Source organism: Podarcis gaigeae (genome assembly GCF_964106915.1).
Source record: "Podarcis gaigeae genome assembly, chromosome: 13".
NCBI lineage: Eukaryota > Metazoa > Chordata > Lepidosauria > Squamata > Lacertidae > Podarcis > Podarcis gaigeae.
In genome coordinates, this window is record NC_139689.1 from 21,638,486 (window position 1) to 21,855,790 (window position 217,305).

Sequence of the window (217,305 nt, forward strand, 5' to 3'; positions counted from 1 at the left end):
ATTATATATTGGTGGAAGACCTGTGGTTACTAGCTACAATGGCCAGAGACACAGCAACCATGCTTAGAAGCCACACACCTCAAGTAACAGATACTGAAGATAAATGACAGGACGTAGAATATCTGATTGGTCATGGTCAGAAACTGCATCCCGAGGTAGACGGGCTATTGCTCTGATACAGAAAATAAAAAGAATGTTTCAAAACACGTATACACATTTTTATACGCATACAGGCATAAGCATGTTTGAGTAATTGTGTAACATTTAATTCTGCGCAAATGAAGAAGACACGGCAAGCAGATTGATCTAATAGCATATATGGGAGCGAGGGCAACCCAGTCCTCTGTGTGTCTTCATTATAGACGACAAGTGACAGAAATAAACCCTAAATCTGCTAGAGGCAGGAGGGGGAGGCTAGGGTGAGATCTCTTGCAAGGAACAGGCGAACATTTGAGTGACACATGGGTCTGTGGACACCCGGCCTCCTCTCCCCTACTCTCCCCCCCCACCCCGCCAAGCCAAGCCAACCACCCTCCTGGCTTCTCCCTCTCAAGTCAGCAAAAAATACCTTCTCTCCGCAGAAGGCCATATGTGAGTTGGTGGCTGAGGTGATGTCAGCACCAGTCACCCAATGGGGGCCCACCGACAATGTCCGGGGATCTGGGCCCCGGTCTGCCTCATAAGGACGTGTGCCAGCCTCCGAGCTCGGTGAAGGCTTCTGTGCGAGGACGGGTCGTGTGGGCTTTCCCTCCATCGTTGGATACCGTGTGCCAAGGACCATGGTCTGTTGAGAAGGAGAAGGAACTCAAAAGGGGGCACGAGTGACCGCACAAGTCAGGGGGGTCGAAGAAGCAGGCCGAGCCGACAGCAAGAGAGGAGACCTTTTCACACAGCAACGGGGCAGCTGTGGTTGGGCAACGATGGAAAACGCCCACGCCAAAACAGGGGAGGAGTGCTTGGCTTACTTTGGAGTGAATGAGCATTCAGGCCTCTCTCCCGAGCAGGTGAAGAAGCACCTGGAGAAATACGGATACAATGGTGAGTGGCTGCCTGAGATATAGGACCATGTTGGTACCCACACGTCAAGGTGCCAGGATGAAGAGAAGGGCAGAGGGAGGGAGGGAGGGAGATGCATGGAAGGATGGAAGGATGCAGCTGAAAGGATGGCCACCTAAATACGGATATGAGAACCAAAGGAAAGCCAAGGATGATCGGGCAAGAGATGGAGCGGTGGATGGATGCAGAGCCATGGCTTCTAGACAAAAAGGGCGGATGCACACACACAGAGGAGGTGGAATGGTGGGGTTTCAGTACATGCCAAAGAAGAATTGTTACATAGGCAGAGGAAGGGAAGGAAAAGCCCAATTAAGTAGGCAATGGAAGGCGAACAGGGATGGAGGCAAAAGCAAAGGAGAAGAGCACTGAAGATTATTAGGATGGGGGGAGGTAGCCAGGCTGGGGACAGGGCAGCTGCTGCTTTGCTAAGAATAACCCAGTAATTCCCTTTGGTATGAAACAGATATTAAAATTGCTGATGGGCAACTTGTAGGAGCAGCCGGGAGGTTGCCTTGTGGGGCGGGGGGTTGATATTCCACAGCCGCTAAGGGACAGGCTGGCTGGATGCAGGGTAACTGGGGAGGGGGTGATGTCCTTGGGGAATATGAGTTTAGCAGTTAAGTGAAATGGTAGTGGTTTATTGGGAAGGGTGTCAATATGAAGAGGGGAGGCTTTTTTGTTTGTTTGTTTTTGCAGGGGGTAGTAGTATCCTGCTGAAGATGCAGACAGTTAAGCAACAAGGACAATGTATTCCTCCCTGTTTCCCCATGCATGATATCCTCTAGCATCCAAGTCTTAACTTTTAGGGAAGGGAATTGAGGGGGGGGGGGTTACAGGACACAAGTACATGGCACAGATATGATAAGGTGGGGTTGCTGTGAGTGTGTACCTATTCCACTATATTGTGTTATGCACATGAGTATGCAACTGGCTGCAACTCCTTGTGGAGTCCTGCTAACAAGGGGCATCTCACACCCAACTTAATTCTGCGGCAGCAGCTCTGGCCCAATGGCTTCTTTCAAAACTATAGCCCATAACCTTAATTTTGGTAGAAGGCCCCTTTGCTGTCTGTAGCTGAGACCCATGTCCACCTCACAATTAACCTGTGTCTGCCTCACAATCAGTTCTATAGTCCTAATCATGACCCCATGGCTTGTTTCTAACTGTTCAGTTCTGATCTGTGATATTAACCTTCAACTCCATGTGAGAAGCCAGCCTCTTTAACTTAACCACAGAGCCTTTCTTCTCTGTCTCCACCTTTGCCTGACAATCCAGTCCACAAAGTCATAATAAAACACAACCCTAACCCGCCTCTCTCTCTCTCTCTCTCTCTCTCTCTCTCTCTCTCTCTCTCTCTCCCCCACAGAACTCCCAGCTGAAGAAGGTGAGTCCCTAATACTGGTGTGGAAAGGTGTTGGGAAGTGTTAGGACATAGGAAGCCCCATTGTACCCTGATCTTACCTGGCTCAAATTCTCTCTGCTGACTTTGTAAAGCAGCAATTATGGCTGCCAGGTCTCTATTTTTGGCTTTAAGTTTTAAACCTTTAGCCATCTTTCCGGTTTTCCAAAGCAAATCTCAAGATTGGGAACTATAATCAATGGGGCTTTTTTTTTTTTTTTTTTTTTTTTGCTTGCCCTGAAAGGTTTTCCCATTCTCTTCAGCTTACCCTTCCCATCAAATTTCAGCCTGAGACACCAAGCACAAAAAAGTTCATCCCCTAAACAGCTACTAGGCCTCACCCATAGCCCACCAGGCTCCATTGACAATCTCCCAGGCTCCATTCACAGGCTTCTTCTTGCCCAAGCCTATGGCACCTGGCTATCCTACCAGACAGACCATACACTTGCCTTAAGAAAAGAGGGTTGGGTATAGACCAGCCTTTGAGGTGTTGCTGAGCCAGCAATGGGGGTTGTGGGGCCACTTACAAGAAGAGAGTTGATTTCTTCCTTTCACTTATGGGAAAGGGGGTGAACATTGCTCTGGAGGGAGAAAAATCAACTTGGAGGAGGCGATCTGGAGAGAAACAGCAGAGATGTTAAGCACCAACCATCACTTCTTAGCCCCAAGTTCCCTTCCTGAAGTGGCTTGTTCTCTGTCAGGCATTTGTTAATGCATAGTTAGACACTCAGGGAGTATCCATATTTCCTCTTATCTGCTCAATTGGAACAAATGGCAATTCAGTATTTTCTGGATTGACATTTACTCCGATTTAGCGCTAAAGAGTGGCTTTTCCCTTGGAATGGAGTGGGGCAAGAGGAAAACCGATTGGACCTGTGCTTTCTAAGCATGGCACAAGTGGAAATGTGGATGAGCTCTCAGGAAAAAAGCACCTGGGGGGCTTATAGCTCACCTAGACCTCCCTGACTAGGTTTTGCTCGAAACCTATCATAGAGAATCCATCTTTCATGGCAAACATACGTCATTTCAGGTGCCCTCCCCAATCCCTTTCTAGCTAACTGCCCTCAGAAACTGGTATTTTTGTGACCTCTGATCCTTTAACACCTCCCTTTCTTGCTTGTCAGGCAAAACCATTTGGGAGCTGGTGGTGGAACAATTTGAAGACTTGCTTGTCAGAATCCTACTACTCGCAGCTTGCATCTCCTTTGTAAGTGACTGTAGCCTTGTGGGTGAAGAAATTTGGGTTACTCAGAGAAGGGCCTTTGAAATACAGCCAGCATTGGGAAGGAGAGGCGAGTGGTTTGGGGGCACATGGAGGGAAACAGTCGAAAGGAGACACATCCTAGGCAAGAGATGAACCAGTTTCCTTTAGAGTCAATGGCTGATGTGTACCAATGCCTGTAGTTGGTGTGCTGAGAAGCTTTGCTGCCATATTGATACGCTGCATCATCAATCACTGGAAGCATTCACTGGGACCTAATATGACTCAAGGCTCAGTTTTGGAACATATTCTATAGTATGGCACACGGTATGCGTGAAGTAATGTTAAAGAAACATCTGAACATCTGGAGAGTTTATCTTTCCTCACCACTATTTAAATGTAAAGTGTTTCCAGATGTACACATCCAAGTCAGGGCATTGTAGGGTCCCCCCCCCCCCAGCTGCCCTCTCTGACTGCACAATGCTTTAGACAGGTTGCATTGTGCACTGGTTCAAAAGACTGTCTTCCCTTCATGCTTAGGGGTTAGAGATATACTAGATTCCATTCAATCGGGACTGTGCATGGCTAGCTTCTGCTATGAATCCGTAGAACCAATTTTCCCTGAACTCATCCCAAGAGAGTAGATTGTAGAGAAGGTTGTCTAGGCGAAAATGTAGTGATTGTGCTTTCACAGCAGGTGTATCTCTCAAATTATATACCGTACTTCTGTATCCATCCAAATTAGTAAATAAACTGAACCTGGCAATAGGGCATGGGGATAACTTGGCCTTTAGGCTCCTGTATGTAGAAAATGAGTTCCCTCACATTAATGGGGGAGCTCGCCAACCAGCTCCAAAACCTCTTTGCCAACTGCCCTGCTTCCACTCCCACCATAACTACAAAATGGAAGCGACAGAAATGGACGCTTCCCTCCCCTCATCTTGCCTCTCCACAACTTGCCTCGCTGCCCGGTTCCTTGACACTTGAGATGCAGCCACCTTGGGCCGTGATACTAATTTCTGGAAGAGCACATGGCCTGGCTCGGCACCAAGAGGTCGCTGTAAAGGTCACCGTTAACGGCCTAGTTCTCAGGTAGCCTGAGCCCCTTCACCTCACTGCTCCTCAGAAAACCTAGGATACCTGGCATCTTCTTGACCAAGGAGAAGAAGGCATTTGTGACCAGGCTTGCTGTGATCCAGCAACTAATAATTCTCTCATTCCCTCTCTCTTGCAAATCACCAATTAGTGTGCTGTATTACAGGGATTCTGGAGAGAGACAACAGTATCTTGTATAGACTCTGGTGAACCTATAGAAGCTACAGTCTCCCAAGTGTTGCTGGACTCCAGCTGCCATCAGACCCGGCCAGCCAAAATGGCCAAAGAATCTTTGCTATGGTTGTACATGGCAAGCTGGAGAGAGAACAAGTTGTGATATTTTCCTATCTCTTAGGCTTATCCACACTTCCTCATCCCTCTGCTTCCCCCCACCCCCGGGGAAAACTGCTCTTTAGCACTCAGTCAATCATAGCAAATGGCAAAATGAACTTGACATCTGATTCTCTGATTTAGCACTAAATAGCAGGTTTTTCCTGGGAAAGGAGCGGAACAAGGGACGAAAACACTTGGACCGCCTGGGTCAAGCAGAAAACTGCCTGGACCTGTGCTTTCTAGGCACAGGACAAGCAGAAGTGTGTATGAACCCTTACATACTCACCCCTCTTTCAGATGAAGGATCCCAGGTCTAGTCTTTATTTCCTTTTCTGCAGCTTGACTTTAAGTTTTTACCCTCTGGAAACTTAATTAAGCATTAAACACGCAAGCCAACCTAGGAACATTTGGATTCTTGGCAATTTGCATTTCAGACAACTTGGTTTCTAATACTGTGGTTATTTCAAGAATAAACATAGTAAAAGGTGGGCTCCTTTTGTATTGCAAATATTTGGAACTGGAAACAAACAGAAAAAAGCAACCTGTTGTTTACGGAGCAAGTTTGTTTTCTGCTACTCCAGAGGGCAGGACCCGAACTAATGGATTCAGATGACAAGAAACGAGATTCTGGCTAAACCAAGGGGTTGGATTAGATGACCCTGGGAATCCCTTCCAGCACTACATTTCTGCGATTTCATTTATTCTTTGGTAATGTTAAATATGGAGATTCCAAAACTGGCTGGGAGATTTTAACTCAATTTACAATAGCATGCTGATTGAATATCACCCCTCTGGCAACTGTTGTCTCCATGGTGTATCCAGGACACAAGAGGAGCAGATGGGTTGCATCCCACACTACCCTTGCAAGTGTGCAAACCCTAATACCCATGTTGTGTTTACGTAACAAACACACACGGAGAGAGAAAGAGAGCAGCTCCCTCCAGCAGGGGGCGGCGTAGACCTGGGTCAGACTGGAACATTTCATTTGCACTTGGGAAATGTGTTTTCTTCACATCTTGAAGCTGTGCATACAGTTGCACACTTGCAGCTGCCCACACAATTACACAACATCCATAGGCTTGCGCACACACACACACACACACACACACAGACAAGCAGGAGCCCTTTGCACCGGAGTTCTCGGGTTTCATGGGATCAACTTACACGCTTCATCTTGTACACATGCAAAGTGCAGGCAGGGTTCAGCTGTCTCAAGATTCCAAATGTCAAGAGGAATCAAAAGGCAAATGCGATCCCAGAAGGATAAGGGAGGGGAGGGCGAAGGATGAGCCAGGATTCCTAACCGTGGAAATGAGTGAGAGCTATGCCTGCGCAAGATGGAGGCTGAAGGTCCCGCTCCCCCAGTTCTAAGCATGTGCCTCTCTTTTTTTGGCAGGTGCTGGCCTGGTTTGAGGAAGGCGAGGAGACTGTCACAGCTTTCGTGGAACCATTTGTCATCTTGCTGATCCTGATCGCCAACGCCATTGTTGGAGTATGGCAGGTAAACAAACCAACAACCATGCAAAATCAGCATTTGCGAATGTGTATGTGAATCCGGTCTCGGGTGTTTGATTTTCGTTGTTGTGTATACTGTGTATATACGGACAATGACAATAAATTTATCTATCTATCTATCTATCTATCTATCTATCTATCTATCTATCATTTGCATAGTGTCTCAAAGGGCTTCGCACACATAATTACCAGTGGCTCGGTCAGTATTGTTTTCACTGTACTGAAAGAGTGGGCTGGGGCCACAGCTCCCAGCTTCCCTGGCCTTTCACCAGGCCGACTAGGGCTGATGGGAGACCCAACAACATCTATGGAGAGCCACAGCTTCCCCTGCTGTACTGCAAAGCCTAAGGAGAGAATGGGAAAGCTACAAGCAGGAGGTGGGGCAAAGGACCCACAAGGACTTAGGAAGCAGGATAAAGCAACACAATTTTTTAAAATTATTATTACCCACCAAAGTAGCCCAAACTGCTGTGTTTCTGCTTCTTTTATTGCTTTTTGGGTAGCCCAGTCATTTGGTGTGTGGTTGTGAGTGTCAAAGCATTGCCTCCAGAGAGGATATTAACTATGGCTGTTGCGTCTCTTCTACTTTCAGGAGAGGAATGCTGAGAACGCCATTGAGGCTCTAAAAGAGTATGAGCCTGAGATGGGCAAGGTGTATCGGTCTGACAGGAAGTCTGTACAGAGAATAAAGGCCAGGGAGATGGTTCCTGGTGACATCGCAGAGGTGGCAGGTAAGTCCCGGACCGAGGCAAGGAATGAAAGTGATTGCTTCAGGGTGAAGCAGACTAGACATAGAGTAAAGAGATTTTGGGACAGCATGGGTATCTTTCACAGCCTTTAAGGTCACACCCATGCCATATATTTGAAGCACATTGAAATGTAATTAGCCGCCCCCACAGAGCTATAATCTCCAGTGCTCTTAACAAACTATAGTTCCCAGGATTCTTTGTGGGGAAGACATAAGCTTTAAATGTATGTTGCAAGTGTCACTTAAATCCCTTAGTCACAGTGGTCCATACAGCACAAGCTCTCCAATTTAAAAGACAAACTTGGTTGGGGTGGGATTAAAAATGGCCGCATTCACAAAAAGAGAGGTCAAAGCAGCCTTATCTGTTCCTGTAAAGGACATCTAGGAGAGCACACCTTGCTTCTCTATGCTTCATACCCTCTTTATGGACTGGAGTATTTTCCCCACAAGTAGGCTCATGGGTAATGAAGTCAGAGGGTGACATCCCAGCTTCCTAGAGTGGATGTAGTCTTCTCTATGGTGGCCAAAGGCACCTTGGGAAGGAGATGACATGAGCTTTTCTCTGTAAGCATCCACATGAGCAAACAGTTCTGGATTAGGGACAGGCAATCCCTTGTAAAGAGAAGTCTTAGTGCCCCCACATCTCCACTGCTAGACTTAAAAGTTACAAATGGTTTATTAAACTGAAGCGAAGGTTGGTGTGAATGTTGTACGTACATGTTGTACAGTTTGGACTCTCTGTATCAGCCAGAATAGTGATGGACTTAGAGAGTGACAATTAGATTAAACATTTGTGGTGTGGTGTTTAGCCTTGGGCAGAGGGTAACTTTCTTCTAATAGGTGCAGGATCACTTTTGGTAGCATGGCAAGAAATGACTTCCTGCAGCTGAAATAAGTGAAGGTGAAGAGGCTTCAGCCCCAGGAGAGAAAATTAAAGTGAGATGTCAGGATTGGGCATGTGCCTAGGGAAGGTATCAAGGGTCAGACACCCTCTCCCTAGTTTTGGGTTTATAAAATCAATTGGGTAAATGTCAACAAGGCCTGGATTAGGGCAAATCATAGACACAAGTTCTGAGTTTCAAGATGTGAAGTTTCTTTTTTCAGTGTCCATATTTGGATTCTTATAGTTGGAAAATTCTCCTGTGCCGTTTTGAGTTCTTCCTGTCATATTCTGTTGCAGCAAACATCAGGCGGTCTTTCATAATGACCACTTGCAAGCACTGATTTCTCCTTCTGTTCCCTTCCTATTTCCATATTTTGGGTGGGGGCTACTTCTATCAATCTCCCACTTCAGTGATCTCTTGTACCAGGCAGAAAATCCCCAACCCAGTGTCTCCTCACCCCAGTTGTGTGGTGCTGGTTTGGAGTGGCCATTACCCAGAATCCAAAGGGGAGTGTTGCCCGTTCCCTGTGGGGTCGGATAATGCCCTCCTCCAACCCCAAGCCCTCAGGGAGCACTGGAGATGCTGCTTCAGCAAAGTCTTTGTGGCTCACCCTCACCCCTCACCCCACCTGCCACCCACCCCATCATGCCTATCCCTCCATCATGTAGCTTGTTTACTCCTTGGGCTTGGCCTGTCTTGACCCTGGAGTGGAGGCAGAGGGGATGTTTTGGGAACAGACAGTCCCCACGGTGGGTGCAGCCTGGAGGTGGAGCAGTGAAAACAGAGACCTGAGGAATCCCCTTCAGCTGCACTTACTGGGCAACAGCTGTCCCCAAAGCTGGGCCAGCCGCCAAGCTGTCCCCTCCCTTTGGTCTGCATTAATTTAATTCAAAGATCATTTACTCACACAGGGCCAGTTGCACAACTGTCTCCAAAATATAAAGGGCACCCACACACAAACACATACACTTGCTGTAATCCTTCACTGGGTGCTTGGGACAGGCTCCCCCAGAATTTGCCCCCCCCCTTGCCTTGCGTTGTATGTGTGATATGCTTCTTGAAGCCCCGTCCCCCCAGGTTTGTGCTGCCTCTTTCTCTCTCTACCCACAGTAGGGGAGGGTGGCCATTAGTCTTTACAGAGGATGATCTTCTGTTTGAAGAAGTCTTCTGTTTAGAGAACCTTGGAAGTTGCCCATCCACAGTTAGTACACCTGGATAGCAGGCTGAGCCGGAACACAGGTCATTTGGTCATAGACTCCCCTGCTATGGAGAGTTGTGTTGTATATCTGTTTAAATTATAGCAGTGTGAAGTGTTTCGTCTAGACACAAATTAGCATATGCAAATATTGTGCAGCAGTGGCCACTTTTGTCCTTTCTTGTGTGTTTGTGTGTGATGCTTTTTTTGGCAGTATGCAAATAGCCACCCTAAATATGAGGCCTCATTCTTCCTTACTGGACATTTTTGTGTCTTTTTAAAGGGACGGCTTTGTAAATTTGGGTCCTCTTTGAGGCAATGCGAAGGAGGATAAAGCCCCTCTTAGATATAGATAAAATTATAAGGGTTACATAGATATAAAATAAAACAACAAATATTATTTATATAAACACACACCTAACAAAGCATTTTCCATTGAAACCGGAAGTCATTCAAAATAAATTCTGAAAAGTTCTGACAAATGCTTCCTTCTGTTTGGGAAATAGGGGCAGAGGTCTGTCTCTAATACTTCTTAATTTGTCGCCGCCTGTCCTCAATTTATTACTTATTTTATTAGATTTATTTATTAAATGCTTTCCTTCTTACAATTTATCATCACCTTCCCTGTCGTTTTTCTATAGCATAGGATTTCTCAGGTAAACTACTTCTGAACATGGAGGCTCTCTTCTTAGCTATGACTATTTTATCCTCCATGGTTTTACCCCCCCCCCTTTTTTTAAAGCCACGTGATTTGGGCCACGGCACGATGCAAAGGAAGAGGACGAGGCTCTTGCGTCTTCTTAAGAGTCACATAGAAGTGGGAATTCCAGCCAGTGCAACTTCTCTCATTCCTTTCACGATACGTTCCCACCTGGCCTAAGTCCCATTCAAGCCCTGCCTTCCTTTGCACCTGGCCACGTCACAATATTTCAGCGGGAAGGAATTCCACAGAGTTAATATTATACTTTGCAAAAGAGAAGCCAGGGGCTGCCTTGTGCTCCAGAGGGATTTAAGGAAGAGATAATTCCGAGAAGGTTGCTTTGTGCCAACCTTCGCAAGCTCGCCTGATTTATTTATATGTATATTTTAAACACTGCTGGCTGAGCAGTTTTAGCATCACCTTTGGGGATGCAGAAATCCGTGGTCTCCTGCCACCACCTCTCTCTCCCAGCCTGGCCTGGCCTGAAGTCCTCCTCCTCCTCCCTGTCAGGGCACCCGTGACCTCTCCATCTCCTTGAAGGAGAGAAGGCAACGGGGCAGTGGATGGTGCCCAGCAACCGGCTTCACCTTGTATGGACAGCGGCAGGCAGCTGGCGATGCCTGGGGAATGTGATGAGGCAGGCAAGGAGGGAGCGAGAGAGACACTTAATGCGCTTGTGGAAAAGCGAGCTGGGGTGCATGGGGACATCTAGGGTTACCGTGCCTTGTCAGGTGGAGGAAGGGGGCAGGCGGAGGGGAAAGCCTCTGCGGGTGCTGCCTCTGGGGTACTGCTAGGGCAAAAAGCTCGTCCCCATCTGCTCCGGCCTGCACTCTTTGGTCTTGAGGGCACCTACAATATATCCTCATCGCCACCATTGAACAATTCCCCTAGGGTGGCTTTGGGTCTTTTTTTTCAGAGGTCAGTCCTCCATTTGAAAGCCTGTCAAGTCTGATTTCAGAGCCATCAGAACAGGAGATGCCTGGGCAATCTAGACAGCAAGGAAGCTGAGCATGCAGGCACCCTGGTCATTGGGAGGCAGTCTTCCCCACTTTGTATGCATTTCTATTCAAATGATATTAATGCATCTATACATCTAAAGTAGCACACACACATTTTAACTCAATCCGTGTTCTCTTCTGCTCTTTTGCCCTATTTTTGGGAGGCAGTGGCCACCCTCAAGTCTCCCCAAACCAGGCATTTATGAGGGTACCCCCTTCCTACAATATTCCCCTGTTTAGGCTGTGATAAACCCATTTTACTAGGGCATAGTCCCAAGCAAACATGGTTTGGATTGCTCTGTTAGGCTCCTTGGCTGTGAATGCATCATACATTTAAAGTTCATTCGCCCCCCCCCTCCAAAAATATTCCTGGGAAATGTAGTTTGTTAAGGGTGCTCTGCTAGGGGTAAACTATAGTCCCCAAGATTCTTTGCAAGGAGGGTGTGCTTTAAGTGTGCTTTGAATGTGCAGTATGTATGCAGCCCTTATGCAGTATAACCAAGTGCCAGGTAACTTGACAGAAGATCATATAAACCACTTTAGAATGGCATATGGTTATATGTTACCTCATAAATAACTTGGTCATGGGAGAACTTGGAGGGGGCCGGGGAGAAGGGGAGGGAGAGAGATATTTGGGATAGGGACGCAGCCTTGTCCATGTGGTAGAGGTGGCAAGTGATTTGTTTTAATCTGAGGCACAGAGAAGAGGCAAATGCTCAGTGGGTGTGATGAACATAGGGAGAACTCTTCATTGTGGCTCATCTAGATTACAGGATCAAAATACAGCACAGCCAAATAACAATGTATTTCAGTGTACTGGTTTTGAGTAGACATATTATTTCTTCTTCTTCTTCTTCTTCTTCTTCTTCTTCTTCTTCTTCTTCTTCTTCTTCTTCTTCTTCGTAATGGATACCGTAAATGGGCTCTGATTCTAACCAGTTCACTGGAATCGACTGCATTTGCTTTTGCCACTTGTGTTGTTGTTCAAAGACAGGTTTCCTAGAGAACTTCAAAAGTTAGGGTTGGCCAAAGCAGCCTTCTCTGACCTAGTGCCTTCCAGATGTCTTGAACCCAAACTCCTTTCAACCCCAGCCAGCCGTGATGCCTGGCACTGATGGGTTATAGCCCAAAATGTCTAGAAGACATCAGTTTGGCAAAGGCTGAGTTAGAGTGCTAGGCAAGGACTCAGCCATGGAGCTCCCTGGGTGTCCTTGCACTGGTCAACATCTCTCTGTCCAAGCAACTTCACAGGGTTGCTGTGGGGGTAAAATGATTGAGGGGAGAACCAATTATGCTTCTCTGCGCTTCTTGGGGGAATGGCAGGGTAAATATGTAATGATAAACTGCATGTAATACTAAATTAGTTAAAGCAGGGAAAGCGTGGGTGGTTCCCCAGCTAGCATAACCAATAGTCAGGGATGATGGGAATTGTAGTCCAACAATAACTGGAGGGCACCATGTTGGCTACCCTCTGAGTTAATGGGTGGAACAATCCGAAATCAATATGAAGACATGCCGGGGTGTGTGTGTGTAAAATAAAATGTCATACAAAAATGAACCCTGTTGCCTTAACCTAAATAAATGCAAACTGCACCAGATTTTGTTTATGTAAACTGTGGACTTTGAAATGTGGAAGTTTACACTCGAATTTGCGCAAACATTTCCAAAAATATTTTGTAGATTAAAAAATTGTAGCTTGGAAGGGTTTGTAGCACTTCGAAAGTTGCTTATGTCCTGCCATCTCCTCTGGTTTTTGTGTGAACTAGGCCTGACTTTAACTGCAGACGGACTACGGTTTTTAAGAGAGCCGGAACTAGCAGAGGATTCACTTTCCAAGGGTTTACACAAGGGGAAATATTGGGTTGTTTTTGTTTATATTATATGTTTTCTGTTTTTTATATTGTGATTTTATGCTGTGAACTGCCCTGAGATCTACGTATAAATGGTGTTATACAAATAAAATAAATAAATAAATAATGATAATACACAGATATTTGCCTATCTGTGTTAAATCTATTGAAAACAGCTGTTACAGGTTTTTCAAACAATAGAAAACCCATTTACTGGAGTTAAAACTGGGAGGAGTACAATGAACAGGAATCAATTTATTTCGGTCCTTGACCAGAGTGCAAACATATACAACAACAGAGAGCATACAGATATAAATAGACTAAAATTAAACTGATACACGATAAATAATTCAGATATAAAACAGCTAAAATATATAAGTTAAAACCGTAACTGCTAATTTAAAACATATTAAGACATTGGCCGTTACATTCATTCAGAGCTTGTCGCAGGAGTACAGTACCTCCTGAGCAGTGATCCTTCATTGAAACCATTTTCTTTTTGGGTGGGGGGGGACCCTCTCTGTCTAATCCAAGTCAGTATTGGTCTGTTTTCTTTTGGCCCATTTTGGTGACCCTGACTGGCCGTGCCTTCAGTGTCTACTATCCTCTACTGCCCTCCAGTGGCTAGCCACCCCCCTGGTTTTCTGACGTACCCTCATTTTCCTCTCTGCACTCTCTTCACAGGGCTCTTGAGGCCCACCTCTTCTTACCCTTCTTTGGCCCTTCTTACTGCAGGCATATTTGGCCAGAGATTCATGCAGAGACAGAATGAGCAGCCTCCTCTGTGGGATGCATCATTTGGCCTCCCATTGTTCACTTTATTTCTTGAGGCACTCTAGCAGTTTCCTTATGGCACAATATAGTAGTGTGTTCTACCCTCACAGTCTATGATTTATTTTTTACTGTATTTCTTTATGTTAAATTTTTACCCTTGCTTTTTTCCCTTCAGTGAAGATGTTCAGAGCAGCTAACAGTTAAAAAGAAATAAATGAACAATTATCTATCGGTGACTAGAACTCATAAATCTTTTCTTTCTTTCTTTCTTTCTTTCTTTCTTTCTTTCTTTCTTTCTTTCTTTCTTTCTTTCTCTTTCCCTCTCCAGTCGGTGACAAAGTCCCGGCTGATATTCGCATCATTTCCATCAAATCCACCACTCTGCGTGTGGACCAGTCCATTCTGACAGGTATGGTAGATGCTGCTGTCAATGTTCATAATCGTATTATTATTACTGATATTACCGTTTCTTTAGCTTTCTCCCTCCCTGCTTTCCTTTTCCTCATGGGCCTGTTTATTTTAATTGTTTACCTTCTGGGCAGAATTTTCTCATGGCTAATTTTACGTCTCACTTGTGTGAAAAGCAACTAATATAATATAAATATAATATAATAACATATTGTAAAATGCCTTGTTAGGCACTTAAGAAGTAGCGAGAATGTAGTTTAAAATCTCAACAAGCAAGAGAAGACCTGGGAAAATAGACATGTCTTGAGGCTCCTTTCAGTGAGTGGGTCAGTGGGACTACAGAGAATATTTGCAGGGGGTAGTGAGCTCCATGGAAAGAAAGCAGTGGGTAAGATAGAATTCAGTGGAAAAGGAGTTGAGGAAGGGTTAAGCTCTCCTTCCTGTCTGGCATTTACCCACTGAAAAGTGCATGTGTGTGTCTTCCCCATGGGACATGTGTTTATGCAATACGTCTTGCCTGTACCCACTTAGTCCACCATGGTCCCTCCTTGACAATTTAACTGTTTCTTGACCCCAACCAGGCGAGTCTGTTTCCGTGATCAAACACACTGACCCTGTCCCAGATCCCCGTGCTGTGAACCAGGACAAGAAGAACATGCTGTTCTCTGTGAGTGTGACTGACAGGGCTGATGACCTAACCTTGCCCACACACAGGTCCAATGTCAATGTTTTGGGGGGACTCATGGGCACCACTGAAATGCATCTCCCCAATAATGTGTCGTGGGGAGTGGGGTGTGGGTGTGATGTGACATCACTGTATTTGCATTTCCCACCCTCTCAAGCACTGCCAATGAAACAGAACTGGTAAGGCTAATGCAGTGAGATTACATCACACCCTTTTCATCTATAGGTCGCTGGAGAAAATCAGAGAGAAGGCAAGAGTAGATGCCTGTGGCTTTCATGTGTCTCCCTAGTACTGGCAGGGTCATAATATCATATCCCCCACTGCCTCAAGCAGCAGCCAGTAAGAAAAAGTGGAAATGTTAATATGATTGCATGCCATGCTCACCCCACCCCCAGTTCCACATTACAGAGGAGACGAGGCACAACCAAAGTGACCTGCAATCTTGCAAGCAGAGTAATTATGCATATTAAGTACTTTTGCATATACGTACCTAATTTAAATAAATTTATTTTGCTTCTGTTACTCAATGGGAGCAGAAAAAAAGGAGTTACACAGTGCATGGGAGATACTGTCTTGGGAGTTACTGTTACGAGACAGGCAAGGAGGTGGCTCTCAAGATGTCTAACAGAAATCCCTGCATTTCACCAAAGTGCAGTTCTTGGGAAAAAGCCTTGACACCAAATGTGGGATTGAAATGGAATAGGTTTCCAGAATAGACATGCACTTCACAGTCTTAAAGGACTAGACATCTTATTTAGCCTAGGCCATGGGTAGGCAAACTAAGGCCCGGGGGCCGGATCGGGCCCAATCGCCTTCTAAATCTGGCCTGCAAATGGTCCAGGAATCAGCGTGTTTTTACATGAGTAGAATGTGTGCTTTTATTTGAAATGCATCTCTGGGTTATTTGTGGAGCATAGGAATTTGTTCATTCCCCCCCCCAAAAAAAAATTTAATCTGGCCCTCCACAAGGTCTGAGGGACAGTGGACTGGCCCCCTGCTGAAAAAGTTTGCTGGCCCCTGGCCTAGGCTCTCAGGACGTTGATTCTGCACAGGCAGAATTGCAAAACTGCGCAGGTCCCACAGCCTCCTTTAGCCCCATTTCCCTCCACTATATCTTTTCTTCCAGCATGTTTGTAGAGTGTCCCTCTCCTTCTTTCCCACTGATCTTTGCTCCCTCCCCACCCCCCCACCCCCGCTTCATCCTCCACCTCCCTGCAGGGTACCAACATCGGTGCAGGCAAGGCTGTTGGCATCGTCATCGCCACAGGTGTGGGCACCGAGATTGGCAAGATCCGTGATGAGATGGCGGCCACCGAACAAGAGAAGACTCCCCTGCAGCAGAAGCTGGACGAGTTTGGCGAGCAGCTGTCCAAGGTCATCTCCCTCATCTGCGTGGCTGTCTGGCTCATCAACATCGGGCACTTCAACGACCCCGTCCATGGTGGCTCCTGGATCCGCGGCGCCATCTACTACTTCAAGATCGCTGTGGCCCTCGCTGTGGCTGCCATCCCAGAAGGTCAGCTGAGGCCATTCCAGTTTCCCACATCCACCTGTTGTGGGGCTAAAGAGGGCCAGTCGGTTCCTTCCTTTAAAAATAGCTCTTGCCGTCATCATATTTTGGGGGTTTTATTTTTCTATCTTCAGTTGCTGTTGGTTGGGTGCATTTTGCTTTGCTAACTGTCTTGTATGCTGAACTGTGGACATGTTATCCAGAGGTTTTACAAAAAGGAGCCAAAGTTAGAGATAAAAGCAAAGGAGTAATATTACAAGCATCGTTTTTTAATTAACCACCTGCACCCTGAACAATATGGTGTGAAAAAGCCATTCTAAAAAAGTTATTTGAAGACACTGCTGATGTACTAACAGGATGGACAACAAAAAATGGCTACAGCCACCCATCATTCCTTCCTTGCGTGGGCTAAACAGTTTTCAGCTTACCTGCGCCAAAGGATTGTGTGGCATTTCTTCAACAAAACGGAAGTTGAATGAACTTCTGCATTATATCTTGATGTAATTTGCAGTCAGACATTTAACATGCATTTCCTCATTTGCAAAAAGGATATAGGAGCTGCCTTGTGCTGCTAGTTTATGAATGGCTAGTCCGTGGCTAGGAGCTGGAGAAAAATTCAATTCAGTTTGTGTTTAATGGTGAACCTACCTAGTTCACACTTCCCAAAGCAAACACACAGACATTCTTCCAAATTCCCACTTCTCTGCAATTTGCAATGCAGTTCTCCAGTCAAGCAGTATATCACAAAATGAATATACTAGGGTGAAGTGTGCATTACCATGCATGCATTATTAAAAATAACAGGAAAATGCATTATATATCGGCAGCCACAGTGGAAGTGGAGGGGCAGGATGATCGGGCCCTATCCAGATTCAGTGTTATCGCCTGACAGGTTTGAGACTCACCCAGATTTAGTGGGTCCAGAGTCAGCTCAGTCCCACCCCTGCTCCACCTTGAGAATGACCCATTTCAGGGCATACATATGCTTCAGCAGCTGACAGGAGACCAGCTGAATCGGCAGAGCTGGGTAAAGGGCTTCCACCACAAATTCTCTCCCCACACCATCTGATGTATAGGGGGTTTGGATTGCTCTGCCCATGCTTTAATGCTGATTTGTACTGTTGTACACTGCTTTTTTGGGTGGTTTACCCAAAATATTATTAAATGAATAAATCTGCACAAGAGGTAGTGTGGTGGGCAGTCGGAGCTGAAGGGGGTGGAGGCAGCCGAGAGTATCTGAAACCAAAGCCAGCAAATGGATGGCAGCTGCTTGAATGCTTCGCCCATTCCTACGGCTAACCTTTCCCTTTCGCCTCCTCTTCCTCCTCCTCCTCCTCAGGCCTTCCTGCCGTCATCACCACCTGCTTAGCCCTGGGCACTCGCCGTATGGCCAAGAAGAATGCCATCGTCAGAAGCCTGCCCTCCGTGGAGACCTTGGGCTGCACATCGGTCATCTGCTCTGATAAGACTGGCACCCTCACCACCAACCAAATGTCTGTTTGCAAGGTGAGGGGGCAGCTTGAGGCCGGCACTTTTGTCACGAAGCGCCTCCTGCCCACGTTAGTCGCCTTGACCCTGCCTCTTCTTTCTCCTTCTCTTTGCAGATGTTTGTCATTGACAAAGTTGATGGAGATATATGCTCTCTGAACGAATTCTCTATTACTGGTTCCACCTATGCCCCCGAAGGAGAAGTGTGAGTGACTCCTAAAGAAACCCCAACCCTAAACAGTTTTCTTAATCCAACACCCTGAAAGGGGGGGGGTGAGACACATTTAAAACCCTAGTGCAGAGGTCAGCAAACTTTTTCAGCAGGGGGCCGGTCCACTGTCCCTCAGACTTTGTTGGGGGGCGGACTATATTTTGAAGAAGAAAAATGAACAAATTCCTATGTCCCACAAATAACCCAGAGATGCATTTTAAATAAAAGGACACATTCTACTTATGTAAAAAACACGCTGATTCCCAGACCGTTCGTGGGGCGGATTTAGAAGTCAATTGGGCCGGATTTGGCCCTCGGGCCTTAGTTTGCCTATCCATGCCCTAGTGCGTCACTTTGGATAATTGGGTAACTCTCCCGAGAGCTTGACTCCCAATCCTTTCTCTTGCTTCTCCCATATGTGGCACAGTCTAAAGATGCCTCCATCCCATTTCTGCTTCATTTCTGAAGCTAAGGCAGATCTGTGGGGCAGCCCACGAAACCACCTTGGAAGCAGATAGTGCTATGAGTTGTTTGAAGGAATGGCAAATTACAAACCAAGCACACACATACAATCTAATTGTAAAACTGTCTGAATCTTATTTCTAACTCTTAACCTCACACCGAAAGAAATACAGTACCTCAATTTTTGCTCATTGGCCTCCTAGCATTATGATCACCCTATAGCCCAGGGCTGGGGAAGCTGTGACACCAGTAACCCACAGTTCACCTCTCTGCTGTTTGTTTTTGTGCTGTCACTTACTTTTTTTTGTCCTTCAATTCCTTTCTCTCTCGCACATGCAGTATGAAGAATGATAAGCCAGTCAAGGCTGGGCAGTATGATGGGCTCGTTGAACTGGCTACTATCTGTGCCCTTTGCAATGACTCCTCTCTGGATTTCAATGAGGTGAATGCTTCTCTCTTGGTTCACATCCAGCCTTCCAACAATTGCCTTCAGTTTTGGATGCTTCATTGTTTATTAACAGTGATGGCTTCCCCCAAAGAATTATGGGAATTGTAGTTCGGTGAGGGCAATGAGAAGTTTCTGATAGATATTGATTAATAAAATTAAATAGGCACTCTTCGACCTGAAAGCTTCGAGAGGAACTTACACAATGTAAAACAGTAATAAAATAATGATTTTTTTAAAAAATAAAAAACTACTATTAATCATCATTACAATAATAAAACCAGCACCAACAGAGTAAGCATAAAAACAAAATTACGAACTAAATTCAGGTTGATTACAGCAAACAGACTGCATAGGTTTAAAAGATGATTAATTAAAGTGGGTAAATAAAGTGATTTTCATTTGACATTGAAAAGATGCCAAATTCAACACCAAGCATTCCTCTGACAGGAGCAAAGGACTCTTAAACCAGTTTAAGTGTAAGAGTGCCCACAGTGATGAGGCTGCTACTTTATTGTACTTGGGGAAATGTGGGCTACTTTTTAGGCTGGTGGGCACAAATTTTACTGCCCTCTCCCTTCCCCACCCACACCTCGCCACCCACATACTGATTTTTTAAAAATTAATCCATGTATTTATATACCACCACCTGGAGGGAAAACATCATGGTGGTATACAACTACGTTTTTATCATTGATGTTCTGCAATGTGTTTTAATCCCAATGTGGGATATTTTCATTCAGGTTCATTATTTTGTCAGAATCTCTGCAGCTCTTGGCTATGCCCAAGTGTCTAACTCTCATCTTATTCTGTTCATTTTCTCCCTCCCACCCCAGTCCAAAGGTGTATATGAGAAGGTGGGTGAAGCCACCGAAACTGCCCTTACCTGCTTGGTTGAGAAGATGAACGTCTTCAACACAGATGTGCGCAGCCTCTCCAAAGTGGAGCGTGCCAACGCTTGCAACGCTGTAAGTATTGTCTGCTGAGGGTGGCCTCTCTTCAGGGCCCTGCGTTGCTTCTCTTTTGGTTTCTCTCTCATTCTTCCAGTCTTAAATTCCATGCCTCCACAGTTTGTGGTTTTTCTTAAAGTCCTCATGAAAATTCCTCAGCATTTTAGTTTGAATTTCTCCTAATATACACATCTTTGGAGGCATTTTTGACCAATATGCACATTTTTATGATGCAGTTTTCATTTTTGTTTCACATATGTGTTTGTTTCAATGCACACTTTACCCTAGTATGATTTATACACATTACTTGGCTGAAGAACAGCATTGAAGAAACAAAAAAAAAAAATTCCTTCCAGTAGCACCTTAAAGACCAACTAAGTCAGTTCTTGGTATAAGCTTTCGTGTGCATGCACACTTCTTCAGATACACTTTCATGTGCATGCACACGAAAGCTCATACCAAGAACTGACTTAGTTGGTCTTTAAGGTGCTACTGGAAGGAATTTTTTGTTTTGTTTTGACTATGGCAGACCAACACGGCTACCTATCTGTAGCATTGAAGAAGTGTCAATTTCAAAGGATGGCTGTGTTTCAGATTGTGTATTGTTTTTGAAAGTGCAAATTAGGTAGGTTATCATTTTAATGTAAATTTCTTTCTCTCTCTCTGTCTCTTTCTTTCTTTCTTTCTTTCTTTCTTTCTTTCTTTCTTTCTTCTCTCTCTCTCTCTCTCTCTCTCTCTCTCTCTCTCTCCTTCCTTCCTTCCTTCCTTCCTTCCTTCCTTTACAAGATTCTTTCTAATACCTTAGTAAGAAGTGAATTTACTCCCAGCTCCTGTAGTTTGTAGTTGTCGATTGCCTTCTCTTCCACAAATTTGTCTAGTCTTCTTTTGGAGCTACTCTTGTGAAGGCAACTTCCATAGCTTCACTTTGTGCTGTGTGTCCTGGCAATGTCGAGCAGGTTTTAACCCATTCCCTCCCCCTTCCCTTTCTCCTCCATTTCCCCAGGTGATCAAACAACTCATGAAGAAAGAATTCACCCTGGAGTTTTCCCGCGACCGAAAGTCCATGTCTGTTTACTGCTCCCCAGCAAAAGCTTCCCGAGCTGCTGTCGGAAACAAGATGTTTGTCAAGGTCAGCAGCACCCCGTTTGACTGTGTCCCATCTCCATAGCAACCAGGGAACGAAGGCATTCCCACCTTTGGCCCCGGCTCAGATGTTTGTCTACTACATTTAATCCTGCAAATCCATATAGACATGGGATGGACACCTGATTGAAACTCAAGGACCATTGATGGTCCACGGACCACAGTTTGGGAACTTCTTTTCCAGAACTTGCATATAAAAGCTCTAGTACCTGGTCAGAAATACCGTTTGCCACCCAGCTCGCTTTCCCCTCAAGTCACAATATTTGTTTTTACTTCTTTCTCACGTACAGGGTGCCCCTGAGGGTGTGATAGACCGTTGCAACTATGTCCGTGTGGGCACCACCCGCGTTCCCCTCACCCCCATCGTCAAGGAGCACATCATGGGAGTCATCAAGGAGTGGGGCACAGGAAGGGACACCCTCCGCTGCTTGGCCCTGGCCACCCGTGACACCCCCCCAAAGAGGGAAGACATGGTCCTTGAGGACTCCACCAAATTCGCTGACTATGAGGTAACCCTGAGGGCAAATCGCGTGGCGAGTGACAGGGAGGATGGAGTGCAGAGTTAAGGTGAAGAGCTGAAAGGAATTCAGGGAATGGATTCCCTCAAGCCAATTATTCTTCTTTCCAAAAAAAATGTGAACATATATCCTCCTGTTTCAGGCTGCATTGTTGTGGTTGTCTGCACAACATTCCCAATTATGGATTCTGTTGGATTTTAGGGGAAATGTGTGCAGTACTGAATTTGGTACGTTAATATTTACAGTGTCTTAAAATGCCTTGGCAGGACTTAGACCTCAGTACCACTTCTAACACAAATTTTAGGAGAATAACCATTTACTTAAGGTGAATAAAGAGCACCTCTAGGCACTCAGGCAGATAATTTTTGTATTTTTAAAAAATTGCCCCAACCTTTCTTCAATTTGCTCATGGTGGTGCACATGACCCCACACATGACTTCACCCCTTGTGAAGTGGGTCAGGCTGAGGGAGTGCGACCGGCCCATGGTCACCCAGTAAGCTTTGTAGTTGTGGCTTCTCCCCAAAGTCCAACCCGGCAACCATTCAGCGACAGTTGATCTCAACACTGGGAGAGTTGAAACTTTTCTTTTTCATTCACTGGCTGTTGAAGTGCTGCAGATTAGTCCTTATAGCGATCAGACGGGCTGTGAGCTTTTGTCCACTGCTTTCAGAGCCTATTCTGAGACATCTCCCTTCCACAGATGGACCTGACCTTTGTGGGCTGCGTAGGCATGTTGGACCCACCCCGCAAGGAGGTGATGGGCTCCATCCAGCTGTGCCGTGAAGCCGGCATCCGCGTCATCATGATCACAGGCGACAACAAAGGCACAGCCATTGCCATCTGCCGCCGCATTGGTATCTTCAAAGAGGATGAGAACGTGTCTGGCAGGGCCTACACCGGCCGTGAGTTTGACGACTTGCCCTTAAGCGAGCAGCGGGAAGCCTGCAAGAGAGCCTGCTGTTTCGCTCGTGTTGAGCCGACGCACAAGTCCAAGATTGTGGAGTTCTTGCAGGGTTTTGATGAAATCACAGCCATGGTGAATAGACGGACGGCAATGGCAGGGTGGGAGGATGGTTGGAAAGGCAACAGAGGGCTTGTAGCCAGCAACACCTGTCTTGAGGGTACGGAGGGAAATAATGTATACCTGTGCATATCATCATGCGTGAATATTGCCCATGGAAGTGTCTGTTATACAGAATGCATATGATGGGAATTCGCTGCCAAGAAACAGACATGTAGGCAACCATTACATATGATGGTGGACATGGGTGTCTATTTCCTCCTCTACTGCAGTGTACACACATATGGATAAAATACCTCTGTGACCCTCAGTTTCACTCCTCATGGCCTTTCTGCATTAGACCAAAGATCCCATCCCATATACAGTGGCCAGCCAGATGCTGCACCAGCAAAGCCTGGATGCAGCCATCTTCCCCTGACTGTTGCTTCCCAGCTTCTTCAGGGATGAGGAGGTTCCATTTATTATCCACCATCCAGCCCCTTATTGACCTGTTTTCCATGCACATGACTGGTTTGAAAACCATTATCCAAAGCTGCCATATCCTAAGCCAGTCCATTCCTCCACCTAGCTCAGTGCTGTAGGCACTGAAAGGCAGATGCTTACCAGAGTTTCGAACAAGAGTCCTTCACAGCCTTACCTGGATATGCCAGGGATAGAACCCGGAGCGTTTTGTAAACAAGGCTGAGCTATGGCCTTTCTTCATGCAAGCTAGTGGCCATCACTGCATCTTGCAAGAAATGCATTCCATGTCCTGAAACTCTTCCCCTTTCATTGCTTGACCCCGGGTTCTAGTGGAGAGAGAAAATCTCTCTCTTCGTTGTCTCTAAACCATTCACAATTTTATAAACTAGTATGAAGCCCTCCTCCCCAGCCAGAGAGACCCAAATGCTTTGTGCTTTCCTCTTAGAAAAGGTCCCTGTTCACTTCTGCTTGCCCCTTCCCCAGCTCTATGATATCCTTCGTGATATCTTTCGTGCAAAAGTGCAAGGTTTTTCTGGCCTTGGAAATGAAATCTCCCCAGCTAGGCTGCTGCATTTGATCCCCTCTGCCTCGGTTGACTCCCTGTCTCTTTCCGCTTCCTCCTGGTAGACCGGTGACGGTGTAAATGATGCCCCAGCTCTGAAGAAGGCTGAGATTGGTATTGCCATGGGCTCTGGCACTGCTGTAGCCAAGACCGCCTCAGAAATGGTGCTGGCAGACGACAACTTCTCCACCATTGTGTCCGCCGTTGAGGAGGGCCGGGCCATCTACAACAACATGAAACAATTTATCCGCTACCTCATCTCCTCCAACGTGGGTGAGGTCGTCTGGTAAGGGATCCCCCTCCCTCATGCCCTTGAAATCCCCTTCACGAAGCCTTCATTAGGCAAGCCCTGCCGCCATGCTGACTAGGCTCAGCAGAAGGGCTGAGAGGGTCCGATAGCATGATAATTGTGGTCAGGCCGGCCTGCCCCCTGGCAGCTTCACATGGCACCACTGCTTCACAAGGGCTTCCTCTCTCCTCACTTTTTGTTTCTCTCTTCTTCCCCTTGCAGTATCTTCCTCACCGCAGCTCTGGGTCTCCCTGAAGCCTTGATCCCTGTGCAGCTGCTGTGGGTGAACTTGGTGACTGACGGGCTCCCAGCCACCGCCTTAGGCTTTAACCCCCCCGATCTGGACATCATGAACAGGCCCCCTCGCAGCCCCAAGGAGCCCCTGATCAGTGGCTGGCTCTTCTTCCGCTACTTGGCCATTGGAGGTAACAATTTTTTTCTCTCTGGGGCCCTGCTCTCTTAATCCAGAATGCGGACATCCTGCATCCCTAGTTTTCGCTCCTGTATACAAATCCTGTACTCTCTCACCGAGTCCTACCTATGTGCAGTGCTGAATTTACGTATAAGCTAAACAAGCTATAGCTTAGGGCCCCACTCTCTTGGGGTCCCCCAAAAAATTCACAGGAAAAAAAATCCTGGATGTACATTTCCAAATATAAGATAAACACCAAATAAAATAAAACCTACATACAGCAAGAATGTTTTGTGCTGCGTAGGCCCCTATGATGTAAGTAATGGGCCCCACCTGCTAGCCTGCTCCCTAAAATATCACTGGTTTGCTCATTTCTATATATAGGGTGCCTACATTCTGCATGGACCGGTTGCATGGCAACATGTAGCATGCAGACTGCAGTGCAGCACAGTTGAATGTAGGTCAAGCTGTTGCAAATGTAAAGGGACTCCTGACCATTATCTAATATTAAAGAGTGCTTGTAGACTGGTGATCAGGCAGCATAGACTAAGGGTCTAGGTCTTATGCCTACTGACTGATTTCATGTAATACATAATTTATTTATTTTGATCCCATTATAAAATTATTTTAGAAAAACATTCATCTTTATTATTTAGTAGGCCTATATACTAGTACAGTTCCCTATTACCCCCACTTGCTACTATAATACTATATATAAATATTACAATTAAATTAAATATTTCACTTACTTATAAAGGGCCCCATTACCTTCAGAACTTAGGGCCTCATCAGACCTAAATTTGGCCCTGCCTACATGGAATAACTATAACCTTAACTCAGAAATCTGTACCGTTCTCGGTGCCCGAGGTGGGAGCCCTAACAGATCTCCCAATGCTCTACTGCTTGGTCAAGCAGGAACAGTGCAAACCGGGCTGCCCCTTTACATGCGGCTGAGTCAGTTTCTGAAACCTGAACCTGTAATCCATATTGAGGGCACCTAATAATCCAAAGGAGCACAGCTTCTTTTGCAATCCGCATTCGGCCACAACCCTCTCCATTTCAGTTCCCCTGCAGGCTGCTCTTGGAGGGCAGTTGTTTTTTTGGGGGGGAAGGTTTGCCCTCTTCTTCGTTTATGCTAACGTTTCCTTTTGACACCTGCCTGCAGGGTATGTCGGAGCTGCCACTGTTGGTGCCGCCGCTTGGTGGTTCCTGTACGCTGAAGACGGACCTGCCGTGACCTACTACCAGTTGGTGAGCTTGAACTTCTGGCTGCTCCACTGGAAGTGAACTGCGGGGTGGCAAGATTGGTGGTATTCTACAACATGCCCTGTTTTAATCCTCTTCCCCGCTTTCTCCTTCTGTCCCCCAGTCTCATTTCATGCAGTGCACAGAACACAACCCTGACTTTGAAGGTTTGGAATGTGAGATCTTTGAGTCCTCTGTCCCAATGACCATGGCTTTGTCCGTCCTGGTCACCATTGAGATGTGCAATGCGCTCAACAGGTAAGCGTGCCCGTGAGAGTCAATCTTCAGCATTACTCACATAGCGCTGCCTTGGAGGTTCTTCAGAGGCACCCTCCCTAGTCTCATCCCCAGATACCCTGCTTCCTGGCCAGGGCTGTGGTTCCAGGACTGTGATTCCATTCATCTCGAAAAAAATGACATCTTGCATACAGAAGAGCCAGCAATTGGCTGATCTTTAAAGAACCAGTGTCTATTGATTTATTTTGACTGATGACTTAAGTGTTGGGTTTTCCCTGTCTCCCGCCCCATGGTAACTTCACCCTGCTTCTCTGTCCTACACAGCCTGTCAGAGAACCAGTCCTTGGTTCGGATGCCCCCCTGGGTGAATATCTGGCTTCTGGGATCCATCTGCCTCTCCATGTCTCTGCACTTTGTCATCCTCTACGTTGACCCTCTGCCAGTAAGTGTTGTTCAAGCACAGCTTGACTTCCTTGCCAACTTCAGGATCAGTTCACTTCCTCTATGCCTTCTCATCACCACCCGATTGCTCATTCTTTGATCGCTGGCAGATAATTGTGTGAAAGGTTACGTTGAAAAGCACTGGCATTGTGCTGTGTTTGGTGATATAGAACTGTTTGCCCTTCATGCTTAAAATTGGGAGAGCAACCCCCGCTTAAATCTATGACACTTACTTTTGAGCAGACTGGTATAGGATTCCACTGTTTATTAGTTGCACTTAGTTTCCATAGAAAACAGCACTTGAGTTAAGGCATCATGAGTAACTTCTCCCACGGATTTCGATGGTGGCAAAGGCTTCAGTTCTAACTCTTCTTACCTGAGAGTAAGCCCCATTGTATTCAGTAGGGCTTCCTTCTGAGTAGACAAGGTTAGGATTGCACTGTTAGTCTGGACCCAGCCCATGATAGCTAATTTTTAGGGGTCTGGATTGTTGTTCTTTACATTTTCACACCCATTTATGATTTTTTTAAATCCTCATGAAAATTCATCATTTTAAGGTGAATTTCTCCAAATATACACATTTTTTGTGTTCAATTTTGCCTTATACATGTTTGTACAAAGCATATTTTCCTAACATTTACATTTTCCTTAATAGAATGCATTTCGGCGTGTTGTTTTCACTAACACATGCATTTCTATGGACACTCCACATTAGTCTATGTGTTTTAGTAAAAGTTACCGTACTTGCCTGGAGAAGTGCATTGCAAAATTCAGAGAAATAATGGTTGTGTTTCAGTTCACCTGTTGTTTCAGGAAGTGCAGGTTAGGTAGATTTGCCTTTAAGTGTGAACTGAATCGCATTTCTCCCTGCAACCCCAGCAAACACTGACCTCTCCCTTTGCTCTTGCTCTTCCCAGATGATCTTCAAACTCACCCACTTGGATATGCACCATTGGATGGTGGTGCTGAAGATATCCTTGCCTGTCATCTTACTGGATGAGCTGCTCAAATTCATTGCCCGGAACTACCTGGAGCGTAAGCCATCCTCCCCTCCCTTCTCCTGGGTTGGTCTCAATCCTTGCCCCCACCCCACCCCTTTCCAAGCCTTCTCTTCCTCCAGCCTATTTAAGGGAGTCAGGAGCACCAGATGAAAAGCACCGGGGGGGGGGGCATCACTGTGGTGAGAAGAGAAGAAACTGAATGTCCTTCCCTGCTGACCTTTTCTGTCCCAATTCCTTCCTGTCTTCTTCCTCTCACCCTCCTCCATCTCCATGTGCACCCATCCAGGGCAACTCACGTTAGATGTTAGATCCAAGGCTGGGGAAATTTTAGGTGCTTGTTCATTCAGGGTTCTCCTCCCAGATGATCACTTTCAATGCTGCCTTCTAAGAACTGAAATAGCCTCTCAGTGCTGTTTGTAACCAGGCGCTTGAAAATGGGGTGTTTCTGGTAGAGGCAACAGCAGATGCATGCTCTATAGGGGATACAGGTGCCTAGAAGTGCCTGGATATTGAGGTTGTCTTGTGACTTCTGAGAATGGAGCACACTCCACTGGGTTGGAATCGGTGGAGGAAGGTGAGATGGGAAATGCCCAGGATTACTGGGTCTTCCCCAAGAATTTGTAAGTTAATGTGAATGACAGAGGAGAACCAGGACTCCTCTTCCATATCCAGTGCCCCTAAATCAGCTTTCCATGACCTAGTGCCCTTCAGATGTTTTGGACCATAATTCCCACCAGCCTCAGACAACACTGCCAGTGGCCAGGGATGATGGGAGTTGTAGTCCAGCAGCATCTGAAGGGCACAAGATTGGAGAAGGCTGCCTTAAGTAGTCTTTTATGGGTTGCCATCATTCCATTCCATTCCATTCCATTCCATTTCACCCATCCAGACTAATCATCTTATCTTCTCCTTGCCCACCTTCTCCCTAACGTCTATTAACTCTAATTTCTTTTATCCTTTCCCTCTTGTAGCATAGACTCCTTCCCCCTCTATTCTCCTGTATCCTGCCTCCCAGGTATCTTACCACCCTTGACAGCATGCCTTGCTTGTCCTCTCGGCTGCTCCATCCTATCTGTCTGTTCATCCATGTGGGAAGATTTGCAATATCTGTGGGGAGCTGGCGGGAAAGTGTCTCTTCTTTGCTTGAACAGTCTCTTTGCTGCATCTGGAATTGTCCAGGGAACTGGGACCCAGCTGCTTGGCTGGTGGGTCAGGAGAAAATCCTGCCCCAAAAAGAGGACCGCTTGTTAACTTTTGACTGCTCCAGGAAACATTCTCTTTTCACTGAAATAAACGAATTTTAATTATATTCACTATTCAGTTAAGAGGAGGCAATAATTAGCATTCAGTCAGTATTTAAAATTATGAAATATAATTAACAATAATTTGTGGACATGAATTTGGTCAGCGTGGGCCTAAACCCTCATGCAAGTCAAGGTTGCTACTTAGCTAGTTTCTAGCTGGCAATTTGGCTGAGATGTAGGTGTTTTAAATACTCGGGCTCTATTTATTTTAACAAACTATCCAAGTGGTTTTCAAGCTAAATACCTTGAGGAAATCTGCATTGACTCACCTGCCAAGGAACCCTGTGCATTGCAGAGGATTGTGGGACATGTTCTAGAACTGACTGTGTTTCTCCATAGCTCAGTTTACGGAGCACGAGACTCTTAATCTCAGGGTTGTGGTTTTGAGCCCCACGTTGGGTGAAATATCTCTGCATGGCAAGGAGGTGGACTAAATGATCCTCATGGTCCCTTCCAACTCTACTGTTCTATAATTCTCTGATAAGTTTTTGACTCATAGGTCAGAGCCTGACATAAGCTAAGTTGCACCAGTGGTTCCACAATATATCAATTGTAATTTGGTGTGGATACTACACCAGTTTTCTACGCATATCATCCATGAATCCCCCTGAAAATAGCAACAGTCTAGAGGTGCCCTGAGAAGCCTTCCTGGAACACAATTTGAAAACCACTAAACTCTTTTATAGGGCCATTAAAAAAAAAAAAGTGGCAACCTTTCATGCCAATAATAACATGTTAAAGCTGTTTAATCCCTTTAGGTTTTTTGAGCCCTGCATTCTAAATTCCAAATTCTAAATTGGAATGCATTTGCTGAAAACTTGAACACTGAACAATACAATTGCAGGCATGATTGTTAGCACCGGATCCTCTTTGGGCCCCATCAGTTCCCAGGAGCTGCCTTTTTCCACCTTCTGCACGCACCCAAATAAGCCCATTTGGCCTCAACACTTGAGAGATAGTCATGGCTTTAACTTGGGTGCATACAGAACGAGGAAGGTCTTTCAGCCCCATCTGCTCATCGTCAGCTCTCCATGGCTGTGCCTCAGCTGCCTTCACTGCCCACTGCTAGTTGCCCCATGTCGTGCCTGGCCAGTCTCTCATGGACAATCGCTTGGCCCCATCTTTCCTGGAAGGGATGGGGTGGTCTGAGCTCAGGGCTGTCCCCTTCACTGGACCTGCTGCTCTTGCTCTTGCTTGTTTCTACACAAATGGTGGGATGAGGTTGGCTAGGCAAGGAACGTAAAGCGGAGGTGCTTTTGGTGGGGTGAGCTTTCCTCTGCTGGGGGTTCCTCACAGTGTGGCTGGCATGCGTGGATCCAGGTGAGTGAATATCTCACAAGGTCTTGCTCAGTCCTGTTAACCCCCTGCCATTCTCTCTAAGGCGCTAAAGCCCTATGAGTACTTTCCAGAAACCAAGTCCCACTGAATCTGTAGGGTTTACTTCTCCTGAGTGGACACAGACTGTAATCAGGCCAAACTAGACATGACCAAAGCTCCCCATCCTATTGCACTCATACTGCTAATGCCAGGGCTTAGGGTGCTGGCCGTTAACACATTTGCAGGACAATTTGAGGGGTTGAGTAGGAGAATTTGTAGGGGTGGTGTGGTTAAGCCTTCCTGGCCTATTTATTTTCTCTTGCAAATGCCACACACTCCCAAGAAGTTTTAATTCCCCCTCTCACCCCTTAGCTGGGCTCCAGGGGTATGTGGGCCTCGTTTGGAGAGGAAACTGGCCTTGCGGGGTTGGGAGTGGCTCAGTAGCAGATAAACACGGCTCCCTTCTCCCTGTCCTACCCTGTTAGTGTCCCCTTGGCCCTGCATTTATGGGCTGGGAGGATCATACCTTTGTTGGGAGGTGACATCTAATTTGTTTAGTTTAGAGAAATTAACATGGGGCTCAAACGCTCTGTGCTATCATGTCCACGTGAAATGTTACTGAGTCCTCTCAAATTGGGTGGAGCAATGGCTTCTGGTAAGGAGGAGGACATCTGCCATCCAACTTTATATCTGACAAGACCCTTGAGTCTGTGTGCCAGGCAGAAATTCAACAGGTGGGCCTTTCCCAAAGAATGATGCAGAAATCTGCAGCCGATGAATTTCTGCCTATTGTTATCTGTTCAAGGCAGAGGAGGGATAGAGGCATTAGGTCTACTCATATGTCCATCTGCTTGCTTGCTCAAGACCTTTCCGCTGCTTATCTTAGAGCATCTGACTAGAATGATAAGTGAGGCAAGCCACTGTGGCTGGGTATTATTTCCCACATTGTGAAGCTCCAGCCGTATAGCCTGATTTTGGCAAGGGCCTGCTGTTCGAGGTTGTCCATGTTACTGCTGTGGGGAATCTGGAACTCGTCTCTGCCCCTCACTCTCTCTTCTGTCCTCCCCACCCCCCCACCCCTTTTACAGAGAATTTAGACGAAAGGATGAAGAAGTGAATCGCTGAGTCACCGCGGAAATAACCTCTTCAACAAAATCGTGAAGATATACCCACTCCCCTCACTCCTCAGCCATGTCTGCTGCTCCCACCCCTGCTTCTTCTCTGCCCTCCCATTATTTAATAGCCAATTTCTTCCCCACAAACCCTCCGTACCTCCTTTTCATTGGGGACTTACCAGTGTGGGCCACAGAACTGGCACCTGCCATGCCGTGTTCCCTGCCAGCTTCCCCACCCCCCAAAAACACCACTAGCTACTTGGCTTCTGTACATTTTGAGCCACCTGCCCACCCCTTGCCCTGCTCTCTCTCTCTTTCTTTCTTTCTTTCTTTCTTTCTCTCTCTCTCTCTCTCTCTCTCACACACACACACACTCTACCCCCCCCCCCCCGCTTTCTGCATTAGTGCCCACACGAACTACGTTCGTTCCCCCCTCTTCACACGACAAGAACCCACCTCAAGCCAGGGGTTGGATTTTTTAATGCACACATAAAACAGAAGGAAACATTTTGTTAGGGAAAACAAACAAAACAAGTGAGACTCCTCAACTTGGAGGAAATGAAGAGATTCTTCTAGCTGCTTATTTATTGATATTAAAGAATAAACTCTTAACTGTTTCGAATGCTTCTGGCTTTTCTTTCATTGCTTTGGTCAAATGGTTTGTGTGGGGGGAGAGAGGCACTGAAGCTGTTTTTTACAGAAAGTCGCTTAGTTCCTTGGAGCTTGGTTGCAGCTCTCTGGCCTCATCCACATTTACATTTTGTCCCATGTTTTCTAGGCACAGGCCTGTGCTTGAAAACACTGTGTCTGAGCACACACACCCCCAGCGTTTTCCCTGCAAAAACCCACTCTTTAATGCTGAATTGGAACAAATGCAATTCGGGTTTTCTATAGTTTGCCCTCTGATTCAGTGGTAAAGACGTGGGAAGTCACTGATCAAGCATTTTCGTTCATACAAACATTGCTAAGCAAGCATCGTATCTAATACTTCACCATAAGTAAGCAAAGTGTCCTGTCAAATCCTTGGCAAAAGCGATGACTCTTCATCCTGGAAACAAACAGGGGGAATTACTTCCTCAACCGTTGTGCTTTACAGAAAACGCACGTGTTCTAACTGGAAGTGACAGGTTTCAGTCTGTCTGGAACAAGGGCAAGGAGTTACCAAACTGGTTGCTTTTGCAGATCATGGGTTATTTTAAGTTCCATTTTCTATTCCTAAGAGTTTGCATCCTTTGAGTCAGGCAAATAATAGTTAGCAGAAAGAAGAGCTGAGCAAATTAGATTCTCAGTCCCTTTTGGGCTAATGCTGATGCGTACATATGTACACCTATACGTACATTTACATGTATATTTCATCTATAGTTCCAGACCGGAAATTCTGGATGTGTGGCAACCCTATATAAACAGGAATTTAAAATGACGTAAATAATGGTTTAGAACCGATATTAAAGTGCATAAGAAGAGAACGCAACATATAAAAAAAAGAAACAGCAACATGACATTAAAAATACGACTGCATCTAGTAGCCTTAACGAGGCTACCCACACCACCCACTGAGCCTTTACAAATAACCATGTCTTCCTGCCAAAAGTGGTTGAGCCAGGCAGAGCACTTCCAGGAAGGCAACCTAAGAGATGCTGTCTTGGGGGGGGGGGCACTCAGCTGAGCCCCTGGCACGTGTGTGACAAGGCACTGCAATCCCCTCTGAGAGAAAAACTAAAAGGAGAGGCTTCAGGAAGAAGCGCACAGCTGACGGAAGGGTTCAGCTTCTGCCTCCTGCCTGCCTTCTGCTATGTTGAACGGCCTCCTGTTTCATGATCTCGGTTGCTCTGGGTGCCACATCATGTCTGGTTTCAGCCTCAGTTCCTGACTGTTAGAGCTGTGCCCACACGTTCGTTCGCTCCAGCTGCAGAGAAAGCTCGTGAACCACAGGCCCCTGAGGACAGAGGGTTAACTTATTTATACCACAAGGATGCATGCCTGTGAGAATGCAAGGGCTTTGCTGGGTTGCCCCTGCAGTTGTGCCCCTTCTCTCCTATTTCCACTGGTTCCACTAGTTCAAATAGAAGTAGGGCTGTCAGAGTTGTGTTAGTCACGTGACCTGCTTTGCCTGCAACTCCTGTTACTCTTAGGTGCGGCGGTGGACATTTGTTGTTGTTGCTATCATTATTATTATTATTATTACTATTATTATTACCTACCCTTCACACTAAGGACTCAAGGCACGTTACATCAATTAAAGCATGATATTAAGAACAGTTTAAAACCACTTACAAGCACAGAAATAAGGTGGGTCTTTATACAAGTCATGTGTCAAAAGCTAGGGTAAAGAGGTATGTCAGCTGCCACCAGAATAGGGAGGGGCAAACCTATCAGTTTCAATTTCTCTCAGTTTCTCATTTTTCCAATCTTAATTTCATTTTTTTTTTACATTTTTTATTTGTGATTTTCAGTTATATACATTTCAATAGTTTTACAGTCGTTTTAACATTTCAAAACTTGACTTCTTTCCTCCTCTGTCTGCAGTTCCTTAAATTTATCGTTTCCTGCATATTCTAAATGAACTTAACTTATTCTTTTATTCATCTAATTTAATTATTTACTCTTATGAAACTGCAGGTTATTACAATAATCCTGCCAGTGTCCCTATCTGGTTACAATTTATTTGTACATATTCAATAAACCATTATTTTATAAAGCTGCCCCTCACAGCAATCGGGCCACTCAGGACAAGTGGTCTCCATCGTCCACCATTGCCTGCAGCTGGCAGGCAATATAACAGGAAGACCCAGCCCAATGGCCTTTATGGTCTTTATATTGGACCTGGAGACTCCAATAGAGAGCATCCATGTCAAGAAGGAAGGCAAGTGGACACCCTATCAAATGACAAGGCAGGAGCTACACGGAGCAGGGCCTTTCCACGGGTGGTCCCACAGGCTCGCTCTTTCCAGAACTGCTCTCTTTTGGCCTGTATTTTGGAGCTTTATAATCTAGGAAGATTTTGGAATAACAGGTTGACAAGTCTTACCAGTTGCTGACGTATGAACGGATTTGATTTGCTGTTATTCTGGGTTCCTCGTGCACCAGGGTTTACACCAGTGTAATAGAATTGGGCAGGACAAAAGAAGGGATACCATTTATGAGCTTTCTCCATTATCTGCACAGTAGGGGGTGTTCTGTCAACAGTACAAAGGCTAAGCTGAAGCATTTCCTGCTGATTACCTGCTTTCAGCTATAGGGGTCGCTGTTTGGTAGTACCCAATTGGTTAGCTGTCAGATCCTAGAGCTCCCTATTGGTGGCTCTTAGGTAATTCCAAAAATACAGAGTCCATTAATAAAACACAGTGTTCATTCATAAAGCAGTAACATAAATCTCCATTGCTACATATTGGGTGTGTATTTCAGCGGTTGAACGTACAGCTTTATGCCATGCTGTAGTGTAGCGCTTATGCGACTGTGAATAAAAGGTGGCTGGGCTCATCATCCTGGGGTTTGGCAGGGGAGAGGTGACAAAACTGATTTCCAGTAAGTGACCCCCTTTATTTCCATTACAAGTCCCTGAGTCTGTACTCTGAATAGTGACATCAGGGACCTAGAAGGTGCACGGCTTGTCAGTCCAACCCCTGCACAGACTCATCAGGGCTGATCTTAAGGAAATTGGAACAATTGGGCCAAATTGGGCCCTGAGGGCCGCTCCTAAGAGAGCCCCCACACCAGGGCAATCTAGATGGATTTTATTTACCGGTATATCTATGAGATTTTGCAGACTTTGGCTGTGAACTGGGGCCCTACCAAAAAAACCTAAAGTTGGGCCCCACTTCTTCAAATTGGGCCCCCACTGGCTAGCCCTGAGTCTCATAGTTGCTGGGCCTGAATGTCCCTGCCCTTCAATGAAGTCTTGGGTTTCGAATTTTGGGAGAGGGGGACTGTGGCAGTGGGGAGATGGCAGGCTGGTGAGGCCCCCTAGATTAGAGGCCCAAGTTGCCCTGCCCTCGCATGAGGTATTGGGTTTGCAATTTTGGGAGAGGGGAGGTTGACTGCTGGGGAGTGGGCAAGCTGGTGAGGCCCCCTAGATTTATAGACCCTAGGATTCAGCCTACTTAGCCTATACATAAATCTGGCACTGGCTATATAAATAGCTCCTCCTTCGCGGCCTGGGCAGGACATCAGGTTTGTGTTTTTACAAAAGTTATTTTAAACATTTTTTTCAATTGACTAGAGAAACGCACTGGCAAATTCAGAAATGTGTGAATTTCGAAGAATGGTTATGTTTCGGTTCTCGTATTGTTTCAGAAAGTATGAATGAGGGAGGCTTGCCATTAAGTGTGAACTGAACACAATTTCTCCCCCATCCCTACACCAGAATGGAAGTACACTGCAATGGGGAGTCTGATAGTGACTGCCCCCAGCCCAAGGGCCAACTACCACCAACAGCCCTTTAGGAAGGAGTCTTATGACTTGCTTTATGTTGATTGTGTTTTGCATGTTCTTAGTTGTTTGCTGGTTTGCTTTGTTTTGCAGTGGCACCGATGTTACCGCTCAGGACTGCCGTGCCCTATTTTGGCACTTGAGGTGAAACAGGAAGTGCAACCCACTTGCCACCTCCATCGTGCGTTTTTATCTTGTGAACTGCCCTGAGACCTTTGGATGAAGAGCGGTATATAAATCTAATTTAAAAATCTTACACATTGTTATAGGAACTCAAATAATAATAAGAAGAATTTTTATTTGAATCCCGCCCTCCCTGGCCAAAGCTGGGCTCAGAGTGGCTAACAACAGGTAACAATAGCACACTGTACATAAAATCACACAGTCAATTAATTAAAATACATTCTAGAATCAATTCATAATCAAATTAATGGCAGCCACCGGGTTAGAGTTCTATGAATGTTACAGCAGAAGAGAGCGTCAGACTGTGCCCACCAGATCAGGGCCACAGCCGAAAAAGCTCTGCTTCTGGTTGAGACCAGTCTAACCTCCCTGTGGCCTGGGATCTCCAAGATGTTTTTATTTGAAGTCTGTAAGGTCCTCTGTGGGACATACCAGGAGAGGCAGTCCTGTAGGTACGAGGGTTCTAGCCGTATAGGGCTTTGAAGGTTAAAACCAGCACCTTAAACTTGATCCTGTATATTTGCTTCTCAATATTCTCTGGCTGGCCTCTGTTATTTTCTCCTACCGATAGAGAACCTACATAAGGACTGTATATGGGCTCTTGGATACCCCATAAGGGGAAAAGGAAGAGTAAGGAGCAGTGTTTTTTCTTACAACACACATCATTCAACAAAATGTCTTAGGGAGTCCCTGGTATGCTAAGTAAGCAGCAACATTATCTTTATCTAGTGTTTATCTAGCTCCAACTCCTGGCGTTAGGGTGGAGGCCCTGCTGCTCTTTCTGATGCCTCTTTTTTTTCATCTTGCCACATCCTTCACAAATGTTTTGTTTTGCTTTTTAAAACAAAAGCAGTCCTACAATGCAGGGCCTTCTGTTGCGCCTCTTGAGGGAGAAGGTGGCTCTTTGTCTCTCCCCTCCCTCCTCCTCCTCCTCACCCTGCTGGTGTTGCCCATTCTTGGCTTCCCCGCCCCAATTATTTGTTTCATTTTAACTGTTGCTTTTGCTGCAGCAGAAGTAGACTCTCCTCTCCCCCTCCTTCCTGCCTCGCTTGTGAGAAAGGGACAAGGAGGACATCCTTCCGTGGAGTGAGGCCTTCTGGGCGAGGAGAAAAGGGCCTGTGACACCGCTGCTTGAAGCTCCGGTTTGTTATAAGAATTTAAAGTCTCAAATATATAAATTAAATGTTCATAAAATTACAAGACAAACACATACATAAGTATATAACCCACGTTTCTGAAATAGTACAGGAGAGCAATCCTGAAGCCATTTTGACTCTCCCAAATTGACCTCAAATGTTTCTCCTCTGCAAGGAGGAAGGAAATAGGAAAGCCTCTCTCTTTAGGGTGTCTTTGTGTATGAATAGGGAGAGCCTGTGACTGGATTCAAGGAATTAAAGTATTTACCATCACAAAAGAATGGCTGGGCTGCCCAAGTAAAGCAATCAGAGACCATTGTCAGGTATCCTGGCAGACAGGATTTCTGGTGTAGACTGCCTCCTTCTGTGATGTATGTATGATGTTTTTTGGGGTAGTCTTGAGCTATAGGGTGGGCAATTTCAAAACTCTATATAAGGGCTTGCGCACCATTGTTCTGGGACCCTCCTGCCTCCTGCATGTGGTTGTGAGCACCCTGTTGCAACAGTTTAATATGGATCAGGGTTACCAGCTGCTTTGCTTCTCAATATTATCTGGTTAGCCTCTGTTATTTTCTCCTACTGATAGGGAACCCACTTAAGAACTCTATATGGGCTCTTGGATACCCCATAAGGGAAAAGAGCAGGTTTTTTTCTACATCAGCTTGTAATACGTTACAAATCTAAAGTCTCTGGAAATTTAAACTGTTAGCTTATTTTCAGCAAGACTTTTAGCTGGTTCAGCTGGCAGGCAGGTGGCCCAGCAGCGATGCAAGTAAAGAGGCCGTCAGTTTTTTTTGTTTTGTTTTTTTTTAACAATTTGCACCCCCTGCTCTTATTCCCTGTGTTATGGTAAAATCTGGGTGCGAGGCTGCTCTGCCACCCAGCTCGTCGGACTAAGTCCGCGGGTCCCTGCGGAGGAAAATGAGCTCAGCCGGAGACAGGAGCAAGCTGCAGAAGATCCAAGTTTATTGCGCAACAGGTTCAAGGCGAAATTGAACAGCGAGAAAGGGGTGACATAAACTTTTGAAACTTCCCTCCATCTCCCAGAATACAGTGCAAAATACATCCCAGTTACATCATGAATACATTAAAGAGAGGTTGGGTTACACAGATTACATCATGAATACATTAAGAAGAGTTACAGATAGGTAGCCGTGTTGGTCTGCCATAGTCAAAACAAAAAAATTTCCTTCCAGTAGCACCTTAAAGACCAACTAAGTTAGTTCTTGGTAATACCCCTCCCCACCTTCTCACTATATAGAAGGGTCTGGTAACTTCTGTTTCAGTGTATCTGAAGAAGTGTGCATGCACACGAAAGCTCATACCAAGAACTAACTTAGTTGGTCTTTAAGGTGCTACTGGAAGGAAAAAAAATTTTGTTTTGACATTAAGAAGAGGTTGGGTTACACAGGATTAACATATGGAGGAGGGAGGGGGGAATATGCAGAGCTGGAGATATGCGCAGATAAGCACATCCTGATGAGAAGACAATGGTCCATGTACTGGCATTGCCTGGAGGAAAGGCTTGGCAGAGTGATTTGACAGGATTAGGGTCTTGACACCTTGCTTGAGGGATTATGGAGGACAGGGGAGGTGTGATGGAGTCCTAGAGAAATTGAGCAAATTGGCACGTTGACTTTCTATGAATTTTATAGATTTTAGTCCCTTTTGACATTGACAAATGGAAAAAAATTGATATATTGTAGCGAAGAAGAAGGTGAAGAAGACATGCCCCCCCCTCCGTATCACCTGAGACAATGGTCTCATTCTATCTCATGACTGGCCCTGCGACAGTGTGCAGAACCCACAAATTCCCCACATTTCGGAGGTGAAAATAGCGAGGAGCTTGTAGCATCTCAGTTGTCATGGAAAAGACCAGACCAGGGAGCTCCTGCCAAAAGTTCCCAAAGAGACCACCAACTGCCTGAAGGAACTTCTTCTTCTTCTTCTTCTTCTTCTTCTTCTTCTTCTTCTTCTTCTTCTTCTTATTGCTGGGTGATGTTCAACTAAGTTTTACTCGGTGTACGTCTGGTTACATGATAAACTTAGTCACACTCACTAATTTCAGTGGGTCCTCTGAGTGGAACTCGTTTGAATATCACCCGCCGTGATTATTTCTTTCATCGCCACCACCAGTAATAGTAACAAGTCACCTTTTGTCACCTTCATTTGTGTTTGGTTTCAGCAAGTTACATTGCGAACTGCCTCAGATATCTAGGGGTAGGTAAAGTGTAATTATAAATTGTGGAAAGAAAGAAAGAAAGAAAGAAAGAAAGAAAGAAAGAAAGAAAGAAGGAAGGAAGCCTGGAACAAGCGGTCTAATGCTGAAGCTTCTCTTCTTAGTTGCTTCTGTGCTTTACATAGTCTCCCCGCCCTTCCTTTCCTCAGCCCTCAGGGGAGCATGGTGGGAACTTCATGCTCCAGGGACCCCCTTTTCTGCCAAAGCAGCTAGTCATCAAACTACCGCCCCTTTGGGGCTGCCTGTTGGGCCTCACTCTGCCTGGCTGCCCAGGGGGATGGATCGGTGTGCAAGTGGGGCTGGCTGCAGGGAGGCTATGGTACCCGCTCTGCGTTACCTGTTTTTGCTGTGGCTCAGTTGGTTGGGAGCAGCCACTGGAATGCCAGAAGAGCTAACCGATGTTGTCCAGGCCACAGGTGGGTCCTGCAGATGGGAGAGGATGGTGGAAGGCAAGATACCAGGGTTGTTGGGAATGGATTTCAGATATAGCGGTGGGCGGGCAGGCGAGGACCACCAAGGTAGCAGTAACAAAGAGTCCCTTTGAGGATGTGCAGAATGCTGTTTCCTGACCACAGCCGGTAGCATCTGGGAATAGTAAGCAGGCAAGCTTCCAGCTGGTAACCGGAAAGGTCCATGGCACCTGAATTTGCTTGTTTTCATCCTTCTTTCCTTTGCTGTTGCGTCTTCCAAATTGAAAGCCTGTGTCATTTATTTAAATCTTTGCGCTATGAAAAGCCTTAGGTGATCATTGTCACTATCACCGGAAGGCTTCAGATCAGAGATTCAGCTGTTAAAGCAAGTAATCAGTTGTGCGGAGCTGTGATATTGCTCATGAGGCTGGGAAAGGGAAAGTTGACATGGCTTGACGTTTGCCAGCATGGGCAACAGAGGCGATAGGAGAAGGTATTGTTGATCTAGGGAATGTGCCTTCATACTTTATGGCTGGGAGATGGGTCCCTGAAGCCCTACCTAGTGCCATGAAAACAGTCTTGGGTACTCAAAGGTCTCTTTCTAGACACCTTGGCTTTCAGAGGTGAGGCAGGAGGCAATCAGGGAGAGGGCCTGTTGCGATGTTGGCATCTTGCTCATGAAACACCCAGCCAAGGAAGTCTACCTGGTACCTTCACTGCTGTTTTAGATGGGAGGTTAAGGCCTTGCCATTTGCCTCAACTCTGATTCACTTAATGAGCTTGAATGAAAGGTTGGACAATGATGGCACAGGTGGTTTTACAGGGCTGGCCCAAAACATTTCATTGTCTGAGACTAAGCAGTAAATGGTTCCTCTGCCTCCACCACCTCTCTGCCCAAGTCAAGGCCAACCAAGCTTAAAATTCTACAAGCCCCTCTCCCTGCCGGTAAAGATTACAACAAATTAAATAACTAACCATTTGCTGCTTTTTCATGTCACTCAGAACCAGCTGCCTGAGACAGCCGCCTCACTCTCTGTACTTGGCCCTAAATGCTACTTTACCAGCTGTTTCTTTTCCTGTTTAAATGACTGTTTTGCTTGCTGTTTTATTGCTGCTTTAAGATTTTTAAGAATTAACTTTCACTGTCTTAAAAGCTTGCTGCTGCTATGCGTGTTTTAGCTGGCTGTATATTAAAGATGGTGGTTGTTTGCTCAAACTGTACGCTTATCACTTTGGAAACGTTTTAAGTTGAAAAGTGTGTAAGAAAGGAATAACAAAAAATGAAATGCTTGATGTTTTCCTCCCAAATCCCAGAGACCCAGGCGGTTCTTCTGCCCTGCACTTTTAACCACACACTGGCTTCTGACGATTTGAATCTGACTTGGCTTGGTCCGTCTGGGAAGGAACTCTCGTATGTGCATGTCAAGTATAACCACTCAGAGGCAAATCTGGGTGAAAAGTGGCGTCTGTTCCTTTACAGCATCTCCAGGCGAGATGGCATATGGTTTACCTGCAGCTGGAATGGCATCTCAGGAAAGAACCACACACTCACATGGACAGGTGAGTAGGTATGGTGAGGGGAAATTAAACTGAGTTTGCATATTGTCTTTTTGGTGCCTACTGAAGACCTTCCTCTACCAATAAGCCTTTTAAACAAATAACTTTCCCAGTCTATATCTGAATTGGAATGGTTTTTAGATACAGTGGTATGTTAAGTGTTTTATCATGGTGCATTTGCTGCCCTGGGGTGCTTTGGGAGGAAGTTGTGGGATATTAAATCAATCAATCAATTAATAATCAATACTGCTACTAATAATAATAATGGCGAACCAACCTAACTTGCACTTTCTGAAACAATTCATGAACTGAAACACAACATTCCTTTGAAATTTACACTTCTCAGAATATCACAATACTTTTCTCCAGCCAAGTATTGAGAAGTGTGCATTAAAATGCATGCATTAGTGAAAACAGCATTAAAATTTGCATTATGTTTGGGGATATTGCTTTGCAAAAATGTGCGTGTTAAGAGAAATTTGCTGGTGAGGATTTTTTTTTTAATGTATTTTTTGTGTGATGTGGAAATATGGAGAACTTAAGACTGGCAGAATGAGAAACTGAGAGAAACCGAAACTGGCAGATTCTCTCATCTCTACCGGTGAGCAGTTAAGATGGTGGTAAAAAGCAGAAACCAAACTCTACAGATACTATTATTATTACCATCACTGCCACCACTGTAATTTGGAGGACACATTCACGTATATGTTGCTCTAAGAACTGCCAGGCCCCCATGGCTGACAAACAGCACAAAAGTCTGTACCTGCTACAGTTGCTCATTTACTTGGCACAGAACCCCTGAATGCTATGCTGGAGGAACTGGTGGAACTGGTTACAATTGGAGGTTCTGTGACACACAATCACACTACACAGAGGGAGGGGAGCTGCAGCCCTCTAGACAAAGTGGTGTTGGGACCTGTAACTGGAAGCAAGATGGGCTTGTTCAGCCGGAATGAGCACAGCATAATGTGGGGGGGTGGGGGTGGGGTAGACAAGAGTGGGCAGGGCAGATTGTCTGGGCTGAGAAACAATGGGCTGGGTTGCTCATCTGGGTCTGTTTACTACAGGTGATGATGATGATGGTGGTGATAAAGACCCTGAGGACATTGAAGAGGAAGTGAAAGACAGCATGAGAGATGCTGGTTCGGGTAGTAACAGCAGCTTTTATCCACAACAAGCCTGTAAGATCACATCCAAGTTGTATTTCTACATTTCACTAGGAAATTGGGCGAGGGGTGGATTACTCCTTCCCCCCACCTCATAAAGGCCTGGTGGGCTGTGGCTAAAGTACACCTACATTTGTGGGGAAGGACTTCCGGGACAGTACGTTTTTAGGCTTTTTTCTGTTTGGTTCCTGGTAGTTTTACTGAGGATTTGGGGTGTGGGTGTGTTTGTGAATGTGCTTTTTAATGACAAAATTCTGGGTCCAAGGTCAGTGGGTGTAGGGACGGGAGAGCCAATTGGTGGGGTAGAATCCAAGGGCTCGGATAGGGCTGCTCCGTGGGGAAGGTGGGGGAGAACCGGGGGAACTGACCCAGACCCCCTGGGCTTTGGGGGGACCCTGCAACTGGCACTGGTGGCCATGGCTAGCAGCCTCACTCCCTGGCTGGCCCTTCGCACCTGACTAATCTCTCAACCACCTTCCCTTTTGGAGCAAGGGAGGGAGGAGAGAGACAGAGGAATGGCAGAGGTGGGAGAGGAGTGGTGAATACAACACCAATACAGCAGGTTGTATCCACCTAAGTTCTACTCCTCTGAAAATCAATACCACTGAAATCAATAGATCTAAGGTAGTTATTACATATACCTCACCCAACTGACTGGTTTGCCCCAGCTACTCTGGGTGCCTTCCAACCTAATAGCAAGACAGGAAAACATCAAACATAAAAAGCTTCCCAATGCAGGGCTGCTTTCAGATGTCTTGGGAAAGTCCTATAGTTGCTTATCTCCTTGACATCTGATGGGAGGGGGTTCCACAGGGCAGGCACCACTACTGAGGTGGTCCTCTGCCTGGTTCACTCCTTGTAGTGAGGGAACTGCCAGAAGGCCCTCGGAGCTGGACCTCAGTATACAAATAGCAGACAGGTCTTACAGAGCCTGCTCCATTAAAAGTCCACGAGTACTTGGTAACTGTCAGGGAACTGCTATCGGCTCAAAGGCAAGAGATAGAGGGGTAGGTGTGCTACAGGGAGCCTCCGAAAATCTTGTGAAGCAGTTACTCTTCCGGTGAGGAGGGAAGCCTTACCTCCAGTGGGGAAGAGGTGCAAGGACCAGAGGATGCTAGTAAGAGCCTTAACACCGTGCCTGAGCAAGCCGGAGAGGAGGGAGGCACGCTCTTGCCGTCACCCATCATGCGCCGTAGTTTGAGGTGCAGGGAGGGGTGGAAAAGACTGGGGGTGACGAAACTTTTATGTTGGGGGAGGTACAAAAACAGACCACTCCCGGATTCTGCTAGCGATTGAGCCAGACATGAACTTGTGACGCTCTTCACTGTAAATAGTTTGCACCAAAATAAAGCCTGTAAAAGACAGGTTGGAATCCTGCCTGGTTACTCTCAAGCAACTGCAACAGCATTTGACAGTAAAAAGGTAAAGGTAAAGGTACCCCTGCCCGTACGGGCCAGTCTTGACAGACTGGGGTTGTGCGCCCATCTCACTCAAGAGGCCAGGGGCCAGCGCTGTCCGGAGACACTTCCGGGTCACGTGGCCAGCGTGACAAAGCTGCATCTGGCGAGCCAGAGCCGCACACGGAAACGCCGTTTACCTTCCCGCTGGTAAGCGGTCCCTATTTATCTACTTGCACCCGGAGGTGCTTTCGAACTGCTAGGTTGGCAGGCGCTGGGACCGAGCAGCGGGAGCGCACCCCGCCGCAGGGATTCGAACCGCCGACCTTTCGATCGGCAAGTCCTAGGCGCTGAGGCTTTAACCCACAGCGCCACCTGCGTCCCTCATTTGACAGTAACCCTTCAAATTAAGGGCCAAAAGCTGGTGGGTGGGGTGTGACAGGGAGGAAAGTTTTTGCCTGGCACCTTTCAATGGGTCAATATTAACTTCAGTGAGAGTGGATAGGAAGCAGTTAGTCTGTAGCTTGCTCTGTCAGTTCCTTCTCAGCTCTGGACCAAGGAAGGCCCCATGGCTCACCATGTAGCTCCACATCCCATTGGAATTTGGGAGTCCCCACCCCCACCCCCACCCCCACCCCGCTCAAAGACTCAGATGGTTTTCTTCCTCTCTGACAGCAGTGGCACCCAGGGCCTTGCATTCCTTCGATCGGTCCTTACAAGCCTAATAGCAGACGTGCCGCTGTGTGGCTCTCTCCCGAAGTTTCACAAGCTGGTGTTGGGTAATGCAGGATGCTTTTCAGCTGAAGGATTTTGCAAAACCCAAGATGATGGCATCTGGGAAGACATATTCAGTTGACATATTGCTTCCTTTAAAATGTATCGCTAAGGCTTACCCCTCTGCATCATTTTTTTTTTTAAGCCAGAATTTTAAAATCATTTTGGAAATTTTGGAAAACATCAGCTGTTAAAAAAATATTTAAAAATTGCAGAAAACTGTGTTTCAGCTCAACTTCTCACTACCCTCTTCCATAGGGCGCCAGGCTGACTCCCCACATCCTACAAATGGTATGGAATATTTTCCCTGTGATGCCCCAATACCCAGGAACTGGACCAATGGGACTCTCCTCTGGATTCAGCACGATTCAACGGGCAAAAAGACTGTGCTGGTGACCGTGTCGCTGTGGCGCTCCATCACCAACCACTTGCTGTTGATGAGGACCAATGACATCATTCTGATGCTGCCATCGGTGACATCCACGGATGCTGGGAACTACACCTGTCAGTGGAAGGATCAGGCCCACCATTTTCAGTTGGAGGTGGCAGCAAAGCCAGGTGGGTGAAGGCGAACAGGGGGACAAGTTTGTATGCATTTGAAATGTGGATCGTCTTTGCAAAGTCCAAATCTCCAGTTTCAGATCCGAAATGTTTCCAAATTTTAATTTTTCCAGTGCAATGTTGATGAAGTTTTTAAAAATAAACACCACTATGGAATATTTACTTTGAAATATGGGGGGGGGCGGTGGGATCTATATACATACACACATACATAAACAAATAGGAAGCCTCGAAGGGCTTGCCCACACTTCCCTTTTGTCCCATGAGTTCTTCAGTTTGTTCTGTGACTTCCAGGCCTGGGTCTGAGACCTTTTTTCTTTTGTCCTGCCGCTTCCCCCAGGAAAACTCTGTTTACTGCTGAATGTCAATCAAATGTCAATCTGCAGAAAACCCAATTGATGTTTGTTCTGATTCAGCAGTAAACAGTGAGTTTTCCTGGGGGAAGTGGCAGGACAAAAGAAAAACATTTCGGACCCATGCCTGGAAATCATGGGACAAACCCAAGTGTGGATGAGCCCCAAGTTCTGCAGTGGGAAAAGTTCTGCAACCAAAATAAATAATAATTCCATATTAGAAACCCTTCTTCACTCTGGTGTGCACAGCAATGTGCCGTTGCGACTTGAAACACAGTAGTGGTACAGGGGGAATGGCATTGCTGCGTTTTAGTCATTGATGCTTCCTGGAACATGTTCTGTACTGAAGTTCTCACCCTGGGCCAGCAGGGGGATACTGTAGATAGTTCAGGTCCATATATGCAAATAAGGGATTGAAAGTGACATTCATTGATTGGATAGTTATGGAAAATGGTTACTGTTGCGTTCTATTGGAACTCTATATAAGCAGGCTGGCTGAACCCTTCAGCTCAGTTCTGTTCTGGCCTGTGAATAAACAAGAGCTGTTTGAAGAATCGCTGTGTCTGATATGTTCACCCACAACTTAACAGAACACATGTATGTATTACCTAAGAACAGAGTAAGCCTGCTTCATGCTTTAGAAATACCATATTTCCTTGAATGTAATGCGCACCTTTTTTGGACAGATTATGTCATGAAAATTAGGGTGCACATTAGATTTGATGGTGCATTAGATTCACGTAAATACGGTATTGGTTCTATCCATCTGCAGATTTAAACTGACAGTTGAATCAATTGAAACTCGTAGGATGAATAGCTAAAATTGAGTTGCAGCCATAATAAAGACATGCATATAAACAGAGATTCCAGTTAATTGTTTTCTTTCTTCCTCCCCCACAAGCTGCCTGGCTACAATTAGGAGCCCAACACTGGATAATCTGGACTGTGGCCTTGATACATATGATTGCCTGCCTTGGTTGCCTTTTCTGTTTCCTGTGGCTCCGGCGAGGTAAGTACAGGAACAAAGGCAAGATCAAGCACAGAAGGGGGTGGCCAAATTCTTCCGGCAACTCATCTTCCTGGTCTTGTAGCTTAACAGTAATTCTTCCGATGTAAATACATATTCTGCCCTTTTAAGCAGCATGTTAACCCAACAATAACTTCATGCTGAGAGGGTTTGCCCTGGAAAGGGGCTGAGGAACTAAATGTGGAATGGTTGCTGTGGCAGGTGTCATTACAATGAGCAACTTCTAAAAGGATTGTGTGGTGGCGGATTGTGATATACGACTCTTGTGTGATTGTTAATAGTCTGTTGATCTGAAATGAAATTTGAATTGTCTTTTTTTTTTAAAAAAACAACAACAACATAATAGAGCAAGAATGGGGAGCCTGCCCCCATGTCTCCAAAACTCCCTTGTCTGTCCAGCCTCTTCCTAACAACAACACACATCCCCTCCTTTCTCTAGGCCCTATTGAGTTTCCTCTAGTCTTTTTTGGCCCCTGAAAATGATTCTTGTGCTCCCCAGATTTATCGTTTTAAAATAAATAAACTATTGAGCACTCTTACATGTCCCTCACTGTATTCACCCATTCTGTTTGTTTGTTTAAAAAATGTTTTTACTGACTGATCCCATAAACCCATTACTGTGATGCCAAAGGTTTTTTTGTGGCTCCCCTCCCTGATTTGTCTATTTTCTTAAATCCTCTTCTTCTTCTTCTTCTTCTTCTTCTTCTTCTTCTTCTTCTTCTTCTTCTTCTTCTTCTTCTGAATTTAGTGATTAATAATACAGTGATTTAAAACACTGTAGAATTATGTGACAGGAAAGTGTTTTGCAAGACAGCATTGAGAAAGGGCGCTAACCATAGGTTAACACAGTCCTCAAGCCAAAAAAAGTTAGGCACCTCTGGTACAACACTTACACTGTTTATTAGCAGCCTAAAACTAGTAGCTCCCTTTGAATAATATTTGCAAACAGCAGTTCAGCTACAGTAAAATAAGAGCTCTCCTGTGACAACCCAGGTATTTAGCCTATCTGATGTTATTAATGTAGACCAATATGCCACAATGGCTGCACAGGAAATGAATTTTTTTTATTTAATGCGTTCCCGTTCTATCCTTCTCATTTCAGCCATTCGTGTTCGTAGGCAGATGAAGCTGAAGGGTCCTGTCCGGAGGTAAGTAGTGGTGTAGGGAAGAGTGCAAGAGCATTAGTAGGCAGACCATGGGTAATAAATAACCTGTGGAGGGAGAATCTGGGAGGGTGGTCTCTCTCCCCACAAGACAGCACTGGAGAAGAGGGGATCTCTGGATAACCCCTCTGGAACCAGAGGTGGGATGTGGGGTATGGGAAGAATAAATGAGGGCCAGATTAAGACCTTTAGAGGCCCTGAACCCTGAAAAAATTATGGTGCTCCCCTGTGTTATTCAAAATGAAAGCAAATACTAAACCATAAAATAAAAAATTAAAACAAAACAAAACATATATTGCAACACATGGCAGGATCTGATTTCATCGCATCATTTCCATCTACTTTAGAAGGGTGCCCCCTGGTTTAGGTTGGGATAAGTCATAAAAAGAGAACAGGGAAAGAGTATGTAAGTGGAGTGTAAGGAAGTCTAACAAAGTTCTGTTTTCTCGCATGAGAACTACTTCAATGTTTTATTGAAATATAAAATGTCAATTTCTATTTAAAAAACCTCAAAAAACACCAAATTTCTTTTGTGTGTGTGTGTGTCCCTGCTTTGCTGGTACCCTAAATGCATGGCTAGGCTACTAAGGTTACCATATTTTTATGTAAGGTTACCAGATTTTTTTCAATGAATCTGGGGACACTTTTCAACTTCAATGGATTTTCTATGGGGACTGATTTGTAAATCCAGGGGAAACGGGGACGTCTGGTAACCTTAGCCTAGGGCTTATCCACACTTACATTTACTCAACTCTTTCTAGGCATGATCTGTGATTTAAAGCTCCTTGTTCGAGCGCCCTTTTTGTTGTTGTTGTTGCTCTGGAGCAAATGGATGTTTGCTCCGAGTTTCAAAGAGCGGGGTTTTGTAGGGAAAACGCAGGGCAAAAACAAAGACACAAAATGCCCAAACACAGAGCGTTAAAGCGCAGAGTTCTGCCTGGAAAGAGCGGAGCAAAAAGATAAGTGTGAAGAAGTCCTTAGTCTGCCTATTGGGTAATCTGGTACTGGACTAAGCATCTCTGAGAAGCTGGGATGGGAGGTGGCAAATTCTGTCTGAGGGTAATGGGCATTTGAAACCTTGGGTGCATCTCTTGCATTGGCTGTGGTGCCACCTACTTGCAGATATATTTTTATTCTGGGCCTTTTCCTTATCCATCAACAGACTTTCCAAGGTCCAGTAGTTCCGTCTGGTAATTGTAGACTCCAGACTTAATATGCTGTGTTTGTTTCGGGGGTGGCTTTGGAAGGTTGATGTTTATTACTGTGGTACCTCAGGTTAAGAACTTAATTCATTCTAGAGGTCCATTCTTAACCTGAAACTATTCTTAACCTGAGGTACCACTTTAGCTAATGGGGCCTCCCGCTGCACGATTTCTATTCTCCTCCTGAAGCAAAGTTCTTAACCTGAGGTACTATTTCTGGGTTAGCGGAGTCTGTAACCTGAAGCGTCTGAAACCCAAGGTACTATACTTCACTTGCTTCAGCATGTGAAAGCCAGCTGTGCTGCATTTGGGGACCCTTTTGCTCATTCTGCAATGTGGGGGCTCTGGACATTTGCCCTGAGCCCTACCCTGATGGTACCACTGCCATGTCCAGCCATTTTTGCCACCAGATGTTCCCCTGGGCTCTCCATGGGATGATCAGACTTCCATGGGGATCTCAGCTGCATTCCTAGCACATTGATGGTGGTACCCAACAATCTTTTCCAAGTGAAGTTCGCAGAATCTGGCACGAAGCCTGTGTTGTCAGTTTATCTATTTACTGCATGTTCGTGGTTTTTTAAAAATAATATATATATCCTGCCTTTGGGCCCAATAAGGATTTTCGAGGCAACATGCATTGAATTAATAGTTTGGTGTCGTTCATTATTTTACTGTTCTGTGGTTTCCAGAAGGTATTTCTGTGCCAAGAGGAACAGGCCACGTGCTTCCAATGGGGTTCTGGTGGGACCCGCAGCAAATGAAGATGGTGAGTTAATGAGTTAATGACTTACTACCCTAACCCCGCCCCCTTCATTCCTTGAGCTTCTGGGCAGGTATCTGTCTTCTTGTGAGGGAAAGTAGAAGTGGTGCCAGAACAACATTATTTGACTTTAAAAAATAATAATAATTGTTTATTTATTTTTCCAATACAACATTATAGAAATCCATATATATCTCCATATACAGAGATTTCTCCGAATCTCATGACTTCCACCCCCCACCCAGAGCTCCATTTTAAACATTTAAAACTGCATCTTCTTCCAAACTCTTAACTCTTATATCAATCCATATTGTCCATGGTAATGGTTACACTACAAGTGAAATAAAAATCCTGCCAGTGTTTCCATCTGCTTAAAGTGGTCTCTTAAAGGTAAAGGTAAAGGTAAAGGTACCCCTGCCCGTACGGGCCAGTCTTGACAGACTCTGGGGTTGTGCGGCCATCTCACTCAAGAGGCCAGGGGCCAGTGCTGTCCGGAGACACTTCCGGGTCACGTGGCCAGCGTGACATCGCTGCTCTGGCGATGAGAGATCAAAGTGGTCAAAGTGGACCAAAAGTGGTCAAATAGATAATGTATAATCCCCCCCCCATTCTTTTGTAAAATTTTTGTCCTTTTGGTTCCTGAGTTTTCCAGTCAGCTTTGCCATTTCGGCATAGTGCAACAGCTTGGTTTGCCAATCCTCTCTGGTAGGGACCTTGTCTTCTTTCCATCTCTGGGCTAGGAGCATCTGAGCGGCTGTTGTTGCGTACATAAAAAGTCTTTTCTGGTCCTTTGGGGTGTCTTTGACTTATTTATTAATTAACTATTGCTACTACTGTTGAAGGGACGTGGGTGGCGCTGTGGGTTAAAACACAGAGCCTAGGACTTGCCGATCAGAAGGTTGGCGGTTCGAATCCCCGCAACGGGGTTCACTCTCATTGCTCGGTCCCTGCTCCTGCCAACCTAGCAGTTTGAAAGCACATCAAAATGCAAGTAGATAAATAGGTACCGCTCTGGCGGGAAGGTAAACGGCGTTTCCGTGTGCTGCTCTGGTTCGCCAGAAGCGGCTTAGTCATGCTGGCCACATGACCCGGAAGCTGTACACTGGCTGCCTCGGCCAGTAAAGCGAGATGAGCGCCGCAACCCCAGAGTCGGTCGCGACTGGACCTAATGGTCAGGGGCCCCTTTACCTTACTACTGTTGAAAGACCTGGTTTACCCAGAGATGGCCAGGTATAGCAATTGAGAAACTGGTGGTGCCCTAAACTAACAGTTTTATTATGGCCAAAAACTTTTGTTCACAAGAGTCTGCTTCAATTGAGATTGATGTGCATTATGTTAGTCTTGGGAGGCAGCAGGCTTTACATGGCTACCTCTGAAAGTTGTCACCTAGGTGGGTGGGTGGATGGGAATTGTATCTAGATGGAGCATGTGTTTTTACCCTCACCCTCCCACAGTCTGTGAGCGGGTGGATGCCTACGAGAATGTGTTGCCAGACGGGGGTCCAAGGCGTAGCTGTCAGCTGCTTCAGAAAGGAAAGATCCTACCCAATACCACCAACATGGAAGGTATGTTTGGGGCGGGGGAAGAGGTGGAAGGTTTCATATAGTTAGAGGAGAAACAGAATTATGAAGGAGGAGTGAACATTTGCATAAAGTGCATAGATCATGGAATGGCTATTAGGGGATGGGGAAATCATTTAGTTCTGTTCATAGCTGCATGAGAATCTACCTAATCTGCACTCTCTGAAACAACACATAAACCAGAATGCAGTATATGAGGTTTGAAATATGCATTTCTCTAAATTTTGTGGTAAAGTCCCCAACTAAACAAATGTGTGCAAAATATGTGTATTAGAGGAAAGAAGACATCAAGATGCATATATCTGTGAAAAATGTGTATATTAGGAAAAATGCGCACTAAATTACTAATGAATTTACAGGAGGGCTTTTAAAAAGGAAATTCACAAACTGATGCAGAAGTGCAGCAAAATGAGCCTAAGACTGGAAAAAAGGGAAAACAAAATCAACAGATTTGTTCATTCCTGGTGGTGATACTGAATAACATCACAGGGCAAATCTAAAAGTGTTGTTTACAATCAGAATTTATTTCCCCCTTGATTAAAGAATGTACTTTTGTGACTGTACTAAATTGCCCTTCACCAGCTTAGTGAATATTTAGACTACATGCACTCATCAACCCTCTAAGGTGATCTAAAGGCACAAAAATGCTTTCTTTAATCAAGGGAGGAATGGTTATGTTTTGATTTGCATAATGTTTCAGAAAGTGAAGGCCTGATAGATTTGGGTGTAAATGCATAGTGAATCAAATTTCTCCTAATTGTGAGTCGAAGTCAGAACACAGGAGACAGAATAGGAGCCAAATTACACTGAAGCCTGATACGGGTTTTCTTCAGTTACACATAAAGTAGGGATGGGGTGGGGTCTTATTTAAAGCAGAAAATGTTTGTGCATGCAGGGGATTCTCAAGGGGCCAAAATGACAAGAGGGGAGGGTTCAGCACCTCCCACCCACATACGCCATTTGCACTTCAAATCCCACAGCAGTGCTTGACGTCTGATTGGAGCAAATGTATTTTTTAAAGAAACAGGCCTGCCACCATCATGCATAATTTGGTGCAGTGGGTTCAGGGCGTGAAGCTAGTGTCGCTAAGGTCACTGCAAGGAGTTCAAGCATAGCAGGAGCAAAACAAATAGAGGTGTTTTCAGGCAGGAGGCTTAAACAGAAATGGCTCCAAGCATGAGGCCATCTGAGGTGGAAGATTTGGGTGCCATTAAATAGGGCAGAATGGTGCAGGCAGATGTGGTCCGCAGAGCATCGTATACTCAAATCTTCTCATGAGCCCCTTTGAAATGAACATTGTCATTCACTTGTTAGATGTGTTCTGGAGGTTTTTGAACATTTACATGCAAATTTCCTGTAACTGCGAGGGAAAAGTACAGCCATAGTTACCGCAAGTGTGAAAAAAACCCACCTGTGGGAGGCCTTCTCAAAATGCAGAAGTTTTAGCACAGGAAACACATAGAACTGTTTGAAGAGAAAGGAAAAGGACCCACTTCCTCCTCATTTAAGATGAAGATTGCCATGGTGAGCATCTTGCCTCTGCCTGTAGTGTGCAAGGGGCAGGACATAGAGGCTTTGCACATACACAATACACAGTTTGGGAAAAGAGCCAGCCCACAGCAGCACCAAGCTGAGCTCTTGGTGGCAATGGTGGCAGTGTGCACAGCAAGCTCTACATGCTGCCCCAAAGTGGGGCACAATGCATGGCTGCACAACTAGCCCCAGCAGCTTGAGGCTGTTACACAGCATCCCACAGCTGTGATGCTGTGTTGCTCACTTTCACATTCAGAGCACAGTTTTGCAAGGGGGTGGTTGTGGGTGGAAGAGGGAAGGAACTTTGGTCCATTTCACAGAAATAGCAGATGATGCAGTAACCTTCCTCCTGGACTGTTCTGCTTCATACAATCTCATGGTTGAATGAATGCCCGTCAGGGAGGAAAACCCTGCACACATATAATTAGCACAATGGGGGGGAAGCTAATGCTAGAGCTCTTCTCCCTGTCAGGCTAGTTGTCTATGTGCAGGGATGTTGTCCCCCACTCCCACTTAATCAGATTTAATAATGCAATCCCCCACTTGCAATTTGAAGTGGCACACTTGAGGAACAGGTTTTTACCACCTCATCCAAGCCTTTGTCTTACCATGCTGGCGAAGCAGCACCCAACAGTATTGAAACCTACCCATCACCCAGTGTCATCAGTTAATTGGCAGGTGGCCATTATTTGGAAGAAATAGTTTTGCAGGCTGAGACTGGCCTGCAGACTGGAGATTACTTACCTGTCCTAAACATTTATGGAGTCAACTAGAAGAGTGCAGTGATTTCAGACCAGTAAGATGAGTAGAGTAATATCGGTTTTTATGTACATCTCTCTCTCTCTCCCTTCTCTCACTCACCAGATGAAGATGAAGAAGAATATGAACATCCAGACAGTGAAATAGAGCTCAAGTCAGATGGTAAGTGGTGTGGGGGCATTGGGATGAACTTGTGTGACTGCCATGCATTGCAGTCAACTGGGTGCCCAACAAACCCTTTGCTGATTAACTCAGATGGGCTGAATAAATACGGCAGAGGCTACAGGTGGCTTACTTACTATGTGCCTGGTAAGAAACAGCATGTTGCTTGAGAGGGACAGCATAAGAGGATGGAAAAAGCATAGGGGCTGCTACAGATCCACATCCTTCTGCACTTGCCGTGACACACACAGGGAGAGTGCAGGTTGTAGGCATGGGTATGGAACTCAGAAACAGCATAGACCCCTGAACCTGTTTGTGACACCCACTTAGCTATAACAGGTCCCCCATATGCTGCACTGTATTGAGGAACTTGGTCCAGTTAGAGCGTATGACGCACAACCCAAAGAAGCAGAGGAGTCACAGTCACCGAGTGACTGATGGTTGCTGGGTGCTGTGTGACTGGAAGCAAAGTGGGCTGGTGGAGTGGGAGAAAGCACAGCATAAAATTTGGGAGAACAGAATATAAATTGGGGTATGGAAGAGAACAGGGCACAGTAGGCAGAGAGAATGGGCGGGCCTAGTTATCCAAAAAATTTTTTTGCTTCAGATGATGACAACTACGAGAACACCCAGGAAGAAGTGAAACAGGGAGATGCGGCTTTGAACGGTAAACAATCCTTTCCTTACTTTCGACTCATCAGTCTCCCACATTTTATGAGCAAATGGAGATAACCAAAACCTTTCAGCATCTCAGGATGGTTAGGAGGACTCTCTGTACAGCTGCCCAAGCATGCTGGCCTTTGTTAGAGCAGGCGGCGGAGACTGTAGTGATTTGTAGAGTTGCTTCATAACGTAATGGAGTTTTATTGAGAATTAGGAGGGTGTGTGTGGGGGGGGGGGTGGGAGAGAGAGAGAGAGAGAGAGAGAGAGAGAGAGAAATGCCCAGTGAGGAAGACCTGGAATAAATGAATCCTGGATTTCAGAGGAGGGAAAGCAGACTGATCACAGGAGCACTACCTTGGGAGTCCTTTCTCAGTGCAGAGAGGAAACCATATCTCCCTGCATGGGCAGCTCATTCTGGACTGTAACAGGCAGAAGGAGGGTCATGGCCTGGGCGAAAAGGGGATTGATTTGGGAAAGGCCCACATTAAGAGGTCTGGTGGGCTGCAGTGGCAGAGGAAGGAGGTTGCGGGGGGTGCGGGATGCCCCGGGTGTCATCACTGAGGGGGGGATTGACAAAATAACAAAAATATTAGTTAATAATAATAATAAGGCTCATGAAAACTTTTTAGCTCAGTCAACAGTGCAGCAAAATACAGCTGGCACTGGGCGCCGCACTGCGGAGCCAGCACTTACCACGGGGCCTGCAGCGTGCCCGAGCCACGAGTCTCTCTTGGGAGTGACGTAGTAGCTTAGGCTCCTGCAGGCTCCACACTGCCTGAAATGGCAGCATGGAGCTTGCGTCTGCCCTCTGCCTCTCCCTCAGCTGCACCACAGCTGAGGAAGAGGCTGCGGAGAGGCCCCGCTCCCATGGGCTGCTCACCCCACCCCCGGCTGCAGGCTGCATGGGCCGGACCCAGCACCCAAGCGGCTAGCTACACCGCTGGTGGGCAGGATTAGTTAGAGGTCCAGTCCCCATATCTGATCTAGTAATAATAATAATTTATAATAATAATGATTTAGTATTTATACCCACCCATCTGACTAGGTTTCCCAGGACTTTGAGTTGGGGGCTGTGTGTTGGTGACTAGTCGTGTGAGGTCAAATTTCCCTTCTGTATAAAGATGTGGAATGGGCTAGAATGGGTGAGCTACTGTGCATTTCCACAGTTCAGGAGAAATATATCTCTCTAATAATCCAAATACAATGGTTCCAAATAGATAATTCTCACTTTAAAGATATTGAGCGCTGGTGAGATGCCTGTAACGACAAAATGAGTCCACTAACAGTATGTGAACCACAGCAACCCCATAAGCCTTGTTTCATAAACTGCCCTATAATAAATCAGACCATCAGCCTACCTCAGCCTTTGCCATAACACAGAGGCAGAGCATTCGCTTCCCAAGCAGAAGGCCCTGGGTTCAATCTCCAAGCAAGGCTGGGGGAGACCCCCTGCATGAAACACTGCCAACCAGTGTAGATAATACTGAACTAGATGGACCAATGGTCTGACTCAAGGTAAGGCAGCTTCCTATGTTCTTGTTCCAGCTTATTGCCCTGCAGATGGTTAGGACTTCACCTTCCATCAGTTGGCCAGTGATGGGGGATGTAGTCTAAAACATCTGAAGGTCAACAGGTTGACAAAAGCTGGTGTATCCCTGGACACTGCAGTGTGACAGTGCAACGGCACTTTCCCTCCTGCCGCTGGCCCGCCCTCACTTAAATATAGTGCACCCACTTCACAGAACATCAATTCCACGAATTCCCACAAACTATCCCAGATTATCTTGTGGGGGACTTGTGTGAGGGAAAAATCTGGAATCTCAGGCAGGATTGGATCAAATAAACAAAGATTTTATTTAACAAAGGAAGTTTATGGCACAAGTGGGTAAAACAGGATACTTCAGATTATAATGTTACTTCACCTCAGTGCTTCCTCAGATGTTGCACAGCTGTTGCCGCTTAATACTTTGGTTCTTAAACAGGGTGGTACTTCCTGTCAATTACACACCCCTACTCCTGAGGTACTCAAGTAACAGACTCAAGGGATCACCACACCCATCTTAACTGCTTTGGGAGTCTTCTCTTTTCGTAGAAGAATCTCTCCCCTCCTGACTGGAATGAGACCTAAGTAGACTATATCTTTCCAGCTTCTACTTTCCTGGCTTACCCTCAGCCTCCCAGTTAATTCCTGGCCTGTTACTCTTTCAGGACACCACACACTGTCCTTCACCCTAAGATCAGAGACTACTTTCTCCAGCTTGTGATATATTCCTCAGAGTGGATGTTTCTACCCAGAACCAACTCTCTCTCCTCTCACTCCCTATCTCCCTCTCTCCCAACCTCTAACCCAACCTACAAACTGTCTCTCAAAGTCTTCTCCTTTTCAACCCCCCCTCCTGGAATCCCAGCCAACCATAAACTGCCTTTCGTTAACCATTTGCTAGCAGGGAAAAGGAAAAAGAAAACACTTGGTGAACCAACCTGCCCAGCAAAAATAAACTTTTCCATCACATGCAGCAGCTAGCAGAAGCTCCCCAGGCTCTCAAGAAGAGGTTCTTCCCAGACATGTTGCTGTCTTGGGGGTCTCTTTAAAGGGAAGGTTTCAGCAACTGAACCTGGGGGTTTCTGCATGGGACGCATGTGTGAAGCTATGGTTCTCCTTTCACCACATGACAGACTTCATTAAGCAACAGCCGCTGTTCTTCCATCCACAGATGTATCGCTTTATGAAAACAGAAAGAACGAGACCAAGTGGGGATCAGGTATTTGGAAGTGTGGTGAGCTACCCGTGTGGGGTGAGGGGTGGGTCATGTCAGTCTGTTTACCTGACTTTCTCACCAACCGCTTGCTTGTGACCCACAGCTGACCCATTGTATGCAAACAATACTCAGCACTCCGTGAAGAACCTGGTCCAAGATCCACTTGCTGAAGGTGCGGGAACTGGGTGTGGAAGCAGAGACAGGGGCAGCCAGCTCACAAACACACACACACGTGTGTGTGTGTGTGTGTGTGTGTGTGTGTGTATGAATGAATGAAAAATACCAACTGTTTAGAAAATCCAGTATCCTTCATTCAAGATACACTCTTCCTTAAAGGAGGCCGTCTCTACAATTCCGGAATTATTCAATATATTGATCAGAACCTGGAAATACTGAGGCTGAAGCTGGAACCTTCCAAATGCAAAGCAGAGTCTCTAATCTGCTGCTGAGTTATAAACAGCTTTGTTTCTTAATTTCAGAAGTGTAAGGATAAACTGAGCGTGTATCTCAAAATGTGTTGGGGAATAAAGGAGAGCGGAACGACCACACTTCCCTTGTAACTGTGTAATCTGGGAAGTCGGTGCTAACTTGCAGAATTTTGCTGAGAAATGTGGAAGGGCACATGACTGCTGCAGTAGCATTTCCTCCATTGACTCAGGAGACTGCTCTTGTGGTTGATTACTGCTTGCCATGGCCACCCCTTTTAGCCATCTTCCCTGTAGTAACTGTAATCCAAGTGACACCTGCAAATTGCCACGGCGACACTATGAACCGTCTTCCTTCCCTTCCTTTCTAGCATGGCCGTTGCCCTGAGTAAAAGCTGCCTGGGAGGATTTGGAGTTTGCCCCATAAAAATAACATCCTCAGTATATTTGCAAGCACAACCCACTGCCATTCAGTTCCTCTGGTGACGTTCAGTCTTTCTGTGTTTCCCCCTCACAGATAGTGAAAACTATGAGAACTTGGAAGAAGAGGTTTCTGTTTCCCCTGGTGCAGCCCGACTTATCGCAGGTACTGGATAGGAGCTTGGAGAGGGCAAAGAATCAAGAGCCTCTTTCCTGAATCCTCCTAATAATAATAATAATAATAATAATAATTATTATTATTATTATTTGTATCCTGCCCTCCCTGGCCGAGGCTGGGCTCAGAGCGGCTAACATCATAAAAACAACACAATAAGCATAAAAACAGACATCAGTTAATTAAAATACATCTTAATGCATACATACAGTGTATGGTGTTCTTCTGTCTATCTACATTTAACAAAGACCTACCTGTGAGCTGCATGTCCAAGTGGGTCTTGGACTAGGTTCTGAAGTTGCTAGTCCCTGACACACTTTGTACATTTTTTTTTACCTTTTTAAAACTTTGCTTAATATGAAGCATGATTCTAAGTACATTTACTCATAAATAAAGCCTTCTGGGGTTTACTTTTTCCAAGCAGATATGCATAGGGCTGCAGCCTTAAGATAACTATACTTCTGGAGAAAGTTAGGAGTGAAAAGCAGATACAAAATAAGAAAATAGCTGACCATTTGCTAGTGGTATTGATTTTTTCAGTTTCCTTGTTGGACTGTTAGCATTGTTTGGGGACTACATAGTCCCAGTTCAAACAGAGTGTAGCAATTCCAAATGGGGCTTGATCAGTGCTGAATACATGGGCACAATGACTGGGTAACAATACTTCTGTAGAGGCAATCTGATATGACACAGGCCTTTGGTATCTCTCTCTGTCCCCCAGACTTACGCAGGCAGCTGGCCCTGGACCCCCATGTGGACAAGCAGGATGGATGCAGTGAGACATCTACAGGTAAACATTAAAAAACAGTTGCTCCTGCTAGTTAAACTACAGCTCTGTTTAGCTGCCATCCTACTTGGCATAATTTATTCAGTCCCGCTTGTGACATTTCTGCTGCCCCTTCAGGCTCCCAGTCCTATGAAGAGATGAATGGGTCCTTGTGCCCCACTTCAAGCAAGCTTCTCCACCTTCATTCCAACATAAGCAACGAGGAAGGTGAGTGCCATTTCCAATAATGCCCCAGGATGCTCCAATAATATTATCTGGGGCGCTGTGGGAAATTCAAAATGCTGATTCACAGTCACATGCCACCCAACCCTGGCAGGCATCAATGCCAATGGGACAGAACTCATGTGAGCAAATTAAGAGGGAAATAGAATCTAGCAGTTTAGAAAGAAAAACTCCCAGGATCTCCAGACAGGGTTAGCATCAGGGTAGGAGAGCTGATGCCCAGGTTTTCCAGCTTTGTTCTTTCATATATTCAATGCTGTTGGTCAGTAGACGTTAGGAACAACCTCTGAGGATTGTTCCTCCAAGCAAAATGGGAGGTGCCGTTTTCTAATCCCTATTATACCAGTTGATTAGAGTGGCTGGGCACATGACGGGAAGAAATCTAGCAGGTCAAGTTTTCCTAATCATTCTCCTTATAAATTAGGGAAAGCTACATCTGTTGGGTTTTTTTATAGTCAGTCTTTTAAAAAATGTTTGGCCAACAGTGAGGCCAATTATCCTTAGTCTCATAGGCCCCTGTTTAAGGAACTGGAATTCAGGGTCGCTTCATCTCTGACCAGCCCCCCTGCTCCTTGCAGATGCCGATTCCTATGAAAATATGGAGAGCCCCAACAGTGTCAGTTCGCGGAAGGAAGGCAACATGGATTCATGTGGAGAAGGTAGGTGGATGGGAGTCGAGGATTGTGCTCTAGGAGAGTTGGGACACTTTCACGAGGCATTGCCCATGCAATTCCAAGCTTGTCTTTCCATCCACAGGTCTAGAAGCTTGTATTTATATAAAGGGTGTTTTTTTTCCCAGCCAGAACTCACTGTAACTCAGTTCTGGCACCTCTCAGGTGGGCGCCATAGCCATTATAAGAAAACAAGGGAGGTGTTCATGGTGAGTTCTGGCACCTCTTTTTCTAGAAAAATAGCATTGTGTGTGTGTGTGCACACACACACACTCTTAAATAGAAGTTGAGACTCTCAAATTGATGACTTCAATAATAGCAACTTCTACGTTTGCACAGAATTCATACAAGAAGTCCTGCTCAGATTTAGACCAGGACCCAGGATTTATCTAACCTCTGCTTTCCTTTGTTTCTTTCACAGGCACTGCCTTTGGTCTCCCACGGCAACATCACTCCATACCTTTCGGGGTTGATCTTAGAGGGGGGGTGCTGTGCTCAGACTAGAACGAGGCAAGGCGTTGGGGAGGCAGGCTTGAACCTTCGGCAATTCCTTTCCTTTCTCAGCCAGGACGCAATGTTTCTACCCAGAAACTGGGACCACACAAACTATTCCTCTTGTCTTGGCACTCCGGATCCTCTTGGAGCAGAGGAGTGAGGGGTGCTTCCAGAATGCTAGAAGAGGGGGTCCGGAGATCGGATTCCTGGGTTTGATCTCCAGGACCAGGAGCAGTATGGAGTCCTACACATCTGAAATGGAAGCAGAAAGACTGAGCTGGAGATATGCAAGCACATTTTTTTAAAGAGTTGAAAGTAAAGAGAGGCCATTTCTAGTGGAAGAAACACACCTTTCTTTTGTTCCACAATTATTACCTCCAGCCAAACTTTGAAATAATACAAAAGCTGATTTTGTTGGTGTTCTAGAGTGGTTAGGCTGATGTGGATCTGCACACGCACATTTTTAGCCAGATGTAGATATTTCCTCAGAGAATCAAGCTCTGGCGCAATTGGTTCTTCTTTCCAGAAGCCAGTTGTACAAAGTCCTGACTGTTAAGCATTTGTGACAATCATGAAGGTACCTCCTTCCTTTCAACCCAACTGGCTGTGCAGAGTGCTGATTGGCTGACCCCTACAATGATTACAAAACCACACTCTCCTACCCTTGTCAAGCTGTCCAATGCACCATCTGTTTCAGACTTGGTGTATTGGTCAGGAATAGTCTAACATTTCAAAATCCTGTAAGCAGTGCCTATCCATATGGCTCCATTTTTTTATTATTATTGCACACTATTACAATGGATGTTGCCCCAGAGCAGAAAAAAAAGACACTGCTACCTATATCGGTAGTTCCACAAGAGCAGAAAACAAGACACTGTCACCTATATCTGAATGTAGCCTTCCATGGACAAAAGTAGAACGAGCACATACAGTGAGCAACCTCTCTTTCAAACCACCTTCAGCTCTGGGGCGGGGACACACACAATTGTCTGTTTCTAGCCTTAATTCACCATTGATTTCATTGTGAGTTGATGTATACTTGTATTTTCATAGGGGGAAAGGTAGGCATTGTCGGGGGTGGGTACTTTGTGTCTCACACGATGTGTGTGTCTCCCCAGCCTACCATCTTACTTTGCCATTTCTCCTGCTGCCATATCCTGTAAAATAAAACTGAAATTCTATAAACAACTCCAGTATTGTGGGCTCTCTGTTGCTTCCCACATCTGTTTTTCCTAATGTAAAACAGCCCGGCTCCTGAGGCTTTTTCTTTGCCCTTGAGCAGGAAGAGGGAAAGAAGGAGCTCATAATTCTGTTTTGCTCTTACAACATGCGAAAAAGAAGACAACAATTCCCTTGAAAATGTACAAAGTCATTTCCCTTGCCTGCATTAAACAGCTGAGATGAGAGGGAGGGCTTTCCAGGACAAAGCTTGCTACTTCTGAAGAGGTAGCACCTCTAATGCAGGGCCAGCCCACCTATGAGGCAAAATGAGGCGACCACCTCAGGTGGCAGGATCCACAGGAGGCAGTGATAAATTAAAACAGTTGCTGCCACCATTGCAGCCAGACAAGTACTCAAGGAGCCCCACTGATGCAGGGAAAGGCCTGGGGGTCTCTCAAAATTTGGAAGCTGGCAGTGGTTGTGCTGTTGTTTCTTTTAAAAAGATAAAACAAAATGGAGACTGTACATGGTCATTGCTCTCCTGCTATGGAATGCTATAAGCATGACAGCAACAAAGAGGCTGGCAGCACCTTAAAAACGAAAAAAATTGGTTGTGCATCAAGCCTATGCTGAGTTGCAGATGTGGTGGGGGTGGATACCAAACAGTGAGGTAAGAAGGAAATGAAATGCAGAAAAGTGCAGACAGTGACAAGTAATGTTAATGTAGCCAGTTAATGTAATTATCAGGATGTTGCTGAAGTTGCTCACTTGTTCCCAGTTCCTAATTTGCAAGTTCGAAACACAGCTCTCAGAAAATGTAAAAAGAGAACTTTATCTTCACCCCAAATGACTTGTGATCTGCTACATGTCATACATCTTCAAGCCTGAGGGGCAGCCCCCTTTAAGAATCACAATAAATTTCTCCAATCAAAACTGTTGCATTGGCACAATGCTCATAAATGCATGAAGACACACACACCCCATGGCAACAACAAGCAAGGATCTGGGGATGTGCGTATCAGAATAACCTTCTGGAGACTTGGCTAACTACTTAGCGGGGGAAATCGTTCCACAAATTGAAGCATGTACAGAATTCAGCTTTTAATAACATCTTTCATCTTTGGTGCCAACATCTTTTTTCAAAACTTTTTCAAAACACATATTATGCCCTTAGAGGGCCACTTAAATGGCAATTGTTTAGGGAGAAATCAATTGACATACCAGTGCCTGACGTTGGGCAAAAGATTCCTGCAATGCAGAGGGTTGGACTAGACAGCCCTCCGGGTCCTTTCCAACTCTTCAATTCCACTAAATAATAGAATCACTGTGGGAGGCAGTGGAAGACAGGAGTGCTTGGCGTGCTCTGGTCGATGGGGTCACGAAGAGTTGGACACGACTAAACAACTAAACAACAATGAAATCATCCATCCTTGAAACAGCATTGAATGATGCCCCAGGGCTCAATGGTGCTTTGGAGAACAGCGCACTATCCCAATGCCCACATGCATCACAATTTGTGGGTGCTCGGCCTCTTCAAGGGGAATTGATTGCTGTTAGCCACCCTGAGCCCGGCTTCGGCTGGGGAGGGCGGGATATAAATAAAATTTATTATTATTATTATTATTTGTGGGTGCTGGGGCAGCCAGGGCCCCAGGGAGTTGGCACTTATGGGCTCCCAAATAAGCTTTGGGCCGCTGCAAATCATTCTTAACAGAGAAGGAGATCTGTGACTGCCAGCTGCTTATGGCAAACTCTGCCTCTAGTTTGTGACCTGCTCTGCCTCTGCCCTGCCATTTTGTGACTGTTAGGCCTCAATAATCCTCAGGGCCGGAAGCAGAAAGTTTTGAGAACACGGCGCTTGATCAGCCATCGAAAAACTAAGGTGACGTTCTCCCTTCGGCAACCATTTTTTAAAAGCAAGTGTATACACACTCTATTTTAAATTACAGTGGTACCTCCAGTTAAGAACTTGATTCGTACTGGAGGTCCGTTCTTAAACTGAAACTGTTCTTAACCTGAGGTACCACTTTAGCTAATGGGGCCTCCTGCTGCTGCCGCACCACCGGAGCACGATTTCTGTTCTCCTCCTGAAGCAAAGTTCTTAACCCGAGGTACTATTTCTGGGTTAGCGGAGTCTGTAACCTGAAGCGTCTGTAACCCAAGTTACCACTGTATTTAACAACATTCATATATACCACTCAGTGTTAAGAAAACCTCTAAGCGGCTCACAAAAATATCAAACAGAACATCGTGTAGAACATTATTTTAAAATATGCAAAGGAGACTTTGAAATCACCAGTATAAACTGCGGTGGAACCTTGGTTTCAAACTTCTCCGTTGACAAACGTTTCGGAACTCGAATGCTGGAAGTAACTGCTTCAGTTTTCGAAAACTTTTCAGAAGTCAAACATACCACATGGCTTCCGTTTTGAGTTTCCCTATTTTATTGATGCTTCCGTATTGAGTTTTCGGTTTTTGAATATTTTGGAACTCAAACGGTCTTGCAGAATGGATTGCGTTCGAAAACAGAGGTTTTTGTAAAAAGAAAAGAAACACACCCAACTTCTACACGCCTGTCTGGGCTGGCTTGCTTAAAAGCAGAATGTTTTGATCTGGAACCCGGGAGTCACAGTTCAACTGAACTTTTGTCTCTCAGGTGCATATTGCTCTCGCATCCTTTCTGGAGAATACAAAGTAAGCAAGGCGGCCCCAAAATGCCCAGCTTCTCGTGTTTGCTGCTCTCCTTGCAGGGTGCATGTAAGTCCCATCCCCTCACCCGGAGGACCCTTGCCAGTTGGGGGGGCTCCTGGGGGCTAGGGCAATGGAGGAGGAGGGAGGGAGGGAGGGAGGGAGGGAGGGAGGGAGAGGCGCCTTCGCAAAGACCAGCAGGAGCCGGGAAGCGGGCGGCCAGGTGGCCTAGTCCAAAAGGACTAGGAGAGGTTTCCTGTCTGAAAACTGGAGAACCTCTGCCAGTCAGTGTAGAGAGTACTGGCCTAGGTGGACTGATGGTCTAATTCAGTAAAAGGCAAAGCAGACCAGAGCAATACATTTGGTACCAGCTTGGCTCAGGAGTTGCCGGAAGGAGGTGTACAAGGCGCCATCCAACTGCCCAAGGGACTCCACTCCAGATTTGTGTAGGGTTTGCTCCTTAGCCTTTGCTGAAGATGTCGCAAAAGGGAGTGGAGGTTTAGGGTCAGAGTTTCTCCCTTCTCCTAGATGGGCCACCTTCCCAGATTGATGAGCCCCATCTGCCCCTCACTTCCCTCTATAGCTGGAACTTGTCTTCACATGCAGGGGAAATCTCTTAACTCACTGAGGGTTTGAGACACGTTAGCTGTTCTCACCTCATTTAGCTGGCCAGTCAAACCCTTTCCCTGGGTGTGGCCGCTATCGCCTGCTGACAGCTTCTTGGCTCTTTTTATGTGAATTGCCCTGATGGCTCTGGGTATAGGGCAGAAATAACAATAATAACAACAACAACAACAACAATAATGGCCACAGGTGAGAGCTGAGTGCAGACTGAGGACCAAAGATGGACAAGCCACCCCAGAAAGAGCTTGACGTGTCCCACATCAGAAGTATTCTGCCTCTCCTTGCGCCCACAGTGGATGGTTACTTTTTTTGAGAAGTCAAAGGTGCATTCCGCATTCAGATTTAAACTAGTCCTCAAACTCATCTAACCAGCCTGGCTTTTTGTTTTGTTTTTTTAACCAAAGGGCTTCAGGAATCCCTTTTTTGCATAATTACAGTTTGCAGGAATCTTAAAAGTTAAAACTGGCTTATGATTGCTTTAGCCTGTGATGGAGGTCCAGTCTAATTACAGTTTAACAGTATCTCTTTGTCCTTTTCAGGGGCAGCCGTGATAATCCAAGTCCCTTCATCCCCCGTCCAGGCAGGGCCACACTCTAATGCATACCTGCCTTGCCACTTCTCCTTAGACCCTCACAGGCCCATAAACGTTGATTTCCTGATTGTGAGATGGTCGCTGAGAGGAAAAAACGTTGCAAAGTTTGATACCAGCATCACAGTGTTTAGACCGAGGGGAGCAGTGCTTGATGCGACGCGGCTGCCAGAGGGCAACGCCACCCTCTACCTCTCGGACGTACGGGAGGAGGATGCTGGGGAGTATACGTGTTTTGTTCTCCATACTCCTGACAGTGCTGAAGGGAAGGTGGCATTGAAAATGGAAGGTAAGGGAGGCAAGGCGGCGGGTGGAATAATAATAATAATAATAATAATAATAATAATAATAATAATAGATTTTATTTATATCCCGCCCTCCCCAGCCTTAGCTGGGCTCAGGGCGGCTAACAGCAATAAAACAGTACAAAAGTACAGCATAAACAACACTCAAAATCATTCATTATAAAATTAATTAATTCAAGCCACTGGCAGCCATTGGGCCAGAGCTCCGCGAAGATTGCCGAGGGAGGGAGTCAGGCTGTGCCCTTGCCAAAGGCCTGGTGGAACCATTTTTAAAGCACTAAACATATTTCACATTAAAGTCGTTGATGTAAAATACTACTTTAAAGCACATCCTTTGAAGCGCTTTACGTTAACTCCAGGCTAAACAGACCTGACAGGGCCCTAGTTTTATTCATGTATCTGCCTCATTGTGATATTAAGCAGCTGGGCAGTGCCTATTTCTACAAGAGAATAAAATGTGCAGTTGCTCAACGCCGCTCTGCACCCTTGCCTTGGCTCCCTATTGTCCGTTGCTTGAAGCACTTTTCTTCCAGCCCAGCTCTGATAACCAGATTTGAACCATGCTGGAGGCAATGGAATAGAGAGGTGTAGCGAGGAACACCTCTATGTTCACTTTTCTGTAAGACAGACCCCACACACTGCACCAGAACAGGGCAGCTAAACTAGGATGCTAAAGCCAAGACTTGCTACTTCCATATCTATCACTGGAATAAACCTACCTGTGGAAATCATCTCTCCTTTCTCTGGGTACCACAACCAACTTCACCATGACACATGAGGACCAGCAAGAGATCCTTTTCAGTGGTGGCTCCCTGCCTTTGTCATGCTCCAGGACAGCCTGCCTAGCTCCCACATCGATATATTTTAGGCTCCATGCAATACTACCTTGCCTCCTCTGGCTTTAGAAATGGTTATTTGCTGAATGCTTACAGCATGGTCCTAAAAGTCCAACTGAGTTAACTGAAGCTTACTCCCAGGTAAGTGGATATCGGAATTGCAATTCGTACAGTTCCGTTTCTTGAACTGCTGTGACTGTGGTTTAATGGTTTTTATTTTGTATGGTGTAAATATTTTATTTTTATCTTTTATCTGAATTAGATTTCTGGCCCATAATACAAAATGGCTGCTGATGGTGTGGGACAGAAATATTTAAATAAATAAATACTTATAATTTGAGTCTCAGTTTTGGGGAGCATAGCCACGAAAAGAATTTGCCTATATGAAGCACATAACACTGGTTCTCTCTCAGCTGTGTTGGCTGCCATTATACTTCCCAGCATTTTTCAAGATGCATATCTTGATATCCTAAATTGGTTAGGGCCGTGTATTACAGGGAACACCAGCTCGCATTCAAGCCTACTCCTCTGGAGATGAGGTTTTGGGGAGAGCTGCAGTTTCATGTTCCATCATTAAGAGATGTTCATTGTAAAGAAACAGAGCAGGGCCTCCTTTGTGGTGGTGCTACAGAACTGAGATGTGACCTCTCAAGAGAGACTTGACAAAAGCACGATTTGACAAATATCATCATCATTTATTTATTTATACCCCACCCATCTAGGTGGGTTTCCCCAGCCACTCTGGGCAGCTCCCAACAGAATATTAAAAACACAGTAAAATATCAAACATTAAAAACTTCCCTAAGCAGGGTTGCCTTAAGGTGTCTTCTAAAAGTCAGATAGTTGTTTGTTTCCTTGACATCTGATAGGAGGACAGATGCCACTGCTGAGAAGGCCCTCTGCCTGGTCCCCTGTAACCCCACTTATCGCAGGGAGGGAACCACCAGAAGGCCCTCAGCGCTGGACATCAGAGTCTGGGCTGAATAATGGGGGTGTAGACGCTCCTTCAGGTACACTGGGCCAAGGCCGTTTAGGGCTTTAAAGGGCAGCACCAACACTTTGAAGTGTGCTCAGAAATGTACTGGAGCCAATGCAGGTCTTTCAGGACTGGTGTTATGTGGTCTGGGTAGCCATCCCCAGTCACCAGTGCAGCTGCGCATTCTGGATTAGTTGTAGTTTCCATGTCACCTTCAAAGGTAGCCCCACATAGAGCGCATTGCAGTAGTCCATGCGGGACAGTTTGCCCAGACCTTGAGGGATGGCATAGTGGAGATACAGGACTGCAGCTCTTGCTGTATTTGGGAGCGGGCCAGGCAGGACTTGGGGCTAAGAGGATAGTGACTAATGTAAAAGCCACCTAATGAGTTCATGGGCAAGGTGAGATTTGATCTGCAGATTCCAATGTGTGCTTCAACCATGACTTCTACGCCAGCGTCCTTGTACTAAGAGTTGCCTTTTATCGCAGAAGGGAAGAGGGAAGTTACATCCATGCCATACATTCAAAGCACATTTAACTCGTGTGGCTTCCGGTGAAGAATCCTGGGAACTGCAGCTTGCTGCTCACGGAGCTACAGTTCCCAGCACCCTTTAAGCTGCCCAAGGAGATGCTCTCCTAACTCTCCTCTCTCCCTCCAGCTCCCCCACGCCTAACACTTGGCCCCACCGAAGTGCCCCTGGGAAAACCAATCAATTTGACGTGTGCAGCATCCGACTTTTACCCTGATGGTGTCTCTGTGAAGTGGCTGCGAGGCAATGAGACTCTGAAAGTTGACTCCCCCCCTGCCAAGCGTGGGCCCAATTACCTCTTCTATGCAGAGAGTGTCCTGGAGTTCACACCACAAATCTCCGACATTGGTGTCACCTTCTCGTGCCTCATCCAACACCGAGCAGCAAAAGACCCAATCCGTCAAGATATTGTGCTGAAGGTGGTAGGTAAGTGGGAGCCTTTCCTGTGCAACCTGGAGTTCTGAAATGCCCATGCTAAGCACAGTTCCCCCTCTTAGTGAGACCCAGTTCTGACTCGCACTCTCTACCCTGTTCTGCCTGTGCTTATTTTCCTCCTCAAAACACTGTATCCCTTTGCTCTAAACAGTAGTGTCGGCTCCATGATAAAGAATCCTGCAAGAACTTACCTGCTGAGGTGGATGAAAGCCCACCCAGTTAAACTTGCTTCCACATTAGGGCCCCTCACGATTGCTAAGGCACCACTTTCCTGCAAATCAGCTGGAAATCACATTAAAATGGTGGCTTCACACACTACTTAACATGGCGCTATAATTAGCAAAAAGGCTTAATGTACCCCATTTTCAGAGATAGAGAGCCTATGACCTTCCAGATGTGGATGGGCTCCTGCTCCCGTCAGACCTGGGCAGAGAAGCCAATGGTCAGAATGATGGGAGTCGTAGTCAAAGGACACTGGAGAGCCACACTTTCCCTTTCCTTCCCTCACAGTACGTGTAGTGAGGTCTGTCTGGCGCCTCCATTGACCTCTTTCCCCCCAGGCTGTGATGGACTGGAATGGCATTTTTCGCACACACCTGCCCTTTAAAGGGAACATAGGTCTGACTAAAATATGCAATTAAAGGGCTGCATTTCAGTAATCATAAAAAAGCACAAAAGACGAGAGGATGGCAATTTCAGACTAAGCATTTGGCATGGAAGCAACACAGCATTCTGCCTCCAAAGACCACCAGTCAGAAGCCTCTAGTGGACACAAACAGGGCACAATAAATTCCTTCTTCACCCCATTCTTCTCTTGAGGTCAAGCCACATGTCAGGCCATTATTGGATATCTTGGTGCCTGTTTCCCTTAAGTCAAAACTGCCTTGGAGTGCAACTCTTAATTCGACTGCGGGGAAATGATGGCACCGGAGGGGAGAATTAACCTTTTCCCCGAGTGCCTTCTTAAGGCAAACTGTAGCTCTGCAATAGTGACTCTTGTTGGTCTCAAGATATTGTTGGTCTCGGACCCTTTGTCCATCTAGCACAGTATTTTCCTGGCAGCAGCTGCATGCAAGGTAGATGCTCTGGTGCTGAGCTGCTCTTGTGTAATGCATTCACACAACTGTGGCCTTTAGAGACTGTTAGGTGGGTTGCCTTTATAATCTGCAGTGTCTCCCTCTATTGGCCATCACCAGACTTGCAGGACCTCAACATCTCTTTCTTCTCCTTGCAGCTCGCCCAGAACTTCATATGCTCACCAGGCCACCAGGGAAGAGGTTCTTGGTAGCGGAGTGCCTAGTGTGTGGGTTTTACCCACAAAATGTTACAGTGCAGTGGCTGCAAAATGGGGAGCCAATACAAGGGAGAATATACGAGTCTGAACTTGAACAAAATCCTAACGGGACGTTCTCAACTGGAAGCGTTTTCTTCCCAAAGCAGGGCCATTTAGCAGCCAGTTATACCTGCCAGGTACAACATGAAGCACTGGAGGCACCACTGGAGGAGACGATCCCCTGGAAGCCAGAAGGTGAGGGTGATGGTATTACCCACCCCTCATCCCCAGAATGTAGTACCAAATCACATTGGCCAAAACTGAAACCTGCATCTCCAACTGACTCTCCTCCATCTCCAGGATACTTTGGATCACCGATGACTTGGCTTCTAGGATCTCTAGTACACCTTGTGGGACTTGGCATGGGAATTGGAGCGACCTTGATGTACCAAAGGGGCAGAGGTGAGTTGGGGATGCTGGGAGTGATGGCAGAAAGGGCAGCAGAGTCCGTGGGGAGGCAAGGCTGCAGTGCTGGGGCACGGGACTGCAGATTGCAGTTTGGAAGCACCTGATTATTGCATTCATTCTCTCTCTCTCTCTCTCTCTCTCTCTCTCTCTCTCTCTCTCTCTATCTCCTAGCAGCCAAGTATATGCAAGCTGAACCGAATGACCAAACCCTCCTGAAGAAGACGTCGAAAGTCAGGAGGGAAAAGCCAGATGAAGTCTTTGGTATCTAACAGTCCAAGAAATGAAATTTTGGCACAGGGTTGTTCCAGGCAATGCAATATTGTTCCATTTCATTATGTATTTCCTTAAAAATGCACTTCCAGTATGATAATTGCAAGAGGCTTCATTTTAAAGTCAAGGCGATTTAAATAATTTAAATTCAACCTTCCATTTTGAAATTATATACATATAGTAGAGCTCTGCACTCTTCGGGAATTCTAAGAAACCAAGGGATATTGAGGCTTTTAAGATGGATATTATAATTTGTTTGTTTCAGGGCTGTGCCTCTGCCAACTCAGGGCCCCAAACGAGCCCCAAAAACACCTGATCCAGCCTGATCTTAATACTGATGACCATTTGTGTTGTGACATACGAAAAAGTGCCTAGCTTGAGGGTTCTGTTAATCTTTAATTAAGGTTAATAAACCCTTCATGTCAGGAGGGAGGTTGGGGAACAAGAAGCTGCATCTCCTTGCCTCTGACTGGAGCATCGAGAGCAAGAGGGTTCTATCCTGCCTGGTGCTGCTTTACCAACACATCCCCCATTCTGCCTCTCCTCTTTCCCCGTCATTTCCCTCCCTGTCCCAGTTTGTGTATAATATGATTTCTTTTCTCCTTTAGTTTTTCACCTTATACACTGCATTATCTGTATGGCTATACTTTAGCTTCACCTGTTCCAAGTTATGTTTCTTGTTTTTTTGTGTTCTAAATTCTGTATGGAAAAACAGATTTCAATAAAGTGTTTAAAAAATAAATAAATCCCCAATTTGTAGTAATTCAGATATAGGAGAAAATAATTGACAGCACCATTGCCTGACGTTGGGCAAAAGATTCTTGCAATGCAGTGTGTTCTCGGGGTACTTTCCAACACTTCAATTCCACAATTCTATGAAATCATCCGTCCTTGAAACACCATTAAATTATGCCCAGGGGCTCAATGCTGTTTTGGGGAACTGCACACTATCCCAATGCCCTCATGCACCAAAATTTGTGGGTGCCTGGCCCCTTCATGGGGAATTTGTGGGTGCTCAGGCACCCAGGGGCCCAGGGAGCTGGCACCTATGGGCTTCCAAATAAGTTTTGGGCCGCTACAAATCATTCTAAACAGAGAAGGAGATCTGTGACTGCCAGCTGCTTATGGCAAACTCTGCCTCTAGTTTGTGACCTGCTCTGCCTCTGCCCTGCCATTTTGTAACTGTTAGGCCTCAATAATCCACAAGGCCGGAAGCAGAAAGTTTGGAGAACAAGGCGCTTGATCAGCCATCGAAAAACTAAGGTGACGTTCTCCCCTCGGCAACCACTTTTTAAAAGCACTTGTATACACATGCTATTTTAAATTATATAACAACATTCATATATACCACTCGGTTTTAAGAAAACCTCTAAGCGGCTCACAAAAATATCAAACAGAACATCGTGTAGAACATTATTTTAAAATATGCAAAGGAGACTTTGAAATCACCAGTATAAACTGCAGTGGAACCTTGGTTTTCAAACTTCTCCATTGACAAATGTTTCAGAACTCGAATGCTGGAAGTAACTGCTTCAGTTTTCGAACACTTTTCAGAAATCAAACATACCACATGGCTTCCGTTTTGAGTTTCCCTATTATATTGATGCTTCCGTATTGAGTTTTCGGTTTTTGAATATTTTGGAACTCAAACGGTCTTCCGGAACGGATTGCGTTCGAAAACAGAGGTTTTTGTAAAAAGAAAAGAAACACACCCAACTTCTACACGCCTGTCTGGGCTGGCTTGCTTAAAAGCAGAATGTTTTGATCTGGAACCCGGGAGTCACAGTTCAACTGAACTTTTGTCTCTCAGGTGCATATTGCTCTCGCATCCTTTCTGGAGAATACAAAGTAAGCAAGGTGGCCCCAAAATGCCCAGCTTCTCGTGTTTGCTGCTCTCCTTGCAGGGTGCATGTAAGTCGCAGCCCCTCACCCGGAGGTCCCTTGCCAGTTGGGGGGGGGGGCTCCTGGGGGCTAGGGCAATGGAGGAGGGAGGGAAGGAGGGAGGGAGGGAGGGAGGGAGGGAGAGAGAGGCGGCTTCGCAAAGACCAGCAGGAGCTGGGAAGCGGGCGGCCAGGCGGCCTAGTCCAAAAGGACTAGGAGAGGTTTCCTGTCTGAAACCCTGGAGAGCCTCTGCCAGTCAGTGTAGACAGTACTGGCCTAGATGGACTGATGGTCTGATTCAGTATAAGGCAAAGCAGACCAGAGCAATACATTTGGTACCAGCTTGGCTCAGGAGTTGCCGGAAGGAGGTGTACAAGGCGCCATCCAACTGCCTAAGGGACTCCACTCCAGATTTGTGTAGGGTTTGCTCCTCAACCTTTGCTGAAGATGTCCCACAAGGGAGTGGAGGTTTAGGGTCAGAGTTTCTCCCTTCTCCTGGATGGGCCACCTTCCCAGATTGACGAGCCCCATCTGCCCCTCACTTCCCTCTATAGCTGGAACTCACTGAGGGTTTGAGACACGTTAGCTATCCTCACCTCATTTAGCCGTCCAGTCGAAGCCTTTCCCTATCGCCTGCTGACAGCTTCTTGGCTCTTTTTATGTGAATTGCCCTGAGACCGCCGGGTATTGGGCAGTATACTACTACTACTACTACTACTACTAATAATAATAATAATAATTAATAATAGGAGCCACAGGTGAGAGCTGAGTGCAGATTGAGGACCAAAGTTGGACAAGCCACCCCAGAAACAGCATGCCGTGTCCCACACCAGAAGTGTTTTCCCTCCCCTAGCGCCCCATACACCACAGTAGGTAGTTACTTTTTTTGAGAAGTCAAAGGCACATACTGCATTCAGATTTAAACAAGTCCTCAAACTCCTCTAACCTGCCTGATTTTTTACCAAAGGGCTTTGGGAACCCCTTTTTTGCATAACTACAGTCTGCAGGAATCTTAAAAGTTAAAACTGGCTTATGATTGCTTTAGCCTGTGATGGAGGTCCAGTCTAATTACAGTCTAACAGTATTTCTTGTCCTTTTCAGGGTCAGCCGTGATAATCCAAGTCCCTTCATCCCCCGTCCAGGCAGGGCCACACTCTAATGCATTACTGCCTTGCCACTTCTCCTTAGACCCTCCCGTGCCCATAAACGTTGATTTACTGATTGTGAGATGGTCGTTGAGAGGAAAAAACGTTGCAAAGTTTGATACCAGCATCACAGTGTTTAGACCGAGGGGAGCAGTGCTTGATGCGACGCGGCTGCCAGAGGGAAACGCCACCCTCTACCTCTCGGACGTAAGGGAGGAGGATGCCGGGGAGTATACGTGTTTTGTTCTCCATACTCCTGACAGTGCGGAAGGGAAGGTGGCATTGAAAATAGAAGGTAAGGGAGGCAAGGTGGTGGCTGGAAAACCTTTTTTAAAGCACCAAATATATTTCATATTAAAGTCCTTGATGTAAAATACCATTTTAAAGCGCATCCTTTGAAGCGCTTCACGTTAACTCCAGGCTAAACAGACCTGACAGGGCCCTAGTTTTATTCATGTATCTGCCTCATTGTGATATTAAGCAGCCTGGCAGTGCCTATTTCTACAAGAGAATAAAATGTGCGGTTGCTCAACCCTTGCCTTGGCTCCCTATGGTCCATTGCTTGAAGCACTTTTCTCCCAGCTCTGATAACCAGATTTGAACCATGCTGGAGAGAAAACTACATAAGGCAATGGAATAGAGAGGTGTAGCGAGGAACACCTCTATGTTCACTTTTCTGAAAAACAGACCCCACACACTGCACCAGAACAGGGCAGCTAAACTAGGATGCTAAAGCCAAGACCTGCCACTTCCACATCTGTCATTGGAATAAACCTACCTGTGGAAATCATCTCTCCTTTCTCTGGGTACCACAACCAACTTCACCATGACACATGATGACCAGCAAGAGATCCTTTTCAGTGGTGGCTCCCTGCCTTTGTCATGCTCCAGGGCAGCCTGCCTAGCTCCCACATCAAAATATTTTAAGCTCCATGCAATACTACCTTGCCTCCTCTGGCTTTAGAAATGGTTATTTGCTGAATGCTTACAGCATGGTCCTAAAAGTCCAACTGAGTTAACTGAAGCTTACTCCCAGGTAAGTGGGTATTGGAATTGCAATTCGTACACTTCCGTTTCTTGAACTGCTGCAACTGTGGTTTAATGGTTTCTATTTTGTATGCTGTTAATATTGTATTTTTATCTTTTATCTGAATTAGATTTCTGGCCCATAATACAAAATGGCTGCTGATGGTGTGGGACAGAAATATTTAAATAAATAAATACTTATAATTTGAGTCTCAGTTTTGGGGAGCATAGCCACGAAAAGAATTTGCCTATATGAAGCACATAACACTGGTTCTCTCTCAGCTGTGTTGGCTGCCATTATACTTCCCAGCATTTTTCAAGATGCATATCTTGATATCCTAAATTGGTTAGGGCCGTGTATTACAGGGAACACCAGCTCGCATTCAAGCCTACTCCTCTGGAGATGAGGTTTTGGGGAGAGCTGCAGTTTAATGTTCCATCATTAAGAGATGTTCATTGTAAGGAAACAGAGCTGGGCCTCCTTTGTGGTGGTGCTACAGAACTGAGATGTGACCTCTCAAGAGAGACTTGACAAAAGCACGATTTGACAAATATCATCATTTATTTATTTATTTATAACCCACCCATGTAGGTGGGTTTCCCCAGCCACTCTGGGCAGCTCCCAACAGAATATTAAAAACACACTAAAACATAAAACATAAAAAACTTCCCGAAGCAGGGTTGCCTTAAGGTGTCTTCTAAAAGTCAGATAGTTGTTTGTTTCCTTGACATCTGATAGGAGGACAGATGCCACTGCTGAGAAGGCCCTCTGCCTGGTTCCCTGTAACCCCATTTATCACAGGGAGTGAACCACCAGAAGGCCCTCAGCACTGGACATCAGAGTCTGGGCTGAATGATGGGGGTGTAGACGCTCCTTCAGGTACACTGGGCCAAGGCCATTTAGGGCTTTAAAGGGCAGCACCAACACTTTGAAGTGTGCTCAGAAATGTACTGGAGCCAATGTAGGTCTTTCAGGACTGGTGTTATGTGGTCTGGGTAGCCATCCCCAGTCACCAGTGCAGCTGCCGCATTCTGTTGTAGTTTCCAGGTCACCTTCAAAGGTAACCCCACAAAGAGCGCATTGCAGTAGTCCAAGCGGGACAGTCTCCCAGACCTTGAGAGATGGCATAGTGGAGATACAGGACAGCAGCTCATACTGCATTTGGGGGGCAGGCCAGGCAGGACTTGGGGCTAAGAGTATAGTGTGTAACTTAAAGGCCACCTAATGAGTTCATGGGCAAGGTGAGATTTGATCTGCAGATTCCTAGTGCATGTTTTCAACCATGACTTCTGCGCCAGCTTCCTTTTACTGAGAGCTGCCTTTTATTGCAGAAGCGGAGAGGGAAGTCTCATACATGCCATACATTTAAAGCACACTTAACTCGTATGACGTCCGGTGAAGAATCCTGGGAACTGCAGCTTGCTGCTCACGAAGCTACAGTTCCCAGCACCCTTTAAGCTGTCTAAGGAGATGCTCTCCTAACTCTCCTCTCTCCCTCCAGCTCCCCCACGCCTAACACTCGGCCCCACAGGAGTGCCACTGGGAAAACCAAGCACTTTGACATGTACAGCATCCGACTTTTACCCTGATGGTGTCTCTGTGAAGTGGCTGCGAGGCAGTGAGACTCTGAAAGTTGACTCGCCCCCTGCCAAGCATGGGCCCAATTACCTCTTCTATGCACAAAGTGTCCTGGAGTTCACACCACAAATCTCCGACGCTGGAGTTACCTTCTCATGCCACATCCAACACCGAGCAGCGAAAGACCCAATCCGTCAAGATATTGTGCTGAAGGTGGTAGGTAAGTGGGAGCCTTTCCTGTGCAACCTGGAGTTCTGAAATGCCCATGCTAAGCACAGTTCCCCCTCTTAGTGAGACCCAGTTCTGACTCGCACTCTCTACCCTGTTCTGCCTGTGCCTATTTTCCTCCTCAAAACACTGTATCCCTTTGCTCTAAACAGTAGTGTCTGCTCCATGATAAAGAATCCTGCAAGAACCTATCTGCTGAGGTGGATGAAAGCCCACCCAGTTGAATTTGCTTCCACACTAGGGCCCCTCACGATTGCTAAGGCACCACTTTCCTGCAAATCAGCTGGAAATCACATTAAAATGGTGGCTTCACACACTACTTAACATGGCGCTATAATTAGCAAAAAGGCTTAATGTACCCCATTTTCAGAGATGGGGAGCCTGTGACCCTCCAGATGTGGATGGGCTCCAGCTCCCGTCAGACCTGGGCAGAGAAGCCAATGGTCAGAATGATGGGAGTTGTAGTCAAAGGACATTGGAGAGCCACACTTTCCCTGTCCTTCCCTCACAGGACCTGTAGTGAGGTCCGTCTGGCGCCTCCATTGACCTCTTCCCCCCCAGGCTGTGATGAACTAGAATGGCATTTTTACTCCCTTTAAAGGGAGCACATTGTTGTTGTTGTTGTTCTTTAGTCGTTTAGTCGTATCCAACTCTTCGTGACCCCATGGACCAGAGCACACCAGGCACTTCTGTCTTCCACTGTCTCCCGCAGTTTGGTCAGACTCATGTTTGTAGCTTAGAGAACACTGTCCAACCATCTCATCCTCTGTCGTCCCCTTCTCCTTGTGCCCTCCATCTTTCCCAACATCAGGGTCTTTTCCAGGGAGTCTTCTCTTCTCATGAGGTGGCCAAAGTACTGGAGCCTCAGCTTCACAATCTGTCCTTCCAGTGAGCACTCAGGGATAATTTCCTTAAGAATGGATGCGTTTGATCTTCTTGCAGTCCATGGGACTCTCAAGTGTCTCCTCCAGCACCATAATTCAAAAGCATCAATTCTTCGGTGATCAGCCTTCTTTATGGTCCAGCTCTCACTGCCATACATCACTACTGGGAAAACCATAGCTTTTACTATACGGACCTTTGTTGGCATAGGTCTGACTAAAAATACAGTCATACCTTGGAAGTCTGTTCGACTTCCAAAATTTTTGGAAACAAAAGAGCAGCTTCTGATTGGCTGCAGGAAGAGATTGAACCTGAGACCTTCCGCATGCAAAGCAAATATTCTGCTGCTGAGCTGCTCTTGTGTAATGCATTTCATACAACTGTGGCCTTTAGAGACTGTTAGGTGGGTTGCCTTTATAATCAGCAATGTCTCCCTCTAGTGGCCTTCACCAGACTTGCAGGACCTCAAATCTCTTTCTTCTCCTCGCAGCTCGCCCAGAACTTCATATGCTCACCAAGCCACCAGGAAAGACGTTCTTGGTAGCTGAGTGCCTAGTGTGTGGGTTTTACCCACAAAATGTTACAGTGCAGTGGCTGCAAAATGGGGAGCCAATACAAGGGAGAATATACGAGTCTGAAGTTGAACAAAATCCTAACGGGACGTTCTCAACCGGAAGCGTCTTCTTCCCACAGCAGGGCCATTTTGCAGCCAGTTATACCTGCCAGGTACAACATGAAGCACTGGAGGCACCACTGGAGGAGATGATCCCCTGGGAGCCAGAAGGTGAGGGTGATGGAATTACCCACCTCTCATCCCCAGAATGTAGTACCAAATCACACTGGCCAAACCTAAACCTGCATCTCCCATTGACTCTCCTCCAGCTCCAGGATTCTTTGGATCACCGTTGACTTGGCTTCTAGGATCTCTGGGACACCTTGTGGGACTTGGCATGGGAATTGGAGCGACGTTGATGTACCAAAGGCGCAGAGGTGAGTTGGGGCTGCTGGGAGTGATGGCAGAAAGGGCAGCAGAGTCCGTGGGGAGGCAAGGCTGCAGTGCTGGGGCACGGGACTGCAGATTGCAGTTTGGAAGCACCTGATTATTGCATTCTCTCTCTCTCTCTCTCTCTTTCTCTCTCTCTCTCTCTCTCTTTCTCTCTCCTAGCAGCCAAGTATAAGCAAGCTGAACCGAATGACCAAACCCTCCTGAAGAAGACGTCGAAAGTCAGGAGGGAAAATCAAGATGATGTTTTTGTTATTTAACAGTCCACTGAATGAAATTTTGGCACAGGGTTGTTCCAGGCAATGCAATATTGTTCCATTTCATTATTTATTTCCTAGAAAATCTATTTCAAGTATGATAATTGCAAGAGGCTTCATTTTAAAGTCAAGGCGATTTAAATAATTTGAAATTAACCTTCCATTCTGAAATTATATACATATAGTAGAGCTCTGCACTCTTCGGGTATTCTAAGAAACCAAGGGATATTGAGGCTTTTAAGATGGATATTATAATTTGTTAGTTCCAGGGCTGTGCCTCTCCCAACTCAGGGCCCGAAACGAGCCCAAGGAACACCTGATCCAGCCTGATCTTCATACTGATGACCAGTTGCGTTGTGACATACGAAAGAGTGCCTAGCTTGAGGGTTCGGCTACCGTTTAATTAGGGTTAATAAACCCTTCATGTCAGGAGGCAGGTTGGGGAACAAAAAGCTGCATCTCCTTGCCTCTGACTGGAGCATCGAGAGCAAGAAGGTTCAATCCTGCCTGGTGCTGCTTTACCAACACATCCCCCATTCTGCCTCTCCTCTTTCCCCGTCATTTCCCTCCCTGTCCCAGTTTGTGTGTAATATGATTTCTTTTCTCCTTTAGTTTTTCACCTTATACACTGAATTATCTGTATGGCTATACTTTAGCTTCACCTGTTCCAAGTTATGTTTCTTGTTTTTTTGTTTTTGAATTCTGTATGGAAAAACAGATTTCAATAAAGTGTTTAAAAAAATAAATAAATCTCCAATTTGTAGTAATTCAGATGTAGGAGAAAATAATTGACAGCACCAGTGCCTGACGTTGGGCAAAAGATTATTGCAATGCAGTGTGTTCTCGGGGTCCTTTCCAACACTTCAGTTCCACTATTCTATGAAATCATCTGTCCTTGAAACCGCATTGAATTATGCCCAGGGGCTCAATGCTGCTTTGGGGAACTGCGCACTGTCCCAATGCCCACATGCACCAAAATTTGTGGGCACCTGGCCCCTTTGTGGGGAATTTGTGGGTGCTGGGGCACCCAGGGCCCCAGGGAGTTGGCACCTAGGGGCTTCCAAATAAGCTTTGGGCCGCTGCAAATCATTCTTAACAGAGAAGGAGATCTGTGACTGCCAGCTGCTTATGGCAAACTCTGCCTCTAGTTTGTGACCTGCTCTGCCTCTGCCCTGCCATTTTGTGACTGTTAGGCCTCAATAATCCTCAAGGCCAGAAGTAGAATTTTTTGAGAACAAGCCGCTCAATTGGCCATCTAAAGACTAAGTCGACTGTTCCTCCCTCGGCAACCATTTTTAAAAAGCAGGTGTAAACACATTCTATTTTAAATTATATAACAACATTCGTATACACCGCTCGGTTTTAAGAAAACCTCTAAACGGCTCACAAAAATATCTAACAGAACATCATGAAGAACATTATTTTAAAATATGCAAGGGAGACTTTGAAATCACCAGTATAAACTGCAGTGGAACCTTGGTTTTCAAACTTCTCCATTGACAAACATTTCGGAACTTGAATGTTGGAAGTAACTGCTTCAGTTTTCGAACACTTTTCAGAAGTAAAACATACCACGTGGCTTCCGTTTTGAGTTTCCCTATTGTATTGATGCTTCCGTATTGAGTTTTCGGTTTTTGAATATTTTGGAACTCAAACGGTCTTCCGGAACGGATTGCGTTCGAAAACCGAGGTTTTTGTAAAAAGAAAAGAAACACACCTAACTTCTACACGCCCGTCTGGGCTGGCTTGCTTAAAAGCAGAATGTTTTGATCTGACACCCGGGAGTCACAGTTCAACTGAACTTTTGTCTCTCAGGTGCATATTGCTCTCGCATCCTTTCTGGAGAATACAAAGTAAGCACGGCGGCCCCAAAATGTCCAGCTTCTCGTGTTTGCTGCTCTCCTTGCAGGGTGCATGTAAGTCCCATCCCCTCACCCGGAGGACCCTTGCCAGTTGGGGGGGCTCCTGGGGGCTAGGGCAATGGAGGAGGAGGGAGGGAGGGAGGGAGGGAGGGAGGGAGGGAGGGAGGGAGGGAGAGGCGCCTTCGCAAAGACCAGCAGGAGCCGGGAAGCGGGCGGCCAGGTGGCCTAGTCCAAAAGGACTAGGAGAGGTTTCCTGTCTGAAACCTGGAGAGCCTCTGCCAGTCAGTGTAGACAGTACTGGCCTAGATGGACTGATGGTCTGATTCAGTATAAGGCAAAGCAGACCAGAGCAATACATTTGGTACCAGCTTGGCTCAGGAGTTGCCAGAAGGGGGCGTACAAGGCGCCATCCAACTGCCCAAGGGACTCCACTCCAGATTTGTGTAGGGTTTGCTCCTTGGGCTTTACTGAAGATGTCGCACAAGGGAGCTTTTTCCTTCTCCTAGATGGGCCAGCTTCCCAGATTGACGAGCCCCATCTGCCCCTCACTTCCCTCTATAGCTGGAACTTGTCTTCACATGCAGGGGAAATCTCTTAACTCACTGAGGGTTTGAGACACGTTAGCTGTCCTCACCTCATTTAGCTGGGCAGTCGAAGCCTTTCCCTGGGTGTGGCTACTATCGCCTGCTGACAGCTTCTTGGCTCTTTTTATGTGAATTGCCCTGAGACCGCCGGGTATAGGGTGGTATAATTATGATGATGATGATAATAATAATAATAGCCACAGGTGAGAGCTGAGTGCAGACTGAGGACCAAAGTTGGACAAGCCACCCCAGAAAGAGCTTGACGTGTCCCACATCAGAAGTATTCCCCCTCTCCTTGCGCCCACAGTGGATGGTTACTTTTTTGAGAAGTCAAAGGTGAATCCCACATTCAGATTTAAAGTAGTCCTCAAACTCCTCTAACCAGCCTGGTTTTTTGTTGTTGTTTTTTAACCAAAGGGCTTCAGGAATCCCATTTTTGCATAACTACGGTCTGCAGGAATCTTAAAAGTTAAAACTGGTTTATGATGGCTTTAGCCTGTGATGGAGGTCCAGTCTAATTACAGTCTAACTGTATCTCTTTGTCCTTTTCAGGGGCAGCCGTAATAATCCAAGTCCCTTCATCCCCAGTCCAGGCAGGGCCACACTCTAATGCATACTTGCCTTGCCATTACACTTTTGACCCTCCCAGGACCATAAACGCTTCTGCCCTGATTGTGAAATGGTCGCTGAGAGGAAGAACCGTAATAATGTGGCATGGGAGCATTTCAATCTTTAGACTGAGGGGAGCAGTGCTTAGTTGGCCGTCGCTGAAAGAGGGCAATGCCAGCCTCTGTCTCACAGATGTAAGAGGCGATGATGCCGGGGAGTATACGTGTTCTGTTAGCCATACTCCTGACGTTGCTGAAGGGAAGGTGGCATTGAAAATAGAAGGTAAGGGAGGCAAGGCGGCGGGCGGAAAACCTTTTTTAAAGCACTAAACATATTTCACATTAAAGTGCTTGATGTAAAATACCATTTTAAAGCACATCCTATGAAGCGCTTCATGTTAACTCCAGGCCAAACAGACCTGACAGAGCCCTATTTTGATGATGATGATGATGATGATGATGATCACCACCACCACCACCATCATCATTTATACCTTGCCCATCTAGGTGGGTTTTCCCAGCCACTCTAGGCAGCTTTCAACAGAATAATAATAAGGATAATGATAATGATAAAGCGAATCAAACATTAAAAATTTCCTTAAATTGGGCTGCCTTCAGATGTCTTATAAACGTCAGATAGTTGCCTATTTCCTTGACATCTGATGGGAGGGTGCTCCACAGGGCAGGTGCCACTACCGAGAAGGCCCTCTGTCTTGTTCCCTGTAACCTCACTTCTCGCAGGGAGGGAGCCGCCAGAAGGCCCTCAGCACTGGACCTCAGAGTCCAAACTGAACAATGGGGGTGGAGACACTCCTTCAGGTACACTGGGCCAAGGCCATTTAGGGCTTTAAAGGTCAGCACCAACACTTTGAATTGTGCTCAGAAACGTACTGGGAGCCAATGTAGGTCTTTCAAGACCTGTGTTATGTGGTCTCAGCGGCAGCTCCCAGTCACAGGTCTGGCTGCTGCATTCTGGATTAGTTGTAGTTTCCAGGTCACCTTCAAAGGTAGCCCCACGTAGAGCGCATTGCAGTAGTCCAAGCGGGACAGTTTCCCAGACCTTGAGGGATGGCATAGTGGAGATACAGGACAGCAGCTCATACTGCATTTGGGGGGCAGGCCAGGCAGGACTTGGGGCTAAGAGGATAGTGAGTAACGTAAAGGCCACCTAACGAGCTCATGGGCAAGGTGAGATTTGAACTGCAAATTCCCAGTGCATGTTTTCCACCATTACTTCTGCGCCAGCTTCCTTGTACTGAGAGTTTCCTTTTACTGTGGAAGGGAAGAGGGAAGTCACATCCATGCCAAACATTCAAAGCACATTTAACTCATGTGGCTTCCGGTGAAGAATCCTGGGAACTGCAGCTTGCTGCTCACGGAGCTACAGTTCCCAGCACCCTTTAAGCTGCCCAAGGAGATGCTCTCCTAACTCTCCTCTCTCCCTCCAGCTCCCCCACGCCTAACACTCGGCCCCACCGAAGTGCCGCTGGGAAAACCAATCAATTTGACGTGTGCAGCATCCGACTTTTACCCTGGCGGTGTCTCTGTGAAGTTGCTGCGAGGCAGTGAGACTCTGAAAGTTGACTCCCCCCCTGCCAAGCGTGGGGCCAATTACCTCTTCTATGCAGAGAGTGTCCTGAACTTCATACCACAACTCTCTGATGATGGTGTCACCTTCTCGTGCCTCATCCAACACCAAGCAGCAAAAGACCCAATCAGTCAGGATATTGAGCTGAAGGTGGTAGGTAAGTGGGAGCCTTTCCTGTGCGACCCTGGAATCCTGGCCCCCCCTCGCCCCCTGCCCATGCTAACTACCAGGGCTTTTTTTTTATCCGGAACTCAGTTCCAGCACCTCTCAGGTGGGCGCCATGGCCATTGTTAAGAGAACAAGGGAGCTGTTCATGAGTTCTGGCACCACATTTTCTAGAAAAAAAGCATTAGGAACCACTTCCCCTTCTTAATGAGACCCAGTTCTGGCTCTCTAGCCTGTTCTGCCTCTGTGTATTTTTCTCCTCAAAACTCTATAGCTTTTTGCTCAAACCAGGTTGTGTCCCCTCCATGATATAGAAACAGTCAAGAATTTCTTTGCTGAAGTGGATGAAGCCCCACCCAGTCGAGTTTGCTTCCACACTAGTGCCACAGTAGTTCAGCATTGCCAAAGCACATCTAGGCCATACATTTAAAGCACATTTAACATCGACACTTGGCCCCACAAAGGTGCAGCTGGCGAAACCAAGCACCATGATAAAATAGACTTGAAATTGCATAGTTTTGCCCCTGGCAACAAGTTTTCTCCCAGCAACAGGTTTGCCCCAGCAACAGGTTGCCTTAGCAACAGACTTCTTTATTAGACAAGCTATGAATGAGAGCAGACTGGCTGTCGCTCTGCCCAGATTCCTGAGGAGCACAGAGAAGGAATGATTCACTGTACTTAGTTTTACTTTATTTTCATCAGGGCAGCAGTTGTATAAGTTGCCATGCTAATTCTTCAATAAATACTTTAAGCAGAACTGGAATGGGTGAGGTGTTTATTCCCACATGGGAATTCACCAACAGATGAGCTGAACTGAGAAAGAAGATTCAGGAAGAATTTTTGGGCGACTCTGCTGAATGAAAACAGAACCCCAAACGACTGGCATAGGGCACTGATGTGCCATACATTGAAAACACATTTAACGGATATTGCTTCGTCTAAAGAATCCTGGGAACTGTAGCTTGCTGCTCACAGAGCTACAGTTCCCAGCACCCTTTAACAAAGCACAGTTAATCTGCCAATGGAGATGCTGTCCTAACTCTCCTCTCTGCCTCCAGCTCTCCCACGCCTAACACTCGGCCTCACAGACGTAGAGCTGGGCGAACCAAGCAACTTCTTGTGCGCGGCATCTGACTTTTACCCTGGCAATGTCTCTGTAAAGTGGCTGCGAGGCAGTGAGACTCTGAAAGTTGACTCGCCCCCCGTCCAGCAAACGCCCGATGGTCTCTTCTATGCAGAGAGTGTCCTGGAGTTCACACCACAAATCTCTGATGCTGGCGTTACCTTCTCATGCCACATCCATCACCAAGCGAGAAAAGATCCAGTCAGTCAAGATTTTGAGCTGAAGGTGGTAGGTAAGTGGGAGCCTTTCCTGTGCAACCTGGAGTCCTGAAATGTCCATGCTAAGCGCAGTTCCCCCTTAGTGAGACCCAGTTCTGACTCGCACTCTCTACCCTGTTCTGCCTCTGCTTATTTTCCTCTTCAGAGCTCCCTTTCCTCTAACTAGTAGTGTGTGCTCCACGATAAAGAATCCTGCAAGAACCTATCTGCTGAGGTGGGTGAAGGCCCACCCAGTCGAATCTGCTTCCATACTAGGGCCCATCACGATTGCTAAGGCACCGCCTCCTGCAAATCAGCTGGAAGTTGCATTAAAATGGCGGCTTCACACGCTACTTAACATGGTGCTGTATTTAGCAAAAAAGGCTTTATGTTCCCCATTTTGGGAGATGAGAAGCCTGTGACCTTCCAGATGTGGATGGGCTCCAGCTCCCGTCAGACCTAGCCAGGAAAGCCAATGGTCAGAATGATGGGAGTTGTAGTCAAAGGACACTGGAGAGCCACACTTGCCCCATCCTTGCCTCACAGGACCTGTAGTGAGGTCCGTCTGGCGCCTCCATTGACCTCTCCCCCTCCCCCCAGGCTGTGATGGAGTAGAATGGCATTTTTACTCCCTTTAAATGGAGCACATAGGTCTGACTGAAGATACAGTCGTACCTTTGAAGTCGAACGGAATCCGTTCTGGAAGTGCATTTGACTTCCAAAACATTCGGAAAACAAAGCACAGCTTCTGATTTACTACAGGCTCTAGTCCTGTATTGTTCCTACAGTTAAGGGGCAGAGTCCATAACAGCATACATACTCCAATTCCTTCTTCACCCCATTCTTCTCTTTGGGTCAAAATGAAGAAGCGTCTCCACCCCCATCGTTCAGCCCGGACACAGATCCAGCTCCGAGGGCCTTCTGGTGTTTCCCTCCCTGCAAGAAGTGAGCTTACAGGGAACCAGGCAGAGGGCCTTCTCGGTAGTGGCACCCGCCCTGTGGAATGCCCTCCCATCAGATGTCAAGGAAATAAACAACTATCTGACTTTCAGTAGACATCTGAAGGCAGCCCTGCTTAGGGAAGTTTTTAATGTTTGATGTTTTATCCTGTTTTTAATATTCTGTTGGGAGCTGCCCAGAGTGGCTGGGGAAACCCAGCCAGATGGGTGGGGTATAAATAAATGATGATGATGATGGTGATGATGATGATGTCAGGAGTGCAACTCTTAATTTGACTTGGGGGAAATGATGGCATGGGAGGGGAATATCAGACTTCTTAAGGCAAACTGCAGCTATTCAATAGTGACTTTTGTTGGTCTCAGGATATAGTTGGACTTGAACCGGTGTCCATCTAGTGCAGTATTGTATATGCTGCCTGGCAGCAGCTGTCTGACTTTCAGGAGGCAGCTTTTCTCAGCCCTGCCTGGAGACACCAGAGATTGAACCTGAGACCTTCTGCATGCAAGGCAGATGCTCTGGTGCTGTGCTGCTCTTGTGTAATGCATTCACACAACTGTGGACTGTTCAGAGACTGTTAGGTGGGTTGCCTTTATAATCTGCAGTGTCTCCCTCTATTGGCCATCACCAGACTTGCAGGACCTCAAATCTCTTTCTTCTCCTTGCAGCTCGCCCAGAAATTCATATGCTCACCAGGCCACCAGGGAAGTCGTTCTTGGTAGCTGAGTGCCTAGTGTGTGGGTTTTACCCACAAAACGTTACAGTGCAGTGGCTGCAAAATGGGGAGCCGATACAAGGGAGAATATATGAGTCGGAACTTGTACAGAATCCTAACGGGACGTTCTCAACCGGAAGCGTCTTCTTCCCAAAGCAGGGCCATTTAGCAGCCAATTTTACCTGCCAGGTACAACATGAAGCACTGGAGGCACCACTGGAGGAGATGATCCCCTGGGAGCCAGAAGGTGAGGGTGTCAGGGAACTGCCATCGGCTCAGCGGGGAGACGGGAAAAGCCGATGGATTACAGAGAGCCCCCAAAGATCGTGGGAATCAGCTCCTCCTCAGAGGAGGAGAGTAACCAGTAGAGAGGATCTTCAGGGCTTGGAGGAGGCAAGGCGGTGCCAGGCGCGCCAAGAGGGGAGGCGCAACTGAGCATCAAGAAACTACTTTGCTGGGGAAGGTTTAAGGACCGCCCACTCACGGATTCTGCCAGCCATGGGAGAGTGGTGCTCTGGACAGATAAAGTTTATTTTGGCATCAAAAGCAAGGCTTCACAGCCGAGCAAGGAGGCATTTGCCTGCTTGCTCTCGAGCAACCGCTTTGAACCTTACCAGAGGGTGATGGAATTACCCACCCCTTATCCCCAGAATGTAGTACCAAATAACATCGGCCAAAACTTAAACCTGCATCTCCAACTGACTCTCCTCCAGCTCTAGGATACTTTGGATCACCGATGACTTGGCTTCTAGGATCTGCGGGACATGTTGTGGGACTTGGCATGGGAGTTGGAGCGACGTTGATGTACCAAAGGCGCAGAGGTGAGTTGGGGCTGATGGGAGTGGTGGCAGAAAGGGCAGCAGAGTCCGTGGGGAGGCAAGGCTGCAGTGCTGGGGCACGAGACTGCAGATTGCAGTTTGGAGACACCTAATTATTGCGTTCTCTCTCTCTCTCTCTCTTATCAGCCCCGTAAGCGCAAGCTGCACTGAATGAAGAAATCCTCCAGAAGAAGATGTCGAAAGTCAGGAGGGAAAAGCCAGATGAAATCTTTGGTATCTAACAGTCCACGGAATGACATTTTGGCACAGGGTTGTTCTAGGCAATGCAATATTGTTCCATTTCATTATGTATTTCCTAGAAAATCTATTTCAAGTATGATAATTGCAAGAGGCTTCATTTTAAAGTCAAGGCGATTTAAATCATTTGAAATCAACCTTCCATTCTGAAATTATATACATATAGTAGAGCTCTGCACTCTTCGGGTATTCTAAGAAACCAAGGAATATTGAGGTTTTTAAAATGGATATTATAATTTGTTAGTTTCAGGGCTGTGCCTCTGCCAACTCAGGGCCGCAAACAAGCCCAAAGAACATCTGATCCAGCCTGATCTTAATACTGATGAACAGTTGTGTTGTGACATACGAAAGAGTGCCTAGCTTGAGGGTTCAGTTAATCTTTAATTAAGCTTAATAAACCCTTCATGTCAGGAGGGAGGTTGGGGAACAAGAAGCTGCATCTCCTTGCCTCCCTGCTCTGACTGCAGCATCGAGAGCAAGAGGGTTCAATCCTGCCTGGTGCTGCTTCACCAACACATCCCCCAGTCTGCCTCTCCTCTTTCCCCATCATTTCCCTCCCTGTCCCAGTTTGTGTATAATATGATTTCTTTTCTCCTTTAGTTTTTCACCTTATACACTGCATTATCTGTATGGCTATACTTTAGCTTGACGTCTACCAAGTTATGTTTCTTGTTTGTTGTGTTCTAAATTCTTTATGGAAAAACAGATTTCAATAAAGTGTTTATTTAAAAAAAAATCCCAAAACTGTAGTCATTCTGATGTAGGAGAAAATAATTGACAGCACCAGTGCCTGATGTTGGGCAAAAGATTCTTGCAATGCAGTGTGTTCTCGGGGTCCTTTCCAACTCTTCAGTTCCACAATTTTATGAAATCATCTGTCCTTGAAATAGCATTGAATTATGCCCAAGGGCTCAATGCTGCTTTGGGGGACTGCACACTGTCCCAATACCCACATGCACTAAAATTTGTGGGTGCCTGGCCCCTTCATGGGGAATTTGCGGGTGCTCAGGCACTCAGGGGCCCAGGGAGTTGGCACCTAGGGGCTCCCAAATAAGCTTTGGGCCGCTGCAAATCATTCTTAACAGAGAAGGAGATCTGTGACTGCCAGCTGCTTATGGCAAACTCTGCCTCTAGTTTGTGACCTGCTCTGCCTCTGCCCTGCCATTTTGTGACTGTTAGGCCTCAATAATCCTCAGGGCCGGAAGCAAAAAGTTTGGAGAACAAGGCGCTTGATGGGCCACCTAAAATCTAAGGTGACGTTATCCCCTCAGCAACCCCTTTTTAAAAGCAGGTGTATACACATTCTATCTTAAATTATTTAACAACATTCATATATACCACTCGGTGTTAAGAAAACCTCTAAGGGGCTCACAAAAATATCTAACAGAACATCATGAAGAACATCATTTTAAAATATGCAAAGAAGACTTTGGAATCACCAGTATAAACTGCAGTGGAACCTTGGTTTTCAAACTTCTCCGTTGACAAGCATTTTGGAACTCGAATGCTGGAAGTAACTGCTTCAGTTTTCGAACACTTTTCAGAAGTCAAACATACCACATGGCTTCCGTTTTGAGTTTCCCTATTGTATTGATGCTTCCGTATTGAGTTTTCGGTTTTTGAATATTTTGGAACTCAAACGGTCTTCCGGAACGGATTGCGTTCGAAAACTGAGGTTTTTGTAAAAAGAAAAGAAACACACCCAACTTCTACACGCCCGTCTGGGCTGGCTTGCTTAAAAGCAGAATGTTTTGATCTGACATCAGGGATTAACAGTTCAACTGAACTTTTGTCTCTCAGGTGCATATTGCACTCACATCCTTTCTGGAGAAACGAAAGTAAGCACGGCGGCCCCAAAATGCCCAGCTTCTCGTGTTTGCTGCTCTCCTTGCAGGGTGCATGTAAGTCGCATCCCCTCACCCGGAGGAGCCTTGCCAGTTGGGGGGGGGGGCTCCTGGGGGCTAGGGCAATGGAGGAGGGAGGGAGGGAGGGAGGGAGAGGCGGCTTCGCAAAGACCAGCAGGAGCCGGGAAGTGGGCGGCCAGGAGGCCTAGTCCAAAAGGACCAGGAGAGGTTTCCTGTCTGAAACCTGGGGAGCCTCTGCCAGTCAGTGTAGAGAGTACTGGCCTAGGTGGACTGATGGTCTGATTCAGTATAAGACAAAGCAGACCAGAGCAATACGTTTGGTACCAGCTTGGCTCAGGAGTTGCCTGAAGGAGGCGTACAAGGCGCCATCCAACTGCCTAAGGGACTCCACTCCAGATTTGTGTAGGGTTTACTCCTTAGCCTCTGCTGAAGATGTCCCACAAGGAAGTTTTTTTCCTTCTCCTAGATGGGCCAGCTTCCCAGATTGACAAGCCCCATCTGCCCCTCACTTCCCTCTATAGCTGGAACTTGTCTTCACACGCAGGATAAATCTCTTAGCTCACTGAGGGTTTGAGACCCATCAGCTACCCTCACCTCATTTAGCCGTCCAGTCGAAGCCTTTCCCTGGCTGTGGCCACTATCACCTGCTGACAGCTTCTTGGCCTCTGGGTATAGGCCGGAATAATAATAATAATAATAATAATAATAATAATAATAGCCACAGGTGAGAGCTGAGTGAAGACTCAGGACCAAAGTTGGACAAGCCACCCCAGAAAGAGCTTGACGTGTCCCACACCAGAGGTACTCCCCCCCCCCAGCCCCCACAGTGGATGGTTACTTTTTTTGAGAAGTCAAAGGTGCATCCCGCATTCAGATTTAAAGTACCGGTAGTCCTCGAACTCCTCCAACCAGCCTGGTTTTGTTTTGTTTTTTAACCAAAGGACTTCAGGAATCCCATTTTTGCATAATTAAGGGGAATAGAATTTTTAAAGAGTGGCAAAGAGCGATTTCAAGATATATTTGGCAGGGCAAAAAGCCAAGAATTCAATTTAAGTTGCTAACAGATATAAAAGAAAGAGGAGGCTTTGCCCTGCCAGATTTGAAATTGTACTACGAGGCATCATGTCTTTGCTGGTTGAAAGAGTGGATTAAACTAGAAAACAATGAAATGTTGGACTTAGAGGGGTTTGATAATAGATTTGGATGGCATGCGTACCTATGGCACAAGAAAAAGAGAGTCCATAAAGGTTTTGAGAACCACATCTTCCGAGGTCCTTTAATTGAGGTATGGGATAGGTACAAAAACCTATTAGAACCTAGAACGCCACGCTGGCTATCACCTCTAGAAGTTATGAGTGTAAAGAAAACTAATATGAGAAGTAAGTGGATAACATATGGTCAACTGTTATTTAAAGAAGGAGAAAAATGGAAAATAAAACCTTATGAGCAGGTTAAAGAACATGTATATGATTGGCTGCATTACTTCCAAACAAATGAGATGTTTAGGAAAGATGGCAAAGAACGAGGTTTTGCGGACAAGGATTCTAAATTTCAAAGTGAAATTATAGATAATGATGGTAAAAATCTACCCAAAATGTATAAACTGTTTTTAGAATGGAATTTGAAGGATGAAGAAGTTAAATCGGTAATGATTCGTTGGGCCAGAGATGTGGGCTATAATATACAATTTGAGGACTGGGAAAAATTATGGAAGGAGGGTCTAAAATTTACTGCTTGTATGACGTTAAAAGAGAATGTGATGAAAATGTTCTATAGATGGTATATGACACTGGCAAAATTAGCAAAAATGTATAGGACATGTAATAAGTGTTGGAAATGTAAAGATAAAGAAGGTACTTTTTATCACATGTGGTGGGAATGTAAGAAAGTGAAAGACTTCTGGGAAAAGATATACAATGAACTGAAGAAGATTCTAAAATATACATTCACAAAGAAACCAGAAGTCTTTCTGTTAGGAATAGTAGAAATGAGATAAAAAGGAAAGACTGTAAATTTTTTCAATATGCAATAACAGCAGCAAGAGTGTTACTGGCCCAGAAATGGAAACAAGAAATACCGACTGTGGAAGAGTGGAGAATGAAATTGTTAGATTACGCAGAGCTAGATAAATTGACAGGGAAGATTAGATACTTAAGAGACCAAAAGTTCATCGAGGACTGGGGGAAATTTGTGGAATATCTGGAATATATAAGTGAGGGACAGATGACGCTTAAGGGATTTAAAGAAGCACTGTGAAAATTTAAAAAGTATTGTCTAAAGGAAATAGGAAAAAAGAGATAAATAATGTCAATATAAATTTGAGAAATGTGTAATTAAAATTATAACTATGGATGATTTACGGAACAGCTGAGGGAAGTCCAAAAGAGAAATAAGTTTGTGAAAAACGATGTGAAATTAATATATTTTGTTTTGTTTTATTTATTGATGTTAATTAATAAAAAATTATATGCAAAAAAAAAAAGGCAAAGCAGACCGGAGCAATACGTTTGGTACCATCTTGGCTCAGGAGTTGCCGGAAGGAGGCGTACAAGGCGCCATCCAACTGCCTAAGGGACTCCACTCCAGATTTGTGTTGGGTTTGCTCCTTAGCCTTTGCTGAAGATGTCGCACAAGGGAGTGGAGGTTTAGGGTCAGAGTTTCTCCCTTCTCCTAGATGGGCCACCTTCCCAGATTGACAAGCCCCATCTGCCCCTCACTTCCCTCTATAGCTGGAACTTGTCTTCACACACAGGGGAAATCTCTTAACTCACTGAAGGTTTGAGACACGTTAGCTGTCCTCACCTCATTTAGCCGGCCAGTCGAAGCCTTTCCTGGGATGTGGCTACTATTGCCTGCTGACAGCTTCTTGGCTCTTTTTATGTGAATTGCCCTGAGACCGCTGGGTATAGGGTGGTATAATGATGATGATGAAGATGATGATGATAATGATGATGATGATAATAGCCACAGATGAGAGCTGAGTGCAGACTGAGGAACAAAGTTGGACAAGCCACTCCAGAAAGAGCTTGACGTGTCCCACCACACTTTTTTTAAAGCGCATCCTGCATTCAGATTTAAACTAGTCCTCAAACTCCTCTAACCAGCCTGGTTTTGTTTTGTTTTTTAACCAAAGGGCTTCAGGAATCCCATTTTTGCATAACTACAGTTTGCAGGAATCTTAAAAGTTAAAACTGGTTTATGATGGCTTTAGCCTGTGATGGAGGTCCAGTCTAATTACAGTCTAACTGTATCTCTTTGTCCTTTTCAGGGGCAGCCGTAATAATCCAAGTCCCTTCATCCCCCGTCCAGGCAGGGCCACGCTCTAATGCATACCTGCCTTGCCATTACACTTTTGACCCTCCCAGGACCATAAACGCTTCTGCCCTGATTGTGAGATGGTCGCTGAGAGGAAGAACCATTGTAAAGTTGCATGGGAGCATTTCAACCTATAGACCGAGGGGAGCAGTGCTTAATTGGGGCACAATACGAAAGGGCAATGCCAGCGTCATCATCACAGATGTAAGAGGCGATGATGTTGGAGTGTATACGTGTTGTGTTAGCCATTCTCCTGACGTTGCTGAAGGGAAGGTGACATTGAAATTAGAAGGTAAGGGATGCAAGGAGGTGGGCATATTTCGCATGAAAGTCCTTGATGTAAAATACAGTGGTGCCTCGGGTTACAGTCGCCTCAGGTTACTGAACTTTGCTTCAGGATAAGAACAGAAGTTGTGCAGAAGCAGCACGGCGGCAGCGGGAGGCCCCATTAGCTAAAGTGGTGCTTCAGGTTAAGATCAGTTTCAGGTTAAGAATGATCCTCCAGAATGAATTAAGTTCTTAACCAGAGGTACCACTGTACCATTTTAAAGCACATCCTATGAAGCGCTTCATGTTAACTCTGGGCCAAACAAACCTGACAGGGCCCAATTTAATGATGCTGCTGCTGATGATAATTTATACCCTGCCCATCTGGCTGGGTTTCCCCAGCCACTCTGGGCGGCTTCCAAAATAATAATAATAATAATAATAATAATAATAATAGTGCGATAAAACATCAAACATTAAAAACTTCCCTAAATATGGCTGCCTTCAGATGTCTTCTAAAAGTCAGATTGTTGTTTATTTATACATTTAAAGCACACTTAACTCGTGTGGCTTCCGGTGAAGAATCCTGGGAACTGCAGCTTGCAGCTCACGAAGCTACAGTTCCCAGCACCCTTTAAGCTGCCCAAGGAGATGCTCTCCTAACTCTCCTCTCTCCCTCCAGCTCCCCCACGCCTAACACTCGGCCCCACAGAAGTGCCCCTGGGAAAACCAATCAATTTGACGTGTGCAGCATCCGACTTTTACCCTGGCAGTGTTTCTGTGAAGTGGCTGCGAGGCAATGAGACTCTGAAAGTTGACTCGCCCCCTGCCAAGCTTGAGGCCAATTACCACTTCTATGCAGAGAGTGTCCTGAACGTCATACCACAAATCTCCGACGCTGGTGTTACCTTCTCGTGCCTCACCCAACACCAAGCAGCAAAAGACCCAATCCGTCAAGATATTGAGCTGAAGGTGGTAGGTAAGTGGGAGCCTTTCCTGTGCAACCTGGAGTCCTGGCCCACCTCCCCCATGCCCATGCTAAGCACAGTTCCCCTCTTAGTGAGACCCAGTTCTGACTCGCACTCTCTACCCTGTTCTGCCTCTGTGTATTTTTCTCCGCAAAACTCTATAGCTTTTTGCTCAAACCAGGTTGTGTCCCCTCCATGATATAGAAACAATCAAGAATTTATTTGCTGAAGTGGATGACGCCCCACCCAGTCAAGTTTGCTTCCACACTAGTGCCCTTCAGCATTGCCAAAGCACATTTAGGCCATACATTTAAAGCACATTTAACAAACACTTGGCCCCACAAAGGTGCAGCTGGCCAAACCAAGCGCCATGGTAAAAATAGACTTGAAATTGCATCGTTTACCCCAGTTTTTCCCCAGCAACAGACCCAGTTCTGACTCGCACTCTCTCTTTTTTTAATGAATATTTATTAGCATTTTCAATAACAAAACATAACAAAAAATAAACAAAAAATAACAAAAAATACAAAAATACAAAACTTAAAAACAATTAAAAAGACATAAAATTTCAATTGCTTATTTCCATTTAACTTCTTTCTCAGAACTCCTCACACCTCCCCTTCTTGTATTCCAATTTAAATTGTTAACTCAGCAAGTCCTTATTACTTATTTCTCAACTTTAACTTAATAATTTATTTTTGCATGTTGTTATTTTACTTTTCCTCTTTCTTCCATTTCCTCAATTTACTTTTGCAAACCTTATTTTCATTTCATTTTGACCATTCTAAAAACCAATTTTAACTTATCCAAACTTAGACATCAATATTTATACATCATTACTTATTCTTGAACATATTTCTTAAAGTCGACCAAAATTTCCCTTCCACGGCTTTCCCAGCTTCCATACAAATAACAAAGCGAATTAAAACAAAGCAAATTACAATTATATACCCTTTGGATTACCAGACTCCACCCACCCCTTTCCCGGTTTCAGTCCCCAACAAGTGTTCATCAGTCTAATATACTGTTTAGCCTGGAGATCTCACGTCCGAGGCTCTCAAATCTCTTTCAGTTCCTCTCTGCCGGCTTTTTTGATAGTCCTTGATGTTAAGCCCCAAATCTCGGAGGGGCTCTGACCCAACAGGATCCATGTTTTTTCCAACCAGCCCTCCATACTTAAAAGTAAAGCTTATGGGGTACTCCAAATCTTGTTTCATCTTCCTTTCAAATCCAAATGTCCCCAAAGCTCCAACTTCCACCTTGGTCAAATTTGTAATCCTTAGGTCTTCAGATCCTCACATGAGGAGATCTCTCAGTTTTACACTCTCCAATTCAGGCCAGACTTTCCACCTCAAGTTTTTATTCTCCTTTGTTGCCTTCATGTCAGGCCACAAATTGTAGCTCTCCTTTAACATCTGCAAAATTACAGCTCCTCCTTCCTTTTCTTCAGAGGCAACATATGTCTCTTTCTCCATATTCTCATGGCTCTCAAATTTCTCTATTTGTTCAATTGTACAGGCTTCCTGCTTCAAATCCCTATCACCTTCAACAATGTTATTTACTGCCAAGACCAAAGTGTTAACGCTTGTAGCCAAAACATCGGTTTGATCTTGTAACTTTCCCAAGAGAACAAGTATTCTATTCAATTCAGTCTGAGTTTTGCCTCCTCCAGCCATTCTTGTAATGTCCCTAAACCCCCTCTAGGGGGATTTTGGTTCCTTAATGTCTTTCAGTTCAAATCTAGTAATCAAGTTAGTTTGTATCAGCCATCTCTTATTTTCGAGAAATTGTAAGAAATATAGCCAGCAGAAGCGACAGAAACAAAGTTCCCTTTTTCCTTTCCTTTTGACAGCTAATTTGACAGCTGTCAAACTCTTCAGTACTTCATCAACAGGCTCTCTCGCGGGATGCCCCCGGGTCCGGTGTGTGTGTGAAACTTTAGCTCCCAAAGTTAATCTTTTATCCTCCGGTAAAGTTCTTATAGTGTCAAACCATGAAGGTTAAGGACTTATAAAAAAAGAAAGAAAGGATTCTCTCGACCTTAGATACCAGGTTCTTTGCTTTAAAATATTTAGAAAGGGGGGGGCGGACTTCCTTTTTGACCCTTCCCCGCTCGTTCCTGATTCAACAAAAAAATTTCTTTAAATTCCAAATTCCATGTTACTCACGGGTTATTACTTTAAAGTCCAATTGTTCCAAGGAAAAAGTCAGCGCTTCTCCGACAATGGCTTGCGGCTTCGCTCCGCAGAAAGAGCAGTCTACTCACAGCACCGCGCCGCACCCCGTCCCCGTTCCGGAGCCTTTAAAAAGGCTCCTTCGCAGATTGGGGGGGCGCAAATGGTGCCCACCGAGTCACCACGCTCACAGGCATCTGCACATGTGATTTTTAAGGGTCCCCGCGTCGCCGCCGCGGACAAGACCCGATCCTGCGGAGCCGATTCCCTCTGGAGCTCAGAGGGAATCCGCCATTAGTCGAAGGCGCTAACCCGGAAGTCCTGACTCGCACTCTCTACCCTGTTCTGCCTCTGCGTATTTTTCTCCTCAAAACTCTATAGCTTTTTGCTCAAACCTGGTTGTGTCCCCTCCATGATATAGAAACAGTCAAGAATTTCTTTGCTGAAGTGGATGAAGCCCCACCCAGTCGAGTTTGCTTCCACACTGGCACCCTTCAGCATTGCCAAAGTACATCTAGGCCATACATTTAAAGGACATTTAACATCGACACAAGGCCCCACAAAGGTGCAGCTGGCCAAACCAAGCACCATGATAAAAATAGACTTGAAATTGCATAGTTTTGCCCCTGGCAACAAGTTTTCTCGCAGCAACAGGTTGCCTTAGCAACAGACTTCTTTATTAGACAGGCTATGAATGAGAGCAAGCTGGTTGTCGTTCTGCCCAGATGCCTGAGGAGCACAGAGAAGGAATGATTCACTGTACTTAGTTTTACTTTATTTTCCTCAGGGCAGCAGTTGTATAAGTTGCCATGCTAATTCTTCAATAAATACTTTAAGCAGAACTTGAAAGGGTGAGGTGTTTATTCCCACATGGGAATTCACCAACAGATGAGCTGAACTGAGAAAGAAGATTCAGGAAGAATTTCTGGGTGACTCTGCTGAATGAAAACGGAACCCCAAACGACTGGCATAGGGCACTGGTGTGCCATACATTGAAAACACATTTAACGGATATTGCTTTGTCTGAAGAATCCTGGGAGCTACAGTTCCCAGCACCCTTTAACAAAGCCCAGTTAAGCTGCCAATGGAGATGCTCTCCTAACTCTCCTCTCTGCCTCCAGCTCTCCCACGCCTAACACTCGGCCATACAGACGTAGAGCTGGGCGAACCAAGCAACTTCTTGTGCGCGGCATCTGACTTTTACCCCGGCAATGTCTCTGTAAAGTGGCTGCGAGGCAGTGAGACTCTGAAAGTTGACTCGCCCCCCGTCCAGGAAGGGCCCGGTGGTCTCTTCTATGCAGAGAGTGTCCTGGAATTCACACCACAAATCTCTGACGCTGGCGTTACCTTCTCATGCCACATCCATCACCAAGCGAGAAAAGATCCAATCAGTCAAGATTTTGAGCTGAAGGTGCAAGGTAAGTGGGAGCCTTTCATGTGCGACCCTGGAGTCCAGGCCCACCTCCCCCATGCCCATGCTAAGCACAGTTCCCCCTTAGTGAGACCCAGTTCTGACTCGCACTCTCTACCCTGTTCTGCCTCTGCTTATTTTCCTCCTCAAAACTCTGTATCCCTTTGCTATCTGCTGAGGTAGGTGAAGGCCCACCCAGTTGAATTTGCTTCCACACTAGGGCCCCTCACGATTGCTAAGGCACCGCCTTCTTGCAAATCAGCTGGAAGTCGCATTAAAATGGCGGCTTCACACGCTACTTAACATGGTGCTGTATTTAGCAAAAAAGGCTTTATGTTCCCCATTTTGGGAGATGAGAAGCCTGTGACCTTCCAGATGTGGATGGGCTCCAGCTCCCGTCAGACCTAGCCAGGAAAGCCAATGGTCAGAATGATGGGAGTTGTAGTCAAAGGACACTGGAGAGCCACACTTTCCCCGTCCTTGCCTCACAGGACCTGTAGTGAGGTCCGTCTGGCGCCTCCATTGTCCTCCCCCCCCCAGGCTGTGATGGACTAGAATGGCATTTTTCACACACACCTGCCCTTTAAAGGGAACATAGGTCTGACTAAAATATGCAATTAAAGGGCTGCATTTCAGTAATCATAAAAAAGCACAAAAGATGAGAGGATGGCAATTCCAGACTAAGCATTTGGCATGGAAGCAACACAGCATTCTGCCCCCAAAGACCACCAGTTGGAAGCCTCTAGTGGATACAAACAGGGCACAATAAATTCCTTCTTCACCCCATTCTTCTCTTGAGGTCAAGCCACATGTCAGGCCATTATTGGATATCTTGGTGCCTGTTTCCCTTAAGTCAAAACTGCTGTGGAGTGCAACTCTTAATTCGACTGCGGGGAAATGATGGCACCGGAGGGGAGAATTAACCTTTTCCCCAAGTGCCTTCTTAAGGCAAACTGTAGCTCTGCAATAGTGACTCTTGTTGGTCTCAAGATATTGTTGGACTCAGACCCTTTGTCCATCTAGCGCAGTATTTTCCTGGCAGCAGCTGCATGCAAGGTAGATGCTCTGGTGCTGAGCTGCTCTTGTGTAATGCATTCACACAACTGTGCCCTTTAGAGACTGTTACGTAGGTTGCCTTTATAATCTGAAGTGTCTCCCTCTATTGGCCATCACCAGACTTGCAGGACCTCAACATCTCTTTCTTCTCCTTGCAGCTCGCCCAGAACTTCATATGCTCACCAGGCCACCAGGGAAGTCGTTCTTGGTAGCTGAGTGCCTGGCGTGTGGGTTTTACCCACAAAACGTTACAGTGCAGTGGCTGCAAAATGGGGAGCCGATCCAAGGGAAAATATACGAGTCGGAACTTGTACAGAATCCTAATGGGACGTTCTCAACCGGAAGCGTCTTCTTCCCAAAGCAGGGCCATTTTGCAGCCAGTTATACCTGCCAGGTACAACATGAAGCACTGGAGGCACCACTGGAGGAGACGATCCCCTGGGAGCCAGAAGGTGAGGGTGATGGAATTACCCACCTCTCATCCCCAGAATGTAGTACCAAATAACATCGGCCAAAACTTAAGACTGCATCTCCCATTGACTCTCCTCCAGCTCTAGGATACTTTGGATCACCGATGGCTTGGCTTCTAGGATCTGCGGGGCATGTTGTGGGAATTGGCATGGGAGTTGGAGCGACGTTGATGTACCAGAGACGCAGAGGTGAGTTGAGGCTGCTGGGAAGAAAGGGCAGCTGTGGCAGAAAGGGCAGCATAGTCCGTGGGGAGGCAAGGCTGCAGTGTTGGGGCACGGGACTGCAGATTGCAGTTTGGAAGCAGCTGATTATTGCATTCGTTCTCCCCCCCACCCTCTCTCTCTCTTATCAGCCCTGTAAGCTCAAGCTGCGCTGAATGACGAAACCCTCCTGAAGATGTCGAAAGTCAGGAGGGAAAAGCCAGATGAAGTCTTTGGTATCTAACAGTCCACGGAATAACATTTTGGCACAGGGTTGTTCTAGGCAATGCAATATTGTTCCATTTCATTACGTATTTCCTTGGAAATGCATTTCAAGTATGATAATTGCAGGAGGCTTCATTTTAAAGTCAAGGCGATTTAAATAATTTAAAATCAACCTTCCATTCTGAAATTATATACATATAGTAGAGCTCTGCACTCTTTGGGAATACAAAGAAACCAAGGAATATTGAGGTTTTTAAAATGGATATTATAATTTGTTAGTTTCAGGGCTGTGCCTCTGCCAACTCAGGGCCCCAAACAAGCCCAAAGAACACCTGATCCAGCTTGATCTTAATACTGATGACCAGTGAGTACCCAGCTTGAGGGTTCGGTTAATCTTTAATTAAGGTTAATAAACCCTTCATGTCAGGAGGCAGGTTGGGGAACAAGAAGCTGCATCTCCTTGCCTCCTCGCTCTGACTGCAGCATCAAGAGCAAGAGGGTTCAATCCTGCCTGGTGTTGCTTCACCAACACATCCCCCAGTCTGCCTCTCCTCTTTCCCCATCATTTCCCTCCCTGTTCCAGTTTGTGTATAATATGATTTCTTTTCTCCTTTAGTTTTTCACCTTATACACTGCATTATTTGTATGGCTATACTTTAGCTTGACGTCTACCAAGTTATGTTTCTTGTTTGTTGTGTTCTAAATTCTTTATGGAAAAACAGATTTCAATAAAGTGTTTATTTAAAAAAAAATCCCAAAACTGTAGTAATTCAAATGTAGGAAAAATAATTGACAGCACCAGTGCCTGACTTGGGCAAAAGATTCCTGCAAAGCAGGAGGTACTACTAGACGGCCCTCGGGGTCCTTTCCAACTCGTCAGTTCCACAATTTTATGAAATCATCTGTCCTTGAAACAGCATTGAATTATGCCCAGGGGCTCAATGCTGCTTTGGGGAACAGCGCACTGTCCCAATGCCCACATGCACCACGATTTGTGGGTGCCTGGCCCCTTAATTGGGAATTTGGGGGTGCTCGGGCACCCAGGGGCCCAGGGAGTTGGCACTTATGGGCTCCCAAATAAGCTTTGGGCCGCTGCAAATCATTCTTAACAGAGAAGGAGATCTGTGACTGCCAGCTGCTTATGGCAAACTCTGCCTCTGGTTTGTGACCTGCTCTGCCTCTGCCCTGCCATTTTGTGACAGGCCTCAATAATCCTCAAGGCCAGAAGAAGAATTTTTTGAGAAGAAGCCACTTAATTGGCCATCTAAAAACTAAGTCGACTGTTCCTCCCTCGGCAACCATTTTAAAAAAGCAGTTGTATACCCATTCTGTTTTAAATTATTTAACAACATTCACTTGGTTTAAAGAAAACCTCTAAACAGCTCACAAAATATTGAATGAAACACAGGCATCATTGTTAAAAACAGTTATGCAAAGGAGACTTTGAAATCTCCAGTACAAAATAAAAAGAAACGAAACATGCGTAACTTCTACACGCCTGGCTGGGCTTGCTGCCATAAAAGCAGAAATGTTTTGCTCTGGTGCCAGGAAGCCGCAGCTCAACTGAAATTTTATCTCTCAGCACATTGCACTCACATCCTTTCTGCAGAAATGAAAGTAAGAACGGCAGCCCCAAAATGTCCAGCTTCTCGTGTTTGCTGCTCTTCTTGCAGGGTGCATGTAAGTCGCATACCCTCACCTGGAGGACCCTTGCCAGTTGGGGGGGGGGGGGCTCCTGGGGGCTAAGGCAATGGAGGAGGAGGGAGGGAGGGAGGCAGAGACGGCTTTGCAAAGACCAACAGGAGCCGGGAAGGAGTCTGAAACCTGGAGAGCCTCTGCCAGTCAGTGTAGAGAGTACTGGCCTAGGTGGAGTGATGGTCTGATTCAGTATATAGCACTTCCTGTGTTCCTATGAAACTTCTTTTTCCTTCAACGGCAGGGTGGGGAGGGCGCAAGACTCCCCTCTTGGCCTTACTGTTGAGGTCCAAAGCAGACCAGAAAAATACGTTTGGTACCATCTTGGCTCAGGAGTTGCCAGAAGGAGGTGTAAAAGGCGCCATCCAACTGTCTAAGGGACTCCACTCCAGATTTGTGTAGGGTTTACTCCTTAGCCTCTGCTGAAGATGTCCCACAAGGAAGTTTTTTCCTTCTCCTAGATGGGCCACCTTCCCAGACTGACAAGCCCCATCTGCCCCTCACTTCCCTCTATAGCTGGAACTTGTCTTCACATGCAGGGGAAATCTCTTAACTCACCGAGGGTTTGAGACCCATCAGCTACCCTCACCTCATTTAGCCGTCCAGTTGAAGCCTTTCCCTGGATGTGGCCACTATCGCCTGCTGACAGCTTCTTGGCTCTTTTTATGTGAATTGCCCTGAGACCTCTGGGTATAGGGCAGTATAATAATAATAATAATAATAATAATAATAATAATAATAATAATAGGAGCCACAGGTGAGAGCTGAGTGCAGACTGAGGACCAAAGTTGGACAAGCCAGCCCAGAAACAGCATGCCGTGTCCCACACCAGAAGTGTTTTCCCTCCCCTAGCGCCCCATATACCACAGTAGGTAGTTGCTTTTTTGGAGAAGTCAAAGGCGCATCCTGCATTCAGATTTAAACTAGTCCTCAAACTCCTCTAACCAGCCTGATTTTTTACAAAAGGGCTTTGGGAATCCCTTTTTTGCATAACTACAGTCTGCAGGAATCTTAAAAGTTAAAACTGGCTTATGATGGCTTTAGCCTGTGATGGAGGTCCAGTCTAATTACAGTCTAACAGTATTTCTTTGTCCTTTTCAGGGGCAGCTGTGATAATCCAAGTCCCTTCATCCCCCGTCCAGGCAGGGCCACACTCTAATGCATACCTGCCTTGCCACTTCTCCTTAGACCCTCCCGTGCCCATAAACGTTGATTTACTGATTGTGAAATGGTCGCTGAGAGGAAAAAACGTTGCAAAGTTTGATACCAGCATCACAGTGTTTAGACCGAGGGGAGCAGTGCTTGATGCGACGCGGCTGCCAGAGGGAAATGCCACCCTCTACCTCTCGGATGTACGGGAGGAGGATGCTGGGGAGTATACGTGTTTTGTTCTCCATACTCCTGACAGTGCTGAAGGGAAGGTGGCATTGAAAATGGAAGGTAAGGGAGGCAAGGTGGCGGGTGGAAAAGCTTTTTTAAAACACTAAACATATTTCACATTAAAGTCCTTGATGTAAAATACCATTTTAAAGCACATCCTTTGAAGCGCTTCATGTTAACTCCAGGCTAAACATACCTGACCGTCTGCCAACCTAGCAGTTCGAAAGCACCTCCGGGTGCAAGTAGATAAATAGGGACCGCTTTCTAGCGGGAAGGTAAACGGCGTTTCCGTGTGCGGCTCTGGCTCGCCAGAGCAGCGATGTCACGCTGGCCACGTGACCCGGAAGTGTCTCCGGACAGCGCTGGCCCCTGGCCTCTTGAGTGAGATGGGCGCACAACCCCAGAGTCTGTCAAGACTGGCCCGTACAGGTAGGGGTACCTTTACCTTTACTTTTAAACATACCTGACAGGCCCTAGTTTTATTCATGTATCTGCCTCATTGTGATATTAAGCAGCTGGAGAGTGCCTATTTCTACAAGAGAATAAAATGTGCAGTTGCTCAACACCGCTCTGCACCCTTGCCTTGGCTCCCTATTGTCCGTTGCTTGAAGGACTTTTCTCCCAGCCCAGCTCTGATAACCAGATTTGAACCATGCTGGAGGCAATGGAATAGAGAGGTGTAGCGAGGAACACCTCTATGTTGACTTTTCTGAAAGACAGACCCCACACACTGCACCAGGAGAGGGCAGCTAAACTAGGATGCTAAAGCCAAGACCTGCCACTTCCATATCTGTCATTGGAATAAACCTACCTGTGGAAATCATCTCTCCTTTCTCTGGGTACTACAACCAACTTCACCATGACACATGATGACCAGCAAGAGATCCTTTTCAATGGTGGCTCCCTGCCTTTGTCATGCTCCAGGACAGCCTGCCTAGCTCCCACATCAAAATATTTTAGGCTCCATGCAATACTACCTTGCCTTCTCTGGCTTTAGAAATGGTTATTTGCTGAATGCTTACAGCGTGGTCCTAAAAGTCCAGCTGAGTTAACTGAAGCTTACTCCCAGGTAAGTGGGTATAAGAATTGCAATTCGTACAGTTCTGTTTCTTGAACTGCTGCAACTGTAGTTTAAAGGTTTTTATTTTGTATGGTGTAAATATTGTATTTTTATCTTTTATCTGAATTAGATTTCTGGCCCATAATACAAAATGGCTGCTGATGGTGTGGGACAGAAATTTTTAAATAAATAAATACTTATAATTTGGGTCTCAGTTTTGGGGAGCATAGCCACGGTGCTCCCTCGGAAAGAATTTGCCTATATGAAGCACATAACACTGGTTCTCCCTCAGCTGTGTTGGCTGCCATTATACTTCCCAGCATTTTTCAAGATGCATATCTTGATATCCTAAATTGGTTAGGGCCGTGTATTACAGGGAACACCAGCTCGCATTCAAGCCTACTCCTCTGGAGATGAGGTTTTGGGGAGAGCTGCAGTTTCATGTTCCATCATTAAGAGATGTTCATTGTAAGGAAACAGAGCAGGGCCTCCTTTGTGGTGGTGCTACAGAACTGAGATGTGACCTCTCAAGAGAGACTTGACAAAAGCACGCTTTGACAAATATCATCACCATTTATTTATTTATACCCCACCCAACTAGGTGGGTTTCCCCGGCCACTCTGGGCAGCTCCCAACAGAATATTAAAAACACAATAAAACATCAAACATTAAAAACTTCCCTAAGCAGGGTTGCCTTAAGGTGTCTTCTAAAAGTCAGATAGTTGTTTGTTTCCTTGACATCTGATAGGAAGGTGTTCCACAGGACAGATGCCACTGCTGAGAAGGCCCTCTGCCTGGTTCCCTGTAACCCCACTTATCACAGGGAGGGAACCACCAGAAGGCCCTCAGCGCTGGACATCAGAGTCTGGGCTGAACGATGGGGGTGGAGATGCTCCTTCAGGTATACTGGGCCAAGGCCGTTTAGGGCTTTAAAGGGCAGCACCAACACTTTGAATTGTGCTCAGAAATGTACTGGAGCCAATGTAGGTCTTTCAGGACTGGTGTTATACGGTCTCGGTAGCCACTCCCAGTAACAGGTCTGGCTGCTGCATTCTGGATTAGCTGTAGTTTCCATGTCAGCTTCAAAGGTAGCCCCACGTAGAGCGCATTGCAGTAGCCCAAGCGGGACAGTCTCCCAGACCTTGAGGGATGGCATAGTGGAGATACAGGACAGCAGCTCATACTGCATTTGGGGGGCAGGCCAGGCAGGACTTGGGGCTAAGAGTATAGTGTGTAACTTAAAGGCCACCGAATGAGTTCATGGGCAAGGTGAGATTTGATCTGCAGATTCCTAGTGCATGTTTTCAACCATGACTTCTACGCCAGCATCCTTGTACTGAGAGCTGCCTTTTATTGCAGAAGGGAAGAGGGAAGTCACATCCATGCCATACATTCAAAGCACATTTAACTCGTGTGGCTTCCGGTGAAGAATCCTGGGAACTGCAGCTTGCTGCTCACGGAGCTACAGTTCCCAGCACCCTTTAAGCTGCCCAAGGAGATGCTCTCCTAACTCTCCTCTCTCCCTCCAGCTCCCCCACACCTAACACTCGGCCCCACCGAAGTGCCCCTGGGAAAACCAATCAATTTGACGTGTGCAGCATCCGACTTTTACCCTGATGGTGTCTCTGTGAAGTGGCTGCGAGGCAGTGAGACTCTGAAAGTTGACTCGCCCCCTGCCAAGCGTGGGGCCAATTACCTCTTCTATGCAGAGAGTGTCCTGAACTTCATACCACAAATCTCCGATGATGGTGTCACCTTCTCATGCCTAATCCAACACCAAGCAGCAAAAGACCCAATCCGTCAAGATATTGTGCTGAAGGTGGTAGGTAAGTGGGAGCCTTTCCTGTGCAACCTCGAGTCCTGAAATGCCCATGCTAAGCACAGTTCCCCCTTAGTGAGAGCCAGTTCTGACTCACACTCTCTCCCCTGTTCTGCCTCTGCTTATTTTCCTCCTCAAAACTCTGTATCCCTTTGCCTGTAGTGAGGTCCGTCTGGTGCCTCCATTGTCCTCTCCCCCCCCCCCCCCAGGCTGTGATGGACTAGAATGGCATTTTTCACACACACCTGCCCTTTAAAGGGAACATAGGTCTGACTAAAATATGCAATTAAAGGGCTGCATTTCAGTAATCATAAAAAAGCACAAAAGATGAGAGGATGGCGATTCCAGACTAAGCACTTGGCATGGAAGCAACACAGCATTCTGCCTCCAAAGACCACCAGTCGGAAGCCTCTAGTGGTCACAAACAGGGCACAATAAATTCCTTCTTTACCCCATTCTTCTCTTGAGGTCAAGCCACATGTCAGGCCATTATTGGATATCTTGGTGCCTTTTCCTCTTAAGTTAAAACTGCTGTGGAGTGCAACTCTTAATTCGACTGCGGGGAAATGATGGCACGGGAGGGGATAATTAACCTTTTCCCTGAGTGCCTTCTCAAGGCAAACTGTAGCTCTGCAATAGTGACTTTTGTTGGTCTCAGGATATTGTTGGTCTCGGACCCTTTGTCCATCTAGCGCAGTATTGTATATGCTGCCTGGCAGCAGCTGTCTGACTTTCAGGAGGCAGCTTTTCTCAGCCTTGCCTGGAGACACCAGAGATTGAACCTGAGACCTTCTGCATGCAAGGCAGATACTCTGGTGCTGAGCTGCTCTTGTGTAATGCATTCACACAACTGTGGACTGTTCAGAGACTGTTAGGTGGGTTGCCTTTATACAGTGGTACCTTGGTTTTTGAACTTAATCCGTTCTAGGAGTTCATTCGACTCCCAAAACCATTTTAAAACCAAGGTGCAGTTTCTGATTGGCTGCAGGAGCTTCCTGCACTCAATCGAAAGCCGTGGAAGCCGCGTCAGGCATTCGGCTTCCAAAAAGGGTTCGCAAACCGGAACACACACTTCCGAGTTTGTGGTATTCAGGAGCCGATATGTTTGACAACTAAGCCATTCGGGAACCAAGGTACCACTGTACAGTGGTACCTCAGGTTACATAAGCTTCAGGTTACATAGGCTTCAGGTTATAGACTCTGCTAACCCAGAAATAGTACCCCAGGTTAAGAACTTTGCTTCAGGATGAGAACAGAAATTGTGCTCCTGCGGCGCGGCGGCAGCAGGAGGCCCCATTATCTAAAGTGGTGCTTCAGGTTAAGAACAGTTTCAGGTTAAGAACGGACATCCAGAACGAATTAAGTACTTAATCTGAGGTACCACTGTACTCTGCAATGTCTTCCTCTAGTGACCGTCACCAGACTTGCAGGACCTCAACATCTCTTTCCTCTCCTTGCAGCTCGCCCACAACTTCATATGCTCACCAAGGCACCAGGAAAGACGTTCTTGGTAGCTGAGTGCCTAGTGTGTGGGTTTTACCCACAATACGTTGAAGTGCAGTGGCTGCAAAATGGGGAGCCGATCCAAGGGAAAATATACGAGTCGAAACTTGTACAGAATCCTAACGGGACGTTCTCTACCGGACACGTCTTCTTCCCACAGCAGGGCCATTTTGCAGCCAGTTATACCTGCCAGGTGCAACATGAAGCACTGGAGGCACCACTGGAGGAGACGATCCTCTGGGAGCCAAAAGGTGAGGGTGATGGAATTACCCACCCCTCATCCCCAGAATGTAGTACCAAATCACCTCCGCCAAAACTGAAACCTGCATCTCCAACTGACCCTCCACCAGCTCCAGGATCACCAATGACTTGGCTGCTAGGACCTCTTGGACTCACTTTGGGACTTGTCCTAGGAGGTGTAGCGATGTTGATGTACCAAAGACACAGAGGTGAGTTGGGGCTGCTGGGAGTGGTGGCAGAAAGGGCAGCAGAGTCCGTGGGGAGGCAAGGCTGCAGTGCTGGGGCACGGGACTGCTGATTGCAGTTTGAAGACACCTGATTATTGCATTCTCTCTCTCTCTCTCTCTCTCTCTCTCTCTCTCTCTCTCTCTCTCTTAGCAGCCAAGAAGGAGCAAGCTGAGCCAAATGACGAAACCCTCCTGAAGAAAATGGGAGATGCCGAAAGCCATCAAGGAAAAGCCAGGTGAAGTTTTTGCTATCTAAGAGTCCACAGAATGACATTTTGGCACAGGGTTGTTCCAGGCAATGCAATATTGTTCCATTTCATTATGTATTTCCTAGAAAATGCATTTCTAGTATGATATTTGCAGGAGGCTTCATTTTAAAGTCACGGCGATTTAAATCATTTAAAATCAACCTTCCATTCTGAAATTATATATATATAGTAGAGCTCTGCACTCTTCAGGAATTCAAAGAAACCAAGAATATTGAGGTTTTCAAAATGGATATTATAATTTGTTAGTTTCAGGGCCAACTCAGGGCCCCAAACAAGCCCAAGGAACACCTGATCCAGCCTGATCTTCATACTGATGACCAGTTGTGTTGTGACATAAGAAAGAGTGCCTAGCTTGAGGATTCGGCTACCGTTTAATTAGGGTTAATAAACCCTTCATGTCAGGAAGGAGGTTGGGGAACAAGAAGCTGCATCTCCTTGCCTCCCTGCTCTGACTGCAGCATCTAGAGCAAGAGGGTTCAATCCTGCCTGGTGCTGCTTCACCAACACATCCCCCAGTCTGCCTCTCCTCTTTCCCCATCATTTCCCTCCCTGTCCCAGTTTGTGTATAATATGATTTCTTTTCTCCTTTAGTTTTTCACCTTATACACTGCATTATCTGTATGGCTATACTTTAGCTTCTTCTGTACCAAGTTATGTTTCTTGTTTTTAAGTGTTTTGAATTATGTATGGAAAAACAAATTTATTTTTTATTATTATTCATGTATGCTACAACAGCGGCAAGAGTCTTGATGACACAAGGATATAAGAATGAGGAAACCCTGACAAAGGAACAGTGGCAAGAGAAATTGATGAACTATGCAGAAATGGCTAAACTGACATACAAACTGCGAGATAAGAACAACTGTGACTTCAAAGAAGAATGTGAACATTTTACAAAGTATTTTAAAAGACATCAAAATGAATTGGAGTCCTTGGCAGCTTTTGAATAAACATACACAAATTTAGTGACTGATAACTAAGGATGGAGAACCCCAGTTGCCTCCTGCAACCCTTGAGCCATAGGCTGGGGTCATCTATAACTACAATGCTACATCTGAATTACTACAGATTTGGGTTTTTTTAAAAAAAATAAAAACACTTTATTGAAATTTGTTTTTCCTTTTTTTAAAAAAAATTATTAACAATTTCATCATAACAATATATCAAAACATCATATTTGTTACACTGGGGAACAAATTTTTCATTTTCTGTTGCATGAGATTTTTCAACTGTTCTTATATGTTTTTTCAATGCTGATTTCAAATCTGAAATCGATTTTCATGTACATGCTATAGTTATTTTGCAATTTCCAACTTTTGCCAATATGTCATATTTACACTGGGGATAACTGGTCACATTTTTGTCTACTGATACGGAAGGGGGGGCATGTCTTCTTCACCTTCTTCTTCGCTACAATATATCAATTTATTTCCAATTGTCAATGTCAAAAGGGACTAAAATCTATAAAATTCATAGAAAGTCAACGTGCCAATTTGCTCAATTTCTCTAGGACTCCATCACACCTCCCCTGTCCTCCATAATCCCTCAAGCAAGGTGTCAAGACCCTAATCCTGTCAAATCACTCTGCCAAGCCTTTCCTCCAGGCAATGCCAGTACATGGACCATTGTCTTCTCATCAGGATGTGCTTATCTGCGCATATCTCCAGCTCTGCATATTCCCCCCTCCCTCCTCCATATGTTAATCCTGTGTAACCCAACCTCTTCTTAATGTATTCATGATGTAATCCTGTGTAACCCAAACTCTTCTTATTGTATTCATGATGTAATCCTGTGTAACCCAACCTCTTCTTAATGTATTTATGATGTAACTGGGATGTGTTTTGCACTGTATTCTGGGGCATGGAGGGAAGTTTCAAAAGTTTGTCACCCCTTTCTCGCTGTTCAATCTCGCCTTGAACCTGTTGCGCAATAAACTTCGATCTTCTGCAGCTTGCTCCTGTCTCCGGCTGAGCTCATTTTCCTCCGCAGGGACCCGCGGACTTAGTCCGACGAGCTGGGTGGCAGAGCAGCCTTGCACCCAGATATTACCGTAACACTACTCAAAGAAGCCATGGTCTGATATGAAAAATACAAATATTTAGGTTACAAAACTATAAAAATAAAGAAAAATTAAGTTTGCAAAACAATTATTAACACGTGGTTAGGGTAGACCAATGTGTCAGTGTCCACTTATCCCCAATGTAAATATGACATACACTGGTACCTCGGGTTAAGTACTTAATTCGTTCTAGATGTCCATTCTTTACCTGAAACTGTTCTTAACCTGAAGCACCACTTTAGCTAATGGGGCCTCCTGCTGCCACTGCCAGAGCACGATTTCTGTTCTCATCCTGAAGCAAAGTTCTTAACTCGAGGTAATATTTCTGGGTTAGCGGAGTCTGTAACCTGAAGCGTATGTAACCTGAAGCATATGTAACCTGAGGTACCACTGTATCGGCAAAAGTTGGAAACTGCAAGATAACTATAGCATGTACACAAAATAGATTTCAGATTTGAAATCAGCATTGAAAGAACATATACCGGGAAGTACAGTTGAAAAATCTCATGCAAAAGAAAATGGGGGGGGGGGGGGGAAATGTTCCCCAGTATACTGTGTATCACAAGGGAATACATTTTTTTGCATACCTCCAACAGTACATGTCATTTTCAAAGCTATACATGTCATGTTCAATGCTATATAAGTCACTTACATTTATACTCATATTGTACTACTTTGGCTATGTGTTTAATAAAATATTGAATTCTTGCATTGTGAAAAACAAAGATTATGATGAAAAGTAAAGTAAAAAACATGAATTGCAAAAAAAATCCTAGAGCTTACAGAACAAAACCAACTACAGATATGAAATCAGCATGTTTGAAATTAGGTTAGAACAACTGCAGGTGTCAATAAAACAAAAATTTTGTTCCCCAGTGTTACCCCCTCCCAGACTTCCCTCAGCTCCTCTCTCTGATTTCTCAGCACATATTATTCTCTGCATATTATAAAATTATATCAATCCTTATATTATCTATCTACCATGTTACTGTTTTGCACCTGGAGTCAGTCAGTGCAGCTTGGAATTCTAGTTAAGAAAAGAAAAAAAACATACACAGCCCTGAAGTCTGCGAACCCCTGCTAGAGGGCATGCACATTACTGTATAGCAAAATTCTCCCACTGTGATATTTTGTTCCTTCATACTCAGATAATAATATCAGGCCATTTGATAAATTGCTGAGAAAAGCAACAAGTGCTTCTCCAGTGAGTGGCATGTCTGAAATTCTAGGGCTTATTCAAAACTGAAGCACAACTCTCGTTCCCACTGTCAAATGCTGAGACTCACCCCTGAAAAGTATTCAAGAGTGCTTTTTGACAGCAGAATACTTGAGAGGTTTGGAACCAACTTAGTAACATATAGCATCACAGTCCTTCTGTTTACTCGTGAGGTTTTGACATGCAAAGGAAACTGCCTTATGCCAAGTCAGACTATTGGTCTATCTGGCTCAGTGCAGCCTACACTGACAGGCAGCAGCTGCCCAGGATTTTAGATAAGGAATATTCCCAGCCCTGCCTGGAGATGCCTTCTGTGTTCTAAACAGATGCTCTATTGCTGAGCTGTGGCCCTTCCCCGGTATTTTTAATTCTGATTTTTTGAGGATTTTAGCTTTCTAAAATGTGTAAACATTACTACTGCTTTTCAATTATGTATTTCTAAGTATATTTAAAAGACTCTGATTTTATTTATACATTTCTTCTTTATGTATGTAGCAGGAAACCCCCCCCATCATTCAGTTTGTACAAACTTCACACACACTCACACACTACATACGCTACGCTTCTGTTATAAATTCATAGAAAAGCAACCATACATCGGATTTGCACTGTTCCACTTTTATTTTACTCCACGAAGGAAGGACTACAAAATGGGGAAGGTTTGATACAGGCCAGCCATAATCCCTTCACCATCCCAGCACATCCACAGGAGCCCTCCCCAGTTGCTATGCCAACCCTGATGGTCCTAGACAGAAGACAATCAAGATCACAAAGAACTTCCATATGGGAGTGGATTCAGCATGGACTGGAACAAAGGACAATGATCAGATCTTCCCTCAGGGGGCAGGAAACTGCGACTACCTTTTGTCTTCTGAAAATGACTCATGAGGAGGGGGGAGAAGGGAATCAGCCAGGTGACAGGACACTCAGGTTACCACCACAACTCCTCCCTCAACCCCTCCTTTCTGTAATGTATGCATGATGTTTCTGGGGGTGGGCTTGACCTACAGGATGGGAATTTCAAAAGTTTTTATAAGGTCTTGCACACCATTTTTCTGTGTCTTTCCTCTCACCTGCAAGTGAGGGGAGCACCCTGTTGCGACAGTCTTTCTTCAATAAAGACCAAGCCTACAGGCTGCTGATTTGCTTCAATTTACCCTGGTTGGTGTCTTTACTTTTTGTCCAAGGGAGCCCTTGGATTTTCCCGGTAACATGTAGATCCCACATGGGACTGTATCCCTTTTCATTACCACTTTCAATTCATGGGTCTATTGTTCTTAAGGAGGAACCACACTAATATGCACATAGAAGTGCATTTAGGTGTGGTTCCTCAAAAACAACAGATAATCCGATTTTAGATGGCATGCTTATTTCCATGTAAGTTGACATGATGAATAATATATATAGTGTCCATTTTTTTAGGCACTACAAAATGACTTTTTACTCTTTTATTATGGGTTTTCTAATAACCTGCAAGTGTGGCTTTGCTTTAAAATTATGGTATAATTTTCTGCTTAAAAAGACTATTTCAGGTTGAAACACATTCAAGCTTTTAATAACTTTTAATACACGGGCATCAAACTGTTATAAACAAGTTTGTGGTTATTTATCGAATATTGATCTTTAGGCCAAGTATGCATATTGAGTTTTATTCCATTGCATGTTTTAGAATATATTTTCCTTAACCTCTATGTCCACTTTAGCCTGAGAAACATGCAAAGGAACATAGGAAGCTGCCTTATATTGTCAGATCCTTGGCCCATCCAATTCAGTACTGCCTACACTGACTGGAAGCAATTATCTAAGGTTTCGCGGATAGGTCTCTTTCAGCTCCTTAAATCACAAAAGGCCAAACTTTGCCCGCCAGCTGTTTTTGGCCTACAACTCCCATCATCCCTAGCTAACAGGACCAGTGGTCAGGGATTATGGGAATTGTAGTCTCAAAACAGCTGGGTGGAATCAACAACAACGGCAGACTTCGGGAGAGGCAGGGCAAGGAAAACTACAGTTCCCAGGATTCTTTGCGCGCCGCAGCGGAAGAGGCGGCTTGATTCGAAACCTTATTGGGTGGTGGCGGAGGAGGACAGAGGCGTCGGGCGTGACGACCAATCGGGGCGGGCGGGGCGGGCTGTCAAACAAAACCAATAAAGAGAGCTTGATGCCGCTGCCATGGCGGAGACGGTAAATAGGCGCGGGAGGGAAGGGGGTCTGTGTTTAGGGATGGTGGGGCACTTTGCGCTCGCGTGGCGCCTCCGCCTCACTTCCCCGTTGCCTCTTGCAGGTGGGGCCCTGCTCCAGCAGCGACTCGGAGCCGGAGGGGACCCCCAGGAAGCCCCCCATCAAGCGCCGCCGCATCCTCCCCGCTGACTTCGGCGTGGACGCCGTCCCCGTCTACTCCAGCAAGGCGAGTGCCGCGCGGCGGGGGCGTCTCTCTCTCTCCCCTTCAGCCGAAAGGGAAAAGGAAGACTTGCCAGGGCGGCTTGCAGACGTCAGCGGCGAGACAGTCCCTCAGCCCGACCTGAAAAGGCGGGAAAGGAAAAGGGGTCGAGGAGGGAGGAGGAAAGAAAGCTAACTGCATTGGAGTCGTGCTCTCGGGGCTTTCAGTGGAGGTTCATTTCTCTTCAGTCAATGACGGAAGCAAAATACTTAACCCTTCTGCCTTCGCTGTTGTTACAGCTTTGTTATATCCAGTCCCCCCCCCCCCCCCAACAAGCATAAGGCAGCATGCTCCCAACCCTGTTCTTGCCTGCTCAACTTCTTTTTCCGTGCTGGGAGGAGAACCCAGGAGTGCTTTAATTTTAGTTCACTTCACAATAGCTCCTTGATAAATTACTTCATTTAGACTCTTCCTCCACTCCTCACTACCAACACACTCTTGGCTGGATTGAACCCTAATTCCTAGCACCTTACCTTTGCAGAAACTAATCCACTTTCCTTTTCTAAACGGCTTAGCAGTACTGCTTCCTGCCTGCCCAAGTGTCCAGGGAGAAAAACTGAGGGTTTTTTTTGTCTTTTCTCTTTCTTTCTCTCTCTCTCTCTCTCTCTCTCTCTCTCTCTCTCTCTCTCTCTCTCTCCCCCCCCCCCCTTGACAGGTTCAGAACAGTCTCCATCTGTTCCCTGAGTCTCTGAAACTGCCCGTTCAAATCCCAGTGCTGTCTTCTGAACCCCAAGTCATTGACACATCAGATGAGGAAGAGGCAGAGGAGGAAGAGGCTCCTACAAAGCAAGTGGAACAAGAAAAAAGGTCTGCTTCTTTCTCTTCCTCTAACCAGCTGGTCTGGAATTCCCAATTAAAACCATATCTCTGTTGGTTCTCCCTTCAACAGGCGTAAAGCTCTTTCCCCTTCACCGCCACCTCCACCGCAGCTCAAGAAACGACGCCATGGAGCTAAGTAAGAATCTGGGGTCCTCTGGAAGGGGAGTGGAGTTCTGTGGATTGGTGCTGGGGTGTGGTGGGGAGAGAGAAAGAGAAGCCTTCCAGGCTTGTTGGGGAGGATTGGGATCTATAAAAACCCCTGTCACCCTGATTTGACAGGCACAAGACATTTCTAAAGCCATGGGTAGGCAAACTAAGGCCCGGGGGCTGGATCCGGTCCAATCACCTTCTAAATCTGGTCCGTGGACTGTCTGGGAAACAGTGTGTTTTTACACGAGTAGAATGCGTCTTTTTATTTAAAATGCATCTCTGGGTTATTTGTGCGGCCTGCCTGCTGTTTTTACATGAGTGGAATGTGTGCTTTTATTTAAAATACATCTCTGGGTTATTTGTGGGGCATAGGAATTCATTCATTCCCCCCCCCTCCAAATAGTCCAGCCCCTCACAAGGTCTGAGGGACAGTGGACCAGCTCCCTGCTGAAAAAGTTTGCTGACCCCTGTCTAAAGCCACTTCTTGTGCATTTAGCTGGCTCATGTATTGTGCCAGCTTTTGTTTTCTTGTACTCTGCAAGAGATTTGGCTTTCTGGGAGGGGAAGGAGAGACAGGTTTCTTGGTGGTGGGAGGCTTAGATTAGCTAGAGTCCACTCCCATAAAGCCAAGCAGATCAGTGAAAGGAATATGTTGTACTATGTGTACAAAAAACCCCCCGAAGATCATGGCCACTGGTCCCATCACCTCCTGGCAAATAGAAGGGGAAGAAATGGAGGTAGTGAGAGATTTTACCTTCTTGGGCTCAATGATCACTACAGATGGTGACAGCAGCCACAAAATCAAAAGACGCCTGCTTCTTGGGAGAAGGGCAATGACAGGCCTAGACAGCATCTTGAGAAGTAGAGACATCACCTTGCCAACAAAGGTTCGTATAGTTAAAGCTATGGTTTTCCCAGTAGTGATGTATGGAAGTGAGAGCTGGACCATAAAGAAGGCTGATCGCCGAAGAATTGATGCTTTTGAATTATGGTGCTGGAGGAGACTCTTGAGAGTCCCATGGACCGCAAGAACAAACCTATCCATTCTTAAGGAAATCAGCCCTGAGTGCTCACTGGAAGGACAGATCGGGAAGCTGAGGCTCCAGTACTTTGGCCACCTCATGAGAAGAGAAGACTCCCTGGAGAAGACCCTGATGTTGGGAAAGATGGAGGGCACAAGGAGAAGGGGGCGACAGAGGACGAGATGGTTGGATAGTGTTTTCGAGGTTACCAGCATGAGTTTGACCAAACTGCGGGAGGCAGTGGAAGACAGAGGTGCCTGGCGTTCTCTGGTCCATGGGGTCACGAAGAGTCAGACACGACTAAACGACTAAACAACAACATGTGTCTCAGGTTTACAAAACTTTGTGCTGGGGTTGGGGAACCTGTGGTCCTCTAGTCTAGATGCTGTTGGACTACAGCTTCCTCCATCCCCACTAACCTTTAGCCATGCTGCCTGGGACTAGTGGAAGTCAAAAAACATAGGTGGGACCACAGGTCTCCCCATCCCTGCTTTATGTCATCTCTTTCTTTTAACCAAGTCCTAACAGTGCATGTCCCCAGAACACCTTTGCTAAGCTAATTTGTCCTGTACATATTTAACAGATGGGGCTCAGAGAATGCCTCAGCCCAGTTCCCCATATCCATGACAGAGATGTGTTTTGAATCTGGTCTGTCAGTGGTCTGGTCCTCTAACTCACGACTTGTGGCTTTCAGAACTACTTTCAGCATAAGGTTTATGGTGATTAATTCTTTAAGGTGGTATGCTTGCGATGTAGGTATCTTATTCCCACCTGTTTTATGGGGTTCTTTTTGTTCTGTTGTCTCCTCAGAAACTTCCACCAGAAGCTCAGGAATCTGACATCCTCCCTGTCAGCTGCCAAGAAAAGCTTGCAAGATGAGGAACTCAGAGATGATGTGATCCTGATTGATGTGCTTGAGCCCTCCGAGTCCCAGGAATTGGTGCTAAAGATCCGGTGTCGGGCTGATCTCTACAAAGTTTCTGTTCAGATGGTGAGTTGCCATTGGGGGAAGAGCATCTGCTTTGCCTGCTGCAAGTCCCACATTATATCTCTGGCATTTCCAAGTAGGAAGGATTGGGAGAAACTTCCTGCCTGAAACCCTGGGAGTTCGCCAGAAGTGGCTTAGTCATACTGGCCACATGACCCGGAAGCTGTATGCTGGCTCCCTCGGCCAGTAAAGCAAGATGAGCGATGCAACCCCAAAGTTGTCCACGACTGGACCTAATGGTCAGGGGTCCCTTTACCTTTTACCTTCCTAGTCTATATACTGCAGTCAAAATGCCTGACCACTGCTTTGTTCTTTCCCATCTGTTAGAAGTATTCCATGGCTCTTTTCCTGATAAAGGTAAAGGTAAAGGTACCCCTGCCCGTACGGGCCAGTCTTGACAGACTCTGGGGTTGTGCGCCCATCTCACTCAAGAGGCCAGGGGCCAGCGCTGTCCGAAGACACTTCCGGGTCACGTGGCCAGCGTGACATCGCTGCTCTGGCGAGCCAGAGCTGCACACGGAAACGCCGTTTACCTTCCCGCTAGAAAGCGGTCCCTATTTACCTACTTGCACCCAAGGGTGCTTTCGAACTGCTAGGTTGGCAGGCGCTGGGACCGAGCAACGGGAGCGCACCCCGCCGCGGGGATTCGAACCGCCGACTTTTCGATCGGCAAGCCCTAGGCGCTGAGGCTTTTACCCACAGCGCCACCCGCGTCCCTCCCTTTTCCTGATAGCCCTGCTTAAAATTGTGAATGTTTTTGTGATTCTCAGGAATAGTATGGGATCTTTACTTATTTAAAATATTAACACCCCACTTTTCTTCCTGACTATTGGCCTCCGAGACAGCTGAGAATAATTGAAAACAATTTTTTTTTTTAAAAAAAAGAAGGCTGTGTTGGCTTGTGGAGGCAGGAAGATGGTGATGATAGTGATAACTGGGAAATGTCCACTTTCCAGGACCTGGATGTTACTGCAGCAACATAAATATGTGTTGAGACATGTTTGTTTTCTGTTTGAAGGGTTTCTACCCGTATCTTCAGCCAAAAAATAGCTTGTGAGACACTGATAAAAATCAGTAAGAGAGTTCTGCCATCAGGGCTTAAATTCTCTAAAGATTACAAAGGAAATGGAATTGGGGAAGAGAAGGAAAAAACAACCTCCCTGGGCAATTGAGCAGGTAGGGTTTTCCTGGTATATGGTGTTTTTTCTAACTCACTCCTTTAACTTTGCATCCCATAGACTGACCCCCTTCAACGAGTGATTGAGCACATGGCTCAGACGCTGAAGGTTCACCAAGACAGAATACTTCTCCTGCTCCGAGATCGCGAACTTGCCGCTGATGCCACCCCCCGTGTACTGGGCCTGGGTGTGGCTGATATAATCGGTGAGTAGTGGGTGGGTTTTTTTGTTTTCAGAGGGGTCTTCAGTCCCTTAAGTCTCTCTGTATGACTTTCGCCATCCTTGTTCTTGGGGGTGCTGATGCCCTGCTTTCACTCCCAGTGGACCCCTTGCTTCTGTTCTCCTGCTTTGTTCCTAGACCCTGCTCTTCCATTATGAGAGCTAATCTGTGATCTAGTGGTCGGAAGTGACTGGGGAGAACCCAGCTTCAAATCCCCATACAGCTCACTGCATAATGCTGGGTCAGTCTGTGCCTCTCTACCTAATATGCCCTACAATGGAATTGAGGATTACATTGTGGGGGGATTATTGTCTTGATCTCACTGGTTGTGTATCAATGTAATGTGGACTTCCTCCAGATTGTGTGGTGGAGACGACTAGCCAAGGAAGCAGTGATGCTGGAAACCTTCAGCTCCGGGTGCAAGGGAAAGACAAAAGCTCCCAGATGGAGTTTACCCTCCAAAGGGTAAGGAGACTGTGGTTTGGGGGCAGAGGGCTACTTAGTGTTGGTGGGGGCAGTATTGCAGCTGTCCTTCTCTCTTGTTCCTGCAGGGGGAGCCATTGCAGAAACTTATGAGTCACTACCGTAAAGCCCAAGGTTTCGGCAGATGCAAACTTGCGTTCTATTTTGATGGACAGCGTTTGGCAGGAACCTGCACCCCTGAAGAGTTAGGGATGGAGTCTGGTGACGTCATTGAAGTATGGAGCTAAAAATCCTTCCATCTCTTCAAAGAGGCTGTTCCCCTGGGGGGGTTTTACTGCTTCACCTGGGCTCTGTGTTCTGACCAACTTCATTGTGTCTAATGTCTGAGTGCAAGGGAAGCAGCCTTGTTCTTCTTAAACATGATAGGAGTGTGGTAATTTCTGTCTGTTCCAGACACAGGGAGGGATGACTGCATTCCAATGTCACGTTCCATCCACATGCCTGAAACTTATTTAATAAAGCAAATTTTGTAACTGGCCCCCTTGGAGCAGAGTGGAAAGAAACTGCTCAGTTATAGTGAAAGCAATACACATTCTGGAGGGCCAGGGTGCACTGAATAATTCTGTTTTGTTTAAATCAGTGGCTCTTTTCCATTTGTTTTAACAATGCTGTATAATCCTGTTACCGTTTTCCTTCTTTACCTTTACTTGGTGGTAGTAAGCAGAACTTGATTATTTGAGACCTGTGCAGTCTTTTAAACCCTACTAGAAAATTATAGTCCTCTTATTTCTATGCCAGATTTCTCAAACTTCCTTTTTGAAGGCTAGCCAACCTCCAGGATTGTTAGGCTGAAATTCCCATGACCACTGGCCATGCTTGCTGGTACTGCTGGAACCTGTAGCCAAACATCTGGAGGATATTACATTGTTTATATGCATCACCACCCTGAATATGGCTTTTTAAAGCAAATTTGTAATCCATGTGTGCAGAGTATAAATTGGTGTGTGAATAGCATAGCTGCACTCAAAAGATACTATCTTACCTATACTCTTCCATGTACATCTAACTTACCTAACAATGTCTCTTGGTTATTTAATTGCTAGATTTGTACCTCCTTTTTATTGGAAGTCGTCCCTACAGCAAATGAGAGATGGAATGAATCCTAATAAAAATCAGTATTTTTTCAAAGTAACACAGAACCAGTCCACCAGAATCCTGATGTTGTCTCTGCCTCCCTTCCTACTTTTTCTCCTGTTCCAAGTTAGGTCCAAAGTCCTTCACATAAAAGTATGTCAAAGTTGTAGTTTACTTATTTAGGCATTTGTCCATGAAGTTCAATGGGATTAATTCTGAATACAAACTCTGGCCTTGCAACTCATAGGGGACAAAGATTCTGATATTTATTGGATTATTTGTGTTTCTGTGGAAACATAGCATCAACTTCATGGGTATTCAATGACTGCATAGAATTTTGGTAGCTTTTCTCTGTTGCTATGCTGCAAGAAGCTGTCTGCCAAAGTTTCTCTTCTCGGACGTTGGCAGGCTTTAGGTTTCAGGCTGCAAAACTGCAGGCAGCTTTTAGAAAGGAGTTGGGATAATATATGGTGACAGAGTGGCAGGAAGTTCCCATGCCCTTTATTTTATTTTATTTTCAGAAAAATGTTACAAGCTACTAGTTTACTTTTTAAAATGTGAAGGACTTTGCCCCTAATTTGTATGTTGACTTTTTCATTGTCTAAAGCTTGGCATGCTTTGCCCTACCTAAGCATACTTTCACCTAGTTTTGATCTTGGCCAATGCAACTCGTAAACCTATTTTGCAAAGTGTGAAATGTTTTAAATAGGTGGTTCTGTGATTTGAAGGGCTTCAAAGTTGTTTGCGTCTTCAGTTCTGCCAAATTTGAGACTATTTTTGTTAAAACCTATATTAAAACATCCCACCACAAAAAATAGCAGAGCAGGCCCTGCCTTTAGCCAGAATAAGGCAGCTGCCTCAGGTGAGAGATTTTGGAGGGGCAGCAATACAGGATATACACAGACTAAGCCTTAACTGCTAGTCTGGCTGGCTTTGAATGGGGGCACCAATGTATTTGCCTTGTACTGGTTCTGACAGTTACAGCCATCAACACACTGGCAGAGGAAGAGGAGTGCAGGGAGAGCGCACCACCCCAGCAGCGCGATCCCCAGGGTGCCATCGTGACGCCCCCCCCCCCCGCTGGGTGTCCTGCCCCCACATCCTCTTCACCCCCGGTGCCGGAGCATGAAGCTCCGCCACTACATCAATGCCCTAGAAGTTGGTACCAGCAGGTTTGCTGAGTCTACGAAACAAAATGCCTTGAGGAAAAAATGAAGGGGTGGGGGAAACAGCCCAATGAGGAATGAGTGTACTCACTAGCCCCATACATAACACTTACGCGTGAGGGTGAAAAAGAGGGATGGAACAAAATGTTTTGGAAAAGGACATGGTTGGCCTGAGCAGCAGCAATCCATACTAGAACATTTTTACAGACCCCTCACTTTACAATTTACTGTTGTGTTGTGTTGTGTTTCAAAAAATAAAACTCCTCTGGGACTTTAAAAAGAGCCTTGTGCCTGGCTGAAGTGTTTTCATTTAATCTTTCTTAGACTGCAGGCAGTTTAGTTTTATGTGAAGTGCACGACGTTGTCTTGCCAAATGAGTGGCAGCTTGATTTTTGCCCTTGCAGCCAGGCGGTAAGTAAATGCAGCCTTTAAATATCTGCCAAGTCTGGCAGGTTGTGAGTTGTGCAGATCTGAGTTAGGATGACTTTATTACCCACCAGTGCCGAATTTATGTATAAGCTAAGTAGGCTAAAGCCTAGGGCCTCTAAATCTAGGGGGCCTCCCCAGCCTGCCCACCCCAGAGTGGGTAATCTCCCCTCTCCCCAAATTGCAAACCCAAGACTTCATGCGAGGGCAGGGTAACTCGGGCCCAGCAACTATAAGACTCAATTTGCCCAATTTGAAACTCTGGGACCCATCTTGAAATTTTTTTGTGGGGGCCCTAGTTCACAGCCAAAGTCTCTATCTTAGAGATATAAATCTGTGTACTAGGTCATTTTCACAAGGTCAGCAAAGCCCTTCAGAAATCAGGCCTGTTACTGAGTTCTTGTGCAAGTTTGTACTGTTCACTTGTGGATTTTTAAAGGAAAATTAGAGAAGATTTTGATGAGCCTGAGAAGCAAGCAAATGCCACCTTGCTAAATGTTAACTGCAAAACAAGGCGAAAAAGAGTGAGGGAACAGCAAAGAAATGACAGAAGTGCACCTGATGCCTTAGATGCAGTTTCTTCAAGAGATAAGTTTAGAATAAAATCCTTTATTCCTATATTTGAAGCACTTGAAGCCAACTTAAAAAGAAGTAGTACTCTGTACAGGGATGTTGCACAATTGTTTTCCATTCTTGCTATCCTGATAGCATCCAAGCAAGAAATTCAGCAAGGTGTTGAACTATTGATGGAAGCATACTCAGAAGATACTGACCTGAAATTTATAGATGAACTTTTGCACTTTCACCTATACGTGAGACAAAACCATAGGCTTACAGCAGAGCACTCTCTCATATAGACCTTTATCAAATTATACACAAGAAAAAAATTCAGATGGCCTTTCCTATTGCGGAAGCAATCTTGTGGCTATTTCTTAGCTTTTATGGTCTCTGACTGCTCGGGAGAGAGGGGAGTTTTTCAAGACTCAAAAGAATTAAACATGAATTGAGGGCCAGAATGTCTCAAGAGAGGTTGACTGCACTGAGCATTCTGTACACTGAAAGTGACAAATTTTAATGAAGTTTTCTGATGTCCTTTAGAGGAGAAATTGTGAATTGCAGAATTTTAAATACCTGTCATCCTTGGCTTCACTCAATTTTGTTTATAACTCTCTTCCATTTTCTTACAGTTGTGAGGGTGGGGGATTGGGAGGGGCCTCACAAGTGGAGTAGCCTAGGGCCTCTCTTCATCTAAATCTGGCCCTGTTACCCGCACTAATTCAGGACTGTAAAAAGTGTTGGTTTCCAGGCAGTGTGAAGGGGGGTAAAACTGCCATGACAGGGAGAAGACCTGGGGTGTAAATTTCAGAAGGGTAGCCATGCATGTCTGTCGTATCAAACACAACAAAGGCTCTGATGGCTTCCTGAAAGACTGACAAAAAGAGTTATTGTGGAGTAGATTTGTTTGGACTAGATGGTTGCACAAACAGGATTTCTGGTGCCTCAACAAACCTATTACATCTGAGGTACCACTTTTGTTTGTAACAGATTGAACAGGGTTACCCACTTCTAGACGTTACCAATCCACTTGGTTGTGTGTGGGATCTCTCATAAAGCATTCACGTTCAAGATAGTGACTCATAAGAATGCAAGTGCCTGCTGGATCCGGATTTCTAGTTCAGCATCCTCTCCTCACAGGGGCCAGTGGAAAGCCTGCAAGCAGGTCAGGAGCACCACAGCACCCTGCCCACCACCTGTCTCCTGTTCCCAGCAGCTGGCGAACCCAGCCATTTTGATAACCTCGTCCTCGACAAACTTGCCTGATCCTCTTTTAAAGCCATCCAAGTTTGTGGCCATTCCTTACTCCTGCAGGTGGGAGTTCCAAACTTTTTAATCGTGTGTTGGGGGAAATTCAGTACTTTTTATTTTGCCCCTCCCGATTCCTCCCAGCGTTCAGCTTCAAGGGATGCCCCCGAGCGCTGCGAGGGAGAAACCCATCTCTCTATCCATGCCATCCATGCACGGTGTTGGCAAACGTCTGTCACGTCGCCTCTCTTACTCAAGGGAGTGTTTGTCACAGATTTTGGGGTGGAGGCGTGTGACGGGAAGTGATTATGGAGTTCAATGTGCTTTGGAGACGCGACGGAAGGCGCGCAGGCTGCTTTCCCGATAGCGAGACGGCGGCAATAAACAAGCCGCCAGCGCTCTGGTAACCATGGCGACGAAGGAACGCGCCTCGAGGAGGGCAGGGACCCGTTATTAGTAGTTCAAACTTCCACAGAAGGGGCACGGAGACTGGGCTTGGGCTGGTAACTATGGCAACCGAAGTAACCCCCACCCGCCGCCGACACACAAACACCTGCGCGCGCGCGCCTCTCTGACGCCTTGAGGGGCGGGAGAGAGCGCGCGGCGCGTCCTGTATTTGTATTGGTGACGCGGAAGGCAATCAGGCGACCGGCTCTGTTGCCATGGCACCCAGGGGTCGGGAGGCGGAAAGGGCGGGGACGAAGAAGAGTCACATGATAATCAAAGCTCGTGAAAGGAGGGCAAGGAAAAGAGCCGTTCACGTGATCCCGCCGAGCCGCTCCGCCGAGTGGGGAGGGGGTGGCAAGCCGGGTACGTCCGTCGCCGGGGAGGGCGGCGTGAGAGATGCTGGCGGGGCCTTGGTAGGGCCGGGGAGAGCGGGCGACGGGACTCCCTCCCTGGGTAACTCTCAGGTTAGAATTGGGGGAGGGGAAAGGGGGCGTTTGGGGGGCTGCAGGTTAATTACAGCTTTAGGGTGAGGTCAGGCTTGGTGGTGAAAGGGGCCTGTTGTCATTTTTCTCCCTTCAGTCCGAGGAGTGACTCTGAGGAGTAGCTACCCTTAAATTCATCTCTGGCTTTGTTTACATTATAGCAATATATGTATGTAAGTAGTAGTAGTAGTAGTAAATAAATAATGGGGGTGGGAAATAAGAATCTAATGCTGAACAGTGGGTGTGTTTTGCCTTTATATTACTGACTAGCCGCCTCCTCTTCTGGTCGTCTTCGTCTTCTAGTCTGCTTTTCTCTCCCTAGTTAAGCTCTTCAGTAACTGCCATAAGAGTGGGCCCTTGCCAAAAGCGACCTTTTGCTGTTCTCCCCTGCAGTTCTTTAGGGTTTGTAAGGGGCTGGCTATCTCATATTGTCTCTCCAGTGGGTTCTTCTTGCCGCTGGCCATGGCATCTCAGCGGCAACCTTACGTGGATACGGCCCCAATCCTGACCCAGGCAGATGACACAGAGGAAGAGGGAAAGGATGGTCTGCAAACTGGGCATGAAGGGGAAGAAGAGGTACAGACCCTCACAGGCATCTCCTCTACACGGGCTGGCTTCATTGTGGGAGTTCTCTGCTTTGTTAACCTACTGAACTACATGGACCGCTTCACTGTGGCTGGTAAGGGTGCTGGGGTGCTATGGGACGGTAGCTGGAACTTCTCTTCCCAGCTGTATCAGGTGGGTGGGCACTGTAAGTTTTAAAGCGATGAGGGGTTGCTTTTCTCCCCACCCACAATAATCCTTAACTTTAAATAATTAAGGGCATGATGGATTGTTTTGGGGTGAGGATACTTAGTTGTCTTTCCCCAGTATTAACACTGTGATCCTTCTTCCTTACCTCAGGTGTTCTTCCTGACATTGAGGCATTTTTTACAATTGATGATAGCAAATCAGGCCTCCTACAAACAGGTGAGTAGGGTGGTGGGGCTTGGTTCTTTCTTCCCCACCCCCAACCCAGGCACTTCGTAAGGGCAGTGCTATTGAAGCAGGAGTGTTTGCCACTGGGAATAATTATTTCTTTCTTCTCAGTTTTTATTAGTAGCTATATGGTACTTGCACCAATTTTCGGTTACCTGGGGGATCGCTATAATCGCAAATACCTGATGTGCATTGGGATCACCTTCTGGTCAATAGTGACGCTGGGGAGCAGCTACATTCCCAAGGAGGTATGGGGGCAGGGGAGAAGATTCTGTAGATTAGTTTTCACCCAGGCATGGGGAAGAACTTTGGGTTTGGGATCTGTGTGTCTTCCCTTCCACCCCCCAGCATTGAGGCTTATGGGCAGGGGAGATCTGGCACAGCTGCCCTCTGAGATTGGGAAGGTGCAAGGCTTTCCTTCAATTTAAGCTGTGTGTCATTAAGCTGAACTCTGGATAAAATCACAAACATTTGATAGCTGGTAAGAAACTGTTTTGGAAAGCCTTGTGCCTGATTGACTAGAGGAGATTCTTACTTGTCACAAGCCACAGAAAAGTGGCTATTTATAAAGTATTGCTGAACAGGTTTGAAACCTGTTCTTGACATTCACAGTTACCAAACAAGGAATCCTAGGAACTGTAATTCTGAGAAGGGGTTAAGAATACTTTACAAAGTATTCTTTGCACCCATACATGACTGCATGTCCTGAGGTTCTTTAGGGTTGTGTTTCAGATTTATAGCTACACTATTACATCTCCTCAGTTTATTGTTTGTTTTCTCCACATTAGATGTTCTGGCTGTTGCTGCTGACACGAGGCATGGTGGGTGTGGGAGAGGCCAGCTACTCAACTATTGCCCCCACCATTATTGCTGATCTGTTTGTGGGTGACCGGCGATCCCGCATGCTCAGCATCTTCTACTTCGCCATACCTGTGGGCAGGTGCGAACACCCTGTGGTCTGTTTCAGGGCGGGGTATGCACTGTAGTGAAGTTGAACTGGAGATACTCATCTGTTTACTGTAAATTGGCAATCAGCCTTATGCAACAATCAAAGCAAGATGTGTGTGTTCATAAGCCATAGAATAGGAGCATAGGAAGCTGCCTTATATAACTGATTCAGACCATTGGCCCATTTAGCTCAGTATTGTCTACACTGACTGGCAGCAGCTCTCCAGGGTTTCAAGCAGGGCTCTGTTCCCAGCCCTATCAGGAGATGCTGGAAAGTGAACCTAGGGTTTTCTGCATGCAAGGCAGGCTCTCTGCCGCTGATCTCTGGCATTCCCCCATTGCCACAATGACCAAACCTAATTGGCTTTCACAGAAAGAGGGGAGGCTGCCTGAGTGTGGGTCTGACTGTTCTCCCTTTTCACCTGCAGTGGACTGGGCTACATAGTGGGTTCAAAGGTGAAAGATGTGGCTGACGACTGGCATTGGGCCCTGCGGGTGAGTAGGATGGGGATACAATTGTACTGGTTAGTGTTTGTTGCCTTATGTTCATGTTGCAGCAGTGGCGTAGCGTGGGGGGGTGCAGGGGGGGCCGGCCGCACCGGGCGCAACATCTGGGGGGGCGTGCTCGCCGCCTCCAGAGTCGCCGAAGAGCCTCGGGCGCAGGCTGTAGCAGAGCTCCATGTCTCACGGAACCGACGAGCTGTGCGCGCGTCCGGGCTGAAGGCGTCCGGCAGGCAGCGGCTCTCAGTGCTCGCTGCGGTCCGTGCGCGTCAGGGTTGCGGAGGGCGCGCCAGGCAGCCCCTCCTCACAGCCCCACCGCCGCCGCTGCTGCTGCAGCCACTGGTTGCATTTTCCTTGCCTCTCTGCCCTCCTCCGGGCAAGCGGTGTCGTTTGGGCAGCAGCGCCAGTGGCAACTCGCCTCAGATCACCTGACACGGACCCGCCGCCGCCGCCATGGCTACCTTACCGTAAATGCCCCAGCCCAGGCAGCAGCAAGAAGAAGCTGGCAGCGGCGGCAGGTTAGGGGCGCAAATTACTTGCCTTGCCCCGGGTTAAAGGTAAAGGTAAAGGTACCCCTGCCCGTACGGGCCAGTCTTGACAGACTCTGGGGTTGTGCGCCCATCTCACTTAAGAGGCCAGGGGCCAGCGCTGTCCGGAGACACTTCCGGGTCACGTGGCCAGCGTGACATCGCTGCTCTGGCGAGCCAGAGCCGCACACGGAAACGCCGTTTACCTTCCCGCTGGTAAGCGGTCCCTATTTATCTACTTGCACCCGGAGGTACTTTCGAACTGCTAGGTTGGCAGGCGCTGGGACCGAGCAGCGGGAGCGCACGCCGCTGCAGGGATTCGAACCGCCGATCTTTCGATCGGCAAGTCCTAGGCGCTGAGGCTTTAACCCACAGCGCCACCTGCGTCCCTTGCCCCGGGTTAGGGGGCGCAAATTACTTGCCCTGCCCCGGGTGCTGACAACCCATGCTACGCCGCTGTGTTGCAGTTCAGCTCATCTTCATCACATTGTAGTAAGCTTGTCTGCTGTGCACCTATGCATACATGTTTTTATTTTCTTCTGTTTAGAATGCCTCCAACTTAGATCATTATCTTCTCATACAGGTGACACCAGCCCTGGGGGCGTTGGCGGTGATACTGTTGATAACTGTGGTGCGGGAGCCGCCTCGAGGAACTGTGGAGACGCACTCAGATGCCCCTCTGCAATATACTTCCTGGGCAACTGACCTGCGGGCCCTGAGCCGCAAGTGAGTAATGGGTGCCATTTAATGTACTGCTGCCATGTAGGCCACATCCCACCTTTCCATTCTGGAATAGCTTCCTTGCCCTAGTTTCATTGATTCCAGATCAGTGTAGATATTCTCTCTAGTGATAGATAAAGGACAAGAAACTGAGAAGCAAAACAAACCTCTTAGGGAAAATCTGTACAGTCTTCTTTCTTGTGGGGGCCTTTAAAGCAAGACTGACAGGTAGCTATCCAGAGTGCTTTATGGAGGTGGTTTTGAAATTTGGTTCCTCAGAGTATTGGGGAACTTAATTAAGAAAATTGGTAATGGTAGCGGAGGTTCCCTTGAGCATAAGCTTGTCCACTATTATCAGTCTTCCTCTGCAGTTATAAGCAGATGTTGAGATGTGTTCTAGGGTGTGTGTTCAAATTGCATCAGGTCCAGCAGGCCTGGTCAGTGACTTGTTTAATCCACAAGAAAGTGCCCCGACATTCTTTGTAACATAATAAGAGCCAACAGGCCAGTGCAGTAGCTGTTCATTGAAAGTGGAACCCTTGAAAAGGAGTTGCTTTAAGACAGGGGTGGGGAGCCTGTGGTCCAAGGCCCATTATGCAGCTTTTGGCCTAATTTCACGAGGCTCTCAGCTTCATGTGATTGGAGAAAAGAAGTCCTGAGGTGTAGAGGTGGTTTTAGGGTAGTGTGACTGGTGTGTTTGTACTGGGCACTGCTTTGCAGGGAGCACCAAAACAATGATATAGATTGTGTAGAACAATTCTGTGACAGGCAGGGGGCGCCAGATTTTAGCACCCAGGGCACTGCTAAAATTTGAGTGCCCAAAGTGTGCCACTGCCAGAGTGGGAAATGGGGACTGAGGGAAGGGTGAAATGGAGTGAGGAAGTGATAAAAGCCCTCTGCAAGTGATCAGTCTGCAACTCTGATAAGAGTGCTCTGTCCTCACTGCAGTAACCTGCTAGATAGGAAACAAGGTGAGGAGGAGGAGAGGGGAAAGGGGTAGTCTTGTCCATCATTGCCTCTGGCCCTGACCCCACCTGGCATACCAAATAATATAAAGCCCTTGACAGAAAATGTCCTTCCCTGCCCTGGCTTTAGGCCTAGGGTTGCGGCTCTCTGCAGATGTGATAACTGTGCCATCAGTAATGTTCTCTGTAGGAGGCAGTGGCGCCCTAAACACCGAGTTTTACAATTTGCCCACAGTTGAAGTTCCCTGGTATGGCTTTTTCTCCTAGTAACTGCCTGAACTGGAGAACACCTTGCTACTTGTGCCACCACTATTACAGGTGGGCAAACCGTGACCTAAAAGAGATCCTGCCATGGGATGGCTGAGTTTAGTAACGACTGGTTCATCCCTGGTTGCCTATACTTTGATTTCTCTGTATTTTGGCAGCTGAATGGGTGAGCCAACTCTCTTGTAGAGCATTATATGTGAGGTCATAGGAAAGTTATGTTTGTGGCAATAGATCTCTGATGGTTCCAATTGCTCAACTGCAGGAATGATTAGGGCTATTGTTTCATGCTCACATTTCCTCTCTCTCTCTCTCCCCGCCCCCCCCCATGGACAGCCGCAGTTTCATATTGTCATCGCTGGGCTTCACAGCTGTGGCCTTTGTAACAGGCTCCCTGGCTCTGTGGACACCAACTTTCCTGTACCGCTCACGCCTGGCCGCTGGCACTCTCCAGCCTTCTCCCTCAGGACATGCTTCTGACTCTGATAGGTGAGTTAGTAGCTGAGAAAGCCCTTAGTCATGACATCAGTTCAGCTCTCTTTTGAGGAACACTTGGTTCAGCAGTGGAGGTTCACTACTGCTGTCTTTTGACACCCCTTCCAGTAGCACCTTAAAGACCAACTAAGTTAGTTCTTGGTATGAGCTTTCGTATGAGATATCTGAAGAAGTGTGCATGCACACGAAAGCTCATACCAAGAACTAACTTAGTTGGTCTTTAAGGTGCTACTGGAAGGAATTTTTTTGTTTTGATTTTGACACCCCTGTTTTTCTTAACTCTGAGCTGTTTGTAGTATAGGAGCTAAGAAACTGTCACAAATGGGGATGCCCCAAATCTTGAATCTTGTCCCTGCTGTAAACTTGCTAGATGGCCTTGGCATGCTATTGTCTCTCATCCTCCCATCTGCAATGTGGGGTACCATATGTGAAGCGCTCTGAGCCTTCTCTGCGGTGCTTTTATGAATGCTTTGTGTCATTATCTCTGCAGCCTCACCTTTGGCGTCATCACTTGCGTGACTGGTGTGCTGGGTGTCAGTGCTGGGGTGGAGATTTCCCGGCGCTGGCGCCGCACCAACCCTCGTGCTGATCCCCTGGTGTGTGCAACTGGACTGCTGGGCTCTGTCCCCTTCCTGTTCCTGGCAGTGGTGACCGCTAAGCAGAGCATCGTTGCCACCTACGTGAGTTCTCTCCAAGTTTCACTTGTTAATTTGGTACAGCTGCCAGCTTTCTTGTGGCAGTGTCCATGGTGTGGCATGGTGGGTACCATTGCCCGTCCCACCATTGCCTGTCCTGTGCTTTTTAAACTTTTCTACACTGCTTTGGAATCTTAAAAAATAAAAGGATTTTTAAAACAAAAATAATACCGTCTCTCCTCTTCACCCCTCCTTCCTCTGCAGGTATTTATTTTCATTGGTGAGACCCTCCTCTCCCTCAACTGGGCCATAGTGGCGGACATCCTTCTGGTGAGACTGTGGGGAAGAGGCAGTGTGCAAAACTCTAGACTTTTATTTCAGTTGCAGAATTGCACCGTTCTCATTTGCCTTCCCACGTGGTGGTAGCCAGGGAGAATCAAGTAGAGTGAATCAGCCCTGGATTTAACTGTCCATTGACAGTGGCTTTGTTTGTTTTTTTAAAACCTAGTTCTGCTGAGAATTCACAAGATATCCTCAGGCAAATCTCTTTCCCTCTAATGAAACAATAATTCTGGCCTAGTCTAGGGAGGAGTTAGAAGTATTGCTGCGGGTGTGCACCTTGGGCATCCCTCCAGGGCTCCTGTGCCCACGATAGATAGCAGGGTAGTCAGTGTAATGTTTCTTACAGCTACAACATGATGGTTTCTCCTCCCTTGTGCTGCCCAAATCCCTATTTTGCCTGTGCCACTGTGTCATAGATCCACTGGCGCAACGGTTCATGGGTATATATTTATGCCACCACAATTGCTATCTGGCATGGCAGTTGTCATGGTGTACAGGACTGCACTCCTGTGCTGCCTTTCTACAGAGGACTGCATGAGCTTCTGGGGGCTTCTGGTCCCCTTTGTGTGCTAAGTGAAATCCTCAATTGGCAAGAGTGTGTATGACACCAAAGTGGGTATAGAAGAAAAGAGGAGCAAGATGAAGGGCAACCAGAAGAGGCTTAGCAATGTGTGTGAGAGAGTGGCTTGTAATGGCTTTATAGTTATGTGGGGAAGCGACCTTAAATCTTGTTTGCTGTCCAGCAGAGGGCACCAGTAAATCAGCTGTATTCTCTTCCCAGTATGTTGTCATCCCCACACGCCGATCCACAGCTGAAGCTTTCCAGATCCTGCTGTCGCATCTTCTGGGTGATGCTGGGAGCCCTTATCTCATTGGCCTGGTAAGTGCTTGGACAGCGAGAAGGCACTTCTGGTCAGCTTTTCAAAGCTTGCGACTTCCGAGGCATTCTACCCATCAAGCAGCTCCTCTTTTCTCTGCCATCAGCCGCTTGCTCTTTCCCAACATTTAGATCATACCTTGCAAGGCTCACACAGCTGTATTTCTTGGGCCGAAAGAGCCCAGGCTGATCCTGCAATATTTGTTCAGGCCGAGGGAAATTGATGCATTGCAACCTTGTGCAATATTAACCTCCCAGGACCTAAGCTCAGCTGTTGAAGCTCTGCTTCGGGGTGATCGTCTTAAGAACAGACTGTTTTCCATTTGGGAGCAGGGCCTTCTTAATAGCGAATCCAGAGCTAAGACTCTCTCAAAATGTTTCTTGTATGTTGCCTGCCAAGCTGTGTTTGGAGGCATGTAAAAATGTGTTTATCTTGCCAGGTCTTATGAGAGTTAACTGGAAGTGTGCTCTCAAGTTTGTATTAAATATTTTTTTATTTTATATGCTTGTACTGTGTGGCTTTGAAAAATGTTAAAATAGTTCTATTGCCTGTCAGCCACTTCGTAGTCATTCTTGTTAAAAGCCAGCAACAATATGAATAACACATACAACATTAGCAGATACTCTGTTTTCCACATGTTGGAAAGAATTTTGTTGGTTTAGAACTACTGCATCTTCGATTCCTTTAAGCGAGTTTTGAGCAACAGCACACTACAAACCAGGAGAGAGAGAGGGAGAGAGTGGTTGAGTGGTAGGGATGGGTTTTGCCACTCATTGCCTCAGCAATGCTATGTGCTAGGAAATAGCACAAGCAATAAATAACACCAGCAATTTCCAATTCTGCCAGCTTTCCTATTGTTTTTGCCGCTCCACTTGACACTGCACAATGGTGTGCATGTTCTTTTGCTGAATCCATTTTCCAGATCAGTGACCGAATCCAAGTTGATCGCCCCCAAACATTCCTGTCGCAGTTCCGAAGCCTTGAATATGCGCTTATGGTCTGTGCCTTTGTGGGAGTTATTGGTGGCGGCTTCTTCCTGGCTACGGCTTGCTTCATCCAGGCAGACCGTAAGCGCACAGAGCTGTATGTACAAGGTAAAACCTCTTCCCTCCATTGGCCAGTCAGAGTTGAGATGTTAAGGTCTGTGAAGCCTGGCACAGAACTGCTGCACCAGACATGCACCCCAGTAGCAAAAACGATTGTGGGTTGCTTTAGTAGTGGCTCTGTGTCATGAGGAAGCCACTCATCTCCTGTGGCACGATAGAACTTTCCTGGAAAAAGAGGGTGGTCTGGTGTAACAGCCAGTTATGAGTTAGGATGGAAAGGGAAGGCGTCCCACAAATGTGGGTGTCCAGGGAGCTTCCCTGTGTGATTTTGAATTGCCCAACAAGTGTTTGTCAGGGACAGCAATTGTTATCACCTCACTTTGGAAGCATCTTTTTGATTTAGAATGCCTTGTCCCCCACGAAGAAACCTTTTAGGGTAATTACATGAGCAAGCTTTTGGCTTCTGCCACAGTTTCACCTCATAACTTTGCTGTAGTGGCTGCAGCTGAGTAGCGGCAAGAGGAATTTCTGAGTAGCAGGGGTGGCACATGTCTTGATAAGTCCTGTGTGTTAGGAAGTGTGCATGACCATGTAGGAAATCAAGGGAGGACAACCAATCAAGAGCCTCGTTTCCTCTAACCTGAGGCTGGCACAGCCTCTTTGGACAAACATCTCTGACCCTGTCATGCTCTTTCTCCCTGCAGGGCAATTTCACGAGTCACCTGAAGGAGAAGATCGCATTGTTGTTCCTCAGGGTGGGCGACCCACCAAAGTCCCTGTCTCTAGTGTCCTGATCTGAAGCCCACTCCACTTGGTTCCTTCAGTCTGGGAAAGAATGATGGACTTGTGATCAGCTGAGCATGGCACTCACAGGGAGATGAGGACTCTCTGAATGGACCCAGGCGGGTGGTTTTGTGGGCAACAGGGGAAGATCAGTTTTTTGTGTCTGTGTTTCTGGGATTTTTATAAAGCACTAACTTTATCAAGAGTCATGTGGTGTTTTTCAGATGAACAGAATGAAACAATGAAACCCTTCCCCCATCTCTGCCTTCTACTTTAATGGTTTTTCAAGGGTTCCCAGAGGCTTTTTCAATGGTGTTCCCAATATATGTGATTTCACTTACATTGTGGTGCCTCAAAACGTAACCCCTTGTATATGGGGAGTTGCCTGTATGTCACAAGAGGTCTAGGAGAAGGCAAGTAAGGGGTAAACTGGGGCATATTAGCTGTTGCAGCAGGAGAGTTTGCAAAAGCTTTTATGCAGGGGGAAAAACTAGAAGTGGCTCTAACTCAGCTTTTAATAAATTGTAGGGAAGAAATCAGAAAAGGTTTTTTTTTTATTATTCAAGAAACCTCTGCTTTAGTAGTATTAACTACATCTTACTGAGCTCAGAACAGAGTTAGTCATGAGGGATACTTTTAAAAATAAAAAAATCCTGAAGCTTCTGTTCTGGCCTATTTGGTGGCCCAAAGGTTCTTGCCTGTTAAGACTGTGTTGTGTTACTTTGAAGCGTCAAGAACATGTGCAGTCAGAAATTGGGTGTAGTCAAAAGTTTCTCTTCAAGATCCAGAGGATAAGGTGCCTTGTTTTCTGTGTGTTTTTGCTTCTGACTTACATTCTTGCTAAAAACCATCTCGGCTGAGGAAGTAGTTCAGTGAGGTGATGTCACACATTTGGTGGATAAAGGCTGGCTGTTTTGCACATGCACGTCATCACTTGATGGCTGTCCATTGAGGAGGCGGCGGGGGCGGGCATTCATTTGTGAAATCTGCCTAATTGCAACGTTGGAAGGCATTTTTTGTGACCCTGTAGCCATCTGACTTGCATAAGTGGTTTGGCTCACGTGCTTGGTTCATTAAGTGAAGCTGCATTGTGTTGCAGTGACCTTGATGTGATACAAATTATCTTGAAATTATTTCTTTTGTTTTCAGATTGTGGTGCCCCGGGATGTAAAACCAGGTGTCTTCTGTAGAGACATTCCAGTGGAATAGCTAGGTTGTTGCTCTTTGTTGCAACAGATTCAGGGCCCAATCTAGAAGAGCCTGTGTGAGATAGATAGACAGATAGATCTGTCAGCTGAGGATAACATGCCATGCAACTAAGGAAGTGAGCTCTGGCCCATGAAGGTTTATGCTACTATAATAAACATACTGGTTTTTGAGGTTCTTTCTTTCAGATCAAAATTAGTTTCTTTATGGGTTGCTTGGGTATGGATTATTACTGGTTTTGAAAGATGCCCCACCACCACCTATAGAGGCCCTTCTACGCTTCGGAACAGATGTTGGCTTGAGGTCAAAGGTGTGTGTGATGATTTGCATGCCTGTTATTCCTTGAGGAATGAATGGTGGTCTGTAGCATTTGCAGGTTGCAAAGAATGGAAATGAGATTTGAATTGCCCTTGTGGAGGGCTTGGAGGAAACCCCCAGGGGCTTAGTGGAAGAATGAGAGTCTCTATTGAGATTGTCTCTAGTACAGTGCTACCTCGGGTTAAGAACTTAATTTGTTTTGGAGGTCTGTTCTTGACCTAAAACTGTTCTTAACCTGAGGTACCACTTTAGCTAATGGGGCCTCCTACTGCCGCCACGCCGCCAGAGCACGATTTTTGTTCTCATCCTGAAGCAAAGTTCTTAACCCGAAGTACTATTTCTGGGTTAGCAGAGTCTGTAATCTGAAGCATCTGTAACCCGAGGTACCAATGTACTTCATATCAGCCGTGTTTCTTTGCCGGTTGGGTGGGGGAAAGCAGGGTGAGATACATTGTTTTTTCCACTGCTCAATTCACAAAGAGAGGTTGGTGAATCTCTTTCCCGTAGATTTATTTCATGTCAGCAGCAGTGCCAAATGCCTTTTCCTGGACTGTACCATCTTTCTTGAAGAGCAGGGAGAGGGTTGTAAACTTCTCTGCACATTGAAAAACAGCAGGTTGAGAGGTTGGGTCAAACCCGTCTTCCCATTTGGGGTGTGTGTGTGTGTGTGTGTGTGTGTGGAGTTCTACAAGATGTATGTTTAACATGCTTTGCAAGCCAGGGTGCTGTGAGGTAAGGAGAAGTGGGCTTCTTTTTATTTTCTATTTCCTATAAAAATAGATGCCCCTTCAATCTCACATCATGTATAAATGGGGCACATATCTGGATAAAATGCACATGCCTCACTGCATCCAGCTTGGCATGGAGATGTCATTTATTCTTTATGTATGGGAAGGCTCCCCACCCTCAGAAAAGCATTGACATGTGCAAATTGCGTACACACCCCTGCAGCCTGAAATGGTACAGTCAAGAAAAGGCTTCACCACTTGATTCTACAGTGGTACCTCAGGTTAAGTACTTAATTTCTTCCGGAGGTCCGTTCTTAACCTGAAACTGTTCTTAACCTGAAGCACCACTTTAGCTAATGGGGCCTCCTCCTGCTGCTGCCGCGCTGCCAGAGCATGATTTCTGTTCTCATCTTGAAGCAATGTTCTTAACCTGAAGCACTATTTATGGATTAGCAGAGTCTGTAACCTGAAACGTATGTAACCTGAAGCATATGTAACCTGAGGTACCACTGTACTGAGCGTATAAAACTTGTCCTCTGGTATATCTGCATACAGGGCCCCTTCTGTCCTTGGGAGAGAACTTATGAGTTACACATTTCTCAGAGCACGTTCCGGGGTGTCTTGCAGTTGGGAGGAGGCAGGTAGACCTGGAACAGATTTAAGGATTGGCGAAGTCTTAGAGGCCCCCTTGATGTCTGGCTGATATCTCCAGAGCTTCTGAATGCAACAGATGTACCAAGAAGATGTGCCTTCTCTTCCTCCCCCAAATGTCATAATTTAGTGCACCTGCCCTTTGACTTCCTGCTGGCGGCTGTGGTGCTTCCTTCCTGCCCAAGCAATCGAACAGCAGCACCGTCTCAGCCACAGCAGAGAAAAGAAGGCTCCATCCAGGCGTGAAGTGGGAACCCCCGATGTGAGTTTTCACTGATGTGAGTGAGGAAGAGGAGGTGGAGGCAGTGGTGGTGCATGAGGAGTACTTAGGTGCTGACCCTTGTCGTGGCAATATATCCTAGGTGGTTGGGTTCTGGTCCCCGGGTCCCGTGGTGGAAGGAGCTGAGTTCCAGCTTCTGGGATTGTGCAGGGGGCACCAAGAGGAAGGAATGGCAGTACAAATGGCTGGGCTGAGGGGGGTGGGATTCTGGGGGGAGGCTGAAAAGACTTTTTCATGTAGGTGTTAGTTTGGAGTCTGACTTTTTTCCTCCTGAGCGTCCCAGTGAATGTAGTGTAACCAGTGACCCAGGACCACTGACTCAAGTTTGAAAGAATTCAGTTTTGACACTGCAAAATATAGAAATAATTGAAAATGATGTGTTGGAAGGCATTTGGACCTACACTAAAGCTGTGTAGTCATGCATCAATAAACCGTTTAGTTCATTTTGGCTATAATTTTGGGTCCGTGGCCCTTGTTGCTGGCTAGCCTGTGCCCATTGCCCCACCAGGGTACGTAGGAATGCAAATTCAAACCCAGATTAACAGCGGGAAGCAATAAATTGTTTTTCTTCATTGCACAGAGTGCTTCTTTCCCTGCTCTGTGCCTCCCTCACCCCCTGTTCTGATCGCAATCTTTTTTTCTGTCTTGCTACTGCATTCACTCTCTCCTTCCCTCCCTCCTATTTATCCATCTCTGACTGTGGGTTCGCTTTGAAGGGTGTGGGGCATAATAAACGAGTAACGCTATGTAGAAGAGGGCAAAAGAAATAGAACAGACACATCCACATAATAAGCTCCCTTGAATTTTGGCCTGGCACCCTCCGCCCCCCAACCAACTTTCCCACCCCTTCGTTTTGCCATTTTGCTCCAGTTCCCTCCAACAAGCCAGTTTCCACCCAGTAACGGAACCCGTGGTTTGTGGTCACTTTGGCTTGTTGCCAGTGCTCCAATCAAGTGGAGAAGAAGTGGGGAGACTGTGTGTGTGTGTGTGTGTGTGTGTGTGTGTGTGTGTGTGTGTAAGGAGAGAGTTTGGCATCATTCAGAGGTGTCAAACGGTAGGTTTCTCGTAGGCCCCATCCCTTTCCCTGCCCCCTCCCACCTACTGAATCATGAGTGGCGCCTAGAAGGTCTCGGCTAACTTCTGTTCTCCCCCTCCCCCCAAGCAAGACATTGCAACCTTGCAGCTGCAGAGTTGCAGCTGCAAATTCCCTCCCACGGCACCCACAACACAGAGCGAGGCTTTTTGCGCTGGCGCCCAAATCCGGCTGTGGGTTGTTGTCACTGGCGTGAGTCACCCCTGCTCCCACTGCTGTTCCCACACTCTTTTTTTCTTCTATGCTGGGGGAGGGGCGCATCAAAGAACCTTCACTTACAACCTCAGGCTTCTGGAACAGGTTTTCTCTGTGTAGGAAATGTGGCATGGAATGTAGTATCTGGTAAAACATTTGGATGGTTGTGTGTGGAGGTTTTTATTAACAACATTTATGCCCCAATTAGGAGCCGCAGAGGCAGCTGCTTTAGACTGAATCGGACTGTTGGTCCACCTTGCTCATTACTGTCAATACTGACTGGCAGCAGCTCCCCAGGGTTTCCCAGCCCTACCTGGAGAAGCCTGGGATTAAATTTGGAATGTTCTGCATGCAAAGCAGATTCTCCACTGAGATATAGTCATACCTTAGAAGTTGAACAGAATCCATTCCGGAAGTCCGTTTGACTTCTGAAACGTTCAAAAACCAAAGCACGTCTTCTGATTGGCTTTAGGAAGCTCCTGTAGCCAATCGGAAGCCCCATCAGACGTTCAGGTTCCAAAGAACGTTCGCAAACCAGAACACTCATTTCCGGTTTTTGATCGTTCGGGAGCTGGAACGTTTGACTCCCAAGGTGTTTGGGAGCAGAGGTAGGACTGTACTGCCCTTCCTCAATAGTAGTAAAAGCTCTGAGCGCTTGACAAGAAATTTTAAAATTAGCAATCAATAACAGGCAACTGAAAACATTAAAAAATAATATTAACTGTAAAAGGGATTAAAACATGGCAACATCTATCTGTCTGGATAGGCTTGCCTCAAAAAAAAAAAAAATGTTTTAAGCAGGTGCAAAAAAGAGGTACAAGGAAAGTAAACCCTGCATGTAACCTGCTCCCAAATGCTTAAGGGCTTTATATATGAATAGAAATACTTTAACTTGGCCTGGTAGCAAGTGAGGATTCAGTGCAGCTCTCTGAGCAAAAGTACTATATGCTGAGAGGGTCAGTTCAAGTTTGCAGGTTCAGTTCAAGGGAAGCCCCACATAAAGTTCATTGCAGTAATCCAATCTTGAAGTCACCCGTGCCTGAATTACTGTAAATTTTCCCAGACCAGGAATGATCAAGGCACATTTTGTACCATACGCAGCTGGCAAAAGACACTTCTAGTGCCTCAGAACATGCCAACACCCAAGTATAGAAGTGTCAGCTCCAAGTAGCTAGCTCTATGATGTTCTTTCATTCACGATGGAGATGTCTCCACTATATCTCCTAACCCAGCAATTTAATCCACATAAGTTTCTAGTCCACAGCAATCTTTTTTTAGTTGGAGTACCTTGACAAAACCTATGTCCATTTTTAAATTATTTTGTTTACATCTGTCTCTCTTCCCTGGAGCTCAAGGAGGTGTGGGGAGGGTTCTAGCCAATCTCCCATCCAGACCCAGGCCAGTTTGGCTTCAGCACAGTGGCTGCCATAGGTGCCTCCAGACTAGGGGTGAGGGAGAAACCCAATTCAGTTGGCATCTCTGCTGGCATTAAGTGAACCTACCTAATCCACACTTTCCGAAGCTGTACATGAACTGAAATAAAGCCGTCTTTTGAAATTCGCACTCTTCTGAATTTTGCAATGCAATTCTCTAACCAAGCAGTGCATAACAAAATGCGTATAATAATAATAATAATAATAATAATAATAATAATAATTTTTATTTATACCCCGCCCTCCCCAGCCAAGGCCGGGCTCAGGGCGGCTAACAAGCAATAATGAAAACAAGTTGAATGAATACAACTTAAAAACATGGGTAACGTGTGCATTTAAAAGGCATGTGCAAGAGAAAATGCATTGTGTTGGGAGAATTTGCATTGCAAAACTATGTATATTTAGGGAAATGAGTGAGTTCTCCACACAAACATACACTGCTCCTTTCAGGCAGTTGGGGATGGCAAAATCCTACCAATTTGGGTTTCTCTCTTCTCATTTTTACAGTCTTATGTTCAGTTCTCCACATTAGTTTGCAATTTTTTAAAAAACCCCTCAAGAAAATTGATCAGCATTTTAGTGCAAATGTCTCCTAACAGACACCTCTGAGAGCAATTCTGTTAGGTAACTTCCCTATCTATTCCCCATCATGGTCACTTGTGGCAAACCATGATGCTGTTGTCTGTCTGTTGTCTCTTGCTCAAATCCAGAATGTGTATACCTTCCTTGGCTTTGTGAATTAGCATCCTGCTGAAAGGTACTGTGGATCATAGCCTAGAACCCCATTTGTATCTCCAAGCTTGTATTGAATTTTGGGGGTCCCTCCTTTCTAAAGCCTTGAACCACCCACCCCAACCATTTTCTTTCGGCCCAGCCTCTTGGAGATTTCTTGTGCATCCTGCTGCTGCATGCAGTTAAGTGACCTGGCAATTGGGTTATTTCCACAGGACCACTGCTCGCTCTGCAGTGCTCCCTCCTGTTATCGCCTCCCTGGCTGATCTGTGGGGATCTCTGTGGTCTATCAGTAATGGTGGGATTAGCACATGCATTTGAAAGAGAGCTCTCTCTGCACTATTGATTGCCTACCAGCTGCAAATTCATAAGGGAACAATGTTGCGTAAGGCTCAGTATCTCTGTGCACACAGGGCAATGGTGAGGCCCTATAGGCCATGTTGTTCCATCCTGAGTGAACAGAGTATTTGGCCTAGAATGTTTCCCTAGAGCCAGCCTATCCGCAGACTCAAACAGCAACTTTTTGGGACCCAAATCCCCCAGAACACAGGCTGGTGTAGAGGAAGGGGCAGTCAAGGTCTTGGAGGACTAAGCCAGCTGGGGGGCCCCTGAAAGACTTAAGCTGTCATGCAAAAAAAATGCCCTGGGCCTCTCAGCCGACCAGGGACTCTCGTCTTGGCCTCAGACAAGCTATGCGCAGGCCTGCTGGGGTACCTGCCTAAGCTATATAAGTATCGTGGAGATAACTTTTTGCTACAATTTTGGGAGTTTTCTCCCCCTCTTTTTTTCTTTGCTTCCACAGACGGATGCCAGCCACTGGCAAAATTGGGATTCTTATATCTGTTTATACCCTAGGAGTTTGGGATAACTAGTTAGTCTAGCTAGAGCAGAAAAACACAGTGCACAAGACTATCAATGAGTTGCTTACTGAAATGCCAAAATGAAATTTATATACATTTGCAAAGCATTCACTGAGACAACATGATGTGCTACTCAAATAATAAAAAATGAGGGATGGCTTTTAAATTTGACCGAGGCAGAAAAAAAGCCTTTCGCTTTCCTTTGTGATTTGCCAGCGCTTCATTGGAGATGGGCAATAATTATTGGCAGGCAGGTAGAAGGCTGTAAAAAGGATTCCCTGATAGGAAATTTGAAGAGCATTCTTGTAGTGCAGGCCTGGCAAACTTCGTGTTTTTTAGAATCTACTTCAGATTTTTGCTAGAACCCCACAGTTCACTGGCCAGAGGTGAACATAAAACAGTAGCTTGGGTCAGAGTCAGACACAAAATAGTGGCCAGTGGGGTGGAGCCAATTATTTATTGAACCCCATGAACCATACAGTGGGATGACCTTGCATATATAAATAAAAATTAGCATGTGGCTGTAGAACGGGGATTCTAACAATCTAAATTTGGAGGAGGGAATCTTTTTGTTAAACTGTTGTCGGGAGTGAAAAACACTTGCCAATCTATTGCCAATCATTCCGCGGTCTACCAGTTGAGACGTCCACACCTGCTAAGGCTTTGGCCTGAAGAACAGCAACCAAGACACTCCTTCCTCTACCTGTTGGATACTGAATGTTCAAGTTCCCATTCAGGAAGAGAGAACAAATGCCTCTCTGCTGCCCTGTCTCCTAATATTCCAGCATTCATCAGGCCTAGCGAAGGGGCGACCACTTCACAATGTAAGCAAGTCCAAGCTGTTCTCCCCCCACTTCGCTATCTTTTGTGACATGCTGCTGCTCCATAGTGTGAAAATCCACCCAAACGCTGTCAAAACTTGAAATAAATTCTGAATAAGACATTTCAATAAGCTGAATTTTCTGAGTGGATAGGGACTGGGACAAACAGTTATATTTGGTTTCATTACCTGTTTAACAGACACCGAGAACTTGAATTTGGCTCTTTCCCCACAGGGCTATTGACATGTTGTGCCGCTAAGCTGCTCAATGCTGTTTTTCACCTCGGAGTTTGCACCTGCCCTGACTCCAGGATACTGCTACTGTCCCCCTTGCAGGTGGCATGGATGCCCCGCACACGGGTGACATCTTCTGGGTGCTGGCATTTACTGTCCCACTTCTGGTGATTCTACTTGTGCTTTGCATTGACTGCCGGGATCCTGAATTAGACAGTTAAGTCTCTTCCGCCCTCCCCAAACTTCCTTTCCCAGAGGAGCAAACAGTTCCCGACTTCTCCATTCATTGCTCTCACCCCAGTGAACTTCTTAATTACATTGGTGTCTCTTTCCCTCTCTCACAACAGCACAATCTGTTGATGATTACCAGTACAAGTAAGTTCGTGACTGACCGGGTTTTAATTTGGGGGGTAAAATTGGGGGGGGGGGTGCAAAACCAGAGCTTGGGAAGGTTTGGAAAATGGATGCATGTTCTAAGGTGGCCAGATGCAATGGGCAGCTTCTACCCCAGATGGAAAGGGTGCATTTCTTAACATTTCTTCTCTTTTGCACCACTAGGAAGGTACAGAGGTCCTGCCTTCTGTCTACTCCCCTCACCCCAACTCTATTATACAATTCCCAAAGTCGCAAAACACATGGATACTGCACGAAGGCCACTTTTTGATACAGTGGAGGAAAGGGAAATTGTTTGTGGTGTTAGCATGCTACTCTTTCAAGTGCTTTGCATGAAGAAGGTCCCAGGTTCAGTCCATGGCATCTCCTAGTAGGGCTGAGAAAGACTCTGATCTGAAACCTTGTACAGTCCATGTCTGTTAGTGTAGACCAGGGATAAGGTACCCTGCAGCCTTCCAGATGTTGCTAGACTATAATAGCCCCTGGCTATTGGGAGGGTGGGGCTTGAGGCCGGTGGACGTTGGGAGTCCCAACAGTAGCTGGAGAGCCCTGGGTTCCCCATCCATGGTGCAGGCAGTTCTCTACAGAGTGAGATGGACCAGTGGCCTGGCTCTGTAGAAAACAGCTTCTGATGTTTCATCCAAAACCTGGAAGGGGAGAGTTTCTTGTGCTGTTTTGGGGAGCAGATTGATATGTCTCTCAAGCATGATTCCTGTACTGTCCATGAAAAGAAGAATGATTAATGCATTGCCCCCACAGGCCTTCAACTAGTGCACGTTCAAGTTCAACCTTCAAGTTGATACGTCCTCCCTGTGAGTAGCTGCCCATTCAGTGCTATTTTAAAATTGAGGTTTTAAGAAAGGCTGGCTTTGTAGTCTCCTGCTTTATCTGCTCTTGGTTCTTGTTGTTGTTACTACTATTACTACTACAGTGGTACCTCGGGTTACATACGCTTCAGGTTACAGACTCCGCTAACCCAGAAATAGTACCTCAGGTTAAGAACTTTGCTTCAGGATGAGAACAGAAATGCGTGCTCCAGCGGCGCAGCAGTAGCAGGAGGCCCCATTAGCTAAAGTGGTGCTTCAGGTTAAGAACAGTTTCAGGTTAAGAACAGACCTCCGGAACGAATTAAGTACTTAACCCGAGGTACCACTGTACTCTTAAATTCAACAAGGCATGGTCTTTTGGCTCCTTGCCAATCAGAAGCAAACTACATGTGATACTAATTTGTGAGAAAGTCAGATTTTTTGTTTATTTAATAGCCATGAGCTGCTGCGCATGTGACTCCCCACTCCAAATTTTCATTGGGAGCCCCCTCCCTCAGACTAATATAATAGCTGTTGCGAGGGGAGGGCGGCTATTTCCTTACTTATTTTATTAACAAAACCCAACTTCCACTTAGTGGTTTTCCTAAAACCGTACCACTGCCAACATTTAATATCACTTATACCCTCTGCACCTTTAACACACCAATAATCCTAATGGTAACTCTGCGATATAGGCATGATCTGTAGTTTCTATATTTAACAAAGGTATTAACATCTATGTATTGCAAGCTTATGTGGTAACTTTAATATACAGTAGTACTGTCTTTTTAGATGGTTATATACTGTACTAATTTGTTAGTGTTATGATTCCAAAAGCTTACTTTGCACTACTATTACAGCTTTGAGAAAGTGGTTAGTTGCCCCATTAACACTTTTGCCAGGTTGCCCTTGTATTTACTTCACCCTGGTTGTGCCTCACCAACACTAGAACTGAGGTCTTTAACTGAAGCCTTTGTTTTAACCCCTACTGACATACTGAGAAGCACATGTCTTCTTTTATTGTACAGTCATACCTCGGGTCACAGACGCCTCAGGTTGTGTTTTTTCGGGTTACAGACTGCCAAAACCCAGAAGTACTGGAACGGGTTACTTCTGGGTTTTGGCGGTCACGTATGCGCAGACGTGCCAAACTGCAACCCGCGCTTGCGCAGACGCGGGTTGTGAACGTGCATCCTGCACAGATCATGTTTGCAACCCGAGCATCCACTGTACTGGAATCTATACTCCTGCTTTCCTTCCAGACACCAGAGTCCAGCAGCCAAAAGTGTCATTCACCTCTGCCCTCTTGGCAGAGGCGGAGCCAGCTGCTCCGGCACCCAGAGCAGCGCACATGCTGTGCACCCAGGGGGCGGGGCTAGCTGGGCGCGTGGGGGCAGGGCTAGCTGGGCCCCGGCAAGTGTTACAGGGGGCGGGGGGTGGTGTCACCTCCTCTCAGGGATGACACCCGGGGCGGACCGCCCCCACCACACCCCTCTTCCTCTGCCACTGCCTCGGTGCTGTAAATGATGAGTTGTTCTTCTTGGCTCTTCAGCCTAAGCCAAGTGATTCACCTGACTTACCCCAGCCAGTCTTTGGCCACTCTGCCTTCCCCTCAGGTCTTCTTCTTTCCTCTTCTGTGTGTGATCCAGCCTGGACTGAGCTCCTTGACTGGCCAGCACCCAGCTTTATAGTCTGCCAGTCTAGCCCCAGCCAATCACGCTGTCTAATTAACATTCTAAACCTGCAACCACCAACCAGAATATGCGTATCTTCTATCCGTCTTTTGCATACTTTGAGTTCCATCTCCAGCCCCTCCTCCGCTGTCAGTTAAGGTCCCCCACTGACAGTTAAACCAACTTTTAGGTAAAGGTAAAGGTACCCCTGCCCGTACGGGCCAGTCTTGACAGACTCTGGGTTTGTGCGCCCATCTCACTCAAGAGGCCAGGGGCCAGCGCTGTCCGGAGACACTTCCGGGTCACGTGGCCAGCGTGACATCGCTGCTCTGGCGAGCCAGAGCCGCACACGGAAACGCCGTTTACCTTCCCGCTGGTAAGCGGTCCCTATTTATCTACTTGCACCCGGAGGTGCTTTCGAACTGCTAGGTTGGCAGGCGCTGGGACCAAGCAGCGGGAGCGCACCCCGCCGCAGGGATTCGAACCGCCGACCTTTCGATTGGCAAGTCCTAGGTGCTGAGGCTTTAACCCACAGCGCCACCTGCGTCCCAACCAACTTTTACCTGCCCAGAAAGAAGACTTCCCCCACCGAACACACTGCAGTGTACATCAGAATATAAATGACAAAGCACACCACTCAAAATACATTGAAACACTGGTGAAATGAGCAGGATTTCTTCACAATAGTGCAGGCAGGGGAAAGCAATTTTAACTGGGATTGTAAACTTCTCAAACTGCAGCCCTGATTTATGTATTGAGGGTCCTGTAACTTTTACATCTTCTTAAAAACTTTTGAAAAACTTTGCTACCAGATGCCCATGGCTACCCATCAAAACATATTCCCTTATGGTTTGCAAAACAAAACACAACATAATAATTTTAAAACATTTTAAAATGTGCTAACACAGCGTGAAAAATTGTGATCCGTTATCCAAATGCAGCTTACACCATTAGAGCCCAGATCTTGTGTTGTTTTAAAATTCAAATTGTTTTTAAAGGCCTGGATGGATAAAAGCAAATGCCAAAAAGGCCACAAACCTGATGGTAAGCAGCTCTCTCTGGGGAGGCCCTTTTGGAGCAGAGGTGCCACCACCAGAAAGGCCCTCTCCCTAGTAGCTGCCCCCTCCTGTAGCCTGGCAGGGCTGATGAGGTAGGGCCTCTGGCTCTGAAGAGAGGAACCTAAGGTTTGAGTGGGTGTGCATTTGGGAGAAGACAACCTTTCAATTTACCTGGTCCTCCCAATCCATTAAAGACTTGAGTGTGGCCTTTGTGCTGCTGCTGCTTTTTGGGGGTGGGGAGTGGGGCATGGGAGGTGAGCCAGAAGCTGGGATCTCATGCAATCCTCTCAGGTGATGGCATCTGCGTTCTTCTCTTTCTTCAACCTTTCAGCCCCACCTTGGCCTGCCGTTTCATCCCAACCAGACACGTGGAGGTAAGCAGTCCCTGAACAATTTGCGAGCTGTTTACCATCCACCCAGACATCCCCAACACCACACACTTCTGTTTTGAGCAAAGAATAAGCTTGTTTCTGTGAGTGAGCACATGTGCTTGAAGCCTTGCCCTCTAGTACAGTGGTACCTCAGTTTTCGAACAACTCCGTTGAGGAACATTTCGGTTTTCGAATGCCGCAAACCTGGAAGTAAATCCTTCGGTTTTCGAACACGCCTCGGAAGTCGAACATACCACGCGGCTTCTGCTGAGTGCAAGATCCTGAGGCCTAGATGTTGGCTATTGAGTTTTTGGTTTTCAAATGTTTCAGAACTCGGAACGGTCTTCTGGAATGGATTATGTTCGGAAACAGAGGTATTTTGTGTGTGGGGGGGAACATCAGCACATCAGTCACCGCTGGTTTTAAAGCTGTATAGGTACAATGACCACTCCCCACATCAAATGGGGTGTGTGGTCATGTGCAGCCCCCCACATCCCAGTGTGGCTCCCGGTAGTACGGGCTGGCTTCGCCCTCCCCAGGCTGGATACCTGGAGGTCTCTACCTACCTCAGCCAATCGCCCAATCCCACCTGGGGAGGCATCGCCAGGGGATCAGCCAGGTAAGGGGAGGGACTGCTCTGCCCACACAACAGAAGGTGAATCTTACCTGCGAAGCGTCAGTTGGCTCCAGAGCTTCTCCCGCCCTGCCCTCCCTCAGTTAAGCCTTCTTTTGCAGTTTAACCTCTTCTCCACAGTTATGTGGGTGCTGCTAAGTCATGGTCGCTGTTGAAGGGCCGGAAAGGAATTTTCCTGCATTGGCAGGTTTTGCCTAAAATGTCACAACTTTGGTGGTTTCAGGTCTTGGGCAGAATCCTTTAGTCTATCTTCCTAAATGGGGGGGGGGGCGTGAAGCGGTGACCCCCCCTTGCGGCGGTGATCCCAGGGTTCCCCATTAAAGGGGTTTTGAAGGGGAGGCATTGGCCATACGCCGAGAGGTTGTCATTGCTATCCCCTGTGACGGCGACGATAACGGGGGGGTGGGGGGCTCTCTGCTTGAACATATGTTCTCCAGAGCCAGCCCAATCCCCACACATTGTGGATAACCCTGAAGCCTCCCAGATCCCCAGATGGGGACAGGGAAGGATAAACGCCTAATGCCTGAGCCAAGGTCTCCCTTCATCTGAATCTTACTAAAGCTGTGGCCAATTTTAATCCCATAGCATGTTGTCTTGAGTCATCATTCTGCTCGGGGGTCGCCCAGGGTTGGGGTGACTCCGCCTGTCCACGCAATGTTCACCACTGCCCACATTGATCCTGTAGTTTCTTGAAAAATGTTGCTGTGTGTGTGAGAGTAAGTAAGTGTGTCCCTCCCAACCAGCTCTGATCTGGTTTGAAAACATAGACCATGTAAAGACATCCATGCCCCCTGGTGTGGACAGACAGTGGGCAACTTCAAAACGCATCCAACTGCACTGATGTTTACATTAATGTACAAATGTGATTCTGAATGCTATGTGGAAGAGGTTAGCTCCCTTGTTACGCTTTAAGCTGGTGACTACTCACTCAATATAACAAATGCTGCATAAAAACCCATAAAGAAGCAAAGCAATATACAGCAAAAGAGTAAGGCAGAATTCTAGCTCAGAGGTCCTCCAAAATGCTTGGGCAAATAAGAGTCTGACTCTTAACCCTTCCCAGTGCATCATCCATTATTATTATTATTATTATTATTATTATTATTATTATTATTATTATTATTATTATAAATCTGTTGGGTGGCTCCCAACAGAATATTAAAAACATCATAAAACATCAAACATAAAAAACTTCCCTAATATCTTTCACACAGGGCAGTTGGTAAGAGAAAATTTTAAAAACCCTTCATTTAGATGCAAAAGCATCACTTGTCTTCAGCTTCAGATAATATCTCCAGTTGGCATTCTTTCAGCACCTATGGATTCCTCGTCAAAATGGGGGTGATGGCTGGAATAAGAAAAGCATGTTGGGAGCATCATCTTGGTCCCCTTGTCATTCCATGGCTTCTTTCATACCTGTATTTAACCCCTTTCCCTCTTTGTTCACAGGCACAGCAGATGCCCCCCATGCAGTCTTTCCTATCCAGCACCGTCATACAAAGTTGAAAGGGATAATGGTGAGTTGTGAAGAAAATGGGGGGTGGGGTGGGGGCTTCTTTCCTACCGAAGCCTTTAAAGGGCAATGGGAGGCTGAGGTTGGGAATCTAGCCATTGGGATGAATAGCCTTTTGAAGGTCTACTTCTATGAAATAGAAACGGGGGGATGAGGGGCAAATGGTATTGGTCTGGGAAGCTGCAGGCACTCAGTAGGCTTAATCAGTGCCCTCCTTTTCTCTTTGTGGCATGTCCCTGTCTCAGAAAGCATTCCCAGTTATGAAAACCAAGGTGAAGGTGAGTAGAAATTATTGGTTTTAAGGCCACTTTCTGGAACATACAGCTTGGCTCACTTGCATGAGTCATCTACTTGCTCTGCAGTTTTGCAGTGCTCTTGGACTTGACTGTGTCTCACCATGACTGGATTCTGCAGGCTGGTTTTGGCTCAGTATGGGGTAGGGGTTCCCAGCATATGTGAATGTAAGCTCATATGCATAGCATAACTCTGCTAATGCTCTCTGTGCTTCCAGTACAAGCTGGTGCCACTGATGATGAGGATAATGATGACAACTATATCCCTCCATACATGTAAGTCTTTGGGGGGGGGTCAGAGGTCAAACCTTATAACAGATTTTAGCTGGATCACTCATAGGAACCTGTTGGCACACTATGTGCTCTGCATCTATAAAGTCCCCAGCATCTCTGCTTAATGGATTTATATACCACCTTTCTTCCGCTTGCTCCATCAGTGTTGTTCACTGCTTAAAGCAGGGATAGGGAATGTGTGGTTGTTGGACCGCAGCTGCCATCAGCCCCAGCCAGCACAGCCAAAGGCCAAGGGTGATGGGAGTTGTAGTCCAGCCAAATCTGGATCCTCTCCAGACTGTGCAAAACGGATTCCATTTTCTAAATCTGCATACTTCATACTAGCAAATTTACATTTGCACAACTACCGCGGACCAAATCACTCTGCTGCTTTTGCACAACAAATCCACTTTGAAACAAAGTGCACATTTTGCAGTAGAGAAAGTGGTGGGGAAATATGAAATATTATATGAAAAATATTCAACCAGCAGCAGTTAATATGTTATAAATGGATGCCAATACACAAACAAAATCTAAAACATCTAAAAACACCTTTAAAAATGCAATTCCAGTACAGAGCTGCCTTGGGACTAGGATTAGCTGTGAAAGGCAGTATCCAAATGAAAATATATACCGCAAGCAGTGTTGGCCCTTGACCTCAGAAAACTGCTGCCAGTCCGAGCAGCCAATGCTGCATGAGATGGATTGGTGGGTTTCAGTCAGCAGGAGTCAACTGCTTATTTCTCAGATCAGTGCAGCACCAAAGCTTCTTTTCCCTTCTCTTCCACAGTGACGTGCTGCCAGATGCGCCACTTACAGATCAAGGCAATGAAGACGGTGCTTCCACAGGTAAGTTGGCAGCAGGTGGGATGGACTGACTCCCTCCTGGCATCGGGGCTGGGGTTCTCTTGGAGGGTGTTGTGGCAACCCATCTGTCTACAACCTCTTAAAATTCAGGGTCATCTAAATGTAGCATTTATTTCTCTCCCACCTTACATCCAAGGAACTCGGAGGTGCTGTAAATGGCTCCTCCCCTCTCCCATTCACAGCAACCCTGCAGAGTAGGTTAGGCTAAGAGACAGTACCTGGTCCAAGATCACCCAATAAGCCTCTTGGCTGAGTGGAGATTGAACCCTGGTCTCCCAGGTCCTGCTGCAACACCCTAACCCAGTGACGGCCAAACTTGGCACTCCAGCTGTCTTGGAACTACAACTTCCACCATCCCTAGCTAACAGGACCAATAGTCAGGGATGATGGGAACTGTAGTCCCAAAACAGCTGGAGGGCCAAGTTTGGCCATCACTGCTGCATCACAGTGGTTCTAAATGAGAAAGTAACTTGGGGCACAATTGGGAAAGGGCAGTGTTTGAAGTGCTTCTGGTTTTTCCTTTTCAGATTCCCTAGGGGAGCAGTATGAGAATGTGCTCGAGTGTGAGCGGAATTCGCCCGGTGAGTGTGGAAAGTAGATCTATGGGGCCCGGGTAGTCAGGAATGTGGGCATAGGATTGCATTGAAAATGGAGGTGGGTTTGTACATGTCGGGCACAGCTGGACATATCATTAGGCAGAATCAGGGCCAGGCAGAATCGAGTGGATGGAAGGTTAATTTTTGGTGTCCCAGAGCATTCAGTGGAGCTTACTCCCTAGTAAGGGCATTTAGGGTTGCAGGCAGAAGCAACTAACTGAAAGATCCAGCCAATGCTGACCCAAGTTTTGCACCAGTTGCCGGAGACTTATATTAAAAAAAACTTTGCTATGAGCAGCCTTGCTTCCAATATTTTTAAAAACCGTACAATAATTTGCATAGCTCCTGCAAAGCAGTATACCACCTTGGCAAATAAATAAATAAAAATAAATGCTGTGTGCTGCAGGTTTCATTGTGCTGAGCAGATGGCCCACATAAGCTACTGTTTATGTGTCCATCCCAGAGGCTGAGTCAAGGAGCTTTGTGGTTGTGGAAGGGGACTTGAAACTGGGTCTTCTTGAGTTAAACCAGCTCCTTCATGCTGTCTCTGCTGTGACTGAGCAAGCAAGAGGCACTGCTGAGGTGGGTGCAGTGCAGGGTGATCCGTCAGGACAAACAGGACACTTCCCCACCAAGCTCAGTCTGTCCTTACAAGCGGTCCAAGAGGTAGCGCCATCTGCTGGACTCTTCTGCCTTAATTTCAGGGTTGCCTTTGTCAAACTCGGCAGGAAGGAAGGGTGTGGAGAAAACTAGAATGAGTTGGCTCCACCCATCACTGGGTCTAGCTCCCCCTACTGTTGACCTCCCTGCCTTCTGCCCACACAGTCCCAGTGGACACCAGTCTCTCCACTGGATGTACCTCAGAACCTTCATTAAATCTTCCATTTTCTCTCGCCGTCAAAGGTGACTATGTCAACGTACTAGAACCAGAAGCTACCATCGTGGGTCCTTGTTTTGGTGAGTAGAAAAAGCCTGTTGTGTGGGCCTGCTAGGAAGATTTCATTTAATTTCCCTATAGTCCCTCATTATCCATTTCTCTGGCTAATTGCCTGAGGGCTATGGGTGGGGCCCTATATCTCCCTGCCCTAATTTTAAGTCCTTTTTCATTTTCCTGTAGTTGGCAGTGGCACCAGTGATCGGGAAAGTGAAGATGACACTCCGGACTATGAGAATGTCTGTCCTGGGCTTTGAGGTATCTGGATTCTGGTGTCTGTTTGGGGCACGGTACAGATGTGGGGTGTGTGTGTGTGTGGATGTGACTTCATATATATGATAGAGGGCAACCCTAGAACCTGCATGACAGCAATCACCTCTGAGCATTTGTAGACTCTTAACCAACATCTCTTTCTCCCTAGGTTGAAAGGTTCATTTGCCAGTTGCTCCAATCACCTATATGCAGAATGCATTACCTGGTTGGCCTATGGACACTGTCACCCTCAAATATTGCCGTAACTTATTGCCCTCCTTTGCACTTTGGCTGACACATCCTGAGAATTTTCCACAATACTATAGAATCTTGGTAGCAAGATTCAGAAGCTTGACTGTCCATGTGGAACTGGTCTTCTAACACTCCCCCTACCCCCCCAGCCCGCAAAGCATTCTGGGTTGTTTATGTCTCTTGGCTAAATAAAGAACTGGTAATTCCATCATTGTTGTACTTGAAAGGGAATTGGTGCAGGATTATGGATGGGGAAAGATGCCTAGAAGGGTCTGAACAGAGTTTGCAGGGATCAGGTGAACAGATAAGTCTTGGCAAGTGCTAAACAGTGCACTGGGATCCTAACTTTGGTTTCTACTTCAACTGAAATGAACCTTGGAGGTTCCTCGCTTCCTTGAGCATTGCAGTCTGCATTCGGTTACTTGGGACGACACAGTATTAGAGTATTAGAGACATTATGCAACATTATTGCTTCCTCGACTTGGGATGCTTACACACAAGGCTTTTAATGTGGAATCGCTGTGCTTCATCCCCTCTTATTTATGCTCCATCTTTCAGTTTTCAAAAGCACGGCACCTAGGCGGTTTCCATCATCAAAGTAACAAGCAGTGCTTTTTTCTGGGGGTACGCATACCCCTAACATTTTGTGAATCTAAGTTTGACTTCATTGAGGGGCAGTATGAGTAGGAAAATGAGAGCACCCCCAAGCATCTTTTTAAGGAAAAAAAGGACTGGTAACAAGTCATTTTTTAAAAAAAATAGCATTAAATCAAGCCGATCAAACAGATCCACAAGGAGACGGAAATTAAAAGAGGCCAAAAGCTTACCAGAATACAGTGTAAACAAAATTTATGGCTGCCTTCTAAACTCCAGAGAAACACTTGCCTGTCCTCTGTGCAACACAGTAGAGGGTGATAGGGATGCAGGCTACTGGATTCTTTTATTTTTTGCTTTTCCTTGGATTCACAGAGTCCTGAAGGTATTGCTGCTCATTTTGTGAACAAGAGTCATATAATACCCACACCTGCCCAGCTCCATTCGCCTCTAAGTGGAACGTTGGTTGGGGGAACCTCTTCTGTTTACGAGGAGTTGGCATACACTGATGGATGGAGCAAGTCACAGCCACTGCCGCTCTTAATCTTATCTTCCATATGTTTTGTAAGCACAAGCCTCTTGGTGCAGGACCTTTGGGGCAGAGGGTGATGCCCGGCAGCCAGGTTCTTGAATCAACTATCTGCCCGAGACAAATGCCATTTTTATTCCACACCCAAGTCGCTACCAGCATTCAAGATAGGCCAGATGTTTCTTGCATAATAACCACGGGAATACTGGGTAGGGACAACAACAGAGATAGACAGGTTTGAGATCACAGGGGCAGTGCCAGGCAAGCACAAACACCCCGTTATCTTGGGGTGCCAGAGAGTGTTGAGGTGCCCTCACAGCCTGCTGTCTCTGCTGATAACGCAAGCAGGCACGTAAGCCGTTCCCCCTTGGCTGTGTTTTGCTGTGCTGTAAGGGACTTCCACAATCTCCTTAAGGGACTTCCACAATCTCCAGAAGAACAGTCATTGCTTGCAGGGATGGGCTTCTTCACATTGATCCTCCTCACCTCCTCCTGCTTCCTTGGAAAAGCTGGTGAGTTGCCTGCGTTGAAATTGAAGGAGGTGGGCAGCAAAGGCATCTTAAGAGTTGGAAGAGACTTGAGAGGCCAAGATCTAGTTCAGCCACCTGCTCAATGCAGGATGCACTACTGAAAGGTTGCTGGTGGTACCAGTGGCCCTCCAGATGTGGCTGGACTACACTCCCATCATCTCTGACCATTGGCTGTGTGAGCTGGGGCTGATGGGAGTCCAAGAACATCTGCAGGGCCATGGGTTATCCATCTCCAGACTGCAGCACCCCTAGAAGATGGTCCTCTAGACTCCAGCCAAGGAGTGCCCACCACTTCCCAAGGAAGTCAGTCTTAATATAGCAGTATTATTCACAATTATCTAATATTCTGGAAAGCAATGTGCAACCACTTAAGTGGAGTGGTTGTAGGGGATGGCACTTGGCATGAAGTGTTGCTGAGCTGGGGAAGGGAGCAGCTGCAATCCAACGCTTTCGATGCCTTTCCTTATTGCAAGTCTGACCTTTTGGGGAAGCTGGTTTGTTGCATGAGACCTCCCAATCCACTGCAGTTATGGGACCTGAATTTACCTGTACGTGACTAAATCGCACCCGAATACAGTGAAAGCCTGGAAGCAACCCCTGAATGAAGTTAAGATGGCTTATCTGAATTGGGTGCAGTAACTTGATTGGCAAGAGCCTTCCAAGGATTTGGAAAAAGTCTCTTCTCAACCCTCTTAGCTGGTAAGCTTTTAGGTACAGATGCATGGATTTGAACCCAGGGCAGTCTACAAGTAAGAGATCTGCTCACTTACTGAGCTGTTTAGGCAAGATGGACCATGAAAGATGGATCACTGGATGATCTTTGGCTGTATGGCTTATCAGTTTGATGCCGTTTAAGATGGTCCTTGGATTTCCCCAATAATAATATTTATGGCCACATAGGCATCACTGATGAAGAGGAAACACATAACTTTTTTTAAAAAAAAGATATATTTGTGTAAAATCTGCACGTGCTAATTTGTATGTTTGGATGTAAATATGGACACAGTCCATTGAAACAAAAATGCAATCCATCTCAACATCCTGGGGAAGACTGTGACCTGTGTTGATGGTCTATTTCAAGGCCCCTGTCACATGGAAGACGGAATTGTAGAGCTGAAAAGGGACCCTGAGGATCATCTAGTCCAACCCCCTGCAATGCAGGAATGTGCAACTGTCCCATATGGGGATCAAACCTGCGACCTTGGTGTCATCAGCACCTTGCTCTAAGCAGCTGAGCTATATCAGGTGTCCAGTGGTTATATTTTCTCAGTTAAGCAGGCAGCAACCCAAATGGAATGATAAAGTAGGATGCGCTGCCTGCCACCCTAAGGCCAGTTCACACATGCCTGCATATTCATTGATTTCTTTGTAGAAGTGGGTTTCTTGCACAAGACCTCCCAATCCACTGTAACTATGTACCCTGAATTTGCTGGGATGTGACTAAATCCAACCCCAAAATGGTACGATGGGGGGGGGTGCGTGTTGTTTCTAGATCTGCTCAACTATCAAGAGCTGACTCAAATAGAATAAACACTTCATCTTCACATATAAATCTGGCAATGACCTATGTGGACAGCATGCATTACTGTACTCCTTTTGGAAAATAACATTAGAGAAGTTATTTAAGAACATAAAAATAGCTCTGTTAGATGAAGGCCAGTGGGCCCACCTAGCACAGACCTGTTCTCACTGTGGTCGGGATCTGCAATCAGGATCTGAGCACAAAAGCAACCTCCCAGTATGATGCATCCGGCTTTTTTGAGCTTTCGAGTATGTTCTGGCTGACAATTGAAAATGACCCAAGTTTTGGACTCCATGGACACCTGGTCAAATTCATTTGATATGTTCTAGCGTTATGTCAGTCCCACATTATCCAAGTGTGCTACATGGGCGGGGGCAAGAGGGGGAGCTGCCCCCCTAAATCAATACAAATCTGAGGTTCTGCCCCCCCCCCCCAATCCTGGCTACTCCCATGGTGCGCTAGTCCTGGCTAGTACTCAGCAAAAAGCACTGCTTATGGTCAGAGGCGCTCTTGTATTTTTCAATTACACAGCCCAGTGCACTGAGAAAACACACACACACACAAAACGAATTAAGCTCTGGGGAAATGCAACTCCTGCTTAAAGGCACAAGTCTGAATCACCCGCTCCTTCGCCAGGAGAGGCACGCGGAAAATACACGCCGAGGGGCTTTCGCTTTAAGAGCCTCCCACTGGACTCTGGCTGGGGTACAACCTGGGTGTCGCTTAGCTTGGAAAGCGCTGAGGCAGCAGCAGCAGCTGGAGGGGGAGGGGGACGGCCAGGGGCCTGTTGCAAGAACCAGCCTGGAAGGGACGAGAGGAAGCTCAGCAGCCCCCAGCATGGAAGGCTTGTAAGCAACTGACCCCCCCACTTCGCAAAACAATAACCGTGCCCGCCCCCTTCCCAACGCTCACCTCGCGCCCCCGCCCCACCCCCGCTTGCTTTTTGCAACAGTGCCTTATTGTCCTAATACAGTACTGTAATGGCACAAGAGGGTGGGGGATGCGTGCGCACGGGGCATGGCGTAATAAACGTAATATTCGCGCCACTCAAAGGTCCCTGAAACTAACATGTCGTTCCCTTACATGAAGTTTTGCAGTTAAGTTTGCTTGCTACCGTAATGCAGGAGAATCTCATCAAGAAGAGTCCAAAAATGCAGGTAGCTGCGTCGAGGCATTCGACTGAAATGAATAAAAGGTGCATCACACAATGCCTAGTCCATTAGGGTCAGCTGGTAGCCATGGAGTCACGTGCTGGCAAAAGGTGGAATTTGTCGATCGGGAGTGCGGCGGCTGGAGTTTCAGTCAGGAAGCCAGCTTAGCCCTACATCGCGAGGTTTTTGTGATAAATGGGCCACGCCCACATCCATGTATCAGTGGAGGGAGAGTGACGATCGCATGCAAAAAAAAAGCCTCATGTATTGCACACAGCTTGCCAGGCAGTTGGGTTGCTTGTGAGGCTCGTTTTGAGCAGTTTATAACACATTGTTGGCCAATTTGTGCTTTTCCTGACATCTCTTTAAGGTAAAGATAAGACATCTTGGTACTGCACACTTGTAAAAGGCCACAAGACATCTGACGGAGAGGGAAAGCAAGGAATGGGTCTCATTCAGGGAGACTTTGGCCATTTCCCTTTGCAATCCTGTGCATGTTTATTTGCAAGTAAATGCCATTCATTTCCCACTGAGTAAGCATGCAGAGGATTGTAGCCTTAGCATTTGCCCCAAGGCAAAATGCATAACCTCTTCATAGCACATGTTAGATTCTCTGTTCAATATTCTAAAAACGGCACATACTTGCTTTACATGACCTTTGAGCCCCTTTGTGCTCCATTTTCTCCTTCCCTACCCAAAATCTGCAGCTACCACAATAAGGCCAACACGTCATACATCCGATGTAATGGGCTTTTAGTCTATCAAAGCTTATGTATGTCAGACAAACCCATTAGTCTGCAAGGCACGCCGAGCCTCCTTTTTGGGCGCATGCGATAGCAGACGTTATTCCTAGAGCATCTTTGCACTGCCTCCCCACCACCCACCCAGTGCAAATGTCATTCTGATGTTGTGGAAATAGCAATTGTGCCTAATGTCACTAGTGGCAACTATTGATTGACCCTTCAGGGGTTGGTTGCTTGGTTATGGCTTCAGTGCATATCCCTCCCCTGCGTATATAAGCAGTATGAACTATGCAAAACAAGAAATGCTACTCACTTAATACAGGTTGAAGAATTCAGATTTTGTCAGGAGACTATTTGGTTGTTGCTGTTTGGATATATAAAGTATACACATACCTGTCTATGCACGTTCCCACGGCAGCCCCCAGGCTCCACCCAAAGAAGCCTACCGTGCGGCAATGGTGCTGTCTGGCGCAGGAGATGCCCTCGGCTACCGCAACCAGCGCTGGGAATACTGCACCTCAGGGCCTCAGATCCACCAGGAGCTCCAGGAGCTGGGGGGCCTTGGCAAGGTTCGGGCAGCCCTCCCTGACTGGCCTGTCAGCGACGACACTGTTCTGCACCTGGCGACGGCCGAGGCTCTGGCCACAGGTGAGTAGCAGGAAAGGCTGGGTAGCCTTACAGCCTTTTCTCAGCAGGTCCTTGTTCCCTGAGGAATAGCATTTTTCACTTACAGCAGAGCTTGGCCTCCATAGGGCCCACTCGAGGTATGACTGGGGGTTCTCAGCAAAGTGTCATCTCTTGGGTCTCCTATGCCCATAGGTTCACTTCTTCGCAGCCATGGCGGCAGCTCTCCAGTCAGCAATGGGCAAGAAGTCCTGTTATTGTTGCTGTTGTTGTTGTTGTTAAAATTTGTATACCATGCTTCATCTGTAGATCTCAGGGCAGTTCACAACATGAACCAACCTGAGATTTTCACATGGGGTGTGGTGGATGTGGGAATGCAGAGGAGATTATTATTTTTTTTATTAATGCAGAGCACTTCTTCTCTGTGTTTCCTCTATCCAGGGAAGGAAGGGGAGCCGCTGTTCCAGGAGCTGGCCAAACGCTATGTTGAAGCCATGAACGACATGGAAGGGAGGAAGCCGGGGCCCACGAGCATTCTGGGTAACTTATGACAGCACTCCTCTGTGCAAGTTACAGCAGTATAATTCTCTTCGAAAACAAATACATCCCTGCTCCGTACATAGAAACTAATCCAACACTAAGGAAGTGATGTGAATAGGCAAAGAGCTTCGAAGTGTGTGTGTGTGGGGGGGGGACCTTCACTGTGCCTTAAGGTGGTCTTGTGTAAACACTGTCAGTGTTGTTCTTGTAGTACAGTCATACCTCTGGTTACAGATGCTTCAGGGTTTTTATTCAGGTTACGGACCTGCCGAAACCCGCAAGTACCGGAATGGGTTACTTTCGGGTTTTGGCGGTCGTGCATGCGCAGAAGCGCCAAATCGCAACCCACGTGTGCGCAGACGTGCCGCTGCAGTTTGCGAATGTGCATCCTACACGGATCATGTTCGCAACCTGACCATCCACTGTACTCAACAGGAAAGAGGATTGGGGCAAAACTCAAATTAGTTGGCTTCACTTGTCATTCCCTGCAGCTCCACCTCCTGTGAGTTTCCAGGGCACCAACCCTCTATGGGGGGAAAGCAAACTGAACAGTAGTGATATTTTGCAGAAAAACTACAAAAGGGGGGAAAGGGAAGGAGAGAGGAGCTTAGGATAGAAGGCCATTTTTAGGAAAAACCACAGAGTAGGGTCAGGAGGCCTATTTTCTTTCCACCCTATATGTTTCTTCCACTTTAGACTGCAGCCTCTGCAGTTGTATTCTGTGAAATAAACGAAATGCCAAGGGCAGCCTCCATACGGCTCAAGAGCACAAGCAGTTTGGCCTGTACACATCTTCACATGTCTCTCGTTTTCCTCCTGCCTGCAGGAACATCTCAGTTGCGTCCAGGGGAGCCAAACGGATATCGCATTCCCTTCAACCCCGGTGCCACAGGTTGTGGTGCGGCCATGAGATCCATGTGCATTGGGCTCAGGTAACGTGGTGTGCCGTGGTGGTGGGGGACACACGTAAGAAAGGACAAAGCTGGGGCCAAGCGGAACAGCTGAGGGCCAAAGTCGGACTCCAGCATGACCCCCAGCCGCCATCTCTCCCAGGTATCCTCGCCCTTCAGACCTGAGCACTTTGGTCCAAGTCAGCATAGAAAGTGGAAGAATGACACACCACCACCCCACAGGTAACTGATTATGTGCGGTAGTCCTCCTGTGTCAGGGCGCCTTTCCCGGCAATGGTACATAAAAGGGACAGTGCTGAGATGGGCGGAAGGGCTTTCTCCATGACTTGGAAGCTTGAAAGTGTGTGGGTGTTTGGAGTAGTGGTCAGTATGGGTCTTGGGGCTGCAGGTCTACCCATACAGATGGGCAAAACCCTGAGGTGGTAGAATAGGGACTTCAGGGTGCAGGTGGAGGACCCTCTGTTTGAACACCCCTTGCATTGAAATTTTCCTGCAAATTGAAGCCTAGTACAGTGGGTGGCACTGTGGGTTAAACCACAGAGCCTAGGACTTGCCAATCAGAAGGTCAGTGGGTTCGAATCCCCATGACGGGGTGAGCTCCCGTTGCTCAGTCCCTGCTCCTCCCAACCTAGCAGTTTGAAAGCACATCAAAGTGCAAGTAGATAAATAGGTACCGCTCTGGCGGGAAGGTAAACAGCGTTTCCGTGCGCTGCTCTGGTTTGCCAGAAGAGGCTTAGTCATGCTGGCCACATGACCCAGAAGCTGTAGACCAGCTCCCTCGGCCAATAAAGCCAGATGAGCTCTGCAACCCCAGAGTCTGCCACGGCTGGACCTAATGGTCAGGGGTCCCTTTACTTTTTACAGTAAGCGAAGAGCCAGAGTACGGTTTATCCACGATGTGTTCATTTTCTGTTTGCAGGGAGTTTTTAATACAGAGGAGCATTCAGAAAGTGCTGTCCTCCCCATATTTGCATTCTGAAGCGATATCGTAAATTCTACTGCTTCATTCTGCTGCATGTGTAGACCCAGCCTAAGTATCTTGAGGATGACGGCAGATGTGACATTTTAACACAGGTCATCCTGGGTCCTTCACTTTTTTTGCACTTTATGTACTACCAGATAACACACCACCAGCAAGCAAGCAAAAATGCCTCTCCCTTAACACTGCAGGATGGCAATCTGTCGTTGCTTGTTTTTCAAAGATTAAAGTACATTCTCTAAGTGTATGTATATGTACATTTAAAATCTGTACCTCTCACCTTATCAAATAATTGGCAAACATTTTCAGAACTGTTGTCAGACTGCTCTGGTGGAAATCGTGGGATGGTGATGTCACAGGCGCTGTGCAATAGGCCCTCTTCAAAGCCAGCTTTACCTTCAAACTGAACTAAAGAGGGGGTGATGGGGGGGAATGCAGAAACATTTCCCCCACCAGGGATGAAAGAAGGCATATTTGTATTGAACCAGTGAGTACTTTTTAAAAGTTGAGCTCCCTGCTAAGCCATAAAGTCTACTGGGTGGGCCTTGGGCAAGTCTCTGTAGCTCAGCCTAATCTACTTCTTGGAGCTGCAGTGAGGATAAAATTCCTTGAGGGATCCTGACTTCCACCTATCCTCTTCCTCTATTGTAGGCTATCTAGGAGCTCTGGCCTCTGCTCTGTTCACTTCTTATGCAGTGCAGGGCTTTCCCCTTGAGCGCTGGGGAGCTGGATTGCTCAGGACCCTGCCCCTTGCTTTAGAGTACATTCAGACTGCTGCGGCTGAGAGTGACTCCAATGTGGGGGCCTGGGCTTATTTCCGGGAGAAATGGGAGTGGTAAGTCCTTTGGGTGTGCTTTGGTACGATGAAGGGGGACCTGAGTAACTGGAGGGTGTTGTTATTTTATTTTTTTAGGATAATGCAGTTGAAAGCTTTCCCCTCTTTTTTCCAGTGTGCATCTTTTATCAGGATGTCTAGAAACTTGCTTTTGTAAAATGAATAAATGAACAGCCAGACTTTGTGGTGAATGGAGAGCTGGTGCAATGTAAGGTTAGAGTGCCGGATTAGGATCAAGGAGATCTGGGTTCAAATCCCTGCTCAGCCAGCAACCTCTGAGTGAATTCGGCCAGCAACTACCTAAGCCTAGCCTACCTCCCAGCTTTGTGAATATAAAATGGATTTTGGGGGCGGGGCGGGGGAAGATAATCGGTTGTATCCAAAAAAACATAATCAAAGTAGACCCATTGAAATCAATAGACCCGACTAGTAATTTCCAGTAATTTCCAGTAATTTCAGTGGGTCAACTGAGTAAATTGGAGGCAACCCAGCAAATGCTATCTTGAAGGAAAAACTTAAATCTCCTTGTCAAAATTTGATTGTCCATTATAATTTTAATACACCCCCCCTACCGTGTTCCTACTCTCTTTATGTACCCAACTGGAAAAAGGAGCTTTTAACAAAATTTGAAGGGGGAGGTTTTGGCAAGACAACAATTCAACATTACTTTCAAACAGAACTTAAGATTGAGTTTGATTTTTAAAACAAGCAAACAGCAAAATTCAAAGCTGAATTCAGGGGGGAAACCTCAATGTGAAGGCAAAACAATATCTTGGTTTTAATAGTAATGTTTATCAGGTAGGTCAGAGTAAAGAGAGTCATTGTGGTGCAGGGGTCATTCTGTTTATTTCACTGTACATTGTGCCCTCATTGGCTCTCAAGGAGGTCTTGGATTCTTGGCTTTTTCACTTTTGCTCTCTAACCATTTAGGTACCTCTCTGAACGGGGCCTGGCTACGGGTCAGGGCCCTTGTCTGTTTCCTGCTGCCTATAGTCCTGCTGAGCGTGACGTCATCTACAAAACCTTCAGCCTGGACGGGTGGGCCGGACGGAGCGGTCACGATGCCCCCATGATTGCATACGACGCCTTGCTGGGTGCAGGGGAGAACTGGGAGGAGCTCTGTAGCCGTTCCATGTTCCACGGGGGTGAGTCGAAAGGAGGCAAATCCTGCCCCTCCCCCACTGTAAAAGTGGCCCACCCTAAAAGTAAAGGTACTCCTGACCATTAGGTCCAGTCGTGGATGACTCTGGGGCTGCGTGCTCATCTCGCTCTATAGGCCGGGGGAGCCGGCGTTTGTCCTCGGACAGCTTCCGGGTCATGTGGCCAGCATGACTAAGCCACTTCTGGCGAACCAGAGCAGTGCATGGAAACATCGTTTACCTTCACGCCAGAGCAGTACCTATTTATCTACTTGCACTTTGACGTGCTTTTGAACTGCTAGGCTGGCAGGAGCTGGGACAGAGCAACAGGAGCTCACCCCGTCACGGGGATTCGAACCGCCGACCTTCTGACTGACAAGCCCTAGGCTCTGTGGTTTAGACCACAGCGCCACCTGCGTCCCTGGCCCACCCTAAAGCTGGCTGCATTTCATAGAATTGTAGAGTTGGAAGGGACCCTGAGGATCATCTAGCCCAACCCCTCTGCAATGCAGGAATGTGCAGCTGTCCCAAATGGGGATCAAACCTGCAACCTTGGTGTTATAAACACCAGACTCTAACCAAACTTGTTTTCTCGGTGTGTGTGTGTTTTCCTGCTCACCCACAGGGGATAGTGACTCTACAGGGGTGATTGCTGCCTGCTGCTGGGCTCTGGCTCACAGTTTCAGAGGAGTCCCAGAAGATAACCACATAGCGCTTGAATACCGAGACAGGATGGTGTCTGCAGCTGATGCCCTCTATCACCTTGCCTGGGGACAGACTCCTTTTTGAAAGACCTTTCTGCTGTCTCTAGCATCTAAGGATGGACTAAAATCCGTTGATTTTGGTTTCTTCTTAATCATAATTTCAGGTCTTCACATGTCCACATCAATTTATGATCTGTGCATGGCAGAGTCCTTGTGAAAATTAATCAGCGTTTTAGTGAGAATTTCACTTGATACACGTTTGTGTGTCATTTCCCCAATAGACGCATTTATCTGCAAAGCAATTTCCCTTATTGTAATGTTGCTGTTCGCTAACATCTGCATTTGTATGTAAACTTTGCCCTAATATATGCATTCTTGTACATGTTACTTGGTTGGAAAACTGCACTGCAAAATTTGGAGAAGCACCAATGTCCAAGGATGGTTGGCTTTCAACTTGCATATTGTTTTGGAAAGGGCATATTTGTTAACTTTAAATGTGAACTGAATCTAATTTCTGCTCCATCTCTAACTAGCATCCCAGGCCCCTTAGAGAGGCCCTGAACATGAGCCGCAACAATCTGAAAACTGTTCTTCACAGAATAAAGTGAGGCTGTGTTTGCAATTCTGCCTTGTGTTTTGTGGGAGGAAAATTTCAGGCACTGGATTTCTAAGATCCTCTAAGGAACCTCCTGTGGCCTGGGAGATCTTTCATGTGATCCCAAAGCTATGGTGGAGAGCTGTTTTTAGTAAGTGGTGAGGTAAATGCACTCTGCACATGCCCAGAGGCACTATCTTCTTTATTACATTTTCGCATACATCATTGGGGAAAATAATTTTGTGGGTGAAATCTTGGCCTCTTTCAGAGAACCCAGCAGTCTTAACTCCCATCTCCCCCACTCCTGTATGGCCCAGATCCCATTCTTCTCCCAAAGAACCCAGGAGTCCTGGACACACACAGAGACCCAGCCATGATGGTTTAATTTGGCACCAAGGCAGTGTTTTAGGGTAGCCAAACTGGGATGTGGGGAAAAGAGAGAGAGAGAAAGAAATGTACTTTCATTTTTAACCCCTGAGCAGGGATGTCAAATCAATGCAGAAACACGAAGGGCTACCCATCTCTGCGTCTGTTGGGAAGGTGGTTATGGTCCCAAAGAGTGATTGGCTTCTTTTGTTAGGTTGTCATGATTCTTTACAATACAGGATTATGGGAAATGTTTCAAGCCCCAGAGAGTTCTGGGAACAAGCCCATGAACTGCATGACAGCAGCAGCCAATGAGACCACAGCCCTCAGCAGCAGAGGATGATGGGATTAGTCACAGCTGCTGCAGAGGATGATGGGAAAGTAACTGCAGTCTTGGGAAATGATGAGGTTGGTCATAATTCCCTAGGAGCAAAGACTGGTTGCTAGTACATGGTCCACGGAAGACGAAACTGCATGGTGAGCTTGGCATTGGATCAAACCAGGAAGGCATACATAGAAGCAAAGCTTGATGAAACGGTTACAAGCATGGTGGGCATTCATCACCAGCAGAAGAGCATGATGAGAAGCTGCTGATGCAAGCAGAGCATGCTGGGATGGCCACATCCAGTCTCCAGCGGCAGACCATGATTTTGTTTGTCCACAAGAGCAGAGAATTATCAGAGGATAGCCGGGTGTGTCAGCATGTCCTTAAACAGCAGAGCATGATGGGAAGGTTTCAACAATCATTTGAAGCAGAGCATGATGGGAAGGTGTTGGTGACATCATTCTGTAGTGAGAGTTTCAAGCCGAGCCGTCTGAAAGGGGAGGGCTCAAGGTCTCTGTGGAGTCTGTGCGAGGTACAAATAATTGTTGGAAGTAGCAGCTAGGACCCCACGGGGGCTGACATGAGTACTGTAGACACCTCCAGGCAGGTCATTCAGTACCCCTGTGCTCTGGCAGCAAAGCAAGAGAAAACAACACATCAGAGAAGGCAGAAGGCTATGTACTCCCCAGATTTATTCTTCCTGCATCCCACCAACCCTTTCCACCTCCTTCCTAAAACCAACTATCACTGAGTCATGCAACCTGAGAACATAGGAGCATCTAGACCAGCCTCCTGTTTCCAATAGAGGCCAGGCAGATGCTTACAATTTGCAGGTCCCCAAACTTGTATTCAGAAATGTACCCTCCACTGGCGCTTCTCAAAACACTGCCTCCTCAGTAAAGGTTACCAGATTTTTTTCAATGAATCCAGGGACACTTTTCAACTTCAATGGATTTTGTATGGGGACTGATTTGTAAATCTGGGGACTGTCCCCGGAAAGTCTGGTAACCTTACCCTCAGTAGACCACCTGAAAATGGCTGGAAACCTCAGTGGGACACTTATTTTTGCTTGCTTCAGTGCCAACACCATCAACATTATATTGATGATTATATTATAAAAAAAACCACAGGCATTAAATCAGTGTCTTGTTGACCTGTTTGATTAACCCTGGTCAATCAAAAGGGCCTCAACTTCCATGTCAGAAAAAACAACAAGAGCAGGTCCGAATACAGATACTTTTGGTTGTTCCAGAAACTATCAGCAAATCAGCTGGATGGAGCTTGCGGACCACCACTGGTCCACAGACTACAGTTTAAGAACTTCTGGACCATCTTTGATGGGGCTACACCATTTGACCATCTAACCCAGTACTGTCTTCTCTGATTAACAGCAGAGATCTCCAAGATCTCAGGCATAGACCTTTCCCATCACCCACAATGCCAGTTTCCTTGATCTTGAGACGCCAGAGGGTAATGAACTTGGGGCTTCACCACACAATGCCTCTGCTCCCCCCCTGAGCCACAGCTGTTTCCCACAAGCGACCCCAGCTAAGCCACCATACCATGAGGATTCTCCTGTCAATGAGCCGACATAAGTTATTCCGGCTCCCACCAGCTACAATATGGTCAACACCAAGGAAGTGGCAGGTGTAAATCTGGGGAAGGAGGAAGAAGAGAATCAGGCAGAAGGACAGAATGAAGAAAGGGGAACATTTTGAGTCCCACCCTGCCATACTGCCAGGAAGGACTAGTATCTCACTAGCACCTCACTAGAAGATGGGAAAGGGGACCCTCTCAGGAATCTAGTACATTTTATGACCAGATCTCTTTGGGTGATGAGGAGCCAGGCCTGGAGAACACACAAGATGCTTAGCCCAAAGGAAGGGTTGGGAGGAATGGGGTCAGAAAAGGGTCTTCAACCTGCGAGTGGCCCCGGAAGTCTTCTGGGATGTCCAAGATCTTGGAGCCACTTTCAGCTTCCCAAATCTGGTTGAAGTAAAAAGTAGTATTTGTGTTAAATCCCCTTTTTTTAAAAAAATCGACATTTTTAAAAGACACATACATTATTTACACATGCACAGTTTATTTTTAGCAATGTATCTCTCACTACCTCTAATTAAAGTCAAATTACACCCCCTGTAGGGACGCGGGTGGTGCTGTGGGTTAAACCACAGAGCCTAGGACTTGCCGATCAGAAGGTTGGCGGTTCGAATCCCCACAAAGGGGTGAGCTCCTGTTGCTCGGTCCCTGCTCCTGCCAACCTAGCAGTTCGAAAGCACATCAAAGTGCAAGTAGGTAAATAGGTACCGCTCCAGTGGGAAGGTAAACGGCGCTTCCATGCGCTGCTCTGGTTCGCCAGAAGCGGCTTAGTCATGCTGGCCACATGACCCGGAAGCTGTACGCCGGCTCCCTCGGCCAATAAAGCGAGATGAGCACCACAACCCCAGAGTCGGCCATGACTGGACCTAATGGTCAGGGGTCCTTTTACCTTTACCTTTACACCCCCTGTGGGATTTGACTTAGTTTTTAATTATTAGCGAACTTGAGGGGGCTGAGTTTTGGGGAAAGAGAACCCTGAGGTAGAATATTTAATCCTTTCTTCACTTGCCCTAAATATAAATCAATCTTCCCCCCTTCAAACTGCTTAGGAAGCTCCTTATCCCAAAGGAGACCATTGGTCCATCTAGCTTAACAGTGAGTGGCAGCGGTTTCCCAGCCGTACCTGGAGGGGCTGGGGATTGAACCTGGGACCTTCTGCATGCAAAGCGAATGCTCTGCCACTGAACCATGGACCCTCCTCGCTCCAACAGGGAAAAATATAGCCACCTCCGAAGCACCTCTTCCTCCAGTTCTCACCTGCAAGGTGTTGTTCCTCCTCCAGGAGCCTGTCAGGATATGTGTCCCGGTTTTGTCTATCGAGACGGCATCACCACAGACGTGAGGCCCAGAGATGCGCCTGTGGCAAAGGTGGAGCAAGGGTGCGGAGGAGGAGGCGAGAGCAAGAAGAGAGGGGAAGAATCATTAAAGGCTGAGGAGATAAAAAAAAAAAAGCAGGAAGGTGGGTGGGGAGGGCGAGAGAAGATTGAGGGTGAGAAGGGGAAGGGCAGTGGGGGAAGTAGGGGATGGCTGCGCAGGCGTACCGTAAGGAATGTGATGACTGCATGCTCCAGAACTGAGGGGACAGAAGCCAGAGAACTGAGGTTAGGTGGGGTTCTCCCTCCAGCATCTGCCTGATAACATTTCCCTTTTGCCTAAGCTGACAGAGAAGCAGGGGTTGCTGGTGCCCGTTGATAGGGCAAAAGACAGGGAGTCCAACAGTAGGTGGCGCCAGAGCCAACTATTGTTTGCTTTGCTCCATCCTTCTCTTCCTTGCTGAGCATGGAGACTGAGGAGGAGGCAGTTGACACGCAGGGTCACCCAATGGGCTGGCTGTAAGCAGGAAGGCTGACAGGTGGGGCGCTGCCTAAGGGCAGAATTACCGTACTTTCCCATGTATAAGACTATGTTTTTTTTACAAAAATATATACTGTATGATTAAAATAGGGAGTCGTCTTATGCATGGATAGTGCAAAGTGGGGACGTGGGATTGGTTGATGTCACGAGCCGGAGATTGTCAGCAGCATGTTATTGGTGGCCTCAGCAAGGGGCGGTATCGATTGGTTGTTGATTGTTTCTGCCGCTGAGGGGACAGATATTAGGAGGCAGTTGCACGAGTGTTAGCATAGGTCAGGTGGGTGCGTGGTTTTTGGTAATCCTCCCCTAAAAAAAGCTCAACAACTCTGAGCTCTCCTCCCCCATTTTCTGTACAGTGGTACCACTGGTTAAGAACTTAATTCATTCCGGAGGTCTGTTCTTAACCTGAAACTGTTCTTATCCTGAAGCACCACTTTAGCTAATGGGGCCTCCTGCTGCTGCCGCGCTGCCGCTGCATGATTTCTGTTCTCATCTTGAAGCAAAGTTCTTAACCCGAGGTACTATTTCTGGGTTAGAGGAGTCTGTAACCTGAAGCGTCTGTAACCCGAGGTACCACTGTATTTTTAGTCCCCCAAAACAGGGGGTGTCTTATACATGGGGGTGTGATATACACAGAAAAGTACGGGAGCTTGAGAGTGTCCCATTTCCCCTAATGGACCAGCCTCCGCTGCAAGGGAGGAAGGCCAGTGGCGTCTAAACTTCCTTCTTATAGCATGACCAAGCCAAGATATTCTGCCACCTGAGGCAAAAGGACAATATGGCGCCCCTTCCATGTACAGATATTGACTAGACTGGTGGTTGAATCACACCGGTAATGGGACAGCCAGTTAGCTTAGAGGGCACAGGCCAGACCAAATGACAAATACAGCTCTGTCCTCCAAACATTTTCCTTCCAACCCCACAACACCTGTTGCCTGAGGTGGCCATCTCACACTGGCCTTCAAAGAACGCAGTGCTGTGGCCTTCAAAGAAAACAGTCAGGACTTGGGAGCCATTGATTTGCTGCAGAACTCCTGCACATTGCAAAGGATTCTGGGAGATGCTAACGTCCTGCTGGAATTTGGAGCTGTGCCCCCAACAAATTGAGAGTGTGCCCTAAAATATGGTGCCAGTTTCAGGATTTTTTTGCCAGGGCTAGAGGTGGAGACTTGGGCATCCCTAATCTGGAAGAGGTGTACGTGTAGAGAATGCAAGCAGAGGATTTTCCCAAGATGCCTTTGAGCTTCCTGTGGCCTTAACAATTACTTGACCCAACCCCCTCTGGAGCTGGACCTGTATACTCACATTGCACATTCCCCAGTAATTCAGCCCCACCAACACTCCTTTTTGCCCCTCACCTCACCCAAGCCTTCTACTTCCCACATCACAGACCCCATCACCTGCACTGTGTCATCCCATCCTCCAGAGATAAATCGTTCATCGTTATCCGGGAAGAAGGTCAGGGCATAGACCCGGGATGTGTGCCCATCCATCACAGTGGGGGAATAGCTGGAGGAAGAAAAGAGTTGCTGCTTAGGAAACCAAAAGCCAGCCAAAACACACACCCTACTAAATCCAGTGCACTGCATGTACTATTCCCCCTATTAGTACTGCCCGGTGTCCTACTACCAGCATAAAGGTAAAGGTAAAGGTATCCCTGACCATTAAGTCCAGTCGTGACCAACTCTGGGGTTGCGGCGCTCATCTCGCTTTATTGGCTGAGGGAGCCGGCGTACTGCTTCCAGGTCATGTGACCAGCATGACTAAGTCGCTTCCAGAGCAGCGCACAGAAACGCCGTTTACCTTCCCACCAGAGCGGTACCTATTTATCTACTTGCACTTGACGTGCTTTCGCACTGCTAGGTTGGCAGGAGCAGAGACCGAGCAACGGGAGCTCACCCCGTTGCGGGGATTCGAACCGCCGACCTTCTGATCAGCAAGTCCTAGGCTCTGTGGTTTAACCCACAGTGCCACCCGCGTCCAGCATACCTTGGGCTAAAAGTCTGGATTTTCGCCCAGGTCTGAGCATCATACATGTAAATCCCGGGTCCTGCTCCCCCTGTGATGAACTTGGAGCCAGAAGGGTTGAAAGAAGCGATCATTGTCTGGCGGTCCTCCGTTATGGTTCTCACGCAGGTGCGGGAGGGAACATGCCACAGTTTCACTTTCCCACCGGAATCTGTGACGGAGAGAGTGAGTGGCCAAAGGATTTATTACGACATGAAAGGTAGGCTTCTGAGACAAATATTTCCATGGGGCATAGGCAGGAACAGAACGGAATTCTGAACACATTTTTCTGACTTGAATCAGCTTGCAGAAATCCACATTCACCATTGAGGAAGCTGACAGATTTTGGAGAAAACCCAGTTGGAAGTACTGTATGTGACAAGAGGGTTTAATAGTATTCAGGGTTGTGTGTACTTATGGATAGGTGAATCAGTCCATTTTGGTTTCTCTCTGTTTTTCATTCTTCCAACCTTGAGTTTTTTTAAATCATCATGGAAATTCATCATTATTTTAGCTCAAATTTCTCCTACACATTTTTGTATGTAATTTTGCCTAATGTGCAAATGTTTACAAATCAGTTTTCCATAATATAGTGCACTTTTGTATGTTCCTTTATGCCCATTTTACTCTAGCATATGCATTTTGGGGCACATTATTTAGCTAAAGCACTATGCTACAAAATTTGGAGAGGTACAAATTGTGAATTCAGAAAGCATGAATTAGGTACCGGTAAATGTAAACTGAATCAAATTACTTTCCCATCTCTATGTGTACCACACCTTAAAAATAACTAAACATGAAAGAATCTGCAGCAGGAAAACCTGGATTTTGAGACCTGTATCAGTTTTGTATAATTTATTTTCCTTATTTTGCTACTTTAATCATTAATCAATATTTTGCTAGTTGTGAGAGAAACAAAAACAATGATGTTCCAATTCCAACCATTGGGAATGTTATTTGACACCTCTTTGGAGTTTTTGACAAGTCATTTCCCACACACTTTCACCACAGGGGCTAGAATATTGGCTTTAAAAGAGAGAGAAAAGATTCTGTACCCATTTCTACACCCATTATTTGCGTTGCACATAATGCTGACATAAGAACAGCACTGCTGGATATGACCAAAGGCCTTTATTATCTAGTACAGTGGTACCTCAGGTTACAAACACTTTGGGCTACAAACTCCACTAACCTGGAAGTAGTTACCTCGGGTTGCGAACTTTGCCCCAAGATGAGAACGGAAATTGCATGGCAGCAGTGCAGTGGCAGCAGGAGGCCCCATTAGCGAAAGCACGCCTCAGATGAAGAATGGTTTCGGGTTAAGAACAGACCTCCGGAACAAATTAAGTTTGTAACCTGAGGTACCACTGTAGAGACAAACCTTGGCTGTCGAACATAATCCGTTCCAGAAGCCCGTTCAGCTTCCAAAATGTTTGACAACCGAGGAGCGGCTTCTGATTGGTTGCAGGAGATTCCTGCACTCAAGCTGAAACTGCATCATCAGACACTCAGCTCCCAAAAAACTTTGAAAACCAGAACACTTACTTCTGGGTTTTCAGCGTTTGGGACCTGAAACGTTCCAAAACGGAGCTATTCGAGAAGTGAGGTTTGACTGTATCCTGTTTCCCAGAGTGGCCAGTGAATAACTCACAAACTTTAAGAAGAGATATTTTGTTCTTGACTTTTCTTTTAAAAATATTTTTTACCGATAATGGAAACGATGAAAGGGTGGAGGAGAGTCAAAGGATTCAGGGAATCCTAAATGTTGATGTTTAAATTAAAATTTGCAATGTAAAACTTAATAAAAAAGGTTTTTTTAAAAATCCTTTTTACCGGAGCCCTCTTTTTTTTTTTTTTTTGACATCTGAAGTCAAATGTGGCTGTATTAGTTGTCTTTGGCAATTGTCTATGGATACACATCTTGAATTTGACACCACTCTGACAGTCACTGTGCCATCAGTTCAATAGCACATGTGTCATGCACCTGGTCCTGGGTGTCATTAAGGCTGAAGTCCAGGGTTGCCTCGTCTCTGGTCAAAGGTCAAAGGAAAGGTGTTACTCACAGGTGGCAAGCAAGACATCCCCGTTGTGAGCAGGCCCACGAGGCATAAAGTGCAGGGAGGTGACGGGTAACCCAAGGGCTACAGTCTCGCTGTCAGCAAGAACTTGATGAAGTGACCCATCGTGGACAGATAAAACCTTAATCAGAGGAGGGGAAAGAGGCTGTCAGGAACGCAAAGAGGTGGGCAGAACACAACACATGAACACACCATGCAAAAGATCATGAAAATCGAATCAATTTGCCTCCCCATCTCTATGTGTAAAGGTAAAGGGACCCCTGATCATTAGGTCCAGTCATGGACGACTCTGGGGTTGCGGTGCTCATCTTGCTTTATTGGCCGAGGGAGCCAGCATACAGCTTCCAGGTCATGTGGCCAGCATGACTAAGCCGCTTCTGGCAAACCAGAGCAGCACACGGAAACACCGTTTACCTTCCCGCCGGAGTGGTACCTATTTATCTACTTGCACTTTGATGTGCTTTCGAACTGCTAGGTTGGCAGGAGCAAGGACCGAGCAACGGGAGCTCACCCCATCATGGGGATTCGAACCGCCAACCTTTTGATCGGCAAGTCCTAGGCTCTGTGGTTTAACCCACAGTGCCACCTGCGTCCCATTCATCTCTATGTGTACCACACATTAAAAATAACTATTCTCATGGAACAAAAATCGGAGTCTTCAGAAGATGGCACTCCAAGATCTCTGCACAGCATGTGCTGCGATACACCATTTGTGTAGAGCTCAGCCCAGAGTATGAACCCCAGGGAGTGGACTAGCACATCAGGGCTGCCTTCAGATGGTGGCAGAACTGGGCATCTGCAAGATCCCAAGATGAGCAGAGAGCACTTGGCTCCCCACTTTGCAAAGATTATTCAAGAAGATCAAATGTAGCCTAAGAGAATTCACATTTTGCATGTCCTGACTCTTCTAGATTGTGTTTGTGTGTGAGAGGATGTCCAGTTAGGGTGTCATGTCCGAAGGCCCTCCAATCCTGGAACCAGCTCTGCATCCTTTAGAGAATGGGACAAAAGCCAACCCAGCTTATGAGATGGACATCTTCATGGAGCACGGTCTTTTGCAGTGGAAACAGAACGCGGTGCAGCTCATAATATAGATCAAGGTTGGTGAGCCAGCAGCTCAAGGGCCAAATCCAGCCGTCGTCAATATTTTGTCTGGACTGTAATAACCCATGAGACTGACCTTAATGGTACCAGTGCGTATTCCTGCTGCAACCCGTGTCCCTTCATTATTGAACTGGCAGCAAAGAAGCTGATCTCCACAATCTCTGTTGAGGAAGGGAATATATGCCCAGATTATTTGTATTTATTTATTTAGTCTGTTAGTCATTTTTGCACTAGAATTTCTAGGCTGTCTTTTAAACAAAAAACAAAAAAACTATAGGTCTTCGTATAGGCCCATAGGCCAACCTGAATGCCCTCTGGAGACTTTGACTTACAACTCCCATCAGTTGATAGGAATTGTAGTCTAAAATAATTAGAGGGCACCAGGATGGGGAAGGCTGCTATAGGCCTTTATTTTTCACCTATTGGCCTTCATGTATAACAAATGAAGTTATAAATAATGAAAGCATACAATCCACAATAAAACAAGATCAAATGACGCAGTCACAGTGCAGCTGAAAGCCACCCCATCAAATAAAACAGATGAAGGCGACTTGATCAAAGCAAAGGCCTGATGAAGACATCGGGGTTTGACAGCTTTTCAAAAAGCCCACAGATTTTTTTATTTTTTTATTCAATTCTTCAAGGGAAAGAAGCTCCACAAGCGAGGCTGCATACACACTGTATATTTAAAGCACACTTCACCAACCCACCCTCAATATTTATGGGCAGTGTAATTTGCCGCCACAGAACTATAATTCCCTGCATGCTTAACAAACTACAGTTCCCATAATTCTTTGGATGGGGTGGGAGGAATGTGATTTATATAGGCTTTAAATGCACAGTGTGTGTGCAACTCTAGATGCCGCAGAAGAGAAGGCTGCCGCATGTCACCAACAATCTCGCTTCTGATATGGTGGGAGATGGTGAAAGCAAAGCCATCATCAGAGGCTAGCATGGCTGGGCTTCTGAAGATAGCCCACATCCCAGCAGAGGGCACCCTGACAAGAGCCCACTAAAGTGTTTCAGTGAGCAGGTGAACCAGGCATAGCCAATGCCATGTGTTCCAGGTGTTGTGGGACTACAACTCCCATCATCCCTAGCTCTTGGCCGCTCTGCCTGGGACTGATAGGGAGTTGTAGGTCTACCACATCTGGAGGGCACCATGTTAGCATCTCCTGAGACAGACTCAGAGAGAATGCCTTTTCTAAGAGGCCTCCAAAAACTGGAATCAACACTAGAAGTGTGGGCAGGTTCATTTGCGGGAAGAAGGCAGTCCTTAAGAGATATCCCAGACCTCAGCCATGAAAGGCTGTAAATGTAATCACCAGCATTTTGAAAAATGCAGGTGGTCTGGGTGAGTTTTGAGGTGAGAGGGGTACATAGCATCTAGGGAGGAAAAGGCCTGCCAATTTTGTAAGATAACCAACATACTTAAGTCTAATTAATGCACGAAGGGGTTAAAACCACAAAGCAAGCTGTCCTGCCAGGCTTAGCTCACCTTGGCTTGGGAAGGACTCTGTAATCAAGCCTATATTCCCCTTCAATCCACCTGATGAACTTGGTTTGTGAAGAGGCTAAGCTGTTTGTTCCAGCTTAGGCTCATAGCTCTAATAAGCTTCTCTTGAGTTCCTATACCAATAATTTAAGAACTTTCACTACTGTGACTAAGGCAGGTTTTACTGCCTGTGCAGCTGAATCTGACCTTTAGAGAGTTTGTAAGTAAACAATTTTTAATTTATCAAACGTGTGGTCTTTTTTCTCTTCTGAGAGAAGAGGGAAATTTTGGAACTAACAATGACATGTTTTAAAGGTCAAACAGCTTGACCTTGCTGCATATTTTGTGATTTTAAATCTCTGCTGGGGTTCTCCTCAGGAAAATTCTTCAGCATTTTAGTGCAAATTTCTCTTAATAAACCCATTTTTTCCGTGCAGATTTGACTACTGTGCACATTTTTTGCAACCAAATTATCCTAACAGAATTCATTTAAATGTTGTTTTCACCAATAGACTCATTTTTATGCACACTTTAACCTAATGTGTGGATTTTGACAAACAGTATTTGCCAAATCAGGATAACTGAATTTCGAAGGCTATCTTTCAGTTTCCGTATTATTTCAGAAAGTGTGGGTTTGATAGACTCTGCCTTTGATGCGAATTGAATTTCCCCTCCACCCCTAATTCACACCCATTGCCCCCCTGGTTACCTACATTGTATGGAGCAGCCGGAGATCCCCGGAGATGGAGGGGCTGCTTGTGAGGTTGTCTTGAGTGTTGGTGGTGGGGTTAAGAATGCTTGGTCCTGCTATGGACATGCGGCCCCGGCGTGTAGGCTGCATTGCCCAGGGGGTGTGGGTCTTTAAGGGGAGGAAAGATACTCTGTTAGAGACTCTGTTTTTGAGATTCCAGTCTTCTGGACCCCTTTCCAACATTCTGAGGAGCAAAGCTCAGTGCTTTGGTGTACAGAAAGACCCCGGTTAAATCCCTGGCCTCGCCAGTTTTAAGAAGACTGGTTGCTGGCGACGGGAGAGGCCTTTGCCTGAGAATTTGGAGAGGCACTGCCAGTCAGAGTTGACAATGCTGGGCTAGATGGACATATAGCCTGACAAAGTGCAAGGCAGCTTCCTCCCTCCTTAGCATTCCCTGCCGCCCCCTGTCGTTCATCCTTTCCCCGCATCTCTCCCACTGCCTGTCCGCCTTCTGCAGGCCCTCCATCCCCACCAGCCATTCTCCCGCTATGCAGATTACCCCCCGCCCCATCGTCCTCATGCCCCAGGTTCCCAGCTGCCCCCCAACCCAGCTGCCCCTCATCCCGGCACCAGCCTCTCTCTTCCTCTCTCTCGGGTTCTGCAGCGGCTCCTAGCAACCAATGAGGGAGAAGGAAGAAGAACCCACCTGGTTGCCGTGGCAGCCGCGAGGGGAAGCCAAAGGTTCTTAAGGGGAGCAGGGCCCCCAACGTCCCACCATCACACTTTCTCCTCCCCTTGGGACAGTGATGGCCTGGCCCCTAGCCAGAACGAGGTGTTCTCAGGCGGTAGACCAGGTGTGGGAAGACAGAATGGTAGAATTGCGGAGTTGGAAGGGGCCACTGGGATCACTGAGAAGTGTTTGTTTCACGTTACCTACACATCTTCCAAGCCAGCCTACACCCCACAAGTACAGTGCCGCCACCACTGAAGTAAGATTCAACCGACAATTCAGTTGGCTTTTGTCCATAGAGTGGGAAGGAGATGTGAACGGAGTCTGCCCGGGCCCCTAGATCTTCATCTGAGACCCGTCTCCTGCTCCCTCCTCTAAGGGAGGCTCAGAGGGAGATGGGTCAGTGTGTCTGGCTGTTAACCAGAAGGTTGGTGGTTCAAGCCCACTCAGGGATGGCTGTGGGCAGGATTCCTGCACTGGGGTGGGGTGAGCTAAATGACTCAGGGTTCCTTCAAAGTCACCAGTTCTATGATTCTAGGTCCTTTTCAGTATGCATTTCATAACCAATATCTCTATCTTTTTCTACTTTGTAACACTTCCTATATTTCTCTTTACAAAACTTCTTGTAGCCCTACTAACATAATTTGTTGATTACAGTTGCTCTTCAAATAATTCATATACTTCTTCCAATCTTCGGTAAATCTCTGGTCCCGCAGGTTTTGAATCCTTCCTGTCATTTTGTCCAATTCTGCATAGTCCATTAATTTCGTCTGTCATTCTTCTTTTGTCGGAATTTCTTCTTGTTTCTATTTCTGGGTTAACAATACTCTTGCTGCACTCACTGACTCCTTTTTGGGCCAGGTAAATACTCACCTTCCTCCACAGGCCTTTGATGGACTGAGTTGATTTTGTTCTACTGTGGATGTTATGATATGTTTACACAACCCAAGTTGCTCAGAGTCTATCAATATCTCATCTCTGCTAAGTGACTAGATTGACCAGAAATATTAGCTAGTTACAGTGCTCCCCCCCTAAAAAAATGTTTAGGGGTACTCTCATTTTGACTCAAGAAAATCACAATTTTATAGTTCAAATCGGGAAAAATAAATACAGTAAATGGGCAAAAGTACAAAGATTCACAAAATGTTTAGGGGCATGCATACCCCTGCATCCAGGGCCGTAGCTAGGGGGTGGTGAGGTGGGCCCCCGCCAGGGGTGCAGGCGATGTGTGTGTGCGTGCAAAAATGGCTAAAAATATGTCCATAAATATAAATATAAATATTGATTATTGCCTCATAAGAAATGGTTTTTAAATAGAGGGTGAATTGAATGGGTGGGAGGGGGAGTTGGATGAGAGGCAGAAAGAAGAGCTAATTTGTGGCTAGGGGGCGAATCTGGGCGGTTCTGCCAGGGTGCTAGATCACCTAGCTACGGCTCTGCCTGCATCCCCCCCCCCCCCGGGGAAAAAAGCACTGGCTGGTTATATACTTACAGTTATTCTTTTACTTAGTTGGGGTATTAAATTTGCTTCTGCTCCTGGAAAAGTTCCTTCCTTTGTATGGGAGACTGCAAAATGTCTCTTCTAAATATTATGGCTGCCATCCAGTTCTTGCAGCCAGCACCTGCCTAAAACAACTATATATATATATATATATATATATATATATATATATATATAACAATTTAACAATTAATTTATGAAGAACTGGGGCACCTATTTTGCCCATCCAAAGTTCTTAGCGCAAGTCAATTAATTTAAGAAAATTGCAGGCCTAATTTATTTATTAATTAATGCATCAATGAAAACCCATGGGGGTCATTTGACTCGTATTTCATGCACTAGACAACAGACCGAATTGTGTGGCACACCTGATACTTGACTGGGTGCCTCTGCCGCTGCTGTTTAATGAATGCCAGAGTCTGCCATAGATGAACGGTAACTCTTTTACTGCCCGAAAGTGACTATACAACATGCCTAATAATCGCACTAATGCAGTCCCTGCATTGCTTCAGTCCCTAGTTCTAGTTTCATTTTCCATGCCGTTCTTTACAAGGCATTGCCTGCCTGGTGAGGATTATATCTCAGCACAACTCCCACTTGTGGAAATAAACTAAAACAAACAAACAAACATACACATCAAAACAAGAAGCTCTTTACATTTTAAAAAGACAAATGCTCTTTATTTTCCTATCCACACCCACCAATGCTCTTCATCCACCACACTCCATACCACTATAAAGATACTTTATAGTATCTTACACACACACACACACACACACACACACACACACACACACATTGGGTTCACAACCTTTTTTGTCCTGGTAGAGACAGCTGCTGCGTCTTAACCCAGGTACACTACAGGTGAACCTGATCCCTTCTCACCATCTCAGTGACAGGCAGAACCTGTGCGAAAAGATATCCAAGGAAGTGGTCAGGGAAAGGGGTGGGGGTGGGGGTCCCCCAGAACCTACCCAAAGCACTCTAGCTCTAACTGTATAAAATAACATGGCTGCCCTAAAGAACACGCTGCACTATAATTACATAGTAGTCTCTCTCTCTCTCTCTCTCTCTCTCTCTCTCTCTCTCTCTCTCTCTCTCTCTGTGTGTGTGTGTGTGTGTAATACCTTTAAGGCACATCAACCCTCCCCAAAGAATCCAGGAACTGTAGTTGTTTAAAGGTGCTGAGAAATGTTGCTCTGTGGGGTGTAAACTACTGCCCCCAGGATTCTTTGGCGGGGGAGGGGGGGACAATGTGCTTCAAAGCATGGCGTGCTGGCAGCCTAACTCACTGGCCCTTGGGGTGCCTCCAGACTGTCAGTTTTCTGTGGGAGGGATCCAAGCGCTTACAGTACTGGGAAATTTAGGTTTGTGCAATTGAAGCGGATTAAAGCGCTCTGGAGCCCTGGAGCAACAAATCCACTTGTTAAATAAATAAAAAATCAGACTTTTGCAGTTGGGAAAGTGACAGGAAAATGAATGACGAAGTCTAATATGAATGGCTGATTAATAGGAAGACATATGAACACTGTGAGCAAATGAGGGTGAATGTAAGATGAACGCTCGTTGCCATATAGCCACCCAGCAAGCAAATCAGAACAAATAAACAAATGAATCAATCATCAGAAGGAGCCTCCGGTGTCCCAGAAGGACCCAGGAAGAGTTCTGGATCAAATCTGCCACTAAATCCCACTCCTTCTTTCCCAGACAGCCACAGCAGAACCCTGCACCCCATCCCATTGCTCTCTGGACCCTTCTGGCTCCTCTGCCCAGCCTGAGGAGTCCTGGCTGCCAGCTCTTACCATGCGGCAGATGTTAATCTGGGGAGGGGAGGAGGGATTTATTTTGCAGATACCACAGCCAGGAGGAGAACAAAAAGGCCTGGACAGCGGGGGCGAGGATCAGAAGTGAGGGGGGGAGAGATTATCCCCTTTCCCCTCTATAAAACATCCTCATCCATAAGAGCGATCTCTTCTTCTGCTAAAGGGGACAAGGCGTCAGAAGGACCGTACTGAGGGTGACCAGGACAGGCAGCACTCAGCGCCATGCAGAACACCCTGGGACCAGCCTGCATCTTCCTGCGCAAGGGGATTGCTGAGAAACAGGGGGTATGGCCATTGTGGGGGGGGGGACTGGGCAAGAGGGCGCAGCAGCCCAGGTGGGCAGGGCAAACGGTCTGGAACAGTCAGCCAAAGCAAGGGCTGAGTTTCCATTTTCCTTTGCAAGGGAAATTAACCAAAAGTGGGATGAGGAGCCCCTGGATTCCAGACTCAGCTCCACGAAGGCAGCTTGCAGTTTATGGTGTTCTGTAGGATCCAGGTCCCGGGAGGAGAAATTTAGTGCGTTGGAGAAGCAAGAGGGAGATGGAATTCTATGGGCTCGATTTAACTTCTAGAATGTTGGTTTGAAAGAGGCAACGCGTCTTACATGCTGCCATCTCTCGTTCCCCTTTTGCCTGTGGCAGGCAGGGTTTTCTCATTTTTTCTTTTTATTTGATGGTGTCCAAAACATGCCCCAACTTTTCGGTCAAAATGACATGATGGGAAATGTATGCGTGTCCTGTGGGAGCACCCCTCTCACAACCTATTCTCTGTCACCACCACAGCCAAATAGATAACCTGGCTGGGTCTCTGAATGCTGGGAAAGTATGTAAGAGAAAGGCAGTTGGGGGCTAAGCTGGCCTTAGGGGCGTTGGGTAGGAACTAAAACACTCAGTGCACAGGGTCACAGGGGCACAAATTAACTGCCCGGCAAATTAAAATGGTTGGGGGTGTCTGAGGCTCTTGTTGGCACTGTCGGGTGCAGCACACCCAGTCATCTTGTGAGCAAACTTTTGTTTTTTAAAGGTTATAATAGGGAAGGGGCAGGAGATTGGGGGCAGGGAGTCTAAGGCAAAGTATCTGGGACTGGGTCCTGTGAACCATCTCCTAATTCCCTCCCCCTTAGTATGAATTATCTGTCCCGTCCCACCCCAGGCTCAGTAGTGGAGGAGATTATGATATCTTGGTGTGCTACAGCCCTAACATGCATTTAAAACGTACCTTCCCCCAAACCTGAGAACTGTAGTTTACCTCTGACAGAGCCCAGTACCCTTAATAAACAACAGCTCCCGGGATTCCTTAGGGGGAGGGAAATGTACTTTAACTATATGGTGTGTATTCATCTCTAGTGATCCTCAAGGCACTCAGCTGCCGCCAGCTCATGGACTCACCCTCGTTGTACTTGCTTGAAGTTTTGAGGATGGGTCTCTGTGAATCAGAAAGCACAGTGAGATGGTCTCAGCCTTTCTCTCTCTCTCCAAACATCTGCAGCTACATGGTTGCTCCTCCATGGGCTCTGCACCTCCGGGGTTTTGTCACTGAGTTTTAGGATTGTGTAGGGTTTCTCTCTCCCCGCCACCCCACTTCTCCATTCCTCCATCTCACAGTGATCACTGGCTCTGTCATTCTGGGCAGAGTTCCAGTTCATTGCTGGATCCACTTTGTCCTTCTGTGTGCCTGTAAATATTGAGCTGTCAACTCAACGGGAGCATTGCTGTGTTTTTGACAGCGCGGTGCAATTATTTCGATTGGCCTTAGGGAAGAGGAGCCTTTGTTTGGGCGTCGGGAAGGGTTGGGTGGAGAGATTGGTTTGGCAATAGGGTTTTGGGGGTCTTGTTTTCTACAGCTCTGGAGGAAGGAGTAGTTTCTTGTGAGGTTGAGGACTGTGAACCAAGACTTCTTCATTTCCTTCCTTCCTATGTGCCTGTATCGCTATGAATGACTTTACATCTGCCTTACAGGAGCGGGAACTGGGAGCTGACGAAATTGAAGGTGAGTAGGATGGGCATTTGTGATAATTTCGAGCAGCAGCTTTGGGGTTGTTGTTTTTAATTGTTCTGGGAAATTCTGAGTTGCTTTGCAAGATAATGAGGGATTCTTTGATGGGAAGATCAGTAACGTTTGAGCTTCCCATAAAGAGTTTCCCAACCATGACTGACCTTCCCCTGGAGTGTAATATAGGCATAGATGAGGGAGAAATTCAATCCAGTTTGCATTTAAAGGCAAACCTACATAATTCACACTTTCTGCAACAACAAGCAAAACGAAACACAGCCTTTCTTTATAAGTCACACGTCTCTGAATTTTGCAGTGTAGTTCCCCAGCTAAATAATGTTTACAAAAATATTTTAGGATAAATGTGCATAAAAATGCATATATTGGTGAAAATGACATATATCATGGGAAATCGCTTTGCATAAATGTTTATGTTGATCCACATTTCATTAAAACTGTGTACATCACGTGAAATTCGCACTTGAAATTACTTGAATTTCACACTAAAATGCTGGTGAATTTTCTCGAGGACCTTTTAAAAGCACAAAATGGCAAACTGATGAGAAAAGGTGGAGAACTGTTCGGAAAAATAAAAAACTGGGGGAAAGTGAAATGGACAGATGCGCCCATCCCTAGCCACAGGGGATATTGATTGCACACCCAGTTCATGAGGAATGATGGTGAGGCCTTAAGAAAGGGATGAGGAACCTGCGACCCTCCCTCTTATTAATGGAAAACAGCTCTCATCAGCTCCAGCCAGCATGACTAATGGTCATGAGTAAGCAGGCTTTCCAGAGGAAGTGTTCCCTGAGGTAAAAACCTGGAAAACCACCAACACAGAGGTTTTCTTTACTCAGTTATTATTGCTACCCTTGCTGCTACTTTTGCTGCTCCTGTTTTGCAAAAACAGAGCTCCGTGAAGCCTTCGATGAGTTTGACAAGGACAAGGATGGCTATATCAGCTGCAAAGATTTGGGCAACCTCATGAGGACAATGGGGTACATGCCGACCGAGATGGAGCTTATCGAACTGTCGCAGCAGATCAACATGAATCGTAAGTGCCTGGTCTCCGAGGACTGGGTTGAATATTTCAATAAAGAATGGTGCTGGACTGAAGATACAAGGCAACCTTCCTCAGCTGGTGGCCCTCTAAAAGTCTTGGACTACAACTCTCATAATCTCTTACCATGAACAATACTAAGCAAGGGCTGCTGGGAATTGTAGCCCAGAGCATATTGAGGACATCAGGTTGAGGAAGGCTGACGATGGGAGTCCTGGTATCACTTCCTGGGTCTCCAACGGGCTCTAAGGATGGCCACTGTCAGCTTGACTGAGATTCAACCAGCCCTTGACTTGTCTGCCATTTCAGAGGGAAAAGAGGTTTGTGTGGAGCCGGTGGTAGGCAGCAGCAAGGCAGCTTCCTGTGTGATGCAGTGGCTGGACTTAAGGCTCACCCACGATTCTGCTAGTCCCGTGCCTAAAAAGCACAGGCCCAAAAGTCCACCCCCCCAAGGCCTCCAACCAACTTTGGGAAAAGACAATCCCACAGGATGGAAAACAACAACAACACAGTAACTAGATATTATTCATAGCTAGAACGATTCTGGAGTATATACCATATTTTTCGCTCTATAAGACGCACCTGACCATAAGACGCACCTAGTTTTTAGAGGAGGAAAACAAGAAAAAAAATATTCTGAATCAAATGTTGTTGAAGAGGTTTTGCGCGGCTATCCCTGAAGCCAGAACAGCAAGAGGGATTGCCATGCAGCAGTCCCTCTTGCTGTTCTGGCTTCAGCGATAGCTGCGCAGCCTGCATTCACTCCATAAGACGCACACACATTTCCCCTTACTTTTTAGGGAAAAGTGCATCTTATAGAGCGAAAAATACAGTATGTTAAATACTCTGGATAATGGTTATATACACAATTGGCAGATAGGGAACTGAAAATATCTTTCTTTTATCTTTCTCTTCTTTCTTGTCCCCCCCCCTATTTTTTCTTTCTTTTTGATTGGTTTTCTTGTGTGATGTTTGATTTCTGGTGGCTCTCCAGTAGCATTAACTAGGTGTATGTCTTAATTAATATTAATTAATACACACACACACACACACACACACACATATACATATACATATATCTAATACATACATGCACACACGCACACACGATAAATGAAGATACATACAAGGAGCTGACTTGTATGGGAGGCAGGTCAAAATGGCTTTTCTCAGGGTGAGAGACTGAGGAAGGAGAAGCTCTCCCTGGTGGGAGGATTCAACTCTCCATATGTGTGGTTATATTTATAATTTTGTGTTTTATGAGGATCATATGATGACCCTATGAGGATTATTATTAATGTATCTTACATTCTTTTTCTCTTTTGTCCCCCCCCCCTTTTGAGATATCTGTCTATTATCTATCTATCTATCTATCATCTATCTATCTATCTATCTATCTATCTATCTATCTATCTATCATCTATCATCATCTATCTAATCTCTTTAGTTTAGTTTGAATTTTTTAGTATATTAGGTCGTAAAGCACATGACTTCCCCCAAAGAATTCTGGGAACAGTAGTCTACCCCTCACAGAGCTACAATCACCAGCACCCTTAGCAAACTATATTCCCAGGATTCTTAGGGGGAAATCATCCGCTTTAAATGTATGCTGTATATGCAGCCCAAAACCGGCTGCTGATCAGGGATATGTAAGGAAACTTGAAGGGCAAACCAAGATATCTGAGCCTTCTAAGAAATTAACCTGACTGTGGTCACTGCAGTTGGAGGGCGCGTGGATTTCGAGGACTTTGTGGAGATGATGACCCCAAAGCTGCTGGCAGAGACGGCGGGCATGATCGGACTTCAGGAAATGAGGGATGCCTTCAAGGAGGTAAGATGGTCTGGGATTGGACAGGACTTTGGAGTTCTTTCAGCCTTGTTTCTTGTTCTCAGGGGTGGGCAGAAATCTGATTCCGTTCTCACTCAAAGGCAAATCTAACAAATCTACCGCGCTTTCCGCAGCAATGCACAAGCAGCCATCCCTTCAAAACCCGCACTTCCCCGAATTAGGGTTAAAAATGCATTTGTTAGTGGAAATGAAATATGAAAGTGCATTCTGTTTGGGAAAAAGGATTTGCAAAAAAGTGTGTATTGGGCAAAATTACATAGGTAAACATGCACATTAGAAGAAATTCATACTAAAATGCTGGTGAATTTTCACGATGACTTAATTCCCAGCTCCACAATCTGATATGGAAATGTGGAGAAGTGGTTAAGACTAGAAAAATGAGAAACTGAGAGACGCTGAAATGTACCGATTCACTTATCCCAGCTTGTCATATGTCTCCTTTCCCTCCCAGAAATTTGAACACCTCTCATTCCCCAACTTCTTATTCCCCAACTAGATAACATCGACTCCCCCCACCACCACAAAAGCTGGGGATGTGACATAGCACTCACCATGACTATCCCTTCTCTGCCAACCTTGCTAGTTCCATAGAAAAATAAGAGAAGAAAGAGGAAGAAACTTCCTGGATCAGACCAAAGGTCTAGACAATCTCTCTTACTTTACAGAAGTCCTCTGCCGGAAGCACTGTCAGGGGAACAGTACTTTAAAGGGTTCCTTTATCTGAAGGACTGTCTGGTCCACGTCTGATTTAAGGGAGAGAAAGATCCTTTAATTTGCCCATCAACAGTTAGCATCTGGAAGCAGATAGACAGCCACACAAGTTACCTGGTTGCATACTTCATGAGGTGTACTGTATTTGTATTTAAATTGTTTTGTTTATAAATTTGCTTTTATACATATGTTACCACACCGGAATTTTACTCACAGCTGTGTCCGCTTTTTTTGGTGGTCCATAAGTGGCCACTCTCATCTAATTCAGTGTTCTACTTACTATAGTGACCCACCGGGTGACCACAAGCAGGGCAGGAAGGCAAAAGCCTACACTGCTGCTCCTCATCTTGTGGTTTTCAGAGCTGTACTGCATCTGCACTTGGAGGTTCTACTTTTTTAAGTTCTCGTGAAAATCCATCAACCATTTGGTGCAAATCCTTTTGGCACACTTCCTTTTTTTTGGACAGCACTAATATTTCACTAATATTTATATTTCCTTAATGCATTTTTCCTCCATTATTTTTCACTGACATGTGCTTCTCTATGCACACTTTACCCTTGCATGTGCATTTGGGCATACATTTCTTGGCTGGAGCACGGCATTGCAAAATTTGGGGAAATGTGACTTTTGTAAAAGATGGTTGCGTTTTGGTTTCCTTATCTTTTTGGAATGCATGAATGAGACCGTGCACCTTTTAAATGCAAACTGAATTGGATTTCTCTCCTATTATTAATCCTGACGGATAGCTATTGATAGATCTACAGCGGTACCTCAGGTTACATACGCTTCAGGTTACATATGCTTCAGGTTAAAGACTCCGCTAACCCAGAAATGGTGCTTCAGGTTAAGAACTTTGCTTCAGGATGAGAAGAGAAATTGTGCTCCGGCGGTGCAGCAGCAGCAGGAGGCCCCATTAGCTAAAGTGGTGCTTCAGGTTAAGAACAGTTTCAGGTTAAGTACGGACCTCCGGAACGAATTAAGTACTTAACCCGAGGTACCACTGTATTCCCGTTAGCTTTAAAATGGGATCAGGTTAACTGGCCGCCACTGCATCTTGTGGCAATGAGTTCCATATGCTAACGACCCACTGCATGAAGAGGTACTTCCTCTCATCTGTCCTGCATCTCCTGCCATTAAGCTTCGCCCTCTTGCTCCTATTCAGATTAAGGATGCTGACTCTCACCGCAACTAACTACCATGCCTCTCCCCATTTCCAGTTTGACACCAACGGGGATGGCGAGATCACTCTGGATGAGTTGTACCAGGCCATGCAGAGGCTGATGGGTGAGCGCCTGACGTCCCGGGAGATTGCTGATGTGGTGAAGGAAGCCGACGTCAATGGAGACGGGACGGTGGATTTTGAGGGTGAGATGCAATCGGGGAATATAGGATTGATGGAAAGAGATTATAGGCTTATCGGGATGCAAGGTGAGAGGTTAAAAGCTTTAAAGGTCTGGGGAGATGGGATTTAGGAGCACAGGCTGAAAAGATATAGGCTTAAATGGGCTTGGATAATAGGGTTAGAGAGTTATTGGATTGCTCCAGTTGCATGGAGATGGTAGCACACAGCCCACCTGTCAAGAAAGCTGCTGGTGATGGGGAAACCAGGAGCTGGACCACCCAGCCTCCTTGCTCCACCTGCCCTGTTTTTGGATTGCAGCCCCATTGGCGGGGTGGTTGTCGTACTAATTTAATAAACAGGCACTAGATAGCACAGTGTGGGAGTTGTCCAAAGATACCAGGCAAGACTTAATGACCCTGAATGCTATGTTCTACCTCCACTGTTGAAGGCAGTAATGCTTCTGGAGGGACGCAGGTGGTGCTGTGGTCTAAACCACTGAGCCTCTTGGGCTTCCTGATCAGAAGGTCGGTGGTTCGAATCCCCACAATGGGATCAGCTCCCGTTGCTCTGTCCCAGCTCCTGCCAACCTAGCAGTTTGAAAGCATGCAAGTTCAAGTAGATAATTAGGTACCACTGCTGCAGGAAGGTAAACGGCGTTTCCGTGTGCTCTGGTTTCCGTCACGGTGTCCTGTTGTGCCAGAAGTGATTTACGTCATGCTGGTCACATGACCTGGAAAGCTGTCTGTGGACAAATGCCGGCTCCCTCAGCCTGAAAGGGAGATGAGTGCCGCAACCCTATAGTAGACTTTGACTGGACTTAACTGTTGAGGGGTCCTTTTACCTTTACCTTTAATGCTTCTAGATTCCATTCTGGGAGAGTGCTGTTGAGCTCAGGTTCTGTTTGTGGCCTTCCCATAGGTTGACCCCTGAGAAGAGGATGCTGGACTAAGCGAACCACTGGCTTGTTCCAGCGGCCTCCTCTTTATATGCTTAGGTAACAGGACCTAGGTCATTTCAGAATACAGATTCTGGGGATATTTCAGGCTACTATGACAGCACAACCAGCTTCCAGCACAAATAACCTAAATGATGCAGGTGAAGCAGCAAATGTAAAAGCAGAATTTCCCCAGACTTACCTTGTTGCACAGTTTGGATTGCACTGGTAACTGACAGAAGGTAGTTAAAAACAGATATTTTGAGAACTTCCAAAGATAATTAAATTCAGTGCTAGACAAAACAGAACATGAAACAAATAACGATACACCCAAAATAGTTGAATAATATCATGTGCATGCCCAGCACAGGTTTATCTTCTTACTAAATTGAAATAACTACAAATAGCAGTAGTAAAAACATCAACAATATGTGAATAAAAACTCATTGGTAAAAATATCAAAGGCCTGTCTGAATAATACAAGTTTTGAAAGACGAGAGAGCAGGAATGACTCCAGCTGACCTTCCATTAGCAAGTAGTCCCACAGGGCAGGGCCTGCTGCACTAAACCCTGGTAAATGTTGGCCAAATCCTGGGGGCATGGAGGACCACCAAGAGTGCCCATCCACAGGTCTTAGTGATCAAAGTGAAGAGTATGGAATCTGGGTGTCCTTAAAGTTGTTCAGGACTTTGTGAATTAACACAAAAGACCTGAACCTGGCCCAGTAGCAAATTGGTAACCAGGGCACCATTATTTTACATGTGAATTACACATTTATCTCCAAGGAGCAGGCGGTAGCATTCACAGCCATTTATCTCCCTTTGGATAAGCACAACAGCCCTGTGAGGTAGGTCAGGACGAGGGAGCACTCAGCAGTCTTCGTAGATTTGAAGCCAGGTCTCTTGGACCTTGCTCTCCAGCCATACTGATGTGTTTATTGACGTTTGCCTTACAGAGTTTGTGAGGATGATGTCACGCTGATGGAGTCGCCCACCCCTCTCTGGTTCCAATGAATGTGTGAATGTATGGAGCTCAACATCAAATCCCAGTGAGAACTGGGAGGGGAGGTCAAACCTCCGTTTGCACAAGAGACTGAGCAGGGCAAGGGGTGGGTTGGCAGGGGGGGTGCGTTCTTGGATCGTCTCCCTAAGAGGAGGGCAAGCATCTCACTTGGCAAAGTCCAATCCCTGCAGGAATCCCTTATTACCGGGCAGCTGCATTCGTCAAATCTATCCCACAACTGGTCCAACCACCCCGGAAGATCGCTTCCTAGCGCAACGCCCTGCCTTACCTCTCCCTCCCCTCCAGCAATCATGTACAATAAAGACTTCCTTGTATAGGATCGCTCAGGATCCGCGTGGGGGTGGCTTTTTTTTGTGGCACGTCGACTGGAGCCGCCCACTGCTGCCGGCATCCGCAGAGGTCAGAATAACACCCTGGCAGCTCCACGTCTGGCCCTGCCCAAAGCGGCTTATCCGCTTTAATCGCTGCTCAGAAGGGCAGCATATGGGGCAGGAATAAACAGATTAAGGAGGAAGCAGGGACCCTCCTGCGTAGGAAGGCCAGAGGTTTCTAGAAGGGGGACTTTGGTGAAGCGGGACACTTAGGTTTGATCACCACCATCATCATCATCATCGTGTGGGCGGGGAGCAATGAAGGTGAGGGAGCAGAAGACTCAGACTCCTGGCTCTTTGGCTATCTGAGCCCCTTCAAAGGATTGCAACTCCAGGACTGTTTGTTTCCTCCTAATGAGCCTTTGCAGATTAAAAGTCATGGAGCTCGAAACAGCTGCTGCACTTCCACTTCTCCATTCCCCTAATCACAGTGGCAGGGAGGGTGGCAGAGGAGGAAGCGGAGCAGCGGGCAAACCCTCAAGGATGTGCCAAGGTCACTCCGGGGCAAACAGATTTAGTTCTGCCTCAGGGCTGCTACGCTTTTTAGCCCAGCTGCAAGACCACTCTGGGACGGAGCTGCAGTTATGGGGAAGCAAGGGGGAGAGCTCTCTTGATAAACCTACAAGGCCCATCCCAACCCCTCCTGATTTAGGTTAAGCCAAGTCATAACCCCCTCTCCTGCCACTTCTAACCATCCAGAAACACAGGCAGACCCCCAATTGTTGTGGATGCCCAGTTCTCTTCACAGAGAGACACAAGGCAGCCTGCCTAACCATCGCAGCACTCTGGAGGGCACAACTGCAAAAATCCCATTTTATCTGCCCTGTCTAGCACCTTTGGGCAATGTGGAACTGTTGGATCTGTCATCCAGTCATTCCTGCCCACAGAGAATCACGAAATGGTTGAGCTGGAAAGGACCCAGTCCAAGCCCCATGCTATGGCAGGAGTCAACATCGACTAACGTACCTTCTCCTCAGAGAGTCCAACTCGCTAATACACAAATTTGGTTAAGCCTATTATATAAAAACTCTTCCCCATCTGTGCACTGCCCTCCCAAACCTGGCTTGCAGTTTGGCCTTGCGTGGCTCAGCACCAAACCAAGCCAGTCAGGACAGGAGGACACAGGACACTTCTAGGCAGAGAAGCCTTTATTCTGGGATTGGAGCCACTGCAACAGCATACATGATTTTCGTAGTATGCACACGTAATCACAGTTTTCAAAATGCCAGCCTGTACTCTTTTTATTTATTTAAAACACCTAATCTGGATTCCCTTTTAACACACAAGATCTGATTTGTAAAAATAACCCAGTTATTGCTTGTGTGGAATTCCTTTAGCACATTTTGGGGTGGGCAGGTGGTTTGGGGTGTGAACACCTTTGCATAGCAAAAAAACTTGTGCTGATGTCCAGCTTGGGTACTTCCCATAGGCGTCTGTGATTGGCCACTGTGAGAATAGGATTCTGGGTGCAGGGTGTTGGGTGATGGGCCATTGGCCAGAAGGGCTTTTCTTATGTTCCCTGTCCCATCAACATCCCCTGGCATGTACATGAACAGAAGTGAATCTGAATGGCTACAGGACTCCAATTGGTGTAAAGCTGGTTTGAGAAACAACATTTCAAGCAGTAGTGCTTTATAACAAAGGACAGGATACTTATGCATTTGGGATAACATCATGGGAAGATGGATTAAAAACCCAGTTCTGACAATGCAGCAAGCACACAGTAAGTGGGAGCTGAAGACACTCTCAGATTTTGGGATCCGTGCTGAAGGTCTCAGGGCAGCAAGGCTAGATCTCAAGGCCACCAGCCAAGCTCAAATTACTACTCTTGAATCCAAGACCTTTGCAACTGTGTAATTGGTTATAAAAAATTAAACCACTCATTATTCTGAAAGAGAAAGCATTGCATAAGAGTTTTGCTTGTCAGTGTGTTTTCCTAAACTTTCATTCCCTACCCCCACTGAGATCTTCAAAATAAAAACTTCAGCATTTCCCCCCTAATTCTACCCCACTCCCAGGCCTCACATTTCTGGCTCTTTCTCCTGTCTCGTATATTTGGCAGGGTTCAGTTTTTGTCTTTCTAGAGTTATTGGCTCCATGATATCACAAGGTCCTACCCTGACAACACTATAGCCCATCACATCACTAAGCCCCAACACATAAATCTAGGGCTTTGGGATGCTGGAAACCAGGTAACCAGAGGGCGGTTTATTCCACCATGAAGATCATGAGGGAAGTGAGCTGGAGACATTGCAATGTAGGGCCCTGGTTCCATGAATAAGCATTGGGAGGTGGGGTAGTTCTTTGGGATATTTAGATTCCCTCAAGGCCGCCTCAGAACCCGTTTCCGAAGCTCCATTTGCAGCAGATCTCTCTCCTTCCGGATCCCAAGTAAGACGCTTTGGTTCTCATGAGCACGGCGGATCAAGTAGGGGATTACTTCTTCCACAGAGCCGAAAGGAATAGATTTGTAGATGGCATAACCGGCCTGGCCTAGATTTGGGCACAAGATTTTAAAAAGAGAGAAAGAAAGGAGGTGACGATATCGCAGGAGGAACGGAAGTGGCTGTGGGTGTGGAGAGTGTCTGTGGGAAGCGGGGTCTACACTACACTCACCTAGCGCCAAGGAAATCTGATCGCACATGCCCAGCAGCTGCCCAAAGCTGACCGGTCCAGCACCCTTGTCGATGCCCATCTCTGCCATCCTTAAAAGAGATAAAATAAGCACATTTCAGCAACAGGTTGGGGAGAAGTTATGAGAGTATCATAGCAGTGAACAGCATAAGCTGTAAGCTACAAGGGCTAGGAGTCCAGCTCAGTCACAAAGACGCTGGCTGGTTTTTTAGGCGAGCTGCTTGCCGCTAGATCTCACCTTCAACCCCTCATCTGCAATATGGGGATAATATTATGGGGTCAGCTTTACAGGGTTGCTGTAAGAAACAATGGAAGTATTATTTCTACATTAACCAATGGTGGCCGTGTGTGTTGTGTACTGGCTTTCCATAATGTGAATGGGGCTTCTTCTGCTGCTGTTGTCTCGGGTTCCTAACGTCCTCCTCCTGAAAGGATGCATGTGCTGTCTGCCCAGACGATGTGTGCTGATTTTTCTTTACCTCTGACAACCAATATTTTGCTCCTAGGCATGTCATGATAGCAGTATGCCACTTCCCTTATATATAGCTTGCTTTCATGCAAATAGATCTGAGAGGTGGATATGGATTGGAGTATTGGTTGCCAATGTCAGAAAGGCAGCGCTATGCCACCCTGAAGCATGGAGAGAACAGTGCTTACACATACAATTGTGTATGTATGTGTGTCGCAGTGTGGAGAGGCTCCCTTCCAGATAAAAGGCAGCCAGTTTTCCAAGGCTTTCCCCCTCCCCCACTTTCAGAGAGTACCCATATCTCCAAACCATCAGAACTGGTGGACAAGCCAGCTGGTGCTTGTTATGTAGAAAGACAACCCCACTCACTTCCCCTTTGTGGTATTCCCCCTACCTTTGAACAGTGTGCATCACGGATGCTTCATTGTGTGTGGCCACGATCATCTCAAACCTTCCCCTGGCTCGAGACACTTGATCCAAACCAAAATCCAAACAGCGCTGGTAACTGGATCACAGAAAAAAAGGAAGAGGGCAAGAGAATGAAGCAGAGGGGGCAAAAAATGAAAGAGGTGGACCGTGCATCAAATTTGTATAGGCTGGTTTATATGGATGGATGGACATTAAAAAATCACTACTGTATAACTGATAATAGAAAAATGCAATGCGTCTAATTCAAGTGAGAATAGCAGTTGCATGCACACCGCACATTTAAAACACATGTCTCCCCACAAAGAATCCTGGAAATTGTAGATTTACCTCCTTGCAGAACTACAATTCCCAGGAACTTTAACAAGCCAGAGTTCCCAAGATCCTTGGGGGAAGCCCCGTGCTTTAAACATACCGTATTTTTTCATGTATAACTTGCCTCTGTATATAAGACGCCCTCTATTTTGGGGGCAGTAACCAATCACACATTCCCCCTATGCACTATCCATATATAAGACTACCCCCCTTTTTAACATTATTTTTTAGTAAAAACAACCCATGTCTTATACACGGAAAAGTACACTACTTTCAGTCGATTGTGTGTACGCAGCCCAGTGACCTCACATTGCTATCCATGTGTGCTAATGAGTGATGGGCAATTTCAAGGCCACTCCTGAACTCCCTTCTTATGGTTCTTTATCTTTAAACCAGATTTGGAACAGGCAGCCCTTCAAATAGACTATTCTGCCACATAAAGGACCATCCTAGGTCACACTGTGAAGGAAGACACCATAGGCAGCTTCTCTTCCCATGCCTCGTATTAATGACCCGCAAAGTAGTGGAACAGGGTGGAGTCCTCCTCACTTTTCATTGGTAGCCTCCCAACTGGGCTGCACAGGATCAGGATATCCTTCTTCCTTTGCCAGTTTCCGCTCTTTCTCCAGGTAAGCCCCCCGGACCAATTTCATTCCGAAACAGACACCCAAGCACTCGGTGAGGGCGACTTCCTGTTTCAACCGCTCCAGGGTGTCCTGGAGGGAGACAAGTTGGCCAAAGACTGTAGTAGAACAAGAAAGGAGTCCTCCAATACCACTGAGTTGTCAAGGTGAGAGCAGACCTTCCTTACTTCCAAGAAGTAAGGTGGATAGAAGGAGGACTGTTTCTGGGGGAGGAACTCACCTTGAGATATGCCTGGTATGTGTTCCAGATCCATGGCTTTTGGGTGTTCCAGACAGCCATCATTGCCATGGTGACAAGCATCAGGGCGGGGTTAATGTAGGTGTATTCTGCATCCACCAGGACACGGACTCTTTTTTCCACAGCATACTGCAGATGGAAAGAGGTTGGGAAGATGAGAACCAGAACAAAATGGACGCCATCGCCAGGGCTGGGCTCCCCTGCTTCCATCCCCCCCTTAGAGTACCTGCGCTACAGAATTGAACCGCCTCAACGATTTCTTGAAATGGTGGTTCTCTTCCTGGGTCAGGCAGCCAAAGTTCAGCTCCTGTGGGGGCAGGAGAACAGTTGGAGATAATACACAGGTCAAATAAAGTTTTAGCTCTCTTTGGAGCAAATGTAATCCACCTTGAAGGCAGTGGCGGAAAGGCTCCTCACCTCCCCTTTCATGGCAGCCACCACTCTCTCAACGCTCAGGTCCGACTTGGTCTCCTGCTCTTGCAAATGCAGGGTGATGGTCTTCTGCAAAGGGAGCAGGGGAAAGTAATCCAAAATAAAAGCAGCGTAGCTCCCTGTACGACAGCTCCCTCGGCCAATAAAGCGAGATGAGGGCTACAACCGCAGAGTCAGTCACGACTGGACCTAATGGTCAGGGGTCCCTTTACCTTTACCTTAGCTGGGACGCGGGTGGCGCTGTGGGTTAAACCACAGAGCCTAGGACTTGCCAATCAGAAGGTCAGCAGTTCGAATCCCCGTAACGGGGTGAGCTCCTGTTGCTTGGTCCCTGCTCCTGCCAACCTAGCAGTTCGAAAGCATGTCAAGTGCAAGTAGATAAATAGGTACCGCTCCGGCGGGAAGGTACAGCCGGAAGCTGTACACCGGCTCCCTCAGCCAATAAAGCGAGATGAGCGCTGCAACCCCAGAGTCGGTCACAACCGGACCTAATGGTCAGGGGTCCCTTTACCTTTACCTTAGCTCCCTTCCCTTCACAAAAATTGGGCCAGAATGAGGTCCTATGCATCAAAAATAAGGGCCGGACTGAGATGATAGAATCCTGGAGGAGAGGGGGCTGGCAAGAGAAGCAAGCAGAGGCACCAGTCTCTAGAGCAAATAGTTTTTAAGACATCATGCCCAAGAAGATAATTGCACAATACTCACGCAGAGTGCAGCTGCCATCAGTGCTGTCACCTTCAGTTGCATCATGGGATTGATGGCACCAACTGCAGACAGATCCAGGCAGGTAAGCATTGATTGGGCATTTTTGTCATACCAGTCTTCCCTGGTTGGGGAAAAGCAGATATCATCATCATCATCATCATCATCATCATCATCATCTATTATTTATACCCCGCCCATCTGGCTGGGCTTCCCCAGCCACTCTGGGTGGCTTCCAACAAAATATTAAAATACAGTAATGCATCAAACATTAAAAACTTCCCTAAACAGGGCTGCCTTCAGATGTCTTCTAAAAGTCTGGTAGCTCTTGTTCTCTTTGACATCTGGTGGGAGGGCGTTCCGCAGGGCAGGTACCACTATAGAGAAGGCCCTTTGCCTGGTTCCCTGTAACTTGGCTTGTCGCAGTGAGGAAACCGCCAGAAGGCCCTCGGCGCTGGACCTTAGTGTCCGGGTAGAATGATGGGGGTGGAGATGCTCCTTCAGATACACAGTACATAGGACTGCAGAGTTGGAAAGGGCCACAAGAGTCATCTAGTACAACCCCTACAATACAGGAATCTTTTGCCCAACATGGGATTCGAACCCATGTTGGGCAAAAGAGATTAAGAGTCTCATGCTCTACCAACTGAGCTATCCCAAAGTCAGTGCAGAATCTCCTTCTGGTACTACCACTTTGCTTGAAAATACTCAGCAGGCAACATCTGTCAAGAGCAACACTTTCAAACTCTCCGAAAACCTTCCCGGGCCAACTCCTTCCAATCTGCTCACCAGCTTCCACTTTCACTCTGTCCTGTTGTTCAATGATCCCCTTGAAGCTTTTGTTGCCAGTTTCCCCAAAGAGAAGTAAGGGTCAAATGAGATGTGTCTATTTGATAAATTCTTCAATGTTGGGTGGACGATTTGTGTTTAAGAAATAGTTGTTGCTGATCAGCAGCACGGTGGGGGCCAATAGCCCCCTTTTCTCACACCATAAGGAACTCTAGCTTAGCGGCAGAGCCTTGCGTGCAGAAGGTCCTAGGTTCAAATCCTGACATCTCCGGGTCAAGCTACAGAGCTACAGTTCCCAACCCACAGCTCTTAACAAACCCACAATTCCCAGGATTCTTTGGGGGAAGTCACGTGCTTTAAGGTGACTAACAATCATGTCTACCCTTCTCCATCTACCGTACTTATAGACCATATTATGGTTTGCGAAAATTACTCAAAGGAAGTCCAGGTTTTGATTTGAGGACACTGGTTTTTTTAGGTAATCTTTATACACTCTCCACTCTTTTTGGAACCTTTGGTTAGACTGTCCCCTAACTGTATCTGTCAGTTTTGCCATTACAAAATATTCAAATGATGAAATGAGAAAGAAACCACTTAATAAACAGGAAAACAGACCCATTTTGAGGAGGTAGGAAGTCTACTAGAAAAGAATAAGAATGGGAAATATAAAGTAGCGTAACATAAGTCCATGTGCAAGAGCGTATGGATTTAAGGTTATTTATTTTGTGCTTTCTATTTAGTTTGTTTCTTAATTGTCGTCGTATCTTTGTGTGTGTGTTTATGTGTTGTAACAAAAAGTTAATGAAAAGCATTAAAAATAAATAAACAAGGTGGCTAACAATGCCAATAATCATAAAAAGTTGGAGGGTTTTTAAGCTAAGACCGAGAGCAAAATAAGCAGCAGTATTAACAAATCAGCAAAAAGAAAAGCTACACACACACACACACACCCGCCAAATCATTATAGAGAATGTTCCAAGGCCAGCCTAACTCAGCAGGGGGACTGAACACACACTGTGCATTTAAAGCTGTAGTCTACCTCCCATAGAACTACAATCCCTGCCTCCCTTAAAAAAACTATAGTTCCCGCCATTGTGAGGGCAGGTGGAGGAATGTGCTTTAAAGGTGCTTTAAGTCTGTGCTATGTATACAGCCTTGGCTTCAACGGACACTATCACACAAAATTAATCTGTTGTTTGGCTAGTTCAAAGATGGTCGTGTCTCTCTTTGCACCTGCTTTCTTTCCCAGTCAAGCACCTGCGTGTTTCACTTCAGGCCTGAAGCAGATCCGGATAGCGACCTTGTTTGATGTTATCAAAAAGGGGGATCAGCCGTTGCTTTTTCCGTTAAGGATTTTTCCTAAATATGTATCTAAAGTCGCCATATTTCAAAAAGTAAAAACCAGGGAACCACCAAAATTGTCCAGTTTTTTAGGAAACATCCAAAATTGTTGAACGTGGTTTTTCAATTGACTTGCCTAAGATCCAGGACAAAGTGCCACCTTTCGGAAATTCCCCACCCCACCCGGGACGTCAATTCCGGCTTTGAAATCCTGGTAATGCCCAGGAAAATCTGGACGTATGGCAGCCCTGATATCTTCAGGTGCCTAAATGATGGAATCTCCACAACTAGCAGTTTTGACAGGTGAGAGATGTGAAGGGAGAAAGAGTTTCAGGTTGGGGGAGGACTTTACCAATACAGTACCCTGAGCAAGGACAAATATTTATTATATTCACAATAATTCCTTTTGGTACTGCTGCTATTTAAATGGATCTTCTCAGTAGGTACCTATATAAATATTGTTGTTGTTGTTGTTAGTCCCCTCAGCTCAATGCCCTGTGCTGCCCAGGTTATTATCTACTCTTCCTTTCAGCGTTGAGGCTGGCATGATGAACTATTTAATTTAAGACTGTATTGTTATTGCCTTGTACTCAGAGTAATCCCTTTGAACTTAATGGACCTGTCACACCCATTAATTTCAATGCATCTACTCTGAGTGAAGCTAAGTTGGTTACAACCCTCAATATTTATTTTAAGGCAGTCTATTCATAATACTGATCCCAAGTTGGTTTACATAGGGCTGACATACACCCGGAATTTTCACTTTTTGAAATATGGCAACCCTAGTTTACAATGCATGTTAAAGCAACAACAACAACAAAAGATGCCGTATAACGAAATCAGTACGAAAATAACGCAAATATTAATATCAAAGCAGCAGAGCTAAGATTTCCCTTCCATGGCAATTCTTCCAGTCAGGGAAGCCACTTACGAATCACACCAAAAAAGGACACAGATATGCATAATTTGCCTAGGCTAATTTATAGGTGTAGGTGATGCACCTTTAGAAATGGTTCCTATAATTAAATTAAGAACACAATGCATCTCACCATAATGAGGAAAACTGTGACCAGATGGACTGTTTATTATTCGCAGCTTTTCCACACATGAAAGGTTTTTTGGTTTTGGTTTTTGTTTTTTCGCAGTGTCCACACAACACTGTTAGGACCAAAATGCCAGCCTGCACTCCCCGCCCCCGCCATTTAATCTGGATTTGCCCTTTCCGCAATAAGTTTTTTTAGAAGCTGTTGCCAACAAGCCATTTGTAAATTAATCCTCCATCTGGAAGCGCTCTTAGAAAGCAGACACATTCACGGAGGATAAGTCTATGAGCAACTCTTAATCATGTCAGCTAAATAGAACCTCCAGACCCAGGGGCAGTATAGCACAGAGAATAGCCAGAGAAGGCTTTATGCCTGACAGCATTGCGCTGGCTACTGTGAGAAGCAGGAATCTGGACTGCCTGGCCCTCATCCGGCGGTGCTCTTCTGAAACTCTGAGATTGCATTTTAAAGGGGGCTGTTTTGGGGTTTCTTGCCATTTTCAGCAAGAGGTGATTTCACATGTGTGAGATAAAAGGGCGAATGATTTATATCTTGCACTGGCAGCGGCTGCAATCTGCTGTGTGTGAAAGTACGCATCGCTACCCTTAGCACCTAACCTCTGGATAACCACTTCCTGAACACAAACCGGATAAAAAAAAAACAGGTTGTGAAGACAGCTTTGTGCAGCAGATAAGGATGTGTGAATCATGCTTCCTCACTTGACATTTGAGCACTTGAGCACTTCTCCCCACCTTCTGGCAGTTCCCTCACTATGAGGTTACAAGGAACCAGGCACAGGGCCTTCTTGGTAGTGGCACCCACCCTGTGGAATGCCTCCCATCAGATGTCAAGGAAATAAACAAATACTGTATCTGACTTTTAGAAGGCATCTGAAGGCAGCCCTGGTATAGGGAGGTTTTTTAATGTTTGTTGTTTTACTGCGTTTTTATCATTTCTCAGAAGCTGCCCAAAGTGGCTGGGGCAACCCAGTCAAATGAGTGGGGTACAAATAAAAAAAATATTAAATTATCGTTATCCTCTGGGGCCACATGCACCATTGCCATTAGGTCACCCCACAAAGTGCTAGCTAGCTCATTTATCCGCCAAGAAAGTGTGACACGCTCACAGAGGTAAAAGACAAAGCAAGGGCAGACTTTCGTAATCTTTTGTTGTAAGGCCAAAACTTGGTGCCCCAAATGGATCTTCTTGATTATGGATCTTCTCAATGTTGGGTTGGGGCCCTGTGAGAGAGAGCCGCCTGCACCACCCTAATTCCAGTGCTGATATGAATCCGTCCCGAGCTATGCTTGAATCATATGTGAGTGGAGTACAGAGGACTAAGTGGGAAGCTGAATCAAATCCACCAGCCTCTCACCAGTTTTAGCTAAATCATGTGGCTAGCCTTTAAACCCCTGTCAGAGAACTTGTCTCCGAGGCCTGCCTAGGCTTCTCCTCATAGCATCAAGGCACAGCCTTCTCTTTGGCTATCCAAATCATGCCCCCCCCCCTTTTCTCATCCAGCACTCACCCTTCCTTTGCTTGCCCCACATCTTCCTCTATGGGGACAGCAAGGAGAGGACGGATCCCCAAGTTCCGGAGCCGTCGCAGTGTTTCCTTGACCTCTGTGTGGGTTTCGCCAGCAACAAACTGTCCGTACAGCGTAAGGCGGAGCACAGAAGTCCAGAGTCGGTGGCCCAGAACCCGCCGGGAGACGGAAAGGACCTGGTGGAGAGAAATAAAAGGTTTATGGAACAACTTCTATGTAGACATCGACGGCGAGTCCGAAAGGCTAACAAATAGGCCATGGCAGAGGTGTTCAAGGATGCCAATTAAGGATCCATTTCAGGCATCAAGTGGGATCGAAACTTTATGGCACAATCATTCCCTCCATTACCAGTGTTCAGATTTTGAGCATCGTTGCTCACATAGCCAAAACAACAGCAACCTTGCACAGGAAGGACATATCAGTAGCCTTGGGGGAATCACAGTTTGCAGAAGTACCTCAATAAACTTTAGGGGGGAGGAAACTGAAGTGGGAGTGACACCCCACCAAAAGCCTCTCGCTGAGGTTGAGGGTGCTCAGTCAAAACTGGAATGCTGGGGGGGGGGGTTGTGGAATGGAGCAGCTGGGAATCCTGAGGATTGCTGCATTCTGCACCGTTTTGTTGCAGTTTCTGCTTGTTCCCTATAATTTTTGATGTTGGTTTTGTGTGTGTTGGTGCTTCTGGAGTCAAAATGTCCCATCAACACACAAGAGAGCAGTATCATCAGGCCGGGGAGTCCCGCAAGGCTTGCAGAAGTTCAACAAATATTGGGGGGGGGGCCTATGGGAAGGGGCAGCTGATCGCAAATGAGGGCTACGAATCTTCAGCACCTATTGAAATGTTGACTGGCTCCTGGAGGAGTGGGGGTGGGCAAGAAGAACCAGCAGGAATGGGAAGGGAATTGAGTGACTGGGCTCTGGAGCAGCAGCGCTTCACGCTGCAACAATTTGTCGCAGACAAGGTGAAACAAGACTCCTTTTGGAATACAGTTCAGACCCATCCCACAGCTTGACTCAAAGACCCTTAACTTACCCCACTCTCCCCAGCCACAACAAAGCACTGTGGGGCACCCCTTAAGCTACAGGTGGTGATTGGAAATGAATTGATTGAGCGGGTGGGTGACCTGCAGCGGGTCACGATCCAAGCCCCCCCCCCCGGTCTCACCGTGGGCGCTTTCTGAACCAGCCATGGGGAGGAGCAGAGTCGGAACACCAGCAGCCCCCGAGTGAGCTCCCAGTTGCTCTTCAGGTGGAATACCTTCCCATCGTCCAAGTTCAGGGAAAGATGGGCAGGCGTGGGGTCCTTCGCAGCAGCTTGGGGGACTGGCTGGGGAGATGTAGATTTCGAAGAAACTGCTTGGGGAGCCCAGAGGGAAGCCAGCCTACGGTGCGGCAAGCGAGGCCCGCAGCTCAGCATGCCGCCAGCTCCGTCCGAGGGCCACGGCTCTGGACAGAGTGTAGCACCTGCTGCCTATCCCACAGCGTTTGGGGCCAGCAGGAAACCCCGACGGGAGGGGTGAAGTAGAAAAAAAGTGCAAGACCCAGCCGACAAGGTGCTGCCTCAGCAGGTTAGTGGGGGCAGGTGGAGGGGGAGCAGCTTAGTAGGGTAGAAAAACCGCTGAGGAGAAGTCATTTATTAAACTTCAGCACTCCAAGGCAGTCAACTGTTTTATCCCATCGGAGGCCGTTTCTTTGAAGGGTACCCATTATTTGAAGGATCACCTACTTGACCACTTCGATTTGTGGAACAGGCCATTTTACTGCTACAACGTTTATTCCACACTTGCAATCCATCGGTCCTTAGCTGTGATTCTTGCATTGGACTAGATGGCACTTTGGGTCCCTCCCTCTACTGTTCTGCGACTCCATGATCCTTCCTTCCATGGCAGCACTTACATTTTGGAGCTGGCCAGGGATGATGGCCAGGGATGGAGTCGTAGTTTGAAGCATCTGGAGGGCACCAGGTTGAAGGAGGCTGGTATAGCATGGCAGCCAATGGTTTAGAGCAGGCATAGGCAAACTCGGCCCTCCAGATGTTTTGGGCCTACAACTCCCATCATCCCTAGCTAACAGGACCAGTGGTCAGGGATGATGGGAGCTGTAGAACCCCCTACCGCCCACCTAGAATCCCGAAACGCCCACTAGTGGGCGGCAGGGACCAGGTTGACAATCCCTAGTTTAGAGCGACAAACATATCCAGTGTCTTGTTTCTGTGAAAGGCTGAGCCTTAAGAGGGCTGAGAATTTCTGCTCCTACAGAAGCCAGCCTCTGACAAACCAGGTAACTCCCACCTACAATTCCCCCGTGGGGTGGAGTGGCACAATTCTGCATTTTTGCCTGGAAACTCATCATGTCAGGTGGGAGGAATGTTTTTGCTTAAACACACAAGCACAAGGTAGCTGGGACATGGTCCAAAAATGGTCGACTTGGGCATTCCCCTCAGGACTGAGAGGTGTGTCTTAGGAGGTCTCCCTGAGGAATTTATTAACTTTAATTAAAAAAGACTGGGTCACCTGCCAAAGGGGGGTCTACAAATGCACAGAGGGCAGAAGATACAAGCCACAGTGAGGCAATGCAGTCCACCCAGAGTGGAGGCAGCGCAAGACTTTGCAGCTTCTGTCCTTAAGTACTGAAGGTGATTTAGCTGAGGCCTGCCAAGATAAGGAGAAATAAATGCTTTAGCTTCGGAAGCTGAGCCAAGGGCTTAATACAAACGTCCAGCTTACATGGAACTAAAAAAAACTTATCACAAGAAATTAGGGAGAGACATTAAAACTGCTGAAATCTGCAACAGATTTTCTCTAGGCCCGGTTAGTGCAGGAATCTTGCCTGCTTTTGGTAGTATGCTGCTCCAGATTGTAGCCCAAAGCCAGCCTTGAGCGCTGTCCCACTGGCGCTGGATTACAACTCCCTGTCAGCATTTCCCCCTTTTTAAAAAACAAGACCTGGTCTGTGGTAATTTTTCTAACCTTGAGCAAAATTAGTGTCAGACAGTCCAGTATGGACAGGCAAAGCACTACCAACACCCTTAGCAGGAGTGCACTTTGCTAAATATTGTTAAATTGAAAAAGCATTGGATGCCACCCTACTGGAGCTCAGCCAGTCAGAACCACCATATGGAGTTAATAAATCAGCTCTGCTTCAGTAAGAAGCATCTTTGTCCCTCTCCTCCATGGAGAGAGCCCTATCCAACTGAGGAGTTTGGTTTTAAGGACAAAGTCCTTTGACAGTGAACTTGGTGACCTCACAGAGAAATTCATCTTCCTTTCTTTGTGCTTCCTTTCAACACCCGGCAGGAAGCAGTCTCATCTGTTTGTTTTCTCTTTAATTAAAAAAGGTGCGGTTGTGGAGAAATACCCAATAGGTACAGATGCTGGTGTGATGCAGGGGGAGGCAGCTTGTAAATGAATGGGCTCGGCCTTGAAACTGTCATTCGCTTCTCCTATCAGTGGGACTCTTGGCAGCTACATTCACTCATTCTCAGGGTTCTGCCAGAGTAAGTAACTTTTTCAACTCAAGGACAACATTCTGGGAGTCACCTGGCTCCCAGCCACAGCCAGAGCACATCGCTCCATCCAGGTATGCAAGAGGCATATTCAGGGCAGGCAAAAACACGTGGGGAGACCACAGAGCAGGTTCACCGAGGGGCACAGCCTACAGATAAGGGTTATGGAATGGCAAGAGGGCCAAAATCCATGAAGAGAGGCCTAGACACATTTGGCCCCGCTGCCTGAAGCCAAAGGGCAAAGGCTGGGTGATGCCCCCAGTGGCCACGTGGTGGTTCTCATCTCCCACGCTGCTTCTTGTGCTCCCAAAGACACCACAGGCCAGTCACACTCCAAACAAACTCTTTATTAAGTGTTTGAACCATGGGAACTGGAATAAGATCTTCCCTGCACCAGGAAACTCTACTGTGACGGCTTAGGGAATCAATAGTTGCTTTGTCGCTCCTGCTGCCGATACCCTCCACGCCGCATGTAGCCTCCTTCGTTCTTGCGGTAGCCATCCTTCTGGTCTGGAGGGTGAGAGAAAGAGAGAGAGTTCAGCTACAAGTGGGCCAGCAAGATTATAACAGAAATGGGTTTGCTGCGCAGCTTATAGAAAACAAGACAGGTACACGGAGACCAAGGCAAAGTGGCTCTCGAGTCCACACTTCCTGGTTCTTCAACCAAAACAACCATCGTTTTGCAGTGAAATCAGCACACTTTGGATTTAGAAAATGCGGGGAGAGAACAACTGTCATCTCTGTGTCCTGTATGAAGGGAAAAGTGCTGAACCAAAGGAGGATTTGGATCTTGTGATGAGGGAAGGAAAGCAGATAAACCATTCAAAGAATGCAGGGGTGGTAACTTCCAGCACGTGGGCCACCTCAGGCCAGCCAATCAGGCCTAGGTGGTTGATTTTTTGCAGGCCACACCAGCTGCCACTCACTTGACTCCATAAATAAAGTTTTAATTTGATATAAGATCAGGTGAGATGCAGGTAAAGCTGTAAAGCTGTGGCTGCAAGGAAGCAAGAGAAGCTGACAATCATTAATGGGAACTGGTTTCCTTAGCTTTTGCACCATACCACAAAGGCCAGAATTTTTAAAGAGATATTTTAAAAGATACTCTTTTAAAGATACTTATGGGAACAGTAGCCCTATTTGTCCCTAGACAGATAACAGACACAAAGTGGCTAAAGGAATGGAGATAGGAGAAGCAAGAAGCTGTGGCTGCAACTGGCTTCCAGGACGCTCGCTCGCTCACCCCGGAAGTAGCCCCCATAGGTGCCTTGCTTCTGGTCAAAGACCCTCTCGTTGTTCTCCACGAGGCTGCCCAGCTTCTCAGCCAGCTGGAGCGCCAAGTTCTGTTGGGATGTGGGCTCCGTCCGGTGCATCACAACTGTCTGGGTCGGCTGGTCTAAAGAGGCCTGGGAAGGCAAGATTTGGGAGGCTCAGACAAACCCAGCGAAGGAGGGACATGTTAGAAACCTTCTAAAGTGCTGGTCTACTTTCCCTCCCAAATCTGGTTTGTATAAAACCTGAATGCTGCCTATAGCACTTACAGGCAAGAGAAGCCATGATATAATATGCAACCTCGAGAACCATATGGAACTTCAGAACCCTGTTTGCCAACTGAGTTATTCATAGTGCAACGGGGCTGGAGACTGCCAAAAGCACTGGATTGTAAACCAGAGATTTACGGTTTATATTTCTCTTTCACAAAGAGATCTCATTTTAGGGGTGAGGCCTATACTGGTTGGCGGCTTACATTTGGACGACTCGCTTCTCATGTTCACCCCCATGGTGCAGCTGCTGCAGAAGCCCATCCCTGACCCTCTTCTCCCACACCCCTTGAGCTGGTTTGTACAAGGGCAACCCACTTTCTCCTGGTCAAGTGTCCCTTTCTGTGGTTGCCACCCATCTCTAGGCCTCCTCAAGCCACCCGTCTGCCATGCAAGAAAGTATCACTCACCATCAGCTCTTCATTGATGATCATCTTGCTAATGATACTGTGCACTGTGGGTAGGTCCAGCTCAAACATATCAGACAGGATCTCCATGCTAGAAAGGAAGGTATAATTGGGGGAGGGGGCATGGGGGGAGAGAGAGAGGAAGAAAAAGGTGGAAGCTGAGCTTGTGAGACTCAGCCATTGGCAGCCGGCCAGGCAGAAAATCTAAAAAGGTCAATGGCAACCAAAGAAGGTACCCAAGTGTGCCATGTACAGAGGATGGATTCGTTTGACTGATATATTTTATGGATAGGGAGCTTGCAGAGGGGATGCTGAAGCAACATGTGCACCCAATAAAGATGCACTCAGCCACTTATGCCACATCCGCCACTCACACCCTGGCCAAAAAGCTGCCAGGCTGAAAGAGCAACCTGGAGGCCATGATGACCCTCACACAATACCTGATGGAGTCATAGACGCTGCTGTAAGTGAAGAGGTAGGTTCGGAGAGACTCCTCTTGGATCTTCCTGCCAGGGAGAAACAAGGGAGGGGAGCAGTCATGAGAGCCAGGCAGAGATCCCTGAAAGGGGGGCAAAGCTACGCTTTCCAGTCCCCAGACAGACACCCCCCCAGCCTCTTGGCACCCACCTGCACCCAGACAAGGTGGCCGCTCTCAACACATACATCCCAATTCTGCTCCCTCATCTCCATTTCAAGAACTGGGTTCCAAGCCCTCCCCTCCTAGCCTGCATAGATGGCCCCATAGCTCAGGGGCTGGAGCACTGACGGTCCCAGGCTTCACCCCTTTATCCATCAAGGTGGATACGCCCAAGCTAAACAGAGCAATGGTCTGTCTCAGGATAAGGCAGCTTTCTACAGGACAGCTGCATATTCCTGCAATTGCAGGGGGCTGGACTAGATGAACCTCAGGGTCCCTTCCAACTCTATGATTCTATGGAGGAACTGCCCCATCACCCCATTCCCATGCAACTGACCGGACAAGCATGCCTCGCACTTTGTCAGCCTCGGGGAACAGGTCCCAGACCTTCCCATTCATTTTCTCATTAACAATGAAACGGTGACACGTCTTCCAGTCGCCCATCTTCATAGCCTTAGATGCTGCCACCACATGTTCCCTCATCGATTCTGGGGGGCCTGAAGAAAGATGGGGGGGAGAGGGGGAAAGGGGTCATCAAATGGGGAAGGCATTCCTTGTCTTGGTGAACAAGATTTTGATTAGCTAGCAAGGCAGGCCACATCCCCTTAACATCCTATTGCACATGAAGACAATGCAAACAAAAACCAGCTTTCATTTTTGTATCCAGAAAAAGATTTTTTTCTAGCCCTTGTGTCAAAATAAATAAATAAATTATCCAATAAAAATAAAACTTATTAGAGAAATCTGCATAACTTCAGTTGATTTTTTCTTAGGTTTAAACAAATAGTTATGGAAGGGTGTGTAAAAGTAGCTGTAAAGGAAAAACAAAGACACACAATTTGGCAGCCAGGCATCATCTGTGAAGAATCGTTTGCTCTGTTTTCCAACACAGCATTGAATGACTCCAAGGTGTCGAGTGCCACCTGCAGTTCTGATAAATATGCATTTACAAAATAATAATAATAAACAGCTGCCAAATTAAGATGAGGGAGCAACTTTTTTAAAAAAAGTTATAGAACCAACAGAACACAAGAAAGAGTTTGGGAAACGGTGCCAAAGCAAGCGAACCATAGTGGGAGGCTGGCTAACGTGGCAATACAACTTTTGTGAACCCTGGATCATGCCTGGCGATGTCACAGAGGCCCAAGGAAAATCTGCCCCTCCCCAAGAAACAAGGAAGAGGCAAACAAGCAAAATGCTCCTTTGCTTAACACACCAACAGACTGCAGCGTTCAAGCACCTCTAGGCCCAGACCTGCAATTGCCTCAAAGATTCCATTATTTGGCCAGAGAGACAGGGAGGATTCTAAGTCAAGCCTGGGAAGATTCTTGTTAGAAGGCCTGGCATGACAGAGGAATAGAAGCCCCCTGGCCAGCGTACCCAGAAACGCATCTCACGGTTAAAAGAGGAAAAGCCACTCACCGAGAAGGGGCTGGCGCTCACCCACCCGGAGCTGGTGGTGGAACTGCTTGCTGATCATGCGCCGGCGGGCGTCAAACTCATGCGCGGCCATGTAGGGGATCTCCAGCAGCATGGCTGAGACCAGGTAGACGCACTCCAGCAGCTCCAGGTTGATGTGCATGTGGAAGGGGACCTGACGGCGCTTCTCAATCTTCTCCTGCTCCTGGTTGCGCTCCTGCATGCTGCGCATCAGCAGACCCTGCCCCAGCAGCTCCTTGGCCCGCCCGCTCGACTGGATGTCCAGCAGGGCGTTGTGGGCGTCCTTGATCATGCCCTGGCGGAAGGCACAGATCCCCAGCTGCACCATTGTCCGGTTATACAGAATCTGCAAGAGCCGAGAAGGTCAGGGGAGGTGGAGGCGGAGACCCAGCTGCCCTCTCCAAAAGGCAGCAACTGAAAAACCACTCCCCAAACATTCCCTTCCTGCAACTGCTCCTTTGTAATAAGGGTGGGACACAAATGGGCACTGCTGCACTCTGTCGACCCTCTCCAGTCTCCATTAATTCTCTGCCACTCCTTTATGTTCCCATCTGCTGCTCCTGGCCCTTTCCCCCCACCACTTTTCACCCCAAGGCAGCTACTGCAGACAGCAGGTTGCCAAGCAGGGCAGAGGCATTGTGAAGTTAGGAAAGGAAGTCTCATCGACCACATATGATGTTGTGGCTAATGTCACCAGATGCAAGTGTGGCCCACATGTAGGAGGAAAAGCGTGGAGCAGCAAGGAGAGGGGGCTCTGCTCCTCTCCAAACCCTTTACAATCATCTGCATCAGCAACTTGCAGCTTCTTGGGCAGGGCAAAGACATCTGAAGGCAGCCCTGTTCAGGGAAGTTTTTAATGTGTGACATTTTTATGTATTTTTAATCTTTGTTGGAAGCCGCCCAGAGTGGCTTGGGAAGCCCAGCCAGATGGGCGGGGTAAAAATAATAATAATAATAATAATAATAATAATAATTAATAATAATAATAATAATAATAATAATAATAATTACTACTCCAAGCCTCTCATTCCCTGTTCTTGGAGGACTGGCTTTTATCGTTACTCGAATTCATTAAGACTGCTTCAATAAACCACCAGCAACACAGCATACGCCTCAGCCTCCCCAGTTTTGTTCTCTGACCTGCACAGGGGGGTCTGCATGCTGAATGTTGTCCTGTAGGTGACTCATGAGCATCAGGTCGCGGGCCTGGTACCAGCGGTCGTGCAGGGCGTGGTGGTAAATGTGGCAGAGGATAGCGCAGGTTCGGATCCGGTCTGTCCTGTCCTTGGCGTAGATGAACTTGCAGAGGCGCTCCATCTGCACCGCCGAGTCCTCTGCTTCGTTCTCGGCCTGGTCTTGTTCCGACTGCGGACAAGCAGGTTATGCAACATGTCCTTTAGCCTGAGGAGTCCCTCCCCACCCCACTCCCAAATACCAAAATGTTACCCTTGCATAGAGATAGCAAACCTCCAGATATTGTTGGACTCCAGTTCCCATCATTTCTGACCATTGGCCAAGCTTGCTGGGGCTGATGGGAGTTGGAGTCCAACCCTATCTGGAGGGGACCAGGTTGGTTACCCAAAACTCAATTGCCCCTCAACTTTCACGGTCTTCCTTTGCCGGTACAATACTAAGGGCCCTGTCCAACTTACAAACCTGAAACCAGTTTTCAAATTAGCATGACTGTCAGGACTTCCCCTGCCCCAAGGAATGCTGGGAACTGTAGTTCTGGGCAAACACACACACACACACACACAGGTCCTAGGATCCTTTGAAAGAAGCCATGGCAGCTAAACTGAATCACAATGAAGCTTCCTGAAAATCCCTGATGTCCTTCTGGGCCAAACCCTCAGTGTCCACCTCAACTTTTCCCAGCCTGACAGTATCATTTCCAAACCTTATTTTGGGAATGGGCCATGGCTTAGTGCAGAGATGGCCCTCCAGATCCTGGTGGATTCCAACTCCTATCACCCTCGCCAGCACAGCCAACCGTCAGGAGCAATGGGACTTGTAATCCACAGAGACACCTGGCGGAAGCCACAGGTTCCTCACCACTGGCGTACTGCTTTGCCTGTCCGTGGGCCCAGGATCAATCCCCTAGTTATCTCCAGTTAGAAGGATCCATTCAGAAGGCAAGAGAAAGAGGTTTGCCTAAGACCCTGGAGGGAAGCTACCAATCAGAGCAGGCTGTGCTGGTCAAAAGCAGGGCAAGTACGACCAGATACATGACAGCTTCTTATGCATTTGCCAATTTAGGGCATGATAAACATCTTCTCATCCACGGGGTTATGCCCCGAGCACAAAACCTATAGGTGCAACCGCATAGTGTGAATACCCTGGGCAAAGCAAGGACGGCTGGTGGGGGGCTTTGCTGCTCCAGAGGCTGGCCTACCTTGCTGTCTCCTGCCGGGCCCTGTTGCCGCTGGTGAGCCTTGTAGTCAAACTTGTAGTAGGTGTGGAGGATGCAGCGCAGGTAGATGCGGCACACCTCCTCCGTGGTTCCCTTGTCCTGCAGGTAGTTCTGCACACGGTCGATGATCTTGCAGACTCGGCCCTCGTCCTTCAGGTGGTCCACGTACTCTGGTGGGAAGGGGAACATGCATTCACATGGCAGTCTTTCGAGGTGGGGCTGCTGGCTACTCCCTATTTGCCATGCAGAATCTGACACTCCTGAGAAACCGCAGCTTCCCATTTTGTGGCCCAAAGAGAATGTTTCTAGTCCACATGACTGCCAAGTTAAGAGACATGAAAACATACAGATCCTCTCTGCTTAGACTGGGTGACCTTTTTCCAAAGCATTCAGCCACTTTCTACCACCTACTCAGTTTTCTGACCTGCTGCTTTTTGCTAAACTTTTTATTTTTCAAGGACGCTCCGAAGTCAGTTTTTTTTTTTAAAAAAAGCTTTTTGTAGCAAGCAAGCAAACTGGGAGGCACGAAAACAGAAAAGGCTGGCAAACATTCCGAATTCAATCCCTGGTTCTTGAGGGATCATTCCAAAAGAGGCAAACAGCTGGCAGAGGTGTCTTTTCAGGGGAAAACACAGCACAGATTCCTTAGGGTTCCCTCTATCTGAGAAGTTCACTGTTCCACACCAGCCCTCCACTAGCTGAAACTTTCAGTCCAACTCCACCCTGGCTATGCCTCCGAGACCCCACTTTCTGTGACAGGCACACTCACCCTGGGAATGGGGATCTGTGTTCTGCATGATCTTTGTGAACTCTTCATCCATGCGCTCCACCAGAGTCAGAATGCAGCCACGAACACGGTAGGGCTAGAGAGGGAGAGAGGGGGAGACACACAAGTGGGTTAAGGGGGTCAAGACTGCTAGGCAGAGAGACACACACAAGCCTTTTTCTTTCCTGACCTGCCAATCTGTACCAGCCTCCCACCTGCTGTTTCTAGTAGATTTCAAACTAGCCCATCTTACTGGGTTGGCAGGATGCCCCAAGGATGGGGAGGAATGATGCCTGATTCAGAAATGCTCACCTGCTCGCTGTTGGCCAGGTTCTCAGAGTCCTCTGCAATGTTCTCGCCAATGAAGATGTTGGGGTTGGCAAAGAGGATGTCCAGGAGCTCTTCAATGGAGCTCAGGCATTTCTGCCACATCTCTGGCTGCACGTGGTGGGAGAAGAGGAGTAGAGAGGGAAATATTAAGGCCCCTTGGCATTCTGGGAAAGAAACTGCGTGCTTCCTGTGGCCCCTATGCACGTGCCGTGCTTTCGGGCCACTTCCTCCCCTCCCCTCCTAATTCCATACCTTCATGTAGGTAGCCAAGTTAGGGTTGTAGTCATACAAAGAAGCAACAATGTTGAACTTGATTTTGACATCGATGGCAATCCCCAGGTTGTTCTCTGCTGCAATTCCAACCAAAAGCTGCAGAAGGTCAATCTGAGCCGCTCTAGGAGGGGGAAGGAGGTGAAGGAGCTCAGTGCAGAAGGAGGGAGGGGATAGCAGATGGCTGGACATGCTTCTTTTGAGATACATCCCCAACTCTGCACAACCCTCCTTGTGCCCTTTGCCAAAACCACTGACGCCCATGTGAACCCCCTTCATTTTCAGCACTTTCAGATTCACTTAAAACATTTATGTACCACCCTTTGTCCTATTTAGGATATCCGGCAGTAGACATACCTGGGACCCAACACTGCATTTCTGCTTTGGAACAAGCTTCCACTTGCACAACAGAATTCTATCCCCCGCCCCTAAGAATCTGCTGCAGGTTTGGGAGCAGAGGTTTGGAGGATGTGAGTTCAGCATGTAGAACATCCCAAGTCCCACCCTCCAATTAAAAATACTTAGCAGATGCTGCTGGATCAGTCCAAAGGCCTACCTAGTCTGGCATCCTGTTCTCACAGTGGCCAACCAAAGGCCTAGCTACAAGGAGCCTGTAAGCAGGGCCTGAGCACGAGAGCACTCTCTCTGCACTTGTGATGCTCAGAAACTGGTACCCAGGAGCATGATGCCTCCAACAAGGGAGACAGAACAGGGCCATCAGGGTTAAGCAGCCACTGCCACCCTTATCCTCCATGGATTTGTCTAATTCTCTTTCAGAGTTGTCCAAGCCCTCAATTATTTCAAGCTGCCCTTTTCTGAACCTTTTGCAGCTCTGCAGCAGCCTTCTAGAGGTGAGGTAACGAGAACCACGCTCAGTTTTTCCCAAGCGCAGTCTCCTAGGCCACCTTCCCCTTCATCACACCAACGCTCACTGGCCTTACCGATCCGTGCCTTTCTTTCCACGGGCCTGGAGAATCTCATTGAGTTTCTTCACGACTACAGTGTGGTTGATCTCTGTACCTTTGGCAAACATCTTTGGTTTCTCCTGCAAAGCGGGGTGGGGGGAGGAACGTCAGGCTCGAACCATGTTTGGAAGATGGAGAGAAGGCAGCAACACCATGCAGTTCGTTCTACTCCCACATTCCCAACTGCATGCAGAGAGAGGCTCACCTTGACCAGAGGGACACCTCCTTTAACCTTCTCCCACTCGCCACCCTCATTGTCATCTTCATCATCTTCATATTTCTTGGATTTGCGGTCCTGCTTTTTCTTTGCCTTCTCTTCCCGCTTCTTCTCCAAAACTCTTTTGTCCTCCTCAGTGCCAGTTCTGGTCAGGAAGAATTAAAACAGGACTGAATCCCTCTTTTAACCTGGAATTCTTACTTCCTGGGTTGCCTGAACCATACAAGCCCAGACCCCACCACTGACCTCAACCACAGAACAAGCACTAACAAAGCCAGACTAAAAAGCTTATTTGATCCAGACCTATGCAGTCACTAAAATGTCCAATGCAGAAGCTTAAAAACTCACCTACAGAGACCCAGACCTGAGGTCCCCCACCCCTTGTTTAGCCAAGATCTACTTCCCTGCAATTCTTGGTTTTATTTCTGTTCTTGGGGGAACAGAGCACAAATCTGCTCCATGGTACAGAGCACCTGTCACAGCCCAGATGGGGCCATTATTTCTCAGATCTAAAAGTGTCCATCAAACTTTAAGACGCTCCCCTAATGTGAGATAGCTAACTGCCATTGCACCATAGACATCCATTATGCCCTGACATGGATGCTGCCACCTAAAACAGGGAGCGAGGGTCAAAGTAATGGGTTTAGCTCCTCAACAACTCAGGCTCAGAAGTGAGCTGGGTGAACAGGACAACACACAGTGTTCCACCTTCAGGTCCTGAGTCTGAAATTCCAGATTGTGATCAAAGGTAGATTCACAACTGACAGCTCCCTCAGCCAGAGATCTGGAGACTGTAATCCAAAGATGATGGGAAGTGTTGAACCCATAGAAGCTGCCTCCTTACTTCTTAAGGAACTTGGAGGCCAAGGAGGTGTATTTGCCCTCATCTTCATCTGACTCAGAGTCAGATTCTGAATCTGACGAGCCCCAGTCTTCATCATCATCAGAGTCCTCCTCCTCTTCATCTTCATCCTGCCAACAGCGGGGGGGGGGGGGGGGGAGGGGGAGAGAAGAAAAATTAGGCACCAGCAAACCATGTGACGAAAAAAGTTTTCACTCAGATTCAGCCAGGGAGGGCCATAAAGTGACACAGAGCAACCGAAGTCCCATGGGAACCCTGTTCCTGTTCCCAACACTTCAGGATTATTATTTTCTGCTGCAAAAGGAATAGTGATCTTTTGCCTTCCTCCCTCTGAGTTGCTTGGCACAAAAATCCTTCTGGCAGCTGCTTTGAGGGAAGCACCGGATGCCATGCCTATGCTGGCCAGAGGAGGGCACCACAATGTGTCCCCCCCCCGCCCCACCCCGTTCAGCTCTTACCTCCATCTTTTTGAGAAACTTGCCCCGTCCCTCAGCTGCCCCCTCTTTCTTCTTCAGGAAAGCCGCGGCGCTCATTCCCTCATCGTCATCCTCACCAGAAGAGGAGGAACCTGAAGCCAGAAAGCGGGGGGTGTCACTGAGAGGGGAAATCTCAAATCCCGCTCCCCACCTCACACAAAGAAGGATAGCCAGTGAGCTGCACAGCTTCCATCTCCTACGCACTGCATCATCATCATCACCACTCACCCTCTGAATCGTCACTTTTCTTGTCCTCGTCTTCATCAGCTGACTGCTCGGGGTTCTAGGCGAAAGCAGACATGTGGTCAAGATGCATGTTGGGTACTCTTCTTTAATTTGAACCGTACAGAATCGCTCTTCCAGCACAGCCTGACTCCTCCAAACCCTCCCTTCCGCTTTCACCTGTATTTTCACCTGAGCCTTTAACGCCAGGGGTCAACATACTTTTTCAGCAGGGAGCCGGTCCACTGTCTCTAAGACCTTGTGGGGGGCCAGACTATTTTTTTTGGGGGGGGAGGGGGAATTCCTATGCCCCACAAATAGCCCAGAGATGCATTTTAAATAAAAGAGCACATTCCACTCATGTATAAACACGCTGATTCCCGGACCATCCATGGGCTGGATTTAGAAGGCGACTGGGCCAGATCTGGTCCACGGGTCTTAGTTTGCCTACCCAAGCTTAACACAACTGGCAAAGCCAGTAATCAACCCTACTGCCTAAAGCAAGGACAGTGACTGTGGACCTCCAGATCTTGCTGAATTACAACTCCCAGCTTCCTTGACCCTTGGCCATGCTGGCTGGGACAGATGGGAGTCTAGCAACATCTTGAAGGTCAGGGGTCCTAAGGGATTCATAGAATTGGAAGGGACCATGAAGGTCATGTAGTCCAACCCCCTGCAATGCAGAAATATTTTGCACAACATGGGGCTCGAACCCACAACCCTGAAATTAAGAGTCTCCTGCTGCACTGGCTGAGCTCTACATAATTCCCAATGTCTCAGCCGCCTCCCTGAATGCCCTCCACCCAACCATGCACCAGTACCTGGCGGTAGCTCATGATCTGGGCCTCATAATCTCGGTTATACTTCCGGATCTTCTGGCGGAGGGTGCTTAGGGCTTTGGCGTTGTTCTTGTTCATCTTCTTCTTGCCTTCCTTGTCCTCCCAGAGCTACGAAAGCCAGAAGGGAGATCAAATTACAGGCAGCCCATGGTCATTTGGTCCACACACCAGCCTATCTCCCTTTTTCTCTAAACATGCAAACCAAAGCTATGTGCAAGAGGACAGCCATTTTGCTCTCTAGCTATTTCATTCAGGATCCCAGAGTCTTGGGTCTGTGGGATTGGCTTGTTACCACTCCCCATCCCAGTGCTGCATGAAGGCTCAGAATGGTGCAACAGTGGGTATCAGAGCTGGGACCAGAGATCTGTGTTCAAATTCCCACAAAGCTGTGAAGTGTCTTAGGCCTTTTCTCAGCTGAACCTACCTTGCAGGACTGTCGTGGGGATGGGGAAGAGACCAACCATATAGACTGCCCTAGTACCTTGGATGAGAGGCAGGTGGATGGCATCTTGCTCTCACTTTCCCTATATGCCTTCTTGCTCTCTATATATTTCAGACATTCAAATTTCTAGGTCCACTCTGCAAAGCCTTCAAGGCAGCTTACAGAACACAACAGCTTTACAACAAAAACTACGTGTTTTGAAAACCAACATCCACGCCAAGATGATGCACGAAAATAGGAGCAACATGAAAAACACAACACACATTTAAACTTGGCTCCTGTACAGTAAATAAGCAGGTGCTAGGTGGCTATTTCTGGGGAGGCCAACAGGACACTACTACCATGCCCTTGGTCATCACCTGGCTGATCGCCAAAGTGGGATGTGTGTTCAGATCTTAACAAATAGGCAGATCCACATGGGATCCAGATCCACTGCTCAACTGATTCAGAGCACCTCTCTCCCCAATTAGCCCCCATACCTTGAATCCAACTCCATTCATGCAGGAACAAACCGGCAGTAAAAGGAGACACCAAAAAGGCATCAAAGTTGATCCTGGGAGCTCTACATTCAGCTCCCTTTTGCAATGAAGCTCATAATTCTTTGTCAGGGGGGAAGCAGGAGAACAGATTCCCTTCTTTTCCCTTAGCCCTAGGTGTCAGACTCAAATTGCCACAAAACCCTCTTGAGCCAGGCACAGGGACTTTGTGGACCAAAAATCTCCCTGCTGGCCCCAGTACCTCATTGAGGTAGTCCTCAAGGTCTGCGAGGATGCGGATGTAGAAGCGGGGCACTCCCTCCTTGTCAACAATGCTCTTGGCCTTGCCATAGGCCTTGCCCAGCAGCTCAAACTCCTCTAGGCATTTGGTGACATCCCGGATCTTCATGGCATTCCGGATTGTTTTGATCAAGTTTGTAAGCTCCTCAAACCTGCAGTAAGGGAAGATCAAAAAAGGAATGGTTACGCCTGGGGCATTAATATGCCCTCAGAGAACACAGTGCCACCAACATGCTGCTCAACAGGACGGGAAATTACCCAGCTACCCAAAAATGTGGCATTGGCGCAGCTCTCCAGAAACCAGAGGGGCCACTTCTCCCACAAAGCCAACCACACTTTACCTTTTGTCCTTTGCGCTGCGAACAATCCTCTTTGTATCTTCCTCATCTTCACTCAACAGCAGAGGCCTACAAGAAAGGGAAAGGAACAGACAATGGATCCCTGCTATCAATGATCAGTGGAAGCAGGTGAGAGAGGTGCAGGGCAGGGAGAGGAAGGGGCAGTGCATAACTCAGAAGAAGGAGATGCTTGGTCTGGAATCCCAAGACAGGTCCTACCTGGGTGTATTGGGTTCAGGTTAAAGTATGGGTATGTTGTCCTCACTACCTGTTTCTGACTTTTAAATCAGAAATGCTCCCCCTTATTCTCGTTGGCATCCGTCTGTTTCTTCCAACTCATGACTCCCTGGGAACCTCTGTTCCCACCCTCTCACTCAAGTTCTCCCGGCCCTCCCCCCACATACTTACTGTTTTCCAAAATTGCCCCCAACGGGCTTCGCTACAAGCTCGTCCCCAGAAAGTGACGACTCCGACTCACTGTCCGAGCCAGTGGTAAAGAAACGTGACATGGCGGCAGTGGCTCTGGGTTGTCAGCAACCCACTGCTCCCAATTCTGGATGGGAAAGACAAGAAGCCAAAGGCCCAGTGAGTGCAATGATCATATCAAAAGTGAGTTCATTTGCTAACGCACATGGGGGCCAGGAACAGAACCCCCGTGCAAAATGGTCACTGAATGAATTATTGTGCATGCTTTGATATAAACCTTGGCAAACTTCTTTGTCATCAGCCTAACTGGAAACTAAGCCTAAGCACATGTAACTGAGCTAAATGCATATTCTTCTCATGTTTATCATCTCTTCTCCAGCCTGGCACCTTCCAGATGTTTCAGCCGATAACTCCCATCAACCCTATATTAGCCATGGCTGATGGGAACAGAGTGCAGCAATGGGCAAGAGACAGCTGTTCTATGCCTCCCTGCAGACCAAACTGCAGGCTATAAGCATCTCAGGGCACAGACTGTCATTTTGTGTTTCTCATAAAACATCAAGCACACTGATGTTGGTTTATATTATGTTTATCATACCTTTCATCCATCTGGCAACTCCCATCAGTCCCAGCCAGCAAAACCAATGGTCAGGGATGATGAGAGATGTCCAGCATTGTGAGGGCCTCAGGGTTACATCCTTCTGCTCTCACCCAACCCTTTTCTCTCCTCACAAGCAGCTTGAGAGGTAGAAAATGTTGACAGACAGTGACTGGCCCAAGCTCATCCAGTGAGGTTCATCACTGAGTGGGAAACTGAACTCCCCCCCCCCCACTACTTCTGGAAGCTTCGGGCCTCCCCCAATCCTGCCTCCTCTTTGCTAGGAGTGGAGCCATTTTGGCTCCAGGAAGGATCAGCGCTCAAAGAACTGAGATCACCAACAGCGCACCAGGGATTATGTCAATGCATATATTACATAAAACCACATATAAACCTCATCAGTATAAATGTTCCAAACGCACAGCTGAGTTTAAAACACCGACAGCCCAAACAGACAAACACGCATCTCCCCAATGGGGACAAAAAACCCCTCCTCCTAGAGCGAAGGCCACCCAAGAAGCCGGTGCGGCCCCCCTCGGACGCCTCCTACTCCTCCCTCCCCTAACTTTCGGGGTTTGCCTCCTTCCTCCAACGGGACCCCAAGAACCGCGAGCACGCGCTTACCCGGCCCGGGCCTGGTAAAATGAAGGCGCGTCGCTTCCCGCGGCCAACGCGCATGCGCAAAGCCTTCTGCAGGCTCATCAACACCCCGGCGCGGCCCTGATGACTACTTCCTTCCCAAGAGGGGAAATGCTAAGATAATAGAGATGCTAAATTCTAGAGCGGCACCACTCGTACATTCCGAAGGTGGGGGCGGGGCGGAAATCACGACTACAGAGGTCGCTTTCCATGATTACCGAGAGAGATTCTACATTTTAATTTCTATGGTCTTAAACTTTGCGGCAGTGACCTGGAGAAAGGGATGATGGGAGTTGTAGTCCATATAGAGATGCTGTGACGCCCTGTGCCCTTAACTGCAAAGGCAATAACAAAAAAATTCCTTCCAGTAGCACCTTAAAGACCAACTAAGTCAGTTCTTGGTATGAGCTTTCGTGTGCATGCACACTTCTTCAGATACACAGTCTGAAGAATACATGCACACTTCTTCAGATACACAGTCTGAAGATGTGTATCTGAAGAAGTGTGCATGCACACGAAAGCTCATACCAAGAACTGACTTAGTTGGTCTTTAAGGTGCTACTGGAAGGAATTTTTTTGTTTTGACTATGGCAGACCAACACGGCTACCTATCTGTAACTGCAAAGGCAATGTTTGTCGTTTTGTTCGCCGTGCTGGTGCTTCAGAGCAATGATTCTGTACCGTATTTTCTGGAAAATAACCATTTCACTGCTTTAGTCATCGACGGTGACGCAGTCGAACCTTTACACCACTTACCCCAGTTAAAAGCACAACGGCTTAAATTAGGAATTTCCTAAACTGTTCCATCTATTTATCCTGACTTTCTTCCAATAACCTCTGGGCTCAACACCTGTGCCAAGGGAGCTGCATTTGCTCCCAGGCAATATTCAGGGAATATGGCTCCCAGGCCATATTCAGGGTATTTTTACTAACGCAAAAAGCCTTAAGAACTCTGGACCAGGCTCATATGAAAGATTGTCTGCCCTTGCATAGATCTGTTAAGATCACTTGCATCATCTGGAGAAATTTTACTTGCGGCAAAACACCCTGTATAATATCAGAAAAGCATTGACGCACAAATGAGCATTTTCAGCTGCTGTCCTTGTACTTTGGAACATCGTTGAAGCATAATTTGCTTTGGATATCCTACAAAGACATATGGTAATGTACAGGCATTCCTTGTTCTAGAAAATTGGAACTTGTGTCACTACTAGATCTCTATTTTTATGTTTATTTGTTTTCCTGCTACCTGCCCGAGCTGCAACAAGACATGTCTCTCCCATATCGGTCTCTACAGCCGCAGCAGGCACAGTAAACTTCCAACAATATGTCTTCACCCCCAAAAGGCACACTTCTTCATTGTCTCCCGAGACAGACTGGTGTCAATAACATGTTATTAGGTTGGTTTGTATATTGTGTGCACTCTGCTTAGAAATATATATAAAAAATAGGCACCAGGCAAAAACAGTCTTCTTCTCCCAGACCTTTGGCTAATTAAACAATCTATGGCCTTTTAAACTGTGAGCTATTGTTTTTGCTTGCTACATTATGTATTTTTTTAATACAGTTGTACCTTGATTTTGGAACAGCTTAGTTCCTCAAGTTTTGGCTCCCAAATGCCGCAAACCCAGAAGCGACTGTTCCGGTTTGCAAACTATTTTCAGAAGCTGAATGTCTGACGGGCTTCATGCAGCCA

At 46.6% G+C, this 217,305-nt stretch overlaps 10 protein-coding genes, 2 long non-coding RNA genes and 2 gene segments (V, D, J or C); 9 read left to right on the forward strand and 5 right to left on the reverse strand.

Moving 5' to 3' along the window:
• Positions 1 to 402: 402 nt before the first annotated feature.
• On the forward strand, positions 403 to 31,594 carry ATP2A1 (ATPase sarcoplasmic/endoplasmic reticulum Ca2+ transporting 1). 4 transcript variants are annotated; one of them, XM_083708037.1, is made up of 23 exons: positions 458 to 1,038; positions 2,423 to 2,440; positions 3,580 to 3,662; positions 6,481 to 6,585; positions 7,192 to 7,330; positions 14,077 to 14,157; positions 14,738 to 14,823; positions 16,060 to 16,357; positions 17,691 to 17,857; positions 17,956 to 18,044; positions 18,852 to 18,954; positions 19,794 to 19,925; positions 20,911 to 21,036; positions 21,341 to 21,559; positions 22,270 to 22,605; positions 23,680 to 23,900; positions 24,126 to 24,328; positions 25,481 to 25,566; positions 25,685 to 25,818; positions 26,122 to 26,239; positions 27,156 to 27,273; positions 28,211 to 28,254; positions 30,949 to 31,594. In XM_083708037.1, exons 1-22 carry the CDS (start codon positions 921 to 923, stop codon positions 28,213 to 28,215), a joined length of 2,985 nt encoding a protein of 994 aa, XP_083564163.1. In that variant the 5' UTR covers positions 458 to 920; the 3' UTR covers positions 28,216 to 28,254; positions 30,949 to 31,594. The 4 variants fall into 4 exon arrangements, with proteins under 4 accessions (XP_083564162.1, XP_083564163.1, XP_083564165.1 ...); XM_083708036.1 differs by lacking the exon at positions 28,211 to 28,254 and having other exon boundaries at positions 403 to 1,038; XM_083708039.1 differs by lacking the exon at positions 2,423 to 2,440 and having other exon boundaries at positions 561 to 1,042.
• Positions 31,595 to 35,067: 3,473 nt separating this feature from the next.
• Positions 35,068 to 61,166, forward strand: CD19 (CD19 molecule). Of its 8 annotated transcripts, XM_083708057.1 has the most exons (18): positions 35,068 to 35,145; positions 35,497 to 35,632; positions 40,686 to 40,931; positions 41,996 to 42,109; positions 44,524 to 44,823; positions 46,081 to 46,188; positions 47,309 to 47,354; positions 49,261 to 49,337; positions 50,786 to 50,896; positions 53,309 to 53,365; positions 53,973 to 54,032; positions 56,743 to 56,805; positions 56,891 to 56,959; positions 57,730 to 57,798; positions 58,529 to 58,597; positions 58,712 to 58,801; positions 59,395 to 59,475; positions 59,909 to 61,166. In XM_083708057.1, exons 2-18 carry the CDS (start codon positions 35,623 to 35,625, stop codon positions 59,989 to 59,991), a joined length of 1,653 nt encoding a protein of 550 aa, XP_083564183.1. In that variant the 5' UTR covers positions 35,068 to 35,145; positions 35,497 to 35,622; the 3' UTR covers positions 59,992 to 61,166. The 8 variants fall into 8 exon arrangements, with proteins under 8 accessions (XP_083564183.1, XP_083564182.1, XP_083564184.1 ...); XM_083708056.1 differs by lacking the exons at positions 35,068 to 35,145; positions 35,497 to 35,632 and adding an exon at positions 35,939 to 36,216; XM_083708058.1 differs by lacking the exons at positions 35,068 to 35,145; positions 35,497 to 35,632 and adding an exon at positions 36,197 to 36,288.
• Positions 61,167 to 71,955: 10,789 nt separating this feature from the next.
• Positions 71,956 to 87,722, forward strand: LOC310829506 (Ig gamma-2C chain C region-like). The segment is given in 7 exons: positions 71,956 to 72,048; positions 73,120 to 73,458; positions 82,641 to 82,937; positions 84,004 to 84,300; positions 85,891 to 86,184; positions 86,651 to 86,758; positions 86,903 to 87,722.
• Positions 87,723 to 88,481: 759 nt separating this feature from the next.
• On the forward strand, positions 88,482 to 99,035 carry LOC310829507 (Ig gamma-2C chain C region-like). The segment is given in 7 exons: positions 88,482 to 88,914; positions 92,147 to 92,485; positions 93,143 to 93,439; positions 96,724 to 97,020; positions 98,228 to 98,521; positions 98,627 to 98,728; positions 98,893 to 99,035.
• Positions 99,036 to 112,477: 13,442 nt separating this feature from the next.
• Positions 112,478 to 120,252, forward strand: NFATC2IP (nuclear factor of activated T cells 2 interacting protein). Of its 3 annotated transcripts, XR_014557306.1 has the most exons (9): positions 112,478 to 112,614; positions 112,715 to 112,837; positions 113,526 to 113,677; positions 113,760 to 113,825; positions 115,672 to 115,852; positions 117,088 to 117,232; positions 117,606 to 117,712; positions 117,799 to 119,241; positions 119,326 to 120,252. XR_014557306.1 is itself a non-coding variant. In XM_083708093.1 (8 exons), the coding sequence occupies exons 1-8, from the start codon at positions 112,603 to 112,605 to the stop codon at positions 117,955 to 117,957; spliced, it is 945 nt and encodes a 314-aa protein (XP_083564219.1). In that variant the 5' UTR covers positions 112,478 to 112,602; the 3' UTR covers positions 117,958 to 120,252. The 3 variants fall into 3 exon arrangements, 2 of the variants coding, with proteins under 2 accessions (XP_083564219.1, XP_083564220.1); XM_083708093.1 differs by having other exon boundaries at positions 117,799 to 120,252; XM_083708094.1 differs by lacking the exon at positions 112,715 to 112,837 and having other exon boundaries at positions 112,588 to 112,614; positions 117,799 to 120,252.
• A 737-nt stretch (positions 120,253 to 120,989) lies between these two features.
• Positions 120,990 to 122,725, reverse strand: LOC310829523. The gene is made up of 2 exons (XR_014557307.1): positions 122,214 to 122,725; positions 120,990 to 121,202 (listed from the first exon to the last, which is right to left on the reverse strand). It is a non-coding gene; the product is annotated as an uncharacterized lncRNA (long non-coding RNA).
• A 141-nt stretch (positions 122,726 to 122,866) lies between these two features.
• On the forward strand, positions 122,867 to 132,409 carry SPNS1 (SPNS lysolipid transporter 1, lysophospholipid). Of its 3 annotated transcripts, none has more exons than XM_083708096.1 (13): positions 122,867 to 123,009; positions 123,569 to 123,807; positions 124,032 to 124,097; positions 124,218 to 124,354; positions 124,895 to 125,046; positions 125,483 to 125,549; positions 126,666 to 126,808; positions 128,368 to 128,520; positions 129,017 to 129,206; positions 129,426 to 129,491; positions 130,285 to 130,383; positions 131,304 to 131,475; positions 132,132 to 132,409. In XM_083708096.1, the coding sequence occupies exons 2-13, from the start codon at positions 123,591 to 123,593 to the stop codon at positions 132,224 to 132,226; spliced, it is 1,557 nt and encodes a 518-aa protein (XP_083564222.1). In that variant the 5' UTR covers positions 122,867 to 123,009; positions 123,569 to 123,590; the 3' UTR covers positions 132,227 to 132,409. The 3 variants fall into 3 exon arrangements, with proteins under 3 accessions (XP_083564222.1, XP_083564221.1, XP_083564223.1); XM_083708095.1 differs by having other exon boundaries at positions 122,875 to 123,110; XM_083708097.1 differs by having other exon boundaries at positions 122,943 to 123,099.
• LOC310829528 lies at positions 130,856 to 143,815 on the reverse strand. Its single transcript, XR_014557308.1, has 2 exons — positions 143,540 to 143,815; positions 130,856 to 133,470 (listed from the first exon to the last, which is right to left on the reverse strand). It is a non-coding gene; the product is annotated as an uncharacterized lncRNA (long non-coding RNA).
• Positions 134,877 to 150,883, forward strand: LAT (linker for activation of T cells). Of its 6 annotated transcripts, XM_083708102.1 has the most exons (14): positions 134,877 to 135,375; positions 140,344 to 140,530; positions 140,762 to 140,976; positions 141,108 to 141,135; positions 141,913 to 141,965; positions 145,022 to 145,064; positions 147,145 to 147,212; positions 147,454 to 147,486; positions 147,720 to 147,777; positions 148,565 to 148,623; positions 149,169 to 149,222; positions 150,141 to 150,194; positions 150,355 to 150,429; positions 150,593 to 150,883. In XM_083708102.1, exons 3-13 carry the CDS (start codon positions 140,868 to 140,870, stop codon positions 150,426 to 150,428), a joined length of 633 nt encoding a protein of 210 aa, XP_083564228.1. In that variant the 5' UTR covers positions 134,877 to 135,375; positions 140,344 to 140,530; positions 140,762 to 140,867; the 3' UTR covers position 150,429; positions 150,593 to 150,883. The 6 variants fall into 6 exon arrangements, with proteins under 6 accessions (XP_083564228.1, XP_083564227.1, XP_083564229.1 ...); XM_083708101.1 differs by lacking the exon at positions 140,344 to 140,530 and having other exon boundaries at positions 134,877 to 135,391; XM_083708103.1 differs by lacking the exon at positions 140,344 to 140,530 and having other exon boundaries at positions 134,877 to 135,391; positions 140,863 to 140,976.
• Positions 150,884 to 154,130: 3,247 nt separating this feature from the next.
• Positions 154,131 to 162,098, forward strand: LOC310829525 (ADP-ribosylhydrolase ARH1-like). Its single transcript, XM_083708098.1, has 8 exons — positions 154,131 to 154,698; positions 156,163 to 156,392; positions 156,810 to 156,908; positions 157,735 to 157,840; positions 157,962 to 158,041; positions 159,450 to 159,633; positions 160,564 to 160,778; positions 161,398 to 162,098. The coding sequence occupies exons 1-8, from the start codon at positions 154,436 to 154,438 to the stop codon at positions 161,559 to 161,561; spliced, it is 1,341 nt and encodes a 446-aa protein (XP_083564224.1). The 5' UTR covers positions 154,131 to 154,435; the 3' UTR covers positions 161,562 to 162,098.
• A 337-nt stretch (positions 162,099 to 162,435) lies between these two features.
• Positions 162,436 to 174,239, reverse strand: LOC310829526 (protein tipD-like). Its single transcript, XM_083708099.1, has 11 exons — positions 174,221 to 174,239; positions 173,613 to 173,758; positions 171,481 to 171,565; positions 170,286 to 170,421; positions 168,205 to 168,394; positions 167,616 to 167,724; positions 165,903 to 165,934; positions 165,619 to 165,718; positions 164,683 to 164,748; positions 164,325 to 164,417; positions 162,436 to 163,390 (listed from the first exon to the last, which is right to left on the reverse strand). The coding sequence occupies exons 2-11, from the start codon at positions 173,738 to 173,740 to the stop codon at positions 163,268 to 163,270; spliced, it is 1,062 nt and encodes a 353-aa protein (XP_083564225.1). The 5' UTR covers positions 173,741 to 173,758; positions 174,221 to 174,239; the 3' UTR covers positions 162,436 to 163,267.
• Positions 174,240 to 174,313: 74 nt separating this feature from the next.
• LOC310829530 (calcium-binding protein 5) lies at positions 174,314 to 186,882 on the forward strand. Of its 3 annotated transcripts, XM_083708108.1 has the most exons (8): positions 174,321 to 174,444; positions 176,164 to 176,256; positions 177,808 to 177,929; positions 179,603 to 179,633; positions 180,547 to 180,690; positions 182,418 to 182,527; positions 184,475 to 184,622; positions 186,489 to 186,882. In XM_083708108.1, the coding sequence occupies exons 3-8, from the start codon at positions 177,867 to 177,869 to the stop codon at positions 186,512 to 186,514; spliced, it is 522 nt and encodes a 173-aa protein (XP_083564234.1). In that variant the 5' UTR covers positions 174,321 to 174,444; positions 176,164 to 176,256; positions 177,808 to 177,866; the 3' UTR covers positions 186,515 to 186,882. The 3 variants fall into 3 exon arrangements, with proteins under 3 accessions (XP_083564236.1, XP_083564234.1, XP_083564235.1); XM_083708109.1 differs by lacking the exons at positions 174,321 to 174,444; positions 176,164 to 176,256 and adding an exon at positions 174,493 to 174,579; XM_083708110.1 differs by lacking the exons at positions 176,164 to 176,256; positions 177,808 to 177,929 and having other exon boundaries at positions 174,314 to 174,579; positions 186,489 to 186,628.
• On the reverse strand, positions 185,880 to 198,977 carry PRODH2 (proline dehydrogenase 2). 2 transcript variants are annotated; one of them, XM_083708107.1, is made up of 10 exons: positions 198,762 to 198,977; positions 197,489 to 197,682; positions 192,791 to 192,911; positions 192,071 to 192,154; positions 191,880 to 191,960; positions 191,636 to 191,782; positions 191,321 to 191,487; positions 190,425 to 190,535; positions 189,544 to 189,632; positions 185,880 to 189,420 (listed from the first exon to the last, which is right to left on the reverse strand). In XM_083708107.1, exons 1-10 carry the CDS (start codon positions 198,918 to 198,920, stop codon positions 189,251 to 189,253), a joined length of 1,323 nt encoding a protein of 440 aa, XP_083564233.1. In that variant the 5' UTR covers positions 198,921 to 198,977; the 3' UTR covers positions 185,880 to 189,250. The 2 variants fall into 2 exon arrangements, with proteins under 2 accessions (XP_083564233.1, XP_083564232.1); XM_083708106.1 differs by having other exon boundaries at positions 198,669 to 198,977.
• Positions 198,978 to 201,334: 2,357 nt separating this feature from the next.
• LOC310830913 (eukaryotic translation initiation factor 3 subunit C-like) lies at positions 201,335 to 215,739 on the reverse strand. Of its 2 annotated transcripts, none has more exons than XM_083710753.1 (21): positions 215,595 to 215,739; positions 214,355 to 214,499; positions 213,950 to 214,015; positions 213,571 to 213,760; positions 212,373 to 212,498; positions 211,558 to 211,612; positions 211,312 to 211,421; positions 210,836 to 210,963; positions 209,980 to 210,136; positions 209,751 to 209,854; positions 208,792 to 208,933; positions 208,522 to 208,647; positions 208,213 to 208,306; positions 207,426 to 207,613; positions 206,174 to 206,398; positions 205,016 to 205,379; positions 203,931 to 204,090; positions 203,397 to 203,462; positions 202,960 to 203,047; positions 202,252 to 202,414; positions 201,335 to 201,518 (listed from the first exon to the last, which is right to left on the reverse strand). In XM_083710753.1, exons 2-21 carry the CDS (start codon positions 214,453 to 214,455, stop codon positions 201,433 to 201,435), a joined length of 2,739 nt encoding a protein of 912 aa, XP_083566879.1. In that variant the 5' UTR covers positions 214,456 to 214,499; positions 215,595 to 215,739; the 3' UTR covers positions 201,335 to 201,432. The 2 variants fall into 2 exon arrangements, with proteins under 2 accessions (XP_083566879.1, XP_083566880.1); XM_083710754.1 differs by having other exon boundaries at positions 215,537 to 215,638.
• Between the last annotated feature and the right edge of the window lie 1,566 nt (positions 215,740 to 217,305).

Coding starts and splice junctions, on each gene's coding strand:
- ATP2A1 (XM_083708036.1), top strand. CDS start 921: ATGGAAAACGCCCACGCCAAAACAGGGGAGGAGTGCTTGGCTTACTTT. Junction 3,663..6,480: donor TCGCAGCTTGCATCTCCTTT/GTAAGTGACTGT, acceptor TTTTTTTGGCAG/GTGCTGGCCTGGTTTGAGGA. Junction 25,567..25,684: donor CCGTGACCTACTACCAGTTG/GTGAGCTTGAAC, acceptor TCTGTCCCCCAG/TCTCATTTCATGCAGTGCAC.
- CD19 (XM_083708053.1), top strand. CDS start 39,044: ATGCTGAAGCTTCTCTTCTTAGTTGCTTCTGTGCTTTACATAGTCTCC. Junction 40,932..41,995: donor CCACACACTCACATGGACAG/GTGAGTAGGTAT, acceptor TGTTTACTACAG/GTGATGATGATGATGGTGGT. Junction 56,960..57,729: donor CCAAGATCCACTTGCTGAAG/GTGCGGGAACTG, acceptor TCCCCCTCACAG/ATAGTGAAAACTATGAGAAC.
- NFATC2IP (XM_083708093.1), top strand. Junction 113,826..115,671: donor AAACGACGCCATGGAGCTAA/GTAAGAATCTGG, acceptor TTGTCTCCTCAG/AAACTTCCACCAGAAGCTCA. Junction 117,233..117,605: donor GGGTGTGGCTGATATAATCG/GTGAGTAGTGGG, acceptor GACTTCCTCCAG/ATTGTGTGGTGGAGACGACT.
- SPNS1 (XM_083708096.1), top strand. CDS start 123,591: ATGGCATCTCAGCGGCAACCTTACGTGGATACGGCCCCAATCCTGACC. Junction 124,098..124,217: donor ATCAGGCCTCCTACAAACAG/GTGAGTAGGGTG, acceptor CTTTCTTCTCAG/TTTTTATTAGTAGCTATATG. Junction 125,047..125,482: donor TTCGCCATACCTGTGGGCAG/GTGCGAACACCC, acceptor TTTCACCTGCAG/TGGACTGGGCTACATAGTGG.
- LAT (XM_083708101.1), top strand. CDS start 140,868: ATGGATGCCCCGCACACGGGTGACATCTTCTGGGTGCTGGCATTTACT. Junction 140,977..141,107: donor CCGGGATCCTGAATTAGACA/GTTAAGTCTCTT, acceptor CTCTCACAACAG/CACAATCTGTTGATGATTAC. Junction 145,065..147,144: donor TCCCAACCAGACACGTGGAG/GTAAGCAGTCCC, acceptor CTTTGTTCACAG/GCACAGCAGATGCCCCCCAT.
- LOC310829525 (XM_083708098.1), top strand. CDS start 154,436: ATGCAACTCCTGCTTAAAGGCACAAGTCTGAATCACCCGCTCCTTCGC. Junction 157,841..157,961: donor TCCATGTGCATTGGGCTCAG/GTAACGTGGTGT, acceptor CATCTCTCCCAG/GTATCCTCGCCCTTCAGACC. Junction 158,042..159,449: donor GACACACCACCACCCCACAG/GTAACTGATTAT, acceptor CCTCTATTGTAG/GCTATCTAGGAGCTCTGGCC.
- LOC310829526 (XM_083708099.1), bottom strand. CDS start 173,740: ATGCAGCCTACACGCCGGGGCCGCATGTCCATAGCAGGACCAAGCATT. Junction 165,935..167,615: donor GATGGGATGACACAGTGCAG/GTGATGGGGTCT, acceptor CTGTCCCCTCAG/TTCTGGAGCATGCAGTCATC. Junction 163,391..164,324: donor TTGACAGGAGAATCCTCATG/GTATGGTGGCTT, acceptor CTTTGCTGCCAG/AGCACAGGGGTACTGAATGA.
- LOC310829530 (XM_083708110.1), top strand. CDS start 174,397: ATGGCCTGGCCCCTAGCCAGAACGAGGTGTTCTCAGGCGGTAGACCAG. Junction 182,528..184,474: donor TGAGGGATGCCTTCAAGGAG/GTAAGATGGTCT, acceptor CCCCATTTCCAG/TTTGACACCAACGGGGATGG. Junction 184,623..186,488: donor CGGGACGGTGGATTTTGAGG/GTGAGATGCAAT, acceptor TTTGCCTTACAG/AGTTTGTGAGGATGATGTCA.
- PRODH2 (XM_083708106.1), bottom strand. CDS start 198,920: ATGCTGAGCTGCGGGCCTCGCTTGCCGCACCGTAGGCTGGCTTCCCTC. Junction 191,961..192,070: donor TGGCTGCCATGAAAGGGGAG/GTGAGGAGCCTT, acceptor CTGCCCCCACAG/GAGCTGAACTTTGGCTGCCT. Junction 191,488..191,635: donor CATACCAGGCATATCTCAAG/GTGAGTTCCTCC, acceptor GTCTCCCTCCAG/GACACCCTGGAGCGGTTGAA.
- LOC310830913 (XM_083710753.1), bottom strand. CDS start 214,455: ATGTCACGTTTCTTTACCACTGGCTCGGACAGTGAGTCGGAGTCGTCA. Junction 211,422..211,557: donor GAAAAGTGACGATTCAGAGG/GTGAGTGGTGAT, acceptor TTCTGGCTTCAG/GTTCCTCCTCTTCTGGTGAG. Junction 209,855..209,979: donor GAGGTGTCCCTCTGGTCAAG/GTGAGCCTCTCT, acceptor CCCGCTTTGCAG/GAGAAACCAAAGATGTTTGC.